We start from the raw sequence: 231,212 nt of genomic DNA, 5'->3' as shown, positions 1-231,212 counted from the left end.
TAAAAGTTAGAATATACAGTGTATCAGGATAAACATCATTACCAAATTACTTCCTGTGTCTGCTGCCTAGACAAAACAAAACTGGAAAAAAAATACTAATGCCCCAAATTTCAGGCTATAAAACTAAGATTTAACCTACATTATTCCTATCCACAAAGGAACTCTTTACCTCAATTAAGCAGTGTCTGTTAGCTGAGTGCAGAATGGTACTTTATGTGCTATTGCTGACTGCAACAAACATGTTCCAGCACTTAAGAGAAAATTATTGAAAAGCAAAACAACAGAGCGTCCTTTACAGCACCAAGTGCACAATGGAATAAAAGGAAGAAGAAAGTGGAGTCCCAACTTGCAGCCGATGAAATAAGTCAGAAACAGATCAACAAAATGGTATGATTTTCAAAGGAAATAAATATTCATTTCCACTGCTACTTTGGTCATAAATTCTGTCTGGTTGATTTAACATTGATCATGTGCACCAAATTACAGGTTAAAGTACATAAGTACCTCATTAGCCAAAATTCTGACATTTAACTTTACAAAGATCTTATTGCATAAGAATACAAGAAATAAGAGCAGGAGTAGACCAAACGGCCCATCGAGCCTGTTCTGCCACTTAATACGATCATGACTGATCTTGGACTTCAACTCTATTTTCCTACCTGCTCCCCATAACCCTTAATTCCCTGAGTCACCAAAAATCTGTCCATTCCAGCCTTAAATGTACCCAACGACGGAGCATTTTGAACCCTCTAGGGTGTAGAATTCCAAAGATTCACAACCCTTTGAGTGAAGTAATTGCTTCGCATCTCAGTCCGAAATGATCGGCCCCTTATCCTGAGACTGTGCCCTCATGCTTTGGATTCCCTGACCAGTGGAAACAATCTCTCAGCATCTACCTTATCAAGCCTCTTCACAATTCAATAGGCTTCAATGAGATCACATCTCATTCTTCTAAAATCCAGAGAGTATAAACCCAATTTGCTCAGCCTCTCATCATAGGATAACCCCCTCATCCCAGGGACCAATTTAGTAAACCTTTGCTGTACCGCCTCCAATGCAAGTGTATCCTTTCTTAAATGTGGAGAGAAAAACTGCACACACTGCTCTAGGTGTGGTCTTACCAAAACCATGTACAACTATAGCAAGATTTCTTTATTCTTGGATTCCAATCTCCTTGCAATAAAAACCAACATGCCATTTGCCTTCCTAAATGCTTGCTGCACCTGCACGCTAACTTTCTGTGTTCCTTGTACAAGCGGTTATGGCACAGCGGATGGTGAATGCTAAGCTGCTCAAATTCCAAAGGGAAACTTGAAACAACTGCCACACTGTTTTACAATTTGGATTTTTATTTTGAGATACATGCTTTGAATTCAGTAGTAATAAGTCCACCAAGTTTGAGAAGTTTTTTTTAATAAAACTAAATTAAACATTTATTAATAAAATAAATTATTTTAAGCACATACATAGGTCTACAAATTACTATGATGATAACTCTTAGCCCCCCTAATTAATCTAACTCCAAGTTACACCTCCGTTAAGGCATCAGTAAAAACAAAATATATTTTAACAAACCTAGGCAAAGCACAGAATACCCTGGATTTTCACGGTGAATTCTCTTAGCTTCGGTTCCTATAGGCAGCAGCTTGGTATACAGAGGCTGGAGGCTTTTCACACTTTATGCCTTCTCTTACACATAGCCTTCTTTCCTTTATACATGTTTACCCCATTGAATACAAATTTCATTGTTTCAATATGTCTTTGGACTCTACCTTTCTAATAATAAAAATCTTTCATTGTATCAATTTATCAGTAAGCTTTGAGAAAAATAATCACACTGTTTGGCTTCTTCTAGCTAAGTGTAGCATTTCACCCTCTCTTTTGAAATTCAAATATTCTGGTTTATCTAAAAATGCAGATTTTCCTTTAGACCTCACATTCTAAAACTTCAGCCACGTTTACTTATTTAGCATTTCAAACTTAGCTTTTCTTATGCATCAAAGCCTTCTGACCAGCTGTCTTTAATTCAATTTAGTCACACACACACACAATTATCCAGATTCCTACTTTACAATAAATCACAATAACATTATGAAAATTATTATTTTCATGACAAAGCATACCCAAGTTTCTTTGAATATCACCACTTAACAAGTTTCTCACTCTATAAAAAATATTCTGCTTTTTATTATTACAACCAAAATGAATATCTTCACCCTTCCCTATATTATACTCTATCTGCCAACTTGTTGTTCACTCACCTAATCTGTCTATATCTCTTTGCAATCTCTCTGTGTCCTCACAACAGCTTACCTTTCCACTTAGCTTGGCATCATCAGTAAATGTAAACACATTACTCCCTGCCTCTTCATCTAAGTCATCAATATAGATTGTAAATAGCTGAAGCCCCAGCACCGACCCTTACGGCACTCCACTATCCTGCCAGCTTGAAAAAGCCCATTTATGCTCACTCTCTGTTTCCTATTCATTAACTAATCCTCTATTCATGCTAATATATCCCCAATTCCATGAGCCCTTATTTTGCCTATTAACCTTTTGTGTGGCACCTTATTGAATGCCTTTTGAAAATCCAGGTATACTACATCTACTGGTCCCCCTTTATCTACCCTACTAGTTACATCCTCAAAAGACACTAATAAATTTGTCAAACAGGATTTCCCTTTAGTAAAACCATGTTGATTTGTTCTAATCGTATGATGCTTTTCTAAGTGCATTGTTAAGACTTCCTTAATAATATATGCCAGCATTTTCCCAACAACTGATGTTAGGCTAACTGCACTATAGTTCATTGTTTTCTCTCTCCCTCCTTTCATGAAAAGCAGTGTAACATTTTCCAACTTTTGACCCAATGGGATCGTTACTGGATCTAAGGAATTTTGGAAAATCCTAGCTAGTACATCCTCTGCAGCTATATCTTTTAGAACCCATGGGTGTAGGCCATCAGGTCCCGAGGATTTGTCAGATTTTAACCCTTTAAGTTTCTCTAATACTTTTTCTCTGCTGATATTAATTTCCCTAATTGCCTCACTATTTTTAGCCCAAGGTTATTGTCTATTTCTGGTGTGGAACCTGTGTTTTCTACTTTGAAGACAGACACAAAATATTTGTTCAATGCCTCTGCCATTCCTTGATAATTTCTCCTAAATTTCTCCTGTCTCTGCTTCTAAGGGACAACGTTTACTTTAGCTATTCTCTTTCTTCTTACATACTTATAAAATCTCTTGCAATCCGTTTTTATATCTCTGGCTAGTTTACTCTCGTATTCTATATTTTTCCTTTTTATGGATTTTTTGGTGGCCCCTTACTGGTTTTGAAAACACTCCCAAGCCTCAGACTTGCTACTGTTATTTTTGCAACATTATAAGCCTCCTCTTTCAATCTATTACTATCCTTAATTTCCTGAGTAAGCCTTGGATGGGTCCTTCATGCTGAGTTTTTGTTTTTTAATGGCATGTATTTTTGTTGAACATTTTGAATTGTTTCTTTAAATGTTTCTCACTGTTCATTTACCTCCATACCTTTTAGTCTATTTACCCAATTAACCTTAGCCAGTTCTCCTCTCATATCTATGCAATTGGCTTTGTTTAAATTTAAGATTTTTGTTTGCAATTGGAATGGTCACTTTCAAACTTAACATGGAATTGAATGGTGTTATTGGCACTATTTCCCAGTGGATCTTTTACTATGACATTACCAATTAACCCTGCTTCATTACACATTGCTATACCCTAAGATAGCATTGTCCCTCATAGGTTCCACTACGTACTGCTTCAAGAAATGCTCATGAGAACATTTTCATCTTCTAGACCATTCTTGCCAATTTGATTGTCCCAGTCTATATGAAGGTTAAAGTCCCGCACAATTATTACATTTTCTTTGGTTACAGCCTCCAATAATTTCTCATTTAACACTCTGTGCAACGGTATAATTACTGTTAGGGGGCCTATAAAATATTCCCACCAATGTTTTCCTAATCTTGCTATTCCTAATTTCCACCCATAATTATCCTGCTTCATGATCTTCAGAGGCCAGATCCTTTCTCACACTAGTCATGTCATCCTTTACTATAAGGGCTACCCCACCTCCTTTGCCATTCTGCCCGTCTTTCCAAAATATCGTGCACCCTGGGAATATTAATTTCACAACCTTGATCACCTTGTAACCATGTTTCTGTAATGGAGATTAGATTTAAATGATCTACCTCTATTTGTGCCACTAATTCATCATTCTTATTGCAGATGCTTTGTGCAATACTTCTATTCCCTGCAATGACCTTATTCGCTGATTTATATTTTTTGTTAAATTCTCTGTCCCTTCCTGTCCCACTCTGCTTGTCTTTAACCATATTACTATACTGATCCAAAACCTCGACCTTTCTCTTTGGATTTTTAAATCTCCCTTCACCCAAACCCTCCCCACTCCTGCTTCCCCGCCCCTGTTAGTTTGAAGCCCTGTCCACAGCCCTGGTTATACGATTGGACAGGATACTGGTCCCAAATGGAACCCATTCCAATGGAATAGCTCATTCGTCACTGAGTACTGATGCCAGTGCCACATGAATCAAAACTCCCTCTTCCCACACTAATCTTTGCCAATTGGTGCATGAATCAGATAACAATCTAGAGATGATTAGCTTTGTTTAATGTTTTAATTTGGACTCTAACTCCTCAAATTCTCTTAGCAGAACATCATTCCTGGTTCTGCCTATGTTGTTGGTTACGATATGGACCGTAACAACTGGATCCTCCCCCGCACACTCAAAGTTCCTCCCCAGCCGTGAGGAAATGTCCTTCACCCAGGCACTGGACGGCAACGGAACCTTTGGAGCTCCCTGTCATGCTGCAGAGAACAGTATCTATCCCCCTGACTGTACTGTCTCCTATCATTACCACATTACTCTTCACTTCACCCACTTGAATGGCATCCTTCAGCATGGTGCCATGGTCAGTTCACTCATACATTTTGCAGTCCTTCTCCACATCCAAACAGGTAGCAAGCACCTCATACCTTTTGGACAAAGGCAGGGCTGAGGTTCCTCCACCAATCCATGCTAGGCCCCATACCTGCCTGACCCATAGAAACCATAGAAAAGTTATGGCACAGAAAGAGGCCATTCATCTCATTGTGTCTGTGCCGGCCGAAAAAAATAACTAACTAGCCCTCAGTTCTAATCCTACCTTCCAGCACCTGGTCCATAGCCTTGCAGGTTACAGTACTTTGGGTGCTGATCCAGGTACCTTTTAAATGAGTTAAGGGTTTCTGTTTCCATCACCAAGACAGGCAGCGATTTCCAGACACCCACCACCATCTGAGTGAAGGTGTTTTACCTCATGTCCCCTCTAATCCTTCTACCAAGCGCCTTAAATCTGTGTCCCCTGACAATTGACCTCTCCACTAGGGGAAAGAGGTCTTTCCTGTCTAGTCTATCTAGGCCCCTCATCATCTTGTACACCTCAAGTAAGTCACCCCTCAGCCTCCTCTGTTCTAAGGAAAACAACTTTAATTTTTCCTCATAGCTGCAATTTTCAAGCCCTGGCAACATTCTTGTAAATCTCCTCCATACTGTCTCCAGAGCAGTTATGTCCTTCCTGTAATGTAGTGACCAGAACTGTATATAAAGCTCCAGCTGTGGCTTAACCTGTGTTTTATACAGTTCCAGCATTACATCCCTGCTTTTGTATTCTACACCTCATCCAACAACCGAAAGCATTTCATATGCTTTCTTTACCACCTTATCCACCTGTCCTGCCACCTTCAGGGACATGCACTCCAAGGTCTCTTACTTCTTCTACCCCTTTCAATATCCTCCTATTTATTGCATATTCCCTAGCTTTGTTTGCCCTCCCCAAATGTATTACCTCACACTTCTCTGGATTGAATTCCATCTGCCACTTTCCTGCCCATTCAACCAAACCATTGATATAAGACCATAAGACATAGGAGCAGAAATTAGGCCATTTGGCCCATCGAGTCTGCATCGACATTCAATCATAACTGATAAATTTCTCAACCCCATTCTCCCGCCTTCTCCCCGTAGCCTTTGATCCCCTTACCAATCAAGAACCTATCTATCTCGGTCTTAAATACACTCAATGACCTGGCCTCCACAGCCTTCTGTGGCAATGAATTCCATAGATTCACCACTCTCTGGTAAAGAAGTTTCTCCTCATCTCTGTTCTAAAAGGTCTTCCCTTTACTCTGAGGCTGTGCCCTCAGGCCCTAGTCTCTCCTACTAATGGAAACATCTTCCCCACGTCCACTCTATCCAGGCCTTTCAGTATTCTGTAAGTTTCAATCAGATCCACCCTCATCCTTCTAAACTCCATCGAGTATAGACCCAGAGTCCTCAAACGTTCCTCATATGTTAAGCCTTTCATTCCTGGGATCATTCTCATGAACCTCCTCTGGACCCTCTCCAGGGCCAGCACATCTTTCCTGAGACATGGGGCCCAAAATTGCTTACAATATTCTAAATGTGGTCTGACCAGAGCCTAATAAAGCCTCAGCAGCACATCCCTGCTTTTATATTCTACTCCTCTTGAAATAAATGCCAACATAGCATTTGCCTTCCTAACTACCGACTCAACCTGCAAGTTAACCTTAAGAGAATCCTGGACTAGGACTCCCAAGTCCCTTTGCACTCCAGATTTCTGAATTCTCTCCCCATTTAGAAAATAGTCTATGCCTCTATTCTTCCTACCAAGGTGCATGACCTCACACTTCTCCACGTTGTATTCCAACTGCCACTTCTTTGCCCATTCTCCTAACCTGTCCAAATCCTTCTGCAGCCTCCCCACCTCCTCAGTACTACCTGTCCCTCCACCTATCTTTGTATCATTTGCAAACTTAGCCAGGAAGCCCTCAGTTCCTTCATCTAGATCATTAATGTATAAAATGAAAAGTTGTGGTCCCAACACTGACCCCTGTGGAACTCCACTAGTCACTGGCCGCCATCCTGAGAAGGACCCCTTTATCCCCACTCTCTGCCTCCTGCCAGACAGCCAATCTTCTATCCATGCTAGTACCTTACCTCTAATACCATGGGCTCTTATCTTACTGAGCAGCCTCCTGTGCGGCACCTTGTCAAAGGCCTTCTGGAAGTCCAAGTAGATAACATCCATTGGCTTTCATTTGTCTAACCATTCGTTACCTCCTCAAAGTATTCTAACAGATTTGTCAGGCATGACCTCCCCTTGATGAAACCATGCTGACTTTGCCCGATTTTACCATGCACTTCCAAGTATTCTGAAATCTCATCCTTAATAATGGACTCTAAAATCTTAGCAACGACTGAGGTCAGGCTAATCAGTCTGTAATTTCCTGTCTTTTGCTTCACTTCCTTCTTAAACAGGGGGGTTACATTAGCGATTTTCCAGTCCTCTGGGACCCTCCCTGACTCCAGTGATTCCTGAAAGATCACCACTAACGCTTCCACTATCTCTTTCACATCTCTGGGGTGTAATCCATCTGGCCCAGGTGATTTATCCACATTCAGACCTTTCAGTTTTCCTAGCACCTTCTCTTTGGTAATGGCCACCATACTCACCTCTGCCCCCCGACTCTCTTGCACTTTGGGGATGTCACTCATGTCTTCCACTGTGAAGACTGACGCAAAGTACCTATTCAGTTCCTCCGCCATTTCTTTGTTCCCCACTACTACTTCTCCAGCATCATTTTCCAGCGGTCCACTTTTGCCTCTCTCTTACCCTTTATATATCTAAAAAAAACTCTTGCAATCTTCTTTTATATTACTGGCTAGTTTACCCTCATATTTAATCTTCTCCCTCTTTATTTCTTTTTTAGTTGTCCTCTGTTAGTCTTTGTAGGCTTCCCAATCCCCTGATTTCCCGCTACTCTTCGCCACATTGTATGCTTTCTCTTTAGCTTTTATGCTGTCCCTGACTTCTCTCATCAGCCATGGTTGTCTCGTCCTCCCTTTAGTATGCTTCTTCTTCCTACAGATGAATTTTTGCTGTGTCTCCCAAATTACTCCCAGAAACTCCTGCCATTACTGTTCCATTGTCTTTCCTGCTAGGCTCATCTCCCAAGCAATTCTGGCCAGCTCCTCCCTCATGCTTCTGTAGTTGCCTTTATTCAACCGTAATACCGTTACATCTGATTCTGGCTTTTTCCTCTCAAATTGCAGGGTAAATTCTATCATATTATGGTCACTTCCTGCTAAGGGTTCCTTCACCTTAAGCTCCCCTATCAAATCTGCTTCATTACACATTACTAAATCTAGAATTGCCTGTTCCCTAGTGGGCTCCACCACAAGCTGCTCTAAAAAGCCATCTCGTAGACATTCCACAAATTCCTTTTCTTGGGATCCACTACCAACCTGATTTTCCCAGTCTACCTGCATATCGAAATCCCCCATGATCACTGTAACCTTGCCTTTTCATTCTGGAGTCCACAGCTATTCTCTCCACAATCAACGATGCAGCCAATTTTGTGTCATCTGCAAATTTCCCAATCATGCCTCCCATATCTAAGTCCAAATCATTAATATATACAACAAACAGCAAGGGACCCAACACTGAGCCCTGTGGAATGCCACTGGAAACTACTTTCCATTCACAAAAACATCCATCAACCATTACTCTTTGTTTCCTGCCGCTGAGCTAACTTTGGATCCAATTTGCCACATTCCCCTGTATCCCATAGGATCACAATTTTCTGACCAGTCTGCCATGTGCGACTTTGTCAAATGCCTTACTAAAATCCATGTATTCAACATCCACTGCACTACCTTCATCAATCCTCCTTGTTACTTTCTCAAAAAATTCAATTAAATTAGTAAGACACAACATTCCCCTAACAAAACCATGCTGACTATCCCTGATTAATCCATTCCTTTCTAAGTGACAGTTTATCCTGTCTCTCAGAATTGATTCTAATAATTTGCCCACCACTCAAGTCAGACTAACAGGTCGATAATTATTTGGCCTATCCCTCACACCCTTTATAAATAATGGTACAATGTTTGCAGACCTCCAATGCTCTGTATCTAGTGAGGATTGGAAAAAGGTCCTCAAATCATCCGTTATTTCATCCCTTTTTTTTTACAGCCTAGGATACAATCCATCTGGCCCTGGTGATTTATACATCTTCAAGGATGCCAGTCCCTCCAGTAATTCCTCTCTCATTATGCTTAGCATCTAATATTTCACAATCCTGCTCTAGCTAGAATGTCTGCGTCATCCCTCTCCTTTATGAAGGCAGAGACAAAGTACTCATTGAGAACGCTGCCCACATCTTCTGCATCTACGCATAAGTTACCTTATATATCTCTGATAGGCCCTACTCTTTCCTTGGTTATCCTCTTGACCCACAGTTACACTCTGAGCATTGACCAACTTTAAAGTTCTGCCTAGCTTAAGGGGTGTGACCGTCTCCTGGAATAAAGTATCCAGGTAACTTTCCCCCTCACTGATTCATCAGTGTGTCCACAACTCGGCTTCCAGTTCAATGACTCTGAGCTGAAGCTCCTCAGGCTTACTGCAAATATGTTCACCCTGCATCACGCTGGTGACCAGGAGCTCCCACATTCTGCAGTCACAACATATCACATGCCCTGCCATCTTTATTATGTGTTGGTTAATTAATTACTTTTCCTTAATTCATTTATATTTAATAACTTTACTACTCCCAACAACCTTTCCTACTGCTAGTAGACATTAATGCCACCAATAAAACCTTACAATTATTAATAAGTTACACACTTTTGAAAGATAAAGGAGCAAAACACTTGCCAATCAATCACTTACCTTTTTCCCTGTAACCTCACACTTTAATTATTACTCTCGCCCCTTGCGCTGTTCTTAATCTCCTGCTGCCCTTGCCTCTTTCTCTCTCTGCTGTTTTTTCTGCTGCACCTTCCTTGCTGCAAACTCCTGGGTTTTGGGGTCCTCCCCAGCAGCCCCCACCTCAGGAATTCTCAGTGAAGAACATTCTGACTCTGAGGAAAATTCCTGTCTTGCAAGTAAGTAGTAATAATGGCATGGGGAGTACCAATGTCAGAATATGGATTAACATTGCAAAAATTGAATAAGACATTGCTGGAATTTCTATCCTTTGGATGAGACATTAAATCAAGATCTTGTTTGCCTATGCTTCTGTGGTCAAGTTCCCATGACACTACTCAATGAAGTTCTACTGGTCTCCTAGTCATCATCCCTCCTTTAATCAATGCCACCAAATTAGCCAGTTATTCATCTCTTCACAGCTCGGTGTAAGGGATGTCACTGTGTCCTGTGTATGTATACATTTTTAAAATTTGATCACAGGATGTGAGTAGGACTGAAAAAGCCACATTTATTAGCCATTCCTATTTTACCCAGAGAAGGTAATGGACAGTCACTTTGAGCTGTTGCTGTGTAATGACAGTGCTCACATCATAATTAGTTAGGGAATTCCAGGATATTGGCACAGTGATAATGCAGGAATATGTCTAAGTCAGGATGGCGTGTGCCTTGACAAGTAACTTACAGGTGTTGGTGAACACATGATATTTCTGCTCTTCCTTCTCAGAGGTAGGGACCACAAGGCTAGGAGGTGACATCAATGCAAACTTAATGAGCTGTTACTGTTCCTTGTCAGCATGCTGCAGACACATTGATCAGTGATGAAGGTGGATATTAAATTCAGTTGTAGAGAAGGCATAGTGAGCAAATTTCTTTGTCTGCATGGTGCCAGGGTACTAGAGTGTTCTTGCATCTGCATGCATCCTGGTATGTGGTGAGTACTCCATCACACTCTGGGCTTGTGATGTTTTGATGGATGAGATGAAGCCACTGAGAGTATAGGAGCAAGGCACTCATTGCAAACTGTGGGAGTGTGGGTTCACTCATACTACCCATGTACCTCATGGCTGCTTGTGGGATCAGCACAGGCCTAAGATAAGGATGAAAAGCTGAAAAAATGTCAAGGTCATCCATTCATGTCCTGAAGATCTGGAGATGTTGGTCTGGTCACTGATTATAATAATGAGATTGAACAGTTTCAGAATATTTCAGTAAGTTGCAATTGGATCAAAGAAATGCTTTCCAATATTTGTTGGGCCAATGTAATATTTTCAAATTTCGCCAAATCTGAGTTTTTTTTGACGAAGTGTTTCCCACACATCAGTTCAAGGCATGAATATTCTTTCAGGGCAACAGTCTAAAGGGAATCTCCAGTTAGCAGTGAGAGGATCAGGGAATAATCTGGACAAAGTTTGGTCAATTCTTAATAAATGGATTGAATCAAAAGGGTGGGGTGGCAGGAAAGGGGGCCTTATGAGATTGGGCAGGAAACAATGAGAGGAGGATATAGAGAGAAACATGGCAGTCCATAGTGGAGAATATGCAGTTAAAAAAGTAAGGTGTTAGTGTTCAAATCTGAAAAGAAAAAGAAGGCATTATTATTACTGTCAAATGCTGAGAATTCAAAAGTTATGAGAAGAGACTAAGACCAAAGATAAAGATGCTGCATAAAGATAAAGATTACAGTATGCTAGCAGCAGCTGAGAAGCAGAGAGAGAACAGTCGGTTCCAGGCACTGAGAGCAGCTAAAACTGTTCTGATGCTGAATCAGTAGCTTTCAGGTGAACAGAACAGGAATCATGTTTTAGATAAAGGAATATATCTAAGTTGCAGCATGTAACATGGCAGAGACCCGGGCAAGCATCGTAGTTAGAGGTGAACACAACACCTATGAAGGAGCGACAGCAGGTGGAGGGACTAGTTTGCCTAGAGACAGAAATTGATAAAGTCTGGAGCTGTTGGGAGATTCCCACAACCTCAAAGGTTGAATGTGGACTCTGGAGCAGGGAGTATGGCCACTGTGCCCTTTTGCACCCTCTTTATCTTCTCCAACTTCAGAGTCCCAAACTAGTGTGGTGTGAGCGGTGACATTAGGTATAGAGGAGGTGCAATTAGATGCCACGTTGGCTCCTCAGACACTTGTTACCTGACAAGTAAGCATTCAGTAACACAGCTTGAGAAGCACATTTGTGCAGACAGCAGGATCCTGACTGTGAATCCTTTTTTTATTAATTTACAGGATGTGGCATTGCTAGCTAGGCCAGCATTTATTGCCTATCCCTAATTGCCCTTGAGGTGGTGGTGGTGGTAAGCTGCCTTCTTGAACCGCTGCAGTAGGTACACCCACAGTGCTGTTAGGGAGTTCCACGATTTTGGCCCAGTGACGGTGAAGGAACGGTGATATATTTCCAAGTCAGGAAGGTGAGTGGCTTGGAAGGGAACTTCCAGGTGGTGGTGTTCCCATCTATCTGCTGCACTTGTCATTCTAGGTTGTCGTGGTTGTGGGTTTGGATGGTGCTGTCTAAGGAGGCTTGGTGAGTTTCTGCAGTGCATCTTGTCGATGGCACACACTGCTGCCTCTGTTCAGCAGTAGTGAAGGGAGTGAATGTTTGTGGAACAGGTGCCAATCAAACAGGCTGCTTTGTCTTGGATGGTGTAAAGCTTCTTGAGTGTTGTTGGAGCTGCACTCATTCAGGCAAGTGGAGAATATTCCATCACGCTCCTGACTTGTGCCTTGTAGATGGTTGACAGGCTTTGGGGAGTCAGGTGATGAGTTACTCCACCACGGGATTTCTAGCCTCTGATGTGCTTGTAGCCACAGTATTTATATGGCCAGTCCAGTTCAGTTTCTGGTCAATGGTAGGTAATCCTTCAGGATGTTCATAGTGGGGGATTCAGTGATAGTAGTGCCATTGAATGTCAAAGAGTGATGGTTAGATTCTATCTTGTTGGAGATGGTCATTGCCTGGCACTTGTGTGGCGTGGATGTTACTTGCCACTTGTCAGCCCAAGCCTGGATATTGTCCAGGTCTTGCTACATTTGGACATGGACTGCTTCAGTATCTGAGGAGTCACAAATGGTGCTAAACATTGTGCAATCATCAGCAAACATCCCCACTTCTGATCTATTGATGGAAGGTCAGTCATTGATGAAGCAGCTAAAGATGGTTGGGCCTAGGGCACTACCCTGAGGAACTCCTGCAGTGATGTCCTGGTACTGAGATGACTGACTTCCAACAACCACAACCATCTTCCTTTGTGCTTGGTGTGACTCCAACCAACAGAGAATCACCCCCCACCCCCCCTCCCAATTCCCATTGACTCCAGTTTTGCCAGGGCTCCTTGATACCACAATCGGTCAAATGCTGCCTTGATGTCAAGGGCAGTCACTCTCACCTCACCTCTGGAGTTCAGCTCTTTTATCCAGGTTTGAACCAAGGCTGTAACAAGGTCAGAAGCTGAGAATCTTTCATTCCTATGTGTGAAGGTAACACTGTCTCTTGAGTTTTGGGGACTCCTGGTATGAGAGAGGAGGAAAAGGAGGGTGTAGAGTTACAGCATTCAAATTTTGTAAGAATTCCTTTAAAAAAGAACTCTTGGGTTTGTGAAGAGCTTGGAGGAAAAGATGGAAGCTAAGAATTCCCACAGCAAAAGTTAAAATACCAGTGAGAAAGAAATAAGTGACAGTGCTGTTTTTAAGGAAAAGCAGAATTTAATGCTCTTCCCAGGGGTGGGCTGTGAGGTGGAGGGGCAAGCCATAAAATTGGGCGGGAGGGCTTGGGATGGAATTACCTTGCCAACTCCCCCAAATTAAGTTAGGAGCAGGAAGGGTGGAGAGCAGCTTTCCCACCGGGAAGCCAATCGAGGCCCTTAAGTGACCATTCAGGACCTCATCCTGCCCCACTGGCATTCAACCAGCATTGCATGGGGGGCTATGCCATGTAGTCAAACTACCAGGTAAAACCAGGCAAGCAAGCCTGTGGCCTTGGTGGGTGCCTTCCCTCCTTTTTGGACATCCTGTGCCCAATGGAGGGACCCGCTCTCAGCAAAGGACAGACCTGTGGGAAGCCACTGCATATCCTTTGCATCTTCCCCTCTTACCATGACCTCCGACTGGCTCTGGGAATCCTGCCCTTCCTTACCTGCGTTCCAGGGCTCTAGTGACAATTCTCAGCCTTAGGCCTATTACAGTACTGGCAGTGGCCACCACTCCTGGTGATGCTGCCAATACTGGGGACCTGCTGGTTTCTGATTGGTCTGCAGCTCTTCAAGGCAGAACATTCACTCTGCAGGAGAAATATCTGCGGGAACCCCAAAGGCAGCCAAGCAGACTATCTAATTGGGATCCAATCCAGATAGGTCTTCCAGAAATGGCTGCAGCAGAGTCGCCACCAGCTCTCCAGCGTTGAACAAACCCACAACCATTAATTCCAATCTAAGAATGTGGGGACACTTCCTGGCCTGTGAATAAAAGACTATCTTAAAAGAATTGGATATGTTCGTTTTCAGTGCCATCATCACTCACTGTTCAGTTTAACTTATTGTAATTACTGGTGTGTGTTTTAATTAGGTTGATTGTTTTATTTTTGAGAAATTTGAGCTCTAAACTGGTTGAAACTATTCCTTGTGCTTGAGATCCGGAAATACACCACAAAATTTGGCAATTTGAGTCCATAACCTGTTAGAGATCAATACTTCTAATTTGCATGGAATTAAGAAAGTGTGGATATTTATTTTTCTTGAAAAGCAAGCCTGAATGATTGTGTCATTGCCTATGGTTTCACCATCTTTTCAAGATGTATTTTGTTTGATTAATAAAATGTTGGTCTGAATTAAATTGAAATTATTCAGGTTGATTAACCTCAAATTATGAAAACCCAATTTTGATTACAGCAACCTTATTTCCATCCTAATGGTTTTATTTGGAGAAAGCAGTTCTAGGTTTCAACTGCTTTAGCGTTTGAATTAAACAATTGTAGGCTTTAACCATATCATGGCTGAAATTGAGAATATTTGCAAAACCGTGGTTCAGATTGGACATGTGAGCTGGTGGGAGTCATAATTTGAGTGGAGTCCAACAGCTACAAATGTAATGGACATGATGATACAGCCAGTTCTTATGCTGGCGTTGTTTCAGTTAATTGTGTTGGTAACTTTAATATATTATAGATGGTGTGTTCAAAAACAAGGACTACAACTGGACAATGCTGTTGAGTGGGCTAAAAGGACAGTACAACTGGTTACCCCGATAACTCCTGATGGAAAAGACAGGAGAAGCAGGGAAGGGTGGGGTTCACACCAGCCATGTACTTCAATGTCTCAGGCTATTTGTGGGATCAGCACACACTGAGCTAAAACAGCTTTCAGCTTTGCTAAACTGGGATGCTTTATGACAGGATTAATCAATAACCTCATGGTAAAGGAGCCTCTAGACGACAGTGATCATAACATGATAAAATTTCATGTTCAGTTTGAAGGAGAGAAGTGTAGATCTAAGACTAGTGTTTTAAACCTAAATAAAGGCAATTATAAAGGTATGAAGGCAGAACTAGCTAAAGTGAACTGGGGAACTAGGTTAAAAGGTCTGCCAGTAGAAATGCAGTGGCATACTATTAGAGATTTTTAACAACTCTCAGCAAAGATTTATCCCAGTGAGAAAGAAAGACTCTGAGAAGGATACATCATTCATGGCTATACAAGGAAGTTAAGGGTAGTATTAAATTGAAAGAAATACTGCACAAATCTGTAAAGATTAGTGCTAGGTCAGAAAATTCATCAGATTTTAAGGACCAATGAAAAATAACTAAAAGAAGAGAGAATATGAGACAATACTAGCTAGGGATATAAAAACAGATAGTAAGGAGGTTCTACGAATATTCAAATAGGAAAAAAGTAACTAAAGCTAGTGTCAGTCCACTAGAGAGAGACAGAGTCTGGAGAATTGGTAATGGAAACGAAGAAATGGCAGAGGTGTTGAACTAGTATTGCGTGTCTGTTTTCACTATGGCAGACTTAGAAAACTTCCTAAAGATACTTGAAAATCAGGTGGAAGGGAGAGATGAACCTAAAACAATCACCATCACCATGGAAAAGGTACTGAGTAAACTATTAGGCCTAAAGGCTGCCGAGTCCCCAGGACCAGATGGCCTGCATCCTAGGGTCTGCAGAGATAGTAGAGGCATTAGTTATAATCTTCCAAAACCTTTAAAATTCTGGATGGGTCCACCGGATTGGAAAACAGCAAATTCAACAACTCTACACAAGGAGGGAGACAGAAAGCTGGAAATTACAGGCCAGTTAGCCTAACATCTGTCATAGAGAAATTTCTAGAGTCCATTATTAAGGAGGTTATAGCTGAATACCTAGAAAGTCATAATGGGATCAGTTGGAGTCAACATGATTTTGTGAAACAGAAATCATTTTAAACTATTTTATTAAAGTTACTTAAGGAAGTAACAAGCCTGGTGGATAAAGGGGAGCCCTTGTAGATGTGGTGGGTTTGAATTTCCAAAAGGCATTTGAAAAGGTGCCACATCAAAGATTACTACACAAGATAAAAGTAATATTTTAGCATGGATAAAGGACTAACTAGCAAACAGGAATCAGTGCTGAGGCCTCAACTATTTACAATCTATCTCATTTTTTAAAATCATTCATGCGATGTGGGCGTCGCTGGCTATGCCAGCATTTATTGGCCATCCTAATTGTCCTTGAGAAGGTGGTGGTGAGCTGCATTCTTGAACCACTGCAGTCCACGTGTAGGTACACCCACAGTGCTGTTAGGAAGGAAACATAGAAACTAGGAGTAGGCCATTCGGCTCTTTGAGCCTGCTCCACCATTCATTATGATCATGGCTGATCATCCAACTCAATAACCTGCTCCCGCTTTCTCCCCATACCCTTTGATCCCTTTCACCCCAAGAGCTATATCTAACTCCTTAAAAACATAAAATGCTTTGGCCTCAACAACTTTCTGTGGCAGTGAATTCCACAGGCTCACCACTCTGGGTGAAGAAATTTCTCCTCATCTGTCCTAAATGGTCTACCCCTTATCCTCAGACTGTGACCCCTGGTTCTGGACTCCCCCCCATCGGGAACATCCTTCCTGCATCTACCCTGTCTAGCCCTGTTAGAATTTTTATAGGTTTCTATGAGATTCCCCTCATTCTTCTAAACTCCAGCAAATATAATCCGAATCGACTCAATTTCTCCTGATATGTCAGTCCCACCATCCCAGGAATCAGTCGGGTAAATTTTCGCTGCACTCCCTCTGTAGCAAGTACATCCTTCCTCAGATAAGGAGACCAAATCTGCACACAATATTCCAGGTGTGGTCTCACCAAGGCTCTGCACAATTGCAGCAAGACATCCCTTTCTTCTACTCGAATCCTCTGGCTATGAAGGCCAGCATACCATTTGCCTTCTTTACCGCCTGCTGCACCTGCATGCTTACCTTCAGCGACTGGTGTACAAGGACACCCAGGTGTCATTGCACATTCACCTCTCTCAATTTATAGCCAGCCAATAATCTGCCTTCCTGTTTTTGCTACCAAAATGGATAACCTCACATTTATCCACATTATACTGCATCTGCCATGCATTTGCCCACTCACTCAGCTTGTCCAAATCACACTGAAACATCTCTGCATCCTCCTCACAGCTCACCCTCCCACCCAGTTTTGTGTCATATGCAAATTTGGAGATATTACATTTAATTCCCTCATCTAAATCATTAATATATATTGTGACTAACTGGGGTCCCAGCACCGATCCCTGCGGTACCCCACTCGTCACTACCTGCCATTCAGAAAAAGACCCGTTTATTCCTACTCTTTGTTTCCTGTCTGCCAACCAGTTTTCTATCCATCTCAATACACTACCCCCAATCCCATGCGCTTTAATTTTACATGACAATCTCTTATGTGCGACTTTGTCGAAAGCCTTCTGAAAGTCCAAATAAACCACATCCACTGGCTCCCTGTCATCGACTCTACGGGTTACATCCTTGAAAAATTCCAGTAGATTTGTCAAGCATGATTTCCCTTTCATAAATCCATGCTGACTCTGTCTGATTCTGCCACTCTATTCCACATGGTCAGCTATTAAATTTTTTATAATGGACTCTAGAATTTTCCCCACTACTGACATCAGGCTGACTGGTCTATAATTCTGTGTTTTCTCTCTGCCTCCCTTTTTAAATAGTGGGGTTACATTAGCTACCCTCCAATCTGTAAGAACTGTTCCAGAGGCTATAAAATCTTGGAAGATGACCACCAATGCATCCACTATTTCTAGGGCCTCTCCCTTAAGTACTCTGGGATGTAGATTATCAGGCCCCGGGATTTATCGGACTTCAATCCCATCAATTTCTCCAACACCATTTCCCTACTAATATTGATTTCTTTCAGTTCCTCCCTCTCACTAAACCCTGTGTTCCCCAACATTTCTGGTTATGTTATTTGCATCCTCTTTTGTGAAGACAGGACCAAAGCATATATTTAGTTGGTCAGCCATTTCTTTGTTCCCCGTTGTAAATTCCCCTGTTTCTGACTGTAAGGGACCTACATTTGTCTTCACTAATCTTTTTCTCTTCACATACCTATAGAAGCTTTTACAGTCAGTTTTTATGTTCCCTGCAAGCTTTCTCTCGTACTCTATTTTCCCCTTCTTAATCAATCCCTTGGTCCTCCTTTGCTGAATTCTAAACTGCTCCCAATCCTCAGGTCTGTTGTTTTTTCTGGCCAATTTGTATGCCTCTTCCTTGCATCTAATACTATCTCTAATTTCCCTTGTAAGCCATGGTTTGGCTACCTTTCCAGGGAGGGAGTTTTAGCAAACAGAAATATCCTCATAACCTCACAACATACCTTAATTCAAAATAAGAGTCGCCATTAAAATATCAATCTAAATCAAATACTCAACAAGCATAGAATTATACAGCACAGAAACAGGCCCTTCCGCCCATTGTGTCCATGCCGGCCATCAAACACCTATCTATTCTAATCCCATTTTCCAGCACCTGGCCCATAGCCCTGTATGCTATGGTGCTCATCTAAAAAATTCTTCAATGTTGAGGGTTCCTGCCTCTGCCACCCCCTCAGGCAGTGTGTTCCAGGTTCCAACCACCCTCTGCGTAAAAAAAAAATCCTCAAATCCCCTCTAAACCGCCTGCCCCTTACCTTAAATCTATGCCCCCTGGTTATTGACACCTCCACTAAGGGATAAAGTTTCTTCCTATCCACGCCCCTCATAATTTTGTATACCTCTATCAGGCCCCCCACTCCCCTGCCACCATCGCCTCACCACTCCCACCCCGGCCTTCTCTGTTCTAAGGAAAACAACCCGAGTCTATCCAGTCTCTCTTCATAGCTTAAACACTACAAGCTCAGGCAACATCCCGTTCAATCTCCTCTGCACCCTCTCCAGTGCAATCACATCCTTCCCATAGTGTGGTGACCAGAATTGCACACAGTACTCCAACTGTGGCCTAACTAGCATTTTATACAGCTCCAACATAACCTCACTGCTCTTATGTTCCAAGCCTTGGCTAATAAAGGCAAGTGTCCCATATGTCTTCTTAACTACCTTATCTACCTATGCTGCTACCTTCAATGATCTATGGACATGTACACCAAGGTTTCTCTGATCCTCTGTACTTCCTGGGTCCTACCATACATTGTGTATTCACTTGCCGTGTTAGTCCTCCCAAAATGCATCAACTCAAACTTCTCAGGATTAAATTCCATTTGCCACTGCTCTGACCATCTTGCCAGCTCCTCCTCACTATTTACGACACCACCAATTTTCATGCAATCTACAAACTTACTGACCATACCTCCTATATTCACGTCTAAATCATTAATGTACATTACAAACAGCAAGGATCCCAGCACCGATCCCTGCAATACACCACTTGTCACAGGCTTCCAATCACAAAAACATTTTCTAGTTCTGTCTATAAAAAGAGCAGTAAGTCTATTTGGCAACAGTACATTGCAGATGACCATGCTCACCTTTTAACTTCAGTTCAATTTTTAGTGATGTATTAGTGACATATTAGGATTATAACTAGTTTTGCAAGCATTCAAAGCCTTACAAAAACATGCAGTGGCTCAATTTTAAATAAATCTTATTTCTTAATCAAGCAGTACAGCAATCTCAAACCATTTTGTCAGATGATAACCATTCCTATTTATTTTCCTTACAGGACTTAACAGAAGTTTAAATTCCAAGCACAACTAATTCTTCCTGCTCAAGAACATGGCTGAACAAGATTTTTATCACAATTGGATATTTTGAAAACACTCAAATGTTCAGGTGGATGAAGAATGGCCATTTGGAGATGTTATGGCTGTCCATGACATTTTACTGCAGTACAATCTGTTGGCTTTAGAGCAGGAAAAACAATGAAGGAATTGATCCCATTTGGGGTATATGTATTCTCTTGATGCTACATATAAAATATATAATACTATAAAATCACTGGATTTCCCCAAAATGAGGCAGTGAAGACAAAAATCAAACTTTCGAAGTACTTGGATAATACTTAACTGTCAGAATTTTATTTATCATTTGTCACTACAGGTACCCATTAATAGCTGCCCTCGAGAAAGTGGTGGCCACCTTCTTGAACTGTAGTTCTTGTGGTACCACTGTTATGTTGGGACTATTGACCCAGTGACGGAAGGAACAGCCATGCATGTCTAAGTGGACACTGATGTGTGACTTGGTGGGGAACCTGGAAGTGACTGAGTTCTCATGCTCCTGGTACCCTTGTCCTTCTTGGTAATGGAGGTTGCAGGTTGGCGAGATGCTGCCAACGAGGCCATGGCAATTGGCTGCCGTACACACTGTAGCTAGTACACACGGTGGATGTGGAGTGGATGTTTAAACTTGATACATGGGCTGCCAAGTGAATTTCCTGAAAACACAGAAGACCAGGAATGTCTTTGGTTAAGGATATAGACCATCGAGGAATGCAAGCAAAGATAAGGATTTTGAATTTAGGTGTTGAGAGATGGCAAGCCTTGGAGGTCACCATGGGTAGTGGTAATGGATAAGTGGAACAGGATATGGATAGCAGAGTTTTGAACAAGTAGGAGTTGTGTAGGGAGGAACTCCAGAGGTTGATGGAGAGCATTCAGGAAGTTTCAAGGTTAATAAACCATCTAAAAGTCTCAACTCTGGTGCAGGCTAAACTATCTTCAGAGAAACTGAATCCAGGTTGAGATTTTTTGCTTACTTGTAATGAATCCATTGAACAGTTTTCAGGTTCTACTTATGTTTTAAAAAGGAAAAAAATCTCAATTTAAGCTGTAGCAAATGTTCCAATGGAGCTTACTAGACTACTGTATACCTGTCATCAAAAGTTGTTTTAGATGCTAGGTATAAAGAGATACTTATATAGCCAGAATTCATCCAGTTTAACAAAATATTGCTATGGTTTAAAAAATGATTTTGTTCACAAGCATTCAAATCAGTTCTGCTTAGAATGTTAAATATGCAATGAAGTATTAGAAGTATTTTTACCACTGCTTGAAATCACTATTTCTTTTTCAGTTTAAAAGCCATAGATGATTACTGCCCCTTCAAAAGGTCAACAGTAAGCATAATGCAACACATAGAAAATAATATTTTACCCTGCACCAGGTCAGAAACTGTAAACAGACCATGTAAAATGTTTTTCATGAATCATTTATATGGCTTAGCCTGAAATTGCAGCATAAAATTCAGGCGACACACAATTCATTATTGGAGGTGCAACAATTCAGATTTTATTATCAGTTCATATCAAGTTCCTTAACATTTCAAATCTCATCTCGTTCAAACGTATACATTTATCATGTCACCTACTGAAATAAAAAAAATGAAGTTCCATAAGCATTTTGTATTTGTTTTCAGGCTACAGTTATACTCACTGCAAAAGCTGCTGATTCTGCCTCATCAATTAGAACAGAAGTTTCCCAGAAGGTAGTCATAGACTACTCTGCAGTGATTTAACAGTTATAACTTCACATCCAACATCAAGAATAGGTTCTTAGAAGAAACCCCTGTAACCAGGTTATTGAAAGCCGCACATGCTTCTCAGACTGGACTGAAGGGGAGGAAAAGAAAAGCAACAGTCCAAGAAATGGAAATTGTACAACTTGGCCTGGTCAAATTTGGTCCACAAATGTATGTTTAACCATACAGATCATCATCATTGTCTTCACTGAACATGTTTCCACCACTTCCTCCTCCAGTTCCTTGGCTTGGTCCTGCACCTGCTTGGCTACTAGATGGGAATCTGCAAGTAGTAGAGGCAATGTTAACCACAATGTTAAAATCTATTTTGCACATGTAATTGCTGAACAAACTGACTTTTTATGAGTATGAAGGCTTTCAGAAATACTGAAAATTAAGCAACACATGGATTTTATTCGCACCTATCTGATAAAATTAGAAGGAAACATGGTTCTACCTTACCCAAAACAAATGTTTCTAAACCAAACCAAACTACATGTGGTTAGCACTATTTAGTATATTGATAAAGATAAATTGATTCAGGTTACGCTTGCTCAGGTTGATTTCTCTCACCCAACATTCAGCTTTACCCATCTTCCAAAGGTGGTGACTCACATAAATGGTACTTCCAGTCAAGTGTCCATTCTTCATTGGGGAACTTAGTAAATGTTCGTGTGCTAATCAACCAGTGGCAGTACAGTTGATCTCAGTCATGTTCAGAGTCCCTCAATAGTGGTCAGATTTTTTGCTCCTTTGTTTGAAGATGATGCTAATACAAGTAATATGAACCACTAGAAACACTGATTCAACCGGAATTGCAGTAGTGTGCCCAATTGTGGGTACCACCCTTAAGGAAGGATGTGATGGCATTAGAGAGGAAGCAGAAAAGAGGGGTTTTCAGTTACTTGGGTAGATTGAAGAAGCTGGGCTGTCCTTAGAGAAGGGAAGGTTGAAAGGAAATTTGATGGAGGTGTTCAAAATCATGAGGGGTCTGAACAGAACAGATAGGGAGAAACTGATGGCACTGGGGCTGGGTCAAGAACCAGAGGATACCGAGTTAAAGTGAAAGACAAAAGAACCAAAGACAATATGTGAAAAAACTTTTTAATGCAGCAAACAATTAGGATCTGAAAACTGCCTGAGAATGTGGTGGAGGCAAATTCAATCCTGACCTTCAAAAGGAAACTGGATAATTATCTGAAGAGAAAAATTTGTGGGGCTACTGGGAAAGTGCAGCAAGAGAAAATTTGCGGGGCTATGGGGATAGGGAGAGAGAATGGAGCTAGGTGAGCTGTTCTCACAAAGTCGGCATGGACTGGACAGGCTGAATATCCTCCATCTGTGCTGTAACCATTCTATGATTCTAAAGACATTCCATGTTTCTTTGGCTCAACATGTGAGCAGCTACCCAGCATGTTTTGTTGATTTAGTAGATTTGTGACTTGACCCTTAGTTCTAGACTCTCCAGTCAAGGGAAACATCGTCTCAGGACCCACCAGTCAAACCCCTATCCTGACACCATTATAATCCCTGGACATATCCCAGTGACAGAACAGACCCACCAGATGTGGTGATGCATACTTTCCTCCACTTATTGCATATGCGATTGTTCAGAATCATGTTGCTCTCCACAAACTCTCACATGCTGAGTAGTGGTACACTTCTTGACTGTCATCCGTATCTAATATTTGTTTATTTAATTAATTAAAGGTGATTTATTTAATCAACTGAGCTTAATTACTTGATCAAGTTTGTTATTGGTGAATTAAATTACATATTTAACTGTAACATTCCCGTGCTGTGACATCATACATACGAATTAAGAGAATTAGGGCATTTGGCCCTCAAGTCTGCTCTGCCATAAGATCATGGCTGATCTGATTGTGGCATGACTCCCTTGTCAATCAGAATCTGTAACTCAGCCTTAAAAATATTAAAATGATCCTGCCTCCACTGCTCCCTCGGGAATAGAATTCCATAGACTAATTACTTGCAGAGAAAAATTCTCTCATCTCCTTCTCAAAAGGGGGACCCCTTATTTTTAAACTGTCCGCCCTAGTTCTAGTCTCTCTCTAAGGGTTAACATCCACCCTGTCAAGTCCTCTCAAAATCTTATTTGTTTCAATAAGACCACCACTCAATCACCTAAACTCCAAACCACACAGGCCCAATGTGTCCAACCTTCCCTCGCAAGATAACCCATTCAAATCAGGAAATCAGTCGAGTGAACCTTCTCTGCACTGCTTCTAATGCAATTATATCCTTCTTTAAGTAAGGAGAGCAAAACTGTACACAGTACTTCAGATGTGTTTTCACCAAAGCCTGTACAACTGTAGCAAAGCTTCCTTACTCTTATATTCCATGGCCCTTGCAATAAACAACATTTCATTTGCCTTACTAATCACTTGGTATACCTGCATACTAGCCTTTTGTGATTCATGACCCAGATCTCTCTGCACTGCAGAGTTCTGCAATCTCACTCCATTCAAATATACTGCTTTTCTATTCTTCCTGCCAAAGTGGACAAGTTTTCCCACATTTTACTCCATTAGCCAAATCTTTGCCCAATCACTTAATCTATTTATGTCCCTTTGCAGGCTCCTTACGTACTCCTCACAATTTACTCTCCTACCTAACTTTGTGTCATCAGCTAATTTAGCAACCATACATTCGAGGCCTTGATCCAAGTCATTTATATAGATTGTAAATAGTTGAGGCTGCAGCACTGATCCCTCTGGTACACCACTTGTCACAGCGTGCAAGTTGAAAATGATCCATTAATCCTACTCTCTACTTCCTATTAGTTAACCAATCCTCTATCCATACTAATATATTACCGTCTATACCACGAGATCTACTTTTGATGTGGCATCTTATCAAACTCCTTTTGAAATTTCAAGTCCACCACATCTACAGGTTCCTCTTTTTCCACCTTGGTTGTTACATCCTCAAAGAACTCTAATAAATTAGTTAAACACGATCTCCCTTTCACAAAACCATGTTGACTCTGAACGTTTGCATTAAGATTTTCTAAGTGCCCTGATATAACCTCCTTAATAATAGATTCTGCCAATTTCCCTATGACAGACGTCAGGCTAACTGGGCTATAGTTTCTTGCTTTGTCTCCCTCCTTTCTTCAATAGAGGAGTTACATTCGCTATTTTCTAATCTGATGGAACCGTTTCAGAATCTAGAGATTTTTGGAAAATTACAAACAATCCATCCACGATCTTTCAATGCGAGTTTCTCTCCCCGCTTTTGGCCTCGCCCCTCCCCTGTTACTGCTCTCGGCTTCAGCCTCGTCCCTCTACCCAGATTCTGCCGTCAACTTTAGCCTCGCCCCTTTCCCCTGCTTCTGCCCTCGGCTTTAGCCTTGCCCCCTCTCCCCTGCATCTGCCCTCGGCTAATGCCTTGTCCCTCTTCCCGGCCTCTGCCATCAGCTTTAGCCTCAGCCCTCTCCATCAGCCTTAGCCTCGCCCTTCTCCCCTGCTTTGGCTTTAGCCTTGCCTCTCTCCTGTGCATCTGCCTTCAGCCTGACCCCTCTCCCTTGCTACCTCCCTCAGCTTCAACCTTGCACCTCTTCCTTGTTTCCACTCTTGAGCCTCACCAGTTCCAACCCCAGAGCTCCCAGGTCTCTGCCTCAGCTGTCATCCACGCCTAGCCACTTAAGCACTCAGCCTTATCCCTGGCCCTGCATCCACCCTCGGCCTCACCTTTCCAGTTGTTCTATCCCTGGATGGAGAGTTTTAGTTATGAGGAGAGATTGGATAGACTGGGGTTATTTTCCCTGGAGCAGAGGAGATTGAGGGGGAACATGATTGAAGTGTATAAAATTATGAGAGGCATAGATAGAGTAGACAGGAAGGAACTTTTCCCCTTGGTGGAGGGATCAATAACCAGGGGAATTGATTTAAGGTAAGGGGCAGGCAGTTTAGAAGGGATGCGTGGAAAAAAATTTTCACCCAGAGGGTGGTGGGAATCTGGAACAATCTGCCTGAAAGAGTGGTAGAGGCAGAAACCCTCATAACATTTAAGAAGTAATTGGATGTGCACTTGCGATGCCATGGCTTACAAGGGCCTAGTGCTGGAAAATGGGATTAGAATAGTTAGGTAATTGTTTGACCGGTGCAGACTCGATGGGCCTTTTTCTGTGCTGTAGACCTCTATGACTATGAAATAACTGCACATATTATACCAGATACCAAAAATCTTTAACAAGAGGTTTACATAAAATCTTGCTTTATAAATTTGTTTCTGAGATATGGACAACAATGTCTGCATTTATTGTTGGGACGTAGCAGCTCCAATTGCAAAAACGAGTCAGCCACAGAATTTGAGATTGAAGTCGCATGTAGGCCAGCCCATGTTGGCAGACGCCATCCCCTGGAGGAACCAGTGAGATCTGATGACAATCCAGCAACATATCATGGTTACTTTTCTTTCCTTGCCATGGTGGGGTTTGGACTCAGGAGCTCAATTACTATTGCACCAGAACTACTAGGAACATAGGACTTAGGAGCAGAAGTAGGCCATTCAACCCTTCGATCCTGCTCCATCATTGAATAAAATCATGGTTGAGCTGGTTGTGATCTCAGTTCCGCTTTCCTGTCTGCTCCTCCGCACCCGCCCCCATCCCACCCACATAACTCCTGACTCCCAAGTCCATCAAAAATCTGTTTAACTCTGCCTTGAATAAATTCAATGATCCAGCCTTCACTGCTCTCTGGGGAAAAGAATTCCACATACTAACGACCTTCTGAGAGAAAGAAATTCTCACCTCCACCTTAAATGGGAGGCCTCTTATTCTTAGAATGTGTCCCCTGCTGCTAGTCTCCCTGGTGAGTAGAAAATTCCTCCCGATTTTTAAAAATTTATTCGTTCATGGGACGTGGGTGTTGCTGGCTAGGTCAGCATTTATTGCCCATCCCTAAATGCCCTTGTTCTGAGGGCATTTAAGAGTTAACCACATTCACATGGAGGCCAGACCAGGTGAAGACGGCAGATTTCCTTCCCTAAAGGGCATTAGTGAACCAGATGGATTTTTACGACAATCGGCAATGGTTTCATGGTCATCATCAGACTTTTAATTCCAGTTTTTTTTTATTGACTTCAAATTTCATCAACGGCCGTGGTGGGAGTCGAACCTGGGTCCCCAGAGCATTATCCTGGGTCTCTAGAATGCCAGTCCGGTGACAATACCACTATGCCCTGTCAAGTACCCTCAGGATCTTATATATTTCAATAAGATCACCTCTCATTCTTCTAAACTCCAATAGGTATAGACCACTAGGTTACCTCTTTTTATAATATGCAAGAACAAACTGAATTAAAAGATGCATCATGTATAGTATTAAATTTGTAGCAAAAACAAAAATGAAACTGATTGGAAATTTGACTCTTGCCTACTGGAGCTAACAATAAAAAATTGTTCACTTTTGGTGCATTTCCATTTCAATTTTAGTACTTTGTGAAGTAGTTTCACACCAAATTAAACTTGCAAGTTAAGTGTTAAGGTCTAGATGGACTCCAAAGTGAGGTAGAGCGAGACCATCTTTTCCTGGAAGTCTCACTGCAATATGTCTGGTCCAATCTGGACTCAGGCTACATTTTAACAGTAAGTCCTTGCTTAACATTGTAGTTGCATTCCTGAAGAGTGCAACTTTAAATGAACCAACATTAAGCTCATCAGATTTTCTCATTAAAACATGTAGTTAGGTTCTATGGGACCTTTCTCATCAAAAAAAAACATTATACCCTGTAATCTGAAATACTTCACACTGCTAATTTCTCTTTCTCGTAAACAAAATAACTTTTAAAATGAAATAAATTTAAAAATATAAAAGAAATATGCTGACTCTTTCTACTTAGCTTCGGCTCACCAACACTCATGCCTCTGTCCCCTGAGCCCTTGCTATGAGCGAAGCCTCATGAGATGAGCAGTGAGAGGCAGGAAGAGCAGCTTCAAGCTGGAGGGTTGCAGGGGTCAATGGCGAGAGGGAGGTTCGGTGGTGGGAGGGAGGTCGGGAAGCGGTTGAGGCCAATCCAAATGGTGCCGATCGGATCACGCAACTTGTCAGACCCAGCGCAAAACAGCGTTAAAACAAAACTCCCAATTCTAAACAAGAATACAGGCCTTATTAACTGACCAATTTTACAGTGGAACGATTTAAACAGGGCGACTTTACACAGGGACTTACTGGAGTATAGCTGCATCACCGCACACTGATGATACAGGTCAGCGAGAAGGCACCCCTAACATACACTGCAAACAACTTTAGCTAAAATAGGGGAAACTGTTACCGATATTGAATGCATTTTTCTTAAATGACTTGTTAAAAGTTTTAAAAAAGCATTACGCAAGTTAAAATAGCTCAACAAAAGCAAATCAGCATACAATAATTTTTTTTTGTCATGACCACCTGCCAATGATATAACTACATTATTTGCAGTTTAAGAAAAAACTTTTAAGGTACACCAAAGAAACCTCCAGCATGTTAATCTTCAAACAAATGACAATGAAAGATACAAAAGAACTTGCCTGAAACTGCCAAATCCACGACTCTGCTGCAGTGTTTGTGCAAACATTTCATATTTTCGAATATCATTGTCACTGACGGATCGGCGTGCATAGCGCATAGCTTCCTCAAAATGGTCCTTGCGTATTTCAGGAACTGGATCGTCTTCTTCAACCTCCTTCATTTAAAGCCATTTAGGTATTAGTGAGCGTAATTTAAAAAACAGAAGCCAATAACTGTTTTAGAATAAACCAGATCAGATGTTTAAAATTTAATTAGCACAATGCTAATCATACACTTACCATGGCCGAAGGATTGCCCTGTCTTTCACGTTCTCGCCTGATCTCACTTTCAATAGATTCTCTGATTGCAAGTTTACAAGCTCGTTGACAGATTTCAGTCAAATCAGCTCCAGAAAACCCATTGGTGGTCTTAGCCAAATACTCCAAATCAACTTCCTACAAAGAAATTATATATGTTAACTGGGGTACTTGGCAAGTGTTGCTCTTTATTTGAGAGTCTAATTTCTGTATTCAATTGCCAAGCTATACAGTTAGCCTTGTATATTGTTTGTATTTATCACAATTTTGTTCATATTGTAATGTTCCATGCTAAAAGCTCAATAAAATACATTTCAGAATACAGAATCTCAAAACTGAGGTCATGCTGTATTTTGGGTTGGGTAGTTTGGGTCAAGCAAGGTCAGGTGTTTGCTAAGAGCACAGGAAGAGACCAACACAGAAGCAATAAAGCGGATAATGATACAGTGCCACATTACGCCAACTGGCAAGTTAGTGTTTTTAAATTTTGCTCAATTAAACTTGCTGCATGGCACATTCTAAAAATGTCCAGTTTTTCGGCAACTCCGATTTTTGCATAGCCAGATTTGAAACACTGTACCTATACTTAAATACCAGCAATCTTATTGTAAAGAAACCCTATCAGGTGCTCAAAAGGTCATATCTGCTCCAATTTAGTTCCAAGAAACCACCTGAGTAAGAATAGCCCTAAAGCAGATAAACTATTAAAGGTTGAACACCATGTGCTATAAGTAGGGTTGCTAATTGGATAAGGAAAAATATGTCAAAAATTACATAGCAACCATAGTAAAAATCATGTTTCCTAAAAGCCAGGTTCATGAAAATTTACACAAATAAGTGAGAGGTCTTATATTTTGGTTAGAAAAATGTCATATATTACTTGGAAAAGATTCTTATTGGGGTAGAGGAGCCAAAGGAACTAGCAGTACAAACACACAAATCACACTAAGCAGTGATGCGGGTCAGTAATGCCATAAGGTTTATTTCTAGAGGGAGAGTAATGAAAAGCAGAGAAGCTAAATTTATCAAACATTGGTTAAACCACATTTGGGAGTACTGTGTACATTTCTGGTCACCTCATTATAAAGAAAGATATAGATGCACTGGAGAGGGTGTAAAAAAGATTTACAAAGGTGGTACTAGAAATGCAAGGTTATATTTATGTTGATAGGTTGGGTCTCCTTTCTCTTCAAGGGCATAGGCTGACAGGTAACTTAATAGAGATCTTTAAAATTATGAAAGGTTGATAGAGTAGATAGAAAGTGTACGCTGTCACTTGTGGGAAAGAGCAAAATTAGAGGCCATCAATATAAGATAGCCACCAAGGAATCAAATAGAGGATTCAGAAGGAATTTTTTTACCCAGCAAGTGGTGAGAAAACATGGAAGCAGTTGAAGTAAATAGTATAGGTGCTTTTAAGGGAAGGCTAAATATGCATGTAAGGGGAAGGGAATAGAAGGCTCCGTTGATCATTAGGTGAAGCATAACATCAGCATGGACCGATTCAGTCAAGCGACCTGTTTTTAAGTGCTGTATATTCTATATAACCCAGATAATTTTTTGTTAAAAAAACATGCAAATTCAAACAAAATCATGGCAGGATTTTCCCCTCAGCGATTTGGGGGGTGGGGCCCGGTCGCCGAGGGGAAAATGACGCGGGATGACGTCGGGAGGAATCCCCGATGTCGTCCAGGGCCATTTAAATTTTTAGGAAGGCGGGCGGACACCGAAATCAGCTGTCCGCCCGCCGACCTGTCAATGGCCAATTAAGGCCATTGACAGGTTAGTTAAAGTACTTAAAGACCTGCTTGGCCAACCTTAAGGCTGGCGGGCAGGCCAGGAGCCCCAGTGGGCTTCTGATTATTCATGAAACTTCATCCACTGGCGGGATGAAGTTTCATGTCCGTTTTGTACAAAAATAATAAAGTTTGTGTGTTTTTATTAACATATCCCATCTCTTGTGACATTGTCACATGAGGGGACATATGAATAATTTTTTAATGTTTCTATTTTTAAAATTTTTACCACTGTCAGTATTCTCCCTGAGACAGGACTTTGCCACAGGGAGAAGTGCATTCCTTCGCGCATATGTGTGAAAGAGCACACGCTGCCAGATGAGGAATCCCTCCCCCCCCCAGCACAGGAAGCGCTTAGCACTTCCCATCAGGGATGCCACTGGGCGGGCCTTAATTGGCCCGCCCACTTAAAATGGCAGCAGGCCCCGTTTCAGTGGCGGGGGTCGGCTGCCCGCCGGCCGCCAAGCCGAGGGCAAAATTCTGCCCCATGCTTCCAATCATAGTTTATAAAAATCTAAAGATTTCTCAAAGGACATTACAATCCAACAAGTTACTAGCCTTAGCGATAACAGCTTCTCAGTGCTGCATTACTCCAAGTAAAAAAAGTACAATACATTATTTGCTCTTGAAACTTAACCTTCACAGTCCAACATGCCCATTCTAATGTCTGATGCCAAACGGCATTAAAAGTTTAAATTTTAGAAGAAACAAAAACCATACTTGCCTTTGCAATAGGTGACTTCCTCAAGTTAGCTTTCAGAATAGCGCCACGAGATTTTTCATCAGGCAGTGGGATGTAAATCAGTTGGTCAAGGCGTCCAGGGCGCAAAATTGCAGGGTCAATAATATCAGGACGATTAGTAGCGCCAATGATAAAGACATTCTTTTTGGTGGACATACCATCCATTTCAGTCAGGATCTGGTTAATAACACGATCAGCAGCGCCACCACCATCACCAATATTGCCACCGCGAGCCTTAGCAATGGAATCCAGTTCATCAAAGAACAGTACACAAGGGGCAGCTTGACGGGCCTGAAAAATAATATAGAGGATTGCCATATATGTTGTGTGTTCATTTAAACAAAGACTAGTTAGAGAACATTTGGGTTTGGTGATACACTAGGTTTAACATAAGCAATTATTTAACATAAAGATCAATGCTCTTTTAGAAATATATTCTACAGGAAATTACCGGGGTTTTTATGCATTCATGGGATGTGGGCATTGCTGGCAAGGCCAGCATTTATGGCCAGCCCTCATTACCCTTGAAACAATGGCAAGCTGCCTTCTGAACCGCTGCAGCCCATGTGGCTTAGATACACCCAACAGTGCTGTTAAAGAGGAAGGGTTCTGAACCAGCAACAGCAGAGAATCAGCGTTATATTTCCAAGTCAGGATGGTGTGCTACTTGCTGAGGGTACCTTGCAGGTGGCATTCACATGTACCTGCCGCCCTTTTCTTCTAGAAGTCACGGTAGAGGTCATGGGTTTGCAAATGCTGTCAAAGGAACCTTGGCGCATTATTGTATGACACCTACAAGATGCACTGCAAAGGTGCCAGCAGTGGAGGGAGTGAATATTTAAGATGGTAGAGTGCCTAATAAACAGACTGTTTTGTCCAGGATGGTGAGTGTTGTTGAAGCTACACTCACGCAGACACATGGAGAGTATTCCATCACAGCCTTGACTTGTGCCTTGTAGATGTGGACAGGCTTTGGGGAGTCAGGAGTCAGAGTTACTCATGGCAGAATTCCCAGCCTCTGATTTGCTCCTGCAGCCACATAATTTATTTGACGATACAATTAGGTTTCTGGTCCATGGCTCTGGTCCATCCCCAGGATGTTGATGCTAAGGGATTGAGCAATGGCAATGTAAAGGTAAGGTAGTTAAGATTCTCTCTTGTTGGAGATGGCAAGTGGAGTGTGACCTTGAACAGAGTGTTGGTGTTTGATGTGATGAGGGAATCTTAAATCTCTTTCTAAAAATCTAACATTGTTTGTATTTAACTGAAAGTGTTATTTAAATTCTAAACTTACCCAGGGGCCCAAGCAGGGAGATATAAGCGATATTAGCTATCCCCTAGGGACCAACAGTTGATAGTTAATTAAGGAAATGAGTTCGAACTGGTTTTTCTGCACCTGAGCTCAGCTAGTCTTTTTAGTTTCAGGACATATAAAGTCAGGCATCTCAGTGTGACCTTGAACGGAGTGCTGGAGTCTGGTGAGTTGAGAGTATTAAATGAAATGAAGAAGGAGGTGCTCCCGTGCTTTTTCTAACTTTTTCATCCTGTAGGAATTGGTTCTTTACTATATGGGAAGAAGCTAGCTGTTTGGTGAGTATCTGATAAGTATCTGGCGAATGGTTAAGGTCTATTCTATTCCAAAGGTTTAAAGTAGTACAGGAATTTGTGGTAAGATTAATAAATTACATAAAAGAAAATAAAGAATTGAATTAAATAATTAAGTAGTTAATTAAAGCATATGAGGATAGCAGGACAGGCGCTATGTGATGGCTGCAGCATGTGGGAGCTCCTGGATATCAGTGTGATCCAGGGCAAACACACCTGCAGTAAGTGTGCATGGTTTCAGGAACTTCAGCTCAGAGTCACTGCAGCTCAGAGTCACTGAGCTGGAGGGCAAGCTGCAGACACTGCGACACATCAGGGAGGGGGCAAGTTACCCGGATACTTTATACCAGGAAGCAGTCACACCCTTTAGGATAGGGTCTTCTGATTTGGTCAGTGCCCAGGGTCAGGAGGGTGTGACTGCAAGTGAGGCAGGTAAGGGGACCCACAGGGCAGCAAAGCAGCCTCTGAACTGTCCAACAGGACTGGGGTTCTTTCAGCTTGTTTGGATGCGAGTGGGGGCAGCAGGGTGAATGAGCTGACTGACCATGCACTGTGGTACAGGAAGCCATTCAAGTGGGGGGGAGCAAAAGGGAATCTAGTGGTAGTAGGGACAGTATAGTGAGAGGGATTGACACTGTTCTTTGCAGCTAAGAACGAGAGTCCAAATGGCTGTGTTGCCTGCCCGGTGCAGGGATTCAAGGCATTTGCTCAAAGCTGGAGAAGACCTTACAGTGGGAGGGAGAGGAGCCAGTTGTCGTGGTCCATGTAGGTACAACAACATAAGCAGGACGAGGAAAGCGGTTCTGCATAGCCAATATAAGAAGCTAGGCACCAAATTAAGAAGAAAAACCTCAGAGGTAATAACCTCTGGGTTATTACCTGAGCCACGTGCAAAGTGGCACAGGGCAAATAAGATTAGAGAAATTAATGTGTGGCTCAAAGACTGGTGTAGGAGAAGTGGTTCCAGTTTGAGGGGAACTGGCACCAGTACTGGGGAAAGTGGGATCTGTACCGTTGGGACAGTCTACACCTGAACTGAGCTGGGGCTAGCATTCTAGTGAGCTGCATAACTAGGGAAGTAGAAAGGGTTTAAACTAAATAGTGGGGGCAAGGGATCACATTTGGGAATAAAAACAAAAAATGCAGGAAAAACTCTGCAAGTCTTTCCACTGGAGAAAGAAACAAAGTTAACATTTCGAGTCAGCACAACTCTGCTTCAGAGACAACCAGAGACCTGGTATTGTGCACTGAAACAGGATCAATTGATAACCTCATAGTGAAGGCACCCCTAGGTCGGAGCAATCATAATATGATTGAATTTTACATTCAGTTTGAAGAAAAGACAAGTGGGTCCAAGGCTAGTATTTCAAACTTAAAAAAGGGCGATTGAGGGCACGAAAGCAGAGCTGGCTAAAATGATCTGGCAAGTAAGGTTAAGGGATAGATCAACAGACATGCAGTGGCAGACTTTTAAAAGAGATATTTCAAAATACACAGAATAGATACATTCCAACGAGAAAAAAAACATCCAAGAGGATGAACTACCGTCCGTGGTTAATGAAAAAAGTTAAAGGCTGTATCAAACTTAAAGAAAAAGCGCAAAAACAGGCGCCAGGTTAGAAGATTGGGCAGAATGACAAAAAGGTTAAAAAAGGGGGAAAAATTTGAGCACGGGATGGCAGATGAATTGAACAGGTATATTACATTGGTCTTCACTATAGAGAGTAACATCCCAGAAAGAGCTTTAAATCAGGAAGTGGAAGGGAGGGAGGAACTCAAGAAAACTACAATCACCAGAGAAGTGGTACTGAGCAAATTGTTGGAGCTGCAGGCTGACAAATCTCTGGGTCCTGATGGACTTCATCCTAGGTTCTTAAAAAGTGGCTAGTGAGATAGTTAATGCGTTGATTTTAATTATTCAAAATTTCCCGGATTCGGGGAAAGTTCCATTAGATTGGAAAATAGCAAATTTAACTCCTTTATTCAAAAAGGGAGGGGGACAGAAAACAAGAAACTACAGGCCAATTAGCTTAACATCTGTCATAGGGAAAATGTTAGAAGCTATTATTAAAGATGTTATAGCAGGGCACTTAGAAGGGTTTAAGACAATTCGGTAGACTCAACATGGTTTTGAGAAAGGGAAATCATGTTTAACCAATTTATTGGAGTTCTCTGAAGGAGTCGTGCTGTGGACAAAGGGGAAACGGTGGATGCATGGTATTCAGATTTTCAAAAGGCATTTGATAAGGTGCCACACCAAAGGATATTGCAGAAAATAAAAGCTCATGGTGTTGGAGGTAACATATTGGCATGGATAGAAGATTGGCTAGCTCACAGGAAGCAGGGAGCAGCTATAAATGGGTCTTTTTCTGGTCGGCAGGATGTGACAGGTGGTATGCCACATGGATCAGTGCTGGGGCCTCAACTTTTTACAACTTATATAAATGACTTGGACGAAGGGGCCGAGGGTATGGTTGTTAAATTTGCTCATGACACAAAGGAAAATAAGTTGCGAAGAGGACAAAAGGAGGCTACAAAGGGACGTAGATAGGTTAAGTGAGTGGGCAAAGATCTGGCAAATGGAGTACGTGGACACGTGAAATTGTCCATTTTGTCAGGAAGAATAAAAAAGCATATTATCTAAGTGGTGAGAGATTACAGAGCTCTGACATTCAAAGGGATTTGGATGTTCTAGTGTATGAATCACAAAAGGCTAGCATGCAGGTACAGCAAGAAATTAGGAAAGCTAACAGAATGTTATTGTTTATTGCGAGGGGAGTTGAATGCTTCAGTTGTGCAGGACACTGGTGAGACCATATCTGGAGTACTGTGTACAGTATTGGTCTCCTTATTTAAGGAAGGATGCAAATGCATTAGCAGTTCAGAGGTTTAATGGATTAATATCAGGAATGGGCAGGTTGTTTTGTGAGGAAAAGTTGGACAAACTAGGCTTGTATCCACTGGCATGAAAGGTTATCAGGAGTAGAGAGGAGATTACAATCAGATCAGCCATGATCTTAATTGAATGGCAGAGCACGTGCGAGGGGCTAAATAGCCTATTCCTGCTCCTAGTTCATAAGTAGCATTCATGCCACACATCAGCCTAACCTTAAACATTGTCCAGATCTTGTTGCATGCAGCCATGCACTGCTTCATTATCTGTGGAGACGTGTAACACTGTGCAATCATCAGCAACATCCTCACTTCTGACCTTACGATGGGGAGGTCTTGTGAAGCAGCTGAAGATGGTTGGGCCTCGGACACTACTGTGATGAACTCCTGCACTGATGCCCTGGGGAGCAGGTGATTGGCTTCCAAAAACCACAAAAACCTTCTTTTATGCTAAATATACAGCTGGTCAATGGAAAGTATCTACCCCCACAATCCCCAATTTCCATTGACTTAAATTTTATTAAGGCTACTTGATGCCTCACTCTGAGAAATGCTGCCTTATATCAAGGGCATTTACTCCCACCTCATGTTACCTCTGGAATTGTAAAGGATGCATTTTCGAAGAGAAAATAATGGCTCAGATCAAACTTTTGGTTAATAGGGGAACAGGACATTTCAGCACTGTGGGTGTACACACATCGCATGGACTGCAGTGGTTCAAGAAGGCAACTCACCACCACCTTCTCAAGGACAACTAGGGATGGGCAATAAATGCTGGCCCAGCCAGCAAAGCCCACATACTACGTGAATAAAAAAAATGTTTCATCAGCATATTACTCCAAATATCTATTCTTACTGTTCCAATTCTGGGGCCCTAGCGATGGTACGCAGAATCATAGAGTGGTTACAGCACAGGAAGCCGCCATATGGCCCATCAACTCCATATCAGGTCTCTGCAACTGCAACTCACCTAGTCCCATTCTCCCAGCCTTTCCCCAAAGCCTTGCAACTTCTCTCTTTTCCCAGTAGCCCAGCAAATTTTTCTCTTCAGATAATTACCCAATTCCCTTTTGAGAGCCTTGATTTAATCTGCCTCCACCAAATTCTCAGGCAGTGTATTCCAGATCCTAATCACTTGCTGCATTATAAGATTTTCCACATGCCCTTTGGCTCTTTTGCCATTCAACTTAAATTAGTGCCCTCTGGTTCTTCCCCCTTACCCCATGGAACAATTTCTCCCTATCTACTCTGTTCAGACCCATCATGATTTTGAACATCTCTATCAACCTCTCACCCTTCTCTTCTCTAAGAACAACCACAGCTTCTCCAATCTGTCCATGTAACTGAAATCCCTCATCCCTGGAACCATCCTCATAAATCTTTTCTGCACTCTAATGTCTTTGCATCCTTCCTTAGGATGATGCCTAAAACTGGACACACTACTCTAATTCAGGCTGAACCTGTGTCCTGTAGAGGTTCACCATGACTTTCTTGTTTCTATACTCTTATGTCTTTACTTAGAAATCCCAGAACTCCATAACCATTGCACATTGCTTTCACAACCCACTCTGCCAACTTCAACGATTTATGCATATAAACTCCCAGGTCCTTCTGCTCCCTTAGAATTCCATCCTTTATTTTTCCTTATTCTTCCGCCAAGGTATGTCATTTCACACCTTTTTGCATTAAATTTCAACTTGATGTCCTTCCATTCCAGCAGCCTTTGTTGTCTTAAATATATCCTCCTTAGAGTTCACAATACTTCCAAGTTTTGTGTCATCTATAAATGTAGGTCATTAATTTGGATCAAGAGAAGCAGTGGTCCCTAATAATAATGCTGAGGAACCCCACGATATACCTCACACCACTGCAAAATGCAACCATTCATCATTCTAATTTCCTTGCGAATTTGTTTCACTACATCTATACCTAGTAGTGTAATAGAACCTCTATTATTTCTTAGCTCTAACTGGTTTTTATCCTCAATCTCTATAGGACATCCTCTCTCTTCAGCACTGTAATATTGTCCTTAACCAATACTGCCACCCCTCCTCCTTTCATTCTTGAACACTTTGCATTCAAGAATATTTGGTACCCAGGTACTCAGTCCTGTACTTTTTTGAGCCAGGTCTCTGTTATTGCCACATGATATTTTCACATGACTGCCTGGATCTGCAGCTCACCAACATTATTGACTGTGCTCCGTGCATTCACACATATGCACTGCAAATCTAATTTAAACCTTATTGCATTCCCTCTTACTCTGACCCCACCTACTGCCTTACGATTTCCTACTCTAGGGCTGTGTCTCTCCCAATTCTTTCTGCACATTATTTTCCCTTTCTAACGTTACAGCCTGGTTCACATCCCCCTTCCAAGCAAGTTTAAGCCCTTCCAAATAGCACTAGCAAACCACCCACAAGGACACTGGTCTCAGCTCCGTTCAGGTGAAAGCCATCCAGCCTGTAGAGGATCTATCACCCCTAGAAACATTCCCAATGTCTAAAGCCATCCCTCCTGCATCATTTCTCCAGCCACTAATTCATCTGCTCTATCGTGTTATTTCTATAACCACTAGCACATGGCTAAATTTGAGGTCCTGCTTGCTAACTCCATAAAATCTGCCTGGAACTCATCCCTCTTTCTATTCATGTCATTGGTACTGATATAGACAATGATTTCTATTTGTTCATCCTCTCCCTCAGAGTGCTTTGATGCCAGTGACATGTGCTTAGACAATTGGGCACTTTATCAGGCTTCTTATGAGCACAAATTTTCATGCTCAGTCTCCAGATGGCTGGGAAACCAGGCAATGGAATAGGTTTTGAAGCCATCAAACTTTGAGAGAAATATTTTTACAGCTGCAGAACAGATTGCAGATCACTCAAAAGCAGAAGCCATGGAAGCCTACATTATATTAAAAGCAATCAAAATTAATAAAACAGCAAGAGCAAAGTCATACACAGCCTGGATTCCTTTTGCTGCACTGATAAGGCTTCAGCATGCACAGCTTTCTCATTGCACCTGAACAGCAGTAAGATCGGAAGTCCCGGGAACTCCCTCAGGAAACTCTGTCTCAACTTGAGCCATCACTTGCATATTCTGTCATTCCACTCTGCAGAGAGGGATTTCCTGTACAGGCTGCTCCTACACACTCTCCAATTCCTCATCCTGGTCTTCTGTCCAGGCCTGGCCTGTTGTTTCACGCTGCCATCCAGCAGGGCCTTTCCTTGTACTGCTGGGGTGAAGTGTTGTATGGAGCAGCGGTGCTAAATCTAGTTTTAAGTCACTCCACTGATACCCTAGCCATTTGCCACTTCTGCTGATTACATTTTATCTTTAATTATATTGGTGGTGCCTCTTAATTTGAGGGAGCACTTGCACAATTGTCTGTTATTGATAATGGGACAACCTATTGATTTATTGAAAATAAGATCATGGGAGCAAATGAGAACAAAAGATATTCAAGCTAGAAAGGCCAGTGACTGATAATGACAAATGTTTTAAACAATCTACATTCAAAATTTCAATGCATTTTAGTAGCATTACTTTAGAGCTATTTTTCCTTCATATGAAGCCCTAAACATCATTCAACAATAATGAGCAACTCCATTTTTCTTACTGGACAAATCAGTGGAAATGCCTTTTGGCAAGTGCTCAACTATTTCTAAAAAGGAACTCTAATCAGAAGTTTAAAAGGGTACATAACACAGAAAACCTGAAAAACAATGTCAAGACATTAGTTAAATAAACATTTTTATGATTTATGCTCTTAATAAAAATTAATATGCTATTATTTTAAATAATACACTTTCACTACATACCTTATCAAAGATTTCTCGGACATTTGCCTCAGATTCTCCAAACCACATGGTAAGAAGCTCTGGTCCCTTGATCGAAATAAAGTTGGCCTGGCATTCGTTTGCAATGGCTTTTGCCAGCAAAGTTTTACCACAACCAGGTGGTCCATAAAATAGTACACCCTTTGAAGGGGTCATGCCAAATTTCAGGAATTTGTCTGGGTGCTCCACAGGATACTGTTAAAAACAAATTTGTGTTATGTTTCACATAGCTTTTCATGAAGTACCCCAACAGTGGTAAAACACAAAAGTAACAGTGTTCCTTCAGACATCGTTTAATGCCCAGGTCTAATTAAAATTTAATTTTGTATTATCAAATAAGTCTCTCATCTCAATACCTATAAGATAAAGATACTATCTGGTGTGACAGTAAACCACAAGGATTGGATGGTGCTAGGTGTATTTCCTGGACTGTGACTAAATTAATTCATTTCAGCTGGGCACGGGGAGGGCAATAAGAAAATATCATCTGGATTCCCACTCCTGATAGCAGTCTAATGGCATCTGCTTGAACAAATATGTGCACATGTGTGGACAACAATCAAACAGGCAAAATACTTTACTGCCTGGATTCAAGACTAGGAAAGTCAATTGCACAAGATACCAGAAGGCTATCAGTCATTGTGAAGTCATGTTCCAAAAAGAACGAGTATTTTGAGAGACGGGGACAAAAGGAAGTAAAAATAATCTACTGGTATTACTAATATTAATGCAAAGCAGTCCCAGTTTTAATATCGTAAACAATTTACTTGGTACAATTTGATTTGAGTGTCACAATTTTATGTCAATTCTTTAAATGGAAGCAATTTTCCAATCTCTATTTCAGACCAGTAAATTTACACCACAACTTGAAAATCTAAAATCTCAGAGTAGCTTACTTGTACAAGTTCCTGAAGCTCCCTCTTCACATCCTCCAGTCCACCAATATCTTCCCACGTTACCTGAGGAACCTCAACCACTGTCTCACGCAGTGCTGAAGGATTGCTCTGGCTCAAAGCCCACTGTAAACAAACAAAACATTTATGCAATATAAGTTAAGGCATTAAGTTAGCTCAAAACACAAACAGGACTGCAGTAAGTTTGGTATCTTTACTAAAAAGAGTCCTACCCTGAAATCATCCATGGTAACTGCAAGTGAATTCATAACTTCAGCATCAATGGTTTCATCTTCCAGATCAATAACATCCATCTTTTTCCTTATAGCTTGAAGAGCAGCTTCCGAGCATAAGGCAGCCAAATCAGCACCAACATGGCCATGAGTTTCATTAGCAACCTAAAGCAAGAAATGTTTACTAACCAAAACCCATCCACCTTAGGTTTCACTTCAAGCTTTTAATAACTTGCCACCATATGCAATATATTTGACTAAACAAAACAAACTGCACATCATACATTAGCTTCAAACATGTTATAAATGTTTTTAACTTCAGAAGTACAAAATACAAGCGTTGCATAAAAGAGTGATAAGATGCTTTAATTATAGGAGTATAAAAAACTGGGGTTACTTTCATGAGAACTAAGGTGATTAAGAGTTCAAAATTATGAGGAGAAGTAAAACCAGGAGAAACTAAAAATACTGGTCAGTGAGTTGCAACTAGATATAAATTTCAGATAACCAAAAAAACAAAGGGAGAGGCTACATCGTGTTTTTAAGGATATGAAACACACCACCGGAAACCATGGTGCAAGCAGAATCCATAATAGTTTTAAAGAGAAGTGGTTACACATTGGATATTTTTAAAAAGGGTACCTAAGAAGAATAGGAAAATTGGGCCAAGTGGATACCTTCCATAATGCTGGCAAAGGCAAAATCAGCCACTTCCTGGGCTGTAAAATATTGTATTACCCATACACTATTGAATGATGGTGCCATTCTACAAGCTAAAACCAGCCACATATCCTCAGAATGCAGGCATAATACCTTTAAGCAGGCAAGCTCCTCTCCTGTAAGGCTCACTGCCCCAAAAACCAAGAAAGGTGGCACAGCAGCACCTCCCCTGGTAGAATAATGCAATTACAGGTGAGTAGTTTATTAGGCAGTTGCCATTATAAATTAAGACATGAATTTATAAACAGAATATATAAAAAAGACAGAACATGCAACTTTAAAATGTGTGTTGAACTATATCTGTGCACCTAAATTGTCCACCATCCTCTAACCAAACTTCTCCTGAAGACCACACTTGGTCTTGATTCCGTGAACACACTACGAAAAAGCAAAATATTTTTTAAAAATTGTATGCACTCTTCCTCTCCACTTACTTTCTGATGTCCAAATAGTGTGTCATATTATTAGAAAGCATTTGTCAGCAACAACAGTGATATAGCTTTGCATCATTTGAGAGATACTGCAGTGTTTCACTCAAAAAAAGCCCAACTTCATCCAGCAATTTGTTTTCAACAAATGCTTTTGTAATTCCGATAAGTCATGCAATTTTAAATTTAAACATGCTTCTCAATTTCACAGTAATTTTTCCCTGCCCCCTTTTCTCACTGTAACTTTCTGCTTCTCCACTTGTCTCTTCTATTCCAAATGGCCCTGCTCCCATTTCCCCAGAAGAATTTTCTGCTGTTGAGCCTCACTTATCCACCAATTTTTTCCACTTGGCCGGCATTGCATGTCTCATGCTACACTTCTCCTGGAGTGTTGCTTGTCACCATGTTGTGCTCTTAACTACAACTCTGTCCCCTGACCATTTCCCCCACAGCCAGTGATGACCAGAACTGTCATTAATATTAGCCCTAATTGATCAAATAATTCTCTCTGCACTTGGATGAATCAGATGTCTTTTACTTTACATCCTAGCTCAGTACTTTATTTTCGAAATATCTGAGATCTGTGAATATGCTTACCATGCAAAATAATTGATATGCCATTTACAAGATCATATCAAGCACTTAAAAAAATGCTGTGTCACAGGAGATTGACTAATAGGACATCATTAATCCACAATATTTGCTAGAGGCATTTCACATTCATACATTATGTGTGGCTCTATATAATATACATTCAATCTTCATTACAAACCATTTCCGATGACTAACAATTTGCAATTTAACTAAATTATTTTGTTATGGCTGCAGAAACAGGGTCTAAATATTAAATTATTTTTTGTATATCTCATTGTTCTACGGTTTAGCATATTGAACAGTTAAAGTAGTTACTAAATTTCTGAGTGCTGGATACTGACATCTCCTGTTAGATATTTACAAACCTGTTCAAGGTCTACATCATCTGCCAACTTCATGTTCTTTGTGTGAATCTGTAGGATTTCCAGTCGACCTGTGGCATCAGGAATACCAATGTCCACCTCTCTATCAAACCGGCCTGTTAAGTGAAATTATTAAGTAAATTACAATGCACAAATACACACAGACCGCGTGCTTCACTCACACAAACGCAAGTTTCAACCTACCAAATCGTCTAAGGGCAGGATCAATGCTGTTTGGGCGATTTGTAGCTGCCATAACAATAACATGAGCCCGCTGCTTCAAACCATCCATCAAAGTGAGCAGTTGTGACACAATACGACGTTCCACTTCTCCATGTGTCTAGAAAGGTAAACAGTTAGGAAGAAAGGGCCAATAAATTATCCAACATCAGCTTGGAAGCAATCCATGCAGAACACAGTGGAAAGGCAGCTTTCAGAAAACTCCTTAAATGAAAAGTTTGGTGATAGCATATATACAGCCTAGCTAAAAGACAGAGCTTTGCAGCATGAATAAGAAACTGACTGGAAGGTAGGAAACAGTGATAGAATAAAAAGGTTGTTTTCAGATTGGTGGGCAGTGACAGATTGTGTCTTCAAGGATCACTGTTGGGAGCCCCAGCTTTTATCTCAATTTTTGGATTGGAAGATTGAGGAATTTATCCAGGTTTGCAAAGAATATTAAACCAGGTGTAGTGAAAGCAGCAAACTGTAAATGGACTCAGACATCTTAAAGCACATTACAATAAGCAAAAGGATATAGTGCACACAGAGCATGGGGAAAAGGAAAGGATAAATAAACAGGATGGAGAGCCAACACTATGGATGCTTTAATGGAAGGTTCCGAGGAGGTTTTCGAAAGTAGGCAAAGGGAACTGGGTGAAGAATTCCAGAGGACAAGTGTGTAGTCGCTCAATAAGCAACCACCATTGGTACAGCAGAAGTAGCAAGCAGTGGGAGGAATCTAATGCTGAGAGCACACACTGGGACTGTAAGGAATAGATCACAAAAGTTATGAAGAGACACAAGATGATCATCCAGGCAACTGCAATTATGTCAGGAAGGGAAACTGAGCTTGAGAAGGATAGGGAGTGAGCTAAAAAAAAAAAATTTGTTCACATAGCACTGCTTCAAAGCGGTGCTATGTAGACTCCCCTGGGGCAGGCAGTGCTGCCTGTCCAATGTGGCTAAAGTAGCTTCAATCAGACAAATCAGGCAAAAAAAACTGAAAAATTAGGATTTCAAGTCCATTTACTGTAACATTACAACTGAGTTTTCCTCCTCATCACACTCATTTCTTGTTCTCACTATTTAATAAGCTTTTTGCAATGATTAAGCTTGCAGATGATACTATCAACCAGGGGTCAATTTTTGTGAGGAAGAAAATTGTAGACTGTAGGAAGATACCAACGAACTAGTCAGGTGGGCCAAAAACTAACAAATGGAATTTAATCAGGCAAAGGGATACACAATAAATGGCAGATTACCAAGGTGTATAAATGAACTAAAGGACCTTGCTGTGCATGTCTGGAGATCCCTGAAGATAGAACAGATAGATAAAGTGTTTAAAAAAGCACCTGGAATATATTCTATGCCTCGGCTAACAAAGGGAAGTATGAGCTAGGAGGTTATATTGGAACAGTTAAAAAAAACACTAGTTCGGCTATAGCTGGAGTACTGCATATAGTTCTGGTCAGATTACAGGAAGAATATAATCAGACTAGAGAGTTAAGAGATTTACGAGGATGGTGCAAGGACTGGAGAACTTTGGCTATGAGAAAAGATTGTGTAGGCAGGGGTTATTTCCTTTGGAGCAAAGGAAGCTGAGGGGAGGTTTAACTGAGATATATAAAATTACGAGGGGCCTAAATGGAGTGGATAGGAAGGGCATATTTCCCTTAGCAGAGAGGTTAACAACCAAGGGGTGGATTTAATGTAAGAAGCAGAAGGATCAGAAGGAAGTCTATAACTTTTTTCACACAGTGGTGGGTCTGGAACTTAATACCTGAAATTCCGGTAGAGGCAGAAAACCTCAGAGCATTTTCAAAACTACTTGGAGTGCGCTTGAAGTGCCGTAACCTGCAAGGCTACGGATCAAGAGCTGGAAAATGGAATCGGACTGGATAGATTATTTCTCGACTAGCACACGCACAATGAATCAAATGACCTCCATCTTTACTGTAAGTTGTCTATGTTCCTATTTAGGAATATCTATAGGTAAAGTAATATCCACAGGTAAAGCCTGCTATATTTAATATTTTCTATTTACTCCTCCATTGTGGAATGATCTTGAAAACTGCAAGTCCATTGTTTTCTCTCATTCCCATCTTTGCAAGGAAGCCCTCCCCATTCCCAAATTGCACATTTCTTTAAATTTATTTTTAACCTATTCATTTACTTGGCTCTCTTTCCATTAACAGTTTTTTTCTGTTGATTAGCTACACATTATCTCTCAAATCTTGTCCTGGACTTCCTGATCTTGCTTTGCTTCTACAACGTTATACCTCAAATTTTCACCCCTCTTGTTTTCTGCATCCTCTGAACACCCTGTCAAATTCAACCTTCTCATGACTACCTCTTATGGCATCCGGCCATTCCACCAACAGGCCACAGTCTCTCATGGGCCAGTCCAGTTTGCCCATGCTCCACACGACTGCTTTCACTGCTTTGATTTTATCTACAGGTCTGTGCCCCAATCTCCATAAATCTTCTCCAATTATATCACCTGCGCACACCCTCCCTTCTCCTTCACTCAAAATGACTGCCTTCCCATTCCAATACAACTAATCCTTTGCTCAATCATTAGAGTCCATATCTCCAGCAGAGGAAACGATTTGTAACTGAAGCAAATAATGCAGGCTGTGGGACATCATTTAAGACCACAAAGTTCCCAACTCTCCAGTTTCAGTGACCATTTCAAAGAGACAACAGTCCATGGCAGACTACTAAAGGGAGCTAGTTTCAGAAAAAAACAGCATAGAGTATAACTCTACTACCAGAAAACTATGTGATAAACTACGACAGTGACCACCAGCTTGGGAGATGTTGGTACCATTCTATTTAATACCAGTTGACAACTGTTTCAACGATGGAAATATTAAAAATGCACATTAAACAAATTGTGCAAAGGCTCCTGTTTCTAACAAAATGAGAGTTAAGAATGTTAAATTCTATCATACAGTCTCAGCCTTAACTTGGCTGTAGCATTCTCATCTGAGTCAGTGCAAATCCCACTCAAAAACTTGAGCACACATTCTAGGCTGGCATTCTAGTGCAATACTGAGTGAGTGATTCACTGCCAATGGGATTATTTTCAAGGTGACATGTTAACTCTGGTCCCATCAGCACACTCAGGTGGACATGAAGGATCTCATGGTACTAATTGAAGAGCAGGAGCGTTTCTCCCAGTGTCCTAACCAACATTTATCCCTCAACTGACATCAGTAAGAGAGATTTTCTCATCAGAACTGGATACCTGATTTTTTTTAGCCAGACTACCAATAGCAGGAAACAAAAATATCCCACTGGAGGCATTTTAATTAGAAACATGTTTAACAAACTTGCTTGAGATTAAAGACAAGGGTGCCAAGGGAAATGTAATAAATGCCATACACTTGTATATTTGCAAAGTCGATCTGACAAGGTTCCAACACTGGATAATAGCAGCTAAATTAGTCACAAAAGGAGGAGTATGATAAAGTGCATAAAAGATTCCTTCTACAGGAAATTTGAAATATTGCCTTCATTATCTTCTTCAATTTTAAATTTGCAGATGAAACTCAAATTGAAGGCAATGATAAAATGTACAGTCATTGATGTAGCTGCTGCTCAAAAGTTCAAAATAAGCATTCAGATTGAGGTTTGGGGACGCAACTACTTAATTATAGTAGCACCTAAATGACATTTAGAATATACCTTCTCTCTCTTTGGAGCAATGGCATCCAATTCATCAATAAAAATGATAGCAGGAGCATTTTTCTCAGCCTCTTCAAATGCTTTCCTCAGATTGCTCTCAGATTCTCCTGCAAGCTTGCTCATTATCTCAGGTCCTATAGCGAAACAATTCAGCAAAATTAGACAATATTTAATCCTGCAATATTTAACATTAACTATTAAAGTTTACTTAGCATCTTCGCCTACATAAACAATGAAACAATACAGAGATGGCTAGCTATGGTATTCTGCACCAGTGTCCTATTATTAGGGGCTCTATTTTGTGCTGCTAACACTCGCCTTCTAAAACACCACCCAAGTGTTAATCTTCATATGCAAACATGCGATATCAAATTTCAACACTTTTTATTCAAACAAATAAATAAAAGTCAATCAATTTGAACACAATTATTGACTTGTACACATTTTAAAAACAGAGATAATTGATTAATGATCATAAGAGGATACACTGGCTGATTATCACTTTCACTCTCCCCACTGCCCTCCCACCACTTTTGAAGCCAATTGTAGACCCAAATCACACATTGTCTTTGTTGCAATCAACTAATATCACGAATCAGGGCTTGAGTCAGTAAGAAACCTTCCTTTGACTCTAACTCATGCATTCACTCACAAAGTTTTAAGGAAATTTCCGGTCACTGTTCATAAAATTAAAACGTTCTTTCCAACCCTTGCTGGCAAGGTGGGGGGTGGTGGTAGGGAAAAATAGGATAGAGCCAAAACAGATTACAACATTTATAAAGGCTCGTTTCTAAGCAAAATCTTGAAATGAGCACTACTTATAAAGTCCATCAACAGTGAGCTTTGCAATGTGAAGTACCTATTTCTGTATAAGTGAAACTAAAGAATTTGAGTGTTTTCATCCAAACCACTTTGTTAGATTGCTTAATTCTTCCATAATGTTTTATAATCCAGTATCAAAGATTAAACTCAAACAGATTAATAACTGACAAGTTAAGCAAACTCCAATTTTCCTGAGAATGCAGTCTTCGTTATTTGAATCAAAACACACTCCCACATACTGAAGGGAGAAGGCACAGTCACCAAAGGACATGGCAACAAGTGATGGCTCCACAGGGAGTTTCTTTTTCCACCCAAAATTTTTCCCAGTCTTTTCTTTTGAAGGCAGCAGCTCAGAACAGCATGCGTCAATGTGTCCTGGCAGCCCTCAAACATTTCATTCAAGGTTAACACTTTATAGACAGTAAACTCCAGCAAACTATGGGATGAGGGGGCCTTTTAGCAAACCGGATCTCAACTTCACATCCACTTTCCAGCAGGGCTTGCTACACATCAGTGTAAGAATCGAACTGATCTATACCTGATGCAGAATCATTAGAGTTACAGCGCTCAAATTCCATGCAAGTGTCATAAAATGAAATGTGCTTAAGAATTTGGTCAACTTAGATATTAATTAAAAGGCTCGCCTCCAACACTGACTGCCACAAAGTTCTCCTGGGTCCTACAAGTTGTTCAGCTGACTACAAGATTGGTAACTGGGATAAAAGTAGGAATACCACCTACAATATCTGAATGAACTTGTTCTTAGAGGAAGAACTCTTGTTAAAATCCTGCCATCCAAAAGTTGAGGCAGGAACTCTGGTGGCAGCTGTCATGACAGAAAGGAACTGCTGTTATAGAACATATAGATTCCACAATGTGTAATATTATTAGATAACTAATGTCCCATTAATTAGGATACACCATATTTTACTGAGAAGTTATAATTCAACTAGCTGATTATCTATATTGCCAAATTAAGGGATAATGCTGGCACAGTAGTAATGTCGTTGGACTAGTAATCCAGAGATCCAGCATAATGCTCTGGGGACATGGGTTCAAATCATGCCAAAGCATGGTAGAATTCAGATTCAGTTAATAAATCTGGAACATAAAGCTAGTCTCAGTGATAGTGACCATGAAAAATTATTAATGTCCTTTAAGGAAGGAAATCTTATCTGGTCTTCCCTACATGTGACTCTCAACTGGCCCCTGCAGGGGCCTAGCAAGCCACTCAGTTCAAGGGCAATGAGGAGTGGGCAACAAATGCTGGCCTTGTCCGTAACAACCACATCCCATGAAAGAATAAAGCAAAAAAAAAAGAATAAAAATGGCTATGCCTCCTCCATCTGTGTTATAGCAGGAAAATATAAAGGATGTTTCTGACACTGAAACTGGTGTGCTAAGCCACTAAGTTTATGTTGTCAAAATCATCATTGCAGGAAAATCTAGGCTATGGTACCAAATGTCTACGCACTCAACATAATGTCTGAAGAAAAGCAGAATAGACTTTAAAGAAAAAATTGTAACCCACAACTAGCATTTTGATGCAGGCATGAGTGCAGCAATGAGGAACTAAGCTGCAAGCTGAGGCAAAGAAAAGAGTTAGCACACTGCAGCATGAGAACCAGAAGGTCACAGACAAAATTAAATCTCAGAAAGCACATTTGTTTCTTGCCATTTTTCCCTTGGCCATCACTCCTGAAGTATGTAAAATGTGCACATAAAACCTCCAGCAACGCTTCAGTTTCAATTGTGTTTTACATATGACAATCACAGTAACTCATTAAAACCATATTAACTCAACTACGCTTTCTAAGAAAACCTGGTACAAGTTTATGACAGCAAAACACTTGCATTACACAAACCAATATGTTTTATCAAGATTAGGTCAACTGACTCAACTTCACAAGTCTGGCCAGAACTAGAACATTTAAATGAACGATTTATATCACCATCTGGAGTCTAGGAAGCATTTTGAGTCTACTAAGGGCATAACATTTTAGCCTTTCTACACAGATGTACATTAACCATTTTAACCTAAATATAAAATGGTAGCTTACCATTTATAAGGAAGAAAAATGCACCAGTTTCATTTGCAACAGCACGAGCTATCAGGGTCTTGCCAGTACCAGGGGGGCCATATAACAGAATACCTCTTGGAGGCTACATTGGGGAAAAGGACAGAAACTTGAGGAAACCAATGATTCAATTCTATACAAATAAATAACATGCAAAGTACAAAACCTTTTTAAAAATTATTACTAAAATCCAGGACAGAATAATACAGATCTCCATTGTAGGGCTATGGGTAAAGCTAGCATTTATTGCCCACCCCTCGCTTCCTCAAAAAGTTGTAAAGGGCCTTCTTCTTAATCGTTTCAATCCACGTGACGAAAGTGCTTCTAGCATTATGTTAGATGGGAAGTTTCAGAATTCTGACACAGCGACAATGAAAGCACAATAATGTGTGTCCAAGGTGGGGTGGTGAGAGACTTGGAGAGGAACTTGGAAGTGATGTAGACACCCATTTGTTCTTGTCCTTTTAGGTGGTAGGGTCAGGGTTCAGGAGGTGCTGTTGAAAAAGCCTTGGCAAGTTGCTGCAGTGCATCTTATGGATAGTACACACTGCAGTCACAGTGTGCCTGGTGAAGGGTGTAGGTGTTTAAGGTGGCGGATGAGCTGATTAACTGGACTGCTACATCATAGATAATGTGAAGTTTCTTGAATATTCTTGCAGCTGCACCCATCCACGCAAATGGAGAGCATTTCATCAAACTCATGACTTGTGTCTTTTAGGTGGTGGAGGGACTTGTATCCAAATCTAGCACAGACTGATGGAATCAAGGTTTCATCTATCAGGACAAAGATCCAACAGAATATGGGTTTAAGCCCTCTCAAAACATTGAGAGAAACCAAATTATTCAAACATATGTTCTTTTACAGTTTGGGTGAACAAACATTTGAGCTAGGGTAAATGAAGCATTTTTTTTGGCCATGACTATTGTGTTAAAAAATATGAAGCAGACACTCTTGATGCATGCCAAATAAAGAGCTCAATATCCCTGAATAATATTCCAACCCAAAATTAGCACAAAACTGAATTCAATAAACAGTGGCTTGGTAATAAAGAACATGAATAGTGCTGAAAAGAGAGACACGTGGCTGAAGCTTTTTGTCTTGCAACTCATCAGGACAAATACAAGACCACCAAATTTTAAACAATCACAACAATTTATACTACAGGAGAAAAGGGTGCAGATTGGTTGAGAGGTAGATTTTGCTTGGTTGAGGCCTTGTCCTGGAGAAAGCAATGGGGAATTATAGGCTCCAAGCTGCTGGGTAATTCAGAAAAGGCAGAAGATTTGAATCACAGAATCTTTACAGTGCAGGAGGAGGCCATTTGGCCCATCGAGTCTACACTGGCTCTCCAAAAGAGCATTCTACCTAGGCCCACTCTCCTGCCTTACCCCCATAACCTTGCACATTCTCTCTTTTCAGATAGCCAACCAATTCCTTTTTGAATGCCTCGATTGAACCTGCCTCCCACCACCATCTTGAAGTTCATTCTTGACTCCAGTCACCCTCTGGATGAAAAAATATTTCCTCACATCACTTTTACTCCTTTGCCAATTTATTTTGAATCTTTGCCCTCTAGATCTTGATGCTCTCTTGAGTGGGAACAGTTCTCACTATTTACATAGAAACATAGAAGCTAGGAGCAGTAGGCCATTCGGCCCTTCGAGCTTGCTCTGCCATTAAATATGATCATGGCTGATTCTCTATCTCAACGCCATATTCCCGCTTTCTCTCCATATCCTTTGATGCCCCTAACATCCAAAAATTTATCAATTTCTTTCCTAAAAATGCTCAGTGACCCGGCCTCCAAAGCCTTCTGTGGTAGAGAATTCCAAAGATTGACCACCCTTTGAGTGAATTTTTTTTTCCCTATCTCCGCCTAAATGGCCTGCCCCGTATCTTGAGACTGGCCCCTGGTTCTAGATCCCCAACCAGGGGAAACATCCTCCCTGCATCCAGTCTGTATAGTCCTGTTAGAATTTTATATGTTTCAATCAGATCCCCTCTCATTTGTGTAAACTCTAGTGAATACAAACCCAGTCGAAACAATCTCTCCACATATGACAGTCCTGCTATCCCCGGTATCAGCCTAATGAAACTTTGCCGCATTCCTTCTGTGGCAAGTATATCCTTTCTTAGGTAAGAAGACCAAAAATGCATTTGATACTACAGGTGTGGTCTCACCAAGGCCCTGTATAACTGCAATATGACATCTTTACTTCTGAACTCAAATCCTCTTGCAATGAAGGCCAATATACCATTTGCCTTCCTAATTGCTTGCTGCACCTGCCTATTTATTTTCATTGACTGGTGTACAAGGACACCCAGGTCTCTTCGTACATCCAAAATTACCCAGTCCATACTGTCAGGATCTTGAATACCTCTATCAAGTCTCCTCTCATCCTTCTTTTCTCCAATCTAACTCATAGCTGAAGTTCTTCATCCCTGGAATCATTCTTGTGATGCTCCTCTGTTCTCTCTCCAATGCCTTCACATCCTTCCTCAAATACAACTCCCAGAACCAGACGTAGTAACTCCAGATGATTATTATTATTGAGGCCTAACTAGTGTTTTCTACAAGTTCAACATGACCTCCTTACTCTTGTACTCAATGCCCCTAAGTTATTTTATGCTTTATTAAACTGCATTCTCAACATGCCCTGCCAAATTCAATGACTTATGTAGGACTTACACAGGGGTCCGTCTATTACTGCATCTCCTTTAAGATTTCTCTCTATTTTATACTGTCTCTCCAGATTCTTCCTGTCAAAATGAATCACCTCAAACTTCTCTGCTTTGAATTTCATCTGCCACTTGTCTGCCCAATCCACTAATATGTCTACATCCCTTTGAAATTCAAAACAATGCTCATCACAGTTGACAACATTCCCAATCTTCATATCATCTGCAAATTTTGAAATCATGCCCCGAGTACCTCAGTCTACGTCATTAGTATATATCACGAAGAGCAAGGGTCCTGACACTGACCCCTGGGGAACTCCACTACAAACCTTTCTCCAATCTAAAAAACATCCATTAACCAATACTCTATTTTCTGTCACTCAGCCAATTTCTTGTCCAAGCACCTCCTCTCCCTTTTATTCCATGAACTAGAATTTTGCTCACAAGTCTGTTGTGTGGCACTGTATCAAATGCCTTTTGAAAATCCTCATACACCACATCAACAACTTTTCCTTTATCAACCTTCTCTGTTACCTCCTCAAAAAACTCTAGCAAGTTAGTTATGAATGTATTCCTTTTGTTTGCAGAGAACAGGTGTATGAATGTTCCTTCTAGGAAGCATAAATGAACCACATGATGATCTTCACGGATTCTCTTAAACTGATCATTAGTGTAGCTACTAGTACACTCAGGATTGTTCAGCAAGTGCCACCCGATCACGGAAGCACATCTAACAGTAGACATTTGGTTTTAGGTTTTGCATGTATGAGCTGGTTGAGTTCACTCTGTGACGTGGCTAACTTCTGCTTGCTAGGAGCAATATACAATCACACACAAGGGCCCTGTTCTCTGCAAACAAAAGGAATATGTTCCAGCCTTGCATCTGTTTTGAATTACCCAGGAGTTTGGAGCCTATAGTTCCCTGCTGCTTTCTGCATGGCAATGCCTCGGCCAATTCAAGTCAACTTGCCAACGTATCAGCACCCTTTTCTTCAGTGGTATAAATTGTTGTGATCATTTGAAATTTGGCAATCTTGCATTTGTCCTGATGACTGCAAAATAAAGTTTCAGCATCACATCTCTCTTTTCAGCAATACTGAATTCAAAAAATTAACTAAAATGTAAGCTTTAAAAATGTTATTTTAAAACGAGTTTTCAAATACCCATCAGAAAAGGGAAATTAAAGAGGAAAAATATTAATTCTCTTACCTTGACACCAATAGCTTTGAATAGTGCAGGATGACGGAGAGGCAGCTCCACCATCTCTTTGATCTGAGCAAGCTGCTTTCTGCATCCACCAATATCATCATACCCAACTTCATTCAAAGATTCTTCCTCATCCTTCAAACAAAAAAGAAAGAAAATAAATCCCATGCATTCAGGTAGATATAGCCTGAAAAATCCATATCATTGAGGGATACAAAGGAAACATCAACAGTTCTCTCCATGCCTAAAAATAATTTTGAATACTTTCATTTGATATTTCTGAGCATCACTACTTCATTACAATAACTAACAGTTAAGGAACAACATTTTCTTCAAACACTTCTGAACAATTAACAATAAAAAATATGCATTATTACAGAGCAAAACAATGATAAACAACATCTTCTATAGTCTTCCCCCATATACCAAAGTCCAGACAACCAGAAGAAAAACAAATTGTGATATTTCAAGAATGGCCCCATGATTTTCCCATTCCCACCCTCCTTTGGGATCCTCAACTCTTCTTTTTTCCCTCATTGACCAACATAAAACAAAGTCTAAATTAAAATCAACCTATTCAATGGACTCACAACCATTTGCATCACAGCAAACACTGGCGCTCCAAAATAATATCACACCTGTTTCACTGCAAAAATTTAGACATTAGCCAATTGAAATTTTAGGTTTATCTATAATAACTAAAGTTACTTTATTCTCCTGTAGAAAAACATTTCCCCACCAAAGTACATATCTCTGCAATAGTCAATCCCACATAGTTAATTGTACCTCTCGTTTGATGGGTTCACCCTCACAGTGAATGACTGTGTCTGGAGCAACTATACAGTATGGACTTGGATCGGTTTCCACAACTTTAAATTCCACAGCACGCATTCCACCACGGACCAGAAAAATATCACCTTTAAAATAAATTATGAATTAGCTAAACTAGGTAGCTGCAAAATATTGCAGTTTTCTTAGTAATTCTCATCTAGGTATCACAAAAGCAAAGGAAGCATTAATATAAAAGGTAAGACAAATTGCTCTGCTGGGAAAATTAAAAGTTCCAAAAACATTTTCAAGGACAAACTCAAAATTCACCTTTCCTTATTGGTCGATAAGCTTCCAGGAAATAGGGTTTGAGATAGACTTCAAATAAGTTTCCAGTAATGCCTTCAACTGTGTCATCAATGGGGAGCACATGGATTCGCTTCCCATACTTTACATCTGGACATGGCTGAATGCTGAAAACAAAAGTAAATTTAAAAATTACCAAGTCACGTTGAATTGTACTCCATTATTCATAGAAAACAGCCATAGCCTTACATAGGATTACATACAATAAAGCAGGTCATTCAGCCCAACCAGTCCATGCCAGTGTTTATGCTCCACTTGAGCCTCCTCCCATATTTTCTCATCTAAATCTAGCACTGTAACCATCTATTCCCTTCTCCCTCAAATGCTTGTCTAGCTTCCCCTTAAACACATTAACACTATTCACTTCAACTACTCCATGTGGTCGTGAATTTCACATTCTTACCTTATTTGGGTAAAGAAGTATCTTCTGAATTCCTGACTGGATTTCTTGGTGACTGATATTAATGGCCTCTAATTATGCTCTTCCCCACAAGAGGAAATGTGTTCTCCGTATCCACTATCAAAACTTACATAATTTCAAACACTTCTATCAGGTAAGTCCTCAGCCTTCTTTTTTCAACCTATCCAACCTTTCCTCATAACTAAAACTCTCTAGCCCAGCCAACATCCTTGTAAATCTCCTCTGTACTCTCAACTAGTGCAATCACTTCTTTCTTGGAGTATGCTGACACAAATTACATGCAGCGCTCCAGCAGTAACCTAACTAGTATTTTAGACTTCCATAACCTCTTAGCTCATATATTCTATGCCTTGCCTAATACTTGCAAGTATCCCATATGCCTTAACCATGTCATCGACCTGTTGAACCACCTTCAAGGATATGTAGACATGCATTCCAAGCTCAATCTGTTCTTCTATACTTGGCAATCTACTGCATATTCCTTTGCCTCGTTAGCCTTCCCCAAATGCATTACCTCAAACTTCTCTGGATTGAGCTCGATTTGCCACTGTTCCACCCACCTGACTAATCCATTGATATCTTCCTGCAGTCTACATCTTTCTTCATTATCATCCGAGTAGCCAATTTTCGTATTGTCTCTAAACTCCTTAATCATACCCCCTACATTCAAGTCCATATCATTGATATTTAGCATAACAAGCCAGAGACCTAGTACCGAGGGGAATAGCAGTGGAAACAATCCTCCAGTCACAAAACACCCTTTACTTCCTACCTCTGGGCAAATTTTGGATCCCGCTTGTCACTTTGAAGAAAAGTCATACGGACCCAAAACGTTAACTCTGTCTTTCTCTCCACAGATGCTGTCAGACCTGTTGAGTTTTTCCAGCATTTTTTGTTATTGTTTCAGGTTTCCATCATCTGCAATATTTTTGCCTTTATATTAGAGAACAGAGTGTTGATTGGTAGGCAAGTGGACTCTTGATTGGTAGAGGTGCTGCCACTGAGAATTCAGTTCGTGGTGACTGATAGTTTACTGCCAAGTATTGTTTGAAATTTAAACCAAGCAGCTTGACTGATTGGCCAAGGCATTTCTCTGAGGAATGAACTAGTGAATGGCTATCAGTTGTTTAACTGAAACAGGCACAATGTGTATACATGTTCTGTCTGCAAAGAATAGGGTCCTGTGTACTAATATATGTAGCTTCCAGTACCTGCAAATGCACCACACTGCAAGCCAAGTGACAATCTTAAATTGGTTGTCAGTATAATTTTTAGCACATTGAGGACCACTTAGCAAATGTTGTCCAATCGTGGAATCATGATGTATCAACCAAACTCATGAATGGGTCTAAGGCCGTCACTTTCGTCCCTGAAAAGTGCCCAGTCTACCTCAGATCACACTGGAAGGGCAAGGTATCTCAAAAATTTCAGCAACAGGTGAAGCTAGGTGTTTCACACTAATACTATGCAAGAGCAACACGAGTGGTATTCGCCACTAAAATGATGCCACCATCAAGCCAAAAAAGACGTTCTGCCTATCACATAAATGAGTAATATAATATATGAATTTCAGTGCCAGTGTGACGCTAGGTATGTAGGTCATGCATCCCAAAGACTGGCAGATCACATCAAGCAGCATGGCCCTTCCGTTGTTTGCAACGGGCAAGGGACGTACTGTATCCAACCAGCTGGTGCTTACAAAACTCAAAACACAGCGTCCAACATTAGATCTAATTCCGTGATTGGGCAACATTTGTTAAATAATCCTTAAGTGTGCTAAAAATTATGCCAACAACCAATTTAAGATTGTCGGTCAGGCTTGCAGCGTGACACATTTGCGTGTACTAGAAGATACACTGGGCATTGGTATTCTTGAGATTGTCCTGATGAGTGCAAGGTGAAAAGCTTTGACAAAATGTATTTTTTCAGCAATACTTAAGTTCTGTGCAACCAACGACAAAAGTTAACTGTGCTCCGGTCCTCTGTTACAATGCCTGTAGCCAGAGAGGATTGGAAAATGATGGTTACAGCCTCCATTATTTCTTCTCTTGCTTCCCTCAACAATCTAGGATACATATTAGTCCAGGCCTGGGGCTTTATCCACTTCCAAAGATGTTAAACCCCCTAAAACTTACTCTCTCACTATGTTAATTTTATTTAATATTTCACTCCTCCTCCTCCCCGATTGCAATGTGTTATGACACAGGAGTTGGTATTGGCTGAGTTACTTAAAATCCCAGAGGGAAACTTTAAACAACTGTCATAACCTTTATTTTCAATTGGTATGTTTGAGATGCAGCTCTAAATTCAGAAATGAAGCCATCAAGCCTCCAGAGGTTTTTTATATAAATTAAATTAAAAATGCATTAATTTAACAAGAAATTTAACACATACATGTGTCTACAAATTGCTACCATAATAACCATTAAAGAAATCCCCAAATTAATCACTCCCAGGTAAATCTTCCCCAAGGCAACAATAACCCATAGACTTAAACAGGCATCAGACAAAACACATTTTATCTTACAAATTCAAAATGAGGTTCCTTTCAATTTGGTTCCTTCCCACCATTGTAGACTTACAGGCAGCTTAGATCTCACATGCCTCTGACTTACACACACACACAACTCTTTTCTGTATATACCTAGCCTTCCCTTTGAATGCAAATTCTCATTGTATCACCAGGCCCTTTGAACTCCACCTTTTCTAACAATAAAACCCCTTTCATAGTACCAATTTTATTAGTAATATAAACATATTGCTTAGTGTCTCCTAGCTAGGTACAAGATTTTATTCCCTTTTTTTGAATGGTTGATTCAAAAAACGCAAATGTACTCTTTACCTTAACCTCCTGTTTAACATCTCAAAACTACTATACATCAAAGCACCCAATTAAGCCACACACAGACACATCCACATAGGCCATACTGCAAGTCCGATTTAAAAATAATTTCCAATAACATTATATACATCAATATCTTCCTAACAAATGTCTGTATCGGCCCACTCTGTTATGGAAACAGGCACAAAGTATTCATTAAGAAACATATCCATGTCCTCCCCCTCACACACGTTACTCTCATGGTCTCTAATAGGTCCTACTTTTTCTTTAGTTATCTCCCTTCTCTGTATTTATAAAAAAAACTTTGGGTTTTTGATTTTTTTGGCAATATTTTTTCATACCCTCGCTCTGCTTTCCTAATTTCCTTTTTAATTTCACTCCTACGCTTTGTATACTCCTCCAGGTTTTCTGCAGTAATGAACCCTCCGTATGATAGAAGCTTGCCTTTTTTTCTCCTTTTCCTCGCCTTTAAGCCCCTTGACATTGGGGGCGGGGGGCTCTGCATTTTAGTCTAACCATTTTTCTTCAAGGGAACATACTTGCTCTGAACACTCGCTATCTCTTCCTTGAATGCCTCCCACTGATATGGCACAGAGTTAACTTCAAGGAGCAGTCCATTTTAGCTAACTCACATCTCAGCTTAGTAAAATTAGATTTTCCTCAATTGAGAACTTTTATCTCTGGTCTAATGTTGTTCTTTTCCCAATAAGATAAATGTTTACCTCACAATGTCACCCAGTCTGACTCTCAAGTTGTTGCGCACAACCCTGTTCATGCGAACCTTCTCATCTGAACATGTATCATCTGATAGAACAATACAAACTGTCTCCCGTCTCTTCTTTCCTTTCAGCAATACCGTATCGCCTCTGAAAAGTTGGAGTTCATCCATCTTCGCCTGTTAAATTATAGATTTGAATTCAATAAATGAGAAATAATCACAAAAATGTTAACAACTTTCACAATCTTGAAGCATTATTCAGCAATTAAGGTGATACTGTTGCAAAGCCAATTGTGCTGGGAGAGCAAAATAGGAAGAAAGGATTTGTAAAGAGTTTTCTAAGAAATCTCCCCAGAAATAATTTCCTTAATCAGTCCCTGGAAAGTTGCTGTACTTAAACTTAGGGAAAATCATCTCCTTAATGTTCATTTATTTAGTGCGTGGATACCCATAACAAAGGCTGGTACAGGCAATAGTTCTGGATTTTTTTTAAAAATTTGACCTGTAAACTCTTTGTAATATAGCATATTTAAGCAGCATGTTTCGGTCAAACATGTTTAAATTCAGGATTTTTCTCTAATCCTTCAAACTGGAATATTCCAGCAGGTGCACTCCATTTTACAGGACAAACTGCAACTTTTTACAATAAAAATGGGAGTTTCTGTTATTATTTAGAATTACAAAACCAAGATTCCACTTCAAGAAATCTAGCATTCCTCACATGCAACATGCTGTAAATAATTCCTTGGACCGCATAACCTACTTCATCAAAAACGATCTCTGAAAAAATTGCAGGCACTGTTTTATCTTGCCTTTAAGGTTTTGTACAAAAAAAAGTTGCAAGTTACATCACTGATTTCATTCCCAGTAACATGTCACTGATATACTAGAATATAGTAGAGGACAGAACATTTTCTTGGCAAGCTACAAGCATCAAAGAGGCTCTTGGGTTTGATAAAGATGATTGGCCAGCTAAAGCTTGTTGGGAGTGGGGAGGGGCATAGAGGTGGATAAGCAGGTTGACAGTGGACAAGATTTTTGTGGGGCCTGTTCCTTCTGGTCCTATAAAACCTACACAAAAAATAAACTTTTGTTTTGGGAGAGGCTTCAAGCACCAAAAACAAAAATAGCTGGAAAACCTCAGCAGGTCTGACAGCATCTGTAGAGAGGAAGACACGAGTAAACGTTTCGAGTCCGTATGACTTTTCATCAGAAGTTCTGAAGAAGAGTTATACGGACTCAAAATGTTTACTCTGTCGTCTTCTCCACAGATGCTGTCAGACCTGCTGAGTTTTTCCAGCTATTTTTGTTTTTGTTTCAGATTTCCAGCATCCACAGCATTTTGCTTTTAGTTCTTTAAGGACAGCTGGGTTAGGTCTCAAAACCTGGAGAAAGTGCATACTTACTTGAAAATTGTGATCAGCTTCCTGCAGCAAGCATTAGCCTTGTTTTGTTTTAGGCAAGACCAATGGACACCTATTAAAAGGCCTGTCTTAATTAATGGTGCTGGCTGATTAATGGTGCACAAGGTCACCAACAAATTTTCAACTGCTGCGAGCTTTGTGTGAGAGCTGAGCATACTCATTTAAAAGCCTGTTAGAAGTTGTTTCAGGCAGGTAAATGGGTGCATAATGTTGCAAGCAGACTTTCAACCGATCAACCATTTCTCATGTGAGCAATGGGCAGGTAATATTTGAAAATCTTCTGCTATGGACATCCAACCTTGCTATCAAGAAGTTGCTTCTAGAAGTTATACTGTCCTTTGGTTTTGACCTTTCTACCAACAGTTACAGCTGCTCCCTATTTACTCTGTCCTCAGTTCTCACGATTTTCTCATAGCTCTTATCAAATCTCCTCTCAAACTTTGCCTCTCCAAGGAGGAGGATAGCCCCAAGCACCCTAATCTATCCAGCAACTGAAGTTCCTCTATCCCTGGACTAAATGGGAATTTTCATTCCTGCATTGGTATGTTACTAATCTATACCATTTTCTTACCTCTTCAGCTCTTTTGTCCAGCACTGGTTCAAACATGGGCAAAAGAGCTGAACTCCAGAGGTGAGGTGAGAGTGACTATCCTTGACATCAAGGCAACAATTGACCGAGTGTGGCATCAAGGGGCCCTAACAAAACTGGAGTCATGAGAATCGGGGGAAAACTCTCCACTGGATGGAGTCATACTTAGCACAAAGGAAGATGGTTGTGGTTGTTGGAGGCTAATCATCTCAGTTCCAGGACATCACTGCAGGAGTTCCTTAGGGCAGTGTCCCAGGCCAACCATCTTCAGCTGCCTCATCAATAACCTTCTTTCCATTATAAGGTCAGAAGTGGAGATGTTTGCACAATGTTCAGCACCATTCGTGACTCCTCAGATACCGAAGCAGTCCATGTGTAAATGCAGCAAGACCTGGACAATATCCAGGCTTGGGCTGACAAGTGGCAAATAACATTCGTGCCACACGAGCGCCAGGCAATGACTATCTCCAACAAGAGAGAATCTAACCACCTCCCCTTGACATTCAATGGCATTACCATCACTGAATCCTCACTATCAACATCCTGGGAATTACCATTGACCAGAAAATGAACTGGATTAGCCATATGAATACTGTGGATACAGGAGCAGGTCAGAGGCTAGGAATCCTGCGGCAAGTATCTCACCTCCTGACTCCCCAAAGCCTGTCTGCCATCTACAAGGCACAAGTTAGGAGTGTGATGGTACACACACTGCTTGCTTGGATTAGTGCAGCTCCTACAACTGTCAAGAAGCTTGATGCCATCCAGGACAAAGCAGCCCACTTGACTGGCACCCCATCCACTAACATTCACTCCCTCCACCACCAACAAAAAGCAGCAGCAGTGTGTACCATCTTCAGGATTCACTGCAGAAACTCACCAAGGCTCCCTAGGCAGCACCTTCCAAACTCACAACCACTACCATCTAGAAAGACATAGGCAGCAGCTGCATGGGAACACCACCACCTGCAAGTTCCCCTCCAAGCCACTCACCTACCTGACTTAGAAATATATCACCGTTCCTTCACTGTCACTGGGTCAAAATCCTGGAACTCCCTTCCTAACAGCACTGTGGGTGCACATACACCACATGGACTGCAGTGGTTCAAGAAGGCAGCTCACCACCACCTTCTCAAGGGGAATTAGAGATGGGCAATAAATGCTGGCCTAGCCAGCTACACCCACATCCCGTAAAAGAATAAGTTGCAATTTTTTTGATGAAATTTGAACCATTTATGTGGAAGCGTGATAGAACTGTGCATACAGATAAGCCTACCGGACAACTCATGCGACCAGATCATATATCACTATGGCAATCCTTGCAAGGTTAAAGTGAAAGAAACTTCATACGTGAGAAATTACTTACAATATCATTTGTCTTCATTTAAATAAGGCAGTTTCAGTACAACTTCTAAACGGCTTTCCAAAAATTTGGTTGGTGTAAGCATTCTTTCAATAGTAACTTGAAGACAGTGCAAATTAACTATTGTAATACTTCATTTCTTGTAGATAGCTAATAGCCCCATCACAAAAAAATGATGTCATTACAATAATTTTAAAATATTTCTTTTATTATACTTACAAGCATAATTTGGGAGTAGGCGAGGAGAGTCATGCATCATTTGCCAGCATCACTCAAAAGGATAATGGCATTTCACATCAGTGTTTTGTATGGCAGTTTTTCATCATCCTGCACTTTCAGGCTAACAGTGCCCCTGCAAACCTAGAAAATTCTACGTATTTGGCAATTAACTTTATAGGATATTTCAGGGGTTAAGATTTTCTATGGTCTAGCAAAATAGATTACAATTCTCATGATGCCACAAAACCTTTTCCTTCCTTCAATAACAAAAGAATTGCTGTTCTAGCTGTATAATGAATTTGTGCATGTTGGTCAAACAACATACAAAAGTGAGCAATATGTGGAAGTTGGAATGCTATTTGTTTGATAGGCCACAATACACAACATTTGGGTGGCGGAGAAAGAGCCAACAGAGCAAGTGGAAAAAGGAAATACAAATAAAACAAAAAAATAAACAAACGGATCCCAAATTACAGGATATTATTTTCGGCGTGACATTAGTCACCTCAATTTCTCTGCTCCTCTCACCCATTCTAACCTGTCTCTCTCTGAACTTACTGCACTCCATTCTCTCAGGTCCAACCCTGACATTGTCATCAAACCCGCTGACAAGGGTGGTGCTGTTGTTGTCTGGCGCACTGACCTCTACCTCGCGGAGGCTGAGCATCAACTCGCAGACACTTCCTCCTACCTCTCCCTGGACCATGACCCCACCACTGAACATCAAGCCATTGTTTCCAGGACTGTCACTGACCTCATCTCCTCCGGAGATCTTCCTCCCACAGCTTCCAACCTGACAGTCGCCCAACCTCGGACGGCCCGCTTCTATCTCCTACGCAAAATCCACAAACAGGACTGTCCCGGCAGACCGATCGTGTCAGCCTGTTCTTGCCCCACGGAACTCATTTCTCGTTATCTTGACTCCCTTCTCTCTCCCCTTGTCCAGTCCCTTCCCACCTACATCCGTGATTCCTCTGACACCTTATGTCACGTCAACAATTTCCAGTTCCCTGGCCCCAACCACCTCCTCTTCACCAAGGACATCCAATCCCTCTACACCTCCATCCCCCACCAGAATGGTCTGAGGGCCCTTAGCTTCTTCCTCGAATAGAGGCCCGAACAATCCCCATCCACCACCACTCTCCTCCGTCTGGCTGAACCTGTTCTCACACGAAACAATTTCTCCTTCAACTCCTCTCACTTCCTACAAATAAAAGGTGTGGCTATGGGTACCCACATGGGCCCCAGCTATGCCTGTCTCTTTATGGAGTATATGGAACATTCCTTGTTCCAGTCCTACTCAGGCCCCTCCCACAACTCTTTCTCCGGTACATCGATGATTACTTCCGTGCTGCTTCGTGCTCTCGTCGGGACTTGGAAATATTTATTAATTATGCTTCCAATCTCCACTACTCCATCATTTTCACATGGTCCATCTCTGACACTTCCCTTCCCTTCCTTGACCTCTTTGTCTCAATTTCTGGTGATAGACTGTCCACCAAATCCATTACAAGCCTACCCACTCCCACAGCTACCTCGACTACAGCTCCTCACACCCCACTCCCTGTAAGCACTCCATCCCATTCTCTCAGTTCCTTCGCCTCCGTTCTGATGATGCTACCTTCAAAAACAGTTCCTCTGACATGTCCTCCTTCTTCCTTAACCGAGGTTTTCCACCATGGTCGTTGACAGGGCCCTCAAACGTGTCCGGCCCATCTACCGCACATCTGCCCTCACGCCTTCTCCTCCCTCCCAGAAACATGATAGGGTCCCCCTTGTCCTCACTTATCACCCCACCAGCCTCCGCATTCAAAGGATCATCATCCGTCATTTCCGCCAACTCCAGCATGATGCCACCACCAAACACATCTTCCCTTCACCCACCTGACGGCATTCCGTAGGGATTGTTCCCTCCGGGACACCCTGGTCCACTACTCCATCACCCCCTACTCCTCAATCTCCCACCTACAGCACCTCCCAATGCATACGCAAAAGATGCAACACCTGCCCCTTCACTTCCTCTCTCCTCACCGTCCAAGGACCCAAACACTCCTTTCAAGTGAAGCAGCATTTCACTTGCATTTCCCCCAACTTAGTCTACTGCATTCGTTGCTCCCCATGCGGTCTCCTCTACATTGGAGAGATCAAACGCAAACTGGGCGACCGCTTTGCAGAACACCTGCGGTCTGTCCGCAAGAATTACCCAAACCTCCCTGTCACTTGCCATTTTAACACTCCACCCTGCTCTCTTGCCCACATGTCTGTCCTTGGCTTGCTGCATTGTTCCAGTGAAGCTCAATGCAAACTGAAGGAATAGTACCTCATCTTCCGACTAGGCACTTTACAACCTTCCGGACTGAATACTGAATTCAACAACTTTAGATCTTGAACTCCCTCCTCCATCCCTACCCGCTTTCCGTCTCTTCCCCCTCCCTTTTGTTTTTTCCAATAATTTATGTAGATTTTTCTTTTCCCACCTATTTCCATTATTTTTAAATCTATACTTCTTTTGCCCTGTTAGTCTTATTTTACCCCACCCCCACTAGAGCTGTACCTTGTGTGTCCTGCCATCCATTCTTAATTAGCACATTTTCTTAGATAATATCACCACCTTCAACATCTCTTTGTTCTTTTGTCTGTGACATCTTTTGATTATCTGCTCCTATCACTGCTTGCTTGTCCCTACAACCACCACTCCCCCACCCCCCGCCCCCCCACCATCTTAAACCAACTTATATTTCACCCCTCTCCTAATTTTACTCAGTTCTGTTGAAGGGTCATGAGGACTCGAAACATCAACTTTGCTCTTCTCCGCCGATGCTGCCAGACCTGCTGAGTTTTTCCAGGTAATTCTGTTTTTGTACAGTATGTTAATATTTTACAGTTCAAAACTGAAATTCTCAAGTATAGTTGTAGTAATGCCATAATGAAGTGAGCAATGCAAACAATGCTGACTGGTTAGATACTGTACATCTTTACTGTAAATTTATCTTGGATTACAATATTCATATGAAGTTCGTTCATTTCAAATGAGAACAGAGCACGCTAGCCAACCAAAAATCTAATGATGTTGGGTGCAGAATTAACAAACCAGAACAAGTAGACAACATAAGTTTCTGATAATCCACAGTAAAACCCATTATCAACATGCCAATTTAGAAACATTACTTGATCAACTTCACAGAGGTAAAAGTTAGTGGTGGGCTCAAACAAAAATTCTGAAGTATGAAGATTGAGGATAGATCATCTAAAATTTGCAGCTTTTCCAGTAATGAGCACAAACCCTTTTGTGCTAGGTTTCTCCTAATTCACTTAAATGGCTACTTGCAAATTTTCTTGAACTTTAAAATTGCATTTTAACTTTCATGAACTAAGCAATATCAATGTACACTGCTGATATTTCACATTACTTGCACATAGTTGAAAAGGCACTGCACTAACTGAAAATTTAGCAACCAGAGGCATCTTTACCAAGTGAAATGGGGTCACTCTCATGGGTTGAGATTGCCATTTGTTGATTCATTTCCCTCCGAGTCTCAATGTTTGTTTGCTACAAGTGCATAGCCTACCTGAGACAGTGAAACCACACTGTTGTCTTCATTAATTGCTTCATCAACAATTAGTCGATTGGGTCTGTGCTTTTGCTTCAGAATAGCAGTTGACAAGTCATCAGATTTGGACCTACAAAACAAATAATTCTACATTACAAATTATACATGATCAGAAATGGTAATAGCCCTACCATTCAATGCCACATTAGCAATTTAGAAGGACATTTTGGTGGGTATGTGAAATTTCACAGCAAGTCCATTACCACTAAGGGGAGGCGATGGCATAGTGTTATTGTGGCTAGACTAGTAATCCAGAGACCCAGAGCAATGCTCTGGGGGTCCGGGTTCGAATCCCGCCACAGCAGATGGTGAAATTTGAATTCAATAAGAATTGAATTGAATCTTATTCAATAAGAATCTGGAATTAAAAGTCTAATGGTGACCATGGAACCATTATCGATTGTTGTAAAAACCCATCTGGTTCAAGATTGTCCTTTAGGGAAGAAAATCTGTCGTCCTTACTTCTTCTGGCCTACATGTGACTCCAAACCCACAGTTATGTGGTTGACTCTTAAATGCCCTCTGAAATGGCCTAGCAAACCGCTCAGTTGTATCAAATTACAAAAAAGGAATAAAACCGGACAGACCACCCGAGGCACCAGAAACGACAACGGCAAACACAGCCCTGTCAACTCTGCAAAGTCCTCCTTGTTAACACCTGGGGCTAGTGCCAAAATTGGGAGAGCTATCTCACAGACTAGTCAAGTAACAGCCTCACATTGTCATCCTCACAGAACCCTACCATACAGATAATGCTCCAGACACCACCACCACCATCCCTGGGTATGTCCTGTCCTACCCGGCAGGACAAACCCAGCAGAGGTGGCGGCACAGTGATATTCAGTCAGAAGGGAGTTGCCCTGGGGGTCTTCAACATCGACTCCATGAAGTCTCATGGTATCAGTTCAAACGTGGGCAAGGAAATGACCTGCTGATTACCACGTACCGCCCTCCCTCAGCAGTTAAACACCACTTGGAGGAAGCACTGAGAGTGGCAAGGGTGCAGAATATATTCTGGGTGGGGAACTTCAATGTACATCACCAAGAGGTCGCACCACTACTGACCGAGTCCTAAAGGACATAGCTGCTAAGCTGGGACTGCAGCAGGTGGTGAGGGAACCAACAAGGGTGAAAAACATACTTGACCTCATCCTCACCAACTTGTCTGCTGCAGATGCATCTGTCAATGACAGTATTGGTAAGAGTCACAACCGCACAGTTGTGGAGACCAAGTCCCGCCTTCACATTCATTGTGTTGTGTGGCACTATCAGCATGTTAAATGGGACAGATTTCGAACAGATCTAGCAACTCAAGACTGGGCATCCATGAGGTGCTGGTACTCGAACACAATATATAACCGCATACTCCTGACACTACCGTTACCATCAAGCCAGCGAATCAACCCTGGTTCAATGAAGAGTGGCAGGAGGGCATGCCAGGAGCAGCAAAAGGCGTACCTAAAAATGAGGTGTTAGCCTGGTGAAGCTGTAACAAAGGACTACTTGCATGCCAAACAGCAAAAGCAGCAATTAACAGACAGAGCTAAGCGATCCCATAAGCAACGGATTAGATCTAAACTCTGCAGTCCTGCCACATCCAGTTGTGAATGGTGGTGGACAATTAGCAACTCATTGGAGGAGAAGGAGGCTCGACAAATAACCCCATCTTCAATGATGGAGGAGCCCAGCACATCAGTCCAAAAGATGAGGCTGAAGCATTTGCTACAATTGCTACAGCCAGAAGTGCTGAGTGGATCATGCATCTCAGCCTCCTACGGAGGTCCCCAGCATCACAGATGCCAGTCTTCAGCCAAATCGATTCACTCCATGTGATATCAAGAAACGTCTGAGAGCGAGGGATAATGCAAAGGCTATCGGCCCTGACAATATTCCGGCAATAGGACTGAAGACTTGTGCTCCAAAACTTGCTGCGCCCTTAGCAAAGCTGTTCCAGTACAGCTACAACACTGGCATCTACCCGGTTATGAGGAAAATTACACAGATATGTCCTGTACACAAAAATATGTCTGGCCAATTACCGCCCCATCAGTCCACTCTCCGTCATCATTAAGGTAATGGAAGGGGTCATCAGCAGTGCTATCAAACAGTACTTGTTTACCAGTGATTTGCTTGCTAACGCCCAGTTTGGGTTCCGTCAGGGCCACTCAGCTCCTGACCTCATTACAGCCTTGGATCAAATATGGGCAAAAGAACTGAACTCCCGAGGTGAGGTGAGACTGACTGCCCTTTACATCAAGGCCACATTTGACTGAGTGTGGCATCAAGGAGGCCTAGCAAAGTTGAAGTCAATGGGAATCGGGGGAAAACTCTCCACTGGTTGGAATCATACCTAACACAGGAAGATGGCTGTGATTGTTGGAGGTCAGTCATCTCAGCTCCAGGACATCAGTGCGGGAGTTCCTCAGGGTAGTGTCCTAGGCCCAACCATCTTTAGCTGCCTCATCAATGACCTTCCTTCCATCATAAGGTCAGAAGTGGGGATTTTTGCTGATAATTGCACAAAGTTCAGCACCATTCACGACTCCTCAGATACTGAAGCAGTCTATGTCCAAATGCAGCAGGGCCTGAAAAGTGGCAAGTAATATTTGTGCCACACAAGTGCCAGGCAATGACCATCTCCAACAAGGGAGAATCCAACCATCACCCCTTGATGTTCAATGGAATTATCATCACTGAATCCCTCACTATCAACATCCTGGAGGTTACCATTGACCAGAAACTGAACTGGATTAGCCATATCAATACTGTGGCTACAATAGCAGGTCAGAGGCTAGGAATCCTGTGAGTCACCTCCTGACTCCCCAAAGCCTGTCCACCATCTACAAGACACAAGTCAGGGGTGTGATGGAATACTCCTCATTTGCTTGGATGAGTGCAGCTCCCACAAATCTCAAGAAACTTGATACCATCCAGGGCAAAGCAGCCCGCTTGATTGGCAGCACATCCACAAACATTCACTCCCTCCACCACAAACACACCGTCACAGCAGTGTGTACCATCTACAAGGTGCATTGCAGGAATTCACCAAGGCTCCTTAGACAGCGCCTTCCAAATCCACGACCACTACTATTTAGAAGGACAAGGGCAGCAAATAGATGAGAATACCGCAACCTAGAAGTTGCCCTCCAAGTCACTCACCATCCTGACTTGGAAATATATCGCCACTTTTTCATGGTCAAAATCCTGGAACTCCCTTTCTAATAGCACTGTGGGTGTTCAAGGTGGCAGCTCACCACCACCTTCTCACGGGCAACAAGGGATGGGCAATAAATGCTGGCCCAGCCAGCAAAGCCCACATCCCATGAATGAATTTTTTAAAAACTACCATGAAAACCAATCAACTGTATCAATTTGAGCATCATTATTTTAGTAGGCCTATAGTACCAAGATTACTATATTGATTGTACTTCATTACCACTATTACCAAATTTCAGCCGTTTGAATGGATTCAACAGCATTAGAATTAAGACCAACATTCCGTCATCACTCTTAATAGTCCACTATGACAGCATATCAGGAATTTTAATTTTATGTGAAGTATTATTGTACTTGCTGTGTTACATTGATTTCCAAGTAATATCACAAGAAAACAAATAAAAATGAATTTATATAGTTTTGCTACACCTATACATGCCATGTACACAAAAAAATGGAGACATGTCATCTTAAAATAAATGCTATGAATCAAGCACATTTCTGTTTTCTGGATGCCAGGAGCAGTTACTATATCCCTTTCATGAAAAAAACATCTAACTCTTAGCCTCATTCTCTTCACAGATCTTATTTCACAAGTTATAACTATAGGTATTACTAACTCCTTTCTTTCTGTTAAAATTGTAGATATTATATTGCAGTTTATTATATTTAATATTTATATTTAACTTTTATATTTAATGAATGAGCCCAAATTATACAAGGTTGAAGCTACAAACGCATTAAAAGAAATCAGATAAACAAAGAGAAAAAGCCTAATCACAAATCAACCTCCAACTTTTCCACTTATACCACGAGGCTTCATTTATTTTTGGTCCTTTAGTTGGCTATTTGCATATTGCAAGAAGTGTCTGATGGAATGTGATACAGCAAATTTTCATGTCACGTTTGCCTTCCATAATTACTCGACTGAACTTAGATGCTATGAACTGAAGGTAGAGCCAAGATGCAGCAAAACTGCAGTCACACTTATTACAATTCTCCACTGTAGCTGCACATTCATTTTCATTCTAAATAGCAGCTAATAGAAAACAAAGTTCACATTATGTATTTGTTCTTAGCTGGGGAATGAATGCATAGAACACAAAGTTTTGCTCTGAAATAGAAGAGAAAAATGTGAGACACTGGAAAATATAAACAAAATGTGTATAACCAGTTAGCTCCAGGTTTCAGGGATATTTTTCCATATAATTGCTGAGATTCATTGGAAAGATCCATATTCTGACATTTGGATAATTTTTTATTCACCAATGGTGATGTGGCACTTTACATAACAACAAGATAAAGACAATTTCAAACATCTTGTCTCAGGACAAAAACAGTCTGATACTTATTTCCGCACCAGTTTCAAAGAAGGTCTAATAAAAGTCTATGAAAACCCAGTTATTCAGCCATAAAAGGCATAAAGCGTGGTGAATCAAATAGGGAGAAGGAAGGAAAAAGAAAGAATGACTCTAGAGGGAAAGGACTAAAGTTGTAGCTATATTTGCACAAATAGTTATTCAGTCAATTGAAAAGGTTCCTGAAGAATAAAGCTAACACACTACTTAAACATTTTCCACAATGTTTTCTGTGCACTCATACCTTTATTTCAGTACGAAGCTTGGAAACTGCGCAAGTGTGCCTTTCAAAACATCCATCATTCTTTAGCCCAAGGTGGCAAATACCTGCTAACGACCTACAACTGTAGGATGCAAGTCAACCTTACCTTCTAGTGGGAGGATATTGGTATTCAATGCCTCAATATGGGTTGGCAACTACTTTACTATTGGACATTTTATTAGGCATTGAGAAACCTGCAGTGCACTACACTGTGGTGCAGCACGAGTTTCACATGAAGCAACTCCTGCTCACACATTAACACACAAAGCAGCAAATAATATGTTGCTTATTCATTAACCCTCAAGTTAAATTCACACCACGCAAGTGTCAGGCAATAACCATCTCCAACAAGAGAATCAAACATCTCCCCTTGACATTCAATGGCATTGCCATCACTGAATCTTCTACCATCAACATCCTGGGGATGGACCAGAAACTTAATTGTATCAGTCAAATAAATACTGTGGCAACAAGAGCAGGTCAAAGGCTGGGAATTTTGCAGAGAGTAACTCACCTCCTGACTCCCCAAAGCCTGCCCAAGGCACAAGTCAGGAGTATGATGGAATCCTCTACGTTTGCCTGGATAAGTGCAGCTCCAAAAACACTCAAGCTCAACACCATTCAGGACAAAGCAGCCCACTTGACTGGCACCCCAACCACCACTTTGAACATTCGCTCTCTTCATCACCAACACAACAGTGGCAGCAGTGTGTACCAATCTACAAGATGCACTGCAACAACTCACCAAGGCTCCTTCAACAGCACCTTCCAAACCCTTCTGCCACCAAGAAAGACAAGAGCAGAAGATGCATAGGGACACCACCACTTGCAAGTTCCCCTCCAAGCCACATACCATCGTCTTCATTCACTGTCGCTGGGTCAAAATCCTGGACCTCCCTTCCGAACAGCACCATGAGTGCACCTATACCACATGGACTGCAGTGATTCAAAGCAGCAGCTCACCACCACCTTCTCAAGGACAATTAAGGATAGGCAATAAATGCTGGTCTAGCCAGTAATCCCTACAGCCCTTCACTTGCAGTTGAATTGGCAACTAAACTTGTCAGCAATTACACTTTCTTGAATCACAGCGAATTGCCCCATGGCTTTATTTTAAAACAATGTATTTTATTTGCTCAGCTTCTCCTTTTTCATTATTCTTTGTAATTGAAATTTAAAATAGGACATTTTTACAGTTTCATATCAAACAGCATTTGTTACAGTTTGAAGTATTTCATCTCACCTCATTTTGAGCGCAGCAGCAAAAGAATTTTCATACCCAAATCAAGCTGGGAGAAGGTTTCATAACCCAGAGATTGGGTGAACCATGAAAAGCACTTCAGTATTCCTAAAACTGAATCCTTGTCTGTCATTTTTTGTGTATTTTAAAGCAGAAATTAAGAAACTTAAGTAGACGATAAACAGAACATGAAGAACAATTCATCAAATGTGTGAAATTCTGCTAATGCAACTTCATTTGTCAATCATCATGGCTCCTGACATTCATCAACACTTCACTTCTTGGATTGTCCACCCTATCACAGATGTCCAAACTTTTTCTGCCAAGCCCTGTAGGCTTGTACCATGGCAAGGCCACATACATTAAAACTTAAAACCATGTTTCCATTGATTTGCATACATCTCAAGTCAGTCATTATCCTGCAATGAGACAACACTGCTTAAAAAGCCAATAGGCCCATAAAATCAAAACAGGGTAAACCTGTAAAAAATCTGACACCAATCCACATAAGGAGATATTTGGACAGATGACACAAGCCTGGCATACAGGTAGTTTTAAGGAGGATAGAAGAGGAGAGTGGTTTATAGGGGGAACTCCAAAACTTAGAGCCAAGACAGCTGAAGACACAGCAGCTAATGGTGGAGCAATAATTTTTTTAAAGATTGGGAATGCACAAAAAGCTAGAACTGAAGAAGTGAAGATGTCTGAAAGTTGTACAGCGAATGGAGGTTGGAGAAATAGGGAGGGGAAAGACCATGGAGGAATTTGACAATAAGGAGAATTTTAAATGAGGCACTGCTTAATCAGAAGACAACGTAGGGCAGCGAGCACAGTGGTGAATAGGTCACTGTGATGCAAGTTACAATTGGGATAGAGTTTTGGATTAGGTTAAGTTCAAGATAGAGTGGAAGATGTGAGGCCAGCCAGGAATGCATTAAACTTGGATGCTTAGTTTGTGAACATTCAAAATTAACAAATGAATAAGTGATACACCATATCAGATAGATTTTTAAAATGTAAAATAATTACAGTCAATTGTACTACTGGTAAATCATATTTCATTACACTGCTGGCTTAAGAATATAGGCATAGAGCACCCCTTCTAAGGAGATTTGCAAATTAAAACCTGTAAGCATGAATACAGATATCTATCCTTTATGCAATTTTACACTTTGTAGAAATTTATTCTTAATGTTCTTGTCTTCCCAGAACTCAAGAAAACCTTGAAGTTTTGGCTCACACTATCAAGACTATAGTTCCACAGGTGTCATTGCCCATTCAAAACCTCAACCAAATGCCCATTGTTCACATATATGTCTGGACAATATGGAGGAGAACTCTATTACTATCCTTATCTGACATGCATACACATTAGTGCAAGAATGTTCCAATTTCTAATGACTGACTAGACATTTTTTTATTTACAAAATTACAACCTGCATCTCACATTTTACTAAAAGACTAATTAATGAACACAAGAATCCTCAGTGATGTGAAGGGACAAAGCTGAGTTACACAGGGGCAAGATGATGTTTCAAACAGGCAAGCATTCGTCCTGGAGAGTGGGCCAATAGAAAAGTGGCAATACTAAAGAGCTCCCTATATCAGAAAACCTTCATTGTAATTGTTCAAAATAAACCTTTGGTATAAAATTGAACACAAGGGAGGAACATGGAAATTATTTCCACTTATGTTGCTGCCAAACTTCACAAGGCATCGGTCAAGCAACCATTTATTAAAAAAAAGCCAGAAGTCAAGGTTTGTCTAATTCAATGACAATTTTAGAACTATAGAACTCAATGTATTTAAGGGAGATTTCAAAACAACAGACAGCTTTCTTAAGTGATATTAAGGGCACGCTTAATCATCAAAGGGAACAAAAGTAAAAACCAGTTCCCCTAATTATTTGCAGTGCAGTACAACAGATGAAGCCACATTGATATTTATATCGTCAGGCAGGAGGCTCATTGGCAGGTGTCAGATGCAGTTTAAGTAAATAATTTAGTTTAAATATATACCTCATAAAGTATGATCATATAGACAATATGGCACTTCAGACACATGGGCTTTATGCAGGGTATGCACAATAGATGACGCTACTCATTGATGATTCTTAAGCAAGGCTTAATCATAGCCTTAAGATCACCACAGACGGGAACACTGGTAGCACCTACTGACCATGGGGAAAACTGGGTGCTTGGACCTGTCCACTCCTTGGGATGATCTCGTCTGTGCGATAATAAAAGCAAGATACTGTGGATGTTGGAAATCTGGAATAAAAACAGCAAATGATGACAAAGCCCAGTAGGTCTGGCAGCATCGGTGGTCAAGAAACAGAGTTAACGTTGAGTCCATATGACTCCCTCCAGCTCTAAAGAAGTCATATGGACTCAAAACATTGACTCTGTTTCTCCCTCCACAGATGCTACCAGATCTGTTGAGTTTTACCAGTGTTTTCTGTTTTATCTCAACTGTGACTTGGGGTGAAATTAACTTTCAGGCCCTTGGTGATTTCCTGATTGTATACGTAATTTTACTGCTTGTTCCAAATTCTCATGCATCTTTAATTTGATGCCATCTTTACAGATAGGCAACCATATAAATGCAGTACGACACACAAGAGAGCATATTATTGTTTGGTGCATAAGCATGAAAGATGTAAGTTGAAACTACTCATTACAAATTTATTTCAAAATTTTCACTCATACAACATGTACTAACACTGTATAATTTTACTGCTAAAATATGAATGTTTCATGGTAACTAATTAGCCATGATTTTGAAGAAATTTAACTCGTGTCTGTAATTGTAAATGCAAAATCCCAACTCAAAATGGAAACTCTTAAGGCAGCAATTATTTTCAGTTTTTACACTCAACTTAGTCATACTAATTTTTACAGCTGCATCGTCCAAATCATCAGCAGATAAGGAACGAGAAAAATCAAATGTCTGCAATTAAAATTAATGTGAATGGGCTTCAATCGTTCACAAAACATTGCAGGGTCGTCTTACTGTGGGTCAAGTTGAGTGCGTTTAGAAAATGAAAGAAATGGTATCAAATCCCGATCGTTACAAGATGTCAGCAGCAACGACAGGGGAAACGCTGCCAGGCTCCACAAAACAGGCCCTAAAAAAATGCCCCCGTCATCCTCGTCACTCGGAAGAAACAAACTGCCGTAAAATAACTGCGAAGCGATTTTATTAACTGCATTTTCGGAGCAGGGCTTCGGCGAAGAATAAGTCAAGGGCAGAAACTCAGCTCTTGGAGCTCAGCATCTTCAACAAGAGCCAGCCTCTCCCAGTTAGGCCTGGATGACACAGTGAAATTGGACGAGGAACAAGCCAGCCTCTCCCTTCCCCCCCTTGCTGCAGTGGATGAGGAAAAGCCTGGGGCCTACCGGTCTTCAAAGGAACCGGGAACAAACATTCCCTTCACATCCCGGGATATACTCACTCTCCTCCCGAAGCCATCGCTGATCAGTCTCCCCTCTGCTGGTTACAGAGATTCAGTTCTCTGACCCTCTGATGGATTTTTTTTTTTTCCCCCTCTCCCCTATCAAGTCAATGGTCCCTTCTCGCTCCAGCTACCGAGTTACCAAAAAGAAAATGCCCCCGGCAGCCGCTCCGCCGCGTCACTCCAAGCCCACAACGAGGCTGCCCAATCCAGAACCTTCTCCCGGAGCCCTGACCTCAACGACTCCGCCCACCCCCGCCCGCGCCTGCGCACCCCAAACTGTCCGTGTGAACCCGCCTCCAGCTGTCAATCATCCCACCCGGAAAGGGCTCTGCGCTCTGATTTTCTGTTGAGTCATTACTAAAGTGAACGCGTCGATATTCCCTACTCATTTGGGTTTAAACAATGTTCAACCCGTTTTGATTCAGTTGAATCTTTGCAAGACATGTTTTAAATGGCTTTTCAATTCCGCCTCAGTTTCCGATGCTCATTCTAATCCCTAGGATTTCTATAGTGTCCTTTGGTTGGAAATGTTTAACGGATAAAAGCTTGTTTAATGAGTGGAATCCAACCTTTCCCATTGCTATATTGATCTTTCATTAAAAAATCAAGAGGTCAAGCAGGAAAGTAGGATTACATAATGGTGAAAAACGGAAGCACGCTATGGTTTGAATATGTTGCAATATTTTCATCAAAAAGCCTTCATGCCAATATTAGTATTGATAACGATGCATTGACAGAGAAGTACGAAATAATACGAGATCTTGACACAACGGAACAGTAACTCACAAAAATGGCACATGTAATTTTGCCACCAGACTTTACAGTGGCGTTTCCTACAATGCTCAGGGCCCAATCATTATTAAAAGCATAATAGGGAGTTCTCATAGAACTTGCTCAATAATCCGCAGCAATTGAAGCAAAGCACAATAGTAAAAAAATCTATATGGGCAGTCAGAGCACATGATCCTTTACACCATAAAAGGTGTAAGATTGAAAGTGAGGACATCACAATATAGTAAATATCGTCATTAATTTTTCCAAATATTCGCATGGGAATATATGACTAACATGTCCTTTTCAAAGAAAGACATCCCAGGTAAAATCAATGATTTTGTTATAAGTTAGATTGAACTCCTAGAAAAAGGTCAATCAGGCTCAATACAAATAAGTCCCTAGAGCTGGTAATTATTCCAGAGTGCTAAAGAGACTAGGAAAGACTCTGTTTAAATTATTTAAACCTTAACCGTCTTTTATCCTATGTCTTCTAAGTTTAAGGTTATGTCCTCTTGTAAAATCTGTGACAATGTTAAACAAATTAATATTTATATTGCATGTACCCTTTGTATTTCGAATTCCTGGATTAAATTAATTACATTTGGAAAAGTGTGGTCTAATAAATGAAAGTCAAGGCAGATTTGTTAAATGTAAATTGTGCTTGTTTGAGTTATTCAATGAAAAAACTGAGATGGTTTATGAGAGTCATGTGACTGATAAGTGTATGGGTTTTCAGAGGAGTTTGATAAAATAGCGTGTAATAAATTTGACATTTAACAATATTAAAGGGCATGAAACTATAGGTACAATGGCAGCATGGATACAAAATTGGCTAAAGAACAGTGACTAAGAGAGTAGTAGTGAACTTTTTTGGAGACTAGAAGATTTATACAGTGGTTTTCACTGGGGAACATTACTGGCATGAATGGTCCTTTTGATATATATTAATGACTTCACTTGGGTATATAGGGCATAATTTTGACGTTTTCAGATTACATGAGATTTAGAAATGTAATAAACAATAAGCAAAGTAGCAGACCAGGAGATAGAGAAAGGCTGGTGAAATGGGCAAGGCACATGGCAGGTGAAATTTAACGCACAGCAGTGTGAAGTGATCCATTTTGGTAGGAGAAATGAGGAGAGGCAATAGAAAATAAATGGTACAGTACAATTATAAAGGGGGTGCAGGAACAGAGAGATTTGGGTGTATGTGTGCACACAAATATTTGAAGGTGGCAGGACAAGTTGAGAAGGCTGTTAAAAAGGTATATGGAATCCTTGGCATTATAAGCAGAGGCATAGAGTACAAAAGCAAGGAAGTTATGCTAAACCTTTATAAAACACTGGTTACAGTGTTCAGTTTTGGGTACCACCCTTTAGAAAGAACCCTTAGAGAGGGTACAGAAGAGATTTACTAGAATGGTACCAGGGATGAGGAACTTCAGTTAAGTGTAGAGATTGGAGATGCTGGGTTTGCTCTCCTTAAAGCAGAAAAGGCTAAAAGGAGATACAATGGTGGTCCCCAGAATTATGAACGGTTTTGATAGAGTAAACAGGAGAAACTGGTCAGAAAGGTTGATAACCAGAGGGCATAGATTTAAGGTGATTGACAAAAGAGCCAGGGGTAAAATGAGGGGAAAAAAATTGCACAGCAGGTTGTTGTATTCTGGAATGCACTGTTTGAAAGTGTGGGTGGAGCAGATTCAAACATAACCTCAAAAAAGGGAATTGAATAAACACTTAATGTTAAAAAAAAATTGCAGGGCCATGGGGAAAGAGCAAGGGAGTGGGTCTAACTGCATAGTTCCAGCTCAGGCAAGATAGACCAAATGTCCTCCTGCTGTTTTGTATCATTGTATGATTCAATAACATCACTTCAGAACTTTCTCTTCTCCAGTGTAAACATACCCAGCTTGTCTTCATAACTCAGGCGCATAAGCTCAACTATTCAATACGTCTGCTATATCCTCAAAATAACTCCAGGAGGTTTGACATGGCATGAACTTCAGCATAAAACACTTATAGTTCTTTATTTCTTCAGATGATTTATCACTCACCATTCATTCAGACATCCGACACTTTTTTCCTTATAGGTTTCAGACGAGCGGCCTGCAATTTGTCCCTATTTATAGATTGGCATTCTGCCCCTGTTTCTTTAATGTTCAGGCACAGTCCCTGCTTTCAAGCATTTCCCCTAGGTCAAATCAAATTTCATTAGTTATTTTCTAAATAGCTTGGGGTGCACACTATCTGGACCAGGGGCCTTGGTGTCCTTCAATGACTTCATCCAGTTTATCACCTCTATTGGTTACATCTATTTTTCCCAGCATCTCAGCAATTTGTCTTAGAAAGACTACCCCACCATGAAAAGGGATTTCTGAAGTTTTCTGTATTAACATTGGCACAAGAACTAATTTAGAATACTTTGGAATTTTAGAATACTTTAGAATATTCTGTGGTTACTTGATATAATGAGGTTGAATTTGCACAGGAGTTCTGGTATACATGTTGCTTGCTGTATACTTGAGGACAGCTTATTTTTCTTTATATGGAATTACATAGAAGTTACAACATGGAAGCAGACTATTTGGTGGCAGTGTTTATTCTCCATGCAAGCAAACACTTTTAATCCCATTTATCCATCTCTTTCCCATATCCCTTCAACCACTTCTCCTTCTTACTGCATTATTCTTCTTGTTGCAACACATTTATCATCATAAGAACTGTTGTATGAAACACTTTATAATTTTAAAGGAACCTCCAAACAAATCACACCCTTGACTGTGTCCCATTGATATCAGCTATGGCTCAGTGGCAGCACTTTTACCTCTGAGTCAGAAGGTTATTAGTTCAGGGTCAAGTCCAGAGATTTGGGCATAAAACCTAGGCTGATACTCCAGTACGGTGCTGAGGAAGTGCTACACTGTCAGTAGGTCGTAATTTGGATGAGACATTAAACTGAGTATCCATCTGCCCTCACAAGTGAACACAAAATATCACATGACACTTTTCAAAGTAAAGCAGGGGATTTCTCCTCATTCTCCTGGCTAATATTTATCACTTACTGACATCCCTAATGACCATTACCTGGTAAGTATCCGTACATGTTTCTAAAAATCGATTTCCACGTTTCCTACACCACAGCATAACTGACAACACTACTGGTTGGGCCGAATAGTTTGGATTTGTATGGGCTCCGATGAATAGTACTTTATTAGCTAAATTCTGAGACTGTGAAAAGCATTATATAACTGCAGGTCCATGTACACTATATCAAATGTAAAGCCCTCATCAACTCTCTCCGTTGCCTTTTCAAAAAACTCAAATTAGTTAAAAAAAATTTGCCTTTAACAAAACTGTGTTGGCTTTCCTTAATTAATCTACTTTTGTGCAATATCTTAATTTTGTCCAGGATTATTGTTTCTAAAAGTTTCCCACCACCAAGGTTAAACTGAGTAGCTGGGAGTTTCTGGCTTGTCCATACACCAATTTTTGAACAAGGGTGTAACATCTTCAGTTCTCCAGTCCTCCAGTAGTATCCTGTATCTAAGGAGGATTGGGAAATGAGTGCCATTACCTCCATAATTCCTCCCTTACTTCCCTCAGTAGCCTCAAATGCATCTGATCCAATGCTGGTGACTTATCAACTTTAAGTTCAGCCAACCTGTCTAATGTAAAAGCAAAATTTTGCAGATGCTGGAAATCTGAAACAAAAACAAAAATAGCTGGAAAAACTCAGCAGGTCTGACAGCATCTGTGGAGAGGAACACAGTTGATGTTTCAAGTCCTTCTCTTTATCAATTTTTAGCCCATCCATTGTCTCAACTACCTCTTCTTTCACTATAACTTTTGCAGCACCTTATTCATTGGTAAAGAAAGATGCAAGGTATTCATTTAATACCTCAGCCATGCCCTTTGCCTCCATTCATTGACCCTTTTTGTTCCCTAATTGGCCCCATCCCTCCTTTTACTACCCTTTACTATTTATATGCTCATGGAGGACTGTTGGGTTTCATTTTATGTTAGCTGGCAGTCTCTTTCATGCTCTCCCTTTGTTATTACTTTGTTCACTTTCTCCCTGAACTTTCTATATTCAATCTAGTTCTCACTTGTATTATTAACTTGACATCTGCCATAGACACGCTTGATCTCCTTCATCTTACTCTCTCGTCATCCAGGGAGATCTGGCTTTGTTTGTTCTACGTTTTCCCCTCATGGGAATGTACCTCGACTATGCCAAACCATCTCCTCTTTAAAGGCACCCCATTATTACCTTACAGCTTTGCCTGCCAATTTTTGATTCCAATATACCTGGACCAGATCTTCTCTCATCCCACTGAAATTTGTCTTTTCCCAATTAATTATTTTTTATTCTGGTAATTCCTTATTCTTTTCCATAGCTATCCTAAACCTTATGATAGTGATCACTGTCCTCTAATCATTCCCTTACTGATATTAGATTCACTTGACCCACCTCGTTCCCCAGGATAGGAAGCAATGCCTCCTTCCTCACTGGGCTGAAACATATTAATGCAGAAAATTCTCCTCAGTACACTTGACAAACACTTGCACATCTCTGTCCTTTATTAATATCACAGTCTTTATTAAGATAATTCAAGTTTTCCATTCTAACTACTCTATAATTCTTGCATATCCCTGTAATTTCCTTGCAAGTGTGTTCCTCTATATTTTCCCCACAGGTTTGTGGCCTATAGAATACACCCAATGTAATGGTAGCTCCATTGTTTCTTAGCTCCAACCAAATAGATTTCTCCTTGACCCCTCTAGGACATCCTCTGTCTCCAGCACACTATTATTCTCCTTAATCAATACTGATAGCCTCTTCTTTTCTTTCCCTCCCTATCTTTCCTGGACACCCTGTATCCAGCAGTATTTGGCACCCAGCCCTGCCCCTTTTTAAGTCAGGCCTCCGTTTTTGCCACTACATCATATTTCCCCCATATCTATCTGCACCTGCAGCTGATTAACCTTATTTACTATGCTCTGTGCATTCACAAACATCTCCTCTTACTCGGATCCACTTAATGCCTTACTATTTCTTTCTATAGATGCCATATCAAGTCCCAAAAACAGCATCATCATCGCTGTCTTAGAAGGATCTTTTGAATCAAGTAGGAGCACAAAAGATCAAACGTGAGCATCTTCCAAGACACAAATATAGAGGCCATGATGATCTCACATCAGCTAAGATGGGCAGGAAATGTCGTCAGAATGCCCAATCAAGGCTGCTCAAACAAGTGCTCTATCCGAAGCTACACCAGGGACACCGATCACATGGGAGCCATAAGAAATGTTTCAAAGTCAATCTCAAAGCCTCCATGAAGGTCTGCTCTGTTAACATCAATACATGGGAAGCAGGTGCCCATTCATGACCAAAATGGCAATCCATCATCAAAAATTGTGTCAAGAATCAAAAAGAGCAGCCATTGAGAGAGAACAGCAAGTGAGATGGAAAGAGAGGGAAGCTGTTTGAGCCAACAATACAGCACCACCTCTACTGGTTGACAATTGATGTCCCAGGCTAGAAGGGCTTAAAAGCCAGCTGCAAAACTTTTTTTATTCATTCACGGGTTGTGGGCTTTGCTGGCTGGGCCCATTCCTGGACCCTTGAGAAGATGGTGGTGAGCTGCCTTCTTGAACTGCTGCAGTCCATGTGACCAGACACAGGGTAGACCATTTAGGACTGAGATGAGGAGAAATTTCTTCACCAGAGAGTGGTAAATCTGTGCTATTCACTACCACAGAAAGTAGTTGAGGCCAAAACACTGTATGTTTTGAAGGAGTTAGATATAGCTCTTGGGGCGAAAGGGATCAAAGGATATGAGGAGAAAGCGGGAGCAGGCTATTGAGTTGGATGATCAGCCATGATTATGATGAATGAATGGCGGAGCAGGCTCGAAGGGCCGAATGGCCTACTCCTGCTCCTATTTTCCAAGTTTTTATGTTTCTATGTGGTAAAGGTACACCCACAGTGCTGTTAGGAATGGAGCTCCTCACCTCGCTTCCACCCAGCCATCTGCAAGGAAGAATCATCCTCTACGCAATGAATTGTCAATTATGGTGACAATCACCATCCAGAAACCTGCTATCTATGAAACTATCTATGCTGTTCCTACTCTAAAACCCCAGAGCTCGAACTCTCCAACCGACAACACTTCCTGCATATGTGGTTGTCCAGGACACAAGCATCCTGGAGTTCCTATAAGATGTGCACTCCATGAGATAAAGATGTCCTGTCATGTGTCCATCTATTAGACTATTAACTGACTTAACAGAAAGGGACTTAAGGTTTAAATAAATACTCACCAGTCAGTTTCTTCCCTTGTGCAACTTAAACATTTTCATCACAAATGCACAAAAAGGTTTAATTATAAATGCATACACCATGCAAACAAGTATTGAAAGCACACATCCAGCTACTGTGTCTATTGTTCATATTTTATTTACTAATCAGAAATGCAATTAGCTACATCTGGATTTCCAATTAGTCACATATGGATTGTGGCTAATGCATTGAACAACACAGCATTAAAACATCCACCAAGGTCAGTGAAATCTATAACTTCCCAGACTCAAATATAACAATTTTTAAAAAATGTTATTCTTTCACGGGATGTGGGCTTCACTGGCTAGGCCAGCATTTATTGCCTATCCCTAATTGTCCTTGAGATGGTGGTGGTAATCCGCCTTCTTGAACCACTGCAGTCCTTGTGGTGTAGGTTACATCCACGGTGCTGTTAGGAAGGGAGTTTCAGGATTTTCACCCAGCAACAGTGAAGGAACAGCAATATAGCTCCAAGTGAGGATGGCCTGTGACTTGGAGAGAAACTTGCAAGTTGTGGCGTTCCTATGTATCTGCTGTCCTTGTCCTGCCAGGTGATAGAGGTCACAAGTTTGGAAGGCATTGTCAAAGGAGCCTTGGTAAATTGCTGCTGTACATTTGAAGGTGATACAAACTGCTGTTAAATGTGTTCTTTTTTATTCATTCATGGGATGTGCTGGGCCAGAATTTATTGCCCATCCCTAGTTGCCCTTGAGAAGGTAGTGGTGAGCTGCCTTCTTGAACCGCTGCAGTCCATGTGGTGTAGGTACACCCACAGTGCTGTTAGGGACGGAGTTCCAGGATTTTGACCCAGCGATAGTGAAGGAACGATGATATATTTCCAAGTCAGGATGGTGAGTGGCTTGGAGGGGAACTTCCAAATGGAGGGGGTTTCCATCTATCTGCTGTCCTTGTCCTTCTAGGTGGTAGTGGTCGTGGATTTGGAAGGTGCTGCCTAAGGAGCCTTGGTGAGTTTCTGCAGTGCATCTTGTAGATGGTACTCACTGCTGCTACTGTGCATTGGTGGTGGAGGTAGTGAATGTTTGTGGATGTGGTGCCAATCAAGCGGGCTGCTTTGCCCTGGTTGGTTTCGAGCTTCTTGGGTGTTATTGGAGATACACTCATCCAGGCAAGTGGAGAGCATTCCATCACACTGCTGACTTATGCCTTGTAGATGGTAGGGGAGGCAGGCTTTGGAGAGTAGAGGTAAGTTCCGCAGAATTCCCAGCCTCTGACCTGCTTTTGTAGCCACAGTATTTATACGGATGGTCAAGTTCTATTTCTGGTCAATAGTAACTGCCAAGATGTTGATAGTGGGGGATTCATGGTAATGCCATTGAATGTTGAGGAGAGATAGTTAGATTCTCACTTGTTGGAGATGGCCATTGCTTGGTACTTGCGTGGTGCGAATGTTATTTGCCACTTGTCAGCCCAAGTCTGAATGTTGACTTTCAACATTCTTTCAATATCAAAACAGCTGACTTTCATACAAATGAAAAATTCCATTAAATGTTGCCGATTACACATTTTAAAAAATTACTGCTGCATGTAAAATTACATCATGTATAGTTTGTTTACACATATTCTTAATAATACATTATATGTTCTGAAGGGCACTAAACAAACTGAACTCTATTGTTTCCTTAAATAGCTATATTTGAGGGTAACTGCCAGAGAAAAAAGATAAAGTACATTTACTGTGATTATTAGGTGATGAATCAGTAACAAGTGGGTTATCAAGATCAGTCTCACAAGTACCAGTCATCAGTAAACCCAGCACACTGTGAATGTGTAGTGATGGATAGTGGCTAAGACTTTGCACATCTCTTGCCCATTGAGTTGGGGTGATGATGGAACATTGGAGCAGGAGTAGACCAATTAATCCCTATTATGCCATTCAATGAGATCATAGCTGATCTGTGACCTAAGTCCACATGCTGCCTCTGTCCCAGATATGTTTCAAAATCCGTTTACAGGATATGGGTGTCACTGTCAAGGCCAACATTTATTTCCTCAATTGTCCTTGGGAAGGTGGAGGTGAGCCACCATCTCAACAATTGATTGGCTTGCTGGGTCATTTCAGAGGGTAGATAAAAGTCAGCAACATTGCTGAGGTCCTGGGTCGTACCTTGGCCAGACCAAATAAGGATGGCAGATTTCTATCCCAAAAGAACATTAATGAACCAAATGGGTTTTTACAACAATATGGTAGCTACATGGTCACGATTAATGTTACAAACTTCTTATTGCAGATCCAGAACGGAATTTAAATTCAGCAGCTACCATGTGGGTCTTGAACTCATGCCTTAAAATCATGAGTTTAAGCCTTTGCATTACTAGCCCCGTAAAAAAAAACACTATGCTACCATTCCAGGGAAGAGCTCTCAATTCCTTCGGTTAACCAAATCTATCAATCTCCGATTTAAAATGAACAATTGATATAGCACTAATTGCAGTCTGGGGAAGAGAGTTCCATAATTCTACTACCCTTTCTGAGCAGAAGTGTTTCTTCATTTTACTGCTGAAAGGCCTGGCTCCAGCTTTTTAGATCATGCCACCTACTCCTAGATTTCCCAACCAGTGAAAATAGTTTCTATCTATGTACTGTAACAATGCCCTTTAATATTTTGAAACCTTCAGTCAGATCACCACACAACCATGTAAATATCAGGGCATACAACCCAATGTACAATTGCTCCTCATAAGTTAACCCTTCGTATCATTCTGTAACTCTACACTACACTCTCTGTAAGGTCAATATATCCTTCCTGTGATGTGTTTCACAGAACTGCTCACAGTACTCCAGGTGTTGTCTGAGAGCTCAACCTCTTCCCCTTTATATTCTAGTCATCCAGATGTGAAGGCCAGAATTCCATTAGCCTTTTATTTTCTGTACCTGTCCATGGCATTGTAATGATCTATGTACCTGTGCCCCAAGTCTCTTTGGACTTCCACTATTTCTATTTCACCACTTCGAAAGCACTCTGTTCTATCCCTTTTAGGTTCAACTGATGTCACATTTGCCTATGTTGAAACCCATTTGTCAAAGTTTTGCCCATTTTCTTAACCTACTGATATATCTTTGAAATGTTTTGTTTCCATCTACACTGCTTACAATGCTGCCTATCTTTGTGTCATTAGCAAGCTTGAAACTATGGTTCTCTGTCCCATTATCTAAATCATTAGATAATATGGTGAATCGTTGAGCCCCCCTGCTCTCCCTCCACAGATCTTTGTGGGCCATCAGTAGTCACATCCTGCCAATTAGAGTACCTGCCCATTATCCTTACTCTGTCTTCTTCTGCTCAGCCAATTTCCTAACCAGATCAATAACTCACCTTCAATTCCATGAGCTTCAATTTTAGCGAACAAACTGAGAGACTTTATCAAATGCCTTCTGGAGGTTCATATAAATAATATCCATAGACATTTCCCTGTCAACTACTTTAGCATCTCTTAAAAAAAATTTAATCAGTTTCATCAGGCATAAACTTTACAAATCCAAGCTGGCTCTCTCTGATCAGTTGAAAATTTTCAAGGTGTTCAACTACTCTATCCATAATTGTAGACTCTAGTAGTTATCTGAAAATAAATGTTAGGCCAACTGGCCTACAACTCTTTGGTTTCACTCTCTCTTCTTTCTGAACTAATCCAAAATCCCAATCTAAAGGAATAGTTTCCAAATTGAAAGCACTTTGGAAGCTGATAGTTAGGGCATCTGCAATGTTTGCACCTGCTCCCCTAAAACTCTGGGATGGAAACCATCGGGTCCTGGGGATTTGTCACTCTTTAGTGCCATTATTTTCTTCATTACTTATTTTCATTTACATCATCGTTATGTTTTCAAGCCCACGATGCTCCTGATCATCCTCCTTCCGAATATAATTGTAAAAACTTGTACTGGTTTTGATACCCCTTGAAGATCTTTTTAATACTTCCTTTCAGCTGGTTTGTTGGTCAAGGGGCATATTCTTGTTGAGAGGTGCCAGGTTCAAATCCTGGATGAACCCTTGTTTAATTTTTTTTTTACTCAAGGGTTGTGAATCTGGAATTCTCTATCGCAGAGGGCTGTGGAAACTCAGTAACCGAATATGTTTAAAGTAGAGATTGACAGATTTCTAAATACCAATGACATAAAGGGATATGGGGATAGTGTGAGGAAAAAGGCATTGAAGTGGATGATCAGCCATGATCATTTGAATGGCGGAGCAGGCTCAATGGCCTACTCCTGCTTCTTTATTCCTATGTTCCCAGCAGTTCTTTTATTGTGCCAGTTTTTGCTCGTCACATTTTGTTTGCAAGAGGTACCTTTTTTACTTATTCATTCATAGGATGTGAGGGTCATTGGAAAGGCTATCATTTATTGCCCATCCCTAATTGTCCTTGAGAAGGTGGTGGTGAGCGACCATCTTTAACCCACTGAAGTCCATGTGGTGTAGGTACACCCACAGTGCTGTTAGGAAGGGAGCTATTTGCATTAGTGTGGATTTGATGGCGGTGCATTGAGTATTTGTAGAGTACAACAAAAACTTGAATTTATATGGCACCTTTAATGTAGTAAGATACCCCAAAGTGGTTCACAAAAAACATCAGCAAACAAAATTTGACACCTAGCCACATAAGGTGCATAGCCAGCAACATCCACATCCCATGAATGAATTTTTAAAAATTAGTTATTAGGACAGGTGATTAAAGGCTTAGTCAAAGAAGTAGCTCTTAAGGAGAATCTTAAAGTATGAAGTAGAGGGGTTTAGGGTGGGGATTCCAGAGCTTAGGGCCTAGGCAGTGGAAAACAGAACTTGGAGTGAGTTAGTATATAGGCAACAGTTTTGGATGAGTTCATGTTTACTGAGTGTACAAGTTGGAGAGCGGCCAGGAGGTCTCTGGAATAGTCAAGTCTAGAGTTAACAAAGATATGGATGAGGGCTTCTGCAACAGATGAGGGCAGAATATGTTGAGCATATTTAGCTTGGTGTGCAGCGTGAATGATATTAGAAGGAATTAAGCAATAAGTGATGGAGTAATTTGCTAATGTTATCTGTTAAGAGCCAGGTTTTGTCCCACATCAGGTTTTGTTCAATGTTGTGAATTTGTGTTAATAAGCTATTTTAATTGATAAGTTCTGTAATTAATTTGGACTCACAAAGACATCTTCTCTGGTTCAGTGGAGTCGGTCTCCCCAATAAACAGACTTGCTATCTTCTGAAAAGATTCCCAAAACCCTACATCTATTTGCACAATAGCATTCTATGATCTGCATTGAATATTTGTCATTCACATGTGCATCTCTAAAGGCAGACCAAGCAAACAGTTGCTGAGACAAATTATAATTGTGTTTTGTTAAAGCTGATTTATTTCATAGGCCATGACAATACAGGGCAGCAATTATGGTTAAATCAACTTATTTCAATCAATACAATCTTCAAATAATAAATCATAACAAATGAACCCATTGTGCCTCCTCAAATTGGTGGGTAGTCTTAATTGTCTTAAACGGAACAACTCCTCTGCATTCTGCTTCAGCCCAAGGCTCTTTTTATCTCACTGATTATCTCTTAATGTCAATTTTTAGTTAAACTGAGTCATCACATGCCACTCCCTAACAAGAGCAAAATCTAAGGTAAAAGCAAAAAACTGCGGATGCTGGCAATCCAAAACAAAAACAAAAATATCTGGAAAAACTCAGCAGGTCTGGCAGCATCTGTGGAGAGGAGCACAGTTAACGTTTCGAGTCCGCATGACTCTTCAACAGAACCTAGAGTCATGCGAACTCGAAACGTTAACCATGCTCCTCTCCACAGATGCTGCCAGACCTGCTGAGTTTTTCCAGGTATTTTTGTTTTTGTGTTGAAGAGGAAAATCTAATTTGGCAATGATCCCTAAATTCAAATGAACAGATTTGTCACAGTAGCAAAGAGTGTAATCAATGGAATGTTAAAATGCTTTTGCATTGTCTTTAGTACGCTGGTTCAGAAAATCCATCTGAAACCCAATCCTAATCTCAGAGTCCTGCTACATTGTGAATTTAACCTCTTAAAAGTCAAGTTTAGCTCAGTGGTAGCATTTTTTAAATTACAGAAAGGTCTTCCCCTAAGGATGCTGGATCAACTGGAATTTTCAAGACTGAAATTAATAGATTTTTGGTATCAAGGGATATGAAGCAAAGATGGGTAAATGGAATTGAGTTACAAATCAACCATAATCTAAATGAATGGCACAACAGGCTTAAGATGTTAGAGTCTGTTCCCATGTTCTGTGGTAGCAGAGTTAGAAATTCCAAAACATTATAGAAGCTGAATCTGTCTTGTTGCTTATTAGTGAAATCTGAAGTCAAATTTGTTTATGTACAAAAGATACTTAGACTTCCAGAGATATTTCTACTCACAACATTTTTGTACAAAATACTTCATCCTTGGAAACATTTAAACATGCACTTTTGCATCAGTGCCATGTGAACTTCATAAATATACAAATAAAATGCTAATGTAATGAATTCTTTCAAATTAGTTCACTCCAATAGGATGGATCATGTAATAAACCAGTTAATAGCTTTGTTTCAACCCAACAAAACAGGCACTTTAACAACCTGTAATAACTTTACATTAGAAATCTTTCAGTATTCTTTCAACACTGGTAAATGGAGTACAATATTCCATCTTTGCAAAGGTTTGTTTCCTAGCCAAATTAGGCAAAGGCAGTCCATGCCTGTTCTTGGATATCATTTAATTTGGTTGCTTATTCAGTATATCCTCCATTGTTTTCTTTGAGATGGGCCTAGATAGTTTGTGAAGGTTATGAACAAGACGTGGGCCTCAGAAATTGTAGAGTTACATTCTCTTCAGAATGACTGCTGCAATATTCCTGCAACTTCTCAGAAACAGCTTCTTCCTCCGAAGTACTTATTTCTCTGAGGTGAGAAATCAAAAATATGGGGAATTTTCTGGAAAAGAAAACAGAAGTTTTTTTTTTAAATAATCCCAAGATGACAGCGCTGAATAATGGGATATTTTTCTAGTTTGATGGCCACATTCAACATTAGAGTCAGGTACATCAAGGATTAGATGGACATTATACATCCCTGCACTTTGCCTCAACAATGTGTAGAGACCTCAACCTGAGAACAGTATACCTTACTAATCAGTATAAGTATTTCTCTTTCTCTCATGAACCAATTTAGTCTCTTGTGGTGGATGCTGTGCCCCTAAGAGCTGGGTTGATAGTACTCAAACTTATTTTGCTAAAAGTCTTACATGTTATCAGACAACTGGAGTTAAATTGAAAGTAAGCGTTTTGATATCTTAGGGCCAAAATAAACCAGTTCAGTTTCCATCGTTTGGCTCTTTGCAATGAAGAGATGTTGCCCCGTAACTTCCGCGCTCCCCAGTGTCGGATTGGGGGGGTACCCCAAAGATGCACTGGGAAATCCCTCTGGCAAGTTCCCAGGCAAGGGTTTGCATGGCAATTGCCCAGAAGTGCTAACTTCCTCTGGACAACTGCGCTGGGAACCATCCAAAAATGCAATTTAAATCGCAAACTTCGATGGTTCCACCAGGGTTATACCAATAGTTACCCATTAAAAGTTAGAATTAAAATCTTTTCTAACTTCTGGGTAACTATTGTAAAGACCCAGACTGACCCCAAGGGACTCACACCCTTGCCCTGCCCCCACTCCACAGGACTCCCCCCACCCCCCTTGACCTCCGACAACCCCAACTTCCCCCCTCCTCCACCACTGACCTCTCCCTCTCCCCGAGACATCAGATTCCACTCCCACTTACCTTGGAGCCCAAACCCCACCCAACTCTGGACCTCCCCACACCATCCCCCCCCCCCCACCAGACCTATGGTTCCCCCACTGATCTCTGGACCCCTCCACCCCCTAACCTCTGGCCTCCCCTGACCTCCAGACCACCCCAGCCCACCCAACCACCCCAGCCCACCCGACCTCCGAATGCCCCCCAACTCTCCGCCTACAACCTCCGAACACCCCCACGCCTCCCCCCAACCTCCAGACCCTCTGACCTCCCCACCCAGACTCCAAACACCCCCACCTCCGGGCACTCCCTCCCCCTCAACCGCCAGCCCCCCACAGATTTCCAGACACCCCCAACCCCCAAATCCTATCCAGTTACCTTGGACACTTGCCTTCCACCGGCTGTCAATTTCCATGGCCCTTTAAACTTATCTGAAGCAAGTGCTGTAAAAACAGGACTGTGGCCTCCTTGAATACACTGGATCTAGACCTCACTGTGACCTGCGATGAGCCTTTTGATGCAGGCCCCAAGCAACTCCAGCGATTCGAAGTGGCAACGCAATTTTCAAGACCAGATATGTTTGCATCTATTTCTTCAAATTCCTGCAGGCCAGCACTTTCCGATGCTAGTCAGGGGTTGCAGCCCAATGTCTATGAAAACATTGGACAGGATTTTTACCTTGTCGGGCAGGCACAGAGCTACCTCTGGGAGCTGAAGATTTATAAACTCAAAAATAAAAAAAACTTACCAATGTTTAAAACATGTCCCCTCTCTGTTACTTGAGCAGGGGCACATTATAAATGATATTTCAAAACTTTTATTTAATTTTTAATTCCTGCTAGAAACGTCATCTCGCACATGGATGTGATTTCAAACAAAGTCTAAAGGCCGCTTGGCCTTTTCATCCGTTTGCCAACCCGTAAGGTTGGGCAGGCAGCGAAAAATGCCTTTCAATTAATACTTTAATGGCCTTAATAGGCCTTTTAATTGTTGGTGGGCATGCTGCTGACTCCTGCGCATGCCCGCTAGCCGAAATATCGCACAAGTGCGCGATGACGTTGGGACGCTCGCCTGATGTCATTTTACGCTGAACAAAAATTTCAGCCCATCATTTCTCAGCATTTTCCCATTACAAAGCGGTGGACCAATAATTGATATATTATGCCCTGGAGTTTCTGCTTGGTTGTACTGTTTTTTTCCAGCATAATTTTCCCAGAAGGTCTTTTGCAATCTTTAGCTCTAGTTTAAAAACTTTGCTTAGAAGTTGGCCAGGAGCAAGGCCCCAGATTGAATTCACGCAGAGAAGTTATCTCCGGTGCCCTGACCAATATTTATCCCTCAATCAACATCACAAAAACAGATATCTGGTCATTATCATATTGCTGTTTGTGGGAGTTTGCAGTGTGCAAAATGGCTGATGCATTTTCAACATTCCAATAGTAATTACATTTCAAAAGTACTTCATTGGCTGTAAAGCACTTTGGGGTGTCCCATGGTCCTGCAAGGTGCATGCCTTTCATTTTTTCTACCCCAGCAATGCTTAGCCCAAACTTTATAAAAGCACTTTATTACTTCAGGGGTGTGTTTTTTTTCCCTGCTTCCATGCCTGCCATTCATATAGCCTCTGTGAGATTCTCAAATTAGTGCTGAATTGGGAACAGTGCTACGGCTTCGCACCCATTTGGAACAGCAGTGAGACTGACCAAATATTTCAGTGGATCCTTATTAATTGAAGAGCTAGGAGCCTTTCAACAAAATAGTCTTGGATGGAATCAGGTCTAGCTCCTGAGGTGAAAGGACAGCATACTAAATCACCACCCTTCTTTTTGAATTCATTATCAGGATATGGGTATTGCTGGCATTTACTGCCCACATCTACTTACCCTTGAGAAGTTGGTGTTATTTCTTTCTAGCGGCTTTCTGGGCCATTTCAAACGGCAATTAAAAGTTAATCACATTGCATGGGACTGAAGTTACATATAGGCCAAACTAGGCCAGAATGGCAAGTCATCGCACATAAAAGGCATCAGTAAGCCATTGCGTTCTTAAAACAATCCGGCTGATTTATGGCCACTTTTAATGGCGCCAGATTTTTATTAAACTGAATTCAAGTTCTGAAACTGCCATGGTGGGGTTTAACCAAGCATACTCTACATTTTTAGTTCAGGCGTCTGGATTACTGATTCATTAATAACCAGAAATATTGTGGGATACAGTAATGTAGTGGTTATGTTAAAGAGAATCTTAGGATTCCTTAAGTAAAACTTAATGTTCCAAGGTGCTTTAGACTTTCCTTTTAACACAATGTTTGAACTCAATTTTACTTACTTTAAGGTGTTCTCTTGCTGCAATTTTTCTGCTGCTGCTTTTGTCACTGAACTGTAGGATTTTAGCCAAAAAGAGACAGCTTCCTGCTTCCTTTTAAGTTTCCACAGTAGTTGTCCCAGAAGGTATAAGGTTTCACGACTATCTACAATTAAAACAGAATCCGCAAGGTTTTACAAGAAATATCCTCAATACTGGCTTTATAAGTGCTAGACAAAAGAGAGAAGCGGATAAACACAGCTTAGCTGGTCCTTTAAGGATTTACAAAGTGCTTACTTCTCAGGTTTTTTAAATATTTATGCTGCTGGCAACCTGTTTTTTAATTTATAATTAAAGAGCTGTTCTCAATGCTGCAAGCTAACTTGGAACTTATCTTCACTACAGGCACCACACTCAAGAGTAGCGATAGAGAACACAACCGCCCAAAATGTTTATAAGTTCATTCCAGGCTGCCAGTGGAATATGACTTAACAACAGCCACTCAGATTTACACAGTTACATAAAGGAGGTCACAAATGCATCGGTTGCTCGAGTCAATAATTTGTTCCCAATCCTTTTGCAGAACCAATGACAATATGACAGGGCACTACAAAATGAAAATTCCTCAAGGTTCAAGAACTCTTTAGTTGCACCTATGTTCTATGCCACCAGCCAACAGGAAAGCATCCCACCTCCTCATGCAGCTGGTATAACAAATCACATAGCTCCCATTCATGCCATCTTGTGAAAGCAACACAGCTTTCCAAAAATAACCTTTTCATACCACAATGTTAATTGTCACCATAATTTTATTCCAAACCACATGTGCAATGCTTCCAGCTAATATGTGTTCCCTTGGTTCAAATGTGGTTCTAGAATTTTAGAATTAATGTTGTTTCTAATCTCTGAAGATACGAATGCAGTTGATAAAACTATTTAAAAGGCCAAATAACAATTTTGATTTTATGAAGAAGGCTGGATTTATGCTGATCTTTATCAGCAAATGCATACACGAAAGGATACAGACCCACAAAATGCCATTAGCATGAAATATTGATGGTTGGCATGCAAGGGACAATCATTAATGTTTTATCATTGGAAACACAAACCAAGTTCCAAAAATAACGTACCAGGATAAACTTGTAGACTCAGCTGGAAATTTTGCAAAGCCTCTCGGTCCTGACCTCTTTCTGCCAGCTGCATTCCTTTCCCAGTAAAAGCCAATGATTTCAACTTTTGAAGGATTTCAAGCTCCGTCATGTTCTCTTTCAAGCTTTCAAGCTGATCATCAGGCACTCCTGTAAGATATACATTTAGAATAATTGATATTTGCAAATTTTATGCAGATGTATTTCATGATATTTGAAAGTTTTACATTGCTTGCTGACCTCCTGTGGCATTGCTCGTTGTGAGTGATAGGATTTGCTGTTTTCGAACATCGGAGGCAGCTTTGTCATGGGGAAGAACATTAGAATCATTGATTTACACTGACAGAACATTATTAAATTACATGATTTTTACTGGAGGCTTGGGGATTTAAATCTCCAACTTTGCCCACTATTCAATGAAGTACGTACTTGATTTTTAAATTATTAACATTTTCAAAGGTAAAAATACACAAGATAGTATGCAGGACACAAAGTCAGAGGCAGTTGTCTGATATTCAGCAACACTGGAGAGGAGGAATGGAGTTTAACTGTATGTCAGGCCGTCCTGGGCTTCAGTAACACAGTTAGATGATCCTGAGATTTGGCAAAAGTGGGACAGGACTCCGGAATTATGAGCATATGAAATAGGAGAAGTAGGCTATTCGGCCCATCGAACTGCTCCACCATTCAATAAGATCATGGCTGATCTCCTTGTATTACTAATTCCACATTCCTATCAACCCCTGATGACTTTTGATTCCCTTGCCTAACAAGAATCTATCTACAACAAGAACAGAATTACCTGGAAAAACTCAGCAGGTCTGGCAGCATCAGCGGAGAAGAAAAGAGTTGACGTTTCGAGTCCTCATGACCCTTCGACAGAACTTGAGTTCGAGTCCAGGAAAGAGCTGAAATATAAGCTGGTTTAAGGTGTGTGTGTGGGGGGTGGAGAGATAGAGAGACAGAGAGGTGGAGGGGGGGGGGGGGGTGGTTGTAGGGACAAACAAGCAGTGATAGAAGCAGATCATCAAAAGATGTCAACGACAATAGTACAATAGAACACATAGGTGTTAAAGTTAAAGTTGGTGATATTATCTAAACGAATGTGCTAATTAAGAATGGATGGTAGGGCACTCAAGGTATAGCTCTAGTGGGGTTTTTTTTATAATGGAAATAGGTGGGAAAAGGAAAATCTTTATAATTTATTGGAAAAAAAAAAGGAAGGGGGAAACAGAAAGGGGGTGGGGATGGGGGAGGGAGCTCACGACCTAAAGTTGTTGAATTCAATATTCAGTCCGGAAGGCTGTAAAGTCCCTAGGCGGAAGATGAGGTGTTGTTCCTCCAGTTTGCGTTGGGCTTCACTGGAACAATGCAGCAAGCCAAGGACAGACATGTGGGCAAGAGAGCAGGGTGGAGTGTTAAAATGGCAAGCGACAGGGAGGTTTGGGTCATTCTTGCGGACAGACCGCAGGTGTTCTGCAAAGCGGTCGCCCAGTTTACGTTTGGTCTCTCCAATGTAGAGGAGACCACATTGGGAGCAACGAATGCAGTAGACTAAGTTGGGGGAAATGCAAGTGAAATGTTACTTCACTTGAAAGGAGTGTTTGGGTCCTTGGATGGTGAGGAGAGAGGAAGTGAAGGGGCAGGTGTTGCATCTTTTGCGTGGGCATGGGGTTGTGCCATAGGAGGGGGTTGAGGAGTAGGGGGTGATAGAGGAGTGGACCAGGGTGTCCCGGAGGGAGCGATCCCTACGGAATGCCGATAAGGGGGGTGAAGGGAAGATGTGTTTGGTGGTGGCATCATGCTGGAGTTGGCGGAAATGGCGGAGGATGATTCTTTGAATGCGGAGGCTGGTGGGGTGATAAGTGAGGACAAGGGGGACCCTATCATGTTTCTGGGAGGGAGGAGAAGGCGTGAGGGCGGATGCGCGGGAGATGGGCCGGACACGGTTGAGGGCCCTGTCAACGACCGTGGGTGGAAAACCTCGGTTAAGGAAGAAGGAGGACATGTCAGAGGAACTGTTTTTGAATGTAGCATCATCGGAACAGATGCGACGGAGACGAAGGAACTGAGAGAATGGGATGGAGTCCTTACAGGAAGCGGGGTGTGAGGAGCTGTAGTCGAGATAGCTGTGGGAGTCGGTGGGTTTGTAATGGATATTGGTGGACAGTCTATCACCAGAGATTGAGACAGAGAGGTCAAGGAAGGGAAGGGAAGTGTCAGAGATGGACCACGTGAAAATGATGGAGGGGTGGAGATTGGAAGCAAAATTAATAAATTTTTCCAAGTCCTGACGAGAGCATGAAGCGGCACCGAAGTAATCATCGATGTACCGGAGAAAGAGTTGTGGAAGGGGGCCGGAGTAGGACTGCAACAAGGAATGTTCCACATACCCCACAAAGAGACAGGCATAGCTGGGGCCCATGCGGGTACCCATAGCCACACCTCTTATTTGGAGGAAGTGAGAGGAGTTGAAGGAGAAATTGTTCAGCGTGAGAACAAGTTCAGCCAGACGGAGGAGAGTAGTGGTGGATGGGGATTGTTCGGGCCTCTGTTCGAGGAAGAAGCTAAGGGCCCTCAGACCATCCTGGTGGGGGATGGAGGTGTAGAGGGATTGGACGTCCATGGTGAAGAGGAAGCGGTAGGGGCCAGGGAACTGGAAATTGTTGATGTGACGTAAGGTGTCAGAGGAATCACGGATGTAGGTGGGAAGGGACTGGACAAGGGGAGAGAGAAGGGAGTCAAGATAACGAGAAATGAGTTCTGTGGGGCAGGAGCAAGCTGAGACGATCGGTCTACCGGGGCAGTTCTGTTTGTGGATTTTGGGTAGGAGATAGAAGCGGGCCGTCCGAGGTTGGGCGACTATCAGGTTGGAAGCTGTGGGAGGGAGATCCCCAGAGGAGATGAGGTCAGTGACAGTCCTGGAAACAGTGGCTTGATGTCCAGTGGTGGGGTCATGGTCCAGGGAGAGGTAGGAGGAAGTGTCTGCGAGTTGATGCTCAGCCTCCGCGAGGTAGAGGTCAGTGCGCCAGACAACAACAGCACCACCCTTGTCAGCGGGTTTGATGACAATGTCAGGGTTGGACCTGAGAGAATGGAGTGCAGTAAGTTCAGAGAGAGACAGGTTAGAATGGGTGAGAGGAGCAGAGAAATTGAGACGACTAATGTCGCGCCGACAGTTCTCAATGAAAAGATCGAGAGAAGGTAAGAATCCAGAGGGAGGGGTCCAGTTGGAGGGAGAATATTGGAGATGGGTAAAAGGATCCGTTGAACTGGGAGAGGACTCCTGCCCAAAGAAGTGAGCCCGGAGACGAAGACGGCGGAAGAAGAGTTCAGTATCATGGCAAGCCCGAAATTCATTGAGGTGAGGGCGTAAGGGTATGAAACTAAGTCCTTTGCTGAGCACTGAACGTTCAGCATCGGAGAGGGGAAGGTCAGGGGGTATAGTGAATACACGGCTGGGGTTGGGACTGGAAGAAAGGGTGGGGACGGAGGGACAGGCAGGGGTGGAGGGTCCTAGATGGGTGTTGGTGTCGATGAGTTGTTGGAGCTTGCGTTCCTTAGCACTTGAGAGAAAGAGAAAAAGTTTCTTGTTGAGGCGTCGGATGAGCCGAAGGATAAAATGAAACTGGGGGCACGCGCAGCTTTGAAAAAGGGTATGGCGGTGCTGCTGGAGGGAGAGGTCGAGTGTGTTCATATGGCGGCGCATGGCACTGAGAGTGGATTTCAGAATGTGATGGGAACAGCAGTCCGAGAAACGTTTTATGTCCCGGAGATACCTGTAATCCTGGGTGGGTTCGAAACACGAGGGGTGGAATTTCAGTTGAAATCCACGTGGGGTAAGTCGGAGACAGAGACAGTCACTGAGAAAGGAGATATGGCTGTGAAAGCGGGTTTTAGTAAACACCTTGTCAAACACTAGGAGGGAAATAGAAAGCAATGAAGGTGAACAAGGCAACAGAGAGATACGGAAATCTTGTCGCAGAGAGGAACAGAACTTCTTCAAGGAGGTAGGCATTTCTTGAAGAGCAGTGGCAGTCAATTAAACACAGAGATAAAAACAAAAAAACTGCGGATGCTGGAAATCCAAAACAAAAACAGAATTACCTGGAAAAGCTCCCTCCCCCATCCCCACCCCCTTTCTGTTTCCCCCTTCCTTTTTTTTTCCAATAAATTATAAAGATTTTCCTTTTCCCACCTATTTCCATTATAAAAAAAACCCCACTAGAGCTATACCTTGAGTGCCCTACCATCCATTCTTAATTAGCACATTCGTTTAGATAATATCACCAACTTTAACTTTAACACCTATGTGTTCTATTGTACTATTGTCGTTGACATCTTTTGATGATCTGCTTCTATCACTGCTTGTTTGTCCCTACAACCACACCCCCCCCCTCCACCTCTCTGTCTCTCTATCTCTCCGCCCCCCACACACACACCTTAAACCAGCTTATATTTCAGCTCTTTCCTGGACTCGAACTCAAGTTCTGTCGAAGGGTCATGAGGACTCGAAACGTCAACTCTTTTCTTCTCCGCCGATGCTGCCAGACCTGCTGAGTTTTTCCAGGTAATTCTGTTTTTGTTTTGGATTTCCAGCATCCGCAGTTTTTTTGTTTTTATTTAAGAATCTATCTACCTCTGCCTTAAAAATATTCAGCGACCCCCGCCTCCAGAGGCAGAGTGTTCCAAAATTGCACAACCCTCAGTGAAAAGGATTTCTCCTCATCTCTGTCCTAGAAGTGTGTCCCCTAATTTTAAAACAGTGCCCCCACCCCCGCTCCAAGGGAGGCAGTGGCACACTGGTATTGTCACTGAATTGGTATTCTAGAGACCCAGGGTAATGCTCTGAAGACCCCGGTTCAAATCCCACCACAGCAGATGGTGAAATTTGAATTCAGTAAAAATCTGGAACTAAAAGTCTGTGATGACCACGAAACCATTGCCGATTGTCCATCTGGTTCACTAATGTCATTTAGGGAAGGAAATCTGCTGTCCTTATCTGGCCTGGCCTACATGTGACTCCAGATCTACAACATGTGGTTGACTCTTAAATGGCTTCTGAACAAGGGCAATTGGGAATGAGCAATAAATGCTGGCCTAGCCCATGAACATCCCATGAATTAATTAAAAAAAGTTCCAGCTCACTCAAGAGGAAACATCATTTCTGCATTCACCTTGTCAAGACCATTGAGGATCTTAAATACTTCAATCAAGTCACCTTCCTCTTCTAAACTCCAGTGGAAACAAGCCCAGCCAGTCCAGCCTATCCTCATAAGACAACCCACTCATTCCAGCTGTCAACCTAGTAAACCTCCTCTGAACTACCTCCAACACATTTACATCCTTCGCTAAATAAGGAGACCAAAGCCGCATACAGTATCCGAGACACAGTCTCACCAATGCCCTGTATAACTGAGGCATAACACCCTTACTTTTATGTTAATTCCTCTTGTAATAAAAGATAGCATTCTATTAGCCTTCTTAATTACTTGTTGTAGCTGTATACTGGCTTTTTGTGACTCATGCATGAGAATACCTCAATCCCTCTGCATCATGGAATTCTGCAGTTATTCTCCATTTAAGTAATACTCTGCTTTTTTATTCTTCCTGCCAAAGTGAACAACTTCACATTTTCCCATGTTATACTCCATCTGCCAGATTTTTGCCCACTCACTCAACCTATCTATGTCTGTCTGTAACCCCCTTATGTCCACTTCACAACATATTTTCCTACCTACATTTGTGTCAAATTTAGCTACCACGCCTTCACTCTCCTCATCTAAATCATTGGTATAAATTGTAAAAAGTTGAGGCCCCAGGGACTCCGCTCTTTACATCCTGCCAATAAGAAAATAACCTATTTATGTAGATTCACTGTCTTCTGCCTGCCAGCCAATCTTCTGTCTATGCTAATACATTACCCCCTACACCATGAGCTTTCATTTTCTGCAATAACCTTTTATGTGGCATCTTATCAAATGCCTTCTGGAAATCCAAGTACAGCATGTCTATTGGCTGAATCTTTTGGTTGTCTGGTCTGGCATTAACATAGAGGGGTAACCTACACACCAGCTATGGTTTTTTTCCCATTTTGTTACAGCTTTTGTGTCAGCTTTCTCCTACCATAACTCCTATGTCCACTTACATAGGCAAAACCCAATTATTATGGGTTTTGCCTAAGTAATCTGTCACTCTGATTAAAGATTCTGGCCATGAGTTTCTGAATAAATTGCTCAAAATGCTATCTGACTTTTTTTCCCCCAAATGCTATTTTTGTAATCAGTAAGTGAAATTTCTAGTATACAAAAAGGGTTTAAAGTAAAATTAACAATAATACGTTAAATACATCCACTGTCCCTTGTGTTCTTAATGCCTTCATTAAAACTTGAATTTGAAGATTCAGCCTCGATCAAAAGTCTAGACCTGGTATTTTTGTTCTGTGCTGAGAGTCAGGTGAATTTAAATTGTGTCATCTAACCATGTACAACACACCTAATTTCTCAAGGCATATGAGCATTGTTCAATTACTGATGTAATATGTTAGCAATTTTTGCACAATAACTTTTCAGAAGTAACTGAATAAAAGTTGAGGTTAAATTTCAAAACCTTTATTCGAGTACAATTAATATTGCTTTTTTTGAAGGTGTGTGTGTGTATGCATGTTAAAAAAAACTGATTACTCACCTGTTGCAAGTTTTGTTTTGCGTTGCATTAATGTCAGAAAATCTGTTCAGCTCAGGAGAGAGACTGCATTTCATTGCAAATTAGCATCTTTTCGCAAACGAAATAGTATAATTTTGAATCAAACAGCCTCTAAGTATCTCATCTAATTATCCTGTATTGCTGATAGGTAGAAAATATAAATACTGTAATTACTAACAGCTATCAGACAGAGTGAGAGAAGGAAGGACCAGGAAGAAGGAAAACAGACAGGTGGTGGAAAATGAAAGACAAATATTAAGAAAGGCATATAAGCAGTTCCTCCCTTCATTGTATTTTTTTCTTTAAGTGGAATTTTGAATGCAAACAAAACCTCTTCAAGGAAACTAAGACGGGAGGGCGGGGGAGGAGGAGGAATGGTGGAGAACAACTAGTTAAGGATGGAGGAGGATCCGGCTGCACACTGTCTTCCTCGGGAGAGTAAGTGGGGCAGAGGTGAATGGAGCATCAAGACTGAGGTACATGATAACAGAGTAAAGGAGAAGGGACAATACAGAAATTAAGATGGTGCTTCAAAGGGAAAATATAGGGGTGGTGATGGAGATAAGGGGCAGTAAGAATGAAAACTGATAGCAGGAAGGGGTAGGGAATGTAATAGGAACAAGACGGAGAGCACATTCAGTTGAGGGGGATGGGAAAATAGCTACTGAGACCACATTTTTCAAAAATAAACCCTAAAATTTTCTGAACATTATAAATCCCTCATGAAACCTCATCCCACCGGTGGATGAGATTCCTGGGGTGTGCATGTACCAGGATGGTGAGGGCACCAAAGTTTGGCTGCACTCAAAGTATGGGGTACAATGGGAGGATTGGGAAGGAGGTCCTTGAGTATGAGCATAACAAGAAAGATGGGCTGCCAGGATATTGGGACATCAGGAAGAGCTGCCAGGACTTGGAATCAGTGAGGATCTTTATATTTTTAAGTATCTAGTAGCTTTAATAAGGAAACTATTTTCAGTGGACTAATTATTCACATAATTCTAAGAGTTTTTGTTAACTTCATTCTTAGTTCCACAGTGCTGTCGTAAGTTATCATCCATGTAGCACTACACAGGGAAATTTTTTACACTACCAAGTCTCCAACAAGCAGGTGGTCATTCACATGGCTCAAGTCTGGATGACTGACTGACGTTGAATGCAATGTGTCCAAGTTCAGCAGCAAGGTGCCTGAAACATACCATCTATAAACATCAGGGCTCTAACAAATACTATGCCCCCTGAACCCCCACCAACCAAAACAACACCGAATGGTATAGATTGTTTAAACAGTAAAATATTCTGAAAAGCTTTTACCTTTCCAAACCACCTGCCACTGCCTCACCATACAGCTGTTTGCTACTTTTCTGCTTGATTGTCATGTCACATTAACTCTGGTTAGATATGTGAATATGGTGGGATTGAAACTCCCAAATCCAGTGATGCTCCTCTCACACTTGCCCACAGTAGCTGGGACAATTACCAGCATTTAGGTGAATTCCCAGCACTAGCCCAGGCTGTTTGAGCATTAAATAACCAGCTTCATGGATACATTTAGGTGTTTTCATTTTGTGCTCATTTTAAAAAATAGATAAATTATTTTCAGTTGTACACACTGACCTGAGTGAAAAAAAAGTGGTTGGAAACAATGCATGAAAAAAATCTGAACAATTTGACTGGTTAGTTTTATGGCACTAATTTTAGAAACAAAAGCTGAGGAGTTTGGTTTCGCAGGTTTCTGTTCCTCATTTTTGCCAACTGCAATTTATTCATCTGTTAGGAATCCTGCGACGAGTAACTCTTGTCTCCCCAAAGCCTGTCCACCATCTACAAGTCAGGAGTGTGATGGAATACTCCCCAGTTGCCTGATGAGTGCAGCTCCCACAACATTCAAGAAGCTTGACACCACCCAGGACAAAACAGCCTGCTTGACTGGCATCACATCCACAAACCCTCACTCCCTCCTCCACTGACGCACAGTAGCAGCAGTGTATACCATCTACAAGTTGCACTGTAGGAATTCACCAACGCTCTTTCAACAGCACCTTCCAAACCCACGGCCACTAACATCTAGAAGGACAAGGGCAGCAGATAGATGGGAACACCACCTGCAAGTTCCCCTCCAAATCACTCACCATCCTGACTTGGAAATATATTGCTGTTCCTTCACAGTCGTTGGGTCAAAATCCTGGAACTACCTTCCTAACAGCACTATGGGTGTACCTACACCACATGAACTGCAGCGGGTCAAGAAGGCACCTGCTCAAGGGCAACTAGGAATGGGCCCATCCGGCAAAGCCCACATCCCGTGAATGAATTAAAAAAAATGTTTCCAAGCTGATTGGTTGAATAACAAATAAGTTGCAATTTCAGCCATACACCATTTTTGTACTTGTGGATCTTTTACCACCCCACTTCCTATGGCTGCAGACTATTTAACTGAGTCCACAGTTATCATGTTACAACCTTGGTAGAAAAGTTCCTTTAAAGCATAAGCACACACAAACACAACCTTTTACTTTGTCACAGGATATCGCAAAGTATTTTGATTTCAAGAACAGGTTGATTTCCATAGTCAAAAATTGTACCAAACCTGACTATACTTTTGCTGGTGCTCAGATCATTTTGTGTTACACTTTAATTACTTTAAATATGTTTCGATGAGTAAATTTTTAAAAATTAATAAATAAAACTTCTGTTGAACTATACAGAATATATTTTACCTGTATCAGGAGGGCCAACAACTTGAACTTTAAGAAGTAAATTTACACACCTACAGAAAAAAATGCACACATCATTAATATGATCATACAATACTCAGCCATTAATGTAGAAATAACATACTACAAAGGATGGATATCCTTATTATAAATCATAATCCATAATAGTTTAGAATCATAGAATGATACACCAGAAAATGAAGCCATTCAGCCCATTGTGTCCATCCCAGTTCTGTGAAACAGCTATCCAATTAGTTGCATTTCTCTGTTCTATTCCAATCCCTGCAAACTTTTCTAGTTCAAGAATTTTGAAGGTTGCTAATGAATCTAGTTCCATCACCTTTTCAAGCAGTGCATTCCAGATCAGCATAACTCAATACGTAAATTATTTTTCCTCACATCACCTCTGGTTCTTTTGTCAATTACCTTAAATTTGTGCCTTCTGGTTACTGGCCATTCTGCCATTGAGAAAATTACTCTATTACTTATTTACTCTATGAAAACCATTCATGATTTTAAACACCTCTATCAAATCTCCCTATTAAACCAGACATAAACCATATACATTTAAATATAAAAAGTCTTCATGAAGCTTTTGTGCAAATGTACTTTCTAGAGAATCCCATTTTTAACAAAATACAGGAAGAAAATGCCATTTGGTCTGTCAAAGCCACACTCTCCAGCAGACAGTGTGCAGTTTACACTGTCATAGACTCTCATTACCTGTTTAACCTCTTCAATGAGATGAACAATCAAAGTAGAAAACTCCAAGACCTTTACAATGTAAAAATGAATTGCCAGTGGATTGAAGACAGAAAATCTCAAACAAGGCAAAAGATACATTTAATTAAGTCGAACTATGAAAATGACTGAAAAAAGCAGCAAAATTATCCAAGGTAAATACCAGAGATTTAAGAAAATTATACCCTGTTCATAAATAAGTAAAGCAATAAACATTGCATAATTGTACCAAATGCTGTCAAAAATATAGAAATAAGAATGAAACCTAATGAATCTCTCTTCTTCTGAATTAAGAGGCATAAATCAAGGGAGAAAGATGCTACTCAGATCGTGCCACAGCATTCAGCACCAAACCACCAAAGTGGAACAGACCATGAGAATGACCAGGATAAGATGGGATGACAACATAAAAGAGGGTGGGAGAAACGGGTGGGAGGGGGGAAGGGGAGGAGGACGGAGAAACCGAGGGAGTGGGTGAGTAACTGAGGGGAGGGGAAGGGAGAAACTGAGCAGCTCTGGAGAGAAACCCAAGTGAGTAGAGGTGTGGACGAAAACAAGGGAAGAAAATGGATCAGGCAGAGGAGGAACAAAAAAGGTGAAGAAGGGGTGAAAGGTTTTCGCTGCTATATTAAACAGAAAGGAGGTCATTGCACTATTAAAAGATACAAAGGGCTCCTTATCCAATACCTTCCAGTTGCAGCTCCTGGAAGCCCAGGTTCTGGAGTTGGAGTGGTGGCTGGGGACACTGTGGAGCATCCGCAAGGCAGAGAGTATCGTGTATAGCATGTATAGAGAGGTGGTCGCACTGCAGCCTAACAGTCCACAGGCAGGAAGGGAATGGGTGACCACCAGGCAAAGCAAGAGGACTAGGTAGGCATTGCAGGGATCTCCTGTGGCTATTCCCTTGCAAAACAGATATACTGCTTTGGTTGGGGGGAATGGCCTCTCAGGAGAAAGCAGCAACGGCCAAATTCGTTGCACCGCAGTTGGCTCTGCTGCACAGGGGAGGAATAAAAAGTGTGGGAATGCAATAGTTATAGGGGGATTCAATTGTAAGGGGAATAGATAGGTGTTTCTGTGGCCGCAAACGAGACTCCAGGATGGTATGTTGCCTCCCTGGTGCTAGGGTCAAAGATGCTTCAGAGCGGCTAAGAGGACATTCTGAAGGGGGAGGGTGAATAGCCAGTGGTCGTGGGACACATTGGTACAAACGACATATGTAAAACAAGGGATGAGGTCCTAAAAGCAGAATATAGAGAGTTAGGAAGTAAGTTGAAAAGTAGGACCTCAAGGTAGTGATCTCAGGATTACTACCAGTGCCACGTGCTAGTCAGAGTAGAAATAGCAGGATATTTTGGATGAATATGTGGCTGAACAGATGGTGTGAAGGGGAGGGTTTCAGATTCCTGGGGCTGGTTCTGTGGGAGGTTGGACCAGTACAAACTGGACGGGTTACACCTGGGCAGGACGGGACTGATGTCTTCGGGGGAACATTTGCTAGAGTGGTTGGGGAGGGTTTAAACTAAAATGGCAGGGGGATGGGAACCTATGCAAGGAGTCAGAGGAAGGGCAATCAAAGACAAGAACAAAAGACAGAAAGGGGAATAAGAAAAGTGATAGTCGGAGAAATCAAGGGCAAGAATCAAACAGGGCCTCAGTGAAAAATAGTGGGAACGGGACAAGTAATGTTAAAAAGACAAGCCTTAAGGCTTTGTGCCTTAACGCGAAGAGCATTCGCAATAAAGTGGATGAATTAACCACGCAAATAGATGTAAACATGTATGATATAGTCAAGATTACAGAGACATGGCTGCAGGGTGACCAGGGATGGGAACTGAACATCCAGGGGTATTCAGTATTTAGGAAGGACAGACAAAAAGGAAAAGGTGGTGGAGTTGCATTGCTGGTTAAAGAGGAAATTAATGCAATAGTGAGGAAAGATATTAGCTCTGACAATGTGGAATCTGTATGGGTAGAGCTGAAAAACACTAAGGGGCAAAAAACGTTAGTGGGGGTTGTTTATAGACCCCCAAACTGTAGTGGTGATTTTGGGAATGGCATTGAACAGGAAATTAGAGCCGCATGTAATAAAGAAACATCTGTAATTATGGGTGACTTTAATCTGCATATAGATTGGGCAAATCAAATTAGTAACAATACCATAGAGGAGGAATTCCTGGAGTGTATATGGGATGTTTTTCTGGACCAATACATTGAGGAACCAACGAGAGAACAGGCCATCTTCAACTGGGTATTGTGTAATGACAAAGGAATAATTAACAATCTAGTTGTGCAAGGCCCCTTGGGGATGAGCGATCATAATATGATAGAATTTTTCATCAAGATGGAAAGTGATGTAGTTGATTCTGAGACTTGGGTCCTGAATCTTAATAAAGGAAACTATGATGGTATGAGGCGCAAGTTGGCTATGATGGATTGGGAAACATTATTTAAAAAGGATGACGGTGGATAGGCAATGGCAAACATTCAAAGAGCACATGGGTGAACTGCAACAATTGTTTATTCCTGCCTGGTGCAAAAGTAAAACAGGAAAGGTGGCCAAACCATGGCTTACAAGGGAAATTAGAGACAGTATTAGACGCAAGGAAAAGACATACAAATTGGCCAGAAAAAACAACAAACCTGAGGATTGGGAGCAGTTTCGAATTCAGCAAAGGAGGACCAAGGGATTGATTAAGAAGGGGAAAAGAGAGTACGAGAGTAAGCTTGCAGGGAACATAAAAACTGACTGTAAAAGTTTCTATTGGTAAATGAAGAGAAAAAGATTGGTGAAGACAAATGTGGGTCCCTTACAATCAGAAACAGGGGAATTTATAATAGGGAACAAAGAAATGGCTGATCAACTAAATACATACTTTGGTTCTGACTTCACAAAGGAGGACACTGATAACATACCAGAAATGTTGGGGAACACAGGATTTAGTGAGAGGGAGGAACTGAAAGAAATCAGTATTAGTAGGGAAATGGTGTTGGGGAAATTGATGGGATTGAAGGCCGATAAATCCCCAGGGCCTGATAATCTTTATCCCAGAGTACTTAAGGAAGTGGCCCTAGAAATAGTGGATGCATTGGTGGTCATCTTCCGAGATTCTATAGGCTCTGGAACAGTTCCTACAGATTGGAGGGTAGCTAACATTACCGCATTATTTAAAAAAGGAGGCTGAGAGAAAACACGGAATTATAGACCAGTCAGCCTGACGTCGATAGTGGGGAAATTCTAGAGTCCATTATAAAAGATTTAATAGTTGAGCATGTGGAAAACAGTGGCAGAATCGGACAGAGTCAGCATGGATTTATGAAAGGGAAATCATGCTTGACAAATCTACTGGAATTTTTTGAGAATGTAACTAGTAGAGTTGATGAGGAGGAACCAGTGGATGTGGTTTATTTGGACTTTCAGAAGGCTTTCGACAAGGTCTCACATAAGAGATTGGCGTGTAAAATTAAAAGCACGTGGGATTGGGGGTAGTGTATTGAGATGGATAGAAAACTGGTTGGCAGACAGGAAACAAAGAGTAGGAATAAACGGGTCTTTTTCCAAATGGCAGGCAATGACTAGTGGGGTACGCAGGGATCAGTGCTAGGACCCCAGTTATTCACAATATATATTAACGATTTAGATGAGGGAATTAAATGTAATATCTCCAAATTTGCAGATGACACAAAACTGGGTGGGAGGGTGAGCTGTGAGGAGGATGCAGAGATGTTTCAGTGTGATTTGGACAAGCTGAGTGAGTGGGCAAATGCATGACAGATGTAGTATAATGTGGATAAATGTGAGGTTATCCATTTTGATAGCAAAAACAGGAAGGCAGATTATTATCTGAATGGCTATAAATTGAGAGAGGGGAATGTGTAACGAGACCTGGGTGTCCTTATACACCAGTCGCTGAAAGTAAGCTTGCAGGTGCATCAGGCGGTAAAGAAGGCAAATGGTATGTTGGCCTTCATAGCCAAAGGATTCGAGTACAGGAACAGGGATGTCTTGCTGCAATTGTACAGGGCCTTGCTGAGACCACACCTGGAATATTGTGCGCAGTTTTGGTCTCCTTATCTGAGGAAGGATGTACTTGTTACAGAGGGAATGCAACGAAAGTTTACCCGACTGATTCCTGGGATGGCGGGCCTGACATATGAGGAGAGATTCAGTCGATTAGGATTATATTTGCTGGAGTTCAGAAGAATGAGGGGGGATCTCATAGAAACCTATAAAATTCTAACAGGACTAGACAAGGTAGATGCAGGAAGGATGTTCCCGATGGTGGGGGAGTCCAGAACCCCGGGTTACAGTCTGAGGATATGAGGTAGACCATTTAGGACTGAGATGAGGAGAAATTTCTTCACCCAGAGTGGTGAGCCTGTGGAATTCGTTACCACAGAAAGTAGCTGAGACCAAAACATTATATGTTTTCAAGAGGGAGTTAGATATAGTTCTTGGGGCGAAAGGGATCAAAGTGTATGGGAAGAAAGCGAGAGCAGACTATTGAGTTGGATGATCAGCCATGATTATAATGAATGGCACAGCAGGCTCGAAGAGCTGAATGGCCTACTCCTGCTCCTAGTTTCTATGTAACTCCTGAAGAATAATTCGTAGCAACAGAGTTTGTTTGCACTAAAGGAAAGGGGACCTTCTTGAACTGAATCCTAAGAACTGTAAAAGAATGCACTTAAAAATGAGTGGCCTGGGCTGAAGCTCAAAACAGGGGAAGGTGAGTGAGGACTTTGAAAGTTTTAACTCTCTGAGGATGGTGAATTGCTGCGCAATCGAAAGTTGATAAAATGAGCAATTTTAAGAATAAGTTGGACAGGCCCTTGCCAAGAGAAAAATCAATCAAAGGAGATCAGGATTTAATTATGTTTTGTCTTTAAACTCGGAGGCTGGTTAGTTGGACCAAAATAACCTTTTCCACTCCTGTATATTTCTATTTTCCTAGGCTACCAAGCAATGTAAAACTTACTATGACAAAGTAGTATGGAATATCAGCAAACACTTTCCACTTGGCATTATATAACTTGCAATCCTGTACAAGATAATACACTTATAACACCAACTCACCGACTAAAATTAGTAATTGACTCCTTATTATTTCTCAAGAGAGCAAAAGCTTGTCCTTGATATAAAAATGCAGTTGCTGCCCATAAAATATAATTAAGGGTTTCTTTCTTCTTTGTGCAAAGTGTTTGTGACTCACTGAAGCAATTCAAAAGAGAGCTCTGACAACTGGTGTTGATTTCAGTCCCTTCTGAGCAATTACGAGGCAGCCATTCATTAACTCTAATTTCAAATGTCAATTTTTCTGAAATTAAACTTGACATTTTGCTGGCAATTTCCTCACAAACAGTGATGACATCATTATGCCTTTGACATTGCAGGAGAGCTACTGCTGCTTCCAAATAGATTTCAGGAACTCTAGGAACGGTGTGATCTGCTACAAGAAATACCTATGAAAAAGCACAATATAATTAAAAATTGAAAACAATGATGAATTCTTAACCCTAGACACAGCAAAGCTTGTTCAAAGCAGCCAATGGGAGCTCACTCATCAACTCCCACTAGAAAGGAAAGACAAAGGCAGAGAAAGACAGAGTGGAAAGAGAAGCAAAAATCAGTCAAGTAAGAATAGCAGATTAGAAGAGAGAGATAGACAGAAGATAGATTCGAACAGTAATAGAAAGGAAGTAGAAACAGTTAACAAAATGAGCATATTCTCAGACTTAGAATGTGCAAGACAACAGGAGATATTATTAAAACAGAACATGCTGTCACCTGTAAACATCTTTTATGGATGTTTCGAACTTAAATGTGCCCACCCCAATGTTACAGCTGGTTAAGTATGCTCTGTTGTGTTTTAATAGGATTTTCCTGTTATTGTAACATTTCTGCTGAAATAGTTCCAGGAATAGTTTGTTTGCATGAAGTTTCTAGTCAGAATAGAGTTTTCCAGTCATCTTTGTAAAGGTAACAAAGGCATTTAAAGACTAAATTCTCCTTTTAAATACAATTTTTATAATTGTGTTTTTAAAAAAAGTTTTGTTCCTTTACATGTTTTGTGGGACAATATCACTATTTATCCCAATGGACATTTTCAGGGCTTCTTTGTTCCACTGCTGTTATTGTGTGCATCCCATGTCCCTGCCCTGATGCAGCCATCACATTCCTTTTCTTGTAACCTCCTCCTCCTCCCCTCAAGCAGCTCCAGTAGCTTCTCCTGGCACTTCCCGTATCCTGATTCAGCTGTAGGTGCAATATTGCACCTTCCCCAGTAGCTACTTTACCATCCAACTGTCATCTTGCTTACCCTCCTCAAAAGCTGCTGTTCCTTGCCCAAGCCTGGCTCAACCCCAGCTGTGCACCGGGTCCTAATTTTGGCTTCCAAAACAGATTCCTGTCTTCCCAGCTCCACTGTTGAGCTATTAGTCTGTTCTGGGCCAATGACGTTCCCCAACCTTCCACATCACCACCACCATCCCCCAACCCAATTTCTGGTCCATTATCACCCCTTGATGTTCCTCAGCCCATTGGCAGCACCAATTTGACAGTCCTGACCCTAATCCCAAGCACCTGCTAGTTGACCAGTCTCTCTGCTGCCTGCACGACTGCCTATCCTGTGAATAAGCAATTTCAATTCATGCTCCCATGACTGACATGACAAGTCAAATCATACTAATGAATTGTTTCAATGAGGGCTCACAGGTAACAAATGCATTTTTGAATTGACTTCACCTTCATTTGTTATGCTCCCCATTCCCTCCTGCCCCATTTTTACTCCAGTTGTCATTCTCCCCTTCTTGACACCCTGTCATTCCCTTCTACCTCACCTTCCCAATTTACTGTTCGTTTTCTCTCTCCCTCTCACCACTCCTCACGCCCTCCTCTGGTCATACTTATCTTACCAGTAGGTTTCAGTTCTTCTCTGCTGGACTTAGTTACTCTCCTGGTTGATCTTTATCATCCTTCTGGTTAAGTTAGGCCTTTATTCATTAGAGTTTAGAAGAATGAGGGGTGATCATATTGAAAGATTTTGAGGGGGCTTGACAGGGTAGATGTTGAGAAGATGTTTCCACTAGTGGGGGAATCTCAAACTAGGGGGCATAATTACAGAATAAAGGGACACTCATTTAAAACTGAGGTGCGAAGGAATTTCTTCTCTGAGGGTAGTGAATGTCTGGAATTCTCTACCCCTGAGGGTTGTGGAGGCTAGATCACTGAAAGTATTTAAAGAGGAGAGAGATAGATTTTTGAAATATCAAGGAGTTTTGAAATATCGAGGGCTGGCATGAGGCCTGGGATAGATCAGCCATGATCTTATTGAATGGCAGGGGCCGAATGGCCTACTCCTGCACCTATTTCTTATGTTCTTGTCTTGCACAATGTTCCATTGATTTATCCTCCCCTAACAGTCTTCAACTCTATTCTCTCATTCCCCTACCTCTAATGTTGCTTCATCTTCTCCCTTGGTTGACTTCGGACTCCTCTCCTACCCCACCCCATAATCCTGTTCTACCTATCCTCTACCTTCCCCCTAGTGCTTGCCTCTATACCCTTTACTTTCCTACAGTCTCCAATTGGACTCTGCCTTTTCCTTCAGCTTATGATTGCCAATGTTCAGTATTTCTTTAGCCCTAATCCACTTATACACCCTCCCCTAAATAACCCTACCTGATCTTAAGACTTTGTCATTGTTTTCCATATACAATACCAAGGAAGATCTATAGAGATTAATGGTAAGGACAGAAATTGCCATTGTCCATTCAGATTGAGGACTGAGCTTGTACATAGTTCATTTAACAAAGCATCTTCTTGAGCAACATCTGTTCCCAGGATCTTTATTCACTAAATCCTAAACAAAAATCATGCAGATATCTAACGTACCACCAAACATTTTTAAATGACTCACTTCCTGCTGGGATCCCTCCAGAAATGAAGCCAGTAGATCAAGGTAATGTTCCGCTGCCTCTTCAACTCTGAACAAAATTGCAGAAAGTGAAACTGAATCTAAAAACCATCAAAATAAATTAGCCCTTTCAGAGACAAAAACATTCCCTAGGTGGCTCAACGATTGTGTTCCATGAGCTGATTCAGATGGGGAACACTGCTGATTGAATTCCTAAGCTAAGTCAAGTCTCAGTTTGAGCATTAATAGGAATATATTTGACCTCCATCCTAGTGGGTTATAGTTTGGAAAGTCTCCAGCTCCTGATCACTTCTGATTACTTCACCTTTTAGTCCGTGTATTCAAACAGCTGATACATCCAGGCTTAAACATGGATCATTGCAACTTGGGCAGGGACCAAAGGATAGCTGCTGCCCATAGAATTGTAACCCAGCAAGAAGTCAATGCCTCCAGGAAAAAGGAGGAAAAATAGTTGAATATTTAATTTTTGATCTTGAGCTGCAAATCTGAAGTATATTTCACGTGAATCAACCTTCCATTCACAGAAGAAGCTTCAGCACCTCATGTTGCATTTATTCTTGGAATGTAGGCATCACTGTCCACCCACCACTGGCATTAATTGCCCACTCCTGGGTGCCCTAAGAAGGTGGTGCAGACTGCCTTTCTGAATCATTGCAAACCATTTTTTCATATACTGCCTATATAATAGGAATTTTGTAACAGTACCTTCCTATCTGGAGAAACCTTCTGGCAAGGGTGTGTTTTACATGCACCTGGTTTACACCGGTCAACAGATGACATGTTGCAGGAATCCTTGTGAGCTGTTCAGGTCGGATCAGAAATTGAGAATCAACATGATTGCCAGCTTTAAACTGATCACAACTTTCCAAAGCCTAGAAAAGAAAATTCCGCATTTCAGTTCACTGCTGTTTAACTTTGAACTCTATAGAAGTTACGCAGCACTAATTCAATCTTAGTGTAAGTTATAGTGTGGGAGGGTATTATTAATTGGACATAGAAAATGGACATGGAGTAAAAAGGCCTGGACTGCATATATTTATATCCTGATCATAGCTTCATGCCACAATCAATCATGTATTTATTAGCTACTCATAACCAAACATTTTTCTTAAGCTTTAAAGCAAATAGAATGAGAGCTCATTTTAAGAGTTACGGATACAAAATTTCAGACTCGATATTTTATAGCACATAAAGAGGCCACTCAAGCCAAATGCACCTGTGCTGATTTCACTGGAAAGTCCCAATTGCCTGCCCTTTATCATATTTTTGATTGACATTTTTTTTCAAACATTCATCCACCTCCCTTTTAAAAGTTATTTATAGATTCTACTTTGATTATTGTTTCTGGTCAGGCTTTCCATGTCCAAACCCGCTTTTTTATGGGAACAGTTGTTGTTTTCTAAGGACGTAGATCAATTAGGAACTGAGAGCTTGTTATTGGTAGCACTCTTGAGTCAGAGGGTAATGGATTCAAATCACAATCCAGAACTTTTGTGCACACCATCTGAGCAGATGCTATAGTGCAATATTGTCACATTACAAGAGGCACTTCTGGCACTTTTAGGCCTTATTTCCACATACATGAGGCACATCATCTGTGCCTTAACCACTTTAAGCGATCCCTCCTTCCCAATATGGTAAAAAGCATTGCCTAGAGATCAAACTGAAACTCTGGTAACTGCAGAGATAAAAACAAAAAAACTGCGGATGCTGGAAATCCAAAACAAAAACAGAATTACCTGGAAAAACTCAGCAGGTCTGGCAGCATCGGCGGAGAAGAAAAGAGTTGACATTTCGAGTCCTCATGACCTTTCGACAGAACTTGAGTTTGAGTCCAAGAAAGAGTTGAAATATAAGCTGGTTTAAGGTGTGTGTGTGTGTGTGTGTGTGTGTGTGTGTGTGTGTGTGTGGGGGGGGGGGGGGGGGGGGGGGGGGGGGGGGGGGGGGGGGGGGGGGGGGGGGGGGCGGAGAGAGAGAGAGAGAGAAGTGGAGGGGGTTGGTGTGGTTGTAGGGACAAACAAGTAGTGATAGAAGCAGATCATCAAAAGATGTCACCAACAATAGAACAAAAGAACACATAGGTGTTAAAGTTGGTGATATTATCTAAACGAATGTGTAATTAAGAATGGATGGTAGGGCACTCAAGGTATAGCTCTAGTGGGGGTGGGGAGAGCATAAAAGATTTTAAAATATTTAAAAATAATGGAAATAGGTGGGAAAAGAAAAATCTATATAATTTATTGGAAAAAAAAGGAAGGGGGAAACAGAAAGGGGGTGGGGATGGGGGAGGGAGCTCAAGACTAAAGTTGTTGAATTCAATATTCAGTCCGGAAGGCTGTAAAGTGCCTAGTCGGAAGATGAGGTGTTGTTCCTCCAGTTTGCGTTGGGCTTCACTGGAACAATGCAGCAAGCCAAGGACAGACATGTGGGCAAGAAAGCAGGGTGGAGTGTTAAAATGGCACGCGACAGGGAGGTTTGGGTCATTCTTGCGGACAGACCGCAGGTGTTCTGCAAAGCGGTCGCCCAGTTTACGTTTGGTCTCTCCAATGTAGAGGAGACCACATTGGGAGCAACGAATGCAGTAGACTAAGTTGGGGGAAATGCAAGTGAAATGCTGCTTCACTTGAAAGGAGTGTTTGGGTCCTTGGACGGTGAGGAGAGAGGAAGTGAAGGGGCAAGTGTTGCATCTTTTGCGTGGGCATGGGGTGGTGCCATAGGAGAGGATTGAGGAGTACGGGGTGATGGAGGAGTGGACCAGGGTGTCCCGGAGGGAGCGATCCCTACGGAATGCCGATAGCGGGGGTGAAGGGAAGATGTGCTTGGTGGTGGCATCATGCTGGAGTTGGCGGAAATGGCGGAGGATGATTCTTTGAATGCGGAGGCTGGTGGGGTGATAAGTGAGGACAAGGGGGACCCTATCATGTTTCTGGGAGGGAGGAGAAGGCGTGAGGGCGGATGCGCGGGAGATGGGCCGGACACGGCTGAGGGCCCTGTCAACGACCGTAGGTGGAAAACCTCGGTTAAGGAAGAAGGAGGACATGTCAGAGGAACTGTTTTTGAAGGGAGCATCATCGGAACAGATGTGACGGAGACGAAGGAACTGAGAGAATGGGATGGAGTCCTTACAGGAAGCGGGGTGTGAGGAGCTGTAGTCGAGGTAGCTGTGGGAGTCGGTGGGTTTGTAATGGATATTGGTGGACAGTCTATCACCAGAGATTGAGACAGAGAGGTCAAGGAAGGGAAGGGAAGCGTCAGAGATGGACCACGTGAAAATGATGGAGGGGTGGAGATTTGAAGCAAAATTAATACATTTTTCCAAGTCTCGACGAGACATGAAGCGGCACTGAAGTAATCATCGATGTACCGGAGAAAGAGTTGTGGAAGGGGGCCGGAGTAGAACTGCAACAAGGAATGTTCCACATACCCCATAAAGAGACAGGCATAGCTGGGGCCCATGCGGGTACCCATAGCCACACCTTTTATTTGGAGGAAGTGAGAGGAGTTGAAGGAGAAATTGTTCAGCGTGAGAACAAGTTCAGCCAGACGGAGGAGAGTAGTGGTGGATGGGGATTGTTCGGGCCTCTGTTCGAGGAAGAAGCTAAGGGCCATTCTAACCTGTCTCTCTCTGAACTTACTGCACTCCATTCTCTCAGGTCCAACCCTGACACTGTCATCAAACCCGCTGACAAGGGTGGTGCTGTTGTTGTCTGGCGCATTGACCTCTACCTCGCGGAGGCTGAGCATCAACTCGCAGACACTTCCTCCTACCTCTCCCTGGACCATGACCCCACCACTGAACATCAAGCCATTGTTTCCAGGACTGTCACTGACCTCATCTCCTCTGGGGATCTTCCTCCCACAGCTTCCAACCTGATAGTCGCCCAACCTCGGACGGCCCGCTTCTATCTCCTACCCAAAATCCACAAACAGAACTGCCCCGGTAGACTGATCGTCTCAGCTTGCTCCTGCCCCACAGAACTCATTTCTCGTTATCTTGACTCCCTTCTCTCTCCCCTTGTCCAGTCCCTTCCCACCTACATCCGTGATTCCTCTGACATCTTACGTCACATCAACAATTTCCAGTTCCCTGGCCCCAACCGCTTCCTCTTCACCATGGACGTCCAATCCCTCTACACCTCCATCCCCCACCAGGATGGTCTGAGGGCCCTTAGCTTCTTCCTCGAACAGAGGCCCGAACAATCCCCATCCACCACTACTCTCCTCCGTCTGGCTGAACTTGTTCTCACGCTGAACAATTTCTCCTTCAACTCCTTTCACTTCCTCCAAATAAAAGGTGTGGTTATGGGTACCCGCATGGGCCCCAGCTATGCCTGTCTCTTTATGGGGTATGTGGAACATTCCTTGTTCCAGTCCTACTCCGGCCCCCTTCCACAACTCTTTCTCCGGTACATTGATGATTACTTCGGTGCCGCTTCATGCTCTCGTCGGGACTTGGAAAAACGTATTAATTTTGCTTCCAATCTCCACCCCTCCATCATTTTCACGTGGTCCATCTCTGACACTTCCCTTCCCTTCCTTGACCTCTCTGTCTCAATCTCTGGTGATAGACTGTCCACCAATATCCATTACAAACCCACCGACTCCCACAGCTACCTCGACTACAGCTCCTCACACCTCGCTTCCTGTAAGGACTCCATCCCATTCTCTCAGTTCCTTCGTCTCCGTCACATCTGTTCTGATGATGCTACCTTCAAAAACAGTTCCTCTGACATGTCCTCCTTCTTCCTTAACCGAGGTTTTCCACCCACGGTCATTGACAGGGCCCTCAACCGTGTCCGGCCCATCTCCCGCGCATCCGCCCTCACGCCTTCTCCTCCCTCCCAGAAACATGATAGGGTCCCCCTTGTCCTCACTTATCACCCCACCAGCCTCCGCATTCAAAGAATCATCCTCCGCCATTTCCGCCAACTCCAGCATGATGCCACCACCAAACACATCTTCCCTTCGCCCCCACTATCGGCATTCCGTAGGGATCGCTCCCTCTGGAACACCCTGGTCCACTCCTCCATCACCCCGTACTCCTCAACCCTCTCCTATGGCACCACCCCATGCCCACGCAAAAGATGCAACACTTGCCCCTTCACTTCCTCTCTCCTCACCGTCCAAGGACCCAAACACTCCTTTCAAGTGAAGCAGCATTTCACTTGCATTTCCCCCAACTTAGTCTACTGCATTCGTTGCTCCCAATGTGGTCTCCTCTACATTGGAGAGACCAAACGTAAACTGGGCGACCGCTTTGCAGAACACCTGCGGTCTGTCCGCAAGAATGACCCAAACCTCCCTGTCGCGTGCCATTTTAACACTCCACCCTGCTTTCTTGCCCACATGTCTGTCCTTGGCTTGCTGCATTGTTCCAGTGAAGCCCAACGCAAACTGGAGGAACAACACCTCATCTTCCGACTAGGCACTTTACAGCCTTCCGGACTGAATATTGAATTCAACAACTTTAGTCTTGAGCTCCCTCCCCCATCCCCACCCCCTTTCTGTTTCCCCCTTCCTTTTTTTTCCAATAAATTATATAGATTTTTCTTTTCCCACCTATTTCCATTATTTTTAAATATTTTAAAATCTTTTATGCTCTCCCCACCCCCACTAGAGCTATACCTTGAGTGCCCTACCATCCATTCTTAATTACACATTCGTTTAGATAATATCACCAACTTTAACACCTATGTGTTCTTTTGTTCTATTGTTGGTGACATCTTTTGATGATCTGCTTCTATCACTACTTGTTTGTCCCTACAACCACACCAACCCCCTCCACTTCTCTCTCTCTCTCTCTCCGCCTCCCCCCCCCCCCCCCCCCCCCCCCACACACACACACACACACACACACACACACACACACCTTAAACCAGCTTATATTTCAACTCTTTCTTGGACTCAAACTCAAGTTCTGTCGAAAGGTCATGAGGACTCGAAATGTCAACTCTTTTCTTCTCCGCCGATGCTGCCAGACCTGCTGAGTTTTTCCAGGTAATTCTGTTTTTGCTCTGGTAACTGCAAGTGTTTCCTAATACATGAGTCCCATTTTATGCCCCTGGTCTTTGGATAGAAGAATAAACTGCATAAGACTTGGTGATCTAGGCTATAAATGAAGATTTATGCGTGATAGAAGTTACAGAGCAGCATAAAGCCAATACTACAGAATCTACCTAATTACAGAAATTCTAACTTACACCTCTTCATAGTCAATTTTTTTCAAAATCCACAACGCTTTGTTCACTCTCTTAGCAACATTAAATGTGGACTTGCAACCCGAACACAAAATCTGAACACTATTTTGCCTAAACCAGTCTTTAAGGTCTTCACCTCTTACCTCCATAATCTGGAAATTGGGAGCATGTTTACCCTTTATGTTTGTCAAGTTTAACAGAAGTACAAGAAAACATAGTGGAATCTTCCATAAGTGAATCAAGTTTATCAAACTAATGTGATGTAAGGAAATCCATATTTAACAATTAGTTTAAATTTTGTTATGTATAATTGTAATCAATGCAGGACGCTAGTACACTAGGTGACTGACTCTTTGTAAAAGACATGGCCTCATGCCAGTACAAGCTCCACTTTTATGGTTAAATTACAGAGCAAATGCTGCAACACCATCAAAACTGAGCAATCCAAGTCTGGGACAATTATACTTCTTGGCAATTAAAATTTATCAGTGGTACTTGATACCGATGACTCAGAGGGGAATTAGAAAGCCCTATTGTGTAAAAAAAAAGCGGTGACGTGTTCAACATTCAGTCTTATGTCCTAAATTAACGTAGTTTTTAAACTTGGTTACGATTCTTGGGCCAGACTCTGGGACATGGGGAGAGATCCGGTTAGGGACCAATAACGTTTTGTTTAAGGTAGATAAAGGTTAAGGTTCAAGATGCCTATTTTTGGAATAAAGCCACAAGAATCCAGAGGTTTTGAACAAAGAAAAAGACAAACTTTACTATTCTAGTTCGAAAAGATAAAACAATTTACAATATCTATCTTCTACTCTAACATTCAGGGTAAGTATGAGGTACATGTGAATTAACAAACGCGGTGTGGTCGAACACATCACACTACAGAGTAAATGACAGATGCAACCAAGACAGAGTCCATGGATTTCTCAAGAGCCCACACAGATGTCAGTAAACACCAAGTTAAACAATCACGTTGAAACTCTGTCTCACGAGGGATTCCAATCTCCACGTTTGAAGAACTCGCCTTGGAATTCTCTCTAAAAATCACTCTTGGATGGCCAACTGACAGGGTTTCAATCGCGCCTTCCGAGATTCCTTACATATGAACATATGAACATACAAAATAGGAGCAGAAGTAGATCATTTGGTCCCTCAAGCCTGCTCACACCATTCAATAAGATCACAGTTGATCTGTTTGTGTTTCGAGTTCCACATTGCCATCTACCCCCGATAACCTTAGATAGATAGTTAGGCAAGGAAATCAATCTTTCTCTGCCTTAAAAATATTCAGTGACCCCACTTCCACCACCTTCTGAGGCAGAGAATTCCAAAGTCGCACAACCATCAGGAGAAAAAAATTCTCATCTCTGTCCTATAAGGGCGGCCCCTAATTTTAAAACAGTGCCCCTAGTTCTGGACTCACCCACAAGAGGAAACACTTTGTCCACGTCCACCTTGTCAAGACTATTCAGGATCTTATATGCTTCAATCAAGAAATAAGCCCAGCCTGTCCAACCTATCCTCATTAGACAATCAGGCTATTCCAGGTATCAATCTAATAAACCTCCTCTGAACTGCCTCCAACGCACATACACCCTTCCTTAAATAAAGAGACCAAAACTGCACATAGTTTTCGGGATGCGGTCTCACCAATGCCCTGTATAACTGAAGCACAGCATAACATCCTTACTTTTATGTTCAATTCTTCTCATAGTAAAGGATAGCATTCCATTAGCCTTCTTGATTACATGCTATACCTGCATACTAGAACACCTAAATCCTGCTGCACCTCGGAATTCTGCAGTCATTCTCTGTTTAAGTAATACTCTGCTTTTTTTATTCTTCCTGCCAAAGTGAACAACTTCACATTTTCCCAGATTATACTCTATCTGCCAGATTTTTGCCCATGCACTCAACTTATCTATATACATCTGCAAACTCCTTACGTCTTCTTCACAACATATTTTTCTACCTATCTTTGTGTTGCCCTCAAATTTAGCACCATGCCTTCGCTCTCCTCATCTAAGTCACTGATGTAAATTGTAAAATGTGGAGGCCCCAGCATAGACCCCCTGCGGGACTCCACTTGTCACATCCTGTCAATCAGAAAAAGACCCATTTATGCATACTCTGTTTTCTGCCAGCCAGACTATCTTCTATCCATGCTAAACTGTTACCCTTTACACCATGAGCTTTTATTTTCTGCAGTAACCTTTGATGTGGCACCTTATCAAATGCTTTCTGGAAATCTAAGTACAGTACATCCACAGGCTCCCCTCTACCACTGCACATGTTACTCCTTCAAAGGACACTAATAAATTGGGTAAACATGGTTTCTCTTTCACAAAACCATGTTGACTCTTCCCGATTATCTTTTCTAAATGCCCAGCTATAACTTCTTTAATGATCGATTCTAACACCTTCCCCACGACATACATAATGCTAACTGGCCTATTGTTTCCCGTTTTCTGCTTCCCTCTCTTCTTGAATAGAGGGGTTACATTTGCCACTTTCAAATCTGGCAGGACCTTTCTACAATCTAGGGAATTTTGGAAAATTAACACCAATGCACCTACTACCTCATTAGCCATCTCTTTTAAGACCCTAGTGTGAAGTCCATCTGGACCCAGAGACTTGTCACCCTGCATCTCCATCAGTTTGCTCAGTACTGCTTCCCTAGTGATTGTAATTTCACCAAGTTCCTCTCTCCCCTCCACCTCCCTATTATTCGAATGTTATTTCTATCCTCTATGTATCCTTCTTCCTGGATTCAAGTACACTCAAACGCTAGCTTACAAGCACACTTTCAGATCTATGGCCGTGCTAAGAACACCAATGCTCCAAAAGGGTACCTTTATCTGCAATGATCCTTTTTCCTTAAAGTCTGCTCCCTGCAGCCCTTTCTTTAACTTAATTGGGACCTGTTTCTGTCCCTTTTGTCTTTGTGACACTTGTTGGCTGGCACACTGCCTCAAACAAACTGCCTCAAGACGAGTTGCTCACTGGCCCTTGAACTCATCTGGGACCTGGCAAAACACTCCCAGGGAATCCCAGCGTTGTTACTAGGCAGGAACTAATGTAACAGGAAATCAAAATACAAAATGCTGGAAAAACTCAACAAGTCTGATAGCATCTGCAGAGAGAAACAGAGTTAACGTTTCGAGTCCATATGACTCTTCAGAGCTCTGAAGAAGTCATATGGACTCGAAACGTAAACTCTGTTTCTCTCTGCAGATGCTGTCAGACCTGTTGGGTCTTTCCAGTATTCTCTGTTTTGATTTCAGATTTCCAGCATCCACAGTATTTTGCTTTTACCAATGCAACAAACATTGGAATATCCTGAACCTTAAATGTTACAATCTCCACAGGCTTCTAATTTAACACCCAGGGATACACAGATAAATGGATTTCATGACAACCTGTAATGCTTTAAAAGAGAAGCAGTCACTTTCTGTTGAATTATATAACAGCCCTTTGTATCCCTTGGTACGATTAAGTTCTATAATCAGCTATTATAGCTATGTAGTCCTTTTGACTCTTATTCAATCAAATGTATTATGCCGTATTTTGTGTATCTTGTTACCTCAGCTTTAACACACTGATTATCTTTATGCATTCATTTTATATCCACTTTTATAAGATTTTACGTATGAAATGACTTTGTAATTTCTACATTATCAAGGCTAGGTACCACTTGTACCCTTTTACTATTTCTAATTAACACTGTTCCAAGCACTAGCAACACACTAAGTATCTGCCTTAATGCGAGTTCTACAAGACATACAATATCGATACCTATACATCAATTAGGCATTTGGGACGATGAGCCCAGGAATCACTCATGAGATATTACTGACATCATACCCTCTTTTATCACAAACAAGCAGATACCGAAACTACCTCAAGCCAGCTGTTATCTCAGCAGAAAGTCATGAAATTTAATGAAGTAACAGAGAAAGTTGTAATGAAAAGGACTGACCCACAAATAACTGACACATTAGGGGAGCAGGAGATAGCAAGGAGTGACATCAGTAGATAACCACGCACCACCTAAACCAATCAGAAACTACTTAGTATTTTGCTTTTACCAATGCAACAAACATTGGAGTATCCTGAACCTTAAATGTTACAAGCACACTTAGACCAGAGCTCAGGAACATCACTGATCATGCACATGGGTTGTGGATTGGAAAGAGTTAATAAACAACAGCTTTCACTGGCCAACGCATGTTATGCTTTTTAAATTCATTTACGGGATGTGGGCTTCGCTGGTTAGGCCAGTATTTATTGCCCATCCCTAATTACCTTTGAGAAGGTGGTGGTGAGCTGCCTGTTTGTGGATGGGGTGCCAATGAAGTGGGCTGCTTTGTCCTGGATGGCATCAAGCTTCTTGAGTGCTGTTGGAGCTGCCCTCATCCAGGCATGTGGGGAGTATTCCATCACACTCCTGACTTGTGCCTTGTAAATGGACAAGCTTTGGGGAGTCAGGAAATTTACGAAATTTGAAACTGAAGACAAGAGACTGCTTTCCAGCTGGGAGCAGAAGAACACAGAGCTGACCGAGAGAGCGCGAGAGTGAGAAGACCACGTGTCACCTTGCACCCTAGGCTGAATCGGGATGCAAGAGTCACTGCCTAGCTTTGTTAAGTTTTTGTTTTGTTGCTTAATAAATGTTTCCTGAGTTACATCACTAGATTGTCTCCTATTACCTGAATAGTTAAAGTTTCAAAAGAACAAATTAATATTAAGTGAGTGCAGACTCATGGATTTGGGGGGGGTTAAACACCCCCAAAAATTTAACAGTAATGGCTTCCTAAACTCTTCATTCCATCCAGTTACAAGGCCCCAGTGCATCTGCATGTATTACACAGCACTTCATCTAAACTTGGATTCATTTCAGGGTAAAGCAAGCAACCTGTATTCAGTTATTCTACTTATAATCAAAATGTATTTGCACAGGAGTAACATTTTTTCAAGTGTCATTTTATATGTGACAACAAGAAATATCATCCCTAACTAGTAGCCAGGTTTAAAGTGACCAACCAGAAGAGTCTAGAACTAGAGGTCACTGTCTCAGAAAAAGAGGTCAGCAATTTCAGACTGAGTTGAAGAGAAATTTCTTCATTCAGAGGGTTGTGAATCTTTGGAATCCTCCACACCAGAGGGTTGTGGATGCTTGGGCATTGAGTATTTTCAAGTCTGAGATTGATAGATTTTTGGACTGCAACAGAATCAAAGGATATGGGATCAAACAGGAAAGTGCAGTTGTGGTCGAGAATCTCACTATGATTAACTATGATCTTATGAATAGCGGAGCATGCATATTCCTTTTACTATTTCTTATATAATAAAAATATGAAGAATTTCTAATTATTTAAATAACAGCCAAATCGCTTCAGGCAAGACATAAAGATAAACTCCATCTGACTTGTTCAATCTCAATGAATACTTGTACTTGATCTGTTGTTAGTGACAAATCTGTCATTTTCATCCAACTCATCTTCTCCAACCCTCAAGGATCAAACAAGAAGCATCACCAAACGCACATAAATATTGTGGACCCCGCATTCCTAGGCGAGGAAAGCATAATACCAAGGGAATCTGGCAAAAATTTACCTTTTTACCCACGATTAAGGTCACTAAAATTGAAGGAATATGATTTCCAAAACATGAAACTCACCAATGAAACACATGGAAAGGTGTGCTGTTGCTGTACATGCCTGATAAACACACACTGAAGTCATCACAAAGTTAGGCTTTGTCCATTCCAGTGCAAGTACCCATTTAACTATGTGGTAAGTTTTAAATACGACCAAACAACCTCACTGGCACTGAAAATTAATTTTTATTGTGGAGATTCATTCCTGAAGATTCTAATTATTGTTAGAGATTTAGAAAGGTTACAATTTATAATTTATATATTACAATACGTAATCGGGGAGATGGTAGCAATGTCACTGGTCTAGTAATCCAGAGGCTCAAGCTAAGGCTCTGGGGACATGAGTTCAAATCCCATCATGGAAGCTGGTGGAATTTAAATTTTAAAAAAATCTGGAATTGAAAGCTAGTCTCAGTAATAGTGACCATGAAACTATCATCGACTGTTGTAAAAATCTACCTGGTTCACTAATGCTCTTTTGGGAAGGAAATCTACCATCCTCACCTGGTCTGGCCTACATGCAACTCCAGACCCACTGCAATGTGGTTGACTCTTAAATGCCCTCAGAAATGGCCTAGCAAGTCACTCAGTTCAAGGGCAATTAGGGATGGGCATCAAGTGCTGCCTTGCTAGCGATGCCCACATCCCTTGAAAGAATTTTTAAAAAATCTCTTTCTGTTCCTTACCTCTCAAAAAGAGGGAAAGGAAGCTTGGTTTAAGACATTTCTGATTTGACATTTGAATTGAATATTCCAACTGACTTTTGCTGTTTCAGGCCCTGTGCTACTCATTAATAATTTTTCAATCTTATTGGCTAAGGAGATACACAGTGGCTTGTCCAGCTGTTTGCTAGAGGGGGCTCTACTTTTTTTGATAGTTGGCTGACAGGAACTTCTAGTGCAAAGCTCATAAAAATGTATTTGTAATGAATGGCTGGTGCCTTTTATTTGCCACTGACGGCAAAATCTGACCTTATGAGCAGAATTTTCTGGATGACGGGTGGGTGGACCGGAAGCGGGGGTGGATGGGCCCCATTTTGCACAGGCAGGCCAATTAAGGCCTGCCCAGAGTGAATCACAGCTCCCAAGGACGGCAGGAGTGGGCGGGCGGTGGCGGAACCCAATGGCAATCCGGCAGCCTGTATAAAACAGCTGCTGTAGCCTTTCAAAGGCTGTCAAACATCGCTATTTGGAAAGGCTCCCCAGAGCGCTGCTACTGAGCAGGCTAGGCAGGAGGGTAAACAGGGGGGACACTGTACCCATCGTTTTTCAGACGATTGCCTTGCTGCCGTCAAGGAGGTGACAGCACAGCGGGAGGTCTTCATACCCCAGGACGGGAGGAGGGGGCCTCCCCACATGACCAAATGTGCCTGGGAGGAAGTGGCGGAGGTGGTGAACTCCTACGATGTGGTGCTACGCATGTGGATCCAGTAGTGACTGCATTGAATCACTGACGGCATGTGTCCTTCGCTGGGTGGGCCAACAGATATTACCCATGCCTAAGTCACCCTGAGAGGGTGATGAGGAGGGTTCTGCGCCCACAACATGTGTTACACTGAGACCCACATGACTCTTTTGGGGGCAACCTGGACAAGCTGCATCTAGGCGCAGTGCTGGAACTCCAGGACATGTCAAAGTCAGGGTGATGACATGCTGGAAGGGGAGCTTCAAGATGGTGTGGCACCAATCGATGTGCTGTCCTCTGTGCTCCACATGCTTGTGCTTCCTTACTATGGAAGGTTAGACCGTGTGGTGCCAAATTTGATGTAGGCAACAAAGGGGGCTGGGGGTGCTGGTGGTGGGGGTGTGCGGACAGGCCTGACATCTTTGTGTGAGTGTTTGGCAGCAGCAGGGTGAGGAGGCACTGCAGTCCTGCAATGTCCCACTCTGGTTGGGGTGGGCAGGCCACAAAAAGAATCCAGGTACAAGTAGCACTAATCAATGCTCTTCTCTCCTTTTCAGGAGAAGAATGCACATAATGCTGCCGAATGGGTGAGGACTGACGGAGGGCCGGCCCAGGTGGCGACGCTTAGCTGGTTCGAGCAGGAGGCCCTAGATCTGGAGAGGCGCCATGCACCCAGGTCCACCGGTGTCAGTGAAGCTGGGGATCCATGGGCAGGTATGTTTGGCCAGCAGTGAGGTCACCATTGTTCTCCCCGCAGCCATGGCAGTGCTGAATGTTCAGTGATTGAAGTTTGCAACATGGCTTGACCATTGCTTATGGAAGGATGAGCGCATAATGATCCGGGGGACAGGGATGCACATTGTCATTGTCTCCATGGTAACTAATCAAATGTCCTTGTTTGTCCTTTCAGCATCAGCAGAGCAGGGCTGTTAGGAGGAGCAGCAGAGGCTCCCTCTCACACCTGAGGGCCCTGAAGTCTCACCAGCGTCACACCACCTCTGCCAGGTAGGCACCAGCGCAGATACTAGCACCTTGGTGGAAATTAGATCATCGGCTAGTGTCCCGGGGCACAGCGGTGAGGGCACTTCGGTCGCTGAAGGAGCTGGCGGAGAGTGGCCAGGCGCCAGCAGTCAGAGGACTGCAGGGGACCGGACACATGCTCAGTCCGTGGCTGATGATGTGCCTCTGGAGTCATCCACAACATAGCAAACGCAGGAAATGCAGCAGGGTGTGTGGAAGGATCTGGTGGAGGTCCACGAGGCTCAGCTTGGCCTGGTGTCCTTGGTGGAGGAGTGTACGCAGACCATCGCCAATGCAATGAGCCTCATGGCCAAGCGCCATGCGTCCTCCATGGAGAGTGGCAACTCTCATGGAGAGGCTCCTCCAGAAGAACAATCAGGGCTTCCTGGGGATGCACTTGTACCAGCAAGCTCTCACATCGGCATTGATCTCAGCTGGTCAGTGCCAGTATGGGAGATAGTCTGGGCACCAAGTTTCCTAGCTCGGTGCCCATTCATTCATGGTGAGCAAGGAGGTCCGAAGTGACCTCACGTCGGCGCAGCAGTTGCCTATCATCTCTACGGGCTCCTCTCAGGGCGCTCTGGATGCGGGGGTAGCTCCTCCGACCCCTGCCAGTGACTGCTGCATCCGGTGAGGCTGCAACGACTGGGGAGATGCCAGCACAGGCTCCACAGGCCAGAGGACAGCCACCAATGTCAGAGGCCAACAGGACAGCAGAGTCAGCAGGCTGTCTCAGATGGCAGTCCCAGCGATGGGGCAGCATCAAGATGTAGCATCCCAAAAGCATAAACATAAGGCACCTTAGGCACACCACGGGTTTATCACTGGTGCTTTTGTGTTGGCCCACAATGAGGTCTTTATAAGTTGGTGTGATGTTGAACACCTTTGTCATTTTGTTCTCTTAAGTTCCTTTTGTTATACCATTAAATTCAGACATGTCACCATGGCTGAGGGTGCCTCTTTCCTTCTGCAGGTGGATGGTTACCAATAATGTTATGAGTGATTTGTGGGACATTCAGCTTTATTGACCAGGCCCTTAGTTAATGTTCCTATCCAGGCAGATTTTGCACTCAGATATCAAGTATGGAGCCTGCAGCCTAGGCTTGTCCTGTAAGTCCGTATGTGGTGTGCTGGCTGAAGGTTCATTGGATTAAAGCCTCCTGGGTGTCCTTGCCTCTCTGGAGTATGCCCAGATCAGCATCTACCCCCTCAGCATTTCCCTGTGCGTGCTCACCCTTGGACTCGCTGCTGGACTGATCGTGTGCAGCCACTGCCACTGTGTCTACATCTTCTTCGTCCACAGCGTCCCCTTTCCAGCACAAGATTGTGGAGAGTGCAGCATGCAACCACTATCAGCAACACACAATCTGGGGGGTACTGGAGTGCGTCCCCTGAACGGTCCACGCATCAGAAGCGCATCTTGAGAAGACCAATGGCTCTCTCCACCACAGCCCTTGTGGTGCCCTGGCTCCTATTATACTACTACTACAGCCACCTTCTGAGGGGATAGCCCTTGTCACCTAGCAGCCATCCATCCAGCTAGGCTGGAGCACTGAAGAGCCCTGGCACCTGGAAGTGTCTGCGGATGAAGGTGTCGTGGGAGCTGCCTGGGTACCTTGCACAGACTTGTAAAATCTGCATCCTGTGATCACACACTATCTGCACGGTCATGGAGTGGAATCCCTTCCTGTTGACGAAGACACCGGGCTCATCTGCTTGATGGCCACGTGCGCAGTCTATTGCACCCTGGACAAGGGGGAAGCCAGCGATGGCCGCAAAGCCTCTGGTTCGCTGTGTCTAGCTTGCCTGGTCCCAACGGAAGTGGATGAAGGTCAATGCACGCCTGAACAGAGTGTCTGTAACCTACTTGACACAAGTGTGGACAGCTGTTGGGAAACACCACAAAAGATCACCCACCGACCCCTGGAAAGAGCCAGGGACATAGAAGTTGAGGGCAGCAGTGACCTTTAGAGCCACTGGCATGGGGTGTCCACCCACACAGTTAGCAGAGATCTCAGGTCCAATCATTTGACAGATATATTTGACCATCTCCTTTGAGAGACGAAGCCTCCTTCGGCACTGCACCTCAGTCATAATAAGGTAGCTGCTTCGCCGCATGTATACCCTGGCAGCAGGATAGTGGCATCCTCTGCGGTCCCTTCCGCCTTGGACTACCTCTTGGCCTGCACCCCTTGTGCGCGTGCCTCTCCTCCCAAAGGTGGCTCCCCTGGAGGCTGAATGTGCACTCCTGGCCTCCCCCTTCTCGCCCTCCCTTCCTCCTCAGAGGAGGTGCTTCCAGTGAAGAGTTCAACTCCCATTCCCAGGCTAAGGGAAGGCTTCCTGAAACCTGCAGGCCCAAAAACGATTCTTCACTAAACAGTGCTGACCTGAAGTTTGTGAGTCCAGTCCAAGCAGTTGGTATGCGTTTTGAAGTATTGCAGCTCACACAGGCAAGTATCAGTTACTTTGCAAATTAAATGTTTGACAGAGCATGCTCACGACCCAACTGAGCCCTCTTACCCCGCCCGTGGATGATGTTTCTATAAATTTCTCCTAGCCGCCTGCCCATTGCGCCTGTGCAATGACCCGAAGATCACACAGGCGCTGAGAAATCCCCATCAATTGGTGCCTCAAGAGCCCATAGTGGCCCATTAATTAATGGCGGGCATCAGAGATCATCACGTGCCTGCCCGCCGAAATATCGCAATGGCGCGAAGTGACATCAGGACACTCGTCCGATGTCACCGCACGTCATTTCACGCGTCGGCGTGTGGGTCCCGCCCCCACGTCAATGGGAAAATTCTAACCTATGTTTCTTTTGATCCAGTGATTTCTAGACTGTGGTTTGTGAACCCATGCTTCAGGGGATTCACAGGAAAAATCCCATAATGGTGGAAACAGAAGTGTTTGCGCGCCAAAGGTATGGCAAAATGACAGCTGTCGGTTTGGCATCCACCAAATGACCAGGGCCCAGTCTCTTGGGAGGCATGGCACTCATTGATCATCCTGAATGACAGGCTACTTGGTCAATGTCCAAAGAAGCAAATCAGGTATATAGACCATCCCAATTGACAGGCGACTTGACAATGATTCTGACAACAGCAATCATTGGCCCAGCAGAACACGCCTTGACTAACACCTCATGACTGGACTTGAGGTTGGAGATTCGTCGGGGGTCGGGTGTGCTGTGTCATCTGCTAGGACTTCAGAATCATGTGCTGCCTGTGCATTAAGGAGTTAAGTACTTGCATTTTAATTTAACACCCTGGCCAGCTGCACGACCCTCCCACCCTGTACCTGAAAAAGCCCTTCCCTCCTCCCAACCTCATCTGGAGGACTTCAGGATTTAGAGATGAGGTCAGGAGGGGAAGGGCCCTGGCCATATCATATCCTTGGCCCAGGGCCCCTTTGCCTTTATTGCATCTTTACAGACATATTAAAGGCTCCATTTAGCGGTGACTGGCGACATAATCTGGCCAGAATGGAAATGATTGGGCCATTCCCCCATCAATCACACCTGGAGTTTAGCAATTCTGTAAGTAACTAGGTTTGATTTTGTACATCTAATTTGTATTAGGTAACTATTCTTCACTTATCTCATTTTGCTAAATAATGATAAATAATAATGAAATTATTAATATTGTGCAATAAAGTGCCATAAGAATAACAAATTTATATTTCCAAGATGACTGTTTTTATAACTTATACTCAAGTAAGGGAGAAAATCTCTGGAAAATATTTATTTTTAGGAGGGGGTTTGCAAAATTTGGCATTTTCATGAAAGGGGTTTGCTGGATTTAAAATTTGGGAACCACTATTTAATCCAAATGCAGCATCTGAACTACTTCACTAGCATATGGAGATCAGTTCAATGTCTAAATGCATTGTGCAAACAGATGGTCATCAGCATTGCTGCGTCTTCCAGGACAAATCAATTCAATGCATAACCAGATGCAAACAATGGTGTCCAGAGTGTAACTGGCCTCACATTTTAATGAATTTTTTGACCAACACTAACTTGTTGAAAAAAATGAAAAGGTATGTAAATCAACACAGTGTAAAAGGATAAAACTAGAACTCACCACATAGAGATGATTAAGGGCCTCAAGCTCAGCCTCCACCATCTCCAGTTGTCGGTACACCATGGCAGCACGATACAGCGCGGAAAGGCAATGGATGTCTGCTTGTAGAGCCCACCTAAAATATTGCAGGGCAGTGTGCGGTCTACCCTAAAACAGATAAATTCAAAAATCATAATTTTGATGCGAGTGTAATGTTTATAAAATCTCACCCTTACGTATAAAACTGACTTCAATTATATTCAATTAAATTTTAATTTACAAATGCTTTGGCTGGGCTGTTGCATTTAGCATAATTTGTTAAGTAAGCTAAAACAAGGATGAATGCTGCTTTCATCTTTGGAAAAGGCAAACACTGCTTAAATTGAACCTAATTCCTATCCTTTCTAAAACAAAAACAGAATTACCTGGAAGTTCTGTTGAAGGGTCATGAGGACTCGAAACGTCAACTCTTTTCTTCTCCGCCGATGCTGCCAGACCTGCTGAGTTTTTCCAGGTAATTCTGTTTTTGTTTTGGATTTCCAGCATCCGCAGTTTTTTTGTTTTTATCCTATCCTTTCTGGCAGTTTGATTACAATCTGTTTTCAGACATGTCATGAGTGCAGACATTGCCTAGCTTGGGGTCCAAAATTGAATCATGCAAATGGTGTAGTCCACAGCATCATTTCAGATTCTCTATACACAAAGTTACAGTTTAAAAATTGCAAGGGGCCATCACCAAGATTGTGCCGCCATCTATAAAACCCAAATTGCCCGAGGCTTTTTTTTAAATGGCTTTAGCTACCTGCACTTACTTCAATAAATTATGTACTTGAACACTTGAGTATTTCTTTCTCCATGTCCTTTTACTGTCAGATATTTGATTGGTTTGGTGATTTTAATTGCTGCTGAGAACATCAGTGCAGGGTTTTCTTCTTGTAATCTGAATGAGTTAATTGTGTGCACATTGTGCAAGAGAGACAAACCCAATTAAAGGAACTGCTGTGTTTTTTATGGGCCTGAATTTTACCCTTGGCAGGCGGGCACGCGCAATCGGTGGGCCTGGGACCGGTCGGGAAACAGGTCCACAACTGCAAATTCACGCTGGCTGGCCAAATAAGGCCCACCCAGCATGAAACGTGGCTTCCCCGATAGTCGGGAAGGGCCAGGCGGGGGGCCTGTATGGTGCCAGGTCCAATGGCAACCGGGCGGACTGTTTAAAAATGGCACAGGCAGCTCCTTGAAGGCTGCCAGGGAAGAACATTCCTTAAGCGCTCTGCAGAGTGAAGCTATGGCCTCACAAACGGAAGGAGACACCAGACAGGAGGACAGGTCAGGTAGCAAGTCGGCCCCTGGTTTTCGGATGAGTGTCTCATGGTGTTGCTGGAGGAGGTGGCTGCCAGGAGGGACACTCTCATCAGAGATGGAAGGAGGAGGCCACCGCACCAGACCAAAAAAGCCTGGGAGGAGGTGGCAGCCAAGATCAGCAGCCACTGTGTTGTGCGGCACACATGGGTGTAGTGCCGCAAAAGATTCAATGATCTGCTGCGCTTGGGAAGGGTGAGTCCTTTGTTGACATGGATCAGCGTGGTGAAGTGTTAAGAGCTGCCCGTCCCCACGTGGAGCTCAGGGGTGTCAAAATGCCAACTGAGCTCTCAACTGAGTGCCAACTATCAATAGTTCCAGAGCTGGCCAAGGGGGTGAGCCCTGGCTGCTTGGACTGAGTGCCTTGTGGCTCGAGGGCCACAACTCAGATGTGCCCTGTGAGGTGTTCCTCAGATGGGGTTGGCCAGGCTGCAATGGTGCTGCAGCTAGAGAGTGGACTAATCAACGCTCCTCTGTCCTTTAAGGAGAAGAGGAACTATAACAACATAGAGAGGTCACGGACATGTGGAGGCCCCCCAAACCTCCAACTCCTGATCAGATTTGAGCAGGGCGCCTTGGAGCTGGAGAGGTGCCATGCTCCTCATTCAGCTGCTCATAGAGAGGCTGGGGTGTCAGAGGAAGGTAAGAGTGCAGCGCACAGTGGTGAAGATTCGGATGGTGCGAACTTTCTTGTGTAATCTCATCATTGATGGAGTCCCCATTGATCACTGAAAGATGATGGCACCATGATGCTGATCTCCATTGTCTCACCAGGGTGTCTGACATGCACAGTGACAGTGTGATGACTTAAACTAATTACATGTTTTTATTCTCCCTTACATGGGAACGTAAGAGCATAAGAAATAGAAACAGGAGTAGACCATTCGGCCCCTCGAGCCTGCTTTGCATTCAATAAGATCATGGCTGATCTTCTTGTGTTTCGATTTCCACGTTCCCATCTAACCCCGCTAATCTTTGATCCCCTTGCCTAACAAGAATCTATCTACCTCTGCCTTAAAAATATTCAATGACCCCGTCTCCACCACCTTCTGAGGCAGAGAGTTCCAAAGTCGCACAACCCTCCAAGAGAAAAAATTTCTCCTCATCTCTGTCCCAAAAGGGCGACCCCTAATTTTAAAGTTGTGCCCGCTAGTTCTGGACTCACTCACAAGAGGAAACATTCTTTCGACGTCCACCTTGTCAAGGCCGTTCATTATCTTGTATACTTCAATCAAATCACCTCTCACTCTTCTAAACTCCAGTGAAAACAAGCCCAGTCTGTCCAACCTTTCCTCATAAGACAACCACTCGTTCCAGGTATCAATCTAGTAAACCTCCTCTGAACTGCTCCAATGCATTTATATCCTTCCTTAAATAAGGAGACCAAAACTGCACAAAGTATTCGAGGAGTGGTCTCACCAATGCCAGTAGGCTCCCTTTCGCAGGACCCTGAAGAGCCACTCCTCTTGCCAGGGGACTGCCAGGCTTCAGCTGCACCTGTGTCACACCCGCTCTCTGAACCAGGCACCAGCGCAGATACCAGCGGCTCAGTGGGAGTTTGATCCTCGGCTAGAATGTTGGTGCACACCAGTGAGGGCACTTCACACTCGCTTGAGGTACAGATGAAGGCAGAGATTGCCCAGGGCGCTGGCAGTTGGAGGACTGCTGGGGACCAGGACGACGCTGAGTCAAAGGCAGATGATTAGCCTCTGGAGTCATCCATTAGGTGGCAGATGCTGGATGTCCAGCAGGATGTGTGGAAGGATCTGGCGGAGATCTATGAGGGTTTGTGTGCCATGGTCTCTGTTGTGGAGGAGTCCATGCAGAGCATTAGCACTGCATTGACCCTCATGGGTGAGCGGACTGCCTTCTCCATTGTGAGAGTGGCGACTGTCATGGAGAGGCAGCTCCAGAGACAGAATCAGGGATTCCTGGGGTTGCACTCGGACTTGCAAGCCCTCACACAGGCACTGACCTCACGTGGTCAATGTCAGTGTGGGAGATGAAAGGCATCCAGTATCCCAGCAAGGTGCCCGTCCATCAAGGGTGAGCAGGGAGATCCAGAGCAACCTTATGTTGGCACACGATCTGCTTTTTGTCTCTGTGGGCTCTTCTCATGGCGCTCCGGATGACGGCAGCAGCTCCTCTGCCCCTCTGCCAGTAACCATCACATCTGATGAGGCTGCAATGACTGGGGAGATGCCAGCTGTGGTACTGGTTGCTCCCTCCCAGGGGGGGCCAGCATGGGCTAGAGGACAACTGCCAAGGTCATCAAGGCCAACAAGACAGTAGAGTCAGCAGGCTGTCTCCAATGCTGTAGCTAGCAAGGGTGGGGGTGGGGGGCACCAAGACGTAGCAATCGGAAACGTAAGTTTAAGGTACCATGAGCACAGGAGGGACTGGCCACAGGTGATCTTCTGTTCTGTCATTTTTTTTTTGTTTACTGGTGTGAAAATGAACACCAGAGATGATCATATTAATATTTTTTTGATTGTGAAAAGTACATAAATTTTGATTTTGTCGTAATTGCCCAAGTATGCTTCACCTTTGTTTTTCTAGTGCAGGGTACACCAGTTTCTAATGCTGGAAGTGAGTGACTCTAAACTTTATTGCACAGGCACTGAGTGGACGTTGGGTTCAAATGAAAGGATCATTTCAGACATCCTGGATGGAGGTAACACCCCAGGTATGAGCTGAAGGAGCATTGGATCAAGACGTCCCTGATGTCCCTGCCATACAGAGGTCTGCGTCCATGCCCTCAGTGTCCTCCTCACTGTGCTCCACTTCTGAACTCATCCTCTGTGGCCTTGGAGCTACGTCAAGATCCTCTTCCTCCAGCGAGTCTCCCTTTGCTAGTGCCAGATTGTGGAAAACGCAGCATGCAACCACTACCAGTGGCACCCATTCTGGCGGGATTGTGGTGCTCCCCCTAAGCAGTCCAGGCCTCGGAAGCGCATCTTGAGAAGACCCATGGTCCTCTCTATCATCGCCCTTGCGGAGGCATCACTCCTATTATAACACTGCTCTGCCTCTATTCTTGGGTGGCGAACAGGCATCATAAGCCACCTCTTCAATGGATAGCCCTTGCCACCCAGCAGCCATCCATCCAGTCAGGCTGGAGCAGTGAATGGTCTTTGCACCTGGGAGTGTCTCAGGATATAAGCATCATGGGAGCTGCCAGGGTACCTTGCACAGACTTGCAGAATCAGCATCCTGTGGTCATACACTATCTGCACGTTCATGGAGTGGAATCCCTTCCTGTTAATGAAGGCACCTGGTTCACCTGCTGGTACCCTGATGGCCACATGTGTGCAGTCGATTGCACCCTGGATATGGGGGAACCCAGCATTCACTGCAAACCCTCTGGCTCACTCAACCTAGCTGGCTTCACCAGCTTGACGCAGCTGTGGGCAGCTGATTGGGACACTCCACAAAAATCCCCCACTGACCCCTGGAAACAGCTGGAGGCATAGAAGTTGAGAGACACTGTGGCCTTCTAAGCCACTGGCGTGGGATGTTCACCCACACCGTTAGAGGTGATCTCAGGGCCTATCATCCAACAAATGGAGGTCACAGTCTCCCTGAGGCGGAGCCTCCTTTGGCATTGTACCTCAGACATATTGAGGTAAATCCTGGCTGCAGGATAGTGGCGTCTTCTGTGATCCCTTCCGCCTTGGCCTTCCTGCTGGCCCCCGTGCCCCTTGTGCCAGTGCCTCTCCTCCCACAGGTCGCTCCCATGGAAGCTGCACCGGGACACATGCCCTCCTCTCCCTTCTGCCCCTCTCTTCCACCTCAAAGGAGGTGCCACCAGAAGAGAGACAGTCCCCATTACCAGGGTAATGTCTGATACCTGGAAGAGACCACACGGTCAAAATCCTCCGAGGGCCTTGGAGACACCAAGGAGTCCTGAAATGACGCTTAGAAATGCAAAGACTGAAGCTCAGAACAGAGATGAAGCTGTCAAGTTCAAATAAGCAACCAGCACCACACTATCGCCTAAACTCCTCGCTACTCACAATGGCAATGCTGTTGACCATTTTTAACCCACTCTTGGATAAGGTTTTGCAAAATGTGGGCTGCCCACCTGCTTGTTTTGCCCTTGTGGTGAGGGAGAAATCGCACGGGCAATGTAAAATCTGGATCAATTGGCTTTTTAAAGGCTTTAACTGGCCTTTTAATTGGTGGCGGGCGCAGCTCCAACACTGCGCGCTCCCGCCGACCTGAAGATTGCGCGTGTGCAGAATGATGTTGGGATCCTCGCCCGATGTCTTCTCAAACTATTTTACGCCTGAGCGGGTCGGATGCGCGCCTGCCCGAGGCTTAAAATTCTCATGGTTCTACATGTAAACAAAATTAGAACAATTGCCCTTTATCAAAATACATTCTCAGCTTAATTTTTCATATTCCTCAGCTATTTTCCTGCACTCTTTAAACAATTTATTTTCTTTCACTAGGCAATGCAATTATTGACTTTAGGTACCATTTGGGCTGAGCTGTAGCCAATCAGAGTATAGATCTCTGCCAGAATTCTTTTAGAGCAAAGTCCCTCAGCTGCTTGCTGCAAAATATCAACAGCTTCCAAGTAATTGCCTTCTTCCATTTTATGAAACCCTATGGACACAAGAAACAAACAATATTATTAATCTATTTGCCTGACACTATACTGCAAGCAGGTTGTGAAATCAGGGCACAAGTTTATATGCTCATTCTCAAATTTTCTACGAAGAATCATCTACGTTGGTGGTACAGTCACTAAAATACTGCTTAAAAACGAGAAAGGAAAATATTATCAGATCTCCTTCAAGCAAGAACCGCTTGTAGCTCTGCGTAGAAGAGAAGATTTACAAACCAGCATCAACTAACCAAACACCTTAAGTCTTTAAACTTCTTATATGACATTGACGATGAGTTATGCAAAGCTGCAGGACAACATTAAGGACGGAGTAACCAGTTATGATCAAAAATACAAAATGCTGCAGACAAAACAAAAGCAGAAAATGCTGGAAATACTCAGCAGGTCAGGCAGCCTATGGAAAAACAGGGCTCAATCGATGTTTCAGGCATTATGACCTATCTTCAGGACTAGGAAGTATTACAGATGTTCATTTAAAAACTTCTTTCCCCCTCTTTCCCTTGTCGTGTTCCTTCTCACAGAGAAAACTAGCCAAAGGAGTAGAACAAGGGGTCAAAACTATTGAAGCAACTATTGTAAACTAGTGTCCACATGTTGCTTATGTACCTGCTGTATTTGCTTGCAGCCCCACATTGGTTGCCATTATTCTCCTTATTTATGGAATGACATAATTGCATTAGAAGCAGTTCAGAGAAGATTCACTTGACTGATTCCTGTGATGAAGGGGTTATCTTATGAGGAAAGGTTGGACAGGCTGGGCCTGTATCCATTGGAGTTTCGAAGAATGAGAGCTGATCTTATTGAAACATATAAGATCCTGAGGAGGTCTGAAGAAGAGTCATACGGACTCAAAACGTTAACTCTGATTTTCCGTCCACAGATACTGTTAGACCTGCTGAGTTTTTCCAGCATTTCCTGTTTTTGTTTAAGATCCTGAAGGGCCTTGACAGAATGGATGTTGAAAGAATGTTTCACCTTGTGGGAGAGAATAGAACTAGTTTAAAAATAAAGAGTCTCCCATTTAAGACAGAGATGGTCATGCAGCTGTGGAACTCTCTTCCCCAAAGAGCTGTAGAGACAGGGTCATTGAATATTTTTAAGACAGAGGTAGATAGATTCTTGGCTAACAAGGGAGTCAAAGGTTATTGAGGGTAGGCTGGAAAGTGGCACTGAGGCCACAATTGATCAGTCATGATCTTATTGGATGGCGGAGCAGGCTCGAGGGGGTCAAATGGCCTACTCTTGCTCCTGATTCGTATGTTCGTATGTATCCTGCACTTCATTGTATGTGGAGCAGTTTGGGATATTTCGAGGTGCTTTTGAAATGTAAATTTTTTAATTCACGGGGAAGATTCTCGGAAACTAATGCTGAAATGATCGTAAAATGATGATGCTGGATGAAGTCAGTATGAGGAGCTAGGCACCAAAATGAGAAACAGAACCTCAAATTTAATAATTTCTTGATTATTACCTGAGCCAGATGCAAATTGGCATCAGAAAAATAAGATTAGAGAAATGAATGTGTAGCTCAAAGACTGGTGTGGGAGAAGTGGGTTCCAGTTTGTGGTGCACTGGCATCCGTAATCAGAAAAGTGGGATCTGTATTGTTCGGACGGTCTACACCTTAACTGTGCTGGAGCTGGTGGCCTCACAAGCCACATAACTAGGGAAGTAGAGAGGGTTTTAAACTGAATAGTGAGGGCAAGGGATCAAATTTGGGAAGATGTGGTAAACCAAAGAGTAGAGACAAGGCAAGAGAAACCGGTACTAATATGGGAAATGATAAACAGACCGTGACAGGAAGGGACAAATAGTGTAAATCTAAGGGTAAATCAGCAGGTAAGGCTAATTGCTATAAAAATAATATAAGGACAAAACTTAGATACAAAGGTTTGTATCTAAGCGCACGTACCATTCAAAACAAAACAGATGAACTGATAGCACAAATAGAAATAAATAAGTAAAATCTGATAGCCATTACAGAGACAAGGCTGCAGGATGACATAGATTGGAAACTGAATATCGAAGGGTACGTGACATTTAGAAAGGATAGGAAGTTAGGGAAAGGTGGCGAGGTGGCTCTGTTAATTAATGATGGTATTGGCACATTAGAGAGGGATGACCTAAGTTCATGAAACAAGGATGTAGAAGTGGTTTGGGCTGAGATGAGAAATGATAAATGCAAGAAGTCACTTGTGGGAGTAGTGTACAGGCCCCTTAATTGTAACTACACGGTAGGAAAGAGTATAAAAGAGATATGGGAGCTTGTCAGAAATGTACAGCAATAATCATGGGGGATTTTAATCTACATATAGACTAGAAAAATCAGATGGGCAAAGGTAGCGTAGATGAGGAGTTCATTGAACGTTTTCAGGATAGTTTCTTAGAACAGCATGTTCTGGAGCCAACCAGAAAGCAGGTTATATTAGACCTGGTATTGAGCAAGAGAAAGGATTAATTGATAACGTAACAGTGAAGGCACCCCTACGTAGCAGCGATCATAATATAACTGAATTTACATTCATTTTGAGGGAGAAACAAGTGCGTCCAAGACCAGTATTTTAAACTTAAATAAGGGCAATTATGAGGGCATGAAAGCAGAGCTAGCTAAAGTGAACTGATAAATGAAGTTATGGGATAGATCAATAGAGGTTCAGTGGCAGACATTTAAAGGGATATTTCAGAATATGCAGAATATATACATTCCAATGAGAAAGAAAAATTCCAAGGGGAGGGTCCACCATCCATGATTAACTAAAAAGGTTAAAGATAGTAACAAACTTAAAGAAAAAGCACATAATTACGCAAAGAAGGGTGGCAGTTCTGGAGATTGGAAAGAATATAAAGAACAGTGACGAATGACAAAAAGGTTAAGAAGGAAAAAAATTAGAGCACAAGAGAAAGCTAGCCAGTAACATAAAGACGGATAGTAAGAGTTTTAGATATCTAAATAAGAGTTAACAGGGTGAGCATTGGTCCTATAGAGAGAATGCATCTGGGGAATTGATAATGGCAAGTAGGGAGATGGCAGATGAATTAAACAGGTATTTTGCTTCAGTCTTCACTATAGAGAATACATGTAACATCCCAGAAATTGCTGTAAATCAGGAAATGGAAAGGAGGGAGGAACTCGGGAAAGTTACAAATCACCAGGGAAGTGGTAATGAGCAAACTGTTGGGGCTGTGGGCTGACAAATCCCCAGGTCCAGATGGACTTCACCCAAAGGTCTTGAAAGAAGTGGCTAGTGAGATAGTTGATGCATTGGTTTCAATTTTCCAAAATTCCCCAGATTTGGGGAAGGTTCTTTTAGATTGGAAAATAGCAAATGTAATTCCTTTATTCAAAAAGGGAGGGAGACAGAAAACAGGAAATCACAGGCCAGTTGGCCTAACATCTGTCATAGGAAAAATGTTAGAAGCTATTATTAAAGATGTTAAGGGCACTTAGAAAAATTCAAGGCAATTGGACAGGGTCAATATGGTTTTGTGAAAGGGAAATCATGTTTAGCCAATTTATAGGAGTTCTTTGAAGGGATTACATGTACTGTGGATTGTGGGGAGCCGGTGGACGTACTGTACTTGGATTTCCGGAAGGCATTTGATAAAGTGCCACATTAAAGGTTACTGCTGAAAATAAAAGCTCATGGTGTAGGGCTAATATATCAGCATGGGTAGAAGATTGGCTAGCTAACAGGAAGCAGAGAATTGGCATAAATGGGTCTTTTTCTGATTGGCAGGATGTGATGAGCGGTCTGCCACAGGGATCAGTGCAGGGGCCTCAACTTTTTACAATTTATATAAATGACTTGGATGAAGGGAGTTGAAGGAATAGTTGCTAAATTTGCTGACGATACAAAGAAAAGTAGGAAAGCAAATTGTGAAGAGGACATAAGGAGGCTACAAAGTGACATACATAGGTTAAGTGAGTGAGCAAAGATCTGGCAAATGGATTATAATGTGGGCAAATATGAAATGGTTCATTTCGGCAGGAAGAATAAAAAAAGCAGATTATCTAAACGGTGAGAGATTGCAGAGCTCTGAGATTCAGAGGGATCTGGGTGTCCTAGTGCATGAATCACAAAAGGCTAGTATGCAGATACAGCAGGTAATTAGGAAAGCTAACAGAATGTTATCATTTATTGTGAGGAAAATTGATCACAAAAGTAGGGAGGTTATCCTTCTGTTGTGCAGGGCAATGGTGAGACCACATCTGGAGTACTGTGCACAGTACTAGTCTCCTTATCTCAGAAGAGATGTAAGTACCTTAGAAGCAGTTCAGAGAAGGTTTACTAGACTATTACCAGGAATGGGCGTGTTGTCTTATGAGGAAAGATTGGACAGGTTAGGCTGGTATCCACTGGAATTTAGAAGAGTAAGAGGCAACTTGGTTGAAACCTTTAAGATCTTGAGGGGTCTTGACAGGGTGTATATGGAGAGGATGTTTCCTCTTGTGGGAGAATCTAGAACAAGGGTTAGCTGTTTTAAAAATAAGGGGTCACTCATTTAAGACAGAGATGAGGAGAATTTTTTTCTCTCAGAGGATTGTGAGTCTTTAGAACTCTCTTCCTCAAAAGGTGATGGAAGCTGAGTCTTTGAATTAATTAACAAGGGAGTGAAAGGTTATTGGGGGGTAGGTAGGAATGTGGAGTTGAGGTTACATTCAGATCAGCTATCATTTTATTAAATGGCGGAGCAGGCACAAGGAGCCTTCTCCTGCTCCTAATTCGTATGTTCATATGAATTGATCTTAAATGTGCATCATATCAATGTAACTCAAAATGACAACACTGGTCAGCCCTTTAAGGAAGAATATATGTGATGAGATGCTGATAAAGTTAATATTTTCTAACCCACTCAGTAAACTAAGTTTTAAAAAACACAAAATCTAATCAAATTTTGCTAACATTTTAAGAAAGTAATTATATGCTATTGCAAAGCACTTGCAACACAAGATGTAACATGAAAAACTTTCCAAACCCTTGGGTGAAATTTTAGAGTCCCGTCACAGCGGAGGCAGAGCCGTAAAATGCATGAGCCGTTCAAAAGTCCATCGACTTCAGAGGGACCATAAAATCTCGCCGGCCTAAATTTCCACTGCTTATGTTTAAAAAAAAAATCATCAGTTTGTCACCTCAAAGCCGGCCAGTTGTTCCTTCAAGACCCACACTCCAGGATGTGAGCACATAATCCAGGCTGACATTTCAGTGGCATGCTCCAATGTACTAGCTTTCAGGTGAGATGTTAAGCAAAGGCCCTATCCTGTCTGCTCGGGTGGACATAAAACAAACTTCGGTAGAATTGAAAGGGAGTTTTCTGGATGTCCTGGCCAATGTTCATCTCTCAACATACTTCACAAATCATTTGCTATTTGTAATGCTTGGCATCAATTAGCTACCGGATTTTCTGATTCATTGGCCCAAATCTTCTGATCAGAGTCAGAACCCTTGTGTGCACACTGATCAAGCAGAAAACTACCCACTAACCTACATATGATTTTTCTGTCCAAACACCTGATAAAGGGTCCTGCAGACCTCACTCAGTTCAGGAATCCACGAACAGAGAGTGAGGAGAATCAGCACAGAAGCCACACAGCCTTTTTATGGCCCAAGGTGCTGTACTCTGTTAAGTTTTGAAAGGTCCCCAAGCTTCTCAATGTGTAGGTGAATGGGTGGGTGAGCGAATGGATGAGTGTAGGTATGTAAGTAGATAGGTGGGTGAGGTAAGTGGGTAGGGTGGTAGCTGTGGGAAGGATGAGTCAGTGTGTAGTTACCCGAGGGTTAGACTAGGGTTTTTCTGTCTGACATTTCCTGGGTAACTATTCAGCGAAGTAAGTCAGAACTGTCCGAAGTCTCTGACTTTAACTCAGTGTTGAAGCCCTTATCAGAGGGTCCCACGGAGCAGGGGACTTGCTCCTCGGAAGTTAAAATTTCCCAGGCGAATTTCCCATGGACAGTGTGTCAGGACTTCTGCGGGGTCTTGACATGTACCTTGGGTCATATGTCCAATCTCTGACGATCCGGAGACCGGAAGATCTGGGCCACTGACTGTGAAGCGCTTCGAGAGGTGCCATACAAACTAAAATTCTTTCTTCTTACTACGAAGGATAATGGTACAGCACCATATAGTGGTGAGACAGAAGCTCACACTTACAGACATTCCAAACCCTATCTGGGCTGTTTTATAGCAGGACTGGAAAGAGAAAAAACAGAGAAAATCCACAACAAGCATTAAAAAACACTACAGTAAGTTTCCTGGCAGAAACATGGCATAGAAAGGACAAAAAAAAACATTATTTTATCTTGAATGAGTCCAATACATTTAGAATGGTGGGGAAATGGATCCAAATGTCTGTGTTGAGGGCTTTTTCTCAATTGATGGCTAAGTTTCAAACTGCACACTGCAGTATGACAGCATGTGGATGGCATGTAAAACGTCATAGTGTGGCTCATAAATGTGATTCAAGCAAAAGATTTTCACGCACAAACAAAATCCCATTACTGGTCACATATTAGCTGATAAGTTCACAATTAGGTACATAATTGGTTAGATTGGTACCTCGAATAAACAGAGCACAGGTATAAATCAACTCTCCAAGGCTGCTGAGACTCTGTACCAACATAAGATGACTCCCACTTCCATCTTTTAAAAGGTCTCCAGCTTTAATGCATTGCAACAAATCATCAGAATGCACATTCAAACCAGAGCCTGGCGAACCCTGAAAAAAAGGAAAGGGGAAAGTGAGCAATAGTAGTTTTATTTTTACATTATCAAAGAGCTATTCCACAGACTTAAGACAGCATGCTGCACAGACAAGTATTTTTTAACCAATTGTTATATATGATACATTTCAGTAACTGATTCTGGAACAGCCTTCTAAAATGCAGTGCCAGGTGGCCTGCCTGGAAAATAGTCAGCTCCAGCAGCAGATTGTTGAATTTGGAGCACCCCCCCCCCCCACCCCCCCCACCCCCCACACCACCACCACACCCCCGGGCTGCGTTTCCTGCCATCAGACGTCAGGAACCTCATTGTAATACATCTACATATCATTATAAGCCCAGCCCACCGGAATCATCGTCCTCGCCGCTGGATCATTCGCCCACGTTGGGGTGATTGAACACTGACATGTTTCACAACGGCGTATAAAAAGCGTGCACTTGGCAGTCTGCACTTTGAGGGGAACTCAGAGGTGAGTACACAGTAATGCTGCAGAGGACTCACCCAGGTTGCCTGTTGGACTTCAAGGTTGAGGCACATTGAGGATTGGGGCAAGGGTTTCCCTGCAGTTGAGGCACATTGGGTGGGGGATCAAAGGCTGCCCTGTGGGTGAAGGTAGTGCACAAGCACGTGCAGGATGGGGGGGTGGTGGGCGAGAGAAGCGGCCATGCATTAGTGACACCTTGTATAAAGTGACCATTCCTCTGCAGCTGAGACAGCTCAGGCACAGCCATGTTGATATGGCTGGAGTCGGGCCTCTAGCTTCTTTGCCCACTCAAGCAATGAAGACGCATCAAAGTGCCACCAAGTGCTCTAAAGCTTTACAGCTAGGGCACAGACTGAAAAGAAATGAGCATTTTAGTGGACTGCAGAACAGTTGGGTGACTGGGTACATTGTACAATCTCCTTGCTAAAGCTGGCCACAGAGCAGTCACTGGCGGAGGCGTTCACAACCCCTTTGTAATGTCATTATTCGGTTTGGATTAGTCTCTCCCATGGTTCAAGCTCCCATGGTAGCGTTGCAGTGCTGGTTAGGAGAATGCCTGTACCTGAGCTGAGAGCATAGCATGCAGTCCAATCGGCAAAGATTCCACCAAATGGTCGAGTGGAGTGGGGGGTGGGGGAGGGGCGGGTTTCAGGCAGCCATGCAGCACACTAATCTCTGGCCATCCAAGTGGTGGCCAGCACTCTCCAGGATGTGTTAAAGGGCCTTCAGACTTAAGCAAGAACCAAGACAAGTTCTTAGTACACCCATGCTAATCTACGCATCTCTTTCATCCTGCAGAAGTACAACATTAGGATCATGAAGCCTGGTAAACTAGCTGTAACCCTTGTGGCGTAGAGAGTGAAGATGACGGAGAAGAGTGCAACTGAGGCACCTGGCTTTGCAGAGGGAGGAGCAGCTCCCTTTGGAAGAAGGGGGTGATGGAGCTCCTGCACAAGCCATTGAAGAGCCACAGCGAGCCATCACTAGTTGGCACCTAGCTAGACCCAGGGTTTACAGGCGCTACCTTTCGTTCCTGCAGATGACCGAAAACCATTGTCGCTGAAGACTGTGCATGACTAGGAAACTGGTCGGTCACATCTGCCAGCTACTGCAGAATTTGGCGCCGGGGACATGGAGGCTATCCACTGTCAGTGGTTGTGAAAGTAACCACGGCGCTCAATTTCTATGCCAGTGGCTCCTTTCAGGGCTCCACAGGTGACCTCTGTGGGATATCACAAGCCTCCACCCCCAATTGCATCCATGAGGTCATGAATGCCATCTTCTTGAGGGCACACAACTTTGTGCATTTCGCCCAGGACCAGGACAGCCAGAGTGCAAGAGCAATTGGATTTGCCCAGATCTTGCGTTTTCCACAGGTGCAAGGTGTGATCGGCTGCACTCACATGTCACTCAGATCTCTGTCGCAATACACGGTCAACTATGTCAACCACAAGGGATTCCATTCGCTGAACGTGCAGTTGGTGTGCGACCACCACAAACACATCCTGCAGGTCTGAGCACGGTTTCCAGGGAGTGTCCATGACTCCTACATTCTCAGTCAGTCACAAATCCCTGATGTCTTACAGGGTCCACAGAAGCCTCGGGGACAAGGGCTACCCACAGAGGACATACCTGATGATACTCATGCGGCGGCCTCAGACTGCAGCAGAACGACGGTACAATGAGGCTAATGCCGCAACTTGCAACTTGGTGGAGCGGACCATTGGGATGCTGAAAATGAGGCTCTGGTGCCTGGGCTGGTCTGGTGGGGCCCTCAATACAGTCCACAGAGGGTGTCACTCATCGTTGTCATCTGCTGCACTCTTTACAACCTGGTGCTGCAACAGGGAGAGGAGCTGGCTGAGGAAGAGCTGGAGATCTCCTCCAGTGAGGAGGACGCAGATGAGAATGGGGGTGAGGAGGACCTCGAAGGCGTTAATGACGGAGATGAGGCCCTCACACTGGCCAGACAAGGCAGGTGCACTCAGGAGGCCCTCATAGCTGCTAGATTTGTGGAGGATGATGGCGATGACATGCAGTGAAGAGATACCGTAGATCCTCACATTGCATCCATGAACACTTGACTCCAGTCTGGCAGCGCAAATACCCTCTGTGAGAATGCTCCTGTGATAGAGACGCAGTGGAGGGCCTAATAGTCGCTCAGTTGCAGGAGGATGATGACAACATGCAGTGAGGACACTCCATAGATCTTCACATAGCCTCTGAGAATGTCTGACTCCTGTCTGGCTGAGGGCAGCTAGCTTGTGCCCTGTGATCAGGGTCATAACATAGTGACGCAGCCATGAAACTTTAAAAGCATCTGATCCTTTGTCCGTCTTCAGCACCGACTCCTTCAGGAGCACAGCATCACTGGTCACAGACAGCAGCATTATCACAGGGATTATGTGCGCTGCCAGACTGGAGTCAAATGTTCATAGATGCAATGTGAGAATCTATCATGTCTCCTGCTGAAGAGATGGGGGCCAGCCCCACCTTAAAAGGTGCTGAGAGCTCACAGAGAGAATGATGAAACTCTGTGATGCCTGCCCACAACATTCTGGCAGCAATGGCAAGTACCATTGAGGTGCAGGCATCACTAATGTGTCCAGGGAGTGAGAGATCAGACCATCACTTCAGTCTGAAGGCTGCACAATGCACAGGAAAAAGGCCCTGGACTGAGACACCTGCATTTATCTTGTGCAGAAAGGTTTCACATCTGAGTGACATGAACACTGCTCATCAGAACAAGGAACTGTAGGCAGGGAGACATTCTTGAGAGTCTGTTGACAATAGTGAACATTATGTTCAAGTGATTAACACCCGTGCCCAGTTTGTACAACTAATTCTTCTTAACTTTCCCAACCCTGCTGCTACGACTTGGTGCTCCCCAGGCATCCACAGCGCAGGTGGAGGCAGCCTTCTGACTGCTACGCCCTATGACCTTGGTGAGGGTCCTTTGGAGGGCTGAGACTTGGAGGGCCCCAGCCTGCTTTCAGTGTCCTGCTGTGTGGCAGTGTTACCCTACCCGGCCTGTGGAACTGGAGCTGCTGAGGTCACAGGATTCAGATGGGCCGGACACTCCCGGAATCACCTGGGTGAATGGCCCCGAGGGGTACACCTGCTGATCCTCCTCCCTGTGGGTGCCCAAGGGCCCCTGGCTGACAACTTGAGGAGAAGGGATAGCTGGAGTGAGATCAAGCTGCCCACTCCCCTCTCACGTATACACTGTTGGAGGCCAACTATGGCATCAGTGATGGAGTTGAGCCCACACAGCTGTGCAGGAGCGAAGTCCTGAACCAAAGTCTCCATGGTGGCCGCCATCGTACCAGTGTTGACCTCAGGGCCGGAATGCCTATGCACTAACACCACAGTTGAGGCTGGACGGACTCCTCCATTGTGCCTTGCAATCTGAGGAGTACAGCAGACATCCCTTCCTGATGTTCCCAAGTTTGCCTTGCAGCTCCAGCAACTGTGACATGACCGAGTCCAGAGGCTCATCTCCGACTCAGACTCAGCAAACTTCTGGCCTCCAGCAGTCCTCTGTGCCAGACACCTGGGAAGTCCCTGCCGCCTCCTACCGTGGATCAGACAGTGTGATGTGCTCACCAGATTGTGATCCCGAGGCTACCCTAGAACTAGGTCCCACCAAGGTGTGTGTCTCTGCACTTGTGGAGGGTGTGGGTGAGCGTTGTGACAGGACTTCAAGGAGGGTTTCTCCAGATTCCTCTTCAGAGGTTTCTTCAAAGCTTGATTGGAGGCCCTGGTCATGGACTCCGTCAGCTGTTTCCCAGATGTGCCTGGACAAGCAAGGGGAGATAATTAGTGCATGGCAGTGGCCTGAGAAACAGGACACGTCAGTCACAGCATGGTTGTCTAATGGACATTGCACTGCTGGACTCTCACATGGTAGAGCAGCGCCGACCTCACTGTCAGCACAGGAACGATCCAGATCCTCACTGGCCAGCTGGATGGCTCTGTTTTCAAAGTCCATGAGGCCCTTGATTTCTGGCATTCCTCCACCAGTCTGCGACCTATTCCTCTTATTGTGTGCCAGCTTGTCCTGCACGAATCAAGATGGAGAGAGAGTGTAAGTAGTACGCCTGCCAGGCCAGATGATAAATATACCTGGCATGTTTAGGTGGTGAGTGATCCCATGGATGGGATGAGGACAATGAAGGTGTGTGTGAGAGAGAGTGAATGGTGATGTCCCTTGAACCAGCAGGGAGTGACTGCCCTGTGGGTGTGAGAGTTGAGAGTAATGAGAAGAGTGACTTACCCTGGCTGAACGGAGATCATTCATCCTCTTGAGGCACTGGCGGCTGTCATCTTTTGAAGGGTGTTGGCGCTGACCACCACCTCCCAAGCCGGATTAGTGAGGTTGTTGTCCATCCTGCAGCCAAAGCGGGTGTAGAGAACATCATGGCGAGCATCTAGTGCGTACAAAATATACTCAAGGGACGCATCATTGAACCTGGGGGCTACAGCCTTTTTGCCTTTCAGGGCCATGTCTTCTTCGCAGCAGTCGTGGGCTGGAAGCACTGAGAGGGGTGTGCGGGGCTGCACTTTAAATATGGTGCCCGGTGTGCTGAAGCGGCAAGGTGATGGTGTGGCGGGCGAATGAGAGCCTGCTTACCATGAAACGGCATGTTTCCTGGGAATGCATAATTACTGCGATGGGCTTGGGATGATATGCGGTGAAAAACCGCTATTGCGGCCCGCGGGCAAAACGTCGTTTTTCCTGCCCGCTACCACACTTAGTGCAAATCTGGGGCTATTCCGCCCCTTGACTGGAATGAAATTTAAACTCAGTTGCCTTCATCAGTTTTCAGCTCAGCCTCTGGAATGTACCTGTTATCCTGCTGATAAATAATACTGAGTGAAACTGTGTCACCCTCAAGAGTAAGCAAAATAAAACAATAGATCAGAAAACCGGTCTTTCCATCAATAGAATGAAAAACACCATTTCAAGGTTTTACTGTAAGTATTGCTTTTAATGATTACGTTCATATAATCCTTGCATTTCCAATGGGTTATATTGCATTGTTTTCTAAATGAATCTTTTTTTTAAACTGGATATTGAAGTGGTGCAGCAACATGGGGCTCCTCAGCACAGTGCAGTGGAGAGGCAAGGCACATGTTCCATCAACCTTATCCTCACTGGAACATACAAAGTGTTCCAAAGACCAAACCATCCAATTTCAGATTATTAGCAATTTGCAACTTGTCAATGTTGTAAATATTTGAGAATTGCCTTCTTCTGTGACTATTTCTGGGAGATCCAACTGAACTTCTATGTGGAGAGTAATATGAAATACACATTCTGTTTAGGTTATCACTGCAAAAATCCTCATCCTTCAGTACTCGAATCATTGGTACCACTCTGAATTTATTTTCTGCTCCAATATCTCTAATTACCTTCAGGGTTTAAGGTATGAATATGAATCAGCTGTGTGAAATGAACATTTTCAAATCTAGTTTACAAGATAATGTATTGTATAAGTGTTTTCCATTAAACAAGCCATATGTCTGCTTTAGTCATAAATTAGGCAATAGGCAAAAGAAGCCTCGCTGAACAGGTTGTTCACACGCTTTCTAACCAAGGCAGCATTAAATGGCCTGATCTACACACCAAAGCTTTGAAATCCATCTTGATTGACATCTTTGATCAATCTTGAATATCTGTCTATTTCCTTTTGTACCAGCCTGAATCAAAGGGAAAAGAATGATATAACAGTGCTGGCAAATGTCTTCAGTTTCCTCACTGCACCACCATTATAATGGGCCAGAGGCTAAAGGGACTTCATGAAGCATCTATCTTATGTAAACAAAAGCCCTCAAAGACAAATGGTCCAAGTTACTGCAGAGTAATTCTATAGCTCCATTAATAACTTTTATCGTTCTGAAATTATTTTAAATTACTGATGAAAAATTAAATATTCCACTGCTGTAGTTATTCTGTTTGGGCCTATCTGGCTGTTGTGTTTTTTCGGTTTTTAAATATAAACTAATAGCTTTTAAGCCTGAAACCTAAGTATATTAATGCATTATTTTTTGCTATCTTGAGAAAACCAGTACAAAATTTGCAGCTTGTGTCATTTCTATATATACCTCAAGCATATAAAAGCATTTACAGTTCATCTGAAGGCTCGCTATGCCAGATAACTTGAGTTTCAGTTTATCAAAAGCGCATGCCTTAGAAACTGACTTTTGCATTGAGAACATGTTGAGGGATGTGCTAAAGTTTGGGACAGCCGCTGAAAAGTATCAATGGGGAGAGGCAACTTTCTAAGGCCCTCCTGCCATAGTACACTGAGGGACTGGAACCCATGTAAAACCCTTTGGGCTGTATGCACCAGAGTATGTTTGACATATTTGTAAGTGTAGTGAGGCATCTTAGAGTGTCACATACTGTGTGGAAAGAAACTGATCTGCTTTGCACTTTACTAAATGTTAAATTTGAACAGTTATGCAATGTACCTTAACAAATTTATGAACAAAATATGTTTTTGGAAAATAAAACTGTTGCATTGAGGATGATTAAAAAACCAGAGGTCACCTGAACCTTAACACATTAACCATGATTCCCCACAGCACTAAAAGACTAATTTTATTTTCCAGTGTCCTCAGGAACAAAGACCAGGATTTCCCAGCTCCGGCACGGCAGCTCCCGCCGCAATGGATGCGGTGGATCATTCAAACTTCCATTCACCTCGGTGGGACCAGAAGATCCCGCTGTTGGGAGGGGCCGGAAAATTCCGGGCAAAGAGTCTGAAAGCAGACCTCCTTTAATTTAGTTTGCTAAACTACCAAAGTAAACCCACTCAAATGACACAGATTGACTTTTATTAGAAAACATTTTGTCACAACACAATAGTTCTAAAGGTTTTTAAAAATTGGTGCCATGATGCAAACTATGCTGTGTCAATACTGCCAAAATAATCCAAATAAAACGTAAAAAGAATCACATGTTGCCCAGTTTTACAACATACTTCTGTTATCTCTGGCAGACAATTCGCCTTCTGTTTGATAGTATAAACTAGCTGTTTGGGATCCTTATGCCTAAATATAGAGGAACATGATGAAAACTCCCTCCCTAACAGCACTGCAGGTGTACCTACACTACATGGGCTGCAGCGGTTCAAGAAAGCAGGTCACCGCCACCTTCTCAAGGGTAATTAGGGATGGGCAATAAAAATGCTGGCCTAGCCACATTCCCATGAATGAATAAAAACAATTGCAGCTGCACATCCTTGTGAACTATTTATGGACAGTGGAAAAGACCAAACATACTTTCGAGAAGTACAGAATTAAACAACCTTCAAAACCCCCAGAGAGATCAAAAAAAAGGTTTCCGACACCCAAATGTAAAGTGTTTCTCTGAATAGCCAAACATGGCTAATGAACTAGTGGGGTAGAGCTGCCGCAGATATTCACTCAGGTTCAGTGGAGTCAGCTACTCCCTTAAACAGCCTTAAAATCCTGGACTGTAACAATGAAAGTCCCTTGTGTTCAGGACAGCATCTCCACATCCTGCATGTGCACTCCCTCAATCTGCCCAATTTAACAACAGGCAAGATGATGTTCAGTTTGATCTGTAAACTCTTTTATTCCACAGTAGGCAAAACAGGCAAGAACACTGCCTATACTTAGAAACACTTAGTACAATCACCATAACATCTTTTCACGAGATTATAAAGTGCACCACTGCACCATTATCTTAATATAACACCATGGGCCACCAAAAAGAGCACTGGTTCTTCTTTCTTTATGTTCGGGGTTTTAAACTTCCCTCAAAGCCCCCAAAGAGATCAAAAAAAATTTTGAACACCCAGATGCAAAGTGTTTCTCTGAATAACCAAATATTGTTTGGGTCTTGGAAAAACATCCTCACATCTCACTGTAATCAATATTCATCTGCTGGCCAATCTACACCTCAACATGTGCTTGGCTTGGGAAATTAAATGCTTTGAGCAAGCTTTTTGCCAAAATAAAATGTTAGCATAGCCCACATACAAGTACTTTCCATGATAAAATGGGCAAAGAATCCTGAACCACAATAAGCAGTTAATCTCTAGCTGCTTTCCACACTTACTCTGTCTCTTAGTATGCGAAGTGCAGCATCAATCTTATCCAGTTGATTACTAACCAGCCATATTACACACTGCAAGTAGATCAGTTGATCAACTGCCTGAATAAAAGCTGGGTCATGGATGCTCTGAAATATCATTCCCCATAATTTCAAAATGTCCAGTCCATCAAAATGTCTACCATAAGCTTCCAATCCTGTTTTTAAAAGAATGCAAAAAACAATGAAACACCAAGTATCTTAAAAGTCTTAAATCTATAACACAATAAGCAAGATTCCATTATTCCTATATTATTAAAACACTCAGGTCAAGCTGGAAACAAAGAAATAAAGAAAACAGCTCATTTAAATTGGACAGTATACAGTAAAATGGAATAATTTGACAGTTGCAGTGAGAGATGTATTCTAAAGAAACCATGCCAAATTTTTATAAAACACCAAGAAGCATTCTCCATTCATCCAGCCCAGGAACAGCCTCACAAGAGACTAATCACAGGAGGAGGCTGCTGGGATAAGCTCCACGGTGGGGGAAGGGGGTAAAAAAATTGAAGAGCAAGTCACCATGCTACTCTCGTGCACCTTAGAAAGGCTAGCTCAAGGCCTCAAACCGGTGTCAGCCTTGACTCAGTGGTAGCACTCTAGCTACCAGAGGGTTGGGCACATAACCTAGGCTGACACTTTAGTTCCACACTGAGGGAAAGCTGTATTATCAAAGGTCCTGTCTCTTGGATGAGATGCTAAATCAAGCCTCGTCTCTCCAGAAGGTAAAAAACATTGTGGCACTTCTCCTGGACATCTATTTCATTGCTCTTTGTGGCTCCTTGTCTTGTGCAAATTAGCTGCCATGTTTCCCTAAAAACACAATAGTAACTGCACTTCAAAAGTGCTTCATTGGTATAAAGTGCTTTGGCACATCTTGAAGTTGTGAATGACACTTCTTTTCCTTCAGCATCTTCTCAAAGGTACACAACTGTGAACATAGATGAATGCAGGTATAATTTCTTGGAGATAGAATATCATATGGTAATAAATAATTGATTTAAATACAGAGATATCAGAGGATTTCTGTATTAAAAATACATTCAGTGGTTTATTGAGCGAGAAGCAGCATTAGTCATTTATTGCAATTTCATACATCTGCCGTGTAATTAGATTATTTGTATTAGAATGCATCAGTTTGTACACAAACCTAAAAAATTGCTTCATTAAGTCAATGTCCCTTTCACATTTGGATATAAGGTAACTTGAAGGAACAATTAAGTCACAATATAGAGCTAGTTGTGTGCAGTGGTTATAGCAAACTTACGACTAATCCACCACACAAATAGAGTTTAAAACTTACCTCGGACAAGTCCCTCATACACCAATGAGTTATCATTTTGATTGATGTCAGACAAACTAAGTCTTAAAACAACTGCATTGTACAGAATATTCAGTTCCAAGGGAATGCTGGGTACAGTTGCTGGCAATCCTGCACAAAGACCATAAAGAATTGGGATGTACTCCAAAGAAAGGAAAGGTTACCCTTCTGATGAGCCATCAGGCTGTAGAACATTTATCCACTGTATTGGCAATGAAGCGTAACACACTCTCACTAAAATACTGTTAACATTGGACTCTACTACATCAGTGATCCCACATACGTAGAAAGTTCCAACTTCATATGGCTCCACAGACAAGACGTCAAGAGATCAGTCAGTTCAACAAATAAAAGGTGGGAAACACATAAACCAATCAGAGGCACACTCTCCAATAGCGGGTTAGTTTATGGTAGAAAACATTTTAAGAATGTCTAATTAAGGATGAAATTACCACATATCCAGGTAAAGACAAACAGTAAGAAGGAACCACCATGGATTTCAAAAGGGACAATTGTGACAAATCTCATTAAATCCTTTGATGGGAGAAGTGCAGTGGAAGTAGGACTTGAGGAAAGCATTTGATAAAGCTTCCTTTACCAAGCCAACATGTCCAGCATGGAGGCAGAAAACACTTAAAATAGGCTCTACAGGGCAGGACATGTTGTTTGTATAAAAACAAAAAAACTGCGGATGCTGGAAATCCAAAACAAAAACAGAATTACCTGGAAAAACTCAGCAGGTCTGGCAGCATCGGCGGAGAAGAAAAGAGTTGACGTTTCGAGTCCTCATGACCCTTCGACAGAACTGTTCTGTCGAAGGGTCATGAGGACTCGAAACGTCAACTCTTTTCTTCTCCGCCGATGCTGCCAGACCTGCTGAGTTTTTCCAGGTAATTCTGTTTTCATGTTGTTTGTATGTCTGATACTAGATTCCCAAAGCAACTGTAGTCAGAACTCGTTTGTGACAGGAGACTCGCAGGACAGTGGAAACACACTAGGGGTGTCCTCAAAGCATCCCTGAAGAGATCAAACATCTCTGTCGACTCATGGGAGTCTCTCGCTTGTGACTGACCAAGATGGAAGTTTATTCAAGAAGGCATCCAACACATCGAAAGCCTTTGTTGGGAGCATACAGAGGAGAAGTCAAGTCATCAGAGAGTGTACACAAACCTCTAAACATGTCATCTGCCCAACCTCACAAGCACTACCTGCCCTGCTCGTGGCAGAATCTCAGATCACAGATTGAACTTCTCAGCCATCTCAGAACCTATCAAACCAGAGTGGAAACAAGTCATCCTCGATTCTGAGGGACTGCTTAAGCAGAAGGGACAAAGGAGATAACTGGAGAGAATTCAGAAGCCTGGAATTAGGGGCTGGGTAGCAAGCTGGATTAAAAATTGGTTAGAAAGAAGAAAAGAGTAAGTAAGAGTTAAGGGCAGTTTTGATTGTTTGGAAGTGGGTTGCAGTGTCTAAAGGGGTTCCATTTTGGGACCACATATGTTCCACGGTGTACCTCAATGATTTGGACGTAGGGAGGGAGTGATGTTGAAACTTGCAGATGATAAAATAGGAAGTATAGTCAATTATTTAGAAGACCAAAAAAACTACAAAGGATGTTGATAAAATGGCTAATAAGCAGGAGATCGAACCAATGTTCCCTCTAAGCTGCACAATTGAATAGCAACCTTAAGGTTCCCATGCAGGCCCCGCACAAGTCAGCCTTTTTAAAATATCACGCAGTGCAAAAGAAATTAGAGGGTATGTTGGATGGGACTCAGTGTCAAAAAGTATAAGGTATATTGTATTTTGGTTCATAAAAACTGTAATTATATTCTGAATAAAAGTAGGCTCAGTGCTGTGTAAGAACAGATGAATTTAGACATATGTTTTCACAGGACATTAAAGGCACTGTACTACAAGTTAAGAGGTATAAACTATAAAACTCAACAGTTAGTGATGAGCTCGTATAAAACCTTAAGACCTCATTTAGAGAACAGTCTGCAGTATTGGGCTGCATATCACAGGAAAGACATTTAGGATTTAGAGAAGATACATTATCTACCTTACTCACTGGGATGCTGGCTGGTATAAGAAAATGCTAATGCAAAAATAAAGTTGATTTTTTTTTTCATTAGACCAATGCAGATAATAGATGACAGGATGTGTTTAAAAATCATGAAGATCGGGCTGTGTAGATAGAAACACTGTTTTCAGTAGTTGAGGGATCAAGAACAAAGGGCCCTAGATGTTAAATGGAAGAGATGTGGAACAGAGGGCAGCAGAAACCCTGTTGAGAGGTTGTCAAATTGACTTCCAGGGTTAGTGGGTGAGGCAGAAACTAAATCATCTGCTGCTGAAATTGTCATTCATGCCTTTGTTACTATTAAACTTGACTATTTCAACACACCACTGCCCCATGTTCTACTCTCCCTAAACTTGAGGTCATCCAAAATTCTGTTGCCTGTGTCCTAACTCACATCAATTCTTGTACACCATTACCCCTATCTTCACTGACCTCTTGGGTAAGTATCACCACGATTTTAAAATTCTCATCCTTGTTTTTAAAACCCTCCAAGGCCTTGCCCCACTCCACACCCTTTCTCTCTGTGTAATCTCCTCCAGCTCCACAACACTCAAGAGATATTGCACTACTCAAACTCCAGGCTCTTGTGCATCCCAGATCACCTGTCAAGACCCTTACTCTTGATACTCCCTCCACCTCTCTTTCTTCATTTAAGATACTTCTGAAAATCTACTCTTTTGACCAAGCTTTTGGTCATCTGCCCTAATATCTCTTTCAGTGGTTTGGTGTCAAATTTTGCTTCATATTTATATGAAGCACTTTGTGATGTTTTAACATTTTAAAGGTGCTATATAAATACAATTTGTTGCTGTACTGAACTATTTATATTCCTACATCTATTGAAGCTGTAAATATAAATGTTTAAGTCTTTAAGATGGCTAGATACATATAATATGGATGTTAATACAATTAAATAAACCATAATGAATGGTAGCATCAATATTTACATTAATACCTTGGATTTTCTCCAGTAGTTTTCTGAAAGAAGCATGACTCTGTTGCAAGATGTCTGTCCGATTTACAGTAAGGGTAGAAATATTCTGGTGGGGGGAGAAAAAAGTTAGCATTGTACAGAATAAACCCTGTGCAGAGATGTAAAGGTAAAAGCTTCAGACTGAAAGAGATGCAGGGAATGCATTTCCATGAGGGTTCTCATGATCATTTGCCATAACCAAAAAAAACATTTTTTTCCTGAAAATTTTCTACAGCTGCTTAAACAGCCCATGGCACAATATTTCATTAGTATGTTGCACCCATTCTGCTGCTGCTTTGTCATTCTTCTTTACATCAGGTTCTACAATTTATTTATAGGATTGACAGCCAACTATCAAAAAGCTCAGTCCAATGGAAAATCATACATTTGCTCAATACTAATCATTGAAATTGAATATTTCTCCTTACTACCAAGCTGCCACTTGTCAGCCAAGAGTGGTGTATTGATAAAATGTATGATGTCATAGACTGGTCAGATGAAAGTTCTCATCATTGGTTTCCCACAGTGGCCAGGTTTTGCGTCAGCAACATACGGATGGCACCAGCCCTTCATTACTCATATTGCACACAAACTTCGTTGGTTTATGCACATCCTTGATTTTAGTTGCTTCACCGCTGGTGACAATGCCTTCAGCTATCTAGGCTCAAAGCTCCAGAATTCCCTCCCTAAACCTTTCCACCTATCCCTTCTCCTTGATGACACTCCTTAAAATCTTCCTCTTTGAGAAAGCTTTTGTTCACCTGTACTAATATTTCATGTGGCTTGATGGCAAATCTTGTTTGAGAATGCTCAGGTGAAGCTCCTTGGGACATTTCACAACATTAATATACAAATGCAAATTGCTGCTCATGATCTGGTGAGTTTAGTGCATATCTATCACTGGAGTTCTGCAAATTTATCCCTTTTTTTATTATTCATTCACAGGATGTGGGCTTCGCTGGCTAGGTCAGCATTTATTGCCCATCCCTAGCTGCCCTTCAGAAGATGGTGGTGAGCTGCCTTCTTGAACCACTGCAGTCCATGTGGTGTAGGTATAACCACAGTGTTGTTAGGAAGGGAGTTCCAGGATTTTGACCCAGTGACAGTGAAGGAAAAGCGATATATTTCCAAGTCAGGATGGTGAGTGATTTGGAGGGGAACTTCCAGGTGGTGGTGGTCCCATGTGTCTGCTTCCCTTCTTCTAGATGGTAGTGCTCGTGGGTTTGGAAGGTGCTGTCTAAGGAGGCTTGGTGAATTCCTACAGTGCATCTTGGAGATGGTATACACTGCTGCTACTGTGCGCCAGTGGTGGAAGGAGTGAATGTTTGTGGATGTGGTGCCAATCAAGTGGGCTGCTTTGTCCTGGATGGTCTCAAGCTTCTTGACTGTTGTGGGAGCTGCACTCATCCAGGCAAGTGGAGAGCATTCTATGACACTCCTAACTTGTGCCTTGTAGATGGTGGACAGGCTTTGGGGAAAACAGGAACTGAGTTACAAGTTGCAGGATTCCTAGCCTCTGACCTGCTCTTGTAGCCACAGTATTCATGTGGCTAGTCCAGTTCAGTTTCTGGTCAATGGTAACCCCCAGGCTGTTGATAGTGGGGGATTCAGTGATGGTAATGCCATTGAACATCAAGGGGCGATGGTTGGATTCTCTCTGGTTGGAGATGGTCATTGCCTGGCACTTGTGTGATGCGAATGTTACTTGCCACTTGTCAGCCAAGCCTGGATATTGTCCAGGTCTTGCTGCAATTGGACATGGACTGCTTCAGTATCTGAGGAGTCACGAATGGTGCTGAACATTGTGCAATCATCAGTGAACATCCCCAGTTCTGACCTTATGATGGAAGGAAGGTTATTCATGAAGCAGCTGAAGATGGTTGGGCCTAGATACTACACTGAGGAATTCCTGCAGCGATGTCTTGGGACTGAGATGATTGACCTCCAACAACCAAAACCCTCTTTCTTTGTGGTAGGTATGACTCCAACCGGTGGAGAGTTTTCCCCCGATTCCAATTGACTCCAGTTTGCTAGGGCTACTTGATGCCACACTCAATAAAATGTGGCCTTGATGTCTTCCATTAGTTTGAATGTTGAGTCTCTCAGGAAGATATCAGCAGATTCTGGAGGTGCAGAGCATTTGGCCATTAACTTCCTGATTTCCACTTTTAACTAAACATGTGGTTGCCAGAAGTTGCCACCGATTTACTCTTTAAAGCGGTGATTGGGGATTTTTACCACAAAATCCTGACCAGAGAGTTTGAATTTAACTGTATCGTAGGGAAGTGGAGAAAGACAACAGCAGCAATGCAAAGTCAAGACTAGTCATGGTTGGGTGAGGACCATACATCAGCAACTCAACATGCTCTGAACCAATAATTGTTTTTAACCCCATAACAGAATCTTTTACAGATTAATTTTGCATGTATCTTACAGTCAGAAACAGGGAATTTATAATGGGGAACAAAGAAATGGCTGACCAACTAAATACATACTTTGGTTCTGTCTTCACAGAAGAGGACACTAATAACATATCAGAAATTTTGGGAAACACAGGGTTTAGTGAGAGGGAGGAACTGAAAGAAATCCGTAATAGTAGGGAAATGGTTTAGGGGAAATTGATGGGATTGAAGGCCGATAAATCCCCAGGGCCTGATAATCTACATCCCGGAGTACTTAAGGAAGTGGCCCTAGAAATAGTGGATGCATTGGTGGTCATCTTCCGAGATTCAATAGATTCTGGAACAGTTCCTACAGATTGGAGGGTAACTAATGTAACCCCGCTATTTAAAAAGGGAGGCAGAGAGAAAACACGGAATTATAGACCAGTCAGCCTGACATCGGTAGTGGGGAAAATTCTAGAGTCCATTATAAAAGATTTAATAGCTGAGCACATGGAAAACAGTGGCAGAATCAGTCAGAGTCAGCATGGATTTATGAAAGGGAAGTCATGCTTGACAAATCTACTGCAATTTTTCAAGGATGTAACCAGTAGAGTTGATGAGGGGGAGCCAGTGCATGTGGTTTATTTGGACTTACAGAAGGTTTTCGACAAAGTCGCACATAAGAGATTGGCATGTAAAATTAAAGCGCATGGGACTAGAAGTAATGTATTGAGATGGATAGAAAACTGGTTGGCAGACAGGAAACAAAGAATAGGAATAAACGGGTTTTTTTCCGAATGGCAGGCAGTGACTAGTGCGGTACCGCAGGGATCGGTGCTGGGACCCCAGTTATTCACAGTATTTATTAATGATTTAGATGAGGGAATTAAATGTAATATCTCCAAATTTGCAGATGACACAAAGCTGGTTGGGAGGGTGAGCTGTGAGGAGGATGCAGAGATGTTTCAGTGTGATTTGGACAAGCTGAGTGAGTGGGCAAATGCATGGCAGATGCAGTATAATGTGGATAAATGTGAGGTTATCCATTTTGGTAGCAAAAACAGGAAGGCAGATTATTATCTGAATGGCTATAAATTGAGAGAGGTGAATGTGCAACGAGACCTGGGTGTCCTTGTACACCAGTCACTGAAGGTAAGCATGCAGGTGCAGCAGGCGGTAAAGAAAGCAAATGGTATGTTGGCCTTCATAGCCAGAGGATTCGAGTACAGGAGCAGGGACATCTTGCTGCAATTATACAGGGCCTTGCTGAGACCACACCTGGAATGTTGTGTGCAGTTTTGGTCTCCTTATCTGAGGATGTTCTTGCTATAAAAGGAGTGCAACGAAAGTTTACCCGACTGATTCCTGGGATGGCGGAACTGACATATGAGGAGAGATTGAATTGATTAGGATTATATTTGCTGGAGTTCAGAAGAATGAGGGGGGGTCTCATAGAAACCTATAAAATTCTAACAGGACTATTCAGGGTAGATGCAGGAAGGATGTTCCCGATGGTGGGGAGTCCAGAACCAAGGGTCACAGTCTGAGGATTTGGGGTAGACCATTTAGGACTGAGATGAGGAGAAATTTCTTCACCCAGAGTGTGGTGAGCCTGTGGAATTCGTTACTTGAGAAGGTAGTTGAGACCAAAACATTGTATGTTTTCAAGAAAGAGTTAGATACAGTTCTTGGGACAAAAGGGATCAAAGGATATGGGGAGAAAGCGGGAGCAGGCTATTGAGTTGGATCATAATGAATGGCTGAGCAGGCTCGAAGGACCGGATGGCCTACTCCTGCCCCTAGTTTCTATGTATCTTGCTCTTTTCCCTCTTAGCCCACAGCGACCTACAGGCAGACTCGGGACTCCCAACAAAAACCGCTGAACGCTTTTGCCTTCTTCTTCTACCCCATGCATATTGGATGGGGTTAGGGAATTGGGGTTGATGAGAGAAAAATGAGTGGCATGGGGTAAGGTGCTCAGGCTGGGTAGGAGAATAGGCTGTTAGTCAGGTCCTGAGGCTTGGATAAATTGGTGAACAATTCCTGCGGCGAGGGAAGTCCCAGCGAACTTCATCTGCAGCCCATCTCCATGTCTCCAAGAATCATACTAACATCAGACTTGGAAAGTTTCAACCATTTTGCTTTTAAACGAAAGCATTTTAATTCTGGATAAAGATAAGACTGCAGCAACGTATGTGCAAATTTCATCTTAAACAGCTAGTTAAAGTTACGGGTAACCGATGCTCCGCAACGTTTGTTACGTAAAATCATAGAAAGCGCGAATCCTACTCCCACGTTTACTGCTGGTTAGGCAACTCCAAAATCCGCTTTACCTTCAGCTGAGCCACTAACTTGCGGTTTTCTTCAGCCCACATCTCCAAACAGCCTCTACTACCGCCACCATCCATCACTCCTGGTTTATGCTTTTTCACAAAAATTCAGGTGACAACCTAGAGGAACAAACTTGTGGAACACCGCAACATAAACAGGAAGTCCCGCCTCCTTACTTTGTCCAATGAAAAAGTCAGATTGTGACAGAGATCGTTCACTGATTGGTTAAGGACATGTCAATCAAAAACAAATAGGCAGCGCTTTCACCTTCGGATGAAGAGCGCGGGTGACTGACTGAAAAGACGGGTCATGTCTTTATACTTATGGGGAAGTGTCACACTTTTAGACTGTAATTGTTCTGTTATCTACTTTGTTTACACTCTTCTTAAACGATCAATACATCTGACGGTCATATGACTATTTTTAGCCAAAGTCCCGGCGCTGAAACTAGGATAAAAACAAAAAAACTGCGGATGCTGGAAATCCAAAACAAAAACAGAATTACCTGGAAAAACTCAGCAGGTCTGGCAGCATCGGCGGAGAAGAAAAGAGTTGACGTTTCGAGTCCTCATGACCCTTCGACAGAACTTGAGTTCGAGTCCAGGAAAGAGCTGAAATATAAGCTGGTTTAAGGTGTGTGTGTGGGGGGCGGAGAGATAGAGAGACAGAGAGGTGGAGGGGGTTGGTGTGGTTGTAGCGACAAACAAGCAGTGATAGAAGCAGAATATCAAAAGATGTCAACAACAATAGTACAATAGAACACATAGGTGTTAAAGATAAAGTTGGTGATATTATCTAAACGAATGTGCTAATTAAGAATGGATGGTAGGGCACTCAAGGTATAGCTCTAGTGGGTTTTTTTTTATTTTATATAATGGAAATAGGTGGGAAAAGGAAAATCTTTATAATTTATTGGGAAAAAAAAAGAGAAGGGGGAAACAGAAAGGGGGTGGGGATGGGGGAGGGGACTCACGACCTAAAGTTGTTGAATTCAATATTCAGTCCGGAAGGCTGTAAAGTCCCTAGTCGGAAGATGAGGTGTTGTTCCTCCAGTTTGCGTTGGGCTTCACTGGAACAATGCAGCAAGCCAAGGACAGACATGTGGGCAAAAGAGCAGGGTGGAGTGTTAAAATGGCAAGCGACAGGGAGGTTTGGGTCAATCTTGCGGACAGACCGCAGGTGTTCTGCAAAGCGGTCGCCCAGTTTACGTTTGGTCTCTCCAATGTAGAGGAGACCACATTGGGAGCAACGAATGCAGTAGACTAAGTTGGGGGAAATGCAAGTGAAATGCTGCTTCACTTGAAAGGAGTGTTTGGGTCCTTGGACGGTGAGGAGAGAGGAAGTGAAGGGGCAGGTGTTGCATCTTTTGCGTGGGCAAGGGGTTGTGCCATAGGAGGGGGTTGAGGAGTAGGGGGTGATGGAGGAGTGGACCAGGGTGTCCCGGAGGGAGCGATCCCTACGGAATGCCGATAAGGGGGGTGAAGGGAAGATGTGTTTGGTAGTGGCATCATGCTGGAGTTGGCGGAAATGGCGGAGGATGATCCTTTGAATGCGGAGGCTGGTGGGGTGATAAGTGAGGACAAGGGGGACCCTATCATGTTTCTGGGAGGGAGGAGAAGGAGTGAGGGCGGATGCGCGGGAGATGGGCCGGACACGGTTGAGGGCCCTGTCAACGACCGTGGGTGGAAAACCTCGGTTAAGGAAGAAGGAGGACATGTCAGAGGAACTGTTTTTGAATGTAGCATCATCGGAACAGATGCGACGGAGGCGAAGGAACTGAGAGAATGGGATGGAGTCCTTACAGGAAGTGGGGTGTGAGGAGCTGTAGTCGAGATAGCTGTGGGTGTCGGTGGGTTTGTAATGGATATTGGTGGACAGTCTATCACCAGAGATTGAGACAGAGAGGTCAAGGAAGGGAAGGGAAGTGTCAGAGATGGACCACGTGAAAATGATGGAGGGGTGGAGATTGGAAGCAAAATTAATAAATTTTTCCAAGTCCTGACGAGAGCATGAAGCAGCACCGAAATAATCATCGATGTACCGGAGAAAGAGTTGTGGAAGGGGGCCGGAGTAGGACTGCAACAAGGAATGTTCCACATACCCCATAAAGAGACAGGCATAGCTGGGGCCCATGCGGGTACCCATAGCCACACCTTTTATTTGGAGGAAGTGAGAGGAGTTGAAGGAGAAATTGTTCAGCGTGAGAACAAGTTCAGCCAGACGGAGGAGAGTAGTGGTGGATGGGGATTGTTCGGGCCTCTGTTCGAGGAAGAAGCTAAGGGCCCTCAGACCATCCTGGTGGGGGATGGAGGTGTAGAGGGATTGGACGTCCATGGTGAAGAGGAAGCGGTAGGGGCCAGGGAACTGGAAATTGTTGATGTGACGTAAGGTGTCAGAGGAATCACGGATGTAGGTGGGAAGGGACTGGACAAGGGGAGAGAGAAGGGAGTCAAGATAACGAGAAATGAGTTCTGTGGGGCAGGAGCAAGCTGAGACGATCGGTCTACCGGGGCAGTTCTGTTTGTGGATTTTGGGTAGGAGATAGAAGCGGGCCGTCCGAGGTTGGGCAACTATCAGGTTGGAAGCTGTGGGAGGGAGATCCCCAGAGGAGATGAGGTCAGTGACAGTCCTGGAAACAATGGCTTGATGTTCAGTGGTGGGGTCATGGTCCAGGGAGAGGTAGGAGGAAGTGTCTGCGAGTTGACGCTCAGCCTCCGCGTGGTAGAGGTCAGTGCGCCAGACAACAACAGCACCACCCTTGTCAGCGGGTTTGATGACAATGTCAGGGTTGGACCTGAGAGAATGGAGTGCAGTAAGTTCAGAGAGAGACAGGTTAGAATGGGTGAGAGGAGCAGAGAAATTGAGACGACTAATGTCGCGCCGACAGTTCTCAATGAAAAGATCGAGAGAAGGTAAGAATCCAGAGGGAGGGGTCCAGGTGGAGGGAGAATACTGAAGATGGGTAAAAGGATCCGTTGAACTGGGAGAGGACTCCTGCCCAAAGAAGTGAGCCCGGAGACGAAGACGGCGGAAGAAGAGTTCAGTATCATGCCGAGCCCGAAATTCATTGAGGTGAGGGCGTAAGGGTATGAAACTAAGTCCTTTGCTGAGCACTGAACGTTCAGCATCGGAGAGGGGAAGGTCAGGGGGTATAGTGAATACACGGCTGGGGTTGGGATTGGAAGATGGGGTGGGGACGGAGGGACAGGCAGGGGTGGAGGGTCCTAGATGGGTGTTGGTGTCGATGAGTTGTTGGAGCTTGCGTTCCTTAGCACTTGAGAGAAAGAGAAAAAGTTTCTTGTTGAGGCGTCGGATGAGCCGAAGGATAAAATGAAACTGGGGGCACGCGCAGCTTTGAAAAAGGGTACGGCGGTGCTGCTGGAGGGAGAGGTCGAGTGTGTTCATATGGCGGCGCATGGCACTGAGAGTGGATTTCAGAATGTGACGGGAACAGCAGTCCGAGAAACGTTTTATGTCCCGGAGATACCTGTAATCCTGGGTGGGTTCGAAACATGAGGGGTGGAATTTCAGTTGAAATCCATGTGGGGTAAGTCGGAGACGGAGACAGTCACTGAGAAAGGAGATATGGCTGTGAAAGCGGGTTTTAGTAAACACCTTGTCAAACACTAGGAGAGAAATGGAAAGCAATGAAGGTGAACAAGGCAACAGAGAAATCCGGAAATCTTGTCGCAGAGAGGAACAGAACTTCTTCAAGGAGGTAGGCATTTCTTGAAGAGCAGTGGCAGTCAATTAAACACAGAGATAAAAACAAAAAAACTGCGGATGCTGGAAATCCAAAACAAAAACAGAATTACCTGGAAAAACTCAGCAGGTCTGGCAGCATCGGCGGAGAAGAAAAGAGTTGACGTTTCGAGTCCTCATGACCCTTCGACAGAACTTGAGTTCGAGTCCAGGAAAGAGCTGAAATATAAGCTGGTTTAAGGTGTGTGTGTGGGGGGCGGAGAGATAGAGAGACAGAGAGGTGGAGGGGGTTGGTGTGGTTGTAGCGACAAACAAGCAGTGATAGAAGCAGAATATCAAAAGATGTCAACAACAATAGTACAATAGAACACATAGGTGTTAAAGATAAAGTTGGTGATATTATCTAAACGAATGTGCTAATTAAGAATGGATGGTAGGGCACTCAAGGTATAGCTCTAGTGGGTTTTTTTTTTTATTTTATATAATGGAAATAGGTGGGAAAAGGAAAATCTTTATAATTTATTGGGAAAAAAAAAGAGAAGGGGGAAACAGAAAGGGGGTGGGGATGGGGGAGGGGACTCACGACCTAAAGTTGTTGAATTCAATATTCAGTCCGGAAGGCTGTAAAGTCCCTAGTCGGAAGATGAGGTGTTGTTCCTCCAGTTTGCGTTGGGCTTCACTGGAACAATGCAGCAAGCCAAGGACAGACATGTGGGCAAGAGAGCAGGGTGGAGTGTTAAAATGGCAAGCGACAGGGAGGTTTGGGTCATTCTTGCGGACAGACCGCAGGTGTTCTGCAAAGCGGTCGCCCAGTTTACGTTTGGTCTCTCCAATGTAGAGGAGACCACATTGGGAGCAACGAATGCAGTAGACTAAGTTGGGGGAAATGCAAGTGAAATGCTGCTTCACTTGAAAGGAGTGTTTGGGTCCTTGGACGGTGAGGAGAGAGGAAGTGAAGGGGCAGGTGTTGCATCTTTTGCGTGGGCAAGGGGTTGTGCCATAGGAGGGGGTTGAGGAGTAGGGGGTGATGGAGGAGTGGACCAGGGTGTCCCGGAGGGAGCGATCCCTACGGAATGCCGATAAGGGGGTGAAGGGAAGATGTGTTTGGTAGTGGCATCATGCTGGAGTTGGCGGAAATGGCGGAGGATGATCCTTTGAATGCGGAGGCTGGTGGGGTGATAAGTGAGGACAAGGGGGACCCTATCATGTTTCTGGGAGGGAGGAGAAGGAGTGAGGGCGGATGCGCGGGAGATGGGCCGGACACGGTTGAGGGCCCTGTCAACGACCGTGGGTGGAAAACCTCGGTTAAGGAAGAAGGAGGACATGTCAGAGGAACTGTTTTTGAATGTAGCATCATCGGAACAGATGCGACGGAGGCGAAGGAACTGAGAGAATGGGATGGAGTCCTTACAGGAAGTGGGGTGTGAGGAGCTGTAGTCGAGATAGCTGTGGGTGTCGGTGGGTTTGTAATGGATATTGGTGGACAGTCTATCACCAGAGATTGAGACAGAGAGGTCAAGGAAGGGAAGGGAAGTGTCAGAGATGGACCACGTGAAAATGATGGAGGGGTGGAGATTGGAAGCAAAATTAATAAATTTTTCCAAGTCCTGACGAGAGCATGAAGCAGCACCGAAATAATCATCGATGTACCGGAGAAAGAGTTGTGGAAGGGGGCCGGAGTAGGACTGCAACAAGGAATGTTCCACATACCCCATAAAGAGACAGGCATAGCTGGGGCCCATGCGGGTACCCATAGCCACACCTTTTATTTGGAGGAAGTGAGAGGAGTTGAAGGAGAAATTGTTCAGCGTGAGAACAAGTTCAGCCAGACGGAGGAGAGTAGTGGTGGATGGGGATTGTTCGGGCCTCTGTTCGAGGAAGAAGCTAAGGGCCCTCAGACCATCCTGGTGGGGGATGGAGGTGTAGAGGGATTGGACGTCCATGGTGAAGAGGAAGCGGTAGGGGCCAGGGAACTGGAAATTGTTGATGTGACGTAAGGTGTCAGAGGAATCACGGATGTAGGTGGGAAGGGACTGGACAAGGGGAGAGAGAAGGGAGTCAAGATAACGAGAAATGAGTTCTGTGGGGCAGGAGCAAGCTGAGACGATCGGTCTACCGGGGCAGTTCTGTTTGTGGATTTTGGGTAGGAGATAGAAGCGGGCCGTCCGAGGTTGGGCAACTATCAGGTTGGAAGCTGTGGGAGGGAGATCCCCAGAGGAGATGAGGTCAGTGACAGTCCTGGAAACAATGGCTTGATGTTCAGTGGTGGGGTCATGGTCCAGGGAGAGGTAGGAGGAAGTGTCTGCGAGTTGACGCTCAGCCTCCGCGTGGTAGAGGTCAGTGCGCCAGACAACAACAGCACCACCCTTGTCAGCGGGTTTGATGACAATGTCAGGGTTGGACCTGAGAGAATGGAGTGCAGTAAGTTCAGAGAGAGACAGGTTAGAATGGGTGAGAGGAGCAGAGAAATTGAGACGACTAATGTCGCGCCGACAGTTCTCAATGAAAAGATCGAGAGAAGGTAAGAATCCAGAGGGAGGGGTCCAGGTGGAGGGAGAATATTGAAGATGGGTAAAAGGATCCGTTGAACTGGGAGAGGACTCCTGCCCAAAGAAGTGAGCCCGGAGACGAAGACGGCGGAAGAAGAGTTCAGTATCATGCCGAGCCCGAAATTCATTGAGGTGAGGGCGTAAGGGTATGAAACTAAGTCCTTTGCTGAGCACTGAACGTTCAGCATCGGAGAGGGGAAGGTCAGGGGGTATAGTGAATACACGGCTGGGGTTGGGATTGGAAGATGGGGTGGGGACGGAGGGACAGGCAGGGGTGGAGGGTCCTAGATGGGTGTTGGTGTCGATGAGTTGTTGGAGCTTGCGTTCCTTAGCACTTGAGAGAAAGAGAAAAAGTTTCTTGTTGAGGCGTCGGATGAGCCGAAGGATAAAATGAAACTGGGGGCACGCGCAGCTTTGAAAAAGGGTACGGCGGTGCTGCTGGAGGGAGAGGTCGAGTGTGTTCATATGGCGGCGCATGGCACTGAGAGTGGATTTCAGAATGTGACGGGAACAGCAGTCCGAGAAACGTTTTATGTCCCGGAGATACCTGTAATCCTGGGTGGGTTCGAAACATGAGGGGTGGAATTTCAGTTGAAATCCATGTGGGGTAAGTCGGAGACGGAGACAGTCACTGAGAAAGGAGATATGGCTGTGAAAGCGGGTTTTAGTAAACACCTTGTCAAACACTAGGAGAGAAATGGAAAGCAATGAAGGTGAACAAGGCAACAGAGAAATCCGGAAATCTTGTCGCAGAGAGGAACAGAACTTCTTCAAGGAGGTAGGCATTTCTTGAAGAGCAGTGGCAGTCAATTAAACACAGAGATAAAAACAAAAAAACTGCGGATGCTGGAAATCCAAAACAAAAACAGAATTACCTGGAAAAACTCAGCAGGTCTGGCAGCATCGGCGGAGAAGAAAAGAGTTGACGTTTCGAGTCCTCATGACCCTTCGACAGAACTTGAGTTCGAGTCCAGGAAAGAGCTGAAATATAAGCTGGTTTAAGGTGTGTGTGTGGGGGGCGGAGAGATAGAGAGACAGAGAGGTGGAGGGGGTTGGTGTGGTTGTAGCGACAAACAAGCAGTGATAGAAGCAGAATATCAAAAGATGTCAACAACAATAGTACAATAGAACACATAGGTGTTAAAGATAAAGTTGGTGATATTATCTAAACGAATGTGCTAATTAAGAATGGATGGTAGGGCACTCAAGGTATAGCTCTAGTGGGTTTTTTTTTTTATTTTATATAATGGAAATAGGTGGGAAAAGGAAAATCTTTATAATTTATTGGGAAAAAAAAAGAGAAGGGGGAAACAGAAAGGGGGTGGGGATGGGGGAGGGGACTCACGACCTAAAGTTGTTGAATTCAATATTCAGTCCGGAAGGCTGTAAAGTCCCTAGTCGGAAGATGAGGTGTTGTTCCTCCAGTTTGCGTTGGGCTTCACTGGAACAATGCAGCAAGCCAAGGACAGACATGTGGGCAAGAGAGCAGGGTGGAGTGTTAAAATGGCAAGCGACAGGGAGGTTTGGGTCATTCTTGCGGACAGACCGCAGGTGTTCTGCAAAGCGGTCGCCCAGTTTACGTTTGGTCTCTCCAATGTAGAGGAGACCACATTGGGAGCAACGAATGCAGTAGACTAAGTTGGGGGAAATGCAAGTGAAATGCTGCTTCACTTGAAAGGAGTGTTTGGGTCCTTGGACGGTGAGGAGAGAGGAAGTGAAGGGGCAGGTGTTGCATCTTTTGCGTGGGCAAGGGGTTGTGCCATAGGAGGGGGTTGAGGAGTAGGGGGTGATGGAGGAGTGGACCAGGGTGTCCCGGAGGGAGCGATCCCTACGGAATGCCGATAAGGGGGGTGAAGGGAAGATGTGTTTGGTAGTGGCATCATGCTGGAGTTGGCGGAAATGGCGGAGGATGATCCTTTGAATGCGGAGGCTGGTGGGGTGATAAGTGAGGACAAGGGGGACCCTATCATGTTTCTGGGAGGGAGGAGAAGGAGTGAGGGCGGATGCGCGGGAGATGGGCCGGACACGGTTGAGGGCCCTGTCAACGACCGTGGGTGGAAAACCTCGGTTAAGGAAGAAGGAGGACATGTCAGAGGAACTGTTTTTGAATGTAGCATCATCGGAACAGATGCGACGGAGGCGAAGGAACTGAGAGAATGGGATGGAGTCCTTACAGGAAGTGGGGTGTGAGGAGCTGTAGTCGAGATAGCTGTGGGTGTCGGTGGGTTTGTAATGGATATTGGTGGACAGTCTATCACCAGAGATTGAGACAGAGAGGTCAAGGAAGGGAAGGGAAGTGTCAGAGATGGACCACGTGAAAATGATGGAGGGGTGGAGATTGGAAGCAAAATTAATAAATTTTTCCAAGTCCTGACGAGAGCATGAAGCAGCACCGAAATAATCATCGATGTACCGGAGAAAGAGTTGTGGAAGGGGGCCGGAGTAGGACTGCAACAAGGAATGTTCCACATACCCCATAAAGAGACAGGCATAGCTGGGGCCCATGCGGGTACCCATAGCCACACCTTTTATTTGGAGGAAGTGAGAGGAGTTGAAGGAGAAATTGTTCAGCGTGAGAACAAGTTCAGCCAGACGGAGGAGAGTAGTGGTGGATGGGGATTGTTCGGGCCTCTGTTCGAGGAAGAAGCTAAGGGCCCTCAGACCATCCTGGTGGGGGATGGAGGTGTAGAGGGATTGGACGTCCATGGTGAAGAGGAAGCGGTAGGGGCCAGGGAACTGGAAATTGTTGATGTGACGTAAGGTGTCAGAGGAATCACGGATGTAGGTGGGAAGGGACTGGACAAGGGGAGAGAGAAGGGAGTCAAGATAACGAGAAATGAGTTCTGTGGGGCAGGAGCAAGCTGAGACGATCGGTCTACCGGGGCAGTTCTGTTTGTGGATTTTGGGTAGGAGATAGAAGCGGGCCGTCCGAGGTTGGGCAACTATCAGGTTGGAAGCTGTGGGAGGGAGATCCCCAGAGGAGATGAGGTCAGTGACAGTCCTGGAAACAATGGCTTGATGTTCAGTGGTGGGGTCATGGTCCAGGGAGAGGTAGGAGGAAGTGTCTGCGAGTTGACGCTCAGCCTCCGCGTGGTAGAGGTCAGTGCGCCAGACAACAACAGCACCACCCTTGTCAGCGGGTTTGATGACAATGTCAGGGTTGGACCTGAGAGAATGGAGTGCAGTAAGTTCAGAGAGAGACAGGTTAGAATGGGTGAGAGGAGCAGAGAAATTGAGACGACTAATGTCGCGCCGACAGTTCTCAATGAAAAGATCGAGAGAAGGTAAGAATCCAGAGGGAGGGGTCCAGGTGGAGGGAGAATATTGAAGATGGGTAAAAGGATCCGTTGAACTGGGAGAGGACTCCTGCCCAAAGAAGTGAGCCCGGAGACGAAGACGGCGGAAGAAGAGTTCAGTATCATGCCGAGCCCGAAATTCATTGAGGTGAGGGCGTAAGGGTATGAAACTAAGTCCTTTGCTGAGCACTGAACGTTCAGCATCGGAGAGGGGAAGGTCAGGGGGTATAGTGAATACACGGCTGGGGTTGGGATTGGAAGATGGGGTGGGGACGGAGGGACAGGCAGGGGTGGAGGGTCCTAGATGGGTGTTGGTGTCGATGAGTTGTTGGAGCTTGCGTTCCTTAGCACTTGAGAGAAAGAGAAAAAGTTTCTTGTTGAGGCGTCGGATGAGCCGAAGGATAAAATGAAACTGGGGGCACGCGCAGCTTTGAAAAAGGGTACGGCGGTGCTGCTGGAGGGAGAGGTCGAGTGTGTTCATATGGCGGCGCATGGCACTGAGAGTGGATTTCAGAATGTGACGGGAACAGCAGTCCGAGAAACGTTTTATGTCCCGGAGATACCTGTAATCCTGGGTGGGTTCGAAACATGAGGGGTGGAATTTCAGTTGAAATCCATGTGGGGTAAGTCGGAGACGGAGACAGTCACTGAGAAAGGAGATATGGCTGTGAAAGCAGGTTTTAGTAAACACCTTGTCAAACACTAGGAGAGAAATGGAAAGCACTGAAGGTGAACAAGGCAACAGAGAAATCCGGAAATCTTGTCGCAGAGAGGAACAGAACTTCTTCAAGGAGGTAGGCATTTCTTGAAGAGCAGTGGCAGTCAATTAAACACAGAGATAAAAACAAAAAAACTGCGGATGCTGGAAATCCAAAACAAAAACAGAATTACCTGGAAAAACTCAGCAGGTCTGGCAGCATCGGCGGAGAAGAAAAGAGTTGACGTTTCGAGTCCTCATGACCCTTCGACAGAACTTGAGTTCGAGTCCAGGAAAGAGCTGAAATATAAGCTGGTTTAAGGTGTGTGTGTGGGGGGCGGAGAGATAGAGAGACAGAGAGGTGGAGGGGGTTGGTGTGGTTGTAGCGACAAACAAGCAGTGATAGAAGCAGAATATCAAAAGATGTCAACAACAATAGTACAATAGAACACATAGGTGTTAAAGATAAAGTTGGTGATATTATCTAAACGAATGTGCTAATTAAGAATGGATGGTAGGGCACTCAAGGTATAGCTCTAGTGGGTTTTTTTTTATTTTATATAATGGAAATAGGTGGGAAAAGGAAAATCTTTATAATTTATTGGGGAAAAAAAAGAGAAGGGGGAAACAGAAAGGGCTGACAAGGGTGGTGCTGTTGTTGTCTGGCGCACTGACCTCTACCACGCGGAGGCTGAGCGTCAACTCGCAGACACTTCCTCCTACCTCTCCCTGGACCATGACCCCACCACTGAACATCAAGCCATTGTTTCCAGGACTGTCACTGACCTCATCTCCTCTGGGGATCTCCCTCCCACAGCTTCCAACCTGATAGTTGCCCAACCTCGGACGGCCCGCTTCTATCTCCTACCCAAAATCCACAAACAGAACTGCCCCGGTAGACCGATCGTCTCAGCTTGCTCCTGCCCCACAGAACTCATTTCTCGTTATCTTGACTCCCTTCTCTCTCCCCTTGTCCAGTCCCTTCCCACCTACATCCGTGATTCCTCTGACACCTTACGTCACATCAACAATTTCCAGTTCCCTGGCCCCTACCGCTTCCTCTTCACCATGGACGTCCAATCCCTCTACACCTCCATCCCCCACCAGGATGGTCTGAGGGCCCTTAGCTTCTTCCTCGAACAGAGGCCCGAACAATCCCCATCCACCACTACTCTCCTCCGTCTGGCTGAACTTGTTCTCACGCTGAACAATTTCTCCTTCAACTCCTCTCACTTCCTCCAAATAAAAGGTGTGGCTATGGGTACCCGCATGGGCCCCAGCTATGCCTGTCTCTTTATGGGGTATGTGGAACATTCCTTGTTGCAGTCCTACTCCGGCCCCCTTCCACAACTCTTTCTCCGGTACATCGATGATTATTTCGGTGCTGCTTCATGCTCTCGTCAGGACTTGGAAAAATTTATTAATTTTGCTTCCAATCTCCACCCCTCCATCATTTTCACGTGGTCCATCTCTGACACTTCCCTTCCCTTCCTTGACCTCTCTGTCTCAATCTCTGGTGATAGACTGTCCACCAATATCCATTACAAACCCACCGACACCCACAGCTATCTCGACTACAGCTCCTCACACCCCACTTCCTGTAAGGACTCCATCCCATTCTCTCAGTTCCTTCGCCTCCGTCGCATCTGTTCCGATGATGCTACATTCAAAAACAGTTCCTCTGACATGTCCTCCTTCTTCCTTAACCGAGGTTTTCCACCCACGGTCGTTGACAGGGCCCTCAACCGTGTCCGGCCCATCTCCCGCGCATCCGCCCTCACTCCTTCTCCTCCCTCCCAGAAACATGATAGGGTCCCCCTTGTCCTCACTTATCACCCCACCAGCCTCCGCATTCAAAGGATCATCCTCCGCCATTTCCGCCAACTCCAGCATGATGCCACTACCAAACACATCTTCCCTTCACCCCCCTTATCGGCATTCCGTAGGGATCGCTCCCTCCGGGACACCCTGGTCCACTCCTCCATCACCCCCTACTCCTCAACCCCCTCCTATGGCACAACCCCTTGCCCACGCAAAAGATGCAACACCTGCCCCTTCACTTCCTCTCTCCTCACCGTCCAAGGACCCAAACACTCCTTTCAAGTGAAGCAGCATTTCACTTGCATTTCCCCCAACTTAGTCTACTGCATTCGTTGCTCCCAATGTGGTCTCCTCTACATTGGAGAGACCAAACGTAAACTGGGCGACCGCTTTGCAGAACACCTGCGGTCTGTCCGCAAGAATGACCCAAACCTCCCTGTCGCTTGCCATTTTAACACTCCACCCTGCTCTCTTGCCCACATGTCTGTCCTTGGCTTGCTGCATTGTTCCAGTGAAGCCCAACGCAAACTGGAGGAACAACACCTCATCTTCCGACTAGGGACTTTACAGCCTTCCGGACTGAATATTGAATTCAACAACTTTAGGTCGTGAGTCCCCTCCCCCATCCCCACCCCCTTTCTGTTTCCCCCTTCTCTTTTTTTTCCCCAATAAATTATAAAGATTTTCCTTTTCCCACCTATTTCCATTATATAAAATAAAAAAAAAACCCACTAGAGCTATACCTTGAGTGCCCTACCATCCATTCTTAATTAGCACATTCGTTTAGATAATATCACCAACTTTATCTTTAACACCTATGTGTTCTATTGTACTATTGTTGTTGACATCTTTTGATATTCTGCTTCTATCACTGCTTGTTTGTCGCTACAACCACACCAACCCCCTCCACCTCTCTGTCTCTCTATCTCTCCGCCCCCCACACACACACCTTAAACCAGCTTATATTTCAGCTCTTTCCTGGACTCGAACTCAAGTTCTGTCGAAGGGTCATGAGGACTCGAAACGTCAACTCTTTTCTTCTCCGCCGATGCTGCCAGACCTGCTGAGTTTTTCCAGGTAATTCTGTTGCTGAAACTAGGAAGTTGCGTTCACTGTTAAAATCGCACGAAGTTTTTTTTAATAGAATTAAGTATAGCCCTAACAAACATAAAATTTAACGTCAACTTCACTATGTTTGTTATATGTTGGCATTCCGTAGCAATTACCTGGACCCCTATTGGCCAAGTATTCTCTTGATCCAAAATTGGAATTCATACTTTTAGCCCTCCTCAATTCTCACTCCCTCCTCTTAACATTTCCCACCCCCACAATAATCTTATTGGTAAAACACAATCCTCAGGAATTAACTCTACTCCATTTCCCAATTTTCAATTTTCAACCTCCATTTTCTTCAAGTGCCAATCCGATTTCCTTTTAAAATCTTTCACCATCTTTGCTTCCACCAACCTGGTGGGCAGCAAGTTTAAGGTCATTACCACTTACTGTGTAAAGAGGTTCTTCCTCACATCTTCCGGCCAAAATCTTAAATCTTTGTCCTTTACTCCTTGTGGGAATATGTTTTCTTTGTCTACCTTATCTAAAACCCCACCTTCTCCAATCAGACCTTGTAACTAAAACCCCTCATCCCTGGAAACATTCTGACAAATCTACTCTCCAACCTCTAAAGAACCCTCACATCCTTCCTAAAGTGTGGTTACCAAAACGGGATGCAATATTCTATCTGTGACATAATGAGAGCTTTGTTAAGGTTCAGCATAATTCCCTGCTTTTGTACTAATGCCTCTAACCTTGAAGCTCAAGATCCCACATGTTTTGCTAACCACTCAATATGTTCTGTGGGGTGGTAGCATTGCGTCATAGTAGTATTGTCACTGGACCAGTATTCCAGAGACCCAGGGTAATGCTCCGGGGATCCAGGTTTGAATCCCACCATGGCAGATGGTGAAATTTGAATCCAATAAAAATCTGGAATTAAATTAAATGGTCATCTGATGATGACCATGAAGCCATTGCCGATTGGTCACTAATCCTCTTTAGAGAAGGAAATCTGCTGTTCTTACCCGATCTGGCCTACATGTGACTCCAGACCCACAGCCATGTGGCTGACACTTAAAAAATACCCTCTGAACAAGGGCAATTAGAGATGGCAATAAATGCTGGCCTACACAGCAATGCCAACATTCTATGAACAAATTAAAAAAAAAAACCTTCAAAGATCTAAGCACATGAAGTCTATGTCACGTCTCCCTATTCTTACTGTCAAGCCATTCCTTCTGTCAAAATGCATCAACTTAAATTCCATCTGCTGCTTGTCTGCCCATTCTGCTAGCTTACCAATAACCTATTAAAATTGTATCATAAACATAAGCATCAGGAGTAGACCTTCGTAAGATCATGGCTGATCTGATTTTGGCCTCAACTCCACTTTCCTGACTACCTTGCTGATCAAAAATGTATCTAATTCAGCCTTGGATACATTCAATGATCCAGCCTCCACTGCTCCCTGGGGAAGGAATCCTGTGATGAGTAACTCCGCTCCTGAGCCCCCAAAGCCCCCAAAATCATCTACAAGGTACAAGTCAAGAGTGTGATGAAATACTCCCCACTTGCCTGGATGAGTGCAGCTTCCACAATACTCAAGAAGCTTGACTCCGTCCAGGACAAAGCAGCCTGCTTTATTGGCACTAGATCCACAAACTTCCTTCCACTACCTACGCACAGTAGCAGCTGTGTATACCATCTACAAGCTGCACTGCAGGAATTCACCAAGGCTCCTTAGACAGCATCTACCAAACCCATGAGCATTACCATCTAGAAGGACAACGGCCGCAGATAGATGAGAACACCAGTGCCTGGAAGTTCCCGTCGAAGTCACTCACCACCCTGACTTGGAAATATATTGCCATTCCTTCACTGTCGCTGGGTTAAAATCCTGGAGCCCTCTTCCTAATAGCACCTCGGGTGTACATACACCATATAGACTTCAGCAGTTCAAGAAGGCAACTCACCACCTTCTCAAGGGCAACTAGGGATGGACAATAAATGCTGGCCTAGCCAACGAGGCCCACATCCGCTGAATGATTAAAAAAAAGAGAATTCCACAGGAATCCTCAGAGAGAAAAAATTCTCCTCCTCTAAATCTTAAATGGGTGGCTCCTAATTTTTAAATTGTGTCCCCTAATCCTAGATTCTCCAACAAGGAGAAGCATCCTTTAAGCACCCACCCTGTCGATCTTATATGTTTCAGTAAGATCACATCTAATTCTTATAAGCCCCATTCTTTCCTCATAAGATAACCCCTTCATCCTAGGAATGAGTCCAGTGAACCTTCTCTACACTGCTTCTAATGCAATTATATCCTTTCTTAAGTAAGAAGACCAAAGCCATGCACTGTGTTGAAGACTTGTGCTCCAGAACCTGCCGCGTCCCTAGCAAAGCTGTTTCAGTACAGCTACAACATTGGCATCTACCCAGCTATGTGGAAAATTGCCCAGATATGTCCTGTATACACAAAGCAGAACAAATCCAAACAGGCCAATTACTGCCTAATCAATCTACTCTCAATCATCGGTAAAGTGATGGAAGAGGTCATCAACAGTGCTATCACGTGGCACTTGCTCACTAACGCTCAGTTTGGGTTCTGTCAGGATCACTCAGCTGCTGACCTCATTACAGCCGTGGTCCAAACATAGACCAAAGAGCTGAACTCCAGAGGTGAGGCGAGTGTTTGACCGAGTATGGCATCAAGGAGCCCGACCAAAGCTGGAGTCAATGGGAACCAGGGGGAAAACTCCCGCTAGTTGGAGTCATACCTAGCACAAAAGAAGATGGTTTTGGTTGTTGGTAGCCAATCATCTCAGTTCCAGGATATCACTGCAGGAGCTCCTTAGGGTAGTGTCCTGGGCCCAACCATTTTCAGCTGCTTCATCAATGACCTTCCTTCCATCATAAGGTCAGAAGTAGGGGTGTTCACTGATGACTGCACCATGTTCAGCACCATTCACAACTCATGAGATACTGAGGTAGTTCATGTCCAAATGCCGCAAGACCTGGTCAATATCCAGTTTTGGGCTGACAAGTGGCAAGTAACATTCGTGCCACACAAGTGCCAGGCAATGACCATCTCCAACAAGAGAGAATCTAATCATGGCCCCTTGACGTTCAATGGCATTACCATCACTGAATCCCCCACTATCAACATCCTGGGGGTTACCATTGACTAGAAACTGAACTGGACTAGCCACATAAATGCTGTGACTACAAGAGCAGATCAGAGGCTGGGAATTCAGCGACGAGTAACCCACCTCCTGATTCCCCAAAGCCTGTACACCATCTACAAGGCACAAGTCAGGAGCGTGATGGAATACTCTCCAATTGCCTGGATGAGTACAGCTCCAACAACACTCAAGAAGCTTTTCACCATCCAGAACTAAGCAGCCACTTGATTGGCACCCCTTCCACAAACATTGACTCCCTCCACCACCAACAAATAATGGCAGTAGTGCATACCATCTACAATATGTACTACAGAAACTCACCAAGGCTCCTTCCACAGCATGTTCCAAGCCTGCAACTGCTACCATCTAGAAAGACAAGGGCAGCAGATACATGGGAACACCACCAGCTAGAAGTTCCCCTCCAAGTCACTCACCATCCTGACTTGGAAATAAATCATCATACCTTCACTGTCGCTGGGTCAAAATCCTGGAACTCCCTCCCTAACAGCATTGTGGGTGTACCTACATCACAGGGACGGCAGAGGATCAAGAAGGCAACTCACCACCACTTCTCAAGGGCAATTAGAGATGGGCAATAAATGCTGGCCTAACCAGCGATGCCCACATTCTATAAATGAATTTTTTAAAAGTACTCTAGATGCAGCGTCACAAAGGCCCTGTAGAGCTGTAACAACACTGTTTGTCACACCACCAAGTTTGGTATCATTGGAACACAGTAAAATTTCAAATATTGCCAATGTCCAAGTCATTTATATATATAAAAAGTGTTTCTAGCACTGAACCTTGTGAAATATCATTGCCTACCATCCTCCAGTCTGAAAAAAAGCAATAATTTTCCATGACTCTTGTTATCTACCCTTAAGCCATTTTTTTAAAATCCAAGCTGACACTAGCCTTTGTATTCCATGAGCCTCAATTTTGTTAAGCAGGCTTTTGTTTTGTGCTTTGTCAAACATTTCCTTAAAATCCATTCAGACAACATTCACTGCATTCCCTTCAATCAAAAAAATTCAATTAGATTAGCCAAGCACTATCTGCCTTTTACATATTCGTGCTGGTTCTCCTTAATTAACTCAAACCTCTCCAAGTACCTAGATAAAAACAAAAAAACTGCGGATGCTGGAAATCCAAAACAAAAACAGAATTACCTGGAAAAACTCAGCAGGTCTGGCAGCATCGGCGGAGAAGAAAAGAGTTGACGTTTCGAGTCCTCATGACCCTTCGACAGAACTGTCGAAGGGTCATGAGGACTCGAAACGTCAACTCTTTTCTTCTCCGCCGATGCTGCCAGACCTGCTGAGTTTTTCCAGGTAATTCTGTTTTTGTTTTCTCTCCAAGTACCTGTTGATTTGTTTTCCCTAAGATAAAAGCAAAATACTGTGGATGCTGGAAATCTGAAACAAAAACGAAAATTGCTGGAAAAACTCAGCAGGTCTGATAGCATTTGTGGAGAGGAAAACAGTGTTAATGTTTCGAGTCTGTATGACTCTTCATCATTTGTCCATTTGTTTTCCCTGATTATTGTTTCTAAAATCTTACTCACCATTGATGTTAAACTCTCTAGCCTGCAGTTGTCTGAAATGTCTTTACACCTTTTTCTGAATAAGGATGTCACATTTACCACTCTCCAGTTTTCTGGCACCTCCCTGCCCGTATCTAAAGAAAATTGGAAGATAATGGCAAGCCCTTCCACTATGTCCAACCCCCACTTCCCTAAACAATGTGGGATGGAAGCCACCCGGACCAGGTGGCTTATCCGCTCTAAGCACATCCAGCCTTTTCATGGCATCCTTCCTATCAATTTTTCACCCCATCCATTACCTCCTACTATCTCTGCTTCTACAGATATTTTGTCAGCATCCTATTCCTTAGTAAACACTGATACAAAGTACTCATTTCCTTCCTAATAGCACTATGGGTGTACCTACACCAGATGAGCTGCAGTGGTTCAAGAAGGTGGCTCATTACCACCATCTTCTCAAGGAGAATTGGGGATGAGCAACAAATGCTGGCCTTTCCAGCAATGCTCAAATCCCACGAAAGAATTTAAAAAATTCTAGCCTTGCCCTGCACCTCTAAGCATACACCATCCTTTTTGTCCTTAATAGCGTTCATCCCACCTTTTACTACCCGCTTACTATTTACATGCCAGTAGAAGATTTTTAAGTTCTCTCTTATGTTAACTGCTTTTCTATTCTCATATTCTGTCTTCACCAGACTTATTTTTCTCTTCACTTACCTTCTCAGCCTCTTTTATTTGGTTCTCAGGTGAAGAATTCACCAAATATGCATCTTTTTTTGTTTCATCATATTCTCTGTCTCCCTTGTCATTCAAGGAATCCTGGCTTTGGATCCCCTCTCTTTCATTCTTGTTGGAATATACCTAACCTTTTGAAATACTTCCTCTTTGAAAGTTACCATTGTTTCATTACAGCATTTCCTGTCAATCTTTGGTTCCATTTTACTTTGGGTAGACCCCCAACTCATCCCATTGAAGTTAACCTGCTTCCAATCTAGAAGTTCTACTTTAGGTTGCCCTTGCTCTTTCCCATTGCTTAACTTTAATGTACACAAGAACACAATAATTAGGAACAGAAGAATTCCATTCAGCCCCTTAAGCCTGCTCCGCCATTTGATAAGATCATGGCTGATCTGACTGTGGCCTCAACTCCACCTCCTGATTGTTCCCACAACCCTTGACTCCCTTGTCGATCAAAAATCTATCTCACTCAGCCTTAATTATATTCAATGACCCAGCCTCCACTTTTTTCTGGGAAAGGGAATTCCACAGACAAACAACCCGCTGAGAAAAAAAACTCCTCATCTCAGTCTTAAATGAGAATCCCCTAATTTTTAAATGTGTCTCTAGTTCTAGACTCCTTCACAAGGGAAACAGCCTCTCAGCATCAACCCTGTCAAGTCCCCTCAGGACCTTATATGTCTCAACCGTTCCTTCACTGTCGCTAGGTCAAAATCCTGGAACTCCCTTCCTAACAGCACTGTGGGTGTACCTACACCACATGGACTACAGCAGTTCAAGAAAGCAGCTCACCACCACCTTCTCAAGGGAAATTAGGGATGGGAAATAGAAATGCTGGCCTAGCCAGCAATGTCCACATCCCATGAAAGAATTAAAAAATCACTTCACTTTCTTCTAAACTCCAATGGGTGTAAGCCCAACTGTTCAACATTTCCTCATAAGCTAACCCCTTCATCCCAGGAATCAGTCGAGTGAACCTTCTCTGAATTGTTTCTAATGCAATCCTTTCTTAAGTAAGGAGACTAAAACTGCACACAGTACTCCAGATGCGGTCTCACTGCACAGCTGTAGCATTGCTTCCCTACTTTTATACTCAATTCCTCTTGCAATAAATGCCAATTTTCCATTTGCCTTCCTAATTACTTGCTGTACCTGCATACTAACTTTTTGTGATTCAGGTACCAGGTGTGTATATCTAGTTTATGTTATACAATGATCACTCTTACCCATGTGTTCCTCCACTACATTTGGTCAACCTAATTTCCCAGCACAGATTCAGCTTTGCCTCTTACCAAGTTGGACCAAGAATATGCTGATCAAAGAAGTTCTCCAGAACACATATCAGAAATTCCTCCCCATCCTTAGCCTTTAGTCTAACATTATCCCAATTGATATTTGGGCAGTAAAGTCTCCCAATATCACTAATCTATGATCCTTGCACTTCATATGATTTCTTTGCAGATTTACTCCTCTATATCTCTCCCTCACTAACTGGAGGCCTATAGCAATATCCCCAGTAGCATGATCATACCCTTTTTGCTTCTCAACTCTAACCAAAAGAATTCTGTTTCTGCCCCCTCAAGGACATCCTCTCTTTCCAACACTACAATGTCTTCCCTAATCAGTACCGCCACAGCATCTCCCTTTTTTTCTTTTCTATCTTTGTTTTAGTTTGAAATCACATATGCTGCTTTAGTTTCCCCAATTTTTCACCTTTTCCACAGGGTCACTTTTTGGGTTGATTCGGGGGTGTTTTAAATTACAAAGGGATGAAAACTAGAACAAAACATATTAAATGTAAGTGATGGCAGGCAAAACATCTTAGAGAGGAGAAAAAATATATGGATACAGATACTTGGAATTAGGACTAGTTTGTGTGGAGGATAAACACCAACATGGACAAGTTGGGTAGGATGGTTTGTTCAGTATTATAATTTCTATTCAATTCTATCTATTCTATGATGTGCCTCTCCTTGCTATAGTTATTCAAATGTTAAATGGTTGATGCTTCTTTTCATTGCTTTGACTCTTAATATATTGCATCAGCCTTCATCCTAAGATCCACCTTTCCCTTTTTTTCAATTCCCATAAAATGTTCTTTCCATCTTTCAATTTGAAAGGCTCAGCTTACAACAACTGTCCCTCCCTGTCATGTTCTGTTTGTTAATTCCCATATTAGGAAGGTACTAATATGGGAAATGATAAACAGAACATGACAGAAAAGGACAAAGATTGCAAATCTAAGAGTAAATCAGTAGATAAGGCAAGACATTACAAAAATAATAAAAGGACAAAATTAAAGGCTCTGTATCTAACTGTGTGTGGCATTCGAAACAAAACAGATGAACTCATAAGGAGGCTACAAAGGGACATAGATAGGTTAAGTGAGTGGGCAAAGACCTGGCAAACAGAGTAAAATGTGGGTAAATGTGAAATTGTTCATTTTGAAATGAAGAATAAAAAATAAGCTTATTGTTTAAACGGTGAAAGATTGCAGAACTCTTCAGAGGGGTCTCCGTGTCCTAGTGCTTGAAACACAAAAGGCTAGTATGCAAGTACAAGTAATTAGGAAAGCTAATAGCATGTTATTGTTTATTGCGAGGGGAGTTAAATATAAAAGTAGGGAGGTTATGCTTCAGTTGTACAGGGCACTGGTTAGAGCATATCTGAAGTACTGTGTACAGAGTATTGGTCTCCTTATTTAAGGAAAGATGTAAATGCATTAGAAGTAGATCAGAGAAGGCTTACTAAGCTAATACCAAGAATGGGTGGGCTGTCTTATGAGGAAAGGTTGGACAGGTTAGGCTTGTATCCACTCGAATTTAGAAGAGTAAGACGTCACTTAATCGAAACCTTTAAGATCCTGAGTGGTCTTGACAGAGTGGATGTGGAGAGGATGTAAGGAGGCTACAAAGTGACATTGATAGGTTAAGTGAGTGGACAATGGCCTGGCAAACGGAGTATAATGTAGGAAAATGTGAAAATTGTCCATTTTGGCAGGAAGAATAAAGAAGCATCTGGTGGGAGAATCTAGAACTAGGGATCACAGTTTAAAAATAAGGGGTCACTCACCTAATGCAGAGATGAGGAGAATTTTTTTCTCTCAGAGGGTCGTGAGTCTTTGGAACTCTCTTCCTCAAAAGGCGGTGGAAGCAGAATCTTTGAATATTTTTAAGGCAGAGCTGGATCGATTCTTGGTTAACAAGAAGGTGAAAGGTTACCGGGGGGGTAGATGGGAGGTTACACTCAGATCAACCATGATCTTATTGAATGGTAGAGCAAGGTGGAAGGGCCAAGTGGCCTACTCTTGCTCCTAGTTCGTATAGTCATACATGTGTTCATATGGTACTCTCCACAGTTGCTGATTAAATTGCTGTTTTTGTTTGCTTTGCCAGCATTTGCTGTTTTAGTTTACTGCAAAGATCACGGTATCAATGCTGTGCTGAGTTCCATTTGTTCAATTTGTAACTGGGGTAGAACGTGTTGGCATTAACTGAAATAAGTGCATGAATATTTACATAAATATTCCAAAGTCAGCATTTAGTAAATTTTTAATTTAAAAGTAATCAATATGTTCCTGTGTGCAATTACATGGTAAAAATTACAGAGCCCTGGTCACTTGGAAACAATTTGGTGTTTAAAGTAGTACATTTCTTCAATTGTGGTCAGACCAGAGTAGAACAAAAATTAATGTAGGTGGGAAAATGAAGGCCATATACTTTCATGAAAGTGGAAGAATCACACTAGAAAAGCCATCTAGCCAAGCTCCAGTGGACCACTCGTGTTCAATTGCAAAAGTGATAATGTGTGATACAGAGGTAAATAACATACAAGAACTGAGACCCAAATCATCAAGCAAGAATTTCATATTACCCAGAAGTAAATGCAAACAAAATCTGGATTCAACTTTTAGGTTCAAATTTGATTAAAAAATACTGATAGTATGGAATTTCAAATACAAGCTAGTCATTCATAATTAAATCTGCAAGACAAAAAAGTCAACACTACAAATGCACTAAATGAACAGCTTCTCACCATTATCTACAACATTCATGTCATCTCACCGATTTCTGGAGGAGAAATTATGTAATTAATATACACTGAAACATTAAATCCTTACGGTAATGCAGCTTTTTTCAAGTAATCCTTTGTAATCAATAAGTTATTAATTTCTGACCATTCTTCTGACCAGGGTCTACTTGAGCTTTGTTGCTACCACAAGCTTTGTGTAGCTAACACTTTCTTTCAGAACAAACCATGCAACCATGCCCCAAGGTGTTCTGGAGACATCCAAGATCAGGGAATTGGCACCAGCTGGACCTGATCATCAGTATTCAGGTCTCTCTCAAGAACATTCTCAACATACGCAGCTACCATAACGCTGACTATGATACAGATCACTCCCTGCTCTGCACCAGGATTAGGATGCAGCCCTTGAAGATTTTTATTCAAAGCAGAAATTCTGTCCTCGTACCAATATCAACCTTACTGCCCATTGAGATAAAAATCAGTATCTCAACTTGAACAGGCACTTTCCTGCATTCCCACAGAGAATGCAGAGTGGAACATACATCAAAATTTATAATAACATACTTTCAAAATATGTAAAGCAAGAGCACAAATACACTGACTTTCAAGGCTAACATTGCTGTGATGGAAAAGGTCTTTGAAGCCAAGTGATCCACCCTCATTAATTACAAGAGTGATCTGAGGGAGAAGACTCTGAATGCACTAAGAGCTCCTCAAAGACCAACAGACTACAAAGGCAGTGCACCAGTGACTACTGGTTACAACTTTGCCAGAACATATAGATGTCCTTTGACAAAGGCAATGTCAGGTGCATGCATTATGGGGTCAGAAAGGCTACAGGTCCATCAGCAAAGAAAACAAAGGCAGTGAGGGTTATCACCAACCACAGTAAACCGCTGGGGAGATGGGTGGAATACTCCTAGCATTGTACTCTAGAGAAAACACTATCACCAAAAAAACTATAGACACCATCCAGACCCTGTCTTTCATGAAAGAGCTAGATATCAAACCCACAATGGAGGAGCTTAGTAAAGCTATTGGCTCACTTGCCACGAGCAAAACTCCAGGTGCTGATGCTAAATCACCTGAACTCATCAAGCTCAGGGTGAGTGGAGCAAAAACTGCACCTATTATGTCCAAGCTAAGTAACAGACTGTGAAACAATAGCAACCTAAGAACACCAAATTGAGAGACCACCAAACTTGTGTCCACAGTACACTCCTCTAACGAAAAAGCTGTGCAAGTTCCACCTTCGCTGACTCAGATGTATCCTTGGCATCTTTTGGCAGGACAAGGTCACCAATTCAGAGGTCCTGGAGTGTGCCAATTCCACCAGCATACATTCATGGCTAAGACAACAACATCTGCACTGGCTCGTCCACGTTCATTGTCTACTCAAACACATGACATCTTTGTCATTTAATCTAGTCTGCCCCCTGACCTTCTCTTTTGTTCTACTTGCCTCTCCCCTCTTTTTCAACAGCATAAAACCCATTCCACTCCTACCTCTCTACAGTTTAGAAGAGTCATATTGGATTTGAGCCAATGGGAATCAGGAGGAAAACTCTATGCTGATTGGAGTCATACCTAGCACAAAGGAAGATAGTTGTGTCATGAAGCTATTAATATATATATTATTTTGGGAAATATTTTTCTTTTAAAATAGAGGTTTAGTCTGCAGGTATGTCTTAATTGGATTAAAACCAGCTAGTCTGGGTGCTTTGATATGTTCTGTTGAAGAGTAATACGGACTCGAAACATTAACCGTATTCCTCTCCGCAGATGCTGTCAGACCTGCTGAGTTTTTCCAGGTATTTTTATTTTTGTTTTTATTTTGGATTTCCAGCATCAGCAGTTTTTTGCTTTGATATGTACTAGTTTTGATTTTGAAGAGAGATAGCATGCATTTGCATTTTTTTGAATAGAGCATTCAAGAAGCAGGATGAAAACTTGACACCTAACAGATATCAAGCCATATGTTTATATTACTAATAAAATTGGTGCTATGAAAGAGCTTTCATTGTTAAAAGGTGAAGTTGAATTAAGTTGTTGATACAATGAGAATTAACATTCAATGGGGCTGGTGGGTATAGCTTCAGCAGTTTTCGGGTGTACAGAGCAAAGGCAATGTAAGATAAAAAGGCAGCTGCAAGCCTCCAACTGGCTCCACAGTGAAAAGAACTTCATTTTGAATTGGTAAAGTGAAAATGCACTGCCTGGTGTTTGGTTCAGTCTTTGGGTTGCTGCTGCCTTAATGGAGATTAGTTTAGGAGTTTGTTATAAGTTATGATAGTACTAATTTGTAGCCATGTGCACATATATTTTAACCTGTGTAAATTAATAAAATGTTTCATTTAGTTTATTGTAAAACCTCGAGTCTAGTGGTCTGATTCCTGAGTTTAGAGTTGCATTTCAAACATAACACTTAAAATTATCAGTTATTTCAGTTGTTTAAAATTTCCCTCTGGGATTTTTAAAATAACTGTTTTACCAACTGCAACCAACTTGTGGTTGTTGGAGGTCAATCATCTCAGTTCCAGGACATCTCTGCAGGAGGTCTCAGGGTAGTGTCATAAGCCCAACCATGTTCAAATGCTTCATCATTGACCTTCCTTCCATCAGAGGTCAGAAGTGGGGATGTTTGCTGATGATTGCACAATGTTCAGCACCATTCATGATGACTCAGATACTGAAGCAGTCCATGTCCAAATGCAGGAACGCCTGGACAACGTCCAGGCTTGGGCTGACAAGTGGCAAGTAACATTCGTGCCACACAAGTGCCAGGCAATGACTATCTCCAACAAGAGAGAATCTAACCATTGCCTCTTGACATTCAATGGTATTACCATCACTGAATCTCCCACTATCAACATCCTGGGGGGTTATCATTGAAACTGAACTGGACGAGCCATATAAATACTGTGGTTCCAAGAACAGGTCAGAGACTAGGAATCTTGTGGCGAGTAGCTCACCTCCTGACTCCCCAAAACCTGTCCACCATCTACAAAGCACAAGTCCTGAGAGGCGGTGGCACAGTGGTATCGTCACAGGACTAGTATTCCAGTGACCCAGGGTAATGCTCTGAGGACCCGGGTTTGAACCTCACCACAGCAGATGGTGAAATTTGAATTCAATAAAAATTTGGAATTAAAAGTCCGATGACGACTACAAATCCATTGACGATTGTCATTCACTAATGCCCTTTAGGGTTAGAAATCTGCCATCTAGCCAACAAGTGACTCCAGATACACAGCAATGCCCTCTGAACAAGGGCAATTAGGAATGAGCAATAAATGTTGGGCTAGCCAGCGATGCCCACATCCCCATGAACGAATAAAAAAATTCAGGAGTGTAATGGAATACTTGCCTGGATCAGGGCAGCTCCAATAACACTCAAGAAGCTTGAAACCATCCAGGGCAAAGCAGCTCGCTTGTTTGGCACTCTGTTTATATTTGAGATCCACAATATACCCAAAGACCTGCTATACGGTGAAATGGCCATGGGTCAAACCTGCTGGACCTGCAAGAACCTGCATGATGGCAGACATTGAGAACTAGGAGAGAGTCGCTGATGGCCATGTGCTCTGGCAGTTGACTGTTTGGATGGGCATTGGAAGTGGTGAGCAGAAACAGAAAGCTTGGCCTACTGTCTTTTTCTGCAGCAAATGCAGCAGAGACTGCCACGGCAGAGTGGGGCTCCTGAGCCAATTACAACTTAAGGAAGTGGTTAAGATTACTGAAACCCAAGTTTATAGTAGATATCCTATCTTTTAAAATTAGAGCAATGCAAAATCACACACCCTTCATTGTATACCAGTTTCACGTTCTAGGAAGAATACTCTATTTTCTTTTATACCTCAGTTATTCACTGTTACATAAGCAAAGTGCCTTCCTATATAAAAATCAATTGCTTCATTTTTCCAGGATTTTGTGGTCCACTTCGACATTTCAAAAACTGAGGCATCTATTGCTAGTTGATTTACACAGAATGTGATTTATTCGAACTGATGAAATTTGTACTAAACTTACAAGGCTTCTACAAAATACTTGTGCGCACTTGTTTCTAATCATACAAAGTGACGGATGATAGAGCAATTCCACTAACAGGTTTACACTCAGGGCCATCACGAATAATCACATTAAAATTTAGCGTTGCATATTAAAAGTTTTGCAGTTTTTGTTTTGTAACTAGATCTTCGAGGCAATAAGAATTTGGCACTCCAGAAAAACCTACACTTCAACAGTAACGTAAGCTCCTTCCATTTCAAAAGATGGGAACAGTTCTTAAATAACTAAATAAAATGACAACAGTTACAAAATATACAAACAGAAGTGATACAATTGATTGTAATTTAAAATCTTTTTTTTAAACAGTGAAGTACTTTACACATAAAAAAGCAGAAGATCCAACACAATAGTGGCTGAAATAAAAACAAAGTGCAAGTAAAACTCAGGAGGTCTGGCAGCACCTGTGGAGAGAGAAACAGAGTTAACGTTTCGAGTCTATATGACTCTTCTTCAGAGCTCTGAAGGAGTTATAAGGACTCGAAATGTTAACTCTATTCCTCTCTTCACAGATGCTGCCAGACCTGCTGAGCTTTTCCAGCATTTTGTTTTTATTTCAGATTTCCAGCATCTGCAGTATTTTGCTTTTATATTACAATAGTAGACTGCATGCTTTTGTACTGGTACCATTTGTGCTGATGCGCAAAGAATTTAACACTAAATTGTACAGTGTTAAATGCACACTTCAACCTAGTGCATTTTGCAGGTAATCAATCACTTGTTAATTGTAAGAAATGACAAAAAGTTCTAGTTTTCATTCACAGTGATTTATACCTCTTTTTCACTAGTGTGCACAATAAAACTTCAGCATTTGTTTATTGGTTACACAAGGCATTAAGGTAAATTGTGCTTCTTTTACAGCAGCATCTTCTGATGTCCAGAGATACAGTACAGCAAGGTAACGATCATTTTCTCTTGGTATGCAATGGCAATCTGTGCATTTTAATTATCTTCAGCAGTCCCTACTTTTTCTGTTGTAGTGTTAATAACTATCTTGACTGCTTCAAAAGGAGTTTTTCAAACCACTTGTTGACACCAACATCCACACGCATCATGAAGCAAAAAGTCATGAGAAGGTAGATACTTGTCACAACAAAGCCCAAAGCCTCAAATAGAAACCTGGGAAGGTAAAGGAAAGAAAAATATCATAAACCTGAGAAAAGATCAGCATCCCTATATCACCACAGAATGTAAAAGTGAGAATACTTGACTTTAACCACTGCATATAGGAATTATAACAAAGTGAAGGGTGAGAGACAATTTATGCAGGCCACAGTAACAAGAGTATTTTCAAGCCTCATGCATGTATTTAAATGGTATGCTTATTGCAGTCAAATATTATAATAATTTGATATCACAGCACCCTCATGTCAGTATGGGCTCCTACAAATGTAGAGAGCACTTAAAACATTTTTTATGGGCAGAATTTTTCCCTTGGCATGCAGAATCGGGAAGCCAACCACCGCCGTGATTGGGCCCAGAAGGCAATTTCATGCTGGAGGGTCAATTAAGGCCCGCCCAGCGTCAAACACGAGCGACAGTGTTCAGCGCTGCCTGTGCAGGCAGGGGGAGGAGTAGGAGTGGGGTGAGTGCGAACTTCACGCATGCGCGCTACATAATCTCCCTGAGGTAGAGAGCTGCCTCAGGGAGTTGAAGATGTATGAAAAAATTTTTTTAAATAAAAATGTACTGAAACATGTCCCTGCTTATGTGACAGAGTCACATGAGGGGACATGTTATTAATGAAAAATTAAAGTTATTATCTTATTTGCTTTTGGAAACCTCGTGGATTAAAAGCCGGTGGATGAGGTTTCCAAAAAAGTGCAAAGGCCGCTTGTTGCTTTTGCCTCGCCAACCATAAGGTTGGACAGGCAGTGAAAATTTATTTTAATTATCTTTTTAATGGCCTTAATAGGCTTTTTAATTGTCGGCGGGCACGCTGCCGATTCCGGCGCACGCCCACCGACCGAAATATCACGTGAGTGCGCAATGACATCAGGACACTCGCCGACATCATCACGCATCATTTTATGCTCAAGTGTGTGCCCGCCTGCTGAGCGAAAAATTTTACCCTATATCTCTGAAATCACTTCACCCACCTCCAAGAGATGATTTTCCAGCATTTCACAATTATAAAATGTAGAAGAGGGAGGAAGAAAGAAATTCGTGGGCAACCCCTGAGATAGGCAGGTTAGTTTCACATTCTAGAAAATATACCCTTTCAGCGTTCATGTTTGTATATAAAGTGATAACACTATTTCACAAAAAACAAATCACAGAGAAAAATATTTCACTAATCTATGTAAGGGGAATAATTTTAAATGATGCAAGTCCAAAAGCAGTCTCATAATACCCAGTATTCCAACTGGGACAGGCCTTCTTTGATTAATTAACCAGCATATCAATAATCTGAGCAAAAACTGGCACCCTGTCTGACCTTGAAGAGAGCCTCAAGGCCAAAACTTGTGACTAACTAATCTAAGGCTAGCATCAACATTCGTGATGGAATCAAAAGAAGTGCCAGCTTCCATTCAGATGGCTAACAGTTAGCCCAAGATGGATTACATCTGTCACTTAGGGCAAGCGATCATTCCATACAGATCCAGATAACCCTGCATGTTAATGCTCAAAATGATAGTGTTGTCCTGGCTGGTTAAGCAATGGAAAGTTACTAGTACTGGTTTTATTTATAATTTTTTTTGATAGTTTATGGGCGTCACTGGCAAGGCCAACATTTGTTGCCCATCCCTAACTTGCCTTGAACTGAGTTGTTTTTATTCATTCATGGGATGCGGGTTTTGCTGCTGGGCCAGCATTTAATGTGCATCCCTAGTCGCCCTTGAGAAGGTGGCAGTGAGCTGCCTTCTTGAACCGCTGTAGTCCATGTGGTGTGGGTACACTCACAGTGCTTTTAGGAAGGGAATTCCAGGAGTGCCTTGCTAAGCCATTTCAGAAGACAGTCACACTGCTATGAATCTCGAGTCAGATGTAGGCCAGATCAGTAAGGACACTGGTAAACCTGGGTTTTTACAACAACTAATGATAATTTCATGGCACCATGACTAAGGTTAACTTTCAATTCAAAATTTAATTAATTGAATTCAAATTCCATTAGATGCCATGGTGGGATTTGAATCCATACCCCCTCAGCATTACGCCTGGGTCCCTGTATTACTAAACAAAAACAGAATTACCTGGAAACACTCAGCAGGTCTGGCAGCATCGGCGGAGAAGAAAAGAGTTGACATTTCGAGTCCTCATGACCCTTCAATAGAACAAGTTCTGTGAAGGGTCATGAGGACTCGAAATGTCAACTCTTTTCTTCTCCGCCGATGCTGCCAGACCTGTTGAGTTTTTCCAGGTAATTCTGTTTTTGTTTTGGATTTCCAGCATCCGCAGTTTTTTGTTTTTATCCCTGTATTACTAGTCCTGTGACATTACCACTGCCTTTCCAGAATATATTACACATACACTGAATAATATTTTGGGGAAAGTGCTCAAAAAGTGATCTGAATTTTAACAGATTATATTACAAGAATTTTCTCATGCTGTTAGGTTCTCATGCTTTCAGTAAATTGTCCACATCACTTTTCAAGGTGAAGCCACCAGTTCACTGTTGACCTAATCTCTAACAGTTATAATAAAATGTACATCACTGGTAATGCAAATTCACATTTTGTCTAAAAACAGATTACACAGAAAATTTGAGGCAATTTTGCAACCATGCTGATACAAAGGTGAGAATGTACACCATTAAAAACCTACACAATTTCAATTTCTAACAAAGCACAGCCTTTTTAAAAATATAATTACCAAATCTAGTAGCTTATCTAAACTAATTATAGCACTAATAAAACAATGTCAGAATCACAACAGGAAAAATGTAATAAGTTGCATTAAGTATCCAGTTTTTTCTTTAGCTTAATTGTCCCTCATGTGACTGAAGTAACTAGATTCAAAAAGGACAATCATATATCCCCACTGAAAAAACTAAATAGAACCTCATTAATAAGTGAAAAAGTTATTAATTTATTTTGGCCTGTCCTTAAAACTTATGAAAAAATGTTGCTGGATTTATAAACAAATTTGTCACTTTTTGTAAAAATAGTTCCATGTGATGCACTCGCACACAGGCAGCCAAACTTTGCACTATTTCATTATAATATGAAACTATTTCATTGTCTACATGGTGAAAAAATTACATCACCTTAATTCTTGATTTTGTTCAGTAATAAAACAATGTCATATCGCCCCGGACTTTTTAAGCACTGTACCTTCTAATGCACGAGTAATGAAACCAATATTGCTCCGTAAAAACAAATCAATTCTCATTAAGTCGTGTAATTCAAGTCCTAGGCTACCTGATTGCTGTTAGTTAATTACTGACTATTGACATACAACATACTTTGGTGCAAAGATCTTCCACACCATTAAATGTCTCCTCAATACAGCAGCAGCACACACAGAAGCAAGGAGCTGGATGGAGAAAGAAAATAGCATATTCAATTTTTCCTTAAATGTCAAAAGAAGAACATGTAAAACCTCGAACTGTAAGTACGTCTTTCTTCAAATGTGAAGCAGCTTTTTTTAAACAAGCATTTCCTTATCTACCAGCTTTTAAATGACATTTAAAAAATTTGTATCAAGTAATACCTGCATTATCACTTGGTCAGTTTGCTTAAACATCTCAAATTAAAGTTGCTCAACAGTACGCATTTAATATTTGCAAACTGTACTTAAAAGCTATTTATCTTCCCAGCAATATTAGTCATAAAAATATTTACATTTTTTTCCCCTTGTCAGATTTTAGAAGGGCACCTTTTGTGCAATCACACCATTAACCTCTGCTATTCACCTCCTGATTCAAGTTACGGAACTTGCAGGGACTCTGGTGACCAGCAATGGCCAGTGGTCTATGTGCACAAGTCACATACATACTCCAGAAATTCATCTGAAGTAAAAAGCCTCAAACACATCTCTTGTATAACATCTAGTTACTAAATGTAATGCAGTCATCACAATTTTTTAACATTCCAGTATGAATACCATCATATATCAATTGCATTGAGTTGCTTATCCAGTCTCCACATGATACCTACCTCTGGTGAAAAGTGAGACCAGAAAAAAACTTTTCCCTGCCAACTGGATAGTACATAACTAAAAAATAAATATATGCACTGATTTTAAGGCAGCAATCTCACTTCACATTATAATGCTCTCAAGATTTGTTCTTGTATTAAGTTACCCAAATCTGTCCCCACCCCATCCTGTTAATGTTGAAATTATGCTGCAATCGAGTACATGCTTCAAATTGGTAATCAACAGCAGCTGTCCCCAACTGGGGAAGTATTAGGGCTTCATTACAAGCATATAAAAAGGTGTTCACACTGGTGTGGGGTGAAATTGGAAGAGTCTGCATCTTTACTCTGCAGGTTTGGGAATAAATCTGTCTTAAGGTACAGGCTGGCCTCAGACTCATTCTTTCCTCAACATACGAATACTGGATTTAACACCCACCCCACTGCCTTGCTTTTTGTGTGTCCATTGAGCAACAACTTTATGGCAAATATAACACTTTTGGTCACAGGACATTCAGTGTCTGCATCAAGTACAAGATGGACAGTAAATTACTCTCAAACAAAAACAGAATTACCTGGAAAAACTCAGCAGGTCTGGCAGCATCGGCGGAGAAGAAAAGAGTTGACGTTTCAAGTCCTCATGACCCTTCGACAGAACTCCTTTTATTACTCTCCTCTAGGATAATGTGTTTAGTTACATCCCAGAGCAGCATCTCCTAATAAATCAGTTCTCACATCAATCACTCCAACACTGTCCCTAATTGAGACAGGCACATTAGTTCCAATTTATACTTAGGGTTCTTGCACTTGTTCAGAAATAGGAAAATTTATTTCCAATGACCTCAGTTGCATTCAAAATCAAGTTTTTTTTAAAAATTCATTCTTGGGAAGTGGCCATCACTGGCTAAGCCTGCATTTATTGCACATTAAAAAGTGGTGATGAGCTGCATTCTTGAACACTACTTAGCAGCTTGTTCATATCAGAGGGAAGTTAAGAGTTAACTACATTGCTGTGGTCAGACGTCACATACAAGCAGGACTGAAAACTCCAGTGCTAGAGAATTATCAAGTGAGATCTTTAGCTTGTCTATTGATGAGTATATTTCTGCAGGTATTTCTTATTCATGGGTAACCAGAGGATCAAATTAACTATTTGCTCTGACTACACTCCATGGTTACATTAGTCTATTTTAAATATCTGTAATCTGCTGTACATTATGCAGTTCATCAAATTTTATGGCATTGTAGCTAATTCATTATTTACTGACAGCACATTTGCAGAACTACAGTAGTTCATTACTTTTCTATTCAATTGACAATATAAAGTACCTGCACACCGTAGACAAATAAGTATCGCATTCCCAGTTGCAGCATGGCCACAGAAAACATCTGAGGATTTTCTCGCAGCCTCATTTCCATCACCGGATCCTCATCTCCAGATTCCTTTTTGACGTTCTTGCTTTTAGAGTTTTTCATTTCACGAACAAATGGCCAAAGCAGCAGCAAAGGACATCCAACTACCTCAAGAATATAACTGAAAAGTCAGTTAAAAGTTTCAATGCATTTATTGCAAGGCTGATACTTTCTCATAACTGTGCTTTTAGTCAGCAATTCTTTCATTAATGTGTGCCTAGCAATTAAGTTATCTAAGAAGCTGATGTTAAGCTAATATGATTATATGATATGCAGTATACCTTCAGGTGGCTATAGAGATCACTCCTAGAGATTGTGACTGTCAGTGGGGTATGGTTCCACAGATACGAAAAGCCCTCTGGTGCATCATTCATTCATTTTCAGACAGAGTACAGAAGTCAGGAAGTGATGCAAAACTTATAGTTTGACTCAGCAGAAGGATTGTGTCCAATTGTGGGCACCACATTTTAGGAAGGACAGGAAAGCTTTGGAGAGGTTACAGAAGATCTTTACTTGAGTCGTTTCAGGATGAGAGATTACAGTCACATGGATAGAACTAGATGGAGTGAATGGACTCTTTCTGTGATGTACTATTTTATAATTAAGATCAGCTAATTTACGACAGACTAAGAATCAAATCTGGTCAGTATGCCTCAGCTACGCAGTGGGTAGCAAATTTACCAATTCCATCATGCTCAACTTCATTGGGCCAAATTTTTAGGTCAAAGTAAAGGTGAGGCTCATTGCAGTCACCTTTACTTATACACAAATGGTGCAGTTACTCGGACAAAAAGTGGATGAATTTAAGTGACAATATCCAAAACTTGCTGTCTGAATTGTGCCACTCCACTATTAGTTTTGTGAAAACTGTATTTCACTATCGGCCTCACTGTTGACACAAATTGAACATTATGAAGTTGCTGTATTTGATGACTGATACAAACTAAACTCATCGCAAAATAGTGCCTTGTCATTTCAAGTGTAAGGATCCTTTTAACATGATAATTGGTAATTACTGCCAATCAACCTGCCTTGGCACTAAGAATTACCCATTAGAAACATGGAATCTCATTAATTTAGATTAACTGTTGGAAATATTTTTAAAATGTAAATTTAAATTTTTAATTTTTTTCTTCATTTTTCCAATCTTGCTTTCCTCTGCTATTTTTTTCTGTACCTGATTTGATATTGAATTCACCCACTCTGATTTATACTTCCTTCTTGGTCCATGCACTGTTTATTTCACAATCCCTCAATCTGATTAAGGAGATACACAGTTGCTTGCCCTGTTCACTCGGGTTCAAGTTCCATTTTTCTCAGAGACTTTAACAGCTCACATAATTAGAAATTTGCCATGTAAAAACTTCAGAATCTAAATGTGCAAGGGCATTTTAAAAAAATTTCTTCATGGGATGAGGGCATCACTAGCTAGGCCAGGATTTATTGCCCATCCCTAATTGCCCTTGAGAAGGTGTTGTGAGCTGCCTTCTTGAACCACTGTAGTCCATGTGGCATAGGTACATCCACAGTGCTGTTAGGAAAAGTGTTCCAGGATCTTGACCCAGTGACAGTGAAGGAACAGCAATATATTTCCAAGTCAGGTTGGTAAGTGGGGAGTATTCCATCACACTCCTGACTTGTGCCTCGTACATTGTGGACAGGCTCTGGGGAGTCAGGAGGTGAGTTACTCGCTGCAGGATTCCTAATCTCTGACTTGCTCGTGTAGCCACAGTACTTATATGGCTAGTCCAGTTCAGTTTCAGTTCAGCTTCTGGTCAATGGTAACCCCCCAGGATGTTGATAGTGGGGGATTTAGCGATGGTAATGCCATTGAATGTCAAGGGGCAACGGTTAGATTCTCTCTTGTTGGAGATAGATATTGCCTGGCACGACTGTTACTTGCCACTTGTCAACCAAGCCTGGGTATCGTCCAGGTCTTGCTGCATTTGGGCATGGACTGCTTCAGTATCTGTCATTGTGAATTGTGCTGAACATTGTGCAATCATCAGCGAACATCCCCACTTCTGACCTTATAATGGAAGGAAGGTCATTGATGAAGCAGCTGAAGATGGTTGTGCCTACGATACTATCCTGAGGAACTCCTGAAGTGATGTCCTGGAACTGAGATGATCGACCTCCAACAACTACAACCATCTTCCTTTGTGCTAGGTACAACTCCAGCCAACGGGGATTTTTCCCCGATTCCCACTGACTCCAATTTTGCTAGGGCTCCTTGATGCCACACTCAGTCAAATGCTGCCTTGATGTCAAGGACAGTCACTCTCACCTCGCCTCTGGAGTTCAGCCCTTTTGTCCATGTTTGAACCAAGGTTGTAATGAGGTCAGAAGCTGATTGGCCCTGGCGGAATCCAAACTGAGCGTTAGTGAACAGGTTATTGCTATGCAAGTGCCACTTGATAGCACTGTAAATGACCCCTTCAATCATTTTACTGATGAACAAGAGTAGACTGTTGGGGCAGTAATTGGTTGGGTTGGATTTGTCCTACTTTTTCTGTACAGAACATATCTGGGCAATTATCCCTATTGCTGGGTAGATGCCAGTGTTGTAGCTGTATTGAAACAGCTTGGCTAGTGGCACAGCAAGTTCTGGAGCACAAGTCTTCAGTACTATTGCCGGAATATTGTCAGGCCCATAGCTTTTGCAGTATCTAGGTGCCTTCAGCTGTTTCTTGATATCACGTGGAGTGAATCGAATTGGCTGAAGACTGGTCCTCCAGAGGAGGCCAAGATGGACTTGAAGGGTCATGAGGACTCGAAACGTCAACTGTGCTCTTCGCCGCCGATGCTGCCAGACCTGCTGAGTTTTTCCAGGTATTTCTGTTTCTGTTTTTGTTATGGACTTGGCACTTTTGGTCATAGATTGTTGAAAATACTTCAGCCTTATCTTTTGCATTGATGTGCTGGGCTCCCCCATCACTGAGGATGGGGATATTTGTGGAGTTTCCTTCTTAAGTGAGTCATTTAATTTTCCACCACCATTCACGACTGGATGTGACAGGCCTGCAGACCAACTATTAGATGTCTTATTACAACAAAAAAAAGGGCCTTTTTCACCCTGTCACACCTTTTATTCTTATTGCAGAACACAACACAGTATAGAATGATGTATTGGTAAAATCATTACTGACACTATTTGGTAGCCTGGCCAAACGGGATTGAGCTGCAGCAGTCTAAGTCCAGATGCTACACAGAGATGAACCAGTTACAAATGGATATAACTTAGTTCAACTGGCAACCAATATTCCTATTACTATATTTGTGATCATACATTCAAATTTCAGAGCATTTGGACAGTTCACTGTACTAGCTACAAATCCCAATAGAATTACTTCTTAGCCAATCATCTATGGCTGGTTACTTCTCTGCAGCAAATAAGCACACCTTGGAGAAGTAAAAGCATAAAGCTGCTCACTTTCGCACCAAGACAGTTTACTTAAAGGCAATTATAATCACCAACACAGAATCCACTCTTATTGAAAATAATACAGCAAGACAAAATACCTCTAAGGGAAGATAAAGATAGATAGTTGTGGAGAACAGGGTAATATGTAGCCCTCAGTACAAAATAGCGAAAAATATACAGGTTAAGCTTTATAGGGCATGAAGTTAGTAGGAACTAAGCTCTCAATGTTCCTTTACATTGTTGGCAGGTATGTGAAGTACTAGAATGGTGGCCCACTAATTTTTCCTTCTTTCTCCAGCTCTGAGCCCTCATAATTCAGAGAATAATGGAAAATTATAAGTTCAAAGCTCTGACTGCTTTAGCTGGTTAAAGCAGTAAGTAGATGGAATATTTTGACTTCTGACATGTACTATGTTAGCTGATCTCAGCTTGGCCAATGGGGAAAGTGGAGAAGCAGACACTGTCCTTAGCATCCACCAATAGGGAATGGAAATGCTGCCAGTACTCCTACTCCTGATCACTATCCAAAAATCACAGCTCAAAGTGCTGCTGGGGAGGACAGGGTCAGGTTAACTTGTCATGAAAACTACCATGTTTTTCATAATAATATTGCGAGGTATTATGTTTGTGTGTGTGTGGATGGTTCTGTCTGTGTGGCTGATTTAATTGAATTAGAGTCAGATAGACTGCAAGATTGAACTTATCAAAAGAGTTAGGTGTAAAAAAGGGTATTTGAAATGCTAATGAGTGAGCTAGGGTAAAAGTCTCAGTAGATAGGGTGTGAATACAACTTGCATTTTGAGCTACGTGGAGAGGCGTCTGGTTTGCAAAGAAACATGATAAAGTTTTACAACTAACAGGATACATGGGACAATGTTTATTTTCCTCAAAAGGAAAAGGCCATATTGACAACATGGAAAAGTAAATTCCAAAGGAACAATGGGATTTTTATTCGATGAGGGCATTGCTGGCTAGGCCAGCATTTATTGCCTATTCCTAATTGACCTTGTTCAGGGGCCATTTAAGAGTCACCCACATTGCTGTGGGTCTGGAGTCACATGTATGCCACACCAGGTAAGGAAAGCAGGTAAGTACATTAGTGAACCAGATGGGTTTTTACGACAATCAACAATGATTCCAGATTTTTAATCAAATTCAAATTTCACCATCTACCATGGTGGGATTTGAACCCAGGTCCCCAGAGCATTATCCTGGGTCCAGCCCAGTGACAATACCATTATGCCACTGCCTCCCCCACTGTAGTACTACCCATTCGTACAATATTTCACCAACCTAACTCTCTAGTGTATCACTATACTGGATCTCTGCATGAACAATCCAGAACTAATTCTGCTTTCTTCCCATAGCCTTGTATATTCCTCTGCTTTTCCTTTAACAGTCTCTGCCTCAACTATTCCTTAGAGGAATGCATTCGATGCTGCAGAGCTGATGAAATAATACCCCAACGAGAAGACAACATCTTAAGAAATGGCAGAAAAGGGGCTTTTTAAAAAATATACTCAAGTTCACAATAATGTACTACAATTGCCTTCAAATTTACAACATGTTCGATCACTTCTTGAAAACTTAGCTGGTGTTCTTAAGGCCTTTAGTCATTATTTTCAGTCGCATGGAGACCACTGTGAACTTAATACAGCAGACCTGTTTGAAGTACTTTGGGGAATTATGAAATTGATTTTTAAAGGCATCCATAACAGGTCAAGTCATCTGTGACTACAATAGCAGATCTCACTTTGCATGCCACAGTATTCTTTGGACAAATTCATTTTAAAAAGTCACAGGTGAAAATTGTGGATGTTTTGAAGCAATGAAATAATTACCTGCAAACAGAATATGAGAAGCAAAGGTGTTCATTCCCACCAATAGTGCTGGCAGTATATTGGTGCTATGTCCTTCAATGAACCCAACAAAAGCTGCATTCCACTGGATTGCTGGGAATGTTGGTTGATGCCCAGTGGCATAAAAGAACTGCGTAGCTGAAAAGGCCCAGGCTGTAACTGCATACCAAGGAACAGAGAAATAACCTTCAAAAAAATAATACAAGTCAGTGCCAAACATTGGTAGGGTTACCTGTGGAAATCAAATCTTAACTAATGACTTGTTTGAAAAGCAATTTCTCAGCTGAATCTACTGAATTTTTAAAATGCCAACATGTAAAAAAAAGTGAGGTAGGCCAGTTTGAACCACATAACATATAGCCAATGAATTTTCACAATATTCAGTAACAAATTGTGCATGCAATGTACCCACCTTCATAACATTACATATACCTGTCTAAGAAACATCATGTCACCCAGCTATTTTGAAGATCTACTGCAGAAACAATTCAGGGTAAATACATTTAAAGGAAGAAACTTAAATAGTTAATAGATACTTTGTTCTCAGGATGTGGCAAAAGAAAGATGTGCATTTATATAGCACCTTTCACGATCTTAGGACATCACAGAGTGCTTCACAACATTGCATTGACGTGCTCCACAGAGCTGACACTGACAGGGGAAGGTGGTGGCAGAGTGGTATTGACATGTTGGAGATTTTCAGGTGCTTGATGTCAAGCACATTATTGTGCTAGTTTGGCCATTGTTTACAGTCATTTGTATGCATTTGGAACAGATATAATGTACTGTTATTTGAATATTGTATTCAAAATGTTACGATCAATGGACGAGTATTCTAGAGACCCAAGATAATGGGACTGGGTTCAAATCCCACCATGGCAGATGGTGGAATTTGAATTCAATAAAAATCTGGAATTAAAAGTCTGATGATGACCATGAAGCCATTGCCGATTGTTGTAAAAACCCATTTGGTTCACTGAAGGAAATCTGCCGTGCTTACCTGGTCTGGCCTACATGTGACTTCAGACTCACAGCAATGTGGTTGACTCTTAAAAAATGCCTTCTGAACAAGGGCAATTAGGGATGGGCAATAAATGCTGGCCCAGCCAGCAATGCCCACACCCCAGGAACAAATTTAAAAAAATTATTATCCCTAGTTGCCCTGAGAGTAGAGTGGAATTGAGTTATATCCAGGCAAGAGTCACTAAGGGTTAGAACATAAGAAACAGGAATCGGAGTAGACCATTTGGCTCCCTGAGCCTGCTCCACCATTCAATAAGATCATGGCTGATCTTGTGTTTCGATTTCCACATTCCCATCTAACCCCGATAATCTTTGATTCCCTTGCCTGATAAGAATCTATCTACCTCTGCCTTAAAAATATTCAACGACCCCTCCTCTACCAACCCTCAGAGAAAAAGTTTCTCATCTCTGTCCTAAAAGGGCGACCTCCTAATTTTAAAACTGTGCCCTCTAGTTCTGGACTCACCCACAAGAGGAAACAGCCTTTTGATGTCCACCTTGTCAAGGCTGTTCAGGATCTTGTACACTTCAATTAAATCGTCCCTCACTCTTCTAAACTCCAGTGGAGACAAGTTCAGTCTGTCCAACCTCCTGATAAGACAACCCACTCATTCCAGGTATCAATCTAGTAAACCTCCTTTGAACCACCTCCAATGCATTTACATCTTTCCTTAAATAAGGAGACCAAAACTGCACACAATATTCGAGGTGCAGTCTCTGTATAACTGAAGCATAATATCCTTACTTTTATGTTCAATCCCTCTCATAATAAAGGATAGCCTTCTTAAGTAACACACCTTTCAAGTGAAGCAGCACTTCAATTGCACTTCCCTCAATTTAGTCTACTGCATTCGCTGCTCCCAATGCGGTCTCCTCTACATTGGAGAGACCAAACGCAGACTGGGTGACCGCTTTGCAGAACACCTTCAGTAAACATGACCCAGACCTCCCTGTTGCTTGCCATTTCAACACAGCACCCTGCTCTCATGTCCACATGTCCGTCCTTGGCCTGCTGCAATGTTCCAGTGAAGCTCAACGCAAACTGGAGGAACAGCACCTCATCTTCCGACTAGGCACTCTACAGCCTTCCGGACTTAATATTGAGTTCAACAATTTCAGATCATGAACTCTCTCCTCCATCCCCACCCCCTTTCCAATCTCCCCTTTTCCAATAATTTATAATTTTTTTAATAACTATTTTTTCCTCTTCCCTCCTATTTTTAAATTTATTTCGATCTATTGTTTCATCTCCACCTTTTAGCCCATTTTGATCCCTTCCCCCCACCCCACCCGCACTAGGGCCATCTGCCACTAGCTTCCCTTAATGTCCCCATTAGCACATCCTTTAGATAATATCACCACTGTCAACATCCCTTTGTCCTTTTGTCTATGACATCTTTGGCAGTCTCTTCTTGGCCTCCACCTATCACTGGCCCCCTATTGAGCTCTCCTGTCCCAACCCCTTCTATCAGCTTATATTTCATCTCATTTCTATATGTCTTAGTTCTGATGAAAGGTCATACGGACTCTAAACATCAACTGTATCCCTCTCCGCAGATGCTGTCAGACCTGCTGAGTTTTTCCAGGTATTTTTGTTTTTGTTCTAGATTTCCAGCATCCGCAGTATTTTGGTTTTTCCTTCTAAATTACTTGCTGTACCTGCATACTAACTTTTTGTGACTCATGTACTAGAACACCTAGATCCCTCTGCACCTCTGAATTGTGGCTGTTCTCCATTTAAGTAATACTCTGCTTTTTTGTTCTTCCTGCCGAAGTGAAACTTCACATTTTCCCATATTAAACTCCATTTGCCAGATTTTTGCCCACTCACTCAACATATTTATTTCCATTTGCAAACTCTTGTTCTCATCACAACATATTTTCCTACCTTTGTGTCATATGCAAATTTAGCTACCGTGTCTTCACTCCCCTCATCTAAGTCATTGATGTAAATCATAAGATTTACACCATGCGCTTTTATTTTCAGCAATCATCTTTGATGTGGCACCTTATCAAATGCCTTCTGGAAATCCAAGTACAGTACGTATACAGGCTCCCCTTTATCTACTGTGCATGTTACTCCTTCAAAAAACTCCAATATATTGGTTAAACATAATTTTCCTTTCACAAAACCAGATTACTTCCATGCAAGACATTAATGAACTAGCTGTATTTTTACATGCTCACTTCTTATGGTCATTTTCCTTTCTGGTGCTACCCCACAAATAACCAGAATGAATTCAATTGCACAGTTTAAGGGAAGGGATCTGGACTTCCAACCTCTAGGTTACTAGTTTCATACATAACCAGGAGGCTACCAGAATGGTACCAGAAGAGGCTACTATGCCATAACCAGAATGATTGAATTCAATTGCACAGTTTAAGGGAAGGAATCTGGACTTGCGACCTCTAGGTTACTAGTTTCAAACCATAACCAGGAGGCTACATTTAGAATAAACAGAATTTTTGATCAGTTTAAGATTTGAATTTGATCATAATATTTTAAATACAATATCCAAATAATAGAAGATTATATCTGTTCCAAACACATACAAATGAATGTAAACAATGGCCAAACCAGCACAGTAACATGCTTGATATCAAGCACCTGAAAATCTCCAACATGTCTCCAATCATTTACTGGTGACAGATAACTAGGCAGGGCTTGAGCATGAGGCATGTAACAAGATCACCCAAATTTGAACCCGTCTTCTCAATCTCTTGATATAGAATGAGCTTGCCAATCTCTTAACATGCCACCTAGAGAAAGAAAGATTACGTGTTGGGGATTTTCAGGTGCTTAATCCAAGAACACATTGTGCTACTTTGGCCAGTGCTTACGGTTATTTGAATGTGAATGTTTGGAAGAGAGGGACTAGTACTTGCAGAACTACACCCTAGCAGGACTTGAGTTTTACTTATATAATGCCTTTTAAACAAAGAAAAACGTCCCATTCTTCAAAGAGGTGTAAAGGATAAAATGGAAGCTTAGTCAAAAAATGAAAGGTATTAGGAGAGGTGACCCAAAGCTTGTTCAAAGAAATAAGTTTTAAGGATGTTTTTGCAAGAGAGAGAGGTAGAGGGGTTTAAGGAAGGAATTCCAGTCAGTATCTCCAAGAAAGAATGAGAGAAAATTGGACACATGTAAAAACAAATCAAAATTCTCGAAGAATCAGAACATCACAGCAAGAAGTTAATCACCCCACGTTTTCATGAACCCCTCTTTCTTTCTCTTCTCTAATCCTGAACTATCATAGCCTCATAAAACTTCATAGCAAAGCCTCAAATTCATCCCCTTACAACTCCACCTCAATGAATTGAACTTGGCATGATCCTGAGCTCATCATTTGTCACCTTTGCCTCTGCATCCACTTCTTGGATAGGATTCGTCACCACCCGTGCCTCCACCAACGCTCCCCCCCCAACAAAAAAACCAAAGTGAGTCTTTTTTCCCTATCTTCAGAACTCTCATGCCACTTGGACCCAACCCTCTGGCTGCTTACCCTCTCTAGGTTTTTCACTGAGAACTATTGGGGTGATATTGGTTGTTTCATTTTCTCTGCTTCCCAAACTCACTCTAACCTACCCTACTTTGAACTTACAAAACTGTTTTCTCAGGTCCAACCTAACATTGTCAGGATGGCATTGTTGTTTGGCAAACTGACCTCTACTAGAGGATGCTGAATGCCAATTGTCTATAACACCTCCCCTTATCACCCCCTGATCTGTGGCCCACCAGTGAGCATCAAGCCGTCATTTCTCATCCTGTGAATTACCTCATCTCTTCGGGGGATTTATTCTTCATGGCCTCCAACTCAACCCCTTAACACAAAGCCTGCTTCTACCTCCTTCCCAAGATCCACAAACAGGACTGCCCCAATAACCCATTGTTTCAGCCTTCTTCTATGAAACTTATTTCTTCTTACTTTTCCTCCCCTCACCCAGTCTTTTCCCAAATACATCCATGACTCGTCTAATGCCATTCACCACTTATATTTTCCAATTCTCTAGCCCTACCTGTCTCCAATTCACCATCCAATCCCTCTACACCTTCATTATCCACCAGAATAACCTGAGAAGACTCCATTTCTTCATTGACTAGTGGCTCAATAAGTCCTCATCCACGATCACCCTCCTCTACCTAGCAAAACTTGTGCTCACATGAACAACTTATCCTTTGGCACCACTCACTTCCTCCAAATAAAAGGTCTTGCTACAGGATCATAGCTATGCATGTATTTTCATGGGAAATGTGGAACATTCTTTGTTCCCAAATGCATAGGTTCAAACCTTTACCTCTTTTTCTGGTACATTGACAACTGTAATTGAAGCTATTTCCAGCTCTTACCCCAAACTGAAAAATTACTTTACTCTGCTTCTAATTTCACCCATCCCTTGCCTTTTTATGGTGCATCTCCAACTCTTCCCTTCCTCAACACCCATTTCCATTTCTGGGGAAAGACTGCCAACCAATATTTACTATAAGCCCACTGACTCTCTCAGCCACCTTGACTACTTTTTCTTCACCTCACTCCCTATCAGGATTCTATTCCGTTCTCCCAGTTTCTTTGTTCTGACAATTCCACTTTCAGTAGCAATGCTTCCAATAGGTCTTCCTTTTTCATCAGCTAAGTAGGCACCTCCACCATCCGCTTCATTTCCAGAGCTTCTATCCTTATCCCTTACCCTCCCTCCCAGATAGGGTTCCCTCATCCACACCCTCCACCCCACCAGCCTCCACATTCTACAGAATGTGCCATTTTCACCACCTCCAGCATGATACCAACATCAAACACACATCTTCCTCATAGGTTTGAACCTATGCATTTCCTCATCCCCCACAACAACTTTCTACATTCTGAAGGGACTGTTCTCTATATGACACCTTGATCCACCCCTCAACCACACCCAACATCTCTTTCCTTTCCCCCAGTATCTTCCCATGCAAACACAAGAGATGCAACACCTGGCCCTTTTAATCCCCCCCTTCCTGATGTCCAGGGTTCCAAACACTTCTTCCAAGCAAAACAGCAATTTACTTGTGCTTTCAATTTAGCACAGTGTACTCACTGGTCACAATGCAGTCTCCTCTACATTGGGAAGACCATGCGCAGATTGGATGTTCGCTTTGCAGAACACTTCCGTTCAGTTCACAAGCTTGACCCCGAGCTTCCAGGTGCCTGTCATTTTAATTCTCCAGCCCATTCTGACTCCTGTTCTCGGTCTCCTACACCTTCCCAATGTACACTGGAGAAATAGCACCTCATCTTTCGATTAGACACTTTACAGTCTTCTGAACTCAACAATGAGTTCACCAATTACAGATCAAAGCATCTACCTTCATTATCTTTTCAGTGGCAGCCGTTGGAGATGATTCTGCTATTCCTCTTTACACCTCCTTGAGATGCATCTTTTGTTTATTTACTTGTCCCTTTATCATCTTCATCTTGTTTACACTATCATCCCTTTTGCCATGTAATCCCTCTGCCTTCCATCGACCCCATCGCCCAACCTTTTGCTCTTCCACCATCTCTCCCTGCCTCTGTACTTTTTAAAACCTGTTACATCCCCAACTTTTTCCAGTTCTGATGAGGGGTTAACTATTTCTCTCTCTAAGGATGCTGTCTGACCTGAGTGTTTTCAGCATTTTTGATTTTTATTTCAGAATTCCAGCATCTCTAGTATTTTGCTTCTCTAGGTAGTCACCACCACAAGAGGAAACATCCTCTCCATATATACCCTGTCAAGAGCCCCTCAGGATCTTAAAGGTTTCAATTAAGTCACCTCTTACTCTTCTAAATTCCAGTGGATACAAGCCTAACCTGTTCAGCCTTTCCTCATAAGACAATCTGCCCATTCCTGGTATTAGTCTAGTAAACCTTCTCTGAACTGCTTCTAACACATTTACATCTTTCTTTAAGTAAGGAGACCTGTATTGTACACAATACTCCAGATGTGGTCTCACCAATGCCCTGTACAACTGAAGCATAACCACGCTACTTTTGTAATCAATTCCCCTCACAATATATAACATTCTATTATCTTTCCTGCTGTACCTGCACACTAACCTTTTGTGATTCATGCATTAGGACACTCAGATCCCTCTGAATCTCAGAGCTATGCAATCTCTCACCATTTAGATAATAAGTTTCTTTATTTCCCATGCCAAATTGAACCATTTCACATTTGCCCACATTATACCTCATTTGCCAGATCTTTGCTCATTCACTTAATCTATCTATATCCCTTTGTAGCCTCCTTACGCCCTCTTCACAATTTACTTTCCTACTTATCTTGGTGTTGTCACCAAATTTAGCAACCATTCCTTCCCTCCCTTCATCCAAGTCATTTATATAAATTGTAATAAGTTGAGGTCCCATCACTGATCCCTGTGGCACACCACTCGTCACACCTTGCCAACCAGAAAAAGACACATTCGTGGCAACTCTCTGCTTCCTGTTAGCTAGCCAATCTTCTACCCATGCCAATAGGTTTCCCCCTACACCATGAGTTTTTATTTTCTGCAGTAACCTTTGAGGTGGCACTTCTGCCTTCTGGAAATCTAAGTACAGTACATCACTCCTTCAAAGAACTTCAATAAATTGGTTAAACATGATTTCTCTTTTATAAAACCATCTTGACTCTGCCTGATTATCTTGAATTTTTCTAAGTGCCCTACTATAACATCTTTAATAATAGCTTCTAACATTTTTCCTATGACATATGTTAGGCTAACTAACCTATAGTTTCCTGCTTTGTCTCCCTCCCTTTTTAAATAATGCAGTTACATTTGCTATTTTCCAATCTAATGGAACATTCCCCAAATTTAGGGAATTTTGGAACATTAAAACCAGGGCATCAACTATCTCACTAGCCACTTCTTTCAAGACCTTAGGGTGAAGTCCATGCGGACCTGGGGATTTGTCCGCCCGCAACCCCAACAACTTGCTCAATAGCACTTTCCTGGTGATTGTACTTTCCCCGAGTTCCTCTCTCCCTTCCATTTCCTGATTTACAGCTGTTTCTGGGATGTTACTTGTGTCCTCTACAGTGAAGGCCGAAGCAAAATACCCGTTTAATCCATCCGTCATCTCCCTTCTTTCCATTATCAATTTCCAAGGCGCACTTTATATAGGACCAACTGTCACTTTGTTAGCATTTTTCTTATTTAAATATCTACAGAAACTCTTAATATCCGTCTTTATATTACTAGCTAGGTTTCTCTCAGTCTAATTTTTCCATCATTAATTTTTTTGTTATTCTTTGCTATTTTTTATATTCTTTCTAATCTTCTGACCTGCCACCCATCTTTGCGTAATTATATGCTTTTTCTTTAAGTGTGATACTGTCTTTAACTTATCAGCGTAACACCACCTTTTTTTCCTTTTTGTCTGTCCTTCCTAAATGTCGAATATCCTTAAGTATTCAGTTCTCAATCTTGGTCACCCACAGTCATGTTTCTGTAACAGCAATTAGATCATACCCATTTACCTCTAAGTGCTTTTAAATCATCTACCTTGCTGCGAATGCCGCCTGCAATCAGGTAGAGCGCCCTTAACTTAACTCTTTTGACATTATTATGCACTCTGGGTTTATTGATACTCGCCTTAGTGTTGCCTGCCTTCTAATTCCACTTGCCACTTTTCTACTTCTTGTTTCCAGTTTTACTTCCTTCCAATTTGAGCTACCCCTCAGGTTCCCACCATCCTGACACTCTAGTTTAAACCCTCTCCAACAACACTAGCAAATCTCCCTGCGGTGATATTAGTCCTGGCCCTGTTAAGGTGTAACCCATCCAACTTGTACAAGCTCCCACCTTCTCGAGAACCAGTCCCAATGCTTCTGAAATCTGATGCCCTCCCTCCTACACCAATTCTCCAGCCATGTGTTCAATCGCTCAATCCTCCTATTCCTATGTTCACTAGCATTTGGCACTGGGAGTAATCTCGAGATCACTGCTATTGAGGTCCTGGTTTTTAATTTCTTCCTACTCTAAAATCTGCTTTCAAGACCTCATCCCTCTTCCTATATATGTCATTGGTGGTTATAAATGTATGTTTTCTAGATGCTAATTTACTGATTGATGGAACTATGTTTCCAAGTTTGTTCAGTCTGTCCCTACAGCTGAAGTCTCTTATCCCTGGTTTTGTCTTAATGAATCTCTTTAGCCCCCTCTCATAGATGGAACATCTTTCCTGTAGTAAGGCATCTTGATCATCATGGAACCTCTTTGGGTTGGTTGGAATTTTTCATGCTTAAACACATGTACACAATAAAATAGAGATATAAAATAAAAGAGATTTGTACAGTTAAGAGGATTCTGCTCAAATATAAAATCTAAAAACGTTTCCATGACGTTCAATTGGATCAATAAAATAATGTTATTTATAAACCCTGAAAAATGTTATCATGTACTCAACAAGTGTCTTTAATGACATATCAGTTGAACCAACCACATACCAGTATTATCGGACTGTAATGAAAGGTTCCTTGCTGTACCATGTATCTCGAGGAAAGAAAATCCCTCCAAGAATAGCAGCAGGAATGCCAGTGACATTCTCTCATTATGCAGCATAATAAGTAACAATGTCAAAAGAGCAAGGACAGTGAGAAGTGCAGCTGAATACACCGTTCCCAAACCATAAGCAGCCACCGTCCGAGTCTTTATTTGGTTGTCATTAAAGTAAGTACTCATTGATTGCTGCATCTTACGGTATATCAGTGGGACTACATAGAGAGAGTCATCTTCCATTTCAGGACAGCCTTTGTAGGGAGGAACAAGAGTTTCATCAGACTGTCTGTTGTCTTTCACAAACACGGTGATTGGGTTCCATAGGACGATGAGGAAGCCTGTCATTATCAGCACAAAGATAATGCCTGGGACTACGATTGCAATCTTCTTTGTCAGTTCTTGAAGTTTAATAGAGGTTTCTTCTGGAGCAGCATTCACAGCCCAATAGCAGCATAAACAAAATACAATAAATGGGAAACCCAAACGTACAAAAAACACAACCAAGTGTGAGCTGTTGAGGTTCCCATAATGAAGGAACCATTTTCGTATGAGATATACCAAGGCTGCAAGTGATGATATTGTCAGGATATAATGGAAGTTCCTTTGCTGACTATCATTTAACCTCGACAAAGGTTTCAGGAAGGAGGAGGGCTCACAGTCTACAAGTTCTTCACGACAGTTATAAAAGTTGCTGGAGAAAAGTACGCACAGCAGGAAGGCCACCAGTAACCCAATTAAGTAAAAAGATTCTCGTTTGTATGAAATGGAACCAGAATTCTTTTGCACCTCTGGTACAAATGGTGTATTTAAATAATAACTGGTAAGTTTTCCATTCCATTTTAGTTTCAAGATGGTAAAAGTTACAATAGATTTCAAAAGGAATGATACTACTTGCCCTTCAGTTATTACAAAGCTATTGGAAAACATAGCTAGGCACCGTAATAGGAGAATTCCCAAAGGTACAAGGAACTTCAACAAACTTTTCCACTTCCACTGAATACCAGCATTGGAGCTTTGGATCAGTTTTTTTGCAATGTGATCATTATTGAGTTTCAATCTCCAGAAGTTCCAATGGAAGCTCACATGTGATCCAATAGCTACCCAGCAACATATTATCAGAGGTTCCACCATAATGTCAGATGTCAGCATCCAGATATAAACTGTTAATCCTGCAGCCAGACCCCAGATAACTGGATACAAAAGAAGTTGTTTGTACAAAGATTCAAATGTTGCAGCAGTTTCAGAAACCAGAAAACAATGTACACATGTTGCTGCTAGAAGTATAATACCACACAGCATATGTGCAGGGTTGAATTGTGCCCATGATTCGCGACAAATTTCCTTGGTCTCTCTCAAGTAATGTTGCTGTGTGGTTAACAGCTTTTGAAACCTTGTGTGAAAATCTTGGTCAGTAACAAATTTTTGAGAAACCTGCATGTTTTCAATCAGGTCATTATACTCAGCCATTGCAGTGGAAAACAATTCCTTCAGATATTTCAGCTTTGTCACAGGGAGATCCTTGGCAGCATAAGAGTAGGATTCCAAAAATCGATTCACCTATACAACAACATAAGATGGTGAAAAAAAACACTTCCATTCAAAAAGCGTTTTTCACAGCTACCAAATGTCTCAAAGCACTTTATAGCTATGAATATTTTTGAAGTGTAGTCATGGTTATAATATAGAAAATGGCAGCAGCCAGTTTGTGCACAGCAAAATCCCACAAACAGAAAAGTGATAACAACCAAATAATCTGTTTTTGCGATGTTGATTGAGGGATAAATATTGGCCAGGGCACCAGGGATAACTCCCTTGCCTTCCTTGTTCTAGTGCCTTGGGTTCTTTTTCATCCACCCAAGCCTTGGTTTAACATCTCATCCAAAAGGTGGAAATATATATATTATAAATACATATTATTTATAATATATATTATATACCAGTGTCAAATGTGATTATGTAGCACATTTTGGTTTATTAAAAAAACTCTCCTGCATTTTACCAGTACTTTACCAACAATTACATGCCAAAAACAGTTTAGCTTTCATAAACTGCCAAAACAACTCAGAGATGCTAAACTATAGGTCACTCTCTAATTTAAAAACAGAAACTTAATTCCTAGAAAACTATTCTGACATTACCACACTTATACAGTTACTTGTTGAATGGCCAAGTAACAGGCCTTCCAATCAGTTAGTCTATAGGTTTGGAAGTTGGACATTGCTATTGTCCTCACTACTTCTGGGGCTAGAGAAAGAGGAAAAAACAGAAGGAGTCTTGATTTTCATTCTTGATTACCATTCAGTGACCAGTTTATAGTACTATAAAGAATGATTTTTGATATCAGGAGGATGGAATGCAGGTATGGACATGATGCCTACTTGGGTAAAGCATCAGAAGGTTCTGTAACAATCCTGGAACAATTGTCCATGAGAGGAAATTGGTGAGAAATAGTTACAAATGCAAGCTCACAACTTCCTGCAATGTTGCATCTCTGTTGGATTATATCAGCTTAAACACTTCACTTTGAAGGATTACATTTCACTATGGAGGACTATTTCACCTGGGGAAAGATGAACATTGACCTGTCTCATGCTGACCAAACTCAAGAGTAGTCCTTAGCCCAAAGAGTTCCAAATATTCCTGTGAATCCTACATAACATCACAGAGATCCCTATCGAAGGGTCTGGCATGGAATACACACAGAAAAGAATTACTACGAAATTATAGAGAGTTTTGAATGTAGCAACATGTTATTAACTTATGAAGCTTTAATTTTCAGAATGAGGAAGTTTTCAGTACTATGGTTGTTGACTAAAAATTGGAGGCTTCACCCCTTATATCTGAAAAGTTTATTTGATCCAATCATCTACAAGGACAATCAGTTTCCAAATGGATATATCTTTCACAAGCACCCTACACAGTTGTGTCATTCATATCTGTGCCAGCCGAAAATGTGTTTCCAACCTCATCCCACTTTCCAGCTCTTGGTCTGTAGCGCTGTTGTTACTGCATTTCAAGTGCATATCAAAATACATTTTAAATGTGCTGAGGGTTTTTGCCTCTACCACCTTTTCAGGAAGTAAGTTCCAGACCCCCATCATCCTCTGGGTGACAACATTTCTTCTCAACTCCCTTACAATCCTTCTGCCAATTTCTTTAAATCTATGTCCTTGGTTATTGACCTCTCTGCTAAGACAAATAGGTCCTCCCTATCCACTCTATTTAGATCCCTCATAATTTTTTTCATCTCAATTAAATCTCCCCTCAGCTTCCTCTGTTCCAAAGAAATAACTCCAGCCTCCAATCTTTCTTTATAGCTAAAATTTTCCATTCTTGACAACATCCTGAAACCCCCTCTAGCTGTTGAGCGTAACTATGCAGTAGTCTAGCTATGGCTGAACTAGCATTTTATACAGTTCTAATATAACCTCTTTGCTCTTATCTTCTATGCCTTAGCCATTGAAACAAAGTATCTCATATGCCTTCTTTATCACCTTTTCTACCTCTCCTGCTACCTTCGGGGATCAGTAGATATGCATTCCAAGTCTCATTGTTCCTCTACACTTCTCAGTACCCTAATATTTGCATGTTCACATGCCTGGTCTGCCCTGCTCAAATGCATTCTCACAAATTATTAGGTTGAATTCCATTTGCCATTTTCTGTCCACCTGACCAGTCCAATGTTATCTTCCAGCAGTCCGCAGCTTTTGTCTGCACTGCCAACACACAAACAGCTTTTTTAAATCTGAAAACTTCTTAATTATGTCCCTTCATTTACGTCTGATTATATACTGCAAAAAGTGAGGACCTTGTACTGAGTTCTGTGGAACCCATCAGAAACAGCTTTCCAGTCACTAAACTATGATCCATCTACTATTATTCGTTGATTCCTGCCACTGAACAATTTTGGATTCAATTTGCCACATTCCCTTGGATCCCATGGGCTTTTACTTCTTTGACCAGTTTTGACACATGGGCCTTGTCAAAAGCCTTGCTAAGATCCATGTAGATCACAACAAATGTGCTACCCTCATTAACCTTCCTTGTTGCTTTTTCAAAAAAAATTTCATGAAGTTAGACCTTCCCATACAAGTCTATTACAACTGTGCCTTTCTAAATGACAATTTATACTGTCCCTCAGAACTTTTTTCCAATATTTTGCCCACCTCTGAGGTTAGGCTGACTGGCCTGTAACTGCTTGGTTTATCCCTCCCTCCCTCTTTAAACAATGGTACAACATCAGCACACCACCAGTCATCCAGCACCACATCTGTAGCCAGAGAGGATTGGAAAATGATAAGCACAGCTTCCACTATTTCCTTCTTTGCATCTCTTAGCAGCCTGGGATGGATTTCATGCAAGCCTGATTATTATTTTACTTTCAAAGATTTAAACTATTTAATATTTCCTCTTTCATCCTATGTATCCGATCCATTATTTAAATTTCTCCTCAACTACAAAGCCTACATCACTTCTCCCTTTTAAGACGACAGGCGTAAAATATTCATTAAAAGCCATACCCATGTCTTCTGTCTCTGCACATAGTTTACCTTCTTTCCTTAATTATACTCTTGCCTTTTATGTATTTACAAAACATCTTTCAGTTTTTCTCAATTAACTTGCAAATATTTTTTCATACCCTCTCTTTACTTTCCTAATTTCCTTTAGGCTCACATTACCATACCAGCCTATTTATAAAATATATTTACCCCTTGCCAAGTCTCCCTGTATTTTGTACTTCACTGGCAAACATGACAAACTAGGAGGCCTAACCCAATTAACGCCATCTATGCAGTCACTTGAAAGTGCACAAAAGCAGTTATGATAAGTGTCTCTCCAATTTAAGCAATAAAGATCCACCACCATGGACAGTAAAAATACAACATGCCATGAACCATCACTGAACAATTTTCTGAAATTTGAAATGGTTTCCCCATTTAGTCAAACTAACAGGAAAACGTTACGTAAAATTTGCCTATTTGTTGTGGAAAGGAAGTGTGGCATTTGTGAGAATGACTTATATACATTATAGTGAAGCATCTAAAATCACACTTGCCTGTACAATTGATTCCAGATTGATACAACATGGTCTAGAATTAAACTGGGTGGAAATTGGGACAGGAAGAAACCATGAGGGAAAATTTAATTTTTTTAAAATTCATTCACGGGATGTGGGCTTCGCTGGCCGGGCCAGCGTTTATAGCCCATCCCTAGTTGCCCTTGAGAAGGTGGTGGTGAACTGCCTTCTTGAACCACTGCAGTCCATGTGGTATAAGTACACCCACAATATTGTTAGGAAGAGTGTTCCAGTATCTTGACCCAGCGACAGTGAAGGAACAGCGATATATTTCCAAGTCATGATGGTGAGTAATTTGGAAGGGAACTTCCACGCGGTGGTGTTCCCATCTCGCTGCTGCCCTTGTCCTTCTAGGTGGTGGTGTTTGTAGGTTTGGAAGGTGCTATCTAAGCAACCTTGGTGAATTCCTACAGTGCATCTTGTAGATGGTACACACCACTGCTACTGTGCGTTGGTGGTGGAGGGGGTGAATGTTTGTGATTGTGGTGCCAACCAAGCGGACTGCTTTGTCCTGGATGGTGTCCAGCTTCTTCAGTGTTATAGAAGCTGCACTCATCGAGGCAAGTGGTGAGGGTATTCCATATTCCAGAAAATATGTGATAAAAAGTGACACCCCACAAATTTTGCAGTACTGTACCTGTATGATATTGATGTGAAGTGCTTTTGCTTGTTCAAGATATTGATTATCATCCAGCTTCGGTTTGGAGATAAACATGTCCACCATCACCATACCAATATTACTGTATGGAATAGGAACCCCAAGTAGAAGAGCCAAGGTTGGTACAAGATCTATCTGAGACACAACATCTGGGTCCTAATTGCACCGAGATTTTGTGGATGAATAGAAATAGAGAAAATTAATAAAGAAACCACATAAACACCTCCAACAATGTATACATACATAGGAATATAAATGGCCCATCTTTATTGTATTGCTATTTAAAAGGAAGGTGCCAATTCAAAACTTTACTTAAATTTGGAATATCATCTCACCCTGAACTGCACCTCTGTCAGTCTAAGTTCTCAAATGAAAATGCTTACTTTGCTGTTAATAGTGATAAATACAAGTTCTTTCTTTTCTTTAATTACATCAGACTGTTCCACTACAGAAAGAACAGAAACCACAAAGCTTAACTGAAGAAACAATATTACACTTTTGAATTAGTTATTTGGGAAAATAATAATCAATGCAAGGCATTTAGCAACCTCTACAAATCATTAATAAATCCTTAAAACAAAATATTGCTGTTAAACTTGCATTCCAATGAATTCATTTGAAGATATATTGCTTACTAATTGCAATTTCATTTGCATGGAAAGCTAAAAACAATGCAAAACTTTAGGCTGAATACGGATGTGTTATAATGCATCAGCATACAAGGATTTCGGAAGTGGGTAAATTCTGCAAATACACACTATATTCTATGTATTTTACATAAAAATAAAGATCTGTAATTCTGCGCACAGGAAGCCAAATATATTATTTAATAAGGACAAGAGAATTATGTGGTACAATGGAGAATGTGTGGCTGTAGAGCTACATACATATTGTAATAGAATGAACACAAGCAATTGGAAATAAAAATACAAATTGTGCATGAAGTTTTTATACAATTGTAAAGGTTTAGGAAAATCAGGAAAAGTTGAAATTAATTGTGAAAATGCATTTAAAGACCAAAGTATTCAGAAAATGTCTTATCTGTCAGTCTCAACCGATTTAAATTTAAATATGAAGATGGATATGCAATGATTTCAGGGGTATGTTCCCTCTAAGTCACACACCATCCTGACTTGGAAATATATCACGCTTTATTCACTGTCGTTGGGTCAAAATCCTGGGACTCCCTTCCTACCAGCACTGTGGGTGTACTTACACCACATGGACTGCAGTGGTTCAAGAAGGTGACTCACCACCACCTTCTCAAGGGCAATCATAGCCAGTGACACCAATACAACATGAAAGAATAAAAAAAAGCTTGTAAAATATGCAACTTCAGGGTAGAAAAGCGTTTGCCTGCATAGATTTAACAATAATGAGCTGAAAAGAGGTTGTGGTGGTGATTGGTTGATTCAAGACTCCATGACCAGAAGTGTTGAAAAGTTTGAGCAGTTTGGTGGCATGTGCTGAATACAGAGGATAACTGGATAAGGTTTGAGCAGGAAATGAGGGTCAGTGCAATTATACTGGAGAATGATAAGGGTAGAGGCAGGCAATTAAATTTAAATATATATAAGAGCTGAGGAGGGAAGTCTCGAGTTGTTTCAGGGTGCACAGACTTTAAAAAATGAAGCAAGTACTCAGTAGCAGGAATAAAAAAAGTCATTTAAAAAACACACATGGAGTTGGCACTTAAAATTGCAAACACTGGGAGTGACACCGAAAAGGAACACACACCTGGAAGAGGACTCAAAAAGAACAAACCACTGTCAGTTCTGACTCACAGTTGAGCTGACTTAACATTCAACTCTTTCAGCTTCAATCTTATAAATTGTGGAGTAAGCAGAGCAGGTAGAAATGAGACAGCAGTCCCAGGGGAGTAGGCAGTGGAGCTTTAACTGTCTATTTTTTTAAAAAGTTTCCACAAGGGCCAGAGGAAATTACAGAAAAGTCTAAAGTGAGCAGTGCTGAGTCAGCAACAATCTCAAAATAGGCCAAGTATTTTAATTTAATTTTAATTATTTTACTTATTGTATTTATCACATGAAAATATCCATGTCACAAAGGTCAAAAGTCTACAAAGAAGGAGGATTAATATTTGAACTGAATATTTGGAAAATCTAATACGAAATCTGCCCAATTTTAGAACTAGTTACACCACCACACCAAGACCAATCAAAGCGAGTCAGAAGTTCAATTAAATCCAATCCTGTAAGATGTAGGATGAAAAGGTACCGATGCAGTCCTATTCCTCAATGTAATACTTAAATGATGAAATTTATACGTATTTCAGTGCCTGTAATGTAGGAATGGAGTATTGGTTTTATATTTTAGCATAATTTTAATTCAACGTTATTTTTCTTTTAATATCCTGTCCACCACTTCCCTGTTACCTGCTGAATTTGCCTGTCTATTGTTGTTATTACATGATTGTAACATGTTTTTAACCTAATTACTCAGTCTAGATATGAATTTTTTGATATATGTTGCACCTCAATTCAGCCTTCAGGCTGAGAATGTGCTCCTTGAATAAAATACCTTCTTAATTAAATGTAGGGACCATGTAGGGAAATTGTGGCACTCCACACTCTCATTCCTCTCTCTCAAGAAATCTCTCCAACAAAATGAATCACCTAATTGGTTAGCTCCTTGAAATGGTGGCAAAAGGGGGTTGTATCTTATGGGTAATGTATAAAAGGTGGAGGTGAATAAATATATTGATTGATTGCAGGAGTTCACAGTGGCTTGGATAATTCTGGACAAGATTAAAGTAATGAATAGCTTGTGAAGCAGGATTTCATGCAGCACTGCACGGAGGAGTGTTTTCCTTACCTGTCTGTTGCATTTGTATTGCTGCTTCTTTTCCCCTTCATCTCTACTCATTCTTGTCTCTCTTAAGGAACTTAGAATATGTAGGGTGATGATGCTGAAGATCCTTGGGGTAGAGAGGCAAATGGTTGAGGAGGAAAGATACTGGCAAGGTGGGACCAGCAAGAGGTCTTTGATGATGGAGCAACAAGGAATGCAGGTGGAGTGTGTGGAAAGTAACACAGAAGCTGAGGCCACCACAGAAGAGGCAATGGGTTCTAACCCAAGAGTGCAGCAGCTAGAGCTTGAAACAGTGTCTATAGTTGCCTTAAAAATTAGCTTTGCAACAATCCTGATATCTCTGTGCATAGAGAAAGGGTTACTGCTAGGAGCCAGTGACTGAAGTTTGAGGTTACAGGATCTCAATTTTTGTCTGGTCATACTTACTAGGCACTGCCTTATCAAGGTTAAATGGAGGGCTATGTTGTTGCTTGACTCAGTTAAGTGTACCAGTCTCTTACAAAAATGGCACCCTTATCTCAATTGTTAGTTAAGGTCAAAGAAAATGATCAGATCTGATTTCTATCAAGTAATTAAAATTTGTTTACTTTTACTTGCATCTGTCTGAGAAAGATGCCAAATAGAAATCTTGCCAACAAAATGAATCACCCAATTGGTTAGCTCCTTGAAATGGTGGCAAAAGGGGTTTGTATCTTGTGGGTAATGTATAAAAGGAGGAAATGAATAGAGATATTGATTGATTGCAGGAGTTCACAGAGGCTTGGATAATTCTAGACAAGATTAAAGTAATGAACAGCTTGTGAAGCAGGACTTCATGCTGCACTGTAACATTTCAAGTTTAAGAAATATAGCTCAAGAAGAAGGTCTGCATCACTTGTATGCAAGTTAAGCTCGAGAATGGAAGCCAAGTTACCCAAGAACAGACATAAGAAAGAAGAAATACTATGATGATGTAGCTTACTAAATCATTTAGTTACATTCACACAAGTATCTTGCATACTTTTTTTAATTCATTCATGGGATGTGGGTGTCGCTGGCTAGGCCTGCATTTATTGCCCATCCCTAATTTCTCTTGAGAATGTGGTAGTGAGCTGCCTTCTTGAACCGCTGCAGTCCCTGTGGTGTAGGTGCACCCGCAGTGTTGTTAGGAAGGGAGTTCCAGGATTTTGACCCAATGACAGTGAAGTGACGGCGATATATTTCCAAGTCAGGATGGTGAGTGGCTTGGAAGGGAACTTCCAGGTGTTGATGTTCCCATGCATCTGCTGCCCTTGACTTTCTAGATGGTAGTGGTCATGGGTTTGGAAGGTGCTGTCTAAGGAAGTCTGGTGAGTTCATGTAGTGCATCTTGTGGATGGCACACACTGCTGCCAATGTGCCTTAGTGGTGGAGGGCGTGAATATTTGTGGATGGGGTGCCAATCAAACAGGCTGCTTTGTCCTTGTAATGCTTAAGGTTAAAATGCTAATCTGCATGATCATAAACACTAATAAAGATCTGTTAGTACAGGATTTCATTGGCTAACTTTGATGATTAGGCAAGAAAAGATTAACTCATTCATACCAAAAGCCTTCACAGAGGGTTGAATTGCAGAACTATTAATAAATTTGGACCAATTAATGCTAGATAATAATAAGGTACATTTTAGACATCTAATAATCCATTGATGCGGATAAATCTTGTTCGGGTTCTGGGATGAGGAGTAAAAATGAAGGGGTTAAAGACTTGATTGGTGCCTTTTTAAGATGTATTCCTCTTAAAGTTTATGAATTTATGAACCACAATGTTCTTACAAGCAAGAAGCCAAAACTGGACAAAGAGTACTGGAAACAGCCCCAAAGACAAATATTTAAAAATACAAAAGATGAACGTTAAAACCAGAATCAAATGGCCAAAATTCATGGGAAAAAACAAAATAGCTGAATGCCTTGACCACAGCACCACTGGGACAAGCAATTGTTTAAGCTAGAATTAATGGTGCAGATATTTACAAATTCTCATAAATGTTTACGTGCCATTTTACATTGTCAAGGGAAGAATACTAAAAAACATTAATACAAAATATGACCTTTGATCGGAAGTGCAACCAGATATAAAACTTTTAATTTATTTAATAAAAATTATGCAAGCACTTAACATTAACCAGAACTAAAATTGGTGGCTACAGCCAAAAGCTTTGCTATTTGTGAAGGTAGCGGGGGTCTTGGCTGCTGCCTGGAGAACCAGCAAGAGCCCTGCATCATTTTTTTCCAGTGGGGCCGTGACATCATGTTCCACTCAAGCATTTAACAGGCCAGATAAAAGCAAAAAGCTGCGGATGCTGGAAATCCAAAACAAAAACAAAAATACCTGGAAAAACTCAGCAGGTCTGGCAGCATCTGCGGAGAGGAACACAGTTAACGTTTCGAGTCTGAATGACCCTTCAACAGAACTAAGTAAAAACAGAAGAGAGGTGAAATATAAGCTTGTTTAAGGGGGGTGGGACAAGTAGAGTTGGATAAAGGGCCAGTGATAGGTGGAGATAACCAAAAGATGTCACAGACAAAAGGACAAAGAGGTGTTGAAGGTGGTGATATTATCTAAGGAATGTGCTAATTAAGGGTAGAAAGCAGGTCAAGCAAGGTACAGATAGCCCGAGTGGGGGTGGAGTGGGGTGAAGGAATCAAAAAAGGCTAAAAGGAAGAGATAAAACAATGGATGGAAATACATTTAAAAATAATGGAAATAGGTGGGAAAAGAAAAATATATATAAATTATTGGAAAAAAAGAGGGGAATCTGAAACGGGGTGGGGATGGAGGAGAGAGTTCATGATCTAAAATTGTTGAACTCAATATTCAGTCCAGAAGGCTGTAAAGTGCCTAGTCGGAAGATGAAGTGCTGTTCCTCCAGTTTGCGTTGAGCTTCACTGGAACAATGCAGCAAGCCAAGGATGGACATGTGGGCATGAGAGCAGGGTGGAGTGTTGAAATGGCAAGCGACAGGGAAGTCTGGGTAATGCTTGTGGACAGACCGAAGGTGTTCTGCAAAGCGGTCACCCAGTGTGCATTTGGTCTCTCCAATGTAGAGGAAACCGCATCGGGAGCAACGAATGCAGTAGACTAAATCGAGGGAAGTGAAAGTGAAATGCTGCTTCACTTGAAAGGAGTGTTTGGGCCCTTGGATGGTGAGGAGAGGGGAAGTAAAGGGGCAGGTGTTGCACCTTCTGCGGTTGCATGGGAAGGTGCCATGGGAGGGGTTTGAGGTGTAGGAGGTGATGGAGGAGTGGACCAGGGTGTCCTGGAGGGAACGATCCCTGCAGAATGCCGCCGGGCGGGTGAAGGGAAGATGTGTTTGGTGGTGGCATCATGCTGGAGTTGACAGAAATGGCGGAGGATGATCCTTTGAATGCGGAGGCTGGTGGGGTGATAAGTGAGGACAAGGGGGACCTTATCATGTTTCTGGGAGTGAGAGGAAGGTGTGAGGGTGGATGTGCCGGAGATGGGCCGGACTCGGTTGAGGGTCCTGTCAACCACCATGGGTGGGAAACCTTGGTTAAGGAAGAAGGAAGACATGTCAGAGGAACTGTTTTTGAAAGTGGCATCATCAGAACAGATGCAACGGAGGCAAAGGAACTGAGAGAATGGGATGGAGTCCTTACAGGAAGCAGGGTGTGAGGAGCTGTAGTCGAGGTAGCTGTGGGAGTCGGTAGGTTTGTAATGGATATCGGTGGACAGTCTATCACCAGAAATTGAGACAGAGAGGTCAAGGAAGGGCAGGGAAGTGTCAGAGATGGACCGTGTGAAAACGGTGGAGGGGTGGAAATTGGAAGCAAAATTAATAAATTTTTCCAGAAGAGCATGAAACAGCACCGAAGTAATCATCGATGTACTAGAGAAAGAACTGTGGGAGGGAGCCGGAGCAGGACTGGAACAAGGAATGTTCCACATACCCCATAAAGAGACAGGCATCCATCGCATCTGTTCTGATGATGCCACTTTCAAAAACAGTTCCTCTGACATGTCTTCCTTCTTCCTTAATCAAGGTTTCCCACCCATGGTGGTTGACAGGGCCCTCAACCATGTCCGGCCCATCTCCCGTGCATCCACCCTCACACCTTCCTGTCTCTCTCAGAAACATGATAGGGAACCCCTTGTCCTCACTTATCACCCCGCTAGCCTCCGCATTCAAAGGATCATCCTCTGCCATTTCCCCCAACTCCAGCATGATGCCACCACCAAACACATCTTCCCTTCACCCGCCCGGTGGCATTCCGCAGGGATCGTTCCCTCCAGGACACCCTGGTCCACTCCTCCATCACCTCCTACACCTCAACCCCTTCCCAGGGCACCTTCCCATGCAAATGCAGAAGGTGCAACACCTGCCCCTTTACTTCCCTTCTCTTCACCTTCCAAGGGCCCAAACACTCCTGTCAAGTAAAGCAGCATTTCACTTGCACTTCCCTCGATTTAGTCTACTGCATTTGTTGCTCCCAATGCGGTTTTCTCTACACTGGAGAGACCAAACGCAGACTGGGTGACCGCTTTGCAGAACACCTTCGATCTGTCCGCAAGCATTACTCAGACCTCCGTGTTGCTTGCCATTTCAACACTCCACCCTGCTCTCATGCCCACATGTCCGTCCTTGGCTTGCTGCATTGTTCCAGTGAAGCTCAACGCAAACTGGAGGAACAGCACTTCATCTTCCGACTAGGCACTTTACAGCCTTCTGGACTGAATATTGAGTTCAACAATTTTAGATCATGAACTCTCTCCTCCATCTCCACCCCTTTTCCGATCCCCCTCTTTTTTTTCCCAATAATTTATATATATTTTTCTTTTCCCACCTATTTCCATTATTTTTAAAAGTATTTCCATCCATTGTTTTATCTCTACCTTTTAGCCTTTTTTGATTCCTTCTCCCCACCCCACCCCCACTAGGGCTATCTGTACCTTGCTTGTCCTGCTTTCTACCCTTAATTAGCACATTCCTTAGATAATATCACTACCTTCAACACCTCTTTGTCTTTTTGTCTGTGACATCATTTGGTTATCTCCACCTATCACTGGCCCTCTATCCAGCTCTACTTGTCCCACCCCCCTTAAACCAGCTTATATTTCACCTCTCTTCTATTTTTAACTTAGTTCTGTTGATGGTCATTCGGACTCGAAAAGTTAACGTGTTCCTCTCCGCAGATGCTGCCAGACCTGCTGAGTTTTTCCAGGTATTTTTGTTTTCACTTAACAGGCCAGTTCCCTGGGATAAAGGAACCTGGGGGCGGAAGTCCGGCCCAATGAGAACGCTGGCTCTGTTGACCAGCAGTACCACTGGGGAAGCAGTGGCTGCTGCTGGTATGACACACACCCATGGCATGGGGGTGGCTTTCACTGGCCTGTCCCTTCCCGATACCAGGTCCTCGATCAAGAACTGAATGTCTTTGAATGAGGGATCCCCACTGTGAGCCTACAAGGGTCTGCTTGACCAGCTTTCCACATGGTGAGACCCTGCCCACCACTGGCAAAATATTGGCAGCAGTGGGATGAGGCCCTTAAGTGGGTATTAATATTTGCCCAGATAAGAGCCTAAATTGGCAGTGGGTCCTGCCATGGACTTAATCAGGGTGGAGGCTGAATGGTGGCAGGGTCCATACCTACCATCATGCTGCCTGATTAAAATGGCCCCCGCCACCAAACTCGCTATGGAAAAGGGCACAAGATTCTGCCCTGCAGATGTATTGCAGTATTGCATACAAGGCAATGGGCCTAGTGCTGGAAAATGAGGTTGGAATAGTTAGGTACTAGACTAGTGCAGACTCGATGAGCTGTAGGACCTTTTTCTGTGCTGTAGACCTCTATGACTATGACTAAATTACCATAGGATCAGGAATTAAATTCCAAATAGAGTGTACGGAAGCATTTGGGATAATCTTTTGTTGGGACAACCATACTGAAGTATAGATTTAGCTGAAGTCACGCATGTATATTTTCTAAGAAACTATAATGTGATTTGGCTGCATTCCTGTTACTCAGCATGCATTCAAACTACATCTCTGGCAATATAACAGCAAGATGAATAAAACATTCTTCACAGCGGTACTTACTTCAGTGTGTTTTATCTCAAACAGGGGAAGTGTGCTATAAATAAATAATGCTGCGTTGACTTCCTCTTCACTGTCACCCCCATGATCTCCAGTATTTGTCATTCCATGATCCCCTAGGACCACCAGCAATGTATCATTCTGCAGTTGCCCAATCACTGACCTAGCAAATGCAGAAAAGATTTATAAACAAAGGCAGCAATTCTGCACCTGGATAAAGAACTATCGTTTTGTACATTTAGATGCACAGAAACAAAGAAAATACTTACTGGTATATACCCGTATAAAAGCCAAATTTTTGAGGCCAATTTCTTAGGCAATAAGGTAAGGGTCAACTTTTACAATAATAATATTTTCCAAGGGGTTTACATGCGTGCTTGATTTGGGTCCACACAGCATCTCATGTGTGGATTGGCTGGTACATCTAGATGACTCTACTGAATGATGCTGTGTCCCTTCAGCTCTGTTTGTAGCAATGTCACAAATGAGTGAAACTGTCATTGATTCTGTGCCATTTTGCACGAGTCAATTTCATCCATCTACAGAAACCTTAATTAAAAAGACATTTTACACAGATGTTTTCCTTTAGTATGTTATGGCATGCCTCCATTGAACTTTGCTCATTACTCATTAGCAGGTGGCTACTTCATATTAAAATCTGCTGATTCTGTAAGGGTCAATCTCAGTTCAAGAATCCAGTGGTCGCCATCTCAGTGTATTCTTAACTATATGGCATTATATCCCATCAAAGAATCATACTTCTCTATTTAACAAGGGTTAACAGCTAATGTTATTAGAATACAAAGAAAAATCAATGATGGTTTGATATTAACACACTTCAAGTCAGTCTGACTAACTCTTCCTTTACACCCTGGCCAACATTCATCCCTCAACCAACACCATCAAAATAAAATTAACTACACTGCGGCTTGTGTGAGAGCTTGCCAATTACAAAATGAATGCTGCATTTGCCTACATAAATGCACGTCCTAGTTATTTTTTGCGTTTGGCAACTTCTGACTTTTTAAAAAAGTAAATCACTACTTCAGGAATATATTTATTCATCCAAATACTATCAAACTAAACAAATTTCAAAAATATGGGAGTAAATTACTAAATCTCTTGACTAAGCAATTGAAAACAGATGCATTATGCACTTCACACAACTGAATCCGTTCTATTAAAAAAGAACACTTTTTTTTGCATCAGTGAGGAATTGTATCTCAGTCTCTCAAATTCTTTTCCCATGTGCCAAATGCCTTTTTTAAAATAACATTTTAGTAACTTGGACACCTCTGCTTTTTAGAAACAAAGTTTAAAATGCTAAACAGTGATTAAACATTTTTAGCTGGTGCGTTTTTGGCACTTTCATTTTTGAACCAATTTAAGAATTTTCATTATTTATACATAGAATGCAGGCATTGTTGGTATCCTTTTACTAGGGTATTTCAGAGGGCAGTTAAGAGTCAACTATGTTATTGTGGGCCTGGAGTCAGGCAAACTAGGCAAATACCTAGCAGATTTTCTTCCCTAAGCAACATGAGTGAACCAGATGGGTTTTGATGATAATCCATGGTCAACATTACTGATCATAGCACTTTTATTTAATTAATTAACTTAAAAATTCCCCAGCTGCCATGGTGGGATTTGTACTCATTACTCCAGGTCTCTGGATTACTAGCCAAGTAACATTACCATTATGCTACAATACTCCATATTTTCCCTCTCTAGCCCAAGGTACTGAGGTCAATAATAGCACCATTACTAATGACCAGCTGAAATGGGTCAACACCAATCAAGTAGTAGTATTAGGATATTGCTGGTCTGTATAGCTCACTATTACATATGTTTGTCTATTTAATAGAGAAGCCATTGCAATAACCGACACCAAATGTACCTCAACATCTTGTTCATCTGGCTGAGCTTTGCTGCCATTGCTGGATGATGAGGCCCATATCTATGTCCACAGTGGTCAACTCCTAGAAAATGTGCAATGAGTACATCCCAATCCTTCCCTTCCACTAAAAATAGAGAACAAACATGCATTTAAGAGTTGAAATCATGATGTTAGTAACTGTCAAAACAGAGGTAAGAGCAAATTAATCATACTTTGTTTAAATAAAGGCAGAGCTGAACGAACTTATGGCTTCATGCATACACATTACTTTCAAGAAACAGATAAAAACTTGTGACTTATGATTGAAAAATGTAGTCATTACAATGTCAAAATGACCACAAATGGAAGTTGGCACTCGAGGACAACTAACACAAACTCCAACTGGACTTTGGGTAATCCAAGATGATCATCTTTTATTTTTCAGATTAAAAACCACAGGGAGTAGTCTCATGAATGTTTGACACACATGGGTCTGACCCACAGAATACGTACATACAAAGAATTCAAGTGCACTCCATGGTCAGGTGTGGTAATCCTAATATTGGAAAAGCAATCCAGCTGTAGTGATTTCAAATCCCACCATGGACAAATTGAGAAACTGAATTAATTCAGTCCCATGATTTGTGAACTCCTACCATATAAAACATCCATGAAAGCTGCAGGATTGTCATAAAAACCCAATTGGTTCATTGATGCCTTTCACAGATGTGCACCTACCTGGTCTGGACTATAAATGACTCCAGTGTCACACAACATGGTTGACTTTTGGGATCTAGGAGTGGTCAATAAAGATGGCCTTGCCAGTGTCACTACATCCTGAGGACATTTTTTTAAACTTCCCATCTATTAAAATCGATAAAAAAAAACTTATGCTTGAATTACCAATGACCAAGATTATATTCTCTGGAATTTAGAAGAATAAGAAGTGAACTCATTGAATGAAGCATAAATGATTCTGAAAGGCTTGATAGGGTAAATACAAAGGCTGTTTCCCCGGGTTGGGGAATTTAAATAACGGGGCACAGTCTCATGATAAGGGGTCAATCATTTAGGAATGAGATATTTCTTCGTGCAAAGGGCTGTGAATCTTTGGAATCCTCTACCCCAGTGAACGCTCCATTGTTGATTATATTTAAGGCTGGGATAAACAGATTTCTGGTCTCAAGGAATCAAGGAGCATGGGGAGTGGGCAGTAAAGTGAAGTTGAAGCCTATCATCCACCATGATCATATTAAATGGCAGAGCATGTTCGACGGGTTATGTAGTCTACCACTGCTCCTGTCTCATGTTCTTACACACAAATATAGCCTGGAAATGGCCTGATAACACGCTCAACTTAATTTTCTCACTGAGTATTAATAAAGATTCAATTCAACATGCTTTCTAATTTAAAAAGGGCACCTCTGTGATACAGATGTTGTCATCTAACATACGGCACAGTGATAGTATAAGAATTTGCCATGAAAAATTAAAAACAATTCATGTTACAAATCTGATGAAAATATATAGTAACAGCATGGTAAAGTAAGATATTTTTTATTCTACTTTGCACAAAAGTGACATTCAAAATGTTTGATCCCTAATGAAAAACAACCACTATTCCCATCAATTTATAGAGACTTACTTATCCTACAGCACTAAATTATATCATTTGTGGGAATGCAGTGATCCAAGAGATGGAGATTTGTTGACATTTTGAACCAACATCACCTTTCTGGGAATGCTCAGAAAGGATGGTTTTCAAAGCCCGGCTCTGAATTGGCTGATTTTAAGCAACAGCTCAGTAGACAGGCCTTCCTATAACTGCAAAAAACTAAAATGGCACAAACATGCAACAGCTTTTTTCTTCAGCAAGTACAATTACGTAAAATATTAAGTGAGTTTTGCTTATTTTGCACATAAAAGCGGTGTGCAAAACGCCATCAAAGATCTTGCTCCAAGTCGAGTCATCCTGCACCTTTAAATGCTAATTTAACAAAGTATGCATTCTTACCTACTGGGATACTTAAGTTCCAGTTGCATGTTTCAATAAGTAATTATTTATTACCTGTTGTGTAAATATGTTGAAGAATGCCATTATCCACTGTGTGAAGATCTTTTACATTAAAAGAAGGAAAGGGGAATGATTTGAAAAACGTATTTGGAAACAGGCCTTCCCAAGTGTCATCTCCCATGAAAATCACTTTCTTCTCTAAGGGAACAAAATACACAATAAATTAGGTTCACTTTGGTTCATATAGTTATACTTATATTAGTTAGACATTTTAAATGCCATGACTATCTTAACAGTAACATTATTCTTTGGCTGTCAATTATTAACATTTTACAGACACACATACACACGCACTCAGAACCAATGGTCCAAAAAATTGACTTTATTACCTATGCTGCTAAATAGCTCTTTCCATAATTTTCTGTCCAATTTTAGCTAAGTACCAGAAACTCCAGCTCTCAAAATCTAGACACAGGTTGGTAGCAGTCAAGGCATTGACACTTCTAGCTCTGTACCGGATACTGTTAGATTTAACCGGCTAAGACGATGAAGCTTATTAGCACATGACATTGGTAGACTTCACAGAATCTCAGAAGTTTAATGGCACAGAAAGAGTCCATTCAGCTCATCGTGTTTGCACCAGCTCTCCAAATGAGCATTATGATCTAGTGCCCTTGCCTCGCCTTTTCCCCGTACACCTGCACATTGTTTCTATTCAAATAGTCATCTAATGTCCTCTTGAATTGCTCGATGGAACCAGCCTCCACTACACTTCCAGGCAGTGCATTCCAGGCCCAAACCACACGTTGTGTGAAAAAGATTTTTCTCACGTCACACTTGCTTCTTTTGCAAATCACTTTAAATCTGTGCCCTCTCATTCTTGATCCTTTTATGAGTGGGAACAGCTTCTCCCCATCTACTCTGTCCAGTCCCCTCATGATTTTGAGCATCTCTATCAAATCTCCTCTTAGCTGCTTTCTCTCCAAGGAGAACAGTCTCAACCTCTCCAATCTATCTTCGTAACTGAAATTTCTCATCCCTAGAACCATTCTCGTAAACCTCTTCTGCAATTTACATCTTTCCTATAAAGTGGCACCCAGAACTGTATTCCAGCTGAAGTCTAATGAGTGTCTTATGTAAATTCAGCATAACCTCCTTGCTCTTGTGCTCTATGCCCCTTTTAATAAAGCCCAGAATACTATATGCTTTATTAACTGCTCTCTCCACCTGTGCTGCCACCTTCAATGATCTATGCACATATACACCCAGATCTTTCTGCTCCTGCGCCCCCTTCAAAGTTTCACCCCTTATTTTATATTGTCTGCCCATGTTCTTCCTACCAAATGCATCACCTCACACTTCTCCACATTGAACTTCATCTGACACCTATCTGCCCACTCCACCAACTTGTATATGTCCTTTAGAAGTTTTACACTGTCCTCCTCACAGTTCACAACACTCCCAAGTTTCGTATCATCTGCAAACTTTGAAATTGTCCGCTGCACACCAAGATCTAGATCATTAATATATATGTCTGGAAAAGCAAGGGTCCCAATACCGATCCTTGGGGAACTCCACTACAAACCTTCCTCCAGCCCGAAAAACATCCATTGACCATTGCTCTCTGCTTCCTATTTTCAGCCAAATTTGTATCCACTTTGCTACTGTCCCTTTTGTTCCATGAACAATAACTTTTTTCTCAAGTCTGTTGTGTGGCACTGTATCAAATGCCTTTTGAAAGTCCATGTACACCACATCCACAACATTATCCTCATCGACCTTTTCTGTTACCTCTTAAAAAAAACTCTTGCAGTTAGTTAAACACGATTTCCCCTTTAGAAATCCATACTGGCTCTTCCTCACCAACCCATATTTTTCTACGCGACTACTAATTCTATTCCAAATAATTGTTTCTAGAATCTTGCCCACCACTGAAGCTAACTTGACTGGTTTGTAATTGCTGGGCTTATACTCTCAACCTTTTCTGAACAAGGGCATAACGTTTGCAATTCTCCAGTCCTCTGGCACCTCCCCTGAGTCTAGGGAAGACTGAAATATTATGGCCAGTGCCCCTGCAATTTCTACTCTCACTTCCTTCAATATCCTTGGATGCATCTCGTCTGGTCCCGGTGCCTTGTCAACTTTAGGTACCGACAGTATACTCAACATTTCCTCCTTATCAATTTTGAACCCTTCTAGTGACAGAGTTTCCTTGTCTGTCACTATAGCCTGGGTAGCATCTGCCCCCTAGGTAAAGCTGCAAAGTATTCATATCATACCTCAGCCATGGCCCCTTCGTCCATATGTAAATTCCCTTTAGGTCCCTAATCAGCTCTACTCCTCCTTTTACCACCCTTTAACTATTTATATGCCTATAGAAGACTTTGAGATTCCCTGTTATGTTGGCTGCCAGTCTTTTCTCATAAGCCTTCTTCACTTCTCTAATGTGCTTTTTCACTACCACATACCAGCAACTGAGACCCACATCAGGAATGCAGTAACAGCTTGTTGGATTTCCTAGAACAAAGTGGAAAGAATTCCAGCTTCAAGAAACAACTCTACCCGGCAGGCTCTAACTGGTCCTAGTGTCCACTACACGTCTTGCTCAAATGTCAAGTTGCAGAGCTGTTGCGGACAAATAACTTGATTCTAGTCTCCCGAGCTCAAACTTCAATGTGACCCCAAAGAGACTAGGCTAAGTTGGACACGGAAAAGGAAGGTATTATTTGCCAGTTTTTCAACAATTTCTGATTGTGGTTCCTTTTATTGGGAGGAAAATGATGAAAAAGAAAACTCATTTTCCAAAATACACATACGCACTTAATTCACCAATGGTCTAAAAATGCGACCTCCACCTCCCGTTTTAACAACTTTACCATTTTGCACAAGTTGCTGAATCAAGTTATCTTCCTGAATTGCAGTCGATGCAAAGTTGCTGCCGACATCTATGAAGGTGGGTAAGGTACCAGTAGTCATGCCTTTAATCCTCTGCATGGTGGTTGTGGGAGGGTCAGCTCTGAACTGGAAAAGCCTGGCATGTTCAGGTTTAGAAACAACGGTGTGATAGATCACCTCCAGTTTGTTCTCATACGGTTTGGGGTCCCGGTTTTCTGGGTTGTATTTGGCGAAATCAAACCTCAAAGCGTCTATAACCAGCACGACCGCCCTGGAGAACCGTCGAGACATCCAACACGAGCTGTCATCTTGGCTGAAGCCCGTCTCCTGGTGGTCGCCTCGGGTCGCGGGGACAGGTGTCTCCCGACATGAACTGCGGCTGCGGAGCTCCACTCGAACCAGCAGGAAGCCGCTGAGGAAGAGGCCGAGGCCGGCATAGAAGAGCAGACAACTCCAGCAGAGGGACAGGACGGTCACTATCCTCGACATGGCGGCAGCTGGAACGATAGTTTAACTACTTAAACTTCAACGCTGCAAACTGGCGGCATTTAAACCGCGTCAATGTCAGTGCAAAACGGGGGTTTCAAATGGAGATGATGAACCTCGGGCGCTGTCTGTATCGCTCTGGATTTGTGCCCCAACAGCAAACCCAGCTCCCCAAACAGGCGCACATCACACCCGGGGAGAGGGGAAGCTCCTGTCACAACCGCTAATCACACGGGGCTCCTGCCTCAAAGGCAAAGGATTAATAATAAAGACGCCTTGAAAACAGTCAGGGTTTTACCGCTGCCGCTAGGCTCCGGATCACCGTCCGCCTGACAAGGCCAAGGCCACTCACCTGTGACTTCCCCGCACCCGCAACACAGCGATCAGACTGAACAACCTGACAGCTTCCGTCCCACTCACCCTCCCCCAGCAGCGCCATCTGCAGCACCGGCGGGCGGCAGCTTCCGTCCTCCTCCCTCAACCCCCCACAACAGCGCCATCTGCAGCACCGGCGGAGGTGGGCAGCTTCCGCCCTAATCACCCTGCCCCCACAGCGCCATCTGCAGCACCGATAAGCGGCTGCTTCCGCCCTACTCCCTCACTCCCAACAGCGCCATCTGCAGCACCGGTAGCTTCCAACCCACGCACCTTCTTCCCACACACCCCGCCCTACAGCGCCATCTGCAGCATTGGCAACATTTTGCCGGGATTATCAATACCACATTGTTTTATTCTTAAACTGTCCTTCAGGGTCAAGATGGTTGACAAGTCCAGTGTGTCATCTGCAGACTGCCACATACGGTGCTGGTGGT

General features: G+C 42.4%; 3 protein-coding genes across 13 annotated transcripts; all 3 read right to left on the bottom strand.

The window, feature by feature from the left end:
* Nucleotides 1–21,575: 21,575 nt before the first annotated feature.
* LOC121292851 (valosin containing protein) lies at nt 21,576–75,534 on the bottom strand. Its single transcript, XM_041215346.1, has 17 exons — nt 75,319–75,534; nt 65,747–65,858; nt 58,587–58,759; nt 54,566–54,708; nt 54,254–54,384; nt 53,471–53,602; nt 49,564–49,666; nt 46,682–46,815; nt 42,974–43,109; nt 42,773–42,885; nt 40,666–40,830; nt 40,436–40,558; nt 39,522–39,734; nt 31,183–31,491; nt 28,645–28,800; nt 28,366–28,520; nt 21,576–22,110 (listed from the first exon to the last, which is right to left on the bottom strand). Exons 1-17 carry the CDS (start codon nt 75,333–75,335, stop codon nt 22,005–22,007), a joined length of 2,421 nt encoding a protein of 806 aa, XP_041071280.1. The 5' UTR covers nt 75,336–75,534; the 3' UTR covers nt 21,576–22,004.
* Nucleotides 75,535–88,271: 12,737 nt separating this feature from the next.
* On the bottom strand, nt 88,272–160,669 carry fancg (FA complementation group G). Of its 6 annotated transcripts, XM_041195455.1 has the most exons (16): nt 160,507–160,669; nt 155,772–155,856; nt 152,716–152,844; nt 151,935–152,343; nt 151,380–151,570; nt 142,639–142,798; nt 135,931–136,061; nt 130,110–130,256; nt 112,450–112,616; nt 111,727–111,793; nt 108,885–109,270; nt 103,070–103,119; nt 93,885–93,944; nt 93,627–93,794; nt 92,521–92,662; nt 88,272–89,378 (listed from the first exon to the last, which is right to left on the bottom strand). In XM_041195455.1, the coding sequence occupies exons 5-16, from the start codon at nt 151,512–151,514 to the stop codon at nt 89,231–89,233; spliced, it is 1,761 nt and encodes a 586-aa protein (XP_041051389.1). In that variant the 5' UTR covers nt 151,515–151,570; nt 151,935–152,343; nt 152,716–152,844; nt 155,772–155,856; nt 160,507–160,669; the 3' UTR covers nt 88,272–89,230. The 6 variants fall into 6 exon arrangements, with proteins under 6 accessions (XP_041051389.1, XP_041051352.1, XP_041051362.1 ...); XM_041195418.1 differs by lacking the exon at nt 151,935–152,343; XM_041195428.1 differs by lacking the exons at nt 93,885–93,944; nt 151,935–152,343.
* A 27,043-nt stretch (nt 160,670–187,712) lies between these two features.
* Nucleotides 187,713–230,826, bottom strand: pigo (phosphatidylinositol glycan anchor biosynthesis, class O). Of its 6 annotated transcripts, XM_041189130.1 has the most exons (11): nt 230,753–230,810; nt 229,896–230,411; nt 227,074–227,217; nt 225,027–225,150; nt 223,133–223,292; nt 214,206–214,382; nt 208,440–210,048; nt 198,939–199,142; nt 193,590–193,777; nt 191,588–191,658; nt 187,713–188,301 (listed from the first exon to the last, which is right to left on the bottom strand). In XM_041189130.1, exons 2-11 carry the CDS (start codon nt 230,401–230,403, stop codon nt 188,172–188,174), a joined length of 3,315 nt encoding a protein of 1,104 aa, XP_041045064.1. In that variant the 5' UTR covers nt 230,404–230,411; nt 230,753–230,810; the 3' UTR covers nt 187,713–188,171. The 6 variants fall into 6 exon arrangements, with proteins under 6 accessions (XP_041045064.1, XP_041045099.1, XP_041045056.1 ...); XM_041189165.1 differs by lacking the exon at nt 229,896–230,411 and having other exon boundaries at nt 230,753–230,826; XM_041189122.1 differs by lacking the exon at nt 230,753–230,810 and having other exon boundaries at nt 229,896–230,746.
* Between the last annotated feature and the right edge of the window lie 386 nt (nt 230,827–231,212).

This window comes from Carcharodon carcharias, chromosome 1, assembly GCF_017639515.1.
Source record: "Carcharodon carcharias isolate sCarCar2 chromosome 1, sCarCar2.pri, whole genome shotgun sequence".
Taxonomy (NCBI): Eukaryota; Metazoa; Chordata; class Chondrichthyes; order Lamniformes; family Lamnidae; genus Carcharodon; species Carcharodon carcharias.
Note: the sequence above shows the minus strand (reverse complement) of the source record. Positions and strands in the feature narration are given on the sequence as shown.

What these genes read in the sequence shown, in the direction of transcription:
- LOC121292851 (XM_041215346.1), bottom strand. An exon ending in TTATCGACCAATAAGGAAAG is followed by an intron (nt 54,385 to 54,565) that starts GTGAATTTTGAG and finishes TTTATTTTAAAG; the next exon opens with GTGATATTTTTCTGGTCCGT. An exon ending in ATTTTTCTTCCTTATAAATG is followed by an intron (nt 46,816 to 49,563) that starts GTAAGCTACCAT and finishes GTTTCGCTATAG; the next exon opens with GACCTGAGATAATGAGCAAG.
- pigo (XM_041189130.1), bottom strand. Translation starts at nt 230,403, where the DNA reads ATGTCGAGGATAGTGACCGTCCTGTCCCTCTGCTGGAGTTGTCTGCTC. An exon ending in TTCACATCAATATCATACAG is followed by an intron (nt 210,049 to 214,205) that starts GTACAGTACTGC and finishes GTTGTTGTATAG; the next exon opens with GTGAATCGATTTTTGGAATC. An exon ending in TATTTGTCTACGGTGTGCAG is followed by an intron (nt 191,659 to 193,589) that starts GTACTTTATATT and finishes TTCTCCATCCAG; the next exon opens with CTCCTTGCTTCTGTGTGTGC.
- fancg (XM_041195418.1), bottom strand. Translation starts at nt 160,581, where the DNA reads ATGGATGGTGGCGGTAGTAGAGGCTGTTTGGAGATGTGGGCTGAAGAA. An exon ending in GTATGAGGGACTTGTCCGAG is followed by an intron (nt 151,571 to 152,715) that starts GTAAGTTTTAAA and finishes TTTTAAAAACAG; the next exon opens with GATTGGAAGCTTATGGTAGA. An exon ending in AACGAGCAATGCCACAGGAG is followed by an intron (nt 93,795 to 93,884) that starts GTCAGCAAGCAA and finishes TATATCTTACAG; the next exon opens with GAGTGCCTGATGATCAGCTT.